This window comes from Fistularia commersonii, chromosome 27 (genome assembly GCF_037954325.1).
Source record: "Fistularia commersonii isolate RoL2024-O1a breed Wild chromosome 27, RoL_Fcom_v1.0, whole genome shotgun sequence".
Classification (NCBI taxonomy): Eukaryota; Metazoa; Chordata; class Actinopteri; order Syngnathiformes; family Fistulariidae; genus Fistularia; species Fistularia commersonii.
Window position 1 is genome coordinate 10,534,355 of NC_141310.1, and position 288,358 is coordinate 10,822,712.

General features: G+C 45.9%; 3 protein-coding genes across 10 annotated transcripts in view; 2 read left to right on the top strand and 1 right to left on the bottom strand.

The window, feature by feature from the left end:
* The first annotated feature begins 26,765 nt into the window (after positions 1 to 26,765).
* On the top strand, positions 26,766 to 195,912 carry celf6 (CUGBP Elav-like family member 6). 7 transcript variants are annotated; one of them, XM_086175007.1, is made up of 13 exons: positions 26,766 to 27,095; positions 38,126 to 38,208; positions 144,675 to 144,723; positions 154,784 to 154,912; positions 161,468 to 161,547; positions 176,279 to 176,452; positions 177,248 to 177,395; positions 178,833 to 178,982; positions 179,468 to 179,530; positions 180,142 to 180,222; positions 183,788 to 183,931; positions 189,289 to 189,438; positions 192,365 to 192,498. In XM_086175007.1, exons 1-12 carry the CDS (start codon positions 26,846 to 26,848, stop codon positions 189,414 to 189,416), a joined length of 1,479 nt encoding a protein of 492 aa, XP_086031133.1. In that variant the 5' UTR covers positions 26,766 to 26,845; the 3' UTR covers positions 189,417 to 189,438; positions 192,365 to 192,498. The 7 variants fall into 7 exon arrangements, with proteins under 7 accessions (XP_086031133.1, XP_086031132.1, XP_086031131.1 ...); XM_086175005.1 differs by lacking the exon at positions 192,365 to 192,498 and adding an exon at positions 194,697 to 195,912 and having other exon boundaries at positions 26,767 to 27,095; XM_086175009.1 differs by lacking the exon at positions 192,365 to 192,498 and adding an exon at positions 194,697 to 195,912 and having other exon boundaries at positions 26,767 to 27,095; positions 180,145 to 180,222.
* Positions 195,913 to 263,694: 67,782 nt separating this feature from the next.
* On the top strand, positions 263,695 to 265,607 carry LOC147218034 (ribonuclease P protein subunit p25-like protein). Its single transcript, XM_086175012.1, has one exon. The coding sequence runs from the start codon at positions 264,373 to 264,375 to the stop codon at positions 265,165 to 265,167; it is 795 nt and encodes a 264-aa protein (XP_086031138.1). The 5' UTR covers positions 263,695 to 264,372; the 3' UTR covers positions 265,168 to 265,607.
* A 9,717-nt stretch (positions 265,608 to 275,324) lies between these two features.
* The window catches only part of slc12a4 (solute carrier family 12 member 4), a 21,806-nt gene continuing 8,772 nt past the window's right edge, over positions 275,325 to 288,358 (bottom strand). The window contains exons 2-23 of one of the 2 annotated variants that reach the window (XM_086174717.1): positions 288,342 to 288,358; positions 287,880 to 288,026; positions 287,509 to 287,563; positions 285,199 to 285,329; positions 284,839 to 285,080; positions 283,833 to 284,047; positions 283,559 to 283,723; positions 283,378 to 283,476; positions 282,881 to 282,938; positions 282,388 to 282,562; positions 282,158 to 282,276; positions 281,956 to 282,054; positions 281,331 to 281,450; positions 281,089 to 281,193; positions 280,776 to 280,944; positions 279,644 to 279,839; positions 279,367 to 279,536; positions 279,109 to 279,240; positions 278,919 to 279,026; positions 278,644 to 278,831; positions 278,426 to 278,559; positions 275,325 to 277,222 (exon numbers count right to left, since the gene is read on the bottom strand). The exon at positions 288,342 to 288,358 is cut by the window's right edge and continues 213 nt beyond it. In XM_086174717.1, the coding sequence (XP_086030843.1) occupies positions 277,131 to 277,222; positions 278,426 to 278,559; positions 278,644 to 278,831; positions 278,919 to 279,026; positions 279,109 to 279,240; positions 279,367 to 279,536; positions 279,644 to 279,839; positions 280,776 to 280,944; positions 281,089 to 281,193; positions 281,331 to 281,450; positions 281,956 to 282,054; positions 282,158 to 282,276; positions 282,388 to 282,562; positions 282,881 to 282,938; positions 283,378 to 283,476; positions 283,559 to 283,723; positions 283,833 to 284,047; positions 284,839 to 285,080; positions 285,199 to 285,329; positions 287,509 to 287,563; positions 287,880 to 288,026; positions 288,342 to 288,358 (2,936 nt within the window). In that variant the 3' untranslated portion in view covers positions 275,325 to 277,130. Of the gene's footprint in view, positions 277,223 to 278,425; positions 278,560 to 278,643; positions 279,027 to 279,108; positions 279,241 to 279,366; positions 279,537 to 279,643; positions 279,840 to 280,775; positions 280,945 to 281,088; positions 281,194 to 281,330; positions 281,451 to 281,955; positions 282,055 to 282,157; positions 282,277 to 282,387; positions 282,563 to 282,880; positions 282,939 to 283,377; positions 283,477 to 283,558; positions 283,724 to 283,832; positions 284,048 to 284,838; positions 285,081 to 285,198; positions 285,330 to 287,508; positions 287,564 to 287,879; positions 288,027 to 288,341 lie in introns of both variants that reach the window. The other variant, XM_086174716.1, reaches the window with a different exon arrangement.

Here is a 288,358-nt window from a genome sequence, read left to right on the forward strand (position 1 = left end):
TTGTCGGCTACGATGCTCAGCTTGGACAAACACTCAGGGAGAATCAGAGAAGTTAGTTAGTCTCTGTCGTTGTCTCAAAAAAGGCAACATTAGATGGACATTGGTTTAATCAAATAGAAAAGGAAGAAAAAAAGTGATAATATGGTATGCTTGCCCCGCGACCCTGAGTGCAGGATAAGCAGTATGAGATGGATGGATGGTATGCTTGGTATGTTATATGTTTTTTTTTTTTGTTTTGCAATCCGGGGGCCATTACTGGTCTTTAGTATTAAAAAAAAAATGTGTACAGCACCTTCTGTCACTCCCACAAAGCGAAACAAAATAATAAATTTGTATTAATATGGATTAATCTGCAGCAACCCTGTTATTAATCTGATGAAAATATTCAAATTTATACGCATACAGCATATATATATATATATATAATATATATATATAGAGAGAGAGAGCGAGAGAGAGAGAGAGAGAGAGAGAGAAACCCAACATATATACACATACACACATATAAATACATATATTTGTAAATATACATATATATATAATTACGTATGTATATGTCCATGTTCATATGTTCTCTGCAGAACAAACACACTCCCGCTGCTGATACTGGCAAAAAAAGTCTATCAATAAAAAATAATCATCAACAATGAGTAATTTGATTTTGAATAATTTGACAACGTATATATATATATAAATATATATACATATTTATATATGTATCATACATTAAATATATTTTTTATATATATGTATATCACATATCATTATATACACATATATACATGTTTATATATATATATATATAGCTATAGATATAGATAGATAGATAGATAGATAGATAGATAGATAGATAGATAGATAGATAGATAGATAGATAGATAGATAGATAGATGGATAGATATGGGTTTCCCATGTATTTTTGGGTCAAATTTGCCCTGCCATCACCAATGCTGGCAAAAGCAAAAAGCCAATTTCACAACGCTTAAATAACGAGAAGTGGAGTGCTGTTAAGCAGTGGGCTTGATGGACGAGTCCAACACACAGCAGGATTTGGTGTGTTAGTCGAATCCCATTTTCATGTACTTTATCTCGAGCCAATCCCGAACCGTCGGTTTTGAAAATGAATCCTGATCAGACCTTCATCACTGCGGTGACACATCTCCCGGAAACTGAACCTAATCATAGAAATCTTCATCATCTTATTTTCTGGATATTTAGTTTGCTTTCTGAAGCCCGCGTACTTGGATCTGCTAGAAGTTAATTCCGACGGACAACTGGGCGAGATGAAAACCACAGCCCGCCTCATCCTTCCGACGGAGATTATACGGCACATGGCGAGTAATTTGAAAAATAAAAAAAATTCTCTTCTGAAAACAGGGTCATTTCCGAGTGAAACAAAGGCGGCTTTGCATCAAAGCACCTGTAATAACGCCAAAAGCTAGCATTGTACCTCAAGCCTGCAATTTAGAATCCCCCAATACCACGGAAATTCGCGGAAATGCGCGGGAAATTCTCATTCCGGCGAACGTATCATTTTTGCATCTGAACAGAGCAGCTGGAGTGGCGGATCATCTTACTGGAGCCGCCTTCGTATACCTGCCAGTGATAGCTTGCAGATCTAATACGTCCATTATTTCCATTACGATGGAGATGGCGAGCGCCGTACGACATTGTGTTTGTCGCTGTGAAGTACAATCCGCGGGAAAAAATCGTCACGGATACGAGGCGCGCTAATGTTTATCTGTAATAGCGTGTGAAATGAAAGGGTCAGAGCCTCCAAAACGTATTTTTTCCTTTTTTTTTTTGTAGATTTTATCAACAGACACAAACAAGAAAATCCCATTCCGATGACGGCGATGCTGAGAAGGTCTCACCACGGTTGGACGTTATCTTGGCAGGACCAAAATAGCTTCCACGCGTTTGCATTTTCGTATCGAAGCGAGAAAAGCCCTGGGCCATTTTCGCCGGTTTTGCCGTCCGAAACGCAGCCAAACATCGCCTGAATTACCAAAATTGACCTGAAAAAACCCCCCTAGAAGAAAAATTGATGATTCCCCTTTTACAAATCTCAACGCAAAAACACCCGTGGGCAACAAAGCTAGAATTAGATTGGTAAATTAGCCGACGACATATAGAGGATCAGATCGAGGAGCACCTTGATTGATCTGGAGACGGAGCGGCGGCGCCGAAGTGTACGGCATAACCGCTGCCTCTTAAAGACCTCATCCCGCGCCCAAGGTAGAGCGGCGGCGCCAAAATGCATGACCTCCCTTGGCGGTGGTAACGACCCCAGTCGCGGGTCACATTCTTTCCACCCCCTCCTGCTCGCGGCACCCATGCATTACTTCCACGCCATTGACCGCGGCTGCTCCGATATCACATCCCACCGCCGGTGATGTAATCGAAATGTGTCTAATATGCTATTAGGGTGTATTATCGGCGTCGTTTGCCCGCGGGGGCCCCCATTTTTTTGTCTGGCAGAGAGAGCGAAAATGATGAGGGGCGTCGTGTGATTTGGAAAATTATCGGAAAGCCTGGTGGAAAAAAAGGAAAAAAAAAAAAGCAAAAAAAAAAGCAGCGGGGCAAAACGGCGAATGTCAGACATACAAATGAGGGGTGTGTAAATTAACGCATACAAAATAATGCCATATATGCGTGGGTTGTGCTTGCTGTGTGTAAACACACACACACACACACACACACACACACACACACACACACACACACACACACACTCACACACAAAATGATGACAGGTATACCCTTGTATCTTATTCCATTACATCACTTAACCCGCAGGGCTTCTGCCTCTTCATGAATAAAACCTATTTTTACCACCTCGCTCCTAATTTATCTCAATGAACAGACTCGTACTAAAGCATCGGGTGGACATCGGTGGTCGGTCCGACCCTGGTCTTCCTCTTTTTTGTCAGATAGGCATTTTATCGAAAAACAAAAGAAGATAAACATCAGGGTGAACAACTATGTCGCTCGAGCAAAGCATACATTCTAATGATGCTCTGTGTGTTAGCATCACACAACAGTTGTGCATATTATTAAAAAAAAAAAAATTAAACGGTGAACTTGGCAAGAGGGGAGGCAAATGAGGTTTTGTCTCGCTGGTGTGATGATTTTCGTGTCGATATCTCCCGCCTTAATGTTGATGACCATATAATGACAGATAATGTCTCTTACTGCGCGCTGAAATAAGCGTTATCGGGTAATTCATACACAGGCCCCTCCCCTCCAACGGGAATTACAAATTGCTCATCTTTTCAACTTTCCAGCAGGAAATTTTACATGCCACCCTCTGTCAGCAACTTACATCCACTTCCGAAATGAATCAAATTGCATTTTTTTTACCATTTTTTTTTTTTTTAGAAAATACCATTTGTATAAATTACACATAGATAATAAATAATAAATAATAAATAATAAATAATAAATAATAAATAATAAATAATAAATAATAAATAATAAATAATAAATAATAAATAATAAAGTGTAATTCCCTTGATTGGACTCATTTTGTGTTTTCATTTTTTGTTACATTAATTGGCCATTGCTTTTCATCCAAATCAACATCAGTTTTCTATTTTTAAAGTTAATAGTAATAACTAGGTTTAATATAATATATTGAAATCCCTATTTTCCCTAATTTTGTGACGCCCTCCAAGTGGCCAGGCACCCCTAGAGGTCAATGCTAACACGGTTGGAAAAAAAAAAAAAAAAAAAAGCAATATTCTCTGTTAAAGTCAAATGTATGCGCACACATGCACGACATACGGCCTGTGTGGCCGGAGCCGTCCTGCCCATCAATCACGTCCAACAACACCCCCATCATTTGTCCCTGTGATATTTGTTTGGTTATTGCCTTGGCTATTATTGCCACCGCGGTTTGATCCATTTCCCTATGGCTCCCCATTTCCGTTGTGAGTCATCAATTAATATGGAGAAATGCAATTATTGCGAGGAGGTGTCAGAACGCCGGCCGCGGAGGCGAGGGATGGATTGCGACGCCGTGTGTTTGAGTTTCTTCTTCATAATTCACTGACCCATCGCCAGGCTCCATCTACCTCCATGCAATCTTTCGGTTGCAAAACAAAACAAAACAAAACAAAACAAAAAAATAAAGGCTCCTTCGGAAGTGTTTTTCGGGCGATAAAAGGAAAGAGACTGTGCTTTCGCGTGAAACGGCTTCCACAGCTATCAACGGCATCCATGGAGGTTTCAAAATAATAGATCTGTTCATTATATGATAGAAAATAAATTTAAAAAAATTAAAAGTGCTGCAGATTGAAATAGTTTCTCCTGACATTAAGATATGTAAAAATAACATTGGGTCAGAAAAGTTGACATTCATAGTTAAGCATGCTGGGATGATCTATATAAAAATATTTTTCCCCGGCACGGTTCTTCTGAAGATATTGGCTTTTGAAAGACAGTATTGGTGTTACGTGTTTTTATTTTTTATCTCCATTTCGATTCTTACTGAGCTAAATGTTTATGTTGGAAAAGTCTGGCATCTTCAACTGCATGCATTCGGGGGAGAAGAATTGACAGTTATGCAAATGAAGTATAATACATTGCCTCGGCTTAATAAACAACAAAATCAAGCACGGTGGGTTCCAAGCCTTCGGTTTCTCCCCCCAAAAATATTGGGAAACAGGTCGAATTCGGGCAAACGATCTAAGAACGTTTAGCGAAACCGCATCATGGGACGCGATGACGTGACGCGAGTCACGTCTCTCCTGCTGGGAAGCATTTTATTTTGTATTTGCCCCGAGGTTGACCCCTCTTACCTCGAATGCCCCGGCCGTGACTCCTCGACGGCTCAGTCTCGGCGTCCCATCCACTGATTCCCTGTCTGACTTCTCCTCTCCCTCCACCCCTCCTCCTGCATCCGTCTCTTTCTTTCTCCCCTCCCCTTGCTTAGCCTTGTCTTCTCCTGTTTCATCTTGCCTTATCCCGCTAATCTCATGTCCTTGCTACCCGTACCTCCTCTACTTGCACACCGCCACGCTCCCCCCCCCCCCTCCCCCCCAGTCCGTCTGTCTCTTCCTCTTTCCCTCCCATCCCTCCATCCCTCCCCGCGTACCCTCCGCTATCGAGGTCAGCCGCGATGCAGCGCCGCGGAGGTCGCCCGTGTTTAATTACATTAATAAAACAGCCTGTGAGGTAGGATGACCTCACCCACCGTCTCCCACGCCCGACCCCTCTCCACCCCGTAACCAACCCCGCCTTCCCTGTTGTTCCTGCATCCCCGCCGCCCACGCCCCACATCCGCCCCACAGGTCCAGTCCAATTGGTACCGGGTTGTATTTCATGGCTGATTTGCAAGGCGTGCGTTTTCCTCCTCCTCCTCCTCCTCCTCCTCCTGCACCACAACCCAATCTCCAGCGATTCCTGACATGCTCACTTCGCTGGAGGTCATGTTAGAGACTTCTCCCTCCCTCCCTGACCTGCGGCAGGTGGAGGACGCAAGAGGAGGGCGAGCGGACGGAAACCCGGGCCCTTTCTCCAAACAGCTGTAATGAGGGGACGTGCCCTTTTGGATAATCTCCTCGGCGGCGTAAACCAAACCTCCGGTCGCTCTCTTCCCGTATTGCTCGCACGTAGCCGTCTTTCGGCCCCGGCGTGGATACATTCGTTCGCTCTCCCGGTTGCGGTTTTGGTCCGCTTAGCATTGGCGGAGGCTCTCCTTGCGTCATAAAGCCGGAATTACATGCGGGCAAAATGCCCCTCAGGCCGGAAGACAACGGTCCCGTGCACATAAATTACGGCGGGAGCAGGATGGCATATGACAAGGAGCGGTAACTTACTATTATTGCCCGCGACCGATGATTACGGTTCCCGCGGCGGCCAACAGGTTGGAGGCATGCAATATGCATGGGGAGATCCGCGCGAATGCAAATCCTCCGGAAAATATGGCCGCGGGGAGCGGGGACCCTGTAGATCACGGATGAATGTCGAGTCGCAGGGTCAGACGGACGACTTCCAGGGAATCGCTACGTCCGACTCAAAAGGGGTTCTTGGGTGATTTCTGTGGCAAGGTGGTTTTCAGCGTCGCACCGTAACTTCTCCTGTACGCGGGTCGGGGGTTCTGAACTCGCTTGAATTGCGAATACGAAAATGCTTTCCCTGCCAAGGTGTTTCAGATTTGTTTCGCATCCCCGCCGCCCTTTATCCGAAGCGCAAATCTCGAAAAAAAATCTTCGCTCGAGCCAATTTCGCCGTCGGTCACCTTCTTGAATCACAATTGTTTATCCCTGCGACTGCGGCTCGACGTCCGTGAGGCGTTAGCCGCCTTCATTAGCCCCACAAACATTGTTTATTATAATTATTTCACATATTGTCTTCTTTGTGTCGCTCTCTTCCCTTTGTGCTACTTCACACTGCACTTCACTGTCAGCTTTGTTATTTGTCTGGAGGGTTTTCATTACATTCCCCAACTAGCAATTAGCGTTCCTCTCCAAAGCGAAGGCAGAGCGGTGCCACTCGATGCCCCATCTCTTTATTGCATGGTTAAGTACCCTTCAGACTCATACGGTTATTAATAACATCGTCGCTAAATCGCACGTGCAAAAAAACCCCAAAACATAGCATCTAACTAGGTTAGAGCGCTGTTTACTTTGAATCAAAACATCGGGGTTAAACAAATCTACCCGTCTCCCCTTTCGCCGTCTCGGCCCTCTCTCGCTCTCCCACTCCCCTCATTTCTCAGTTTGAATGTGGGCACAAAGAGGCAGAGAGAGGAAAGTTAATTAGATAGAAGTACAGGGGGGTGGGCGGCGGCGGCGGCGGCGGCGGCGGCGGCGGCGGCGGAGGTGGATGTGGGGAGGGGGGCACCTGGTAATGGAACGGGGCAGTATGGAAACAGATGGGCCAGAATTTATTAACTTGCAGGAGCGCTCGGAGGAAGCCACCGTGACCAGACATTAGGGCAAGTCGCTGTCTGGGCGAGGTCTAGCAGCAGACTGCTGGATCCAGGTAGAGGCTGTCTAAGGCCCCCCAAAATAGAAAGGACATTTATCTCTGGATTGTTGCAAATGATCCATCAGTGGAGAACAAGGGATGCAATCCAGCTCGCAGCTGACATTTTTTTTTTTTTTTTTATTAACCTAATGCCTCGGCGGTAAATCTAACAGAGAATTTTCTTTTGTAATGAATATACTTCTTAGTGATATATCTATTTTTCAGCATTAGCAGTTGCATTTTTTTTTTTATATTACATCTATTGTATAACTTACAGTTTTGAAAGCTGGTGTAATATGATCCTCTTCTTGGACCTGGCCTTCAGTGTATTTTTTAATTTATTTTTATTTATCGTTGCATTTTCTTTTAATAGGACCCCTGGACTGAACGGTGCCAAAGCCCGACCAAAACCCTGGGAATCATTTTTAGGCCCAGCGTAAACTAAGTGTTTGCTTCCCCCCGGAGGCAAAGTATTTCCCTTAGCCGAGAGGTAATTTAGGCGTTTCCCCCCGCCAGTCCTGGTGTTCCGAACCAAGACTTTTACAATAGCGAGCGCTGTAACACGGATACCACGCCGTTATCACCTCGCCGCATCGCTCGCATAAACCCGATTTGTGCGATTTTGCAGGGGTAGCTAAGTAACACAAAACAAAAAAGCCCCAAAAGCCCCCTTAAAATTTCTGTGTTCAGCAGCCGTGCTAACTTTTGATGAGAACGAAACACAAGAAGTTCTGGTTGTTGTTTGGTCACGGCTGCAGGATGTTAATGGGACGTTGCATAACTGAATCACGTTTTCAGTGCCGGCGACCGCGTTACTACACCCTGCTTCAAATGTAAGAAAAAAAAAAAAAAAAAAAAAAAAGAGAGGAAGAAAGAAAGCGCTATATTGCTCACCTGGATGCCATCCATGGCTTATTTGTCACACAGAATGTCCACTGTAGCCACTTAGCTTGAGCTACGTTCAAAGATAGCGCCCTGTGTTTATTCTCGGGGAGAGAGAGAGAGAGAGAAATTGAGAGAGTGGGAAAGAGAGAGTAAAAAACATGTAATTGAAAGCAGATGGTGTGGCTCCTTTGGACAGATTAGAAAGAATAAAAATAAAATAATAAAATGTGCCACCAATTATACCTTGCAGTCTGTTAGCGGGTCCTTCCAAGACTGTGTGTGTTTGTGTGTGTGTGTGTGTGCGCGCGCATATGTGTGTTTGCGTGTGAGTGTGTGAAACCCTGACAAATGAGTTTTCAGAAAAAAATCAAAACCCTTAACTTCAAATTAAAATCTCTAAATACTACATGAATCGCTGCAAATATGCTAAAGACAAAGTATTGATTATGCTAAAAGATTCCAATATATGGTCATTGATTACATTGATTCATTCATTCTTTAATTTTTAATCTTCTGTTTCAAATTCAAACGTGTACAAGCCACAAATATGTGCACGTGACGGGAATTATGTTTTAATAATTACATTGTCATGGTTGACATCATTATTCATTATAAGCATACCGATGTTTATTTTAAAATTCCACATACCAAAATCTAAACAAGATGACAAACACAAATCAAAGCAAATGGAATAAAAAGCAAAAAGGTTAAAAAGTTGGCCAAAAAATTGAAATGTCAAATGTAGGATGGCAACCAAACATACAAAACATGCCAAAAGTCATATGTGTTGAACACACAATGAATCATCTGAGCCTGTCATGTCTCTGGTGAGTCCACTGACCTGTGACTCAGTGATTCAGTAACATTTCCTGTGGGTCCTCCGTTTCGAGTCAGTGAACCGATACATTCGAATCATCTGATTCAATTGTGTTCCTAGTGAGTCCTTTGAATTGAGTCAGTGAACCGTTTCAACCGAATCATCTGTTTCAACACTGTTTGCGGTGAGTCCGCTGTTTCGAGTCAGTGAACAGGTTCACCCGAATCATTTGATTCAGTAGTGTTCCCAGTGAGTTCGCCGACTTAAGTCAGTGATCCACCTTAACCGAATCATTTGATTGAGTAGTGTTTCCGGTGAGTTCGCTGTCTTTCCTCGTATACTCGTGTACAACAGCCGACCAGAGGGCTCATGGAATCTGGGTTAATGCAGATCTCAAACTCATTATTCATGATTCAGTAGGAAAGTTTGAATCATTAACCCGGCTTGATTCAGTATCCGCCCACCTCTAGATGACATTGTTGCACAACACTGAGGTGTTCCTATGAGAAATGGCGATGCGTTTAATGGCACCTGGACGACCGAGTTTAACTGTTTGTTTTATGAGATAATGATAAGGAGGATTGGTCAAAATACAAAATCCGTCAGAGGTGCGCGCAACCCCTGAGCCTGCGCTGACGATGGGAAACGAATGATGCGGAAACGCTCGCTGCCATGATGACTGCCAGGCTGCAGATGCAAAAAGCTGGCAAAATCTCAGAAAGCGCAACGGCCGCTTCCTCACTTTATGTTCCGAGACCTTAACAAAGGGATGGAATTCACGTGGGAACGGAAAACGGTCGAAGGCGTGACTGAAACCCCTTTCTTGATGCTGATTATATGCAAGTTACCTTGGCAACGTGAAACTTATCGGTTGGTTTCTTGAATGGGGGGGTTGAAGGAGGCTTCAATGCAACAGCACGACCCCCAACCGCCACTGAACAGGAACAGGAAGAACTACTTTATGATGCAACTTCACGCACTTTGATCTAAAAAGACTAGAACTCTGCAAAAAAAAAGAGTTTTGGTGCAGGACTTTGGTGCGACTGTCAGATTGAGCTTCCCGGATTTAATGGTTTCCTTCTCCTCTAATAAATCACAAAAGGAATGAATAATGAATAAATGGAAGTTGATTGAAAAAAAAAAAACAAAAAAAAAAAACAAAACAACCCCCAAAAAAACAATCTGCACAAATATCAAAGGGCTTAATTTGAAGAGAAGAGCGGAAATACAACCGAAATAGACATGTTGGGAATGCTTTTAATTAACCGGAGGTACATTCATAAAAAGAGAAAGAGAGAGAGAGAAAGACAAGAATCGTAACTATCTGAGAGTGACAGCGAGTGATCCAGATTTTCCGCCTAATAAAATTCGTAATCAGAAAATGAGCAGAAAGGGGGACCACAATTGTACTCATAGCTGATTATAAATGGAATAATAGACTTATTTGAAACATTAGTGGCCAATTTCAGCATGCGATAATAATTTTCTTTAAGATGTAGAAATCAAGAGCTGTTTGGTTGATTGTAAGAGAGAAATGGCGGATCGGAAAGCACGAGCCGCCGGGATTTATACGCCGGGATGAGCGGCGGAATTGGTAAAATATCAGGGTTGAAGGTGATGCCTGGCAGGAGAAGCTGATGGGGAACAAAACCGTCATGTAAAGTCACTTTTTGAGTCAAAACAATCCAAATGTTAGCAAGAATTCACCCGAAAGGTTAATATGACACACGTCACCTCGTGTTTAGCAATGACGGACGGAAGGCAAGCGCCGTTACAGGACCGCGCCTCCCGTTCTCGTCTTTGGCTATCAAACAACGTTTGGCACAACACCGTGTCTTGAAGAAATGTTTGCTGAGTCTGGAGTGCTCAAAGGGAACGTCAGCACATTGTAGGAAATGAAAGAGCAGACAAATTGGCAAAGAGAAGTTGTAAGAAAAAGGATCCAGCAGGCAGTGATGTGGATAAAAGAGGATCCTGCATGGTGGCGGCGGTGGGATAATCTTTGCAAAATGAGGCATTTGAATGCATTTTAGGGCAGATGAATAATTCTGAGAAGCAGTGGCATAAAAGGCCAAGGAGAAGTAACACCGAGCAGGAAAAGGTAATTGCAACAGTTCTGTCTTAATTACGGGATACCATCCAACAGGTTTTTTTCTACTGCCAAGGCTTAAAAGTGGATCCTTTCCTTTTGTGCTTGAAAAAAAAAAAAAAACATAGAGGTGAAAGACAGAAAATGATGACACGCAGAGCGGATCGAATTGGAGGAACAGCAAGGAACATTTTTCCATTTTTTTTGGAATCCCTCCACGTTGAATGAAGGATGAGGCGAAGGAACGTGAGTGCCAGCGAAGAGGGAAAGAGGGGGTGAAGAGGATGAGGCTTTTGCTTCATTTATCCATCAGTTTTTGGGTACCTTGACCTGAAAAATGTCACAGAACCCTAAATTAATGCCGATTAATGCACAGAGTTAAATAGGCATACCGACTTGGCCTTCTGGCATTTATTTTTGGGGCAGTTCTCTATGTTTTTGGGGTGAACTTGTGAACATGTAGCCAAAAGTGGCAAACATACCGCAGTACCGCTTGAAGTCATTGGAGGATAGTGTTGCGCGGTATGCTTAAGCGCGACTAGCAAAAGGAGCGCAGAAGAAGAAGAAGACGATACAGAGTTGGTAAAACCTAGGAGAAGAATTCTCCATCCCCATGTATCTTCTGCACCACTCTGTCTCAGAATGTACATCATATCCAGCTCCTCCACCACCGCCATGTTTGTTGTCGTTGGACTTGTAAGGGCACTCACTGCTTTGCCCCTTCGTAGATGTTCGGCTTGAAAGCCATGGGAAATATCTGGGCGATGACGTTTGAAACGAACATACCTGTTCACAAACGTAGCACGAATATGCCCAACACGGCTATTGCGATTTCATGGTCGATTGCAAGCGCAGCGCGGGTCGATCGTGGAGCCCCTGCCTTTCGAAATAAACGATGTCGCACAGGAGAACCGCGCAACATAACAATGAGTGAAACATGAGCCACAGAATACACTACAGTTACAGGTAGTGAGGCTTGACATTAAAAAAATAACTGCTCGCTTATCATCCAGCCCCATTGGAGGGTGTGGCACTTGAATGAAACACAGTGCAGCCAGAGATCTGTATCCGACTACCATTCCACCAAGACTGATGGTCATTTGGGCATCGCTCTGGGGCCGGCTACCAGCAACGACCCCGGACTATGCAACCCTGGGCGATTCCATTCAGTGCAAAACATGATAAGCTAATGCCGCAAAAATCTACAGAATTATATTGTGTCATAGGTGTTCAGTACACTTGGTATTACAAAATGAAATATTTTCAGCCTTTTTTATGATTTTGAAATTATTTGGACTCGGTCTTTGAGAAGCGGTTCGAAAGCCAAGAGAGCGCGATCACCCCTGCCTTGAGGGATCATGGAGGCGGTTTTTACAAACCGGCTACAGTAAGAAGAACACAAAAACTAGGACACGAGGCAGATCCAGAAGATGGGGGGAAGATTCCCAATCCGTGATGGGCAATATGGACAAAAAAAAAAAAAAAAGAAACGGAAGGGAAGGAAGTGGGTGGTAGCGCTTCCTTCAGATTAATGAAGATGAAGAATTGGATACACGATGTGAACCGCTTGAAAGACGGTGCGGAAAATCACGGAGAAGAGACGCGGCGCCGCTTCACTAACGGAAGACCTTCTCGGCTGGCGGGAACGAGACGGCGGCGGCGGGAAACGAATCCAGCCGGGGGAAAATTAGGCAAGTCGACAAGATGCGGAAGGAGGAGGATTTCCAGTTGGAGAAAGAGGACGTGTGAATAGAAAGAGTTGCGGGTACGAAGAGGAGCGCTTTTGATGTAGAAGCGGGAGGAGGTGGCACTGATGAGGGAGGTCTTCCTTGAAGAAGACAGGAATCCAAGGAAGGAAGGAAGAAGGGAACTCGGGGAACATATTGATAAGATACCGCTGAGAACATTGCCATGCATGAGAGGATTTACAAAAAAAAAAAAAATGCAAGCCTTCACCGAAAGAGAGGCCGAGGTGGAAAAAAAAAAAAAAAAAAAAAAGCGGAAGGAGATGACAAAGACGCTCCAACCCCACAGTGGAGATGGAATTCCGGAGAAAGAGGGGAGGCTCGAAGACTTGAGGAGGAAGGTGCCACGGAAGAAGGAAGAGAATGGGATATGAAGAGCAGGACTTTTGAAGTGGGAGGATGACGCCACGAGTTGCGACAGGGAGGTCTTCGACGTAGACCCGGGAAACGATTGCAATATTGATGAAAGCCTGAGGCAGACATCCCGGTGATGAGGGGAGGCTTTCAAGACGGAGATGGAGGACACGGCAAAAGAAAGAGAAGCCTCAAAGAAAGAACAAGGAGGACATTACGAGTCTTCCAACGAGGACAGACGGAGAGCGGAACAGCGCTTTCTCCGAAAGGGAAATGCGAACCGCCGCTTACAGTTATATCATAATACTCAGATGTTGGGCCAATGCATATTCAATTACAATATAAATAATTTACATATATAAATATAACCTATGTCAGGCACATTGAAAAAAAACAATACAGATGACATCAGTACCAAGTTAATAACGTCGTACTTTTTGCAGTACTGTAGAGACTGCCGATGTAACTCTGCATGAACCTAAAAAAGAAATACTTTGCGTTTAAGGTGAACGCAGAGCAGCGAAGGTGAGAAGCGTCCAAAGAGCGTCCCTTAAACACACGTATTTCATTTGTCTAAAGCTGCTAGCTTCACTCAAAATGTCCTCAGTGACAAAACACAGTATGCTACCGAGCTGCTAGCTTGCTAGCGGACAATGGCGTGTCAATGTGAGAGGTTTTATCACACCGCCCACACACACACACACACACACACACATACTGTATGTGTAAGGTTTTCCGAGGCTCGGCGGCAGCAAGCACGAGAACAAGTACGAGTAATTTATTCATTGGGAATGAAAGAAAGGCGGACACGCGACGCTCCCGCTCAGATGCGTTGTTCTGATATTTCCCGTGGAGGAGTGCATGTATTGCTCCCATAGGCTTACCGCGCTAGGGGATCTCCAATGATGCACTTCTCTCATCCTTAACTCTCCTTAAATCCTGTCTGCACTTGCATCCCATCATCAATGCATGGTAGCAACCCCATATCATGTCTTGGACTCTCACAGGATCTACCGCCAGGCGTCGGCTATTGTTATGCCTTTTATTATTGTATCATTTCTGCTATTAGCTTGTAACTGTTAGCGCTACTTGTATTAGACGTGATAGATCGTCTGTTCCCGTCCCACTCAACCCGACCGCTCTCGCTCTGTCTTTCGGCCCAAACCGGTCGAAAATCGTTCTGTTATATATTTTATATAAGATATCGACTTGCCGAAACAAGGGATTTTTGGATGTTTATTTCATTCCGAAGTTGAAAAGAACAATTTGGTTTTATTTCAGGGTATCCATGGTATCTGTCGTCGTCGTCGTCCACCCATCCACCCATGTCGTATCTGAGAATAATTCCTTCATCCGTCTCTTCTGAGCACGCGGCTGCTGAGGAAGGGATAATAACTCTGCACACATGGAAATAGTCCCTATATTATCCGTAACCAAGCAACCGGCCTCAGACAAGAGGTGCCGTTAGCCTGTACGTTAACGGATGTGTCAATATGGACGCGGATTAATTCTTTGACAGCTTGGCGGACGTCGACGGATTTCCATTTAAAAAAAAAAAAAACAAGGATACAAATGAAAAACCCACCCGACGTACGGGGTCGAATTATAAACCGCTTCGTTTCGGGCCCCTGCGATTTTTAGCGGGGGTGGGGAATGTATCATAAAGAGGAAAAAAACTTTTTTTACAGAGTGAAACACCTCGGCGGGTCAGGTATTTTATTATACGCCGTGTCGTTGCAGTTAAACAGTGTTCAGCGTACAACATTGAGTGCTTAGAGACATAAAATACATCCTTTAGGCGGCAAAACAAACACATCCTGTCCTTCCAGCACAATAAACAGCATATTGGATGGAAGCGCGCCGCTGGGAGCGGAACAGTCTTCAGAAATAAGTAGGAAAACAGCAATATGATATTGAGCCCCTGAGGTCCTCAGACTTCTGAAGAAAAAGGTGGGCTTCGATTCTGCCACATCGTAGACGGCGTGTGAATCATATATAGCACACACACACACACACATGCACTCTCGGGACTCTGTCACGACTACACACACACCCTTCTGCGAGCAGTTGAGGAAAGATTCGGCGGGCGAGAAATACGTGACAGTCGGCAGGTGGAAACCATACGTACTTCTTTGCGATGTATTTCTTCGGTATGTAGTTTTTAATGGTAAAACCACTCCGGTGTACATGTACTCATTATAGTCGACTCTTGGTGAAGCTGTGAATGGAACCCTGCAGACGCCCTTTCAAATCACGCCGATGCCGTGCTCCCTCCCTTTCCCCCGCCCCGTCTCTCGCACTGAAATACAACAAAAGAATCCTCCAAAGGTGTTTTTTTTTTTTTTTTTTTTTTTGTATAAGGAGTCGCGGGTAGTTTTGATGTTTTGAGCCAATGCGCTAAAAAAGAAAGCGCTGGCAGAATCAAACAGCTCGCTGCTAAAAGCTAATGAAAAATAGATTTAGCAGGGAGCGCGCCACTTCGTTTGACGGAAGTCGACATGTGCGACGGAAACAGCTTGTGAACTAGTCGTGTGGGTTTTTGCGCCCCTAGTTTGTGAGTCAACGCCGCCGATCCTGCCGGGGCCTCCTCCGAATTAAAAATAGACCATGATGACAGCTTTGCAGCGCCTGTAAAGACGCCTATTAACGCCGCGTTTGTTTCTCAACAGCCTATTCTCTGTAGAAAAATAGAAGATAAAGCCAAGCGTGTGCACATATGTGTGTTATATGGGATGTCATTGGGGCGGGCGGGTAGGCTCCCCTTTTTTTGAAATCATATGGATTTTAATTTTTTTTCTCAGTATTACGGATTATCTTTGAATCCTCGGGGATTCAAAATGGTTTCGTGACATTATGAGGAGGAACATTTTCTGAAAGGTTAAATCAATGACGGCAGAGTTCCTCCTCCAGATTTTATGTTCATGGCGGCAACATATGACAGTTGTCTGATGACACTCTCCATGTAAAACAAGTTTGGACCACACTCTTTAAAATGATTTACAGAAAAAACAAATCCTCCTCCATAAGCAAGCTCTTATGTGATAATTTGCTTTTTTACCAGTGGCGAGACCTGAGAAAAGTTGGCGGCCTTCTGGAGGAGAGATGGGTGAAAGGCTGCTAACACTTGGGGAGATGCCAATCAATAGAAGTCATGAAATCCCAAATTAAATAATTTACGATTTTTTTTTTAACTAAAACGCTGCATATTTTCCCAAAATCAGGGTCAGTTTGGGTCTGATTTAATTCATATGTGGTGCCGGATCACTCAATGTGGATGGCCTTCTGCCTCGACCAGGTTGGGGAAGAAAAAGAGAGAGTGACGGAACTGATATCAGTAGTGCTAACAGTTTCATGCTAATTGCAGAAACGCTACGATAGCTTTAGCACACAGGAAAGATATAACATCGGTGGACATCTGGGAAGATGGCTGCAGTAGATCGAGCCACAACCCCTGCGAAAAGAGACAACCCATGGACTCGGGAGAAGACATGAGGATACTAGCATGCGTTGATGATGGGATATTGATTGGGAGAAGTGCATCATGGGATGTCCCCCTGCAGAGTAAGACAATGGGGGCTAAGCTAACGCTAACTATAGGCTGATTTGAATTGAAATCTTCAGAGGAGCCTCCCGATGAGCCAATCTGTCGATCATACTTTGCTCCTTTTTCCCCCCTTTCTTTTTAAATCGTTCCACGATGGCGACGAGTCGATCTTTCTTTTGTGCTGCGCTAACGGGGGCCACACGTCCAAATCCGCCCCCCTAACCCAGCGCCGCTATTAGAGACTAAGCAAACTGTTGATTTGGAGTTTCCAAGGACACGGCGGCGCCTCTACATTTCTGTCATTTCTAATTTCATACGTAGAAGGAAACATCTGCTCAACGATGCCCCCGCAAATTGAAACGGCTTTTTCGCCGGGATGTTTTTCCCCGCGAGCCGATGACATGGCACTGATGTTATTGTTGGTGATGACGGGCTCAGCAGGGCGTTTCTTTTAAAGGCACTTACGGACCTGACACAAGTGCTTGCTTTTTTTTTTTTTTTTTTTTTTTTGTTCTCCCCAAGCAATTTAAAAAAAAAAGATAAAAAAATAACTGTTATAGCCACCTTAATTACCTGCTATCCCTTAAAGCCGGGGAATTGAATAAATTCCTCCCGATTTTGTTATTTACAATGTCGTATTGCTCGGCATGTTAAAAATGGGCTCGCTTTATGGATAAACAACGTAATTCGGTTGTGCAAAATTGTGGCGTCGCGTCTCAGAGAGTGCGGTTTACGTCTGTAACGGTTGCCTGGCAACATCACATTGTAGGTCTGCAGGGAAGCCACACAGAAATGTTGCAATCCTCCTTTAAATGTGACATACTGCATGCGGGTGATGGCAGCGTGGATTTTTCCAACTTCTTTTGAATCTGATCCCCCCCCCACCTTTTTTTTTCACCTTTTTCTTTTCTTATTTGCAATTCCTCCTCTCGGCGGAAACCCCAAGGGAGGCCTCCAGACTCCAGGCCTGGGGTTCGTCTCCCTGATTTCATCACCCGCCAACCCCATCGCTTCCATCCGCGTCGGGAAAGAGCTTCAGAGCACGGTAGGCGCCGCCTCATTCGCCCCGCGTCACCCTAAACCGATGGCCATGTTTTTTTTGGGAAATTCACGCATCAGCACTTTCCTGACACTTTGCATCCTGGCTCATCGGTCACAATTATTATCTTTACCTTCATCCGGAGACAAAATGGCAGTGGCTCAATGGAGAAGATGTTATATTTTTATTTTTTTATTTTTTATTTTTTGCAAGCGTCCATGGGTTTAAAAAGTCATATGGGCCGCTGTCACAGATACTGTGCTCAAACAGCCGTGGGTACTTTCAAAATCCATATGAAATGAATCCGGCCTGACAGAAAAGTGACATCAGTTTTGGAACAACAGCCTCAGGGAAGGGGACTGGGAGGAGATAGTGTGTGTGCATGTAAAAAAAAAAACACCACACACACACACACACACACACATGCACGTACAAATAAAAACACATTGGTGGAGAAGATGGGGCAGGGGGCTGCTTTTTAGGCTGCGGCAAATTAAACCGGCACAAAAGCAATATCCTCGTTCCGGCGCGCGTTATTGACAAAAAGGAGAACGTGACCACACCGGCGCTCAGCGGACTCCCGGGGCCAAACTTGCTTTCAAATGTGTTTTTCTTTTTTTTTTTCCAGAATAATAGAGCTGTAAACTCCACGTAGCTCATAATGACCTGCTGTCGGGTGCTAATAATAAGTCCGCATTTAGATGGCAACGGATGCAAAGCCAATGTGACTGTACTCAGGGGAGGGCCGCGATTATTTTGGGATTCATTAGCAGCCAGAAGCGGGTGACTCATTGTGGTCTCCCTGACCTCTTATTTTTATTTTTTTTATTTATTTTTTTTTAATTTATTCCCTCCTTTACATCACCAGTCAACGTAAACACACTCATCAAGCGGCGGTGCATTCGCAGATCCACCCTCCCCAAACCTGATACGCCATTTTCCCCCCGAAAAGATACAAACCTGGAAACCCCTCCCGAACTTCCATCTTCACCCTGCAGGAACACTGACGCAAATGAAGTGTCATGAAATTGCGTTCTAAGAGAAAGTGATGGCTGTGAGCGAGAGGTTCTTCGCCCGGCGGCGAGGTTTGGTGGATGCAGTCGGGGAAACGGCGCCCCCTCCTCCCCTCCAGACTGCGGCTGAGGTTTCGAGGGTTACTCCGGTATAACTGTAAACATTTTTAGATTTGCCAAAAAAATAAAATACAGTCATACCTCGCACTGGCTGTGCCGTGAATATCAATAGTTGGTCTCACAAAAGAGGCGGTGAAAAATGTTCACGCGTGACTATGTTCCACCTGCTCGCCGCCGTATATCCGCTTTAATGGGATGGTGAACACACAGCACAAAGGAAGTGCGCACATGACGGCGAGTAATAACGTGACTTATGTCCCGTGTTTTGCTCTTTCAAGGGACTATATTTTTGGCGGCGGCTCCCGGTGACATTCCAACGAGTCACTTTGACAGCGTGAATCATCTTAGTAATAAGAACGAACCCCCGCCTGTAAAGCACGTCGGCGTGGGAGGCCTCTTTGCACATTTATCTGGAAACGATATGATATGTATATCATGATCTCAACTCCGTTTTCGTATCCATACACCTCACACACACACACACACGTTTACAATGCAGGCCGATAAGGAAATGGAATCTTTATTTACATAGAATTTGCTTTCACTCATTCGTTTATTCATTATCTGTACTGCTTGTCTTCTATTTAGGGGTCACAGGGGGCGGATCCTATCCCAGCTATCATTTTGCAAGAGTTGGGGTTCACCATGGACCGGTCCTGGGAAAGAAACTTACAAACATTCTCCCTCTCATTCACATGTCGCATAGCATAGGTGTCAAACTCTGGCCCGCGGGCCAAATTTGGCCCACACTGTAATTATATTTGGCCCGAAAAAGCCATACGAAGTAACCATTAGAGTTGGCCAGCTGGTATAATCTACAGTGCATGTACAGCTAATTCTACATATCCCAGAATTTTCTGCTAGTGTTTTGGCCCGCAAATCACAACAGGACCCATAAACGCCCTCTCCTCTGCTGACACTCGTCATAGCGACCTTATGCTAATACTGGCACCCTGCTACTTAGGCAGAAAACAGGATTTTTCATGTTTGCAATATTAAGTTACATATTGTATAGCATTAAGCTATGTTTGTTCAATTTTTAATTTTTAAGCAAAACTTGTTTGGGTTCATGATTTATCTGGAGTGACATTTTTTTCAATAAATTAATTTTGCCCCACTGTGTATTTGAGATTGACACCCCTGTCGTATAGAAACATATTCACCCTCATTCACAACCATTAACTTAATCATTCTCTTAGGTGTCATATTTTCACATGCAATCATTCACTCATTCATACGCACATCATATAGAAACGTACAACCATTTGTCCCCTTATTCACGTTTCATATATAGAAACAATATTCACTCATTCACAAGTCATAGACATGCACCATATCACTCAATCATTCATTTACACATTCAAGTACAACCATTCATATCCTCATTCGCAAGTCATATTATAGAAAAAAAAATCACACAAGTCATATAACCATCCACTCACTCATTCATGTGTCATAGAGATGCATATATTCACCCTTTTATTCACACATTGTGTACAAATGTAAAACTATTTACCCCCTCATTCAAATGTCATATAGACACAAAAATTCACTTATTCACAAGTTATAGAGGCATTCCAAAATTAACCTTTATTACTTTTTATAAAAACCTATAACCATTCACACCCATTTATTCACATATCATATAGAAATTCACTACCATTCATCCCCTCTTTCCCAGATCATATACAGATATAAAATCTTTCTGTCTGTCATGTAATGAGACAGACAACCATTCATGCTTTCATTCACACGTCTGGGCAATTCACAACGGTTACCTGTAAATGTCTTGAATAATTAGCACAAGATTAATGGCACCAATTTGAAAACTAGCCTCCAAAATACATTTTAAAAAATTGTAATCATTTGGAATTTTGGATTTAAAAAGGTCACTCATTCAAAAACCTTTTGCAAACAATAGAAAATAACCTCAACTCCCTTGCGAGGCGAGGATTTGTCCAGAAAAGAGGTGAGTGATTTGTTCAAAATTAGTGAGTAATTTCCCTGGGAAAATGTCAAAAGGTTGCCAAAAGCTAATTCAGAAAATTGTAAAAAAACCAAAAAAAAAAACAAAAACAATAACAAAACGATTTAATTAGAAATTGAAACACAAAAACGAATAAAATTGACAAAACAATGACTGAAAAATAGTCAGTAAATTACCTGGAAATTAAAGATAAATCATCTGAAATTAGAGAAATTAGAGAATTATTACAAAAAAAGATACTGTAGTTGTATCATGTCTATAAATGTGTACATATATGAAAAGCATGTATGTGAATGCATATATATCTATATCTATATCTATATCTATATATCTCTCTCTCTCTCTATCTCTCTCTCTTCTGCACCAGCAAAGGCACCTGACGACGCGCCCAAAAGGAAGAGGAAGATGTTAACTCTTGCAGAAAAAAATTACACTTCTGAAAATATTGGATGAAGGTAGAAGCTATTTGGCTGTAGGACACCATTACGTAATAAATGAATCTTCGGTTTTCTTTACATAACCTAGGAGGAAAATAACATATTTACTATTAAATAACGTATTGACTATTAAAATTATTATTTTACTGTACATTATTTCTAAAAACTATCCAAGTCATTCATAAGAAAACGTTAGATTTGTATTTTTTTAAAAATGCTTGGGCCTGAAAAAAAGGTTTTGATCTTTTCTATCATTCTACAGTTCAGTATTGTATTTGATAATAATTGTAAAAAAATAGAGCTGACTACTTCGCAGGTTATTTTTAGAACATAACCCCCGCAATAAACGAGGGTTTACTGTATATACAGGACTGTCTCAGAAAATTAGAATATTGTAATAAAGCTCTTTATCTTCTGTAATGCAATTAAAAAAAAACAAAAATTACTTTTTCATGATATTCAAATGTTTTGCGATTGGAATTTTGAGTTTTCTTAAGATATTAGCCATAATCAGCATATAGACAGTATACACACACGTGTGTGTATATATATATATATATATATATATATATATTTACATACACACACACACACACATACACTCACACACATTGACAGTATGTATTCACATGTGTATATATATATTCATATACGTGTGTAAGTATATATGTATACATAAATACATATGTAACCCCAGAGTTTACACCTATTTCACAGAAGCAACCAGGATGAACCTGAATCCTCTTTTCTCTGAAAAGGGAGTGACGGGCAGCAGTGACCATCCGGGCGTTGAAAAAATATGAACAGGAAGAAGAGGAAGAAGAAGAAAAAGAAGAAGTAGAAGAAAGGCGACGTTTTCAGATATGCTTGCATACGCGCCAACAAAAGGGCCGCCAACACACCGGCCTAATTGAAGAGATCGTACCTGCGTTTCCTCCTCCTCCTCCTGCCAAGCGTTTTCAAAGTCTTCACAGCTGCGCCGGGCAAAGCATCCCGCAGAGAAATGACAAAAACATAAAATTAAAATAGAAAAAAAAAAAATCACAAAGCCAATAAGCGTCGCCGATGCTAATTCAGCAGCGTCTTTGTGGGAAAGGGATGGCCCTGATGGAAGTGACAAGGGATCTCCCGTCGGGGACTTTTGGAGATGGTCTACAAAGACACGATTAAATGGAAAAAATGGATAAATATTTACAACAAAGGGAATGTGGTGCAGTGCAGATGTTACTCTTAGATGCTTCCAGAACCGTCGTCCCCAAAGACCAGTCACTCTGACAGACGCGGAGGGGGAGGTAGAGGGAGGAGGACCGGGAAATCAGACGGCGCAACAGCCATCAAAGGCTTCTGTACTACCTAGTGGCCAAAAATGTTCAGTAGGAGCCCGGTGACAAATCCCACTGAGTGACCCCGTTCAAATACACCGCTGCTCCCCTGATAACATGAATGCTAAGTTACTCACCGGAAAAAAAGGCGTTCGAATGTCAAACTCTGTCTGTGTCAGCGGGAAACCTTGAATGTCCCTCATTTCTCTTTTGTTGTCATAAATCAAAGCTTTTTTTGTCATCATTTATATCCGTCACCGGCCCTTTTAAAACATTCGGCTGACGAAATGCAAAGAAAAATAAAAAAAACTGTGACTTACGGTTGATGTTACTCTGCCGGGCCATCGCACCGTCGGCAAAACTCTCAACCCAAAATTGAACTTATGGTGATAAAGGTTTGTTTGACAAGTGGGCATAACAACAACAATAATAATAATATTAATGATAATTTCATAGATTATAATATACCATTATGATAGTCACTGTGTACTTGTTGGGATTATTACACTGCCTATTAGTATGTTATTTCTGACACAGTGATCATATTGTGACTGCAAGTGATTAAATAATAAGAAAATAATACATGGTGTTATTTTATATAACAATAAAATAAAAACAAAACTGCTGCTACTACCTGTAAAATCATAACCATAATCACGATTATATGTATTCATATTATTATCAGTAGTGCTAGCGGTAGCATCATCATCTTCTTTATCATTCATATTACTATTATTATTCTCACTATTTTTATTGATCACAGATCTCTTGTCAGTAACAACGACAGCTGAATCATAGGAGATGCAGGTTTATAGAGATAGATAGATAGATAGATAGATAGATAGATAGATAGATAGATAGATAGATAGATAGATAGATAGATAGATAGATAGATAGATAGATAGATAGATAGATAGATCATGTGAACACCTGCAGTACCTCTCTAGGCCACTAGGGGGCCACTGGCTAAGTATCTGGCACAAGCCCTTGTTCAAGGATACTCGAGCAGGACGGTGTCATTGATCCATCAGGCAGCACGCAGCCCTTATTAGCAACATTCATAATAAACTCGCAACATGCCATCGCTTATTGATATATGATACGATTCATATAAATGTCATCGTATCAAGTATAATTACTCGTATCAGCAGGGGGCGGGCTGCTCTTGTATCGACTTGATATTCCCAGCTGCACTAATTAGACCTTTCGGTGTACAAATCACACTGGAGGAGTAACACCAGTGGTCAGCTTCCACCCTCAGACCCAGAATTAAGAATGGCTTTGTGTGCCAGCGAAAAAAAAAAAAAAGAGAGATCCGGAAATTAGCCCTGGCAGATACTGTAGATGGTGTGTGCTAAATTTGTAGTGCAAACATGTGCCGACAAAACTGTCGCTGCGGCAGTCTATTTCACGCTCCCTGAATGGCAACATTGATTCAGCACCGTGGACAGTGACACGAGGCAGCTCACAGCCCCGAGGTTTGAGCCTCGAATCAACCTGCGGCGTTTCATGCTCCCCCCCCCCCTTTTTTTTTTTCCATCCACCCCTCCGTAACCTCCCCCCCCCCTTCTCATTGTCTCACTCCGGGAGGGAAAAAGAGCAGCGAATCCGCGAAGGGGACCCGACGATACGACGCGGGCTGCTGAGTGCGGCGTTCCCCGCGCGCCGCTATCTTTTTAATTATTCTCCTAAATGTGCTTTTGATCCAAGCACCTGGCGAAGCCTCCATTTCCCATCCGAACGTTTTTTTTTTTTTTTCAAATCGAAGAACAAGGGATCCTTCAGAAAACCCGCGCCGCGAAGCTGATATAAAAGCGCGTGCCGGGATCATAACTCTGAAACAGATCATAGTTGCGATGGGCCGACGCAAACGCAGTTTTGAAAAGAGAGACGGCGTTTTCCCCCTTCCTGCGAACAAACGCTACAACTCCGACCCCACGTTGTTGACCCCCGGAGGTCAAGGTGGACAAATTGCTCATCCTTGTCGTATATTTTTTTCAATCCTGCAGCAAAACCGCTCGTGTTTCTATTACTCCTGTGTGTGAGACTCCATCGCTCGGATGAAGACGTCAAAATCCAAACGGAGGCCGTCCCGAGCCAGAAGGTGTGATATTTGTCCGGTAGCACGAGGAGTCGGGCCAGCGGCTGCGTGTCGGCCCCCGGACTCAGCGGTGCTATTGTTTTCTTGTGGAGTGAATAGCATCCGCCCGAATTCCCAGGTGTGAAATAGACCCCGCCAGTTGGTTAGAATGAAAAAAAAAAAGCAGCAGGACCCCTCCCGGGCTCCCGGGGAACAGGACTGGATATTGCTGCTGCAGAAAAAAACAAACAGAAAAAAAAGAAAAAAAAAAGATTTCTGCAAGGTATCACAACACTAAAGCAGGAACACTGGAAACTAAAGGCCACGTTTTATTTTTTAAATTGAATATATTTTTCTTTAATTTGATGTGTGTATAATATATACCCATATATACACATATAGTGATAATGCACACTCAAACACACAGTGTTTTTATTTCAAGTGTGAATGAAAGTGTGAATGGTTGTATGTTTCTATATGATAGTGAATTAGAGGGTGAATGTCTCTATATGACATGTCAATGAAAGGGTGAGTAGTCGTATGTCTCCGAATGATAGTGAATGAGAGGGTGAATAGTTTTGCATCTTTATATGAAGTGAATGGTCGTATGTCTCCATTTGACATACGATGTGAAATATGTGCAATATGACGGTCAGTGAGAGGCTGAATGGTTGTATAGAGTATCTTTATATGAGTCTGGATGAGAGAGCGAATGGTTATAAGCCTATATAGCAGGGGTGGGAAATTATCTTGGCTGGTGGGTCACTTTTAATTTTATCCGTTGGCCAATTAGGTATTGTGGAAATTGAACAAAATGACATTTTTACATTTTTTTTGGCATTTTCTTTCCACTTTAAAATCATTAATGATCATAATAAATGTACCGACATTATTTGGTATGTAATCATCCATACAAAATGAAACAAAAAGAAAAAAATAAGGAGTTTCTAAATTCAATATTGATTGAAAATATGTATTAAAATATTCAAAGAAAATAGTTTTGCGGGACGGATAGAAAAGGAAAACGGGGCGGATTCAATCTCACATAGGAAATTGCAAAATTATGAATTATAAAAATCTTCATATGTAATGAACTGCTCCTCTAAAAAATACATGATAAATTGATATTAAAAATTACTATTAAAAAATAATTGATGAAATTACACCCTAAAAATATTGTTGAGTTAAAACAGAAAATCTTGTCAAATTTGCCACGAGAATTGATTAGAAAACTGATTGGTCGGATGTATAAGAGGAGGTATAATGTTTACAATGCTAATGGTGGCTATTCTGGTTATTAAATCAATGTCTTTAATTTTGACGTTTTTTTTTTTTTTTTGAGATTGTTTTTGTGTTTTTTCTAAAAATAAAAAAGTAAAGATCGTTTTAACAACGTCACAAGATGTTTTTTTCATCAACAAATCATTTCGTTTTCAAATTTTGAGCAAAAAATACATTGCAAAGTTACTTTTTCAGTGTTTCCTTGGCTGTTTTTTTTTTATTTTTATTTTTTATGAAACTCACTGTATAAAACCCCCAGATGCAGTTGAGAAAAAAACGCATGGGCTGCAATAACACAAAGATGCTATTTCAGGTAAGGGGCCACAAAATGTTGTTCCGAGGGCCGCAATCGGTGACCCCTGCTCCAAATGATGGTGAAGGAGTGGATGTTTTGTTATATGACATAAATGACAGAGTGAAGTGTGAATTATTCCATATGATGGTGAGTGAATGGTTGCATCTCATGACACGCCACCCTCTGCAGGACAAGCGGATGAATGAATGAATTCGAGAAAGCACGGATCCGCGTCAGCCTTTCTCGAAAATGATCATTCTCAGGGGACCGGAAGGCTAACCTTGCAAAGTTTTCACGTGAAAAATGCTTGCAGGAAGGGGGACGGACGGCGGCGGCGCGGGCCCTGGAGCGAGAGCAGCGCGCGAAAACATCCGAAGGAGGCGACACACTCTGCAGCCGCACGACGGCAGCGGCTTCACGTCCCGGGCTTCTCCCTCTCTACACAAATGTTTGCATTCTTACTCCACCCTGTGGGGCCTCTGACAGCCCCGCGCTCCCATTGGCCCGGGACCCACTCATTATGCAAATGAGACAGGAAGGGATGGAGGGAAGGAGGGAGGGGGGGGAAGGGGGCGTGGTTTGCCCCTCCAGGAGACTTTGACGTCATATGGGGGGGGGGTGAAGGGGTATTGTGAAGAAGTAAAAAAAAAAAAAAAAAGGGGGGGAAATAAATAAGGCTGATTTCGAACAAGAGGCGTGAAGTGGGGAGGAAGAGGAGGAGGGAAGGAGGGAGGTGTGGGGGGGAGGAAGAGAAAGAGAGAGAAGAGAGAGAGAGAGAGAGAGAGAGAGAGAGAGAGAGAGAGAGAGAGAGAGAGAGAGAGAGAGAGAGAGAGAGCGCAGCCCACCGGCCCATTGAGGAAAGATGGCTACAGTCAGTGCAAACGGAGTGCAGCAGGAGAATGGATTCAGCACCACGAACAGCGCCGGCAGGATGAACGGGCTTTCCATCGGCCAGAGCACCATTCCAATGAAGGACCACGACGCCATCAAGCTTTTCATCGGGCAGATTCCCAGAAACCTGGAGGAGAAAGACCTCAAGCCCCTCTTTGAGGAATTCGGAAAGATATACGAACTCACTGTACTGAAAGACAGGTTCACGGGGATGCATAAAGGTTAGTAATCCGCTATTCATGCGTTATTACTCTCGGGTACTTTGGAGACGCGTCCGCGGGGGGAAAGTGGAAATTCGGACATGCGTGTGTGTGTGCGTGTGATGGGAATTTGTGTTGGAGTGTAGTAATTCGCAGATGTTTTTTTTTTTTGTGGGGTGTGAGGGGGGGTGGTGGTGGAGTGGGAAGCCTTTACACACACTCTGTGTCGCACGCGCCGATTTATATATAAATATAAATATATGTGTGTGTACACACACACGCACACACACATATACGTGTGTGTATACGTAACACGTGGAAGCGCGGGGACATCGCGTTCAGCCAATCCACGTGAATAAGCTACTACAAAAAAATAATATATATATGTGTGTGTGTGTGTGTGTTAGTGTGAGTGTGTGTATGTGTGTGTGTGTGTGCGAAAACGCCTTTGTGTGTTTACATTGTGGATCATGTGCCGAGCATCCCGTCGGAGGGGGCGGGACAGGGGGGTGGGTTTGTTGTGTGTGTGTGTGTGTGTGTGTGTGTGTGTGTGTGTGTGTGTGTGAGGGGGGGGGGTGCGTTCGATGTTTCCTGCAGCTGCAGAAATTTCTTCTCAACTAAAACACACACACACGGGCGCGCGGAAAGAGCGGGGGGCGTCGGTGAAAAACACCGTTTGCTGCACAATAAACGCTCCGCCCAAAAAAAATAAAAAATATAATAATTTAATAAATGCGTGAAGCGGAAGCGGGAAAAGGCGAGCATTCGAGGAGGGTTTTTTTTCTGATCTTCTCGGTCGTCGTTCGACTCGGGGACAGTTTTTTTTTTTTTTTTTTTTTTTTTGCGTGGCAGCTATGTTTACCCCCCAAACACACACACACACACACACACACACACACACTCCGCGCTCCGTGGGTGGGTTGCAGTCAGGAAGTACAAAAGCAGGATATAATAGTGGGAGGCTTGAGATCCGGAGCGCATCGTCCTCTCCATTGCTCTGCGATCAACCCCCCCCTCACCACACACACACACACACACACACACACACACACACACACACACACCAACCCGGTGATTAGTCACAAATATAATACCGGATCGATCACTTGCAATGATAGTTTAATTAAATCCTGCCCCATTCCGATTGGAAGCTCAGGTAAAAAAAAAAAAGAAAAAAAAAAAAAGGCCATGCAGGGCTTAATTACTTTTCAAAGTATTACCTTAAATTAAAATATAAATGTAATCTAAAACGGTGTTGATTTATTTATTTACTTTTTTCATTCAGTTCAACTAAAATTCATTGTAACAGCAGTTGTGATGAGAGGGTCACTTGTTGTTTACCGGGGAGCTTGGATTTTTGGTTCCCGGAAGGGGAAGAAAAGGGAAGGTGGATGTAAAAGCGGCTGAGCTTTCCGATCGATAAGATCGGGAAAATGTCGTGCGCCCCTCTGTGGTCGAAACCGCCGTCGCCTCGGTCCGTGTGCGCCCCCCCCCCCCCCTCAGGTCGCCTCCTACTTCCTGTTCCTCCAGGCGGCGCTTAACTGAAACCCACCGCTCCCATTTTTTAAATATTTTTCGTCTCTCCTCCGGGATGATCGATGAAAACGACGTTTTCGACGTGGGTGCCGTTTACGCTCGTCCTCGAACGTCCCTGAATGTCAACGCTCCGGAGGATAGGTCGCCCGAGGAAGGATAATCCCCTTCCCGAAGCCGTAGTCGGCGCCCGTTCGGATCATCCTCCACCAAGGCCACGCGGAAACGCGTGTTATGCCCGCGATATTCAAAGTCACTTTGGAAGAAGAAAACGGGTGTACACTTTTAATAAGATTTCACCGATGCATTATATGGATGAATTTTTCTTATTGGCCGGTTTCGGAACCGCGTCCCTGCGGCGTACCTGTGGACCGGAGAGGAAGAGTTAAGGAAATGGGATTAGTGTCGTTAACGAAGCCGAGGCAGGCGAAGTGTGTCGGCGACGGCGCTCAAGGAGAACGCTTTGAAACACTGACCCACCGACTTCTGCTGCCGCCGGCAGAGAGGCTCGGCTCCAGGGAGCGCCGGGAACGTTAGCTTTTTACCCCGGCCGACGGCAAATAGAGTCAGCATGAGGTTGTGATAAAGCTCTCAGATTCATTCATTCATTCATTCATCCAGTCATTCATTCATTCATTCATTCATTCATTCATTCATTCATTCATTCATTCATTCATTCATTCATTCATTCATTCATCCATTCATACTGCTTTTCCCACTGCTGTGATTGGACCACAGTCGGGGGCCACATATAGAAACATCAATTCATTCACTCATTCATTCATTCACTCACATACAACCATTCACTCACTCATTCATAAAGTATATAGACAAAAACAACCTTCGACTCACTCATTCACAATTGGAAAGCAACAACATTCACCCTCTTATTGAAAGGTTACATCAAGACATGCGACCATTCATTCACTCATTCACACCCCATGAGGAGATGTACAATTGTTCATCCTCTCATTTAAAGGATATTGGAAGATATAAGACCATTCACTCACTCATTCACATGTTATATAGAGACATAAAACTAGAGACTTGCAACTCATTCATTCACTGTTCTGCCATAAAAATAAACATAAAACTATTCAGTCACTCATTCACATATCAAATAGAGAGATACAACCGTTCACTCATTCATTCACACTTCATGAGGTGTACGACCATTCAGCCTTTCATTTGGAGGATATCGGACGATGTACAATAATTCACTCATTGATTCACACTTTATAGAGAGACATCAAACTAGAGATATCAACCAGTCTCTCATTCATTCAGACACGATGTAGAGACATACGAAAATTCACTCACTCATTCACAACTCATATTGAGAAATACAACCATTTACTCATTCATTCATTTGTCATATGGAGACATTCAACCATCGATTCACACATTATTTAGAGAAGTAAAACTACCGATGTAAAATCATTAAACCTCACATTAAAAGGTTGTATACAGACAAACAACCATTCACTCACTCATTCATTCACACATAGTAAAGTAGCATACATTAATTCATTAATTCATTCTCTTATACATCATATAGAGACATAAAACCATTCACTCACTCATTCACAGATTGTAGAGACATAAAACTAGAGACATAAAACCACTCATTGATACATTCAGACATGATATAGAGACATACAGCCATTCACTCATTCATTCACATGCCATATGGAGACATACAATTATTCATTCATACATTATATAGACATAAAACTAGAGATGTAAAATCATTTACCCTATAATTTAAAGTTTATACAGGCATTCAAACATTCACTCACTCCTTCATACAGGCATCTTATAGAGACATACAACCATTCACTCATTCATTCACATATCAATTAGAGACGTAAAACCATTCATCCGTCACACAGAAAAGCGCTCTGTCGGAATCCAACCTTCTCTCTTCGCTAACCACTGCGCCACCATCTCTGCCTTCCAAAACAAATTCTTCTGGCTAGATAGTTAGCTTTTAGTTAGTTAGCAGGCTAAGTAACGGTTTAAAATGGGCGACGCGCTAGCATTAGCATGACATGTCACTTGTCGATTTGTAAAGTAAAATCTCGGGCGCCTCAGACAGCTTCGAGCTCGAGAGCTTAACCGTACATCCTAATATCTTATATATTTCCTGAGGTTATACAAATGTAATACCTAGTACTTTCCATCCATTTATCCACATCAAACTTGAATCCAACGGCATTCCTTCTTGACACTTTAACTGTTCCTAGGTTTTGTGAGAGCATCCGGGAACGGATGACTCAAAGACCCCTAAAACATGACGTTCATAAACATTCAACACGGCCGTAAATAAAACCGCCAGCCTGAATCCACCACAGAGTATGATCCGTTTGCAAAAACAAACAAACAAAAAAAGAAAAAAAAAGGGGGACGACATGCTAATGAGCAATTTAGCGCCGCGACCTTTTGACACGCAATTACGGATTGAAAGGCAGATCAAAACATGTCATGGCTGCTGATGGGAACTTTTTTTTTTTTTCACTCTTGCACATTTAGGGACCTCTCTGAATAACCGGGGGATTTATTTTTATATGCCATACACTAAAGTGGGTGGATACAGCTACGGGTGTCTCTTTTATGGGATTATGATACGCGCCTTGCACGGTTGCCTTTATGTCAGGATGTCCTTTTTTTTTTTTTTTTTTTTTTTTTTCTCCACAGAGCAGGATGACTTGACACTATTGGAGGGCACGGCGCTTGTCAGTGCGCGGCGCAGCCAGGTCGCGCTGTTTAACATCCATCACTTTTTTTTTTTTCACCCGAGCACCACATTATCATAATACTTAGTGTCAGCGCCGGCGCGCGTGCATTGTTCAGACACTCTGAATGATAGCGGGGGGCAAATCCTCCGCTTGAGTAGCGTTATTTATCAATCCGTCTCTGATGCTGAGAGGAGGGACTCTTCTCCGCGCCACACAGCCGGGAGGAAGGGATACAAAGAGTTGTTAAATATCCCCATCCATTCCACTTTCATCGGCAGGCCGGCGCAGCGCAAAGAGCCATAAATAGCTCGCCAAATTGACATATTAAAAAAAAAAAAAAAAAAAAAAAAAAAAATCTTCCCAGGCATCAAAATGTCAAAAGTTAAACACACAGCGTGCTAGAGTATAACTGCAAATGATTAATAGATGATTTTTAAATTTTTTTTGAAAAAAAAAAAAAAAACACACGTCGTCACGATTACGAAGGAGTTGTCGGGCAGAGATTGACAGTCAGCGCGAGCTGTGAGTGACAGGTGTAGCTCGAGTCTGCAGATGACCTCTTTGATCACGGGGAGGGCGCCGTGTGTGAGGCAGACAGCTACAGCAAACGCTCTGATCACACACACACACACACACAAACACACACACACACCGATGTAAGTGGATGGAATGACAAAAGGGCTGGGAAGACGCTCCACAGGTAGGGTTATTTTTTGCAGCCTTCATTTGCATCCTTTTTTGCCAGTTTGATGAACGCTCTCGGATCAGACACGGCCGAGGAGACAAAAGGGGGGAGCAAATTGCTCGTGATTCATGAATTCTGTACTAATGAATTGAAATTTTATACAAATTTACGCTGGAGTTCTTTCAATTACACGTTACCTGATGCTTTGGAGAAAAAAAAAAACGCAAACAGAAAGAAAAAACACAATTTACTCTGGATGTTTGGATGCGTGCAATTGTGAGCAAGCGCTAATTTCCATTTTAAAACAAATTGTTTGGAGGCAGGAAAAGTTCTTTAAGTAATTACCCGAAATGCGTCCAGTGCACAGACGTGTTTCCTCCTCTGTCTCTCTGAACCAGCACGGACGGTTTACTTCTCCATTTGCCTTAAAATGTAATTTGTCGAGCGTTTGTCCCCGGCCGAAATGATATTGAAGTACGTCTCCTTTGATTGCCGGCGTATTGTTTTCACCCCACTTAACCTTCCCGTCGCGAGGATCCACAGGCCGTCCCGCCAAAAACCAACCGCCATTTACCCTTCGTTCTGGAGCCGCCATCACAACCTCCTCTTCTCCTGAATTTTAATGATGCAGGAGACTTACATCGGGGACTAGTCAAATATTTTGATTACATTTGAAAGGGTCACCAGGTAGGTCATGCCCCACGGTGGCATGTGTGAGTAAGCAGACGAGTGTGTTTGTGTGTGTGTGTGTGTGTGCTCACGCAAACACAACCGACAACTAGGTTAGGTGCAGCAGGAGAGTATTGTTCTCATATACAGTTGCTGTAAGTAAAGATAATACCAGGGGTGTATTGGAACCAGAGGGAATGCACTGCTTTCTATTCTGAAGTAAATCTGTGTTCTTGACAGAAAATGTCACCTGACATAATGGCAAATACAGATAAAAATATTACCTCCACAACTGAGACGTAACTGAAATCTTGACTATTGTTGTTGCAGCTATTTGATAATAAAAACAATAATAAAAAAATAATAGTAATAATAATAATAATAATGATAATAATGATAATAATAATAATACTAATAATAGTTATTATTATTCCAAAGGTGGATGGGTCAGTAATAATAATAGAAATAATAATAATTATAATAGTAATAATTGTTATTATTATTTTAAGTGTGGGTCAATTAAAATAATAATAATTACAATGATAATAATAACAATAATACTTATAATAATGATAGCAATGATAAAAATAATAAGAATTATATTTTAAGTCATTATATTATTATATATTATAATTATATCATTAATTATTCCTATGTATTGTATATATTATTGATTATATATTATTAATTGTAATAATACTATAATTATGATTATATACATTAATCACTATTTATTTTGTTAAATATAATTATTATTATTATAAGTCTTTATGATAATTAGCATTACTTTTATCACGTTTCTTTTTATTATTATTATTGTTATTGTATCAATTTATATAAATAATATCAATATCAATTGTTATCATGATTATAATTATTTCTATTATTATTAATTGTATAAATTATTCCTATCTTACAATTATATAATTATAATTATTATGTAATAATAATTATAATAACAATAATAAAAGTAATGATAATTATAATAACAATAATAATAATAATTATTATTATTATATAATTTATTTATTAGAATTGAAAAATATATTTTTTTCTGATTACCTCATCTTTGCATTACCTCACTAACCACATTGCTATTATTATTATAATTGTTTCAACCATATTATTATTATTAATATTATTATTATTTTATTATTATAACTTTGTGGCCAAATATCCCAGCTTTCTTCGGTCTTATACATCAAATACCAATTTTATCTTGGTATGATCAAAAATTACATGCAAAAATGCTAATAAAAAATGCAATGAATATCAAATAACACTGACCAATGGGGAAGCACCAATATCCCACAAGACAAAACAGCAGGAACAAATTGACAATGGTGGATGGCATTTCTGGAGGGCCGCATCGCTGAATGTGGGCATAATATTTCACATTTCTTATTCTATCTCGAGCTCCCCCATATTTTCCTGTTAGGAATTCAAGCGCTGTAAATTAGTTTGGCCCCAAATTGAGATGAATCACTATGATTCAAGGAGGGAAATATGATAAACATTGAAGTTTTTTTTTTTTTTGTGAAATGTATGGATTATATATTGCATAAACATTCATGGAAATTTGTAACAAAACTACCAGTTGATACACAGAACTGTTCATGCAGATGGACTGTACCCCTCATAACCCCCTCGAAAGTAAACGCTTTTATAGTTTCATCATCATTCATGAAAGTAACACCACGTTTTTTTTCCCCTTTCCGCCTGATGTTCACACACATTTAGTTATTCAGGTTCCACTGATCCCAAATACCTCAGAGAGATTTTAAAAATGCATAACAAACAAAAGCCAGGGTTTCTCCAGGGCGGGGGGAGAGGGGGGGGGGGGGGGGGGCGTATTTGTCGGTGGCTGTGTGAAGCTGTGTGTGAATGTGACAGCCGGCACGAGTTACCACGGCGATGCAGCTCGGAGGCTTTCGTGAAGCGACCTGATAAGCTGCCTTGCATGCGACAAGACAAATGATTACGATTTACATACACATTATGAGTATTAATAACATGTTTTGAATCACTAGTGTGGGCCATACATATACAGTATATATCTATATATGTATATATATGTGTGTGTGTGTATGTGTTTACATTTATATATGTTTGTGTATATATACACGTATATATGTGTTTATATAGACACATTTATATATAGATAGATATGGATCTATATATAGATATAGATATATATGTATTTTTATGTATATATGTGAATTTTCATATATATGTCTGTATGTAAACACACATATATATGTATATATACACACACACACACACACACACACACACACACACACACACACACACTCACAAATATACATATATATATATATTTATCAAATACAATAGACAATTTCATCATTACCTTTCTAGCTACATTTCAAAGCCTAGATAGATATGGATCTATATATAGATATAGATATATATGTATTTTTATGTATATATGTGAATATGCATATATATGTCTGTATGGAAACACACGTATATATGTCTATACACACACACACACACGCACACACATAGATATATATATATATATCAAATATAATAGACAATTTCATCATCACCTTTCTAGCTACATTTCAACGCTGTTTTGGCCGGCATCTACGCGTCTGTTAAATGAATGCATTACCTGCTACCAGCAATCCCTGCATGAAATGCATTTATTTATGGACGGACCCAAAGTCTACCTGGAGCATCGACTGCGGAGGCAGGTTTTGTTCTCTGATCGCTCACTCATCTCGGCAATTTAGGGTTCATCGTGACTTGGGATTTGGGATTGTCTTGCTATAAAGCAGAAGTGCTAACCACTAGCCCAGGCTAGTTTTGCATGTTTTTTTCCCTTCCGCCTCAACACAAGCAAAGCGCAACAAATGAAGTAAACCAATTTTGAGCCGCTGTCGGCTTTGCGTTTGGCTCAAACATCTATACTGTCTCAGCGAAATCCCACGCATTCCTCTTGGACGGACCAGATTAGAAAACAATGAGATTAAATTTGCAATTAAGCGACATAAAACAAGCAAATCTACCATTACGCATTTTAATGCCACACATTGCTGTCATTGGTCGTAGTCTCAAATTATGACTACATTACAGCGACGGGTGACATTTCTAGTGTGGTGTCGTTGAAAAATGAAGTAAATCTCCTGCGGCGTTAGTCAATTTACACATTTTACATTGACAGCCTCGGCTCACTAACAGCTGGTACATCCCAGTTACCTCCTGACAAAGAAAACGTAGTGTTGTTCTCCCCGCTGTATAACCGGCCTCACCAAACCACAACCCCTTTGGGTTCAAGCGCCAACTGAGTCGTGAATTTTTTCCCCGAAATTCGGGGAAACACGGGACTAGAACTGCCAACCTTCCTGTTGGAGACAAAACGCTCGACCAACAACTGGCTGTCCACAAATAACACTGATATTAACAATTACTACGATCATTACACGGCGCCCCACTCCATCTACAATTACAAAAGAAATTAAAAAGCTTTTTTTTTTTTTTAACCAGTCTTTCTTTTATAGCACAATATCACTCAAGTGACAAGCTTAACAAACTATAAATAAATAGAAAATCTGGAAATAAAATATAATTGGGATAATTGTGAATCAGTGTGAGCCAATTTATTTATTTATTTATCTATTATTTTTTTTAACATAATTACACCGAGTGTTTTTGTATGACTCTTTTGCTATCCCCAAATTTTACCAGGGAAGGGAACTTTTTAAACACAGCTACTAAAAGCATAGAGTAGATGAATGAGTGAAAGATAGAAAAAGTGGCCCACCTTCCCGATAAGGTTCGGCGGGGCCGCGTCCCCGCGGGGGGAGCCTCGTCTCGCGTCCGTCCCCCCTGGTTATAATGTCAAAAAGGATGAGGAGCATTTTCCCCGGGCGCCCAAACTTTTCCGCCTTGCTGCGCGACACGCCGCTCCATCAGTGTCATCCGGGTGATTTTTCCTCCTGAGTAAGTGCCTCGCCGCGGCGCCGGGTGAAGGTTGTGGCGGGAAAAAAAAAAAAAAAAAAGAAAAAGGGGGGAGCTCTCTTGGCCGGCCGCCAGAGCGTTTTGCTCAGTTTCAGAGGTGACGGGTACTATATGCTGCTCGGGGGTGGGGGGTGTTAGAGGGTGTGTGTGCATAAGTGTGTTTCTTTTCTCGTCCCATGGGATTCCTTGGCAGCGATTGTAACATGTAGTAATAGGAAATTATGCCGTACAGAGCAAAACCTCTCCTGAATGGGGTCACCCACTGACAGCCCTGCCAAGTAAGTAACGGTGCAAAGCTACCCCTTTAACTAAACCTGTCGCGTACTTTGTCGTGGGGCCGTTTATTCATCCGTATCTATATTTTCTGGACATTTACGTGCGAATGAACAACTTTTAGAGGGTGCCGTTTCCCTTTAAAAGTTCCCGAGGTGCGATGGAATGCGTCCGAGCAGGCTGGAGTAAAACGTCATTTGGTGTCAGATTATTGGTTGTGGCGACGCCTGAAGGGAACAGCCTGAAGGAGAAGAAGGATGGAGGGATTCTGTTCTTCACCGGTTGCATTTAGAATTGCATTTAGACTCATTTTTACCTTTGATAATCATAAAAATATCAAAACAACCATCAATATTGATGGTTCTGTATCCTTGAAAAGTGCTATATTGTTCAACCGGACTCACTACGGGGCTGAGTCCTGCCCTTCCATTTTGATAGAAAGTTCAAAAATAAATAAATACAAAAATGAATAAATCAAAATAAAATACGGAAAATAAAATAAAGAATTAATAAAATCAATCAATAAATACAACAAATAAATCAAATACAACAAATAAATCAAATACAAAAATAAATAAAACTGCAGTTGATTAAGTGGGTCAAGGGGAGGAAAACGCAAAGAAATACACAGTGTCTTCTTTGTTATGTATGAAAAGAGAGGAAGCACACACACGCACATATACACATACACACACACACACACACACACACACACACACACACACACACCTGCACACACACACTCACAAGTGCCAGATCTGATGAATGATTCGTGGGCGCTAACACGCGTGGAATAAACTATCAGCCTGCAGGTACCGGCGTAGCATCTGCAGGCCGGCCTGCAAGCTGTTTCGACTTTGCTCTCCGATGTAAGTACATCTGCCGCCTCGGCGTGCACGCCTGGGCACGCCCGCGTGTGTTTACGAATTTCCAAAACTTTATAGGTTTTTCCTCTAACTAGAAAATCTGTTTAATCTGCTTTCATTATATTTCAAGACGTCGCGCTCTTAACGCGGACGTTTGTCGGCCGAGCGTCTCCAGACACCTCACGAAGGGGACGGAAAAAAAACTTCAGAAACGGCTCCGGCTATTTTATTACGACCGCTAGTCCTAGATGTACTGGTCTGGGTCCTGTGTAATGGACGTGTCCTGTGTCTCCACTGCAGGATGTGCCTTTCTAACATACTGTGCCAGAGAGTCAGCACTGAAAGCCCAGAGCGCCCTCCATGAACAGAAGACTCTGCCAGGGGTAAGTGTCGCGCCTCCCCTCCTCATTTCCCGCTCCCCCCTTCCCCCCCCCGTTTGGCCAGGGCCCGTACGGCAACCTCCATTACGTGCACGCCGCTCTTGCACAGCGGCGCTGAGGCACGTGGGGGAGTGAACGCGGACATTCAGATGTAGAAACAGATGGAAGGAGTCGCTGTCAGCTCGCCTCTAAGCTACTGTCACACACACACACACACACACACGCGTGGGGAGACATACTAAAAGAGTAAGTGACTGGCCTATCTCACCTTGCGGTGTCTTATTACTCTAATCACCCCGGCGGTGATATTTGATAAGCGCTCCTTCGCAGCAGCTCACGCCGTCCTTCGCCCGTCCTCTCGCAATATGGCCGCCGCAGACGCTAATTGCCTTGAGGAATCCCTCTCTCATTATCACACATAATCAAACAGTAAGTATAAACAATCATTTTTAACCATGTATATCACCATCTGGTGTTTTTGTTTTAATTCTCTGCCGCCCCCCCCCACCCACCCACACACACACACACACACACACACACCCCTCCGCCCGACACACACACACCATCTTCTTTGGCTTTGCCTTTGGCGGGTGGATAACTTTTTCAATTAAAATAATGGCCACTTCAAATGAGTCAGGTAAAAAAAAAAAAAAAAAAAAAAAAAAAAAAAAAGTACACAGTAGCGGATTCTTAAACCTGTCCCAGAGGAGGGGGGGGGGGCTCAATCCGGGGATGAGCTTGTGATGTCGATCTCGGCTTGATGTGTGTGTGTGTGTGTGTGGGTGGGGGGGTGGGGGTTACCGACTGACGCATCGGGGGAATTATCGAGGTGTGATTGAATTACGCCTATGGGTCCTTCAAGAAGGGGAAGCTTCCTCCGATGGCCAGACCCCCTCCAAGGTTGGGGGTTTAATCAGAGCCACAGGATATCCGTCTAAATCTGCGGGGGGGGCGGGAAGAGAAGGCTGCCGGAGGACCGCTTCGGGCAAAGGTGGTCGATGGAATCGGGGTCGGGGCTTCGCGTTCCCCCACCCCATCCCATCCGGGGGTTAATCAGATGTTTGCACTTCATTGCGTATAACAGGTACTTCGCCGAGCGTCTGCCTCATCGGTACACCCGCGGCGAACGATTCCCCGGGAGACCGCCGACCCCCCCGCGCTCATCACCGCCTCCCGCGGCTTCGTAATGAGATGATTGTCGTGATGGTCCTGGCGAGGTGTTCCCGTCTTTATTGCCCTCATGAAGGGACGTTCTTGTTTGTCGCCTATCCAGAAAGAGGTTAATGGCGGCGCTCGGCGGGGTTTGGGTAAACATTTCCCGTGTGCCGCTCGCAGCGAGGGGTCAGTCCTGCAATCTCAAGCTGGGCGCAGCCTGCATCCAGAGAGCTAATAAAGACGTTCTGTCTTTCCAGTGTGTGTGTGTGTGACACAGATGGTGGGGAAGGAAAAAAAGAAAAAAAAAAACAAAGAATTGTAGGCTAGGACAAGCCTCATTGTCACTGTCATGGCCCGGCGTCTAACGCCGCCATCCCAGTTGCATCTCCAACACGACGGGCGTAGAATTGACCCCTCTGGTTGTTCATCCATACGTTTGCTTAGACAAACGCATTTTTACCGTATAAAGTGGCCCCTTAATATCCGTGTCACTCTATATACAGGAATGTCTCCGAAAATTAGAATATTGTGATAAAGCGTCTTTGTGTACCGTGAAAAGCGCTATACAAATCGTATGTATTATTATTATTATTATTATTATTATAAAGTTCTTTATCTTCTGTAATGCAATTGAAAAAACAAAAAAAAATTCTTTTCATGATATTCTAATATTTTGAGGTAGGATTTTTGAGTTTTCTTAAGATGTAAGCCATAATCAGCAATATTACAATAATAAGGCTTGTAATATTTCAGTTGACTTGTAATGAATCCAGAATGTGTGACATTTTTGTTTTTGTAATTGCATTACAGAAGATAAAGAACTTTATCACAATATTCTAATTTTCGGAGACAGTCCTGGATGATTTTTTTTTTTTAGATACTAAGCTTGATTGGAGGATATTTTATCCTTGAAATACGGAAAAAAAATTTCATGCTGTCATATCGGTTGAATTGCTCACTGCTCTCACCTTGCAGAACGCCTCGCAGCTTCCTGCGTCAGAGTAGTTTGTACAGTTTGCACATCTCGTGTCGTGACCTCTTGAGTGGCATCATTTTATATCTTTGTGCTTATTTTGTGTATTTTTTTTTTAACAATCATCATAGGCCCTAAGACAGCAAGTGCTAAGGCAGGTGGTGAATCCAAACAGAAGATGAAATCTAATGGAAAGCACGAAATAATAGCAAAGCACGAACGCGGTGTACGTGTGACGTGTACCGCGCGTGAATATAACTGCGATGCAGCCACGATATGTACCGTTTTGTGAGTTTTGGGGGGGGGGGTGGGAACGAATTAACTTGTTTTCTGTGATTTTAAATGGGGAAAATTAAATTAAGATATGAAAAAAATCTACATACAAATCCATTTCTGAAACTGATTACATTTGTAGCTTTAGGTGCCACTGTATAATATTTAAAATAGAATAATCCTTCAAGGTGTGTGTTACGAACGGTGCAAAATGTGCAATTAACTCCAATGAATATTTCAGTGCATTTATCATTTATGGACGTACGAGATTTTTTTTTTTTTCCCCTATCATCTGTCTTCATCCATTTTTATTCTACTTTGCACACACTTTTGTATTTTTCACATTTTTGTACCTCTAGGCGTGAGTTCCTACAAAATTTCGTTACAGCTGCAATGACAATAAACTCTTGATTCTTGTAATCAAATACCAAGATCGAGCTAAGTTTGCCAGTTTAAACACGGAAACCGAAGCTAACGGAGGGCGCCGGGTGCAGCTGCGTTATCTCTGTTTATCTTCACCGACCAGTTGCATGAAACGGACAATGCAGAGCCTCTTAGCCGCGTGTGGTATTTCTTTTTTAAGAACAGAAAGCAACTCGCCATGGAGAGAGGGCTGATTTGATGTTGTGCAGACGACACATGCAGGAGGTGGAGTAGCAATTCTAAGAAGAGCGTCGCGTCTAAGTCCGGCTTTACACCGGCGAACTCTCGCGCAACTTTTTGTAGGTCAGAGGTGAAACTTCCGTTCGACTTCCATTACATGCAGCGCCGAATGCTCTGCAGACCATTTTAAAGTTCCAGGAAACATCCCAACTTGGGGAAAGTAGTTTAGTGCAACAGCTCATCGAAATTCCCGACAACATGCTGGTTGAATAATTCAAACTGTCACCGTCACTGTGATCGATTTCAACTCACAGCTGATGAAACACTAAAACACATGATTTAGTTTTCTTTGTCTTTTTCCCGTTCGTCCCAACATGTCACATTAGGTCACGTTAATACTTAGCTTGGTTTGATTTACATTAGCTGCAGCTAAAATTAGCTCAACAAATTAGCATTGTATAATTGGTGTATAATTGATCCAAGATAAATAATTTCCAGTGAAAAATATTATAACGACATAGATGGAGTTAAAACAACACCTGCTTATTAAAAATGTATCAGGAAAACAGTACATGAAACATGAAACAAACACACTAAGCGAAAAAGCTAAGCCTGCTAGCCCATGTGGCAAACAAGGCCCTTTACTTGGGAATGTTGAGTGATTCTTTAGATGGATGGATGGATGGATGGATGGATGGAGAGAATCTACTTTGTTGATCCCAAAACTGGGAAATTAAAATTGTATATATTATTACTCAATTGTTTCATGTTATAAACATGCACAGATTAAAATGTGTATTGCCATTAGCGAACTGGCTGTGTGAGATTTCTGCCACATGAATACCATTAGCATTAGCATTAGCATTAGCACAACAATGCACTTTTAATCAAAAAACACCTGAATGAGATTAGAACCATATTAATGTACTGCAACAAATTCAATGATTTTAATCTTGAACAATTTAATGAATGAATGACACCGGCTTAAGGGTGCTGGGGATCGAGAGGTTAGGATCACGTCTGTTTGGCGCCAGATACCAAAGATCGGGATGAAGGAAACCCCGACGGCTGTCAAAATGTTAAGCCCGGTGCATTGTGTCAAAAACACAATGATGTACGAAAATTAATTATCAAAACGTAAACCAACAGACGAAAAAAAAAGGCCCTGACATTCTGACCCGGAATAACCCACGAGGCCTCCCTCTCCGTGTCCCGATGAAGATGCTCCCTGAAACACTAAAACCGGCGTAATGAGCGGGAGCGAATCAAGGAAGATTAAGAGAGGAAACATGATGAATACCTCCAAAATGTTCGGTTGCTAAATTATACACTCCGTCGTGATGGATCCCCTGCGACGAGTCCCCGAAACCGAGCGACGGCGCCCCGCGGACATGATGATGAATGATTGATCGCATGATCGGTGTTTCCCTGAGTACGGGGTGTCGGGTAAACCGTAAAATCGTTAGGCGGAGGCGGATGGCGGCGAAGCCTTCGGACGAAGTGAGCGACGGCGCCTTGCGAGATGCGAGTGTGTAAAAAAAGGATCGGGCTCGGGGGAAAATGTAACGATGAATATTTTACGATCGTTTTAATCTTTTAATCTGACTTTATTAAGCAACGCTGGTGAAGCTCCCGCCGTATCGTTGTCATCTTGAATCCCCTCAATGGAAAAGCACGCAGATTTGCTTTTAATGTGATTTCATCAAAAAAAAAAAAAAAACTTGGCAAATACCTGCTAGCTTGATCCCTTTTTTTTTTCTTTTTTAACTCAATTTTATCAGTGGATCTTTATGGGCCCCGGTCAAGAGTAGCATCCTCTCTCATTATGTACCATCGAGCCACCTAGCATGCCATTGATACCTTCTGCGTATTGCGATCGGCGCCCTCCTCCCCTCGTCCTCCCTGAGCCCCCCGCAGTCCTGGAAGCGGAGATATCTGCTCCGCATCGATGGTGGTAGGGATAATACTGCGACTAATCATAATAACGATAACATAACAATCCGTCCTGGGCGGTGCATTGGTTGATGCTTCGCAGCGAGAAGGTCCCCGGTTGGATCCCGACAGGGGTGCTTTTCCCGCCTCTACGTTGGTTCCCTTCGGCAAAACACATGCGGCGGGGTTCGTTTCTCAGACGAGAATGAGAGGGTGAATGTTTTTATCTCTATAATAATGATAATTTATCCTCTGTTAATCCCTTGTGGGGAAATTCGTTCTCTGAAATGAACCCATCATGAGCAGCAGGCTGCCTTCCAATTCGAGGTTCAGCGTTTTGCTCGACAGCACTTCAACACACTAGGAGGAGCCGGGAATCGAACCAGAATTGTTCGGTTGCCCGAGCTCCCGTGCCGCGCTGCCCATAAAAATTTTACGACGGCTGGTATTCCCACATGGTCTCCCAACCAAGTACCGACCAGGGCCGACCCTGCTTGGCTTCTGATATCCGACAAAATCGGAAATGTTCAGGGCAGTATGACTGTAAACACCATGTATAAATGAAATGGTTAAAGGTTGTATGCCTAGATAATGAATGAATGAATGAAGAATCCATCTTAATGTATACAAAGATAAACCCGGTTAATTCAAAGCCCACCGGTGAAGTATTTTTTTCTGGAACGTCTGCGAGATGGGGCGGCGGGTGAATTACATGCCAGGGAACGGCAGTTCACAGTCTGGGTGCATTATTCATGAAAGCCCCCCCGTTTGTTTGCGGAGTACTTTGGGGCAGGTAGAGCTTTCCAGGTAATTAAATGGAGCTTAGAATCCGTTCCAGCAGAAGCAGGGAGTGTCTTGGATGTGTTTGACAGATATCTCGCCGGCGAGACGCCCCTGCTACACCTCTTCTCCTGAGAACAAACTTTTATCTATTTATCTTTTTTTTTTTTTTTTTTATTTTCCTATTAATGCTAACTTTGACAGATGTGTTTAATCAGATCCAAGCAGCAACAACCGGAGGATTCTATAAGGAACTGTAAAGTATTGGAAATCTAATAGCCAGGCTTGGCCTTCGGTGGATATGATAAAGAACATACATGAAGAATGCAACAGCGTAGGGAATAAACAGGATTAACTATTAATAATGAAGAGTTGGGAAATAACAAGAGACAAATGTTCTCAAGAACAATTTATGCTCAATGTTAAATACGGGTTCTGGTTTTATTGTCTGAACTTGGGTGTGGGCTCTGCAGCGCCCTCTAGTGGACAAACTGCAGAAGTGCTGTGGCGACATAAAGCACGCAAGAGGAGTAGGTGGGTGGTGACGTTTTTTTACGAGCTTTTCCAACCGATGTTCAATGTGAGCGTGAGGGAGCTCTCATTGTTTTTGCATGTGACATATTTTCATTAATTCATTCACCCTCTCACCCATAGAGATGTGCAACATTCACTCTTTCTTTCACATGCCCTTAATAGATGTACAGCTATTCACTCGCTCATTCAGATGTCTTATAGAAATACAACCGTTCAACCTTTTTGTGAGTGAAAGGATGAATGGTTGTATTTCATATCGTCATGTAGAGGCTAATAAACTATTCACTCTCATTCAGATGTCTTATAGAAATACAACCGTTCACCCTTTCATTCACACGTCATACAAAAGCTGATAAACCATTCATTCTCTCATTTAAATTCATAGAAAGACATACTATACAACATTCACCCTTTCATTCGCACATCATATAGATGCTAATAAAACATTCATCCTCTCATTTAAACTCATATCGAGACAAACCATGCAACCATCACTCATTCATTCAGATGTCAGAAAAACAACCGTTCACTCTTTTTGTGAATGAAAGAGTGACTGGTTGTATTTCAAATAGTCATATAGAGGCTAAAAAAACATTAACTCTCATTCAAACTCATATAAAGACGTACTATAGAACAATCACCTTTTCATTCACATGTCATATTGAGGCTGATAAAACACATTTAAACTCATATCCAGATTTACAGACATACAAGTATTCACCCTCTCATTCACACTTCCGTCTTTTTTTTCTCACGGACCATCTCAGCAGGAAGCTGTTACATCGTCCCTTTTTTCTTTTTTTTTTTCTCCCCCAGAATTCACATTAGCCTATTTACAAAACCTTGTACTGCGTGTGCAGAAATTTGAATTGCCACCAGGGAATCCAGCCCCTGTCTGTTGTGGCTGCAGCGAGCTTTGTTTACATTGTTTTGATTAATTGCATGTAAAGAGCATAATGAGCTCTTGATGTCCCGCGCATCCGATCCCACTGCCGGAGCCGGTAATCAGAGCCCCGGCCGTCTTACCCTTGGTAAACTCGCGGCGCCGGCGTGTTCAAGCGCGCATTCAGCACATCCCAGACCGTCGGACAGGTGAGGTCGCACTGGCGAATAAATCCTCCCCAGGACTGCATAAAAATTGCACTTTCCTTTCCACATCAAAACACAACTGTGTGGATTCAGGGAACCGTCTGGGGAATTGGGGCGAAAAACAAGGAAGTGTAAATAACAATTCCGGTTGCGTCGCCCCGAAACGTTATTTACAGCCGCGCCGGGTCGGCCCCCCCGACGAGCCGATACCAGAGGAACGGATCTCTAAATGAATCCCGCTCTAACCTCCCAGGGCCGGCGCCACGATCTCCTCTCGGGCCAATTAGCTCTCGGTGTTTGCGTGTAACAAGCATGCTAATTGGGCGCATGCAAAGCCCAAACCCAATTAAAATTTTCTGGAAAAAAATGTATAAATACACACACATATATATATATAAATATACATACACATATAAATAGCCTCTTTTTGTCTGCCTCACCATCTAACCACTCCTTCCCCTGCATAATCACATCTCTACGGCGACCGTGCTTTCTCTGGGGAATGTTCTAGTTTCTGCGAGGAGATCGCTGAGCGCACCGGTGTCCAAGCGACGGGGGTCGCGCAATGACCCGGCCCCGGTATCGATGGCGGAAAAGTCAATTAGACACAGCGGCGGAAACGAGCAATGGGGAGGTTGGGGGTGCGGGATTCTGAGTTTTTCCCGAAAAGCGTGCTGGAGAATGCATGAAAAATGCAGGGGATCTGCTGTCACGCAGAAATTGGGTCAGGGGGAGATTGTGGGACGGGAGTGTGATGAGTCACTGAGCGGCGCGGCGCCCGGGATGCGGCGCATCCGCGCGTCTTCGAACCCTCATGTGATGCTGAAGATGTTGCAGCCTGTCGCTTTTGTGTCTTTATCCTGAATATCAGGCAGAATTCACACTTTGTGTGAATGGAAGTACGAGAAAAAAACGCAATTTCCGGACTATTACCTGCTACTTTTTTCACATGCTCAAACAGCAATGCGGCTTATTTATGGATTTCTACGGCCTGGCGAGCTTTGTGGAGCCAAAATATTTCGCCTTGTAACATCGGATCAATGAAATTACACAAAGACGCCGCAGACCACATGCGTGTTGGGTGACATTGATGAGCAACAACGACAGAGTGTGTGAAAGAGGAATTCTGAGGCTGTTTAATTCTGACACTGTGAAAGACGACTTTAGTGGTTTTAGTGTGCAGGATAAAGATAAAAACATCGATCACTGACTTTTCTTGGTAGGTGACTGTATTTTTTTTTCAGCTAGACTACAGGCACGGCTGGGATAAAACCATTTACGATATATGTTTAACTAAAAGTAAAAAAAAAAATTCTTTCTGTGTAAATATCTCATGTTACAAATGGACGATTATGGCTTACTGACAAGCGTGCCACATATGTGAACAATTTTGTTTTTTTTCTCAAATAAAGTGGTTCTGCTTATAGTCAGGTTGGCTCGGTAGTCCGAAAATTACGGAAATGTATTAGTACCACTATTTTCCGATGATGAACATTCAGCAATTATGATTATTCATTCATTCATTATAGGTAGTGCTAATCTTAGCCTAGCGCGGCCGTCATTGGGCGAGAGTAGGGGCTCATCCACATGCAAACATTCATCCACTCATTCAAACATCTGGGTCTTAAATAAACTTCCTGCACATTTTTGGACTGCGGGAGAAAAAAACATGAAGAACCTGGACAAAACCCACATTTAAAATTGACCCCATTGACACACACACACACACACACACATGCACACAAACCCATACACAGCATCCTATGCAACAAGTTATAAAGAATATCCAATTAGTAAACAAAGCAGGAAAAAGGGACACGCTAAAACAATCTGTGATTTTACTTCACAATCTGGCTTGCAATATGAAAGAAATGGAGAAATATGTTTATATTTAGTGTGTGTGTGAGTGTGTGTGTGTTTTGCAGCGTCATAGCATCCTATCTGAGGACACACTGAGTCACTCTCCAGCGGATCCGTCTCCTGGACGGTTTAAACGAATCACGGCGAAGGCACAGGGCGTTCACTCCTCTCTTTTTTTAAGAGACGGACGATTTTCTGCCGTCGATCAACCCGTCGGCCGCGCCCGATCCGTCGAACCCCGCCGTCTGAGGGGCTCGGCCTTTATGAAAAACAAAACATAGAAGACGAAGAGGTGAACACGAGACGCGACAGCTCGCTCCTTTTCATCAATTACGTCTGTATCTTTTTCTTTCCGCCGCGAAAAAGGGAATTAAAAAGGACCATTGTTTTTCTCACCCCCCCTCCGTCCCTCACCGGAATGAAAGCATTCACCACGCTGCTGCAGCCATCCTGCCGATTAGGGAAAAACGGAGGAGGGGGGGCGGGCTTGGCATTGTCTTCTATTATGTGGCCGGTGGCCCTGGATATTGGGCAACAAAAAAAAAAAAATTAATTTGGTTCCATCTGATGGGATTTTTCGACCTTGGAGAGCGTTCAGATGTTAATCCTGACGGGCAGGTGGGCGGACGCGCCGCCGTTTCCGGACGCCTGGCTCATTAATTGCGGTCAGAACACCGACACGGACGATTTTTACCCCCCCACCGCCGCCCGGAGGACAACCTTTTGCCGCGTAAGGGGAGGATTGAGCTTGAACGCGCCACGTTACAACCGAACCCGGATTCAAGACCCGCTTCCACCACCTGTCGTCCTGCCAGGGTGGTGGTGGTTAAAAAAAAAAAAAAAAAGACCCGTTTTTCCCCACTTGATCCTGAATTTCAGGGCGACTCCCTTTAACATTGAAAGGGACGCTTTTGTTTTTTTTTTTTTGGGGGGTTTTTTTCTGACTTAACTTTCACAAGTTGCCTTCAGGAAAAGTGTGTGTGCATGTGTCTGTGCGTGCACGGGAGAGGCGGTGGAATCCACAACCACCTGTTTTAATTCATCACGAGTGGGGTTGGAGGGGTTTATTCAACGCTAACAAACCGTACGCATGCAAGAAAGCCAAATTTCGGCAACCAATCAAAACAACTCCGGGGACAAAATGATGGTAAAAAAGGTAAATGGTTCCCACTTGCATGTAAATTATATTTTATAAAAGAAAATAAGATAATTAAAAAAAAAAAAAAGAAAAAAAGCGAAAATAAATAATACAATAAAAAAAAATGTGAAAATTGAAATTAGAAAAATTATTAAAATGTAATAAAATTAAAGTCAAATTATTTAGAAACTTGCACATGCAATGATTAACTGAAATGCATAACTGATTACATACTGCACTTCTACAACGCTTTTAATCACCTTGCAGTTCTAAAGAGCTTTACGCTGGTTTGCATTTCCTCACACACCAAAGTGCTTGCAATTTGGAGCAATTGCGCATTTACTACCTTGCCCAAGAACAGTTCGACACGAAGACACCAGGAGCCGGGGATTGAGCCACTAGAAGTTAGAATGAGATTATCTGTTTTGTTCAAAATGCAACCTGATAAATGCTGCAAACAGAAACTCTTAATCCGTCGCGATGAACCCGAAGCGATCGTTCATGCAAGGGGGTTGGGTTTGTTTCGACGCGCCCCCTTGCCCGTCGACACGTCTGACGGGCGGGGTCTGACTCCCGTCAAGCGTACCCCCGACATTCCCCCCTCCCCACGGCGCTAATTTATCCACTTCTTTAGCAGTAATGAGGCAGAACTAGTAAATGTGGCGACGGCGTTGTTAACATCGCCGCTTCGCTGGGAGAGAGGACAAGGTGGCTGACGAGGGATGGAAATGATGAGGTACGGGCGCCGTCATGGCGGGGAGGCGGGTGGGCGGGGGGGTCGCTGTCTCTTTCCCAAACCAATTTAAATTAAAAAAACAAATATCCTGATCTGGGAGTAAGGATGCTGAGGTTGGCGCTGGAGGAAGGAGAAGGTTAGATCGAGCCTGCTGATTGGCTGTGCCGACCCCCTCCCCTCTTTACTCCATCGTCTGGAACTTTCGCCGCCCGTAGCTAAACTTTCTAATCCACCTGTTGTCCTGGCAACCGCAGAAGATAGTCGTCGACTAATCGCTAAATAACCGGGTGTGTACTTTTCATAGGTCTTATTATCGAGTTTGACAACATTTGCATGCTTGATGTGAATATTCTTATATTTATTTGTTTGTTTTTAAATTAGCACGCTAGCCCTGTTAGCAATGCCACTTCCCACTTCAACGTGACCCGATACTGATTAGTTACTTATTTATTCATTTAATTACAAAAGGTTTTGGGGGAAAAAGGGTAATCATGTCACCACTAGGAAAGGAACAGAAAGGAAATAGGAGTGTTTTTCCTCGTATGAGGCGACAGGTTGAGTGTAGGTTCAACGGTCCGTTGCGGAGGGGAAAGTAAGCCCGCTGATGGGTAATGAATGAATGAATGAATGAATGAATGAATGAATGAATTAATTAATTAATAAATTCAAGATGACCTCATGACGGCGTGCGATTTAGTCACGTGACCCTCGACGATGGCGGTCGGTGTCAAATATCCGAGTGAGCTCGGCTCCGCGGAACCGGCAGTCCGGTCGAAAACTACATTAATCATCATCGGAAGTGAACGAATGAAAAGAAAAGTCGCTCGGACTTTAGTGATCAATTTTTTTGTTTTGCAGCGAAGGGGAAACATGGAAGAGATAAACTGATGAGTCATGGAGGCGGGAGGGTCGGGGGGGGAGAAAAGGTGCATTGTGGCATAATTAACAGCGGCGCATCACCGGGACAAACTCCTCCATCAGCGCATCCAAAGGATTAACCGCCCTGCGCTCCTCTTATCTCCCCCACGTTTAGTTTAAGGAAGAAAATGACCTTGCGCTTGTTTACATGCCGATTACAGACAGGAGGCAGAGGAGGAGGAGGAGGAGGAAGAAGAGGAGGAGAAAGGAGGCAGAGGAGAAAAAGTCAAACACTCGTCAGAGGAGTTTGTTAAGTGGGGTAATTTTGCGGCGGTGCGTTCAAGACAGCCGGACCGCCATTGCGCCGGTCGAAGCGGCGTGGAGACAACCGACAAGCGCCCGGTGCTGCGGCTAACGAACGCCGAGTGGGCCGAGACATAACACTGCACGAGTGTGTGTGTGAAAGTGGAGTGTGAGATATATATATATATATATATATATATATATAAAGTGTGTTTGGTGTGTGGGTGGTTCCATTAGTTAGTCTGCCTGTTTTTATTGCACTGGGAATAACTGTTGTTTCTGGGCTCCTATGAGTCAGGCTATATACTACACTACATTATCTGTGCATGTGTGTGTGCATGCTTGTGTGCATGCTCGTGTGTGTGAGAGTTTGTTTTCCTGTACAAAACAGTTTGAATCCCAGCTGTCTCGGGCAAGGACATCGGTATTTGGCCTTCCTCCGGCGGTTCAGGGCCGGCCTCTCCGCTCTGGGATTAAGCCAGCTAACGTGTGTATTTGATAAATCTGATTTGCGGCGCGTGTAATTTTACCCGCTAAACTGTCATAAACTAACCGTTAAGTCTCTGAAATCGCCGCTGCCGTTAACGTATTAATCTCGGGCCGTGTTTCTCGTAATCCCCCCGCCGCCGGAGTCACCGGGCTAACTCGCAGGCCTTTGTGTCACAAAAACCCCTTTTTTTTGTTGCGACGAGGGAACACGAGCAGGCGATCTCGGGAAATCTGATCCAGTTTGTTAAACACCACGAGGAGAGAGCCCGGCGGCGTTTTAGCGATAATCCATGATAAACAACCACGAGCTATGTGCGCTGAAAGAACAACAGGCCAAGATGGCCGCTGTGGTCGATTGAGCACAATTGATTCAGAACAATAGATAGATGGTGAACATTCATTCCCTCATTCATTCATTCATTCTGCATACCGCTAATCCCAGCTGGGATTGGACGAGAAGCGAATTTTGCCCAATCACAGGGCAGCATAGAGATACATACGATTCACTCATGTCTCTATATGACACGTGATGATAGGGTGAATGATTGGACACATAAATGAATAAGTGAATTGTCATTTGTCCCATATTGCCTATATCCTTTTAGTAACCTCTTCTATTACTATTTATTAATATTGATACATTAATATAATATATTTATTAATATATTATTCTACGAATTTCCCCCATGGGGATCAATAAAGTTTTATCTTATCTTATCTTATCTTATCTTATCTTATCTTATCTTATCTTGTGTGAATGAGAGGGTGAATGGTGTCTTTACCCCGCCTTGTGATTGACAGCCAACTGGTCCAATGACCAGTGAGAGCTGGGATAGCCCCGCCCCTCCCCCCCCGCCGTCACCCAGACTGCAGGATAAGAGGAATAGATAATGAATGAATGAATTTTATGAATGCATGATTTCCTTCTACAAAATACAGGAAGCGTTCGGCGCAGGCAGCCTCGACTTCACCCCTCTGAATAATTGAAGGCGTCTATTCAAATTTCACAGGGAAACGATAAACCAAGTAAAACGTGAACGGCACCCTTTATTACATTTTCTCTTTAAAGACAGACGGACGGACGGACGGACGGACGGACGGAGAGGGGGTTTGAAAAGACGAAAAAAGAAAGGATGGCGAGTCAAAAGGAGAGAAAGGTGAAATGAGGATGTGTGGGTCTGCACTAGTTTCTGTTCACTGCAGGCAGTTGCTGACAGTGAGGTGTCAGAAATAGCGCCGAGGCTAACACCTCACCTTTTGCTTATTAATGCTCCGCTCTCTGAGCCTCACACACACACACACACACACACACACACACACACACACACACTGACAAGCAAAGTAACACACATCAACAAAATTCACATTGCTAAGTCACTTCATGACCGAACTCACTGAGCTCATGCGCGTGCACATACATACACGTGCATGTGTGAGCACACACACACACACACACACACACACACACACACACAAACACACACACACAGAGTACACAGTCAGATCAATACTGCATTAGTGTGGCGGGTTCTCCTCTGAGAGGTTACAGTGATAGGTGAGGGGTGTGGGTTGAAAAAAAAAAAAAAATCTGACTGTACAACTGCTGCACACGCATGTGTGTGTGTGTGTGTGTGCGCGTGTGTGTGTGTGTGTGTGTGTGTGTGTGTGTGTGTGTGTGTTTGTGTGTGTGTGTGTGCGTGTGTGCTTGCATGGGAATGTGACTAATACATAGCTTAAAGACAGCAAAAGTCCTACTTTTTCCCAACACACATATTTGATAAGGAAATGCATTTCTGTGTGTGTGTGTGTGTGTGTGTGCGTGTGTGTGTAGGGACGAGATTGTGTATAATTGCATAATATATACACTTTTTTGCGTGTGTGTGGGTGTGTGTGTGCACAGACAGACCAGAGGGGAATGGAGTCCTTGGGTGTCGACTGAAGCTCCCAGCTTTTTTGCTTCTTTTTCCGTTTTAACCGTATCATTAAAGTGTGCAGAAGGGCGCGGGAGACGGCCCCCTCCACACCTCATAAAGCGCGGGCGCCGTGGCGACCGCCGTGAACGCACTGCTGCATTTACAGCCAGGCCTGACACACTCCTTACACACACTCTCACACGCACACTCGAATACTTTTCACGGTTATCTGTTTATGTGATATTACTCACTCTTCGCTTTCCTACCTCTCTTTGCCACTCCTAAGTATTGACCGCTATTTCAACCCCCCCCCTTTTAGACCCTCCCCTACGTGTTTTTTTCTTTTTTTTGGGTGGGGGGGCTGTCAAATCTCTCCGACGAAGAGTTGGAGCGTAACATTGAAAGGGTATAATCAATGGAAAAGCACCACTTAGGGAGCCCATTTGACGCACGCTGCAGGGCAGAGTTGATTCAAGGGTGTAGATTGAGTCAAGCCTCATTTGGTATCCTCCCCAATTAGTCATCCGAGCTTGTGCCCTCTGCTACGCCCTTTTCCTTGAGAACCGCCGGGCCAGACGTCCTCCACTTTCACGATAAACTATGGATGAGTTCATTTTTCTAACCCTCTCAATCCCTCTGAGTTTTTTTTTTTTCCTGCAGTAAGATAGAGTCGTACCCCCCTCCACCCAAATCCCACTTAAACCTGCATCGGCGGCCGCCCTTAAAACTCCATTATCTGCTATTACTTCGGTGTGAGGGTGTTGTCAGAGCGACCCCTGACCCCTCCGCCCCCTCCCCGCCCGCCCCCCGAAAAACCCCCTGGCATAAAAGCATCTTCACCCCGAAAAAATACAAAAAAATATGTTGTTCTTATCCTCGTGTGATGATTCACGAAGCTAAATACAGAAGTAGTGACTCTATGTAGAACCCCCCTCCCTCCAGTGTGCTGCCCGTGTGTGTGTGTGTGTTTGGGTGTGTGTGTGTGTGTGTATCCTTAAATTTGAGTGGCACACACACACAGATTTATATTGAAGTGGCATCGCCCTGTAGTGGCTGTCACACTTTCAAGTTTGTTACCGTGGTGATGGGGGGGGGGGGGGGGGGGGGGGTACAGCTTCTTTCACATGTTTTAGCCGAGCTGCTAATGTAAACACAGGGACAGCGCTATGTGTGTGGGTTGAAGCACGCCAAATAAAGTCAAATATCAGTTTTCCCTTTATTTGCCTCCCGAAAAATATATTTATTGATATATTATTATATTTATATTGCGTTGTTTTAAAGTTAATTACACTCCTCCTGGCGTGCTCGCCGTCCTTCTCGAGAGCGATACTCTGAATATTCATTTAGAATATAAACAACATCAAAAAAGAGTTTCCCACCCCCACCCCCACTCCTACACACACAAACACACACACACACACACACACACATACACACACACACTCACACTCCTCCCCCAACCGTCCCAAATAATAACACTGAGTGCATTTGCATGCATTAATAAACCGATCGTTATCAGACGTATGGAACCGCCGCCATCCGAACAGTCGGGATTAGACACCATTCATCAGATACCCGCCGCTATCAGGTTCGGATTAATCCGATAAAGCCGCCCAGTGTTCTGGTTATTGAGTGGATCTCACTTCTTATCCCCCCCCCCCCCTCCCCCCGCATGTGTAGATAAATGAATCCCTAGATTTTATATCACGATTTCCAGAAATGGCATTACAAAAGTGCACAAATACACACAAAAGGGGATTAGGATTTTTCACACGGGGTAAATATAGCGTCAATTCGCTTCAATTAGCAATTTGATATTTAATTTGATATCTATATCATCATCTATACCTATATTGTCATTTATACGATGAGGGTGAATGTTTGTATTTCTTTATGGGATGTGTGGATGTGAGGCTGAGTGGTTAGCATGATATGAAAATGAGAGGGTGAATGTGATTGGCTGACAACCGGTTCGGGCAAACATGCTCTCGCCCAATGACGGCCGGGATAAGCCGCGGCCTCGAGCACGACCCACAGTGCAATAAAAACCTTTTGTTCAAGCATGGAGTCTCTAACTGCGGGACAACACAACTAACCAAGAAGGGTTTCACCTGGTTATAACCATTTTCTTTTGTTTTCCTTCAAAAGAAATAAAACGAAGGGGGTTGGAAAGCATAATCCTGCAAAAAGAAAACTAGTGGATGGTTTTGAGCATTGTAAGAGTGACTTCACACATATATAAAAAAGACTTGGAGGTGTGTGTGTGTGTGTGTGTATGACTCATGGATGCTGGCCTGTCAGGCAGGGAAAAAGGTTGGGGGTCGTGGAGCAGACTGGGCTGTAGGTAGCTTGATCTCCTCTGATTGACAGCGATGGCAGATAAGGTGCGAGTGCGAGCGGAGCTGCGGGCGAAGATAAGGGCGGAGATTAGCGCCCCGCCACGTCACACACAACACGCACAACACTCACACGCGCACACACACACACACACACGTAGGGGTGGGCGGGGGTCCGAGTGGAAGAGTCCAACCGAGAGGGGAAGATTGAGATGTTGACGCGGAAAGGTATTGGCTGTAGTGAGTACAATGGGCAACCAAGAGTAAAGACTGAGTTTACGTGTCTGAGTGAAGACCCAGCGTGTGTGTGCATGCACACACACATGCACACACACACACCCTATTGTGCATCAGCCCTATTGTGCATCAGACCGTGTCCTAGGTAGCAAGTGCACACCCTGTTGAGCGGCGGCAGCCAGGCTGGAGGGGAGTGAGGCGGGGGGGTGGCGAGTGGAGGAGTGGGGGCAACTAATCAGCTCATAATCCAAGCAGCTGGCGTTGCCAGGGCAACACGGCTGTACATCCGTGTGTGGCAAACAGACGCGCATTTCCTTACTTTCCCCTCTCTATTATTCTCTCCAGCCGTTTGCCGCTTCCCCCCTTTTTCCCCTCCTCTCCTCCTTGACCCCTTTCCTGTCGTTTCGGATTCTTTGCTCCCTCTTTCATTCGTAATGTCTCTCTTACACCCACACACACACACACACACACACACACGCACACACTTCCTCCTCCTCCCATCGTTCTAATTTCCTACCTTCGGGCTCCACAACCCATCAAATAGCCTCGTACACCCCCGACCCCCTCTTCTAATTTCTCCCCCCTTCCCCGTCCACACACCCCTCCTCACATATGTCAGCCTTCCCTCCAATACTCCCGCAATATTCCCTTTACGTATCCCCCGGTTACGTCCCCCTTGTCTCTTCCCCGTGGAAATATAAACTCCGTCTTCCCCGTCTTTCCACTTTTTAATTTCCTTTCCTCACCCCCTCCTGTGTTGCTCCCCCCTCCTCCCCCGTAAACCCCGTCTTTGTCTTTTTCTCCCCCTCTGGGGGGGCGGAGGGGGTCCAAGGCGCCCCGGTGATGTTGGAGGCCGTGATGATCGCTCTCTCCGGGAGATGATTATGTGGTCAGGGCCCTGCAGCGTCCACCCCTGCCCGCCACCGCTGGGGTTCTGCTCGGCTTCTTTGTGTGTGCATGCATGCGCGTGTGTGTTCTGTGTGTGTGTGTGTGTGTGCATGATGGCACAATATGGATGTAAGATTTAATGAGAGGGTTGCATGTTTGCATGCTCAACTCAGACACTATAATGCATTATTATGCGCTGTAAGAATGTTGAGACATGCTCTAGCTATTGTATTGATTATTCTTTTGTTTTAATGTTTAAATTATTTTAGTTTATGTTTAAACATTTGCAGGCCCGTGACCCCGTGTCCCTGATTTTATTTATTCAAAAATACTGTAAAGCAAATCCAGATTTGTGATTCAGCTGCAAAGCTACATGAAGCTGTTATAGACAGGTACTTATCGTCACTTATAGGTGCTTACAGGTGCTTATAGGTAATTATAGATCGGACGTGACCTATTCTCCTTCCCGTAGGAGGAATATATCACGGAGCTGCCACACGTAGGAAAGTCTTTTTTAACTTAACAAATTAATCCCCACAGCACCTCATTTAACAACAGTAACGTTCATATATGATCACACTTTATTTATAATTTTTATCCAATTACCTCATCTTTGCATGACCTCACTAACCACATTATTATTATCAATTTCCTCATTATTATTATTATCATTATTGCTACCGTATTACTATTAATATATTTATAATTTATATTTTTATGATTATTACTACTGATGTAATGCTTTGATTGTTCTTATTATCCATTCGGGCATTGCATTTTTTTCGTTCCTGCAATGTTTTTGCACCGCTGTTGTTTACGTCCTGTTTGGTGCGCGAGGTGTGCACGTGTCCACACACCTGTCCGATAAAGCCGACACACATGAGCAGTACAATGAGGCGTATAGACACTACAAAAACAAAAAGCACGCTGGACTCGCCCGTCTTTCCCGTCCCTCCGTCTCCTTCCCCTTGACCTCTGTGTCCTGCTCCTCCGGCCTCCTTTTTGGAAAAAGCTCCCCTCCCGCACCCCCTCGTCCCCCTCGCCCTCCCGACAGCAAACACAGATGCCAGGCAGCCTCTGGCATTTTGACTAGCTGCTATGTTATTTATTTATTTTGTCCTTTTTTTTTTTTTTTTTAGCCAGACCCTGCTGTCTGCCAGCTCCGGTGTGAACGCCAGAGAAGCGCGGTATCGCCCGGGTTCCAGCCGGCCGACTCCGGCTCCGTCTCTCTCATTAACCGCCGGAGCGATGGCCTGATTGCACTCATCGTTTTCACCCTGGAGCGCGAGCAGAGGTTGGGCGACGCCTCCTCGCCACAGAGACAATCGATTGCTTTCGCGGGATAGAATGGAGGACGTGAAAGGAGTTTGATAAATGGCGGGCTATTTGGCCCCTAATTGCAAACCTTTAAAAATGTCTCGGTGATGATTTGAGCGAGCTTCGGCCCGAGTTGCCCGGATCAAAGTGAAGAGGGGAAGATTAAAAACGCGCCGGACGGACGCGATTTAACTGCGCGTCTCCGACTCGTGACCCCGCATGCCCGCCCCCCCCCCCCCCCCCCCCCCTCCGATATTCCTCATAAATCAAACTCCCAACAGAAAGCTCTCTTATCGTGAGTTACGCCGGTTCACGTCGCAGTTCATCATCGCCCCTCAACCTCAGCCTCGTCACGGCTCGCTCGCTCGCTCGCTCCGGATAAACACGGACGGACGGCCGTCGGGAGAAAAAACATAGAACTGCGGAAACATAGAACCGCCGGAAAAAGCGCGGTAGCTACAAGCTAACCCGGAATAATCATTGAGATGGGTGACGCAAAGAAAAAGCAAGTGTGTGTTTGCGCAATTGAGATAAATGGGGTTAGTTCAGAGAGAGCCATTAGGACAATGGAGCGGGGTTGGGTGGGGGGCAAGAAGGCAGGGGGGGGCATGGGGTGCTCGTGGGGGGATCGGGGAGCTCGGAGGGCCGGGGGGTCCGACCCGCATCCCCTGAGCCGACTTGGAGGCGAGTGTTTAATCAGCCCCGTGAACCTGTGAGACCGGGGTCACCCCGGCGCACTCATTAGACCTGATGGGAGCGCTGTTCCACGACAGATGAGTGCAATCATTTCTCCCTCCATCCATCTCGCAAAGCACACAGAAACACACACACACACACACACACACACACACACACACACACACACACATACAATACACACCCCCGTCTGCCCCTGAAAACACCTTGTTGTCTTTTCATTCACGCGTACACTTTCGAGGCCGCCGTCGAGTTCGCGCAGTTACGTAGCTGAACGGCGGATGCACAAACACACAGGCGCACACACACACACACACACACACACACACACACATATACATACATACGTGCGCGCTAACATTGTCTGCGCTGCTTTTCAGCTGATACACAGAGCAGCAGGCAGATAAATGGGGGAAAGTTTTTCGGGAAGTTTGCTCGCGATTTAACGAAATATTGTTATAATCGGTGCGGTCTGTCATCTGGAAGTAACAACGGCACTTCCATGATATCCAGGGAAGCTGAGCACGCCGTCGTGCATGCCGTCCGTGCACGCCGTCCGTGCACGCCGTGTCCACTCAGGCTAAGCAGGGGAGATTTATTACCATGCAAATGACAACCCGCGGCACGTGCCCAGGAGTTAATTACACAGCAGCCTATCAGAAGGGGTGATACGACAAAATAGATTTGGCATCGGCAGATTGGGATGGAATGGGTTGTAAGTGAGCGTGTGTGTGTGTGTGTGTGTGTGTGTGTGTGTGTATGTGTGTGTGTGAGGAGGGAGGGGCAAGAAATGTGCTTTAACATCCTTGTAATGGTCAAAAACATTTAGAGTTTATGTGAGCACACATGAACACACACACACACACAAACACAAACACACACACACACACAGAAACCTAGCCTCTTATTGCATCCGATATTACATTGGCTGACAATAGATTATATTGTCTGAGTTTTATTGCCTCTGCGACCAGTTGGAAATATCCAAACTTCTATCACCGAATGTTGGTTATTGAAACTGGCAGAGGGAGAACTGTCAACGTAATGAGACAATATTCACCCCCCCCAAACACACACTAAAACATACACACATACAAACAAGTGGAGGTCGCACACCGCCGCCGCCGCCCCGGAGCAAATAGTTTTTCTTGCGGCAACTGTGTAAAGGGAAAACTTTCTTTCTGCAGAGGAAGTGTGTGTGTGTCGTCTTATGGGAAGAGCAGAGGATGTCCTATAAATCCTGACGGTGACAGCCGCGTAAATATTTATGTTCACAAGCCAGGCTGAGACAAACAGCAGAGGACAATGTGACTAAGGAAGCGGGGGATGCGGGAGCCCACGCCGTCGCCATCGCCGCCGCCGCCGCCGCCGCGCATGCTAACTCCATATTCGTCTCCCTCCGTCGCTCCATTTATCCCGATCACTCCGTTCGCAGACGGCCCATGTATATTCATTAATGACCTCTGCGTGTCTGGTAGGAGTCGTGGGGTTCGCCGGGCGGCCCGTCGCCGTTTCTTCTCCACGAGAGGCTTCTTTTTTATTTTTTTATGTGCTGAAAAATGGAGAGGCGACGGAAGCCGTCTGGAAGGCTTGTTTGCTCTCTTCAAGGCCGGTGACTTGTGTGAAGGGGGGTTGGTGTCGACACGGGAGGGGGCGACGTGAGGAGGAATTCAAGGCGGCAGATACTTCAGGCTGGCAGGTGGGTGGTATTTCCAGGACTTGGGAGAGAGCGAGTGGCAGTTTGTGTCACAGCCGGTTTTCTTCTCCATCTTTCTCACAGAGCGTATTGATTTATCCTTGAGAGGATTTTCTTTATATTTATAGTAACTAGATCAGGTCTGGGCCACTTTTTTTTTTTTTTTTTTTTTTTCCCTTCACCGATCTGGCTCTGGGTTTGTTCCGGCTGTACCTGCTGGTGGCGAGTTGAGGATGATGCACGCAAGCTGCTTTTGCACGTCCGGAACTTTTTCCGGCTCCAAGAACCTTTTTCGGAACTTGGCTCTTTGTATTGTGGCTACATTCGGACATTTCGTAGAACCAATTCAGCTCCTGTTCTGAGGTGAGGTCTTTTGACCCTTCCAAAGGAACTCGTACGGCATAGTTGCCTAGTGATTGGTGGAACTCTTAAGCCACGCCCACTATCGGCTAGTGGACCGTGGCGTGCCATTTTTCAGAACTATTGGGGTCGGCGGTAAGCTGATTTCTTGCGACAAACAGGACAGAGCCAGTTTGAAATGGACCAATGAAGAGGTCCGAGCTCTTCTGGTCTGAGGTTCTCATTGGTTGCGCTGTCAGAATTTTTTGCCGCTCCTAGAACCTTCTCAGGAACTTTCTACATGCATTCAGACAGCGTAGGAACCAGGAAGTAGGATCTCAGTTCTAAGAAGCATTTTAGCTCCTACTCCGAGGCAGTGGCTTTTTAGAGTGCCAAAGGAATTGATGCTCTTGGTGATTGGTGGAACTCTTAAGTCATGCCCATTATCACATACCACTAGTGGACTGTGGGGCGCCATTTTTCAGAACAATAGTGGTAAGTGGTCGGCTGATTTCTGGTGACAAAAAGAACAGAGGAAGTCAGAAATGGAGCAATGAAGAGGTCTTAGCTCTTCTGGCCTGGGGTTTTCAGGGGTTACACTGTAAGAACTTTTTGCAGTTCCTTGAACCTTTTCAGGTACTAAAGTATTAATGTCATGTAGTTGCTTGGTGATTTGTAGAACTCTCAAGACATGCTTATTACCGCTAGTGGACTGTGGGGCGCCATTTTTCAGAACTATTGCTGTCGGTGGTTGGCTGATTTCTAGTAACAAAAAGGACAGAGAAAGTTAGAAATGGAACAATGAAATTCCTTTTCAGGATTTGCGTAGGAACCAGGAAGTGGGATCTCAGTTTTGAGTAGCTTTCTAGCTCCTACTCTGAGGCAGGGCTTTCTCCAGTCCCATAGGAGTTTATGTGAAATAGGTGCTTGGTGATTCATGGGACTTTTAAGCCACAGCCGTTATCAGATACTTTTCGTGGACAGCAGACAGACAAAAAACAACTGATAGTCCATGATTATTATTCTTAAGATATACATTAACCTACCGTGTTCCCTTCTTGCCCGTTGGCAATGCTAGTGGAGGCTAGTTCCTGTAGTTCTTAGGCTACTTGAGGCTACTGAGTTCTTACGCTACTCTCCCTCCCAAAACTCCTTGATCCAAACATCGAAGTTTCATCATCGACTAGACTTAAATCACATTGAGTGTTTTACATAAACCCCGGATACACCTAAGACACAACAAAAAGCAGCTTTTCATTGCATCATTACTCATAGGATTAACATACAATTCAACAGGCGACACACAACAGTCGGAATTAGGACGGCACAAATGCACATTTTTTTGACTACGTATATTTGAGTTTGTATGTTGAAGCTTTTCGAGGCTTCTAAACGTGAACGTGTTTCGTAAACACGGGCGATGCCACGACCAATAAGATGAGGCGAAGCAGAAAAATGAGAATGTTTAACCCCCCCCCCCCTTACATTCAAGAAAACCAACCAACCGGCCAATCGGAGCGATTTTTCTCTCCCCGAAAAGGCCTTAGCCACAGACTAATGTGCTCAATTGTCTGGAAAAGCAAGCGACCACGGAAGGGGGGGGGTCAACAAACGCTCGCCAAAAGACCAATGTTGACCAATGGCTGAGTGTGGGGGGGGGGTTTATGTCATCTGTGTGTACATATCACGCCGCCATTGTGTGACAAAGCGTGAGAATGTGTCGCGCGGAGGTGAGACGGCGGGGCTAACGAGGACGTATGGCCGCTCCGACGTGAAATTTTCCCGCCGTCAATCACCTTCACCTCGCTCCCACGGCAAACAACCCACCGCGTGCCATTACGTCCACCTTTTTTTTTTTTTTTTTTTACGGCGCTCTGCCAGGGCTGACAAATCGAGCCAGCGCGCCCGGAATGGAGAGCGGCGTCTTGGCTCCGGTAATGGAGGTAAAAAAAAAAAAAAAAAAAAAAAACTTTATCAGCCCTCTTGGCAGCCCGGGCCCTATCTGAGCCTCACCTCCGGGTTATTTAGATCCATTTCAGCTTGGACTATCGAAGCGTACAAAAGGTCATATTATCATCTAATTTCCTCCCGCAGCCGATTAATTAGCTGATAGTTTAATTTTCATTTAATAGAGTGGAAATGTATAATGTCGGTAGTTAATGGTTTCGGTCCATATTCTAATAGTAAGTGACACGACAGGCACGGGCTGTCAAAAACAATTCAAGGCGCCGCGTCGGAAAACCCGCTTTGACAATACCGTGCCTTTTTTTTTTACAACTTTATTCAGACGAATCAAGACTCTCAAACGACTCTCGATTCACTGAATCGTTTGAAATGCATCTTTATATATAGTGTAAACAAAGACTAATTTAAACCTCATATAAATAATACAAACCTCTGATTTAAACGTCTGGACAACTTCGGGTCTCCCATGAACTGCATGCTTTTTGGACTGTGGGTTCGCCGATTTACTTTATTTATTTATTACACCCAGTTTATAGATCGATGCGTTCCAGCCATGCTCGAACCGACGTTCGTCCAGGAAGAACGTCGTATTTTCATTCACCCGCCTGTCAAAGGATAAAATTTGCAACCGTGCCTTTTTCCTCAACATGTTAGCGGGATTAGTTATTTCATAAACAAACGAAAGAAGTCGTGATTAAGTAACCGAGTCAAGGTTAGACGGTAGCCGCCGGAATCCCTTCAGGCTCTGCGGCATCAGAGCCTCTCCACGGCGTGTGGAAAGTACAATAATGGCGGTCTCACAGACAAAGAAATATTTGTTTACATGTATTTTAACAGCTGGGACCGCCAGAAAAAAACATGGCAGGGGTGGGCGGGTGAGACGAGGGGGGATTAAATGAAAGTCGACGCTTGTTTATCTGTTTGTTTGTTACAGACGAACATATCGTAAAATTAAATTTCACAGTCTGTGCTCAAAAACCTCGGCTAATCCAAATATTGAGCGAGAAGGGGGGGGGGGGATCCAGGTGCTGTCATCAAAATCGATAAACTGCGAGACAGGCTTTTTTTTTCTTTTTTTTTTTTACATCTGCCACGCCAACTGACCCAACAGGATGGCGGATGGCGTGGATTTGGAAGTTGCAAGTTGGCTTATTTCCCCCCCCCCTCCATCCATCCGTCAGTGCCGACAATAAATAAATTAAAAACAAAAACAAAAAAAAAAAACAATGCAATCCCATTATGAAACAATGATGACAGCTTTGTTTGTTCGGGGCGCTCGGAAATTAGGCCGACGAGACCGAAAGCGACGGCGTCGAGGGGGGAATTACCCCCGCCGGGGTTGTGGGGGATTAGTCGTTCAGGGTTTTTCTTCGGCATCCAGTGATCTTTCGTCCGGCGAACGCGTAATTTAAAGGGAATCGGGCGGAAACTAATGAAGGCTAAACGGCGGGATCGCACAGGATTAATACGGCGCTCATGACGGCCAACGACGCCATCACGAAGCACAGGGGGAGCGGCGGACGCTGCAAAATGCTAAAGCCATTTTACTGCTACATCAGGGTCGGACGGGGATTACGCCGGCTGCGTTCTTTCGTCCTGTCGTGAACCGGCTTGGAGCCACGGCGGCGGCGGCGGCGGTCACTTTTTAGGCGAGATTGCGGAATCTGTGTTTCTCAAGTTCCCGTTCTCTCCTTGCATCGTCCCCCCCCTTTTTTTTTTCTTCTTCAGGACATCTAAATCCACCCTATCTTCTGCACTTTCCTGCCTCCTTATCTCCTCTCCTTCCTCTTCAGGCACCATCTCCTCGCGTTTTTTTTTTTTTTCTTTTCCTCTATCAGGCAAATTTAGATCCATTTCTCTTTGACAGCTTCATTTGAACCCGGCCGGGAAGCGGAAGCCTTGGCTTTTCCCCGGGTCTTTTTCGTCGATGCCGGGTTTGAATCAAACGGTATCAGCGTGCAAGCCAAAACGCCCCAGATGATAATGTAATATTTCTCACACACTTTCGTGCAGACGCATCCCCTGCTTGCACACACACACACACACACACACACACACATACGTGCTGCCTTTCAAGCCCCTAAGCTTCTCGTGCTCCTGATGGGAGACAGTGCCTTGCTGTTGGTGGTGATAAAGCATTTCCAGGCCGTTTTGCACGGGCCCCGACCGCCCGCCCGTGTGTCTTCCCGCTCTACAAACCCCCAGCCCCCCGCCGGTTAAACCTATCGATCCCCGCCGCCGCACAGCGACGCCCGAGACAAAGCCTTTCTCCTCCCCGCTATCTCGCTCTGAGTCAGAGACACACACACACAAAAAAAAGGCGAATTCTCTGCATGTGTCTTCCCCTCCGGTGTGTCAGCGTTGCGGATCCCAATGATTTCCTGTTTTCCTGTCAGTGAGTGTCACACGCAGACGTCAATCCCCCGCCCACCTAGCATTTGCGCTAGTTGACGCTAGGAAAGGAAGGACTGCCCTTAAAGGCTGATTGCAATTAAAAGGCGAGGGAGGAGGGGGTGACGGCGTTAAAACGGCACTTAAGGAGCTGCGAGCTCAGCCGGGCCAGACCCACTTCTGTTAGAGTGGTCGCCGACGACTCCCAATTCTCCCGGCCAATTATCTGAGCACTCATTTGCGCACGGCGGGGCCACTCCCCTCCCTTGACCAATCGCAGGCTGGAGTGCCTGAGGTTAGTCACCGTGGCAAATTAGTCCAATGGCTAGGATCGCAGCCGAAGGCAATCCGGAAACTAATCACGCTGAACTTACCGGGAACTTCTCCCTGACCTGGAACCAGAAATAGACAAGACGGGGATATGATTTTTTACTTCCAGGAAGGAGGAACGAAACTTTTAGAAGATACTTCGGACAATTACCCCACAGGTCTCTGTGGAGACGTCTAGTTTCTGCAAAAACGGGGCAATGCACCGCAGTTCGTTTCAGTGATTCGTCATCTCTACCGCTTATCTTAGGGTTGTCGGAGCCCGTCCGAGCAGTCATTGGGCGGATCCGTTGCCAGACGATCGTAAGGCCACATAAAGAGATACGTCCGCGGAGGTTGTCAGTCACCCGGGTCGCGGTGAATTCTTGTCGAAATCTTCCCGTCTTTCTGCCGATCAGCTCTCCGTTTGCATAACAAGCTAGCGTAACCTAGATGCGCCCAATACCGTGGCAGGTATTGAGAACTGAGAACCTCCGCAGACATGATTTACACTCACTCACTGATGTTTTATTGAGATGTTCAACCATTCACTAATTCGTTCATGTTGTTTAGACATACATCCATTCACTCTTTCCTTCAAACCTCTGTTACAAACATGCAACTATTCGATCTCTCATTCACACATCTGGACGATATAGGGTCTCCAGTGAACCTCCTGTAGTTTTTGGACTGTGGGAGGGACTCGGGAAGAACATGGAATTTGAGACATACCGTAATACTATAAGCCAATACTACTATTTTCACACGCATTGAACACCGCGGCTTAAAAAATGATGCCGATTAATGGATTATTTTCAGCATTTAGCCTCGCCACATCGCACCGATGAAATTACCGTTCAATTCCGACACCGAAGAAGGCGACTTTAACGGTTTTAGTACGCAGGAGGAAGACAAAGATAGCGGTCAGCTGGAGTAAGACTGAGCGGGGATGGAAAATGGATGGATGGACGGATGGATGGACTTTTCCTTGAGATTTATTTTTTATTAATCTTTTTCATCAGCTGCGTTACAGGCACTGTTTGGAAAAAAAGCATTTCCAGTATGTGTTACCGGTATGGATTTAATTAAAAGTTTAAAAAACGTTTCCTCATGTTACAACATGGACACCTGGGGTTTACAGACTAACTGTGGCCTATATATTTATATACACATATATTTATTTAGTGATTTTAAGTCGGTGTGGCTTGCGTTCAGGGGCGCTCAATTGTCCGAAAATTACGGTAAGTGCTAACTGCCGTTTCCATTAGCATACTTTGCATTTTACAATGATGTTGTAAACTTGAGCTTTCTCTTGACCTTTGACCTCCGGGAGTGGTGGAACTGCATCTCCGGAGTTGTGCATAAACAGTACGGTTGGCGAGAGTTAGCGCCGGCGCCGTGGAGACGTGCGTCCGGTGGCGGATTTCCACCGGATCTGTTTAGGCGATCCTCCAAAACATTGAAAATCGCTGATCAACAAAACAAGTTTAAAAAAGTCCTCATTCATAACTACAGGAATCAGCAAATGGCAAAGCTACTGTGTCCGAGTATGACGATAATTACATAACTTTCGGCGCGATATATACCATGCTTGTGCATGTGAAGGGATAACGGTATCTTCCGCTGGTCCATTCGTGTTCCTCGAGAGGCGACGACGCGCCGCTGGAGCACCAACACAAATCCCCCTCATCACCCCGGCGACGGTCCGTCACCGGTGCACAAAGGAGACGAGCAGGGCGGCCTCGGGGAAACCGGAGTCATGAAGTCGGCGGCGCCTTCCGTAATGTAGCGGTGCGGGGGAGCAGCTGTCTAGACCAGCTGACTTTTAGAGGGAGGGGGGGGATTGGAGGGGGTGGAGGCGGGGAAGGGGGGGAGAAAAGTCATTTCAGCCAGAGTGATCTCATTGTTTCAGTTACTAACTAAAGCGCGGGACCATATGGAGAGAGAGTCGGAATGTAAATCGACTGTTAATTGAGAGTTTTACTCTCAGCTGGCGCTTAAAAAAAGCTCTGTTCCCCCGCCCCCCCCTCGTCTCGTTTATATTCTCCCCTCCTATTAATGTGCCGCGACATTAGAGGCTGCAGAGTGTTTAGGTCGGCTAGAATAAACACACCGATGAATAAATAGATAAAACACCCTTGAGCATCTTCGCGGAGATACAGCCGGGGAATTAAAGCACCATCGCTGTTTACATTGTGATCAAATTATATTTGGAAAATCTAGCGGTTAGCTAGATCCCCATTCCGACAGGGGCGGGAGGCGTCTCCGGGTTCTTCTGCAGTCATAGAAACATACAAGAGGTTTATTGGACTCTAAATTGCACAGACGTGTAAATGAGGGAACAGTTGTGTGCCGCTATATGTTGTGTGAATGGTTTGTATTCCTGGATGATGCAAGACGATTTGACTTTGGCCCTGAGTTTAGGATAAGTGGAATAGAGAATGAATTAAACTCCACTAAAAAGTGGAGATATTGTTGCATTACTCACGCGGTCGGTAACGCTGCAAAGTAACCGATTTCACCAGAAAGGTATCTGTCATGTTGAATACTGAACGTTATGTCTGACTGCCCCCGATAAAGCAAAAATAAATATATATATACATCTTAGGCTTCAGATAAGACGCAACAAACAAAGGAAATATTTATACGGATCAACCGAAATTGTAAAGATGATTGACAGGTTTAATATTAACTGAGAAGTGTTGCTCCTCCATTGTCAATCTCCATTATAATGTCAAACACAAACACACACACGCACACACAAACACACACACGCACACACCACATATATGCATTGTTTATATTTGTTTGGCTCTACACCTACTTTAAACTGAATTATTTGGAAAAAAAAAAGTAAGATCCCTCTGCGGATGACTCTTGTTGTCACATTCTTAATATTTTTTCCGTTGCACGGACTCGTGGCGACCGAGAGTAAAGAAAATATATTAAAGAAAAAAAGCAAAACTCGGGGGGCGGGAGAGTCACAGGAGGTCACGAGACACATTTGAAGTTTCAGAAATAGCTTGTTTTTTTTTTTTTTTCCCAGTTGTCAATCATTCGTAGGGCGATGTCAGATATGGTTTTGACAAAGACGAGCGGGCAACTCGGCGCATTTTCATGCCAAAAAAAAAAAAAAAAACCTGGATCGCTGATGAGTTATTTCCACGTTATATGTAGGGCATCCTTGCGACGGGAGGCCTGGAATTAAAACCTCAGCCACCGGCAAAGAGGGTTCTGTGAGCGTCAATAATTGAGGGAATATGTCTGCGAGAGCGCGCCACGCTTTTACATGAGGGCCCAGAAAGTCATTTCATTTTTCTGCCCATTACCCACCCACCCCTTCCTCTCCGTCTTCTTCTTTTTTTTTTTTTTTTTTGGGAATCAAAGCGATGTTGAGCCGGCGCTTTGAGGAAAAAACGGCGGGGCGGTGGAGGGGGGGGGGTACAGAGATGGAGCAGGCACGGCGGCGGTGGCGGCGTTGGCGGCGGTGGCGGCGGCGGCGGCGGCGGGAGGAAACGGATGCTGCGAGAGCAAGGCGAGATGAGTGGGACTGATGTGACGGAGGGAATTACCTGAAAGAAAGACGGGGGAAGAGGAGGGTGGGAGACACTGATGGAAGCCAGTGAGTGTCACCATCAGAAGAAGATGGGGAGAGAGTGATATATGCCTTGTCTGTGTGTGTGTGTGTGTGTGTGTGTGTGAGTGTGTGTGTGGGGGGTCGATGGACCGGAAGGTGAACGGGGTGAGCGGTTGTCAGGGTTTGGCGTCGTCGAGTGAGATCGGGATGCCACAACCGGCCAGTTTGGGGGGGGGGTTGAAATGGGGAAAGGTGAGGGCGAGCTGTCGCCACGGCGATGCCCAGAGATGGAAGTGACAGCGCTCCACCTCTTTGATAACTAACTGGAAAAATCTCTGAGGGAAGGGCAAGGCCGGACTTTCACGTGCACACACACACACACACACACACACACTCCTGGCTCCTGGTTCGAGTTCTCCAAAAAACGTGCAAGAGTTCATTGGAGCCCCTAAAAAAGTAACAGCTGAATGAGAGGGTGAATGTTTTAGGTCTCTAAAGAGATATATATATTTTTTATGTGTCTATATGGTGTGTATAAAGGGGGTGAATGGTTGTAAATATATACATGAATAATTTTAAATAAATGCATATGTTGAATGGATAATTAAATACATAAATAAATCATAAATAGAAAGGAATACATAAAAGTAAATATGCCGGCTGCGCCCTGTTCCCCCACCTACAATTTGGAAGTATAAATATATTGTACAAATTTAGCTCAGAAACTCCCCCAACTGCGCATAAATTGAATTTTTATTATTAGAAAATAAAGGGTTTCCGCTGATTTTTTCTTTTTTTGCTTTTTTAAAGTTGATCTTCAAATATTTTCTCAAATATATGTCTTAGTATCACGCATAAATGGTGGACGGCAGGGACAGGCTTCAGGATAAATCATTTTGAAAATTAATAAATAAATGATCCTGATGGCGATTGATTCAGAATCAGAGAATCCCAATACGTTTTTGATCGCCGACGGGGGAAATTGCTTTTTGTTGAAAGCAGCTCCTGCTCACAGAAAGAAAGTGGAGAAGAATCAAAATAGAACTCTTTATAAAAATAAAGAATAAAATAGCGAATAATATAAATCAAAAAAAAAAAAGAAAAACGGTGGAGATCAAAATAAATAAAAAATATGTTAAAAATACATGTCATGCATATAACTGTGTATTTGCAAGTACATGTATATGAGAACCTGTAGTATTTATGTGTATAATAGGGTTATTGCACAGGAAACGGTCATTGAACAGAGGAAAACGGAATTATTACGCATAAGGAGAATTATTGCACATTATGTAATGTATGAATGAATGGATGAACGGATCAACGAATGAATGGATGGATGATGATAATCGATCAGGACTGGAGCGTTAAAGTCGGTTGTTTGAAAAAGTTGACAGCAGATCGTAGAGGCTGTTTCTCTGCCAGCTGGAACCAGAACTGGGAAGTCCCCTGAAGGGTTTGCACATTCTCATGTAATGCTGTTGAGACACAGCCAGGTGAGAGCGCGTGCATGCACGTGCATACACACACACACACACACACACACACACACACACACACACACACACACACATCTTGCATATTTATGCAGACTCTTTATGCAGACTCATACACAACATAGCAGATGCCAACTTGGCCTTATTTTATAAGTGGACAATCTACATTATATACAGGCATAGATTCACACACACGCACACACACACACACGCGTGCAAACACACACACACACACACACGCACACACATACACACACCCCAGCAACCCACAGCGAATCAGAATTACTTTGGATTAAAACAAGGGGAATTAAAAGCTTTAATATGACATGCTTATTTTCACATTCTGCACATTTTTCCTATTTGATTTCTTTTTTCTCATTTAAAGAAGGGAAGAAATGTGTTTTTGTCAAAAAAAAAAAAAAAAAAAAAAAAAAAAAGGTTTAATTGGGATTGAAGAGCCAATGGGTCGTGAAACACTCTCAAAACATAACCGTACACTTTCATTTCAAATTGGGCAAAAAAATAAATATAAAAAAAAAATTATCCAAACCCACAGTTACAAGGTTATTATCCGCCATCAGCAATAACCCAGTCCTGCTGTACCTGTGGAAACATCAGAGGGGTTTATGGGATCTTTATTCCTGATTGCACCCTTGTGAGCTGACAACGGCATAAATCTCAGCGGTGCTTTAAGCAGCAGCATATGCAGCTATGAAAAGCTCAGGGAGGTTGTTATAGTGAGAAAAGAGAGGGAGAGCGAGCGAGCAAGAGAGAGAGAAGGAAGGAAAAAAAATCTTCCTTCCATCAGTGCGGCCTACATGCTTCTCTGGAGAATCTCCTCCAGCTTCCACGCCGTAGAAAATTTCTAAATGAAATGGCAAAAGCTCGCATCTGATGGTTATGCAATATTCAGGGTGTAGACTATGTGGGTCGCCCGGGTTAATGACGCTTTCCCGAATCGTATAAACAGCTTCGCCGAGGAGCTGAAGACGCTCCCGGATCGCCGTTCCACGTAAATCCATTTGCATCCTGGGAAGCAAACGGCAACATGACATTTGCCGCCGTTAGCAATGACACGATCTTAGCGTTTTTTGCAAAGGTGACGATTTTTTTGTTTTGTTTTTTTGCAAATGGACGAAACCGCCGTGTCCAGAGCCTCTACCTGTGGCTCCGTTCGAATCGGTCCCCGAACTTTCCTCCCGCCCCGGTCTCTTAATAAACATTGAGACCTGACGAGTAAGAAAGTTGTTCTGTTGTGTTTCTGTCACAGCTTCTTTCTCTTTAAAAAAGAAAAAAAAAAAACAGCAAACAGTTCAAAATATAACCCATACATCCATCAATCCCTCTCTACTTAAATAAATTGATTAAAAATGAATATATGCATGAAAAAATGCATGAATGGATATACCTTAAAATAAGTATGAAACAACATGAAAATGTAACAAAAAAAATATATTAATAATATAATATAATGTAATATAATATATTGAATCTGCAGCAGAACAATATTACATATAATAATAATAATAATAATAATAATAATAAATCAACACTACTGGTAATGATAATGATAATTACATAATAATAATAAAAAAACATTCATTAATTCACTTATTTATTCACTCATTCATTCATCATCTACCATTTTAGCCTATTCCAGTAGTCATTGGTTGTTTATTATTATCATATAATATGCAATTAAACGGTGCGAATATGCAAATAAAGGTCTGATATCCATTACAAAGGTGACGGTTTGGCAACGGGGGGATTTAGAATAGACTATAGTTTCTTGGAATCATTAAAAAAAAACAGGTCCCGCTATCAAGGTTGATGCAACCTTAATGGAGATATAAAATATTGATCGCAAGAGGCGGGGGTTATAGATTAATGAATTGATTAATTAATAAGTTAGCATTCTCCCAGCCGTTCCCACTCGGGTGGGGAACGGTCTCACCTCGCAGTGGTGTTTCTTTAACAAGGACTTTTCTGTAATAGACCCTTAATGAGGAGTTAGCCTCCCTGCCTGGCTCAGCATCTGTGCTCAGCCTTGCCGGGTAGATTACGGCGTCCTCCAGCCAAAGTGCCCATCACCGCCGCTCCCTCGCAGCCTGTTACTCCATCCCTAATCCAGCCTGCCGAGACGCTGCACTTTCTCAACTCGCGGCCCATATGCTCGCCAAAAGATCAACTGAGATGGGAGGGTGAGGGAGCACAGCTTGAGCCTGCTGAGTTCTGACTTAGGGTGCAAGCTTTTTTTTTTTTGTTTTTTTTAACCAAAGCGAGCGAGCTCCTCTTCCCATCCCCTCTCCGTGAATCTCTGTCTCACTGTGCGAGCGAAGGAAGGCGGCGGCAGTAAATCAATGCAGCAGATGGAGATGTCATCTCGTATTGTTCTCCTGAGCAAAGTCTAAACTGGACCGGTAAGCCGCCGTCGCTAATAACAGCTCGGCACGCGGCGCCGCGTTACTCCGGGGATATGTAGATTTCTGACATTATGGATCCTACACGCGGGGCGGCCAGACTGCAATATGGGCTTCAGGCAGCCTATTGGGACGCTAAGCTCGCCCGTAACCTGGACCGATCCTATGGAGGGCGACGGGATACATCGGCCCACCAATGAGCGCTAACCTTTGCGAGGCCTCCTGTCTGCTGCGTTGGTGGGAAGGACGCTCCCCGGAGGGAAACGTGCAGAAGGAGAGTGGGATCCCTCCACATAACTGCCCTGGCTGAAGATTTTAAAATATGATGCAAGTCCCAATATTAACACATCACAAGAAACAAAGAGTGAATGAATGAAAAAATACATATATCATAGAAAATAAATCTATACCGAAAACTAAGGATTTACATAAATAAATTGATATAAATGCATATGCTGCATTGATAAATAAATAAACAAAAATAGAAATAGAAATGATTCCATTAAAGTAAATTGATCTATCATCTATATATACATAAATACACTGAAATAAATGCGTTTGCTGCATTGATAAATAAATGAATAAAACATGAAGAAATCATAAACATAAATAGAAATAAAAAAGAATACATGACAGTAAATCTATCTATCTATCTATCTATCTATCTATCTATCTATCTATCTATCTATCTATATGTATATATGTATATATGTATATATACATAAATAAATTGAAATAAATGCATATGTCGAATGGATAAAAAAAATACATGACTAAATCAGAATAGAAATAAATAAATGGAAGTAAATATATATGTATAAATAAATGAAAAAAAAAATCATAGGTTAATGGATAAATAAATACAAAAAATACTCATAAATAAAAATAGAAATAAATACATAATAGTAAATATATAAATTAATAAATAAAAATAAATGCATATGTTGAATGGATCAATAAATGAATGATAGATATAAATTGAAATATTCCAGTAGTTTCCAGAAACCCCCCAACCCTCTGCAACTCTACACAAATTAATTTTTTATTACTAGAAAATATTTGCTTCCCTCCCGCTGATGTTTTTTTTTTTCCACTCTTTTTTAAGTTCCATTAGAGGAAAGTAAACGTTCCGATCCATTGCTTATTTTCGGCTATTTTAATCGATGGTCAATAAACACCGGAGGAAGCACCGGACCTTTTTATTTTTGTTAGTAATTACATTATTATTACTGTGACCGCACTGATATCAAATGGTTTCTCAAACGTTTTCATAAAACAACTTTTAGTCCACCTCCTTTATAGCCCTTTGCTGATTGGCTGCTGCGTTACCTGGCACCGGCGTCCTCGCCTCGCCTCTTTGTTCCCTACCTCCCCCGCTTCCACCCTTTCCTCCCTCCCCGGGCGTTTTTCCCACCGAACTCAAAAAGTTCTTATCTCCACTCATCACGTCGTATTGAGATGAAAAAAAAAAATAAATCTGTCGGACGATGACGGTACGCGTGTGGCGGCTGGATGGGGGCGGGGAAGCTGTGTGAAGGTTTCAAAGATTGAAAGGTCAGAATGGTAAATTGCCTCTCTGTACATGAGTTTCACTCCTCCTTTGACGGTAATGTAAAGGGATTAATCCCTTCCTCCTGCCCTTTGTGCTCACAGAGAGCGAGCGACTGCGTGATACGTGAGAGGATGGTTTTCGGAACATGAACCGCCTCCTCCTCTCTTCTTCAGCGTTCTTTGAAAAAAAAAAAGGAAGCTATGAAGGCTTTTTCAGAAAAAAAGATTTTTCAAATTATTTTAATTTTTTTATGAAAGTATGGGGCTACTTTACGGTGCATTCACTCATTTAGATTTGGAACATTGGATGAATATTATTGTTTGTTTTTTTTAAGCATTTTCTTTAAAAAAAGGTGCATTTGTTCCGATTAATTTCTCCACATACTTGTGGAGGGACTACTTTCCCGCACATTCACCCGCCAGCTAACATCAGCTAAATCCCCCTTGGAAGGAAGGCTTTTAGAAGCTATGAGGGCTTTTTAAAAAAAAAAAATAAATAAAAAGAGTATATTTATGTCATAGATTTTTTTTTTTTTATATTAAAAAAAAGAGTATTTTGATTGTTCGTTTATTTACTATTTATTGCAGATGTTTTTTGTAAACTATGAAAACTTTTTAAGAAAAAAAAAAATATTTATATCGCTGTTAGATTAAAAAAAAAAATAAAAAAAAAAATAATAACATTTTTTTCGTTTAATTTCTCCACATGCTATTTTACCCTCACATTCATCTGCTGGTGAATTAATTTATTTACAATTTACTGAGGATGGTTGGACCCCTCTTTGAAAAGAAGGCCTTTAGAAGCTATGAAGGCTTTAAAAAAAAAAAACAACAAAAAAAACAACAAAAAACTGGAATATTATTGTCATTGTTTGATTTTTTTGTTGAAAGAGTTTAATTTCCACATGCTCACGGAGGGACCACTTTCTTTCACATCCACCCGCCGGTGTAGTTATTTATTTACTATTTATTGGGGACATTTTTTCGGAACATCGGCTGAACTGCCCCCCTTCACAAGCGCTCTTTGAAAAGAAGGCTATTGGAAGCTACGAAGGCTTTTAAAGAAAAAAAAAAAATGGTACATTTATGTCACTGCTTGATTTTTTTTTCTTTTAAAAAGATGTCGAAAAAAAAATGCATTTTTTACATTTCATTCCAGAGGGACTACTTTCCGGCACATTCGCCCGCCGGTGAATTTGTTTATATATTTCCATGCGTTTATTTATCTATATATTTATTCATCTCCCGCTTTCCTCTTCCACTTTTTTCCCCGAGCGGCCGGGACGATATCTGCACTGGGATTCATTTCCACATAATTGAATCGAGACCCTTCCCACTGTGAGGCGGGATTTGGTTAAGCTGAGAGTCCTCTTTGACTGCTGTTACCTCGGTGCAGATTCGGTTACAGCTGTTACCACGGCAGCAGCCTGCCAGGGCCCCGTCTCCGCGGATACCTTCTCTAATTACTGTGTTTATTGGAAATTAAAGATATACCGGCTAATGAAACGCGGCAAACATTACCCGCCGATGCGATGTCATTAATTCCAGCTCCCGTCCCTCATGTGAGGCGGAGGGAGGTGCTAACGTATTAGCATAAATATGATTTTTCTTCTTTTTTTTTTTGTCTGCCGGAAAACACTTGAATAGAGAATAAAATAAGGAAAGGGGGGGCATGTTTGCATATTTTCAAGATGGCGGGTAAATAGTGTGATGATGGTATTTATGATAATCGTTATATATAGCCCATAAACATATGGGACAGCCGTCAGGGGATAAAGGAGTGCCTGCAGGGCCGAGGCATTTTAGCACCACTGGTGCACCATATAGAGGGTAGAGCCCTATATCATGCATGCATCCTCTGCGGAGGAAGAGGCTGAGAGAGTTTACTGTCCATTAGGGTATCTGCATTTATGCATGCAAAATGCTAGAAACTCGTTTTGCATGCTATATGCTAAATTTCCCTTTGCAACGCAAGACCGGAATCGGAGACCGCACACGCCAGAATGGCAGTTTTGCACCTTCCCCCCCATGCCGTGATGCATACGCGTTGGCGGCGGGAGGGATGGGGGGGGGGGGGGGGGGGGCACGCCGGGAGGAAGCGGGCGAGACGAGGCTGATTGCGTATTCTGTTTGTGTGCGAGAACCGCAGGGGAAAGCGTGTGTCGGGTTCGGCGGTGACAGTTCGCTAGTACGGATCGCACATTTGATGTATAAAGAGGGAGAACTCGGAGCGGAAGTACTTTGCAGAGTAGCAGTCGGGTCATTTGAACACGCTAAAAGCAACGCTAACTTTTTCTTTCCCTCTTTAAATCGCGCCGTCTATTTTTCCCGCTCACATGTGGAGCCGAGCGAAATCTCCACGTCCGGGCTCGAACTTTTCCGTCCTCCTCTGCACTCCCCCTCCCGCCGCCGCCGGGCTCAGGTTGCAAATAACCACACAAATCTGAATTATTAATAACATTACTATTATGCCCACGTGTAGCTCCACGCTTATTAGCATCTCTTGATCATTTTTTTTTTCCCCTTATCGATCGGCACGTTGCTGTCCGGGAGCGTGCACAAGCTCATGTTCTGCCAGTGTAAATCCCCGCTAGCAGCGCCGTTGTTGTTAGCCGCTGTCGGACTCAAATGCTCCGATTTGGTTCCACAAACTAGCCATTTTGATGTGCACCTTTAGCGCCACACTCAAAAGCAAATGCGGACAACATGGACGACAAAGTGGATTTTGGATATAAACAAATCAGCTGGGTTGACTTTTTTTTTTTTTTTTTTGGCATTTTTTTCCAGCGAAGAACCCTGCCGTTAGCTAACTCCCAAAAAGGCCCGGAAACCGCTCTGTGACGCAGCAACCTAGAAGAGTCAATTTGCTTCTCCCAGGTCCCGTCCATTTTGTTGCAAGCGACCAGGAGCTGCAATAGTTTTTAAAAATAATGGCATGCAAGAAATATCTGATCATAAGTTCCACCAATGCAATGTTCCCTCTAATTTTTCACATGTCTGTGCCTACAGACAACCTCCCTGAGCAGACTGAGGACCACTGTGAGCAACATTAGATGTGCACGCTGTGGCCAAACACCAGTATCACACCTGGAATCATAGCTTCCATTTAGTCCATATTTTTCCATCAGAAAACTCGCTTACTACTTTAGCTTCGCTGCATGTTATCAGTGCAGACCTTTCTCACTCGAAAAAGAAAAAATGTCACTCGGTTTCACTGCTTGCTTTTGTATTTGCACATACTCCGACAGCCATCCCAACTTAAAAGAACCGCATTTCTTTTTTACTTTGTTTCGGTGGCTGGACGGATCACATTCACTGTCCGCTCATTTGGCCATGATAAGGGGTTAGCATGTTAGCATTAGCGTCTTAACTCACTGTTACTATTGTTTTTTTGCATGTATGGGTAGAGCATGTGTGCAAGTACTGTCAATGCCGTGGATTGGCTGCGTAGCGTGATTGCATCGTATCGTATGATTGGCTGGACACCTGTCACTAACAGAGTTACACAGCAAAATGATACAGAAAAAAATGTTATATATCTAATCATTTGGAGTGCGTTCACTGCGCTGGATAGGTTTTCTTGTGCGCTGAGAGTGTGCGAGCACTGCACAATTGCGCAGTTTAGAGGGAACATTGTCTACAAGAGGACATAAAGTGACTCTGCCTCGGCCTAAGAGCTGGAACTTAGTTCCTACTTCCTGGTTTGGACGCTGTCCGAATACACGTTACGCAGTTCTAGTAGCTGCATAACGTTCCGACATTGCAAAAGCGACGCTAATGCCCCTATGGGGAGGTCTTCTTGATGCATGAGAAAAGAGATGCGAGGGCGGCAGAAGCGAGCTGATGTCCCGCAGGCTCCGAAACTCCTGCGTGAATTGACCGGCGAGCGCCACGGGCGACGCCTCCCGGTGAATTTAGCCGTTTAGCTGCGGTGCAGAGCTTTTGTACGCTTGCACCTCCTCCTCCTGCTCCTCTTCCAGAGACTTTAAAATAAAAGACTCGACCGCGGTAGTTTTTCATTTAGATCCCTGGCGGGTCAGAAGGGGTCGGCGGCCAGGTCGTCCAACCGGGGCTCGCGCTAAAGTTTCTTTCGGCGGCACATTTACACCCACACACACCCCATTTACCCTCCTCCCTTTAGGTGCTTCTAAAAAAAACAAAACAGCTTCTCGGCTAAAAACGCTCTCCGACAAACCCTCTTTTTCAGTTTCTCTTGCCGTGTTTTTTTTTTATTTTTTCAATATTTTGCTACAAACACTCAACGAAGCTAGGAGGTCAGAGGTCTCAAAAGAATCACCCAACCTGCATCTGGGAAATAAAAAAAAAAATCTGTTTGGACGTGGGATTTTTTTTTTTTACATTTAAGGATGTCATAACCCCAGATTCGTCATTTCGATGAATTACGTTTTTTAACTTACATTACCCCGGTGACGACAGAAGTGTCGAGGGAACGTACCCTAAACGTCTAAAACGCTCTCCTGTGAGCAGACTCTCCGGAGTCGGCGAGCTCGCCGGGAGACGTGCGGGCAAACATCCGCTGCCCCTCCTCGTCGCCGCGCCACCTTCGTTTTAAAACTCCCAGTGACGCTCCTCTCCCGTGACTCCGTCTCGCAGGATTTGATGAAACCCCCCGATCCGCCTCGGGGGACGTCTACGTGTTGATGGCTCATTCCGACGGCGAGGGGACGGCAAGACTGTGCGAAGCCGTGGGCGAATTATACATTCGACTCCCCCCCGCGGTCTTTCTTCCATGATTGGCCTTGAGGGACTGCGCCACCCCCCCAACTCCGCCGCCCCGATGCCAGGGCCGTCACGGAGTTCCAGGCTTGTCAGGAGAGCTCCAAAGTGAAATTTTAATTAGCTCCGGTTTTCTCCCCCCCACCACCCCCTGCTGTGTTTTCTTTTTTTTTTTTTTTTTTTACATCTCTATATATTTTTTTTTTTCATTTTACTCCACTCGATTTTAAAAAGCGGCCTCCCCGCGGACGCCGTCATTAAAATTATCAGCGACGTAAAGAAGCCGGGGGGTTTATCACGGCGGCGCCCCGAATCCGAGCTCCTCTCGGGCTCTCTTCTAAACTTCCGGCGGGTCGATAGCGGTGGTGACGACGACGATGACGATGATGATGATAGACAGGCAGCCGCTCTCCACCCCCCCCCCACGCGTCCACTTTAACCTCCCCGGCCCGTCCTCTCGGGTTGCGTCTTGGCAGCGTGACCTATTTTTATCAACACGTCCTCATCCCACCTCCAGGCCAGACCGGGCCGGGCTCCGAGGGACATGGAAGGGATACCTGCTGTTTACCGAGCCCCGGTACCCGCAACGTCTTTAACAGAGGTCACCGCAGCAGGGGGGCGGGGGGTGGGCGGGTTGGGGGACGGCGGAAGGATCCGTATCTCTCTTTCTCTTGATAAACAAACTCCGGGCAAGGACACACACGTCATGATGATGTGTGTCATGAAGTTAAAAACCATGACACGCACAAAGCTACGTTTTACCATCTCAGTTTTTTGAATGAAATCATCATTTTGAACTCTAGCATTTTTGGAAGTAGAACCCCGACCCCAAATTGAGCTGTTTTTATTTTTCCTCGAGTGAATGTTCTTGCAAAGGACACACATTGTAATAAAGTTTTACCATTTTACCGTTTTTATTTATCATTACTCGCAGAACTACGTTTTACTAGTTTTGTTTTAACACACACTGAGGTCTCAATCTCGAACGCTGAGATGAGGTTCTTACATTTTTCCGCAAACAAACGCATGCAAAGGATTCACACATCACACGGAAGTGTGTCATACGGTTTTAAACCATAACATGCGTAAAGCTACGTTTTACCGTCTTAGTTTTTGAATTAAATCATAATTTTGAACTGTGGTTCTTCTTCCAAAAATGCTAAATTGATTTGTTTTTATTTTTCCTTGAGTGAACCCTTGTGCGAAGGACACACACATCTTGAAGAGGGGAGTCACAAAGATTGAAGCACCACACGCAGAACTACATCTTATAATTTTTGTTTATGAACGCTCCCCCAAATTGAGATCATAATCACCAACACAGACATGAGGTTCATTTTCCCAAACTTAAAATTTTTTGCAAACAAACACATGCGCTACGATTCACGCATCACATGGAAGAGTGTCATACAATTAAAAACCATAATACAGGAAATGATATCATACTATTGAATTCTGGGTTGCTCTGCTTCCAAAAATGCTGAATTGAGTTGTTTTTATTTTTCCTTGAGTGAACTCTTGTGCAAAGGAAACACACGCCGTGAAGAAGGGAGTCACACATATTGAGGCGTCACTCGCAGGACTACACTTTCATATTTTAGTTTTTGAACGCACCCCAAATCTGAGATCACAATCTTGAATGCTGAGTTGAGGTTCAACTCCTCAAACTGTTTTTATTTTTGCGAAAAAAAAACACCCAAAAAAACACATGCAAAGCTACGTTTTACCATCTTAGTTTTTGAACACTGAGATGGGGTTCATTTCCCAAACTGTTATTTATTTTTCTGCAAACAAACACACATGCAAGGACTCGTGCATCACAAAGAAATGTCTCACACTCTTTTAAGCATTGCACAAAGGACTGCATTTTACCCTTTTTTTTTTAAATGCATCCCCAAAATCAAATAGTAATACTACTTCTGAAATTTTAAACTTTTTTCATTTTTCCACAAACAAACACACATGCAAGTGTGTCACACAGTAACAAGCATCATTCGCAAACCTTCATCGCACCGTCTAGTTTTTGAACGCAACCCTAAAACCGAGATCAAAATCTGGAACGCCGGGTTTGGGCTACTACCTCCAAATAGTTTTTATTTGTCTGTAAATAAATGCAAACACGGGGACAGAGTGCGTCACACAAAGTACTATATTTTCCTATCTAGGTTTTTGAACGCACCCCCAAAATGAATTGTTTTATTGAACGCCGGCTGGGGTTCTCCTTTTAAACATTTCAAACTGAATTGTTTCTATTTTTTTTCCCCAAAAATAAACATCTTTTGTCACAGTGATGGGATTAAGTAAATCCTCCTCCCAATATATAATAAGCCTGCTTGTTAAAAGGTTAAACACGATTAACCCCAACTTATATTCCCCGTAATTCTTATTAATTGGCGGTGAACCGTCGGGTAACTTTCCTCGCTCGTAGAGAAATTTGCAGGGAGAAAAAGGCGGCGTTCTTTCTCGCCGCACGCCGAGCCGGGGCCCCGGGGTCTGGCGCCTCGGGTCGGAAGGGGGGGGGGGGCGAGGCCGACGCAGGCGGCGGATGTTTGCATAGGCAGACGGATGAGTCTCACTTTGTTAACAATCCCTGGCACCGGCGCCGGCGTCTTTTTCGGTGGGTGATTTTTCAGCCTCCAGGTGTTTACCTGCAGGATACGCCATCCCTCCTGAGAAACGCATCAGTGTCACACGCGCTAGCCGCGGGCAGGCGCATCGCTCAGTGCTGAGTGAGCGAGACGGCGGCGGCGGCGGCGACGGCGGCGGTGGGGGTTGTGTGTCGGGGTGGGGGAGGGTGGCGGCTTTGGGTTCTGGCGGTGGCAAACAAACAAGAGAATCGAGGGCAGCGGGCGCTTTGTGTGCAGCCCTGCCGGAGCTCAGACTCATTAGGTACGAAGCCATCTCGGAGCAGGCATCCGTATCCTGCGAGAGAAGCCCCGCCAGAGAGAGCCATCAGATCTTCTTCGGCGGGGCCCCCTTTGAACACAAACTACCCCGCATCACCCCCCCCACCCCCGTCTAAACACGAGGACGGGATGGAAATTTAATGAGAATCCCGCGCCGCTTAAGGCCCGCCGCAGCTGCCGAGCCCAGAGCGGACAGGGATGTTTTGTTCGCTTATTTTGCCCTCTGCGCGCCGAGCGCCGGGGCTGAAAGTTGCAAATGGAAGGCGGTTCGTACGGGGAGGAGGAGGAGGAGGAGGAGGGGGTTTACAGATGAGTATCTGCTTACATCCCATGAAAGGTCTAAGTGATACAAATGCGTCCCATTCCGGCGATCCATCCGGCCCCGGGTGTCATCGGGAGGGGGTGATTTGTGGGAAAGGTCGTGCCAGAAATGACTTTGGCTCCGTAGGCGACCAACCCGCCCCCCCCCCCCCCCTCCTCACCCCATCTTGTTTATGTATGTTGTGCTTCTGTGCGGCGGCCCGCGGAGCGACGGGTGGCGGGCGTCTGGTGCAGGTGGTGGTGGTGGTGGTGGTGATGGCGGTGATGCCTTTTTTTTTTTTCCTCAGACGATAGGGCTGATATATCATTCGCCAAGGTCGTACTCAATTAGGCTATTTGTTGAGCATAGCTGCATGAGGTTGGTTTAATCAACCGAGGAATGGAGACAACAACGACAAAAGAGGAAATAAATTAGCCGTGGCCGGGCCACACTCTCAGGCACGCAGCGGCATGCTGGAGAAATGCTCCATTTAGCTGGCCATCTCTTTTTTTTTTTTTTTTTTTCTTAACATGCCATCATCACCCACCCACTCACACACACACGCGTGTGAGCGTTTTTTTCTCATTTTAATTTGCGACTCTTCCCCGACGTAGCTCGCCGAACTCATACCAGATGTGCTCGCTTTGAGGGAATAAAGGAAAGAAAGATTGGATTGTAAAAATAGAGGCGCGACAAAAGTAGCCGCCGTCGTCGTCACGGCGACAAACACATTTTGTTTGTCCTGATTGAGCCCGGACCCGGAGGTTGGCCGGAGCACCTGTGTGAGCGGCCCCGGGGCTCGGAGGAGAGCCGTCACATTGCGTTAATAGAGGAGCGATCAACGGCCATCGGGGTTAATGGGCTCTCAGCCAGCCGGTCCCGGCTAATGCGTGATTTGGAGGGTCAGTTAGAGCTCGACGGCAAACACCGGTCACCCCCCCCCCCTCCCCTCCGCCACATGCTGCCGCTGCGACCTTTCACCCCACACACCCCCCGCCGCCACTCGCATAAGTAAATATGGGATCAGGCGGACGAGGGACGGCGAGACGTTCCTCCGAGAGACGGTTTGGAAAAGATTTTCATCTCGCGCCAGCTTTTAAGTCTCAGTGTCGTCTCACACTAAAGTGGATCTTACTTTATGCAAAGATTTTGCACTTTATACCTGATAGTTTACTGCTTAATGAAATTGTGCACTTGGTTAGACACACAAAGGCAAGACAGTGACAAGCTAGCTAAAATACAAGTAAAAAAAAAAAATAATAAATCAATAAACTCTGAAGTGTAAAAGTTTAGAGTAATATATGTAAAAAAAAAATGTATTCTGTTACTATTCATATTGTTAATTTCACGTAGCTGTGGGATCGTGAGAAACATTTTCACGTGGAAAAAAAAAAAAAGACAATAAAGCTGACTTTGACTTTTGACTTAAAACTAGATTATTTCTCCATTCTCCTGTTTTTGTCAGAGCTCATTTACTGTTTGTCCATTCCAACTTCACGATGACGTAACAGAAAGACTTGGGCTGACATGAAACACGTCCGATATCGTCGTAAAGCACCGAAACATCGCGCAGACTGAGCAACGACTGCGCTGAGGCTGTGAGAGTACCGACCCGACTTCCAGTTTTTAGGTCTGGTGAATTGTAAAATTTGAGCGAGGGCGAAGACTGAGCGGTGTGTGTGTGTGTGCGTGTGTGTGTGCCTGTGTGTGTGTGTTGGCCGTCGATGTCGAGTGACGGATTCGATTGCGCGGAGGAAAAGAAGGAGCAACGCATCGATCCTGCTTCTTGTGTTTCCTGGCGCTTACCTGTGCCCCCCCTCCCCCCTCGGGCTCCTCTCTCTCCCACACTCGCTCCTCTGTGAGACCTCTTAAGCTGTGACATTTCCGTTTCCCTGGAGACAGAGCGTGCCAGGCGGTTGCCATAGCAACTCCTTGCTCTTTAACGCCCGCGCGGAATTAGCGTGCGCGCGCACACACACACGCACCCCATACCGAGGATGGGGGGGGGGGGTAAAAGAAGGGTACCGGAGAGAAAGCACACCTGCTGGCTCCCTGCTAATTGGCTATTTCTCTTTTCGGCGCTAACTTTTTTTTTTTTTTTTTTTTTTTTTTTTTTTACCCCCATCCCTAGATTGCCTCGCTTTCTTTACCTCACTTCTGCCCACCCGCCGCCTTCCCCCAGCCTTCTTTCCCCTTTATTGTTCTCCTCCTTTAACTCCATCTTCTCTTTCTACACACACCCGGGCTTCTTCATCTCGCAGAGCTCCGCCGCCACGACTCCTCCGGCCGCCGGCGCCCGACATTTATCTTCATCCCGCTTCCCTCTTTACTTTGTTTTCGAGTCCTCCTCCTCCGTATCGCCATCCTGAAGCGCCGCCGTGCCCGTGACCCCTCGCACCACTTGCCCGCACTTATCACTCCCTTCTTGTCCTTTCCGTCGTCACACCGAACTCTGCTTTTATTTAGATTACAGTATACCCTTGTTTTTCGCGGGGGTTACGTTCCAAAAAGAACCCGTGATAGGCGAAATCCGTGAAGTAGAAACCTTTTTTTTTTTTTTTTTTACAATTATTATACAATTAATGCAGTCATTAATCCACAGAGATAATGCAGACTCCATCCTTACCATGATCTTGTTGCGGACAGTTGCAACCCTTCTTGCATCCTTATTAAAACTTATTGCTGCTGTCGTCTTTATGTTTTTTTCTTCCTTCTTTACGGGACAAACGCAAGATTCATTAATTCCGTAATGCCGACCTACAGCCGCGTAGCTTTTACCTTCCCTTAGCATGTCCAGAAGTTTAACTTTATCTGCGATTGGTAGCATCTTCCGCTGCCTTTTGGGCCCTGCCGCAGGTGATTTTGTCGTCCCAGAGCGTTTCGTCAACATTCAACTTGAAATTGCAAGAGAATTTGCATGTACGTAATATAAATTTGGCAAGCTGTTTAACGTACGTGTACATATTAAACTGCAACGTTATTGATGCACAGGAGAACCGGGGTGACTTTTTAGCCAATCAGAATGCAGAACACAATGCACGATGCTAATCCGTGCAGTAGCGAAACCGTGAAAAGTAAACCGCATTATGGCGAGGGATCACTGTACGCCAAAAAAAAAAAAAAAGGGGTGTTTTTCACCGTCACGCGTGCAAAAAGGAATGGCGGTTTTATATAAGCGATACAATATATATACCGGTGCGATGTACTACTACCCTCTGTGCTCCATGGCACTACTTATGAGTTTATAACTTCCTCTGAAATTTATGTACTTTTATGGACCCACTCTTATTCCCGTGTCGCGGCTGTTTTTTTTTTTTTTTTTTTGTTTAATGCCAGGCTCAAGGTGTTTTCTTTAGCTGTCACGCCGCGGCGAGAAGGGGGGCTGGCTTGTCGAGCCTGTCACCCCCTTCCCCGCCGGCTGGCATTTGAGCGGTATGGAAATGACTTCCGCGTCGGCCGTCCCTTCCCGTTCAATTAAGCCCGCGGACGACGAACCCGACCCACCTTCCCGCCGCCACCCTCCGCGCGCGTCGATAAAGTCGCCGCTATTGGCTCGAGGAGAGGCGCGACGACTCAATCTGTCGGCGCCGCACGACGGACCTTTTTTCGCTCGTGCAAACAGGAGTTGGGCGATTGGGCGGCTGCAGCGGGGAAAGGGGACTCGGGGAGATAAAACAATAACGACGAAAAACCTCAACCAACGCCGCCCCAAAATGTCACAGCGGCTCGGAGGAACTGTGGGTTGTTGGTACCGATAATGATACCCTTTTGGCGGCTGACAAATAGATATAAATGCAAAATGGTCAGAGCGGGGAAAGGGGCGCGAAGGCCCTTTGACCTTTTCCAGACTCCAGCGCCGCGCCGAGTCCACCCGGCCTATTTAGTTTCAGCACATGGAGCCGGCGATTGCGCTATTGATCCATCGACTGGCTCGGCTTCATCTGTCCAAGCGTCCACCTCAGAGCACTTCAATTATCAGAGCCATCACGGCAGCGCCGCGGCGAATGGCAGCTTGTCCAACACTGTAATCTGTCAGGGAATGAGATCCCGACTGCCACGTCACACGCCAGATGCTCCCCTATAAGTCACCTTGATCATTAAGGGCCGTCAAGTGCTGACAGGGTTGCGAGGGAGCGGGGGTGTGTGTGGGGGGGCGGCTAGCTTTAGAGAACACTCCAGCTCAGCACGGGAGATGGCTGTTCGATCCCTGTTTCCAACCGCGACTTTCATGTTCGCTACTGAAATTGCTATTTGCCAATGTCACCGAGAAAGTCATAGGATCTTGGGCAACTATTAACTCCAGACACAGTCTCTCTCTAATCCTAGTTAATGTTCTTAAGCCTCACCCAGACCCACATGTAGCACAACCTGATCATAAAATGCGGTTTTAGCTTGAAAAAGGAAGAAGGGCCTTTTATTTTGTCGCATTTGGCGACATGTAGCACGTCATTACCGAAGTTTGACAACTGCATTTAAGCCGTCATTGGTGAACCATGAACAGTAGGGAGCAGTTTGGGGGGGGGGCGCCGTTTTTGATAAACTAGGAGGAGCTCTTCTGCTAGCTCTGCTTCTCTTTTTTTTGTGTCCCTTATATAAATACATAAAACGATTTGAATTTTATAAACACTGAAAAATTTGGATTAGCGAAGCAATGTGTGATCATGTTCACATGAGACTGACTCAGTCGGCATTTTACTGTTATTTCTAGGAACCGAGTTAGCATCATTAGCCGTTTTGGGTTTTGCCCAGCTTTTATTTGGTTCCAGGAACCAGCCTCCTACAGGGGAAATTTTTAGTTTTCCATTTAGCTCAGGCAGGAAGGGATCGCGGTTGTGACCGGTATGACGTGTCCCTTCAGCCCCCACACATAAATAAAGCTCAAAAGAGGCGGGAATACAACGTGACCAGCACGGTGGGCCGGGTTGCCACAGCGTTTTCATGTTCTGCATGACGGGAATAAAATTACGCGGACTGTGACGGGTCGATGTGAAATGAAAAACCCTGCCGTGAGTTACTCCCCGTGTAGTTTGGGAGCCCTGGAGACCCCCCCTGTGGCGTAGCATGCTCGTCGGTCCATTTCTCGCCAGCGCTTTCCATTTTGTCCTGAGAAAACAGCCGACCAAAGACGACAATAGTTTGTAAAAAATCGGGCTTTACAGGATATATTGGGAATAACTTATGAGTTCCACCAATCTGTTGCTATGGAACCGTAAAGGGACCCTGCCTTGGAGTAGAAGCTAAAACAGTTCTAGGAACTGAGAACCTACTTCCTGGTTCCTATGGCGTCTGAATGCACGGAGAAACGGTACTAATCCCTGGAAAGATTCACAGAGCTGCAAAAAAATCCGACTTTGGCACCGATGCCGCCACGGCGAGGTCTACATCGTGCAGATTTAGAGATGCGAAGCCGCACCGTGATCCGCAGTATCACCCACGTCACATAGTTCCTGTGGCCTTGCCTCGGAGAGGGAACTCAAATGGTTCTAGGAACCGAAGTCCAAGTTCCCGGGTCCGAAAGCCCAGATAATCGGCCTTTTTCCGAAAAGGTTCTAGGAACCGCAAAAAGTTCACAAAAGGGGTGATTGAGAGAAATATGCCCGGAGCTAAGAGGCGGCTCCACTGACTCTCGCTGGAGATCAAGCTGAGGTCCCGGTACTCATTTCTGGGCTTGATTTGAAAAATACAGCTCGATTTGTATCGTTCCTTCTTATCCACGCCGGGTTGTTTGTTCTACAGCTGGTAACTTTTTTTTTTTTCTCGTAATGCAGTCAGTGACCTTTTCTCTCCCCTGACTCGCTTGGACAGGCCTCCCATTTGTGTTCCGGGACCTCCTGATTTACAAAATCAGCAAAAAAAAAAAAAAAAACACAAACCGCCCCCGGTCCAAACTGAGCCAACATCTAATGTAATCTTTTCAAGTGAACGTTCTCTACAAAAGATCACGTCGTTTGTATCCAACGTAATTTTCACCTCTGGTTTATGTCGTGTTTTTTCAGAGTGAATCCAAACTCACTAAATAAGTTCTTGTGCAGACTGGATGTCTCTCAGAGCTTATCAAAAAAGTTTATTGTTCCTCTGATGCAGCTGATCTAAGTAAAGTCTGATCAGTACACTTCCTCAAATACCATATATGGAGTTGTCGAGGTTGATAAGGGCATCGTAGCATAAACAAACGTGTCTCATCCCAGGCTAACACGTCAAAGACACGGTAAGCTAACGCCATTTAGCCGACTTCCGCTCACCGGTGACCCCCAAAAGACACATAGTTGCGCCCGGAGTGGCTTCTCTATGGGTTTCCTGGGTTTCCTCCAGGTTCTCTAATTTCCCCCCACCATCCAAAAACATGCATTGGAGACCCTAAATTTGGAGACATGTGAATGCTTGAATGTCTCACTATGACGTGTGAATGACGAGGTGAACGGTCGTATGTCTCTATATGATGTGAATTGGAGAATTTCTCTATATGTGGCCCCGTGATTGTCCTGCCTCTCGCCCGGTGACGCCCACGACGAGGTGAAGACAAGGCTTTGGTCAAAGATGTGCGCAGGTGACGCGTTCAAAACACAGAAGCGTCTGAAGGTTTGCAACCTCCCTCGGCGAAGACGAGTCAAATCCAGACCGCAGGGGAGGAACCGTCTTTTCTTCCGGACCCTGCTGTCAAACACGTCAGTCCAAGATCTCCCGCAGGCATTGGATTGGATTAAGTGGTGACTGCAAAGGCCGCTGGACGTGACTTGTGTCATTCACCCACCAGAATGCCAGAATGCGCCCGCCCCCCCCCAGCGCACACACACACACACACACACACACACACGTGAAGGGTCCTGTGCAAAAAACATCTTTGCAAATAAACAAGTCGCTATCCACATACAAGTCGCTTTGGCGGATTGTTCCATCCGTCCAGGCCCGATGAATAATGACCGGAATTTTTTTCCTTTTCTTATTTTTCCATTTTTATGAGAGACATCACACGTAAAACTACAAGGACGTTTTTTTTTTTTTTTTTTTTTTAGGTTTGAGGCAGACGGTCTCCCAGTGGCGGGGGGTGGGGGGTGGGAGCAGGATATTGATCTGAGATCCAGTCTGAGCTCGGTGGAACAGCGGGGCCGTACCGCCGCCCACGCCAACGCGCAGCGGCTCTATAAAAAGACCGGATTCCTGGGGACGCCGGGCAGCGCGTGACTAAGAAACAAGCAGGGAGAGAGGAGATTTTGCTAGTGCGTGCGTGTCAGTCGGCATGTACAAAACACATGCATACCTGCCTGTCTTGTATGTGTGTGTTTGCATGTTTGTGTGTGTGTGTGTGTCTAACGATCCCATCACCACCACCCGGAAGACTCTAGCTGACAGGCGGAGGTGTGGTGGGGGTGAGGGAGGGGACGTGACTCAGAGCTGCAAGGGATGGACGGAGCCGAGCTTGAAGCGAGGAGGAGGACGAGAACACGTATTTATTCATTCATTCATTTATTCATTATCTACACCGCCTATCCTGCAGGCAGGGTCACGGTGGGGGGCGGAGCCTATCGCCGCGGTCACATTTTTTATTTTTTTTCTGTACGTTCGCACACACAGAGCATTCAAATATCGTTACTCTAAGAGCAACGGTGCAAAAGTATAAATAAAATGATAAATGATTTGTCACAGAGAAAGACGATGAGTTATGCCGAGGTTATAGTGCAATTTTCTTTTGATTTGTTTTTAAAGTAGCTGAAGTACTAAGGTGCAGTTGCAAGAAAAAGAAAAAAAACACATATAACCATTCACTCACTCATTCACACGTCGCATAGACGCGTATTTACACTTCACTGAACAAAACACAACCGTTCATCACATCATTTGGTGACTGCCAGCCGCTCACTATCTCATTCACACGCTAAAAGACCTCCCGCGTGTCTCTGGACACGGAACCAGGAGGGCCGGGTCGGAAATTCACGCAGAACATGAAGACTCCGCACAGAAATGCCCCCCTGTCGGAATCTAACTGGGGACCTTCTTGTTTTCAGGCAGAAGCGCTAACCGCCACGCCACCCGTCGTGTATTCATTTTGTTGTTATTTTTCTATTTCCCTCCATCTAAGTTAGGACAGATTTCCCTGTGAGGGGACTTCTCTGTAAGTGTTTATCCCACGATTTCCTTTGTCATTATGCTTTAATTTGAATTCCATCAGTCAGTCCTCTAACAGGAAAACGCTGCGTTTTCCCCGAGTGCAACGCTCGCCGAAACTTCGGCCCGTTCGTTCGTTTCATCTACATAATTTCGCTGAGCCGTAATTACCATAACAAAGATTCGCCGTCCTCCTGTGACATCGCCGGGAGAGAGCAAATTCGAACAACGACAGCTCTCAAATAGCATTTAATATAAATTAGAATTGACTGGGATGTTGACGGCTTTATGATACGTGGCAGACAGAGGAGGGGGGAAAAAAAAAACATATTATTTCGGCGCTGTTTCAGCAGCAAAGTGCCTCTTAGACTCATTTTCACCCCGTAATTATAGCGAGCCCCGTCCCCAGTTTGAAGAAAGGAGATGATACTCTGAATTTCACTCTGACTGTAGAAGTGGACCCTGGGCAGATTAGCCTTGCATTCGCAGATGCTAACTTTTAAATAGTTTTCGAAATGTAAACTTTTTGTTGTAGTTGTGTCTGCTTGTTACTTAAGTACATATTTCAGTCTCCGGAGGTACCGTGTCGTGCACGCGATTGCTGCTGGTTCCACTTGTTCAAACATGGCGTCGACATCTTTAGCGGACAGCTCCACACACGTCGCTTAAAGCCCGACGCTCGAATGCATCTGACCACTTACGACCGGTCTCACCTCCACGCTCTGCTGGAAGTCATAAATAAATAAACGGTAGAAGTTAAAAATCGATCCGTTCTCCGAGCTCCGCCGGCAAAGGACACCTTTGCTTTCGGATGATCCCACCATGAAGCTCGACTCTCCTGGACATGTAGCCCCACTCTACCATGATAAGGTGGCGGCTCGAGGTGTTCCCTCTGCAGGGGTCTGCCTTAGGGATAGGGGGAGGAGCTTGGCCATTCAGGTAGAGTACAAATGTTGCTCCTCTGCATCCAGAGGAGTCAGACCAGGTGGCTTGGGTGTCTGGTAAGGAAACCTCCTGGACATCGCTCCGCTGAGGTGTTCCAAGCAGGTTCCACCAGGAGGAGGCCCCGGGGGTAACACCCGCGACATACCGGAGGGAAGTATCCGTCTCCAATTTGACTCTCGGCACTACCCCCTTCCGAGGCAACGTTTTAGCTTAGCATTCTCTCAGGCAGTACGGGAGTATGGTAGGGAACGGTGTGATACTGGTGTCTGTGAGCTGTACCTTAAAGGTCACACTCAAAAACAAGTCACAGTGAAGAAGAGGAAGCAAATACGAACAGCACAGAGAATGAGCTCCTCTGGAACCGAAAAAAGACCATGTCTCCGAGCAGAAGCTAAAAATGTTCCCTTGTTCCGATGCACCAAAAACATGGCTAATTCCTGTATAGTTTCTAGGAACTATAAAAAAGGGAAGTCAGGGGCCCCTCCGCGGTCTCGCTGGGCTTCTCTGCAACCTTAGTGGCAGAAGATGGATGGATGGATTTACAGATGGATGATGATGACTCAGTGTGTTGGTTGACAAGCTTCTAGCATAGCTCTGCGGATCTTCTGACACTTCAGACCCAAAGTATGGCTAATAAACCATTGCATTAAGGAGCTGTTGGGTGTGACAACCAAAGAGATGATTGCTCGGCGCCGCCTGGGTCAAATTCCCGTGATCACCACCAGACAAAACGTAGCTTCAATGGCCGCGTGGTGGAACGATGTGATTTATTATCGCGGTTCACATTAGCATGGACTTGGGTGCAACGCCAAAGTCTTCTTAGCTGCCACGGATGTCCATTTAGTAAATTATGTTCCCATTTAGGGTAAAACGGGCGATAAAGCAGGGTATGCTTTAAGGCGCCCTCATAATTGACGAGTTACTACCGCCGCAGGTTGTCTTTTCTCGGTCAGATCCCGCCGCGCCCCGGCTGTTGTTCCCTGATTGCGGGAATCCGAAATGGTGACGAGTAGAATGCCATGACCTCTCCATTCAAAACTAGCGATAGGAGCTATCTCTACGTGGCCCCGTTGTCGACCCGCGGCTTTACGACAAACAAGCACAGCGCCTATCGTGTTTTGTGCGATAAAAAAAAAAAAAAAAAGTCAATTTTACTCGAGGTGGAAAAACACACAATAAATGCCAAGGAAACAGGAGTGGGGGTGGGGGGGGGGGGGGGGGGGGGGCAAAACCAATGTCAAGAGATCAAGAAATCCCTATAAGTGGCAAAGCCGGAGTGACAAGGCTGAGAGGGGAATTATCAAGATGAGCCTGGCCCTCCTTTGCCCCCGCCGCGCTTAAACAGGCACTTTGCGGGGGGAAAATTGCTCTAAGCCACTGTATTTCCCACCTTATCTCCCACATATCATAAAACTGTCAACATTCAACCCCATTTTCATTTATATTGGATTTTATTTGAGAGCCTGTGAATTTGAATTTGCTCTGGAAGGGTTGAAAGTCTTTGTTATGGGAAATTAATCTCGGTTATATTACACACAGAGGCCACCGCTGGATCTGTAGTTAGCGCCGTTGTTCTCGCACAATTCCCATGTATGCGTGTGTTTGAGCGCGCGTGGACAACTCGGGCCGTCAAGAGGTCAAGGGAAAGCAGCCGTTGGTCCGTAGGGGAATTGACCGTTGTGTTACATGGTCATCTTGGATGAATATATCTTCTAATAGTTTCCGGACTCTGCTCCGTGAGACGGTGGTGAGGTGTGCCGTTGGTGTAACAGAGAAGATCAAGGTGGGGGTGGGACTTCATCGGGGATCAGCTCTGAGCCCCTTCTTGTTTGCAGTGGTGACGGACAGGCTGAAAGATGAGGTTAGACAGGAATCTCCATGGACCGTGATGTTTGCAGATGACATTGTGATCTGTAGTGAGAGCGGGGAACAGGTTGAGGAAAATCTAGAGAGGTGGAGGTATGCACTGGAAAGGAGAGGAATGAAGGCTAGTCACAGAAAGACAGAGTATATGTGTGTGAATTAGAGGGACCGGGGTGGAACGGTGAGGCTACACGGAGTGGAGATCAAGAAGTTGGAAGAATTTCAGGTTGGAATGGGAGGAGAAAAGTGTCAGGGGTAAGATGCGATAGAAGACGATCAGCCAGAATGAAAGCAAAGGAAGGCAAGACGGTGGTGAGACCGGCGATGCTGTTCGGCTCAGAAACAGTTCCAATGATGAAAAGACAGGAAGCAGAGCAAGAGGTCGCAGACGTGAAGATGGTAAGGTTCTCTTTGGGAGTGACCAGGACGGACAGATCAGGAATGAGACCATCAGAGGGACGGCACATGTTAGATGTTTTGGAGAGAAGATGGTTGGGTCACGTACAGAGGAGATATAGTGAATCTATTGGTGGACGGATGCTGGATTTGGAGCTGCCAGGCAGGAGGTCCAGAGGAAGACCAAAGAGAAGGTGTGAGAGAGGAGGGCGCAGAGAATAGGGTCAGATGGAGAGAGTGGATTTGCTGTGGCGACCCCTGAAGGGAAAAGTCAAAAGGAAAGGTAGAAGAGTTACCGGACCTTGTTGCGTTAAGACCCCCCCTGCCCCGATTCTGCCTGTGGCACGTCCGGTTCAGATGTCGCTTATTTATTCGTTTATTATCTGTGTCGCGTCGACGCTTGAGCCTACCCAGGCTGTCATTGGGCGAGAGGCGGGATTTCTTGACCAGTCACAAGGACACATCTACAGACATGCTACCATTCGCTCTTTCGTTCAAATGTCATATAGAGAATGAAACCTGTCACCTTCTCATTCACTTCCTTATTCACGCTTCATATAGCTATACGTCATTGATTCTTTCATTGACATGTTATGTAGAGACAGAGCAGTGATGTGCAGTTAGGGGAGGCAGGAGAGGCTGTGAAAAAAAATGAAATGATTGTATTTATCAATAATTTGCACTATTAATGTATGTATCTACTGTTCAAATACTGAGAAGAGACGCGCACGGAGGCCCCGGACTTTTGAGGCTCAATGTAGATTGCGCAATGACGGCCGATCGCTGGCATGCTCTGCACTAAGATCGTATTGCTGTCTCTCTGGATGGCGATATTACAATATTCAAACACAATGTACAGTGTTATTTTTGTCAACAACTGTATGCGTGTTACCAGTTTCTTGCGCTGAGTGATCATAAAACGGCTGCAAAGAGCCACTAGGTGAGGCACACAGCTCTCCTGCCTCATGGTGGGCGTGACTCACCAGCTCCACGTCACTGACGAGGACACATACAGTCGTTCACTTATTCACCCACACGTCATGTAACGTCACAAAAAAATTACTCACATTCAAACATCATTTAGATTTGGATGGTTTAGACATAAACCATTCACAAAACATATTAAGACATGCTAATATTCAGTTTCTCATTCACATATCTGGATCATTCAGAGTCTCCGATGAACCCCCTGGATTTTTTGGGACTGAGAACCCGAAGGGAACCCACGCAGACGCTGGGAGATACTGTGTTGCGTATTTCAGACTGACTTATTTGTCTACTTATTTATTTAACCAAGTTGCCGTCTTCTCCTGCCTCTCGTGCACGCGCCTCCACCACCACGCCAGCCACCCGAATCGAACGCCGCCGGGGTCTCGTCACCGTGTGTTCCACAACACGGGCCCTTTGACTGCTCCCGGGTGTCAACACCACCCGACTCAATTACTCCACTCGGTAGCACACCGCTAATCCCCCGCCCTGCCCCGCGCTTACCCCGCCGCCGTTATTCCTGTACATCAACAGATTTGCATGTACTTTCACGCCGCTGTTTATTTTTAGAAGCCCACGCCTAATTAGGGGGAGCTGGTGTAGAACACAAGCATAAACGGCAACATTAGCGCTAGCGCTAATGAGAGACAATATTGTGGGCAAAGCTCGGTAATTTCATCCCGTGCTTGATTATTATCCTTTCATTGTTGTCTCAGCGGATGACTGACCCCTCCACCTTTCTCCCTCTCGTACGTTTTCCGGTCCTTCTTGTATTTTTGGACGTCTTTTTTTGGATGAAGTTTGGCGCGAACTTACGAGGCACCGCCGTGTTGCATTGCGCGAACAACCCCCGACGATAAACAACAATAAGGCTACTCGTCCCTCACAAACCCATTTTCCACTTCGCCCATGATGCACCGAATCTCCGTTCTCCCCCAAAAGAAGAAGAATCAAGAGTCATCAGCGCACAGGGTATGTCGGGGATGCTTCATAAACCCTACACTGCTGCGGCGGTGATGATCCCCCTTCCCCGAATCACTGGCCGATTCACGTCGCTCCGATTTTATGTTTTACAATGATAACTGTCATCATTTTTTTTTTTTGGTCGTGGGGTGTCGGTGTCAGGTGGGCTGAGGTGGAATGGAAAGGTGAATTAGCTGTCACGGCGGCGATGCGTTCCACGGACGCCCGGGGATTGGACGCATCGCTACGGGCTGTGAGTCGCGCTTAGCTTGACGCGGGCTTGTTATCTTCCATCACTCCCCTTGTCTCATGCCGCGGTGAGCAGCCAGCTACAAACACATAGCGGTAAACACCCTCCGCCCCGTCCATTAGGATGCAAATACGTGCATCTCTCTTCTGAAAGATTCCTTCCTGCCAGAAAGCGAGCCTCATGGATGTGTATCATCATCATCATCATCATCATCATCATTATCATCATCGCTGAACGATACAGAATCCAAATTTGAATTTGGATACCCCTGTTCTTTCGCTTCTCCTTCCATCCCATCAGGAGAGGATAACAATGACTGGTCAGGATTCGGAGCCAAAACAGTACTTTGGTTTGGGACAGAATCTGAAGTAACATCTTGAGACAAGCAGGATGTTCCGGAGCTTGACATGAGCCACCTTCGTAGTGTAGGAACTTTTTGTAGGTACTAGAACCTTTTCAGGAACGTTTCTTCCTGGACTCGGACAGGATAGGAACCAGGAAGTAGGACCTCAATTCCTGGAACTGGTCATTTTCTGACTACGAGGCAAGGCTTTTTTACAGTTCCATAGGAACCATAGGACATAGGTGCTTGGTGGTTGGTGGAACTCATAAGTCCTTAACCAGACACTTCTTGCCTTGTGCAGTTTTCAGAAACTACTGTTGTTAGCTGTTTTCTTGCGACTTGTACCCAAAGCTACTTGCACATAAGGGAACTTTCTGCAGGTCCTTGAAGCTTTTCAGGAGCTGGTATTTTGGTATATTTCTTTTCTATTTCTTTGTGCACTCGGGAAGGATAAGACCAAGGAGCTGGGACTTCAGGTCCTGGAACCACTTGGCTCCTACTCAGAGGCCAGGTCTTTTTACAGTTCCATCAGAATGGAAATGAGGTGATTGGTTCAACTTATAAGCCCTACACTTTACCAGATACTTTCTGCTAGGTGCAGTTTTCAAAAACTATTGTTTTCTTGCAACTTGCAACCAAAGCTCCTTCTGCATAAAGGAACTTTTTGCAGTTCCCAAAACCTTTTCACCTTTAAGGCTGTTTTTTTTTTTACAATCAAACGGCAGAGGAACCAGGAACTAAGACCACTTTTTACACTTCTGTCACAATTATAATGTATTTGGCGTTTGGTGGAACTCTTAAGCCGAGCACATTTCCAGGTATGTCTTATGGACTGAGGAGCGCTATTTCCAAAAACTTGTTGCCAGCGGTCAGCTGTTTCTTGAGACTTGAGCCAATTTGTGTCAACGGCTATCTTTGCAATTTAGGAACACTTTGCAGTTCCTTGAATCTTTTCAGGAACTTAGATGATTTTTGAACATTAGACAGCATAGGAACAAGGATGTCAAAACGAACATACAGTAGATGCTTGGTGATTGGCCGAACTCATACGCCGCGCTCATTAGCAGAAGCTTCTTGCTGACTGAGGAGCGCCATTTAAAAAAAAACTATCACGGTCATTGGTCAGGTTTTTCGTGCACCAAAATGGACAAGAGATGGACTGACAAAGCTCTCCAAGTTCTTCTGTCTTGCTTCACCACATAGGGGTGTCCAATGCCCGCAGGGGAACATCGACATTTTTGCTAACAGTGGGGTTCTTCACAGCGCAGGGAGAAAATGAAAACACTTCAACCCATCTGATAGTCCACGGTTATTATTCCCACCATGCAGAACACGAATGCCACAGCAGCTTGGCGCCCCATGTTGTCCTTGTCATCTTCCTCTTCTTCACGGTGGCTTGTTTTTGTGTTTGGCGGCCTGATACCTGGAATGCAAAGCTAAAAGGCTCCTCTGGAGGAAGCTAGCTCCTGGCTAGTTCTACCTCGAACTTTTCCCGCTCGACCTCCGTCGGTACCGGACATCATTCCGATCGGTGATCAAGCGAACACGCCGCCGCGTGGAAGCTGTTGCCGTGTCATGCCTTCCCTCCGAGATGCGTCTCTGGTTTTTCCAGGTAGTGCCCGGAAGCGATGGGGCGGAGGAAGAATCTCTAGCGATTCATCTTGCGAGTTTAAAAGAGAACGGTTCGGCGGGGGTTGTCATTGGTTACCTGGTCGGCGGCGACGGAGGGCGGCGGAGCCGGGCGCCGTCACGCCTGTCTCCCCGCCGGCCATCTCGGGGCCGGAGCCCCCTCCGCGCTCCTCTGCCTAATCAGGCTGCTCAGTATGCAGAACAACCTCCCAGACGGCTCCAGCGCTCAGCCCTCAGTCGCTGACCTCCCCTAAAGCTACGGAGCCGAGCCGGGCTGAGCTGTGCCCAGTCAGCCGGTGCCAGATGTCAGATGGGATGGATGGCGGAGATAGTTATGCAGAGGAACACTCGCGGCCCGCACAAGGTAGACTTTTACAGTTTGCCTGCCGGGGAACACATGGAATTATCTGAAAAGCAGTATGGAGGTTTATTTGGGCGGTAAATCAGCCCACATTAAACTTCCCCCGTTTTAATATCACAGGATTGAACCGCTTTAAATATACTCCCCTCATTGGATCCAAGCGCACGTTTCATTCAAATCAACTCGCCGCGAGTTTACGCCGCCGTTTGTTACGATTATTGAACGCTCTCTCGGTTAAATGTATCGCGCCGCGACGGAAAAAAAAAAAAAAGGGGAGCGGACTTTATCCGGCGGAGCTATTAATCGCCAAAGTAGACGGGGAAAGTTCTCAACCGAAAGATAAACCGATGGGCTCCGGGGCCGGGGCGCATTTGTGTGCGGATTAAGAAATCATAATAATCAGAGGCGAGAGAGCGGGAGAAAAAAAAAAAAAAAAACGCAAGGATTTGGCGAATTATAAAATCGCAACGGAAAGTCGAGAAGTAGCGGAGGAAATACGGACAGTTATCTTGTCCGCGGTTAATTGCGGAGGCGTCACTCAACGCGACTTAATCTTTGCGCGTTTGGCTCCGGGGCGATCACGTCGATCTCGGGGTTCTCGATAACAAAATACCTGGACAGTCGTCGTGTTGTTTTTTTAAGCGTTTTCGGAAAACCTCGACCGCACTCGACGAAAAACAAGGTGAATATCAAGAGTGCTTATCGTGCGCAGAAGAGCCGAGGAGTTGGCTGAAAGACACGACGGCTTGAAAAGACGCAAGGGCATAACGGAAACTGATTAAATTCAAGGTTTTCCCAGCTCAGGGGGAGAAGGTCCCTGGTTTGAGTCTGCGTGGGTTTCCTTCTGGTTCTCAAGGTTCCTCCCACAGTCCAAAAAAACATGCTTGAGGCTCCGCGGAAACCCAAGATCGTCCGCAGGGTGAATAATCGAATGTCTCTCCAAAACGTCAACGAGTGAGCGAATTGTACGTTTCTATACGCGTCCCTGTGAGCGAAATGTAGGCTGTGAGATGGAAAATGAGTGAATAAATGACTAAAATGGACTAAAAGCCAGAGCAAACAGGGTAAAAGTCAAATAAAGTGTGTTCCGTCTTAAAGGGACAGTGCGAGTCCTTCTGACGATCGTTTGCCATCAGTGAATTTAATGACGGCCCCGGCGGGCCCGTAAGACGTTAGCCGGCGCGTCGAGTATTCTGCGCTCGTAACGACACCCCGCGCACGTCATTTGCGCTCGTACTGTACGTGCACGGCCCCTCCCATTAACCCCCCCCATCCAGATGAACACCAGGCTGATGAAATCCGAGGCAACACCGATACGCCCACAGTGACGCTCCATGCACCTTCTACGTCTCAGGCAGTTTCACCAGAACCCGCTACCTCCTCTTCCTCCTCCCTCACACACACACACACACTCACACACACCTCATGGTAGAAAAAAAGTACACTCTTCTCCCAGGGAATTCAGAAGTAGAATTCCTTGTCTGCCTCTCAACATGTCACACTTTAAAAGGAGTCTGGTTATTGATCTCGGGGAAGAGAGTCTGTCAGACTTGCCATGCTCGCTCCCCCCCATCACCCGCCCCGCCGCCCCACCCCGAGCCCCCCCGCACCCCCTCGGCTCGGGGCTCAGCCGGAGCCCGGAGAGGATGTTATCCCCCGGGGCTGATTAGAGGCATTTCACTGGGAGACTCCCAGGTCACTCTTTAAGCTCCTTTCCCTTTTTCCTGCAATCCTGTCATGTCAGACACCCAGGGCTCCGGCAGATGACTCCAAAGGAAAATGACATTTTTCTTTTGCCTACTCTTATCTTCCAGGGATGGATGTATAATATATATATATACACACACACACACACACACACACACACACGCATGTATGTATATATATACTGCTCAAAAAAAAAAAAAAGGGAGCACTTAAACAACGCAATGTAACTCCAAGTCAGTCACACTTGTGTGAAATGAAACTGTCCACTTAGGAGGCAACACTCATTCATTTTGACGTGACATCCAGGTTGGATGTGTTTGTAGTGTGTTTTTTCACTTTAATTTGGAGTGTGACTCCAACTCAAGACCTCCACGGGTTCACAAATTTGATTTTCATTGATATTTTTTGTGTGATTTTGCTGTCAGCACATTCAACTATGTAAAGAAGTATTTAATAAGAATATTTCATTCATTCAGATCTGGGATGTGTTATTTTAGTGTTCCCTTTATTTTTTTTTTTAAGCAGTGTATAACAACAATATACATAAATACATACATATATATATATATATATATATAGAGAGAGAGAGAGAGAGAGAGAGAGAGAGAGAGAGAGAGAGAGAGAGAGAGAGTACAGTACTATTATTTATATTTCATATGTATACATATTTATACACACACACACACTATATACACACTAAATATACATATACATATATATACACACACACAGTTTAATGTGTATTTAACACAGGTGTAAGTATGTGTGGGTGTGTGTGTGTGTGGTTGTGTGTGTGTGTGTGTGTGTAGAGAGAAACAGGGCAGCAGGATATTGGCAGCAAATGAAGGAATCAAAAAATTAATTTGTTCTTTGTTACGGTTATTTCTTACACAAAAAAATTGCACATATTTTATTTTTTATCATACAAATGCACTGGAGTTATATTTACATATGTAAATGTATATACAGACATAGATACAAATACACACTTATACACATAAATATAGTCTATTTTTTTTTTTTTAATAAGTACATTTCGATTACAGTTACTTTCATGTGACAAGTGTGAGTGAGTGTGTGTGTGTGTGTGTTTGTGCAGAAATAGGGCAGCAGGATATTGGAAAAAAAAAAGAAAAAAAGAAAAAGTCGATGCCGCAATATCATTTGTTTTTCTTTGATACGTATCCCGATATGGAAGAGATACAGGAAATTTGTACAGACTGGTGTTCACGCGCACGTTATCAAACACAGCTCTCGTGCATCGGTGAAGTTTCTCCGACGCCGGGGAGGGCGAGTCGCTCAAAGTGGACCAGAAGCTGACGGGTGAGATCGCAGATCACCAGATCGCTGCACCCACTCCCACTCCCACTGGGCTCCAACCCATAAACAACCAAAACACAAAGCTAATTTGCTAGCGGGTGGATGCTAAACTCAACAGGATCTGACTTACATCCAAAATCCTTCAAATCAAACTCCAACATGTAACAGCCGCCAGCCTCCTTGTAGATTTGTCATTAAGAATCGTTGCAATAAAGCAAGAAAATAGAATTAGATCGCTTTTCTCGATATGGGATTTGCCTTTGACACGTGTGGAAATATCATCCCGTGTTTTTCTTTTTAATTTTTTTTTTTTTTTACCGCCATCCTGATACCGTTTATAGTTTGACTGCGCAGTAAGTAAAAAAAAAAACAAAATCATCGCGGGAGAGAAAATGAAAGCAGACGCCGTTTCATGTTGTCCCTTTGCTCTTTATTGAAATAGATTACGTTCTTAATAGACTCACCTCGGCACGCTGTGATTAATTGCGATCAACTCTCGGCTTACCTGTTGTGTGTTGCTGCTATTTCAGAGCCGCGCGGGAGAATCGCCCGAAGCGGCTTTTAAATACAGGAAGAAAACGAGGGGGGAGGCCCCGGCTGTTTTTTTTTTTTAATTTTTTTTTTTTTTATAACTAAATAAGGCTGGATTCAGCCTCCATCAGGTGCCCCGAGGTCGCAATCATGCCTTCTGTCTCTCAGCGGGTCAACGCCAGGACGGGGCGTGCACGCCCGCGGGCTCGCCGACCTTTACCTTATCGAGTTAAGTGTGATGAAATCATGGAACAACCTGTACCGCGGTCCGCCATCACCACCCCGGTCTCCATTAGTGACCTCTGGCTGGGACTAAATGTGCACGGTACGTGCATTTGCACGCGGTCAGACCCAGAGAGGCAAGGTTATGCGTAATATGCACGTAGATGCATTAACTGATACAAGCAAGTATTACTCCGCCTTTACCATTGAGTTTTTTTTTTTTTTTTTTTTTTTGTGCGTCCACGTGTGTGTTTATCGCTCACCGAAAAAAAAGAAACACACATGCACACAGTTTCTTTCGCCTTGTCGCGTTTGTCTGTTTCTATCTGCCTCAAAGCTTCCACAGCTCCTCTCCGCTCTAACCCGGGGAGTGATTAAATCAGTGCGCGCCCGTCTGAACGCCAGAGAGATTGGCCTACAAGCTAAAAAAAAAAAATAGAATAAAAAAAAAAACACCGTGTGGTCACCTGAATAGACACATGCTTTTTTTTCTAGGATGTTAAAAATAAAACTAATGAAGAAATTAATACATTAAATTTAAGGTATGGGGCACCCTCTCATTCATTCGTCATATGTCGTTTTTGTAGCAGAAACCAGTTTTATGCATGAAAATGTTTCGGCACATGTAGAGGCAACAGGGGCTTAAATAATAAAAACTTGTGAGTTCACAGTATTTAATCTGAATACAGCGATTACACTTTATATGAGGCAATTACAATATTAAGTGCGGCAGTAAGGCGAAGGCGGAAACAGTCGTTTTTCAAAATAAGATCCAGAAGGTCCAATGAAAAAACTATAATTTGTATCAAGAAAGATTTTCTTTGCAGACCCGTAACTAATGATCTGCGAAGCGGGGGTTGGAGACGACTGATGTAGAGACAAAAAAAAAAAACATTTACTTTTTTATTCACGTAATATGAACAAATTCTCATCCCAATGGGTCAATTGGGACGCGTGATGAACGTAGAATTTACCATTCGCGGCGCAATTGAACCCCTTTCTTGTCATTTTCATGGAACCACAGAGCGACATCACTTTATATATAACCAAACCAATTTAAAAGCAGAACGTGTATTTTCTGCAATTTTGTTTTGTTTTTGTTTGAAAATGATAAATCCTCTGACGCTGTGGAGCAAAATAGATGCTTCTCCAAGGACGTCAAACACAATGGTGAAAATATGTTTTCAATGTGTCACCATGTGACGCAGCCTTGGGAATCAGAACATATAGGTTACGTGGAGACACACAACCATCCATTCACTGATGATTCAAACTGATATTTTAGGGTTTTTTGCATGTTTTTGGACTGTGGGAGGAAGTCTGCAGGAAACCCGTGCACGGGGAGAACATGGAGTCTGCACACGGAAAACCCCACCTGTCAGAATCCAAGCATGGACCCTGTCGCTGACAGGCAACGGCGCTAACCGCTTCCAGCAACACACACTTTTGATAACTTGGCTTGTGTGCGACACAGCATTTCAACTTTCACCGCAGCCTCCCGGCTGAAGTTTCTCAAGAACCTATCGAGTGTGTGTGTGTGTGTGTGTGTGTGTGGTGACTCTTTGCACGCCTGCTCCTCCACGTGACGTTGATCCCGAGCGTATATATTACCGCGTAGGAACGCGTGTAATTGTCTGTTTGAGCGCGCATGTGTGTGTGTGTGTGTGTGTGTGTGTGTGTGTGTGTGGCGAGCCGTCCTTATGATAAGTGACTCCAAGGCTGATTAAAGAACCCCCACCCCACACACACACACATACATCCCATAATGAACACAGGAGATCCATCAGCCGTTGCCTTTGAGGAACGCCGGGCGCTTCAGCAGCTAAAGTGCTTGTGATCTCTCGGATTTCAACCAGCGTTGATTAACTTGGCAGCATATTAAGTAGAAAAGGTATTGAGCCTGCTGGAACGGCCACAGCACACACACACACACACACACACACACACACACACACGCTCATGGAGAGTCTGTCTTGTATTTGCATATCTATGTAAAATTAAAGTGCTTATGTTTGGAGAAAAGTGCAAACATGATTAGGTTTTTTTTTTTTTTTTTTCCTCTCAGGGGCGCAGGTGAGCGGGTCAGAGTATTATCTGGATTAAGCGAGGAGCACCAATTTACATTTCCGCTGATTTTCAGTTGAAAAAAAATGAAAAAAAAAAAAAAAACTTAAATTAAAACAGAAAAAAAAAAAGTTACAAAACTCAATGGTATTCGCTTTTGGTTGGCACCCGAGGCAAACGTCGCCACGATGTGATGAAATCATTTCAAACGCTGACGGAGTCTACCGCTATCTGGATAAACAAAAGGCGGTTTCGGAGATGATATCCTCCGATGACAGATAAATTAGAATTTATTTTTACCCTCCTAATTGCCTCGGGACTCGCCGCCGACACTCATTCCAATTCGAATTCACGCCGACACCCGCGCGCTATGATTACTAATAAAACTGAAAAAAAAAAAAAAAGTTTTTAGATTAGTTGTGAGTCCATCACGGAGCTCGTGCACATCCGAGGGAAAGTTAATGGGGTGGAAACGGCTTAATACAGGGTAATTACACATTTACTCATTAGCGCATGATGAAAATCATCGGAGGAGCCGTGTTGCTCGCTCCCATCCAGGTATGGTGGCGATGTACGGACGGCCAACTTGCATTCACGAGCGGCGTAAGCTAGCGGGCGTCCATTTAGACGTGAACGACAACCGCCGAGATATACGCGATTCGCCCGATAGCGCAGAAGTAGCTGCTTTTGGACGGTAGAGCTTTGAAGGCACAGTTCTGAGAAATGTCCAGCTCCGATTCGGTTCTTGGAACTAGACTCCTTTGTTTTGGATTCTCACAGGCAATATGGGACCACGGTAGGGATCGCTGCTGCGAAGCGTAGCTTTAGTGCCGCACTCAAAAACAACCCTCCGTCAAGAGGAAGGAGACAACGACAACACGGAGGCCACAGCATTCATGTTCTCCACGGAGGGAATAATAGTGGTGGACTATCAGATGGTTTGTAGCTCTTGTATTTTCTCCCTGCGCTGCTTCCTGTGTGAAAAACCCTGCCGTTAGCCGTACATAACCAGGAGGAAATGTTGATGTTTCTCTACGAGCCCTGACGACCTCGGACGTCTTCGTCGCAACATCTGTCGTACGAAAACGGCAAATCGGTGATCGCAGTCATTTTTTAAATATAACCCTCCCCGGTTCTTGCACCTATTAGATGAGATGAGAACAACTTTATTAATCCCGAAGGAAATTGTTGTGCCAGAGTTTCAAGTAAAACCATAACAGTAATAGATAATAGTAGAAAGGAGGAAGAATAAGAAATACAATGAAATATGAAATATGAATTGTCTTAGCTAGTCTTAATTGTCTTAACACTACATTGCATAGATCCAAAAGAGCCCGCTTTGGTATCTGAGCTGAAATGGATCTAGTTCCTTGATCCTTGTTCCTATACTGCCAAAATTCTCCGCCAATCAAAAACCATCTTGTTGAGGACGGTCTTGTCCTCCTCGTCCTCGCAGTCCAAGGCCAGGGTCCGGATCTCCTAGCCGACGGTGGATGAGGCCTATTGTATCAGAGGTTAGTTCGTAATTACGGGGAACGGAGAGAAAAAGAGACTGTGTCGGCGTTTCTTCCGGCAGGACTCCGATTTATTGGTTATAATGAGTCCCTTTTATACAAAGAGAGAACAATACATGAAGAGCACAGAGCTGCACTTACATAAGAGGTGTTACACATAAAGAAAGGATCTATCTTCAAGACTGGTGTAAGAAGGTACCTTCCTTGAAGTCTGTTGCGGGACCTTGGGATAATTTAATGGGAGTGAGAGCATCAATGGGAGTGAGTCTTACAGAAAAGTAGAAAAGTACAGGAATATCTTCAATCAATAGGCTGGTAACAGAAAATTGTCTAACCCATCCTAGTTCCTGAAAAGGTTCTGCAAAATGTTCCCACATTGCAATGATAGCTTTTGGTGCAAGTCTCAAGAAAGAGCTGACCAGTGGGCAACAATAGTTTTGGTAAATGGCGCTCCGCAGTCCACAAGAAGTATCGTAATGGGCTTGGCTTGAGGGTTCCACCAAGCGCCTATGACATTTGAGTTGCTATGGAAGCGTAAGAAGATCCTTCATCGGAGTCGGAGCTGAAACGGTCCTGGTTTTACCGATCTCACATGCCGTGTGAATGTACACAACCGGCCTAGTTCCTGAAAAGGTTCTTGGAACTGCTAACGAAGTAGCTTCGGACACAAGTCGCAAGAAAACATTAGTTTTTGAAAACTGCGCATAGCAGGAAGTATCTGGTAATGGGTGGGCCTTTGAGTTCAACCAATCACCGAGCGCCGACCTCATTTTCGTTCCTATGGAACGGTAAAAAGGTGGTGCTAAATGGTTCCAGGCCCTGGAGTCCTAGTTCCTGGTTCCTATCCAGCCCGAATGCGTGTGGAAATAGCAAAGAAACACATCGAAATAGCAGCTTCTGAAAAGGTTCGAGGACCTGCAAACAGTTCCAGTGATGGGAAAGCTGCTGCTAGCGGTTTGATCTCCTTTATTTCAGCTTCTACAAAAGGGGGCCGGGTAGAACGGATTCCCGGCTTGATGGCCCTCGGACTTCCGGGGGATGTCGAGTTAAAAATGCAGGCAGAACAAATAGGGACTGGGCGTGAAGGTATGAAGGTAAACTTCAATAAGGCAGCGCCGGGACCGGCTCCGCTCTTTTATCATTTATTGGCCGGTGCTTTCAGGGCCTGCTGGGAGTTGTCCCACTTATTCCACCGCACACGTCCCGCCACGTCGGTGAACCCTCCTAATATTGGATAGTCCCCTGCCTCCCCTCGCAGCGCCCGCAGCCCGATCTGGTATCAGGCCAGCGGGAAGATTTGCTTGGGTTTTTTTTTTTTAAATCCCAACTGGTTTTCCCAGAAGGCCTTGCTCTTGCTCTAAACCGGACCCCTGCGGGGAAGGAGGGTTTGGAAGGGTCAGGTTTATAGAGGAAGGTCCTCTTGAAAAAAAAAAAAAAAAAGGTATAAATCAGCTTTTGTGCTCATATTTCATCTCCAAATGCGTTAACCGTAGCAAGTTGACCTATTTTGAAGACGAGTTCTTTGACGAAAACGAAGCATTCAATTATCTCTCAAATGTCTCCAAGTTAATTCCCCCGCCCCATTTTTTTTTGTTTTTTATTTTCTCTGGTCATTCATGGACTGCCGCTTCCCAGCAAGGGCAGGTCATTTGTCCGGCCATGTTTACAACACCAGATGTGCCTTTTGATCGTGTATTTTGTTGTAGGAAAAAAAAAAAAAAGTCTTTTTGGGAGCGGCGAGTGGCATTGAACCGAACCGCCGGCGAAACAGACCTTGAGTCCAAGTGCTTTTTGATCGCTCATTTAGCCGACTGACTCCGTCTGACCATCCAGCGGTCGGAGGACAGATTATCGTCGCGTTATTTTGGCAAAGCCCGAGTCTTTTTCCGCCTCCCGGTCGCAGCCGAGTCCTGCTTTATTGTGCCGAATGCCGGCGAAAGGCTCACTATGGATTAAATCTTAATTAACTTGAATGTCAGGCCGTTTTCCGATAATTTAAAAAAGGCAAGGAAATGTCCGCGCGATCGCGATCGCGAACGCGCGGACATTTCTTTGTGACATTACGTTTCTTCTGCGCTCCCGGGACGTTCTAACGGAGACATCCGACCTTCTCAGCCGGTCGAGGCAGAAGGCCGATCGAGGTTTTCGAAAGCGGGTGTTTCCTCCGCAACTGTCCCCGAGTGCCTCGGAATACGTCACAGGACGACTGGGTCGTGATTCGGCAATGATAATGAAATCGGTTTGCGGGTAAAGGCCTTCCAGGTCACGGGCCTTGTCAACATTTAGAGTCGGGAAACCGCATCCGCGGCCCGCCGCTCTAATCAGCACATTCAGACCTCCGTTCCCCACTCCTTTATCTGGTGCCATATTTTAATAAGGTCAAATTTGCAATAGCGTCAGTCTAATTTGCATACTTCTCAGTCTCTGTGTTTTTCTACCCCTCCCTCGACGGCGCAGCCAGTGCGATAAAAAAAACTTTTCATTCCGGTCGTGTTTTCACTATTTACTAACCAGCTTTCATTCTTAATGACTCCCCAGCCATCAAATGAGATTTTCCATCATTTGTGCCACAACAGTTCACTGCCAGCAATCAGCATTTTTGGCACTCTGTTTTTTATCTTTTTTTTTTTTTTTTTTTTCGCTGTCACATTATCATGGCTGCGAAGTGTTGCCGATCGTCGAATAAAAGGTCGGAGAGAAGCGAGCGGAAGTGCGGGTCTCGGGCGGTTCTCGCTAATGCGGCAAGGGGGCGAGATCGTCGGATCGAACCGATAAAAAAGCGTCCGACGTCGGGTTGTTGACATGGCGACCGGTGCATGAGCAATTTCAGGAAATTTAGAGCCCATTAAGCAAGTTCAAACACGCTTTCATGTTCAGACAATCACACTGTAGATCCTCACATTTAGAGGATTCTGACAGAATCTTTTTTATTCAAATGCGGCGGTGCCTGCTACTCCAAAAAAAAAAAAATATGAATGTAAAATTGTGATATTAGATGCTTTATTATATTAGCTGCAGAAAAGTTCTAAGAACTGAGTTCTAAGAACTTTCCAGATCCAATTTGGTTGAAGGAACTGTCCTCCTCCAGGGCAACTTTTTAGATTTACATTTGCAAAGGCAGTAAAGGAAAACAGCGAGGGCCACTGCGTAGAAGATGAAGATAACGTCGACAACATGGAGGGCGAAGGCGCAACGGCATTCACGTTCTACATGGCGGGAATAATAACAATAGACTATCAAATGGGTTGAAGCGTTTTTATTTTCTCCTTGCATTGCTTTGCCGCATGAAGAACCCTGCTGTTAGCTTAATCCAAACTTATTTTGGTGGAACTGTTGATTCTTTGGCTCTGAGGCCAGAAGAGCTGGAACCTCTTCATTGGTCCGTTTATCGCTGGATGTGTACATTTTTCAAAAATTCCATAAGAAGCTCACAAGAATCGCTTGTGAGTCCCATCACCTTCCTCAGAGTAGGAGATGAAATGGCCCTAGTTCTTGGTTCCCTATGTTGTCCCAAAAAAAAAAAAAACAGCCTAGTTCCTGAAAAAGTTCTTGGAACTGCAAAAAGTTGCACTGTGAAACTAACTTTCGGTGAAAGTCGGAGGAAAGGTGATGACCAAAAGTTGTTGTTTTGAAATTGCACACCGCAAGTTGTATCTGGTAATGGGTGCGGCTTATGAGTTCCACCAATCACAAAGCACCTATGATTTCCTGTGGAACCGTGAAAAAACCCTGCCTCGGAGCAGGAGCTAAAATTGTTTTTAGAGTTAAAGGTCCCCGGTTCAAAAAGTTCCTACACTGCAAAGGGGGCTAAACAGGCAAAAGACAAAATCAACAGGTTCAACACAACAGCTCTGTTTGCTATGCTGACATTTAAAATAATAGATCCCAGAGAGAGCTACAAGTCGCATATGTTTTGACTCATAAGTTTACGCCATTTATACCTGACCTTGACTTGTGTCATTGATTTGCTAAATCTTTGTTTACCCAGAAAAGCAAAATAAAGAGAAGGAGTGGAATTTTAAGCTCTATGGAGGCTGCTTCGGAACAGGTCTGAAAATGATCTGTTTACAAATGTACGTATAGCGTCGACAGTTCAATTTGTTTTCCGCCGCTCAGTATTTCTCGCCATTTATCGTGGACGCCGTGTGGAAGAGCGCCGGCCATCAGTCGTGCCGCCGCCGCCGCCGCGACGGTATCGGCTCGCAAATGGGTCACCTCTGTGACCGAAATGACGAGCGCGATCAAAGGCTGGACGTTTGGCGGGACGGGACGCCTCGGTCGTTGCATCCGGCCGCGGCCGTCGGACCGCGCGACCTTGGCCTCGCATCACGGAGGCTCGCGTCGCAAATTACAGCTAATCGGGACCCAGACAGCGCTCCTCTGGCGGCCCCTTCATCCCTCGTTTCATCTCGGCTTTCTCTCTCGCGGCTTTTCAAAGGAGCCCCCCCCGGCGATGAAGCTGGAAAATACCAATTCATCACAGAGGTGGCGAAGGAAAAAAAAAAAAAAAAAGGTGTCGAGGTAGAAGGCGGTGTGTTATCGCGAACGATCATAAACCCTAAATAATATATAAGAAAACGCAGCTTGGCTCTTCTCGACCACTGTTTCCCCGGCCGGCTGCCCCTTCCCGAGGCCCGAAAGGGGGTGCGGCGCCGGGGCGATCACGCCGCCGTCGCCTCACAGCGACCATCTGCCCCGTGATGGCTGGATCCGCCACAAACATTAACGACAGCGCTTAGCGCTTTTGACAACTCTCACACCGACCGCCTTTATCTCCGCAGCTTTTGTTTCTCTGTCAGTGTGAAATGACATTTGAATTCCAAACGGGGCGTAAACAAGCCGTAATCTGACTACAGAGAATTTTTTTTTTTTTTCCCTGTCCTATATGACAGAGCTTTTCATGTGCTGAGGCTATTCCATCAGCTTCCCATGAAAGCCCCGGCAATTTTTTTTTTTCCCCTCTCTAAGCCCCTCAGCAAGTGATCTGATGGGCCTCCCATTGTAAATGGCAAATGCTCCCCCACCCCCTCACCCTCCCATGTAAAGCCCTCATCGCTTTTATTGAGGATCATTGCACTCGCAGTAACTTTCAGGCAAACATCGGCGGTGCCGCTCAAACGCTGATATTAATTCTGTGGCGACGGGGTGAGGAGGTGAACAGTTATAGCAGTAACCTTCCCTTCCTCACCCCATGTTTTCCTCCATATAGTAAAGAGCGGTAGGATTTTTTTTTTTTTTTTGTATCTATTTTGTTTTTTTTTTTTGGTTGTTTTTTTTTTCCTCGCCGGCGGTCTAGAACGCCTTTGCATCGGAAATGTGCATTAATGCACCGCAAAGGTCAACTCGGCTCATTTGAAAAGCAAAACACCCGGCGAGTTGTAGGTCCGCGGGTCTGCCGGCGCAGAGGAGAGATTTATTGTCTTGCCCCTGCTCGCTCGCGCTGCCACTCCTCGTTACCGACCAACTCTGACCCCCGTCCCTCCGCCGCCGCCAAGACGCTTAATCTCCACGGACAACTTCTGTATGAATACATATTAGTCAACGCGGGTCCTCGGGGGTTGTACCCTGGTATGGGGGTGACGCCACACTCCGCTGCGAGGAGGGTGGAGAGACAGAAGAAACACCTGCTCTGGTCACCAACCAGACGATACTAGACTGTTTTTCCTGCGCGCTCGCGCCGCCGGAGAAGGAGTAGCAACGGAAGGTGGGATGGGGAGCGCGAGGGAGCGAGGGTATGCTTTGCCATATGGCCGTTTCTCTGCTGGGGTCGAGAGCGAATGGCGGGAAATGTCGATTTCGTTTCAGTACTTTCATCTTCTGTTGCTCAGACAAGGCGTTTCCTTTTTTTTTTTTTCTGAAAATTTGATGGCAATTACCGCCCTTGTAGTTTTCCCCGACTTTGTTTTTAGGGGGCCGTCGAACTCAGCCTCCGACTGACCTGACAACATCTGACAATATTTCAATATCTAACAATATGAGATCCTGAGAAGCACTTGCAACAAATTAAACAAATTAGATAACAATTGAATTTTGCTCAATGGGAAAATAACAAGCGGGGAAGACCGCACCTCAGTTATATCGAATCATTAATAACGTTGCCTTTTTCAGCGCGGCCATAAAAAGCAAGTAGAGGTTAGGAACCGGGGAAGGACTTTGTTTTCCGCAATCTCCCCTTCTCCGGCAACACGTTTGGAAGCTGTAATACCGACAGAAACCCCGTCTCTCTATGTAGACAGATTGTGAAGGTCTTAAGGGAGAGGACAAATTTCATGTATCGGTGTACCTGCAGTGATGCAGGATGAGAACGAAGATACAGCTTCCTTTTGTAATTCGACAGCTATTTTACCTTCATTCCACCTGGCGACCAGTGAGGGAACAAATTTAGTGCAATTTAAAACCGGAGGGGTTATTAGCTGACACAGCCGCATCTGCATGAAAACCTGCGATCGGGGTGCCTGAAAAACGGATCGCCGCGGTAACGGGCTCTAGAGTGGACAATGCCACTGCCGCCGTCCTAGTTCCCGTGTAGATGTAACACTTTGAAAATCACCACACGCACCAAGCTTCAGACAACCGCTCAATGCGATTAGGCGGACCATAACAGCAATGGTTGACTCCGGAGTACTGCAAAGGCTCATTGCTCTATTGAACAGGAAGTGTGTATGCATATGCATGTCGGAGTGGACCGCAACAACGATGGCCGACTCCAAAGTACTGCTCATGCTCTTCACACGATTGAACAGCAACTGTGTCTTTCCATGCAAGGATGGGTAAACCACAACAACAATGGCCAACTTAGGACTACCTGTCCTGCCCTGTACCCTCTTGCGAGGGGTTTGGTCTTGGAAGGGTGGGTAGACCACAACAAAAATGGCAGACTCAGAACTACCTCTTTTGCTCATTATTCTGTTTCGAGGGGTGTGGTCTAGGATGGGTGGGTAGAGCGCAACAAAAATGGCGGTCTCCGAACTACTGCTCCTTATGCTATTGAACAGGAAGTGTCTATCCATGCGGGGGATGGTTAGACCACACAACAATAGATGACTAAGGAGTGCTGCTCGTGCTTCTCTTTCTATTGAACAGGAAGTGTCTCCACATGTGCGTGGGTGGGTAGACCGCAAAAGCAATGGCTGACTCAGAGCCCTGGTCTTAGTAACTCATTCAATCAAACTGGAAGTGTCTCTACGTATACGCGAGTGGGTAGACCGCGACAACAATGGCAAGCTCTGGGGTGCAGCTCACGCTAGTCACTCTACTGTATAGGAAGAGTTTCTATGTGTGCCCGGCGGGTCGACCAAAACTACAATAGCCGAATCCGGAGTACAAATCGTGCTTTTCACGATGACTGGAAATGAAATGGAAGGTTGCCGTGTAAACAGGGCGCAAGATCATTTTCAAATGCCCGTGACTGTCCATCGCTTGACAGCCAATCCTTAAATTTAGCAAGGCTTCGAGGGCGTGGTATGGCGCACCATGTGTCTGAAACAACAACATTTTTATTGCTGATTTCAGGAGTTTTGAAGGCATTAAGAAGTTGAATGGTTTGCCACGATGGCAAGAGAAACTTACCTAACCTACTCCTTGCTTAGAGTGTTGGGTGTTTCTTTTTCTGTAATGATATTTGACAGTGTGGGTGATTTCTTTCTATAAGAAAGAAGAAGCTTTAGCAGTACATCAGGGCTCATAGTGTTTACTATTTTGCATTAAAGTCCAGAGTGCTCTGAGTGACACATTTCATCATTTGAATCTACTTTGGAAATGAAAGGAAAAGGTATCTTTCACCCAAAGGCATTGGGCAGAATTCAAGAAAAGGGTTGAAGGGGCAACGAATCTCAACCCCCCAGCTTTATTTGACAGCCGATTGTCTGGCGCTGACATGACGGGGCTGTTAAAGGTCTCATTCTCTGTTTACTTCGCCGGGCAAATTTGCTTCGACAGCACAGCCGCTGATTCCATCGCTTGATGAGGCTCAGGTCTGAATAATTGCCATTCGGTTATCAGATAAGTTGGAACCGTCACCGCGGCCGCAGCAGAGCCACAACAGTTCTGGATCAATTAAATCAGCAATGTTTGCTCTCTTTATCTTCATGTTTTGCTTACCTTGCAAAGCTAGCCGCGGCTCCAACACCCCTGCTACACCCCCAACCCCCAGCAATCTGCTTACATTTGTTGCCTGATGAACCCTTTGTCCCAAACATGTTTATCTGCATGTGGAGTCGACTTAGGGTAACCCTGACCTACAACACTTGGACAAAAAGAGCCGAGAATTGAACCGCCAACTTTCCGATCGGAGGGACGCCCCGATCTCCCGACCGAAACCCTCGATGATTCAGGTTTAGGACCAGAACGCTGTTGATGAAACGTTTCTGAAAGCAGCTTTTCAGTCAATTTGGCGGCCACTCGATCAGAAAACAAGGGAGATTCTGTGTTTGGGGGGTCATAAGACTCTGTTCTTTGGTCTTGGGGGGGTCATTAGTCTTTAGTTCACGCTGGAATAACAAGTGAATCTACATCGGGTTATGTGCAGGTCAGGGATGCGTTCAAGAGTGTTCGAGAAAAATTTACAACCGTAGCTAAAAGCTAACGGTCGTGTAATTGCAGAAAATGGTGATGCAGAGATGTTGAGCATCGTTTCTACAAATTCCAACACAGGCCCTGAAGTGTCCGCGGTCCAATGATATTCAACAAACCTCCATAAAAAGGCTGAATAGAAATAAGAACAAATTAATATTTTTTTTAATCCCTTAATTTAAATATGACTTAAAATCCCATTAACCCGACAGCTACAGAAGCGACTCATTTGCAATTAGAAGGAGACTAATTGATTAATTGATTCATTATAGCGGCGTTTTTATTTTTACTTTTTTTCATATGCTTGAATAATTAAAATACTCGCGTTTAATGCGAACATTAAGGTTGTGTTAAATTACATTTTTTTTTTTTTTTTTTTTTTATAATTTAAATGTTTGCTCCATCTCTTGCTGAGTAGGTGTAATCGTTAGCGTTATGACTCCCCGTTTTTGTTGATTAAAAGTACCGCCTCTGCTCTTTCTGGAGTTTTATGCAGTAGTTGTAACATGTGGTAGCGTATCATCAGGGCATATTGTAAGGTTAAAAGTGAATTGACAAGAAAAGAAAAGAAAAGAAAAGGAGAGAGAGAGAAAGAGATAGAGAGACAATGATGCTGCTCATGCATTGGGATGACCACGCCCACCCAGCAGCCCGGAGTGACGGAAGGATTAAATCTGTTTTATCTCTTCCGTCTTTTTTTTTTTGGGTTACATAGACCACGTCCCCCTTCTCTTTTTCTTTTTCTTCCTTTTTTTTTTCTCCTCTCTTTTCCCTGCTTCACTGAGGCAAAGATCTTAATCGCCCCTGACCGTAATCTACCAGAGTGGAAAGCTTTTCTTCAATAGACAAAAAAAAAAAAAAAAAAAGGAGCTTATAGATGGTGCACCCTGCAAGGGTTATCCTCTGGCAGGCGGGGAAGGATGTGTCGTGTGTGTGTGTGTGTGTGTGTGTGTGTGTGTGTGTGTGCAACAAAGGAAGGAATCTGTCAGAACATCTTACAACTTCTTCTTTTCTCTTTTGTCCGCAAAGTGCCGGGAATATGACAGCGGTGTTAATGAAGCTTTTTCTTTTTTATTTTTTGGGGGGCTTGCGTTGGAGTCTTCCTACTCAGTTCCTTCGCTCGGTTGTGCACACACAAACACACACACACACATACATACACATGCACATCAGGTGGATGAAGAATAGCTGAGGAAGAAGTGTAGAATGACTGGAGGCGGCGTTCACACCGCCGATCGGGGACGGATCCGGACTTCTATCTGCAGCGAAGATTGCATATAAATTCGTCTGTTCATTTTCTATAGCAATTATCCTGCAATAAGATGAAAATAGGGCCGCATACAGAGACAAACTATTCACCTTATCAATCATAAATCATTAAGAGACATCATATCCATATCCATATCCATATCCATATCCATATACATACACATATGCATATACATATACATATCCATATCCATATACATATACATATCCATATACATATACATATACATATACATATACATATACAAAGTCAGCTTTACTGTCAATTTCTCTGCATATACTAGACATACAGATAAATCCAGAAGACGTTTCTCACAATCCTGCGTTGACATGAAATTAACAAAATAATATATGATAACAAAAAATATATATATATGATAAGATATACTTTATTGATGCCCGTAGGGGAAATTCTTTTGTCACAGCAGTGCAGCAATTCTGATATCAATAATATGGGAATAAATAGAAGTAAAAGAGACAATTAAAAGATAGCAAAAGACGTCCACAAATAAATAGACAGTAAATAACGACAGGGATAAGAACAGCAGAATGGAAAAAAAAGAAAAAAAGACAGCAAGGGTGAGAATAGACGACCAAAACGACAACAACAAGGATAAGAACAGAAATACAGTGACAACAACGACGACAAAATAAAGATGGTGTGAGTGGAGTGACACCAAGAAGAATAAAAGAAAAATAAATAATGGAATTAGGACATGACGTGTGGACGAGTGTGGCAGTGAGGTTTTAGAAGCACAGATGCACATCTGGCCGGTCAGAGTTTTGCGCCGTCCAAACCGCAATCTGATGGCCGTGGGCACAAAGGAAGCGTTCAATGATAATACAATGCAAATGAACAGTAAAGCTACATTAAATGGTAAACATTAAATTAAGAGGTATGAAGCATAAAGTGCACGCGGATACAAACTCATATTTGACGGCATTACAGATCAGCAGCAGGGGTTTTAGTTTGCACAGTTTAGCAAAGGTCAGTAAGTAGTACCATCATGTATATGGGGCCATAGCAGCATGATGGTTTTCTCTGTGACAGCGCAAAGAAGTATAGAAATATAGAAATGTCATATAGATGTCCTGTTCATAAAGCCGATCCGAGCGACGCGCCGCCAAAACGCGGCAAAGGAGGGAATTTTTAAAATGACATTTTACCGCTGTTACGGCAGTTCTGAACATTGCCTCTGAATGTAACGTCCAATCTCCGTGGGGAACCGCCCCTTCTGGTTGAATTCGCCCCGAGTTCCCTCATGGACTCTCATGAGAAATCCATTTTTTTTTTTTTTTTTTCAAAGAACAGGCACTTCAATGCATTCGCTTCGGAAATCGTGAGCTTTCAATATTGCGTAACCTGCTCCGGCTCGCACATAGATGCTTTCGTCATATGGGCGTCGGTCAAACAGGCTTCTCTCTTCATATTCCGAAGATATCCGAAGGTTAACTGACAATTCTTCTGTGAATGAATGCTCAATGTTGAGCAATCTTAGATGTACCTTCCTTGTAGCTTATGCAGCTCAAGGGAACATCTTTGCGTTTATCTCGCCACCTATTAGTTACGAGTTGTATGGCTATATAACATTGGTCCCCAAACTTTTTTGTATCAGGGACCAGTTTTCTTCATGAAGTTTGAAGCTGTGCAAGGTACAAATTGATAAACACTCTTGTCAGTTCACAGTATTTAATCTGAATACAACAATAACGCTATATTAGGCAATTACAACATTACCTATTACGACTATTGAGCGAACCTCAATATAAGCCACACCGACTAAAAATCACAAAATAAACATATGTGTACATATATAAGCCGCAGGCGGTCACGTTGTAATGATATTTGCACAGAAAGATGTTTCACAGAAACGTTGTTTTTTTTAACTTTTGATTAAATACACACCGGTTACATCCATAAAAACATACTAGAAATGCATTTTTCCAAACAGTGCCTGTAACACAGCTGATGAAGAAGATTAATAATAAATCATCCATCCATCCATTTTCTACCCCTGCTTTGTCGTACGCCAACTGATCGCTATCTATCTTCGTCTTCCTTCTACACACTTAAACCGTTAAAGTCGTCTTCTTCGGTGTCGGAATTGAACGGGCTCAGAATTTCACGGTAATTTCACTGGTCCGATGCGACGAGGCTAAATGTTTTAGCGGGATGATGCTTATTAGCCCCCCCCAAAAAAATCATTGTTGAAGCCGCAATGTTCAAAGCGTGTGAAAAAAGTCGTGGCTTGGAAAAAGCGAAAAATGATTTGGTACCGTCATTTGGTAAATAGCGACACATTTGAAGCCCTTTATCGTCATTTTTCACCAAACCATGGAGTGTCATCACTTTATATCTAAACCAAAACAAAGTAAAAGCAGAGTGTGTATTTTCCGCATCTTTGTTTTTGAAAATGATAAATCCACTGACTCTGCGGCGGATAATAGATGTCTCTCCAGGTGCGTCGAAAACAATGGCGAAAAAGTGTTTCCGTTTCCATGTAGGTTACGTGGAGACAAACAACCTTTCACTCACTGATAATTCACTCTTTCATTCATACGTCTGGACAATTTTGGGTTCTTTGCATGTTTTTGTCGGGGGGAAGCCTGAAAACCTGAAAACATAGAGACTCCACACAGAAACCACACAGTGGTTTTTCAAGATAAGATCCGAAACGTCCAATGACAAACTATCATTTGTACCAAAAAGATTTTCTTTGCGGTAACAAATGCTCTGCGGACCGAACCAGGGGGTCGGGGACGACTGATGTACAAGACAAGACAAACTGTGACAATACCTTAATTTATAGATTCAACGTGTCACCTCAGTCATGGTTGCAAACATCGTCGCCCCTTCAGATCATCTTGTCAGGAGCCGCCGTTGCAGATCTCATATTTAGACAAACGATAATTTGATCTCTCATTCATATGTCTGGGCGATTTTGGGTCTCCAATGAATGTTTTCGGGTGGTAACCCATCCAGACACCGGGAGAGAACATGGAGACGCCGCACGGAAAGATGGAATTGAACCGGGTACCTTCTTGCTGGAAGGTCGAAGTGCCACCCGCAGTTGTCGCCACGCCGCCGATCTTGAGAATCGACTTGATTAGCCTTCCGAGAGTCCCGGCGCTCGGTTTGACACCGGAGTCGACATGAAAGGGACGCTTCATTTTCCACAGGTGGACGGAGGAGCAAGAGGAGGCAAGCCGGGATGCTGAGACATAAAGCCAGTTTCTAAAACCTGGACCGCTTTCGGACTCACCTCTGCGTTTGCAGTGCGTGTCGGCGGGGTCACATGGTACAGATTATGTATTCCTTTTCTCAGCGAGTCTCCGCCGAAGTCAAACCGCTGTGAAATAAGGACGAGCGTCGAGGCCTCCCGGCAGGAAAGCCGACCGGCGGGGGGACGATTGGGATGCGGGCGACGGAAAACGGAGGCAGAACGGAGACGAGCCGGGGTATTTTTCTGTCGTTTCATTTGTGTTTTCATAGTTTAGCCTGACAGTTTTCATGTAGTTTTCCCTTCAGCTCACGCCTGAATCCCCTTCTCTCCCCCTCCGGTTCGCTAAAACATCCGCCTGACGCTATAATTCACCGAGAGAACAGCAATCACGAAGAAATCATCGTTCAAAGTTTCTTCTTCTGTGGTACTCTGCGTCCTCTCCTCCCTTTCTCTATTATTTCACATTCGACATGCCCTCCCTCGCCTTCTTTTTCACCGTCTTTAACTCCTCTCTTCCTCGCCGTCACCTCATTTTACCCCCGTCGCTTGTAATTTTTTTTTTCCCGACGGGAAAAAGTCCTGGGAGGAACGTGATTTACCAAAATCCGCACGCACATATGTATACATTTTAAAAAAAAATTGCATTATTTCAGCAGGATAAAAAGACTAGCCGTAGTATTTAGGCAGAGGTGTACATAATACGTGACTTTCAGAGGGTGGAGGGGAAAGCGGAACGGGGCGGAGGGGTGGAAATGGGGTGTCTGGAACACGTTGAGGAGAGAATTTGATCCTGAGAGCTTAGTGTAATCCTTATCTCAGTATACATATTGTCTATTTACTGGGGCTCTTCAGTTAGCCCGCATCTCCTGAATGCAAATGTTGACAAAGCAGAGGCGGCTAGTGTGTGTGTGTGTGTGTGTGTGCATCTTCACGACAAATATCACTACCCGATGTGGGATACCGAGATATCCTCACTTGTATCTTCGTCTCAGTGAAATAAATTTGTCCGTCGACTCGATGGCGGTGTGTTGGGAAAAAAAAAAAAAAATGGACGAAGTAAAAAAAAAAAAAAAAAAAAGACAGGCGCCCGTCCTCCGGCGATCCGCCACTCGACGTATTCGGCTCCCATTAACACCGATCTGGATTAATACCTTGAAAAAAAAAAAAAAAAAAGAAATAAGGAAGTCGATTAAGGAAATGAAAATCTATTCTGCCAGAGCTGAAGTCCAATGTGTTCCGGTCTGTTTCACGCGCCGGAGTTTTTTTTTTTTATTTTTTTTTTTCAACCTTAATGGCCGTCCGGTTAGTCGCGGATCACTGAAGCATGCCGGGATACGATGTTTATTTATCCGTCTGCGCTCGCCGTCTCTACGCCGGACATCCTCTCCCCCCCCGCCCCACCGTCCGAAAAAACAGAATAAAGAAAAACGGCATCTGACGAACCGCGGCCCCGGCGTCCGTCGATAGCTCGGGTGAAAACCAACCTCCCCCACGCTCGTGTCCACCGAGGCCTGTATCCTCTCATTGATTTTTGGCCGGGCGTCCGCTCCGCCCCCCCCGGCCACGGTCCAAATGCAATTTAAGTGTTGCGCGGGGACGCGTTTTCTAGCATCGGATCTGACAAGGGGCTGCTCAACAACCCTCGGGCAGTGAAGGAGCTCTGCACGGCGTCAACCAGATGTATTTCCTCTTCCGACACACCTCCTTGTCAAATTAAACGATGGAGACCGGAGGAGTTTTTTTTTTTTTTTTTTTTTTTTTTTTTTTTCCGGGTAGCTTTTCTTTTCGGCGGCAAGTCAGGCCCGTGACAAACACCGCCCCACACACTGGGAGAAAAAAAAAAAAAAAACAAACAATTATTCCTTTTGACGTGGAGTCATCTTTTGCCCCTCTCCTCTCCGGCAGGAAATTAAATTTCAAAAAACGGGGGCCGCGGACGAGGCGGCAAAACAAAAGCTCTTGATGATAAACGGGGGATTTTAATAATGTCAGATGAACTTAATCCTGTCTTGTCGTAGCAGAGGAAAACATGGGGGAATTGGCGATATGCTGCGGCTGCACGGTACCGACTAATAAAAAATAACAACACAGGTTTTGGAGATCAATGTATGTATTGATCTCTACTAGGGATTGAAAAATCACGTCCGATTGGTGAAAAACCGCCGGGCTGATTGCGCGCCTAGCGTGATGAGGAGCGAACGGAAGTCTGTTTACGAGACATTTGCGGTTAAAATCCATCCAGCTGCTAAATATACGAAAGTACCCTTCTGAGGTGCAAAAGAAACGCCCTCGCTAGCTGCCGAAGGGCACTGAAGTAAACACAAGATGGCCGCTGAGGTGGTAAACAATTGTTTACTTTACTTGCTTCGTGTGGCTTGACCTACTTTAAGCATCCACCATTGTTTCTTTTATGAATTTTCAAGCTATCGATGTAGCATGTCAGCTATTAGCTTGTAGCTGTTATCGCTATTGTTATTATTGGCATGAGATCATCTGGCTGACAGCCGTCCGCATTGAGCTGGAATCCGCTCAAAGTTTCAGCCTCGGTAGAAGGGGGTTATTTTCTTGTGTCTTTCACTATCCAAGTACATGTTCATTGGGGAATTTAGGGTTTCTGAAAATAATTGAGAGAGTAAATGGTTGCATGTCTCCTTATGATGTGTGAATGAAGGAGTGAATGATTGAACGTATACCTTCAGCTGGGATACATGCGCGGAAGTGGAATAGAGAATGAATGAATGAATTAACAACTGAACAAATAAACAAACAAACGAAGAAAAGATCAAACGAACGACAGATGAATGAACAAACGAATGAACGAAGCATATGAACGACGGACACAAACAGAAAAACAGACGAATGAACAAACAGCTGAACAAACGATTGGTGAAACATCGATCGAATGAAGATCTAACGAACAAAAAAGGATAAAAGGACAAACAAACAAACGATGAAACGAATGAACAAACAAATGAACGTAGCATGTAAACGCCGACCAAAATAAACAGATAAATGAACGAACAACTGACGGGCCGAACAACCGACCCAACGATTGAACGAACGAACCAACAATCCAAAGAACAGGCGAATGAATGAATGAACGAATAGACCAATGAAATAAACGAATCAAAGAAATGAATGAACGAACGAACAAAGCATATGAGAGTAACGGCCAGCTAGCTCGTCACACATTCCCATGATTGAAAACAATGAAAATACAAGAAGACCCGTCTGACAGACAGAATCAAACTCCCGTTGGACCAGATCAGAACATCTCCAATGTAGTCCCCGCGTCTCCAGTGATGTTTAATGGCGCGTTCCCCGCTGTGTCATCGTCCTCGCACCCCGCCAGCTTTTCCCGGTCACTGACATTAATAAGAAATCGTATTCTCCGCCGACACGAGCCGCTATTAGCATACGCCGCGTGCAGAAAGAACACAAAGCGCGCGGGCGTGTTGCAAGTGACACGTCCTTTGTTAAAGTGTGTAGACAGTCACAAAGGCCGCCACCAGCTTTGCCATCCAAGCCCCTCAGCGGGGAGAATAATTGCCCCGGGAAGCTGATGGACTGTCAGGAGTCACACCAGATTGTTTCCTCTGTCCCCCCCCCCCTCCCCCCGTCACCACCACCACCACCACCACCACCACGCTTCCCTTCCTGCAACCTCCGCACTCCTCGCTCCAGACAGACGCCACGGAAGCACCTCGCGTTCTCAACGCGCGGAAATAAACTGCATATTGCATTCTGTTTCAAGTGTTACAAATCTCCCGCAATAATATAACAAAAGATGTATTATTCATCGCTTCCGCGGCGGCGTGCGGCGGGCGCCATTTGCATACGGCGCATGTGCCGTCTCGGAGACGGCGGCTGATGAGGGAGCGTAACATGTTGTTTCTGGTGTCATCGAAAACTATGAAGGGCGGGGGGGGGGGAGGGGGGGTTAGTTGACTGAAGACCTCGTGCGCTTCATAGCAACCCGAAAGGATGTATTTTTAAAAAAAGGGGTAATATTCGCACACGGAGGTAAATAAGCGTACGTTTTCAATCTGATGCATGATGGGAATCCATCCGCGGGTCCCCGGGCGTGACCGACAAAAGGTTCGGATCCGACGAAAACGGCTTTTCATTCCCTCGCCTAGAAGAGGGGCGGCGCGGCGAGGGTGCAATTGTGGTTGTGGGGAGCAGGAGGAGGAGGGTAAGGGGGTGTCGACTGATTTTTTTTTTTTTTTTCTGCCAACACTCTGCAGAGGGTATAATTGCAGACCTTAAAAACAAAAATGCCCATTCTGCTTTGGCATGTGTGAAAAGCCCGAGGAGGAGGAGGAGGAGGAGGAGTTGCGGGTCACACGGGTACACAAACATGTGGCGCATTTGTGATCGGTGTGTGTGTGTGTGCAAATATCCGTATCGCACGTGCACGGAAAACGCGGGGGGAAAGGGAACATTGTCTCATTCCAAGAAACGCCATCACAAGAGACTATATTAGGAGGGGAGGGCGTAAAAACGCTCCGTTTTTTTTTTTTTTTTTTTTTTTTAGGGAACATATTCTATTTTATGTTGGTTATTTCCAAGTGTTTTTCTATTGGCCCGGGGGCCAATGCGAATGAGTAATAGACAGAGTAATGGCTTCGTCCGCGCCTCGGCTAAATTTGTTTTCCTTTCTCCTGCCTTGCGAATAGGAGGTAAAAAAAAAAAAAAAAATGACAAAAAAAAATGACAAAAAAAAAAATGATAAAGAGCAGCCAGACAATTACTTTGGCATCGGCGTATTCATGAATTTATGTTTACATTATCAAGATGTGCCACCGCCCGCCGTGACAGCGCCGCGCTACTGAAACAAATGGCGTTTACATTTCCGCTGAACGGCAGAATGAAGCCCAACCCGTAGTAATGGGAGGCCCCTGACCCCGGGAGCTTCTGTCAGCCCGTCAGCTAGTGTGGATAGCATCTCGCGGACGCCTCTGCTCAACAAACACTCTGTAGAATCAACACAAAAACAATATTTTTGTTTTTGGATGGACCGCCCCCTCCGCCACCTCCTTCTCCCGCCAGTTTCTCAAGATCGGTTCCTCGGCTCGGGTGGATCCGGAGAGCGTGAGAAGACGAGGGGGGGGGCTGGAGATGCGAGCCGTGCCCGGCTCTACAGAATCACCCAGAGCCAGGCGTCCCCACTCGGCACACGCGGACCCGCAACTGCCAATCAAAGCAGCCTCGGGCGCCGCCACCGCCTCGCGCGCATAAATTAGCATGTATTTGCATAAGAATCCACTCGTTTAGCAGAGCCACTTGGCTCGCACCCCCTCTCCCCAAAAAAAGGCATCCACCCCACTCCCTGCACAGCTTTCTTTCCTCTCCTTATCCTTTTACAAGCGTCAATAAGAACTAGAAAAGAGTATGTTAACCCTTTTCATGCCGAAGCCCTCTTGACACAAATTACACGATTGCGGGCGCCGGGGAAAAACCAAAGTGCGCGAGCGCTGCTTGTTTGCCGCGGGTTTGCAAAAGAAGCAAAATGAGCCGACAAACCGTGCAAAGTACGACGCAAACAAACAAACAGTAAGACATATGCAGTGCAGGAGAGGACATACATAACATAGACTGCGCAAAACAAGGTTTGTTTTTTCTGAAATCCGCCCGGCTGTTTGTTCGCGCAAAGTTCTTCATTTCGAATGAGAGGATGAATGGTTGTATGTATCTATATGATGTAAGACTGTATGTGAATAAAAGGACAGAGATATTTTCGTCGCAATGCTAGTTTTATTTTTCTGAATCCTATCTTGCTGTTAGTTGGTGCAAAGTTCTTGAATTCTCCTTTCATTATTTTTCTACTATCGAAGGGTGTCGGCTTGATCCCCGTCTCCTCCTGTCTGCATCCCCGCCATCGGCGTGTGTGAATGGATGACTGCAATCCAGTTTAACAAGCTTTAAATTAAGCGTTGAAAAATGTATAACGCCCTAAAATAAATTTGTAAAAAAGGAAGATAAAACTAATTTAGAGGATGGGTTTAGAAATGCATTTGATTCATGTGCTTTGGTGAGCTACGATATTTCAACACGCCGGCAAAAGGCTATTTGAATAAAAAAGCGATGCAAAGCAGAGCCACTAAAAAGAAAACCCAGGCAGAATTGTTGATTCTGATGGAATCACCCGGTGATTCAAACTTTCAGTTCAATTCCAATTCAATCGATGCAACGAGGAAGTGAGGCAGCGGGTCGGTGAACGAAGCCCAGGACTTACCTCGGATAACCAATGACTGTGATTTACATAGTAAAACAAAAAAGGGAGGTGTTGGATTTTTCCAAAATATACCTCAAAATAATTGCAGTGTTTGGGCGGACACAGCGTTAGCGCGCACTACCTTCCCGACGAATCTCTGAAGTCCCGAAACGTCGGCGGCCGGTTAGCATTGTTTACCGGCGGGACGGGCGAGACGTTGGGGGGATCGAGAACGACGAACACCTTTCACAGCCGACAGTCAATCAAGATTAGCAAGCGGAGAACAGAGTGCTACCCCTTGCCCCGAGCTCAAGTTTTGGGATGTAGTAATTGGCAGGGATCGTGCCTTCTGAGTCAATTTGAAGCGGCGCGTGTGTCTAACGAAGGTTTCTCTCTCTTTGTTACGCTCTTTCTCACCCGTCCTGCTTATTTTTAGCCTCCTCCTCCTCCAGTAATTTATTGAGAGTGGTCTTTGTTTTTCCATAAAGCCTCCCGTTTTTGTTTTGTTTTTTTTCTGATGAGATACCAGGCGATACCGAAGTCTGGAAGTGCTACGTTCCTTCCAGCGGGAGCTGCTTCTGATCTGACGGTGTTTTTTTGTAGCCTGTAAAGGGCTTTTTCTCTGCATTTTCAAAATGAATGGGTGAATCAACGTCCAAGAGTTCAGTGTGGCGACAGTCAGGAAAACACAAAGATGGATAAAGGTTTTCCCGGCACGACTACATCGTTTTTTTCGGGTCCTTTTCAAAGAATGCAGATTTGTTTTTGGAAGTTTCCTTTCCATTCTGGACCAATGACGGTTCGCTGGCTCATTTACATGTTGGCCGATTGAGGGTCTCCAATGAACCTGCTGCGTGTTTTTGGACTCTTAGAGGAAACCGGTTCGGGAGAACAATAATAATTCTGTGGAGGTTCTCAGTCATCCAGGTGATGGTGAATTCTTGTCGAAATCTTCTTGTCCTGGCAATTGGATTTCTTCACTTGACGTCATTTCACCCCTCATCCGAGATGCTTCTTCGGTTCTAATGACCTATATTATGACCCGTTACACTCGGAAATTCCCTACAGGTCATTGGAGGTGAAGACGCATCTCGGATGAAACATCTGCAAGTGAAGAATTTCAAGTCCAGTTTCCAAGACAAGAAGATTTCGACAAGAGAACAAGGATACTCTCCTAAGTATCGGTCCCCCACCTGTTGGATTCAAACTGGAGACCTCTACTCTGTGAAAAACAAAACAAAACTTACAAAACAAGTTAAACAAACCGTATTTTTCCAACAACAAAAGCTAAGGAGTTCTTGCAAGAAGGGGAAAGTTTCTTGTGTTTTACATAAAAAACAATTTGGACTTCGGTTAATGGTTTAAAATGCACGAGCATCAGAGAAAAGCAGAAGGAAGCGCTAAGGACACGCTAGCACGTTAGCACGTTAGCCCATTAGCTCGAACCTCGCAGGACTTCTCAAAATACAGGATCGTTCAAGTCGGGATCGGAGCGACATCGCTTTCTGTCGAAAAAGAGCATCGGCAAGATGCTCTCACGTACGTCGCGTGCCGAGTGATGTCCTTCGAGGGCTGAGTGGTGGAGGGGAAGCTGTGACAGAGTGTGTTTATTTCCACCACCAGGGCTGTATATGTCTGTGTGTGTGTGTGTGTGTGTGTGTGTGTGTGTGTGTCTGGGGGGGGTTAATTTTAAATCCCAGCAGCGGCTTAAAGCCCCGGGGGGTTGTGAAGTCTCCAAAGGGGGGGTTGCTCTCCCTTCCAACGGTTCCCTGCTGGTCCGGGCAAACAGCTGAGCTCCCTGTCACGTCTCCCAAAGTGTTTCCCTCCATTTCCTTATAATCTTCCGTAAGTCAAACACTCAGGGGGAAGGGGTGCTGGTGGTGGTGAAAAAAAAAAAAAAAGAAAAATACACCCCCCGAGGGGCCGTGGCCGTCCTGTCTCATTGCATTTTCTCAACACCCCTGAAAATACATCGGGGGTGTTAACTTCCCGTCACGTCTTCGCCGACTCCGGCCCGGGAAAAAATGGCGCCGGGACCCCGAGGCGCGCCCTGAGTTGCGGGTGGCTTGTTACCAAGCGAGGGTTAATGTACGCAAACTGCCCCGAAGACCCCCCCCCCTCAAATACCGCCACTTGTTATGAGAGCTAATGATGTCGGCCGAGGGCCCGGCTTGTTGATTAGCCCAAATGGAGGACTAATAGAAGTGCGTGAGTGTAATTAATGACTCAAGGTGGAGTCAAACGGAGACGTGTGTGTATGTGTGTTTGTGGGAATGTGTGTGTGTGGAGTCACAGGTCAGTTCGCTTTTACCTTAAAACACCTGGAAACAGGTGTTACTTGAAATGTTGCTGCATTTCTTAGGGGAAGCCGGAAAGCCGCGCCCGCTGACGTGTTTACAGGCTTATGCGGACGCACCCGTGATTTATGGCGCACGTAAAAGCGCGTGACGACAACAGGCCAGTCGCCGAAGGCGGGGATGGAGGGTGTTGGATGCTTTCTTTGCATATCTGCCGGCCGTAAACTATCACTCAGCCCTCGTCATCCTTAATGGCAGCCCGTTTACACACTCGATCCCCGCAGTAATACCTCCTCTCCAGTAGCTGAACACACACACACACAATGCACCATTCACCTTTGACCCCAACAAGCTGTTTCATGTGTTTCGATGAGTGATGGGACTTTTATAGGTTGCAGATTCATTCATCCGCTCATTCATTCATAGTGTATGTCCTGCACACGGGGTTGACTGGGTGGCGGTAGGCGAGAGCTCAGCCATTGGTCGGCCACAAGTATTCATTCACTCATTCACAGAAATATGTTATCGTTCACTCTCTCATTCCTATATAATATGGAGATTATAATCATTCACACGTCATATAGACGCATTCAACCGGCACGTTCTCTCTCTGCGTCAGACACCGATGCATCAGGCAGACTGTTCTCATCATCACAAGTTTTGTTTTATTAACCGTATTTTCCGCACTATAAGGCGCACCGTATTATAAGGCGCACCTTCAATGAATGGCCTATTTTTATGAATATTTCATATATAAGGCGCACCGCATTATAAGCCACATAGAATAGAAGCTATAGTAGTGGCCGGGGGTGCGTTATGCATCCGCTAAATGGAGCTGCGCTAAAGGAAATGTCAACAAAACAGTCAGATAGGTCAGTCTGTCAAACTTCATTCATAGAATACAAACCAACGTTCTGATAACTCCGTTCACTCCCAAAACAAGTTAGTGCATTCACCGTATGTACCGGTAGCTCATACCGGTATTTGTGCCGCCTTCATTGAAAACAATGTATTTGCAACTCCATTTTTCATAAATGAAAGCACAGAGGACGGTCTCTAAATGCATTGATGTTCATATCGCTAGCAAATGACTGTAGAAACGCTTCTACTTGCTGTTCCCTGTTCTACAACCCACCGTTCGAGTTTGTCCTCCAACTGTAGCACATCTCGCTTGGATCCATCGGAAACTCTGTTTAGTCTTCTTTACTTGGTCATCTTGTCGCTTCCTCCACTTCCGTACCATCGAATCATTAATGTTGAATTCTCTCGCTGCTGTTCTGTTCCCGTGTTCTACTGCGTGACTCTGCATCGTAAGGGTGTCTCTTGAAAGGTGCCGTTTTGGGGTCTTTATACACACACACGTGGTGTGGGACTGGAATTCCTTTACCGTTTTTACCGCTGCTACTTTACCGATGTGCGCTCACACACACACACACACACAACTTGAAACGAAAATGCATGTGCAGTCATATATCCGGGTATTCACCGCGCGCTACTTCTTGTACGGGAGAAAATGGGGTCGGCGGTTGCTCCCCGTAGTTGCGGAGACCTGTTGCGGCTCAATATTGATCCATAAATAAGGCGCACCGGGTTATAAGTCGGTTTTTTGAGAGGATTATAGTGCGGAAAATACGGTAGGTTAAGTTCAGATATGAATTCAGACGTTAATGTAAACGTGACGACAAGGAAGGGGTTTTAACGTCTCGGGGTTTGACTCAGCCGTTCACTTTCATTCCGACATCCGGGCAATTTTCCCGCCTGTTATTGCACTGGAGACGTGGAGAACCCGCAGTGTTACTGGAAGTTGTGAGAAGACGATTCTCCCCCGCACCTTTTTCTCTCTGATTGTTTATTACGTCTTCATAATCCCCTCGTACACATTAGACTGATTAATGAGTTCATCTGTTGCCGTTAAGCCCGTCTCGTCTTCCCCTCTCCTCGGACCGCCGGGTCTTTTTATTCCCCTCCGTGTCCCACTTCTCCCCCCCTTCATGCATCACTCCTACCGAGTGTGTACACAACGTCAGACGCTCGACCCCAAACACACCCGACGACGCGCGGGATGATGTATTTTTCATTTGCAATGCAATATGTTCAGCGCAGGGTCGCCATAGATCACCTGCGCCGTTTTGGGGAGTGGGTCTATTTGATCTTATTTGGCAGATGGATCCAATTGTCCGGGGCCCCGAAGCCGGGGCGGTGACAGAAAGCAATCCGACGGCGGGGGCTCATTGATGATGATGAGTTCTGTTCCACCGCGCCGAGATCCAGTCCAATTTCAAAAAGCAAATTCAGCCATTCATCTTCCAAATAATCGTGGCACTTTATCAATCGCTCCCGGTCTTTTATCTATCTACGTCGATTGATGTGATCATTTTCGCACCTCTGCGCAAAGGTGTCTGTGTGTGTGTGTGTGTGTGTGTGTGTGTGTGTGTGTGAAATGAGCAAACGCGATGACGCTTGGTTTTAAGTTCTTATTTCTCCTTTGCTCCGTTTCTATAAACTATTTTATTGGCTGCGTTTCCCAGCAGCGAATACGAGATCATGGGACTATCAAAAGCAAATTGTTCGAGGAAAGTTAGTTAGTATTTGTTTGGAAAACAGGGCTCCTGTGTGTGTGCGTGTGTGTGTGTGTGTGTGTGTGTGTGTGTGTATAGACCCTCAATTGCCCAGATGTGTGAATGAGCAAGTGAATGGTTGTTTATCTCAAAATGAAGTGTGAATGAATGAGTGAATGCCTCTTTATTTATGAACAAGAAAGTGAATGACTGTATTTCTATAAGATGTATGAATGAATGGCCGAATGTCTCTTTATCATATGAGAATAAGAGGATGAATGTTTCCATATGTTGTGTGAATGAATGAGTGAATATCTTTGCATGACATGTGAATGAGAATAATTGATGTCTCTATATAAAGTGTGAATAAGTGAATTGATATCTATATAGCTTGTGAAAGAGTGAATGGTTGTATGTCTATGAAATTTGAATGAAGGTGTTAAAGGTGTTATGCCACTATGAGTGAATGGTTGTATGTTTCTATATGAGTTGTGATTGAATGAGTGAATCCCTCTGTATTTGTGAATGAGAAAGTGAATGACTGTATATCTATATGAGCGATGAATGAATGAGTGAATGTTTTTATATGGCGTGTGAATGAGTGATTGCTCGTATGCCTTTATATGATGTGAATAATTGTAGGTATATGTATAACATTTGAATGATGTGTTAAAGGTTTTATGCCCAGTATTTGGATGAGAAACTGCATGACTGAACGTGTCTAAGAAGTCTGAATGAATGAATGTCTCTATATGGCATGTGAATGAGTGAATGTTGTCTATCTATATGACATTTAAATGTTAGTGTTAGAGGTTGTACGTCTACGCGACACATAAATAAGTGGGTGAATGGCTGTACGCCTCAATATGTCTTAAACTCAAGGCCCGCGGGCCAAAAGCGGCACGGCACGTCATTTTATGTGGCCCGTGAGAACATCTTAAAACCGTCTGATTGTCTTAAGATAAATAAGTCAAAAGGGTGCATTGAACATAAACTACATTTCCCACAGTTCATGCTGATCATGTTACACGCAAAGTGACAGCATTAGATCGCAGTGTATCCACATCAATGAGATTTTGATAAATACAAATGATCCCTAAAAGATGGAAAATGAAGAAAGAAAGATAGGAATTCATATGTAACATTTTGGATTTGAATGAGTAATGGATTCAGAGTTATATACCACTAAGGCGCGGTACATTTATTTTACATTACATTTATTTACATTTACACTGTTACCGTTACGTGTGGCCCTTTGAGGGCAACCATTACGCTGACGTGGCCCTTCGGTGAAAATGATTTTGACACCCCTGCTCTGAATGATGTGTGAATGTGAGGATGAACGGTTGCGATCGCCGGCCGGTCCAGCGCGAATCCTGGTCTCTTTCCAAACGGCAGCTGGGATCGGCTCTTGCCCTCCCCACCCGGCCCCCCTGACCCTGAGCGCAGGATAAGCAGCAAATGTGTAATGAATAAATGAATGAATGCATCATAATGATAGTAATAAGGCTGCTGTCCGACAGAGAGGTGTTCCTAATATTCTGCCCATCCAAAAACATTAATTACGGTGGTATTATTCCGCATCGGATTTATCGAGGCGTACATAATAAATTGGCAAGTGAGTGTGTGTGTGCGCCCCTGGCTGCTGCCTGTTTATTTTAAGCCCCCCCCCCCCGCATGTGTGTGTGTGTGTGTGTGAGACAGAGAGAGTACGGGTATGAGCTCTGGCTGCTCAGTTGGTACTGCATGTTGTCATTACCCGTTGCAGACTGAGTCCAACTTTGCTCTAACTTTTGCCCTGTGACTTCCTGCCACTGCCTCCTCTCATCAGCACAGTGCTTTGTTTGGATTGGAGCAGAGTCTAGGTCACCAGGTGCATCTATATATATATATATATATATATATATATATATATATTATTTGTGTGTGTGTGTGTGTGTGATCTCCATTGCCTGACAGGTGGCCAGACTGTTGCCATTATGTCTCATTGATCATGGATTATTATTGCAATTATGTTGGAAGCATGGATGCTCCTGGGAAGGCCATCCATATCTTTTTTTGGAATTTTTCTTTTTTTTTTTTTTTTTTTTAATAAATAAAGGAACAATTAAATGATTTTAAATAAATGGAGAGGAGAATAAAATGAAATACGAAAATAATGATAGAAATACTGATGATAATAAGAAAATATTACTACAACAGCTGCTAATAATAAGAATAGTAAGTGTAGTATTTATATGAATAATTATATTAAAAACAACAATAATAATTGTAATTACAACAACAATAATACGACTACTAATAATATCAAAATCAATTAAATAATAACTATAATAAAAACTGAAAAAACAGCTGTAAGGCTACATTGAGTCCTCCTTTTCTTATACATGTATATATATTCTATATTACATACTATTCTTTTTGAAAAATGCAGACCTCGACATTTTGAACGCTTCATCGTCTGCAAACCTTGTGGTCCCGAGCCTTCAGAGCGCCGGGCCGCCTGCGCTCTCCAAGCGTCCTCATATCGGCCCGCTCCGGTTTTTCCGACCGGCGCGTTACGTTTTCACAGGTTCAAACGATCGCCGGCTTTCTTGGGAATCAGCACGGATGCTGTGATCCGTGATCAGACACCTTCGCTTCGTTCTCCACCAGCGGGTTTAATTTTCGTTTTCACGAAGTCCGAACTTTTTGTAGGACCTTTTCAAGCACTGGGCTGTTTCTCCGTGCATTCAGACAGCAGAGGAAGCAGGAATTATCCAGAGGCAGGGACTTTTTCACATTTTCATAAGAACTTACGTGACTTAGTTACCGAATTTTCCGCACAATAAGGGACACCTAAAAGCCTTTAATTTTCTCAAAAACCGACAGTGCGCCTTATAATCCGATGCGCCTTCTATATATGGATCAATATTGGTTAATTATGGCTACCTTAGTCAGGGGGCATCGCCGAAGTAGCAGCGGTAAAAACGTAAAGGCGAATTCCAGTCCGACACAACTTGTGTGTGTATTAAGACCCAAAAATAACACACTTACGACACAGTTCAAACTCAAGGCGATCAGTCATGCAGTAGAACACGGGAATAGAGCAGCAGCGAGAGAATTCAACACTACACCAACGGTACGGAAGTAGAGGAAGTCTTCTTTAGTCTTCTTCACTTGGCGCAGGTCATCTTGTCGCAGGAAGTAGAGGAAGCGACAAGATGACCTGCGCCAAGTAAAGAAGACTAAACAGTTTCCGAGGAAACATAGCGAGATGTGCCACAGTTGTAGGAGAAACTCGAACGGTGGGTTGTTGAACAGAGAGCGGCAAGTTGAAGCGTCTCTATAGTCACAATCCGAATAAAGGCGACAGCGCTAGCTAGAGACATGAACATTAATGCTTTTAGAGGCGGTCCTTCTTGGTGCTTTCGTTTTATGAAACGCTTTGAGCTGTGACAAATGGAGTTGGAAAAACATTGTTTTCGACGAAGGCGGCGCAAATACCGGTATGAGCTACCGGTACGTACGGTACCGTATTGTGAATGCACTAAATTGTTTTGGGAGTTTGACAGACTGACTTATCTGACTGTTGTTGACATTCCCTTTAGCGCAGCTTCATCTAGCGGATGCATAACACAACCCCAGCCACTACAGTAGTTTCTATTCTATGCGCTTAATAATGCGGTGCGCCCTATATATGAAAACAGTTTTAAAACAGGCCATTCATCGAAGGTGCGCCTTATGATCCGATGCGCCTTATAGAGCGGAAAATACGGTACTTTATCAATCTCGCAGCGTGCTAATTATAAAACCCTCGGGGTCCGACCGACCGGCTGTTTTCTTGCAACGAAATGGACAAAAACAACCAGAAACTGGAGGACGGAGACGTCCGAGCTTTCTTTTCCGAGGGCTTTCCACGACTCGTGAAGGAGCGTCCACATTTCCACCAACGCAAGTGCGGCGTTAGCTAACGGTGGTGATTTTCACCCAGCGCAGCAGTGCGGGGAGAGGATAAAGAACACGACCTCCAGCCAAGCAGAGCATGGATGCCATAACATCTTCGCCCTCCGCGTTGTGCGCGTTTTTGTGTTTAAGTCGCACGCTGCCGCGGCGCCCTGCTAACCGCGGAGGAGGCTAGTTCCCGGAACAAAATCAAAATGGACAGATCTCAGAACTGTTCCCTCTGAAAGCAGCTAGCGAACCAGAGGCATGTGGATGATTGTCCTGGATGGGAAAAAGACACAGCTAAATAAGTAGAAGCGTCCCCTCGCCTTAGTCCTCTGACATTTATTCAGGGGCGGCGATGCCGTCTGTGTCTTGGGGTCGTTTGAAACCGCCTGAAAGGACGCTTCCAGTCGGAAATCCAGTAGCTTTTTTTCTTTAAATTTCAAACGACCGACTTCTCCTTTTGCATGCAAAAAGAATCTTCCCGGAGGGTGGAGGGGGAAAAAAACGAGGAATCTTAAGAATCACTCCTTCCCCTCCTTGGCTTATTGTGTATTCAATCTCCTTGTGTTTTTGCAAGCGCGCGTTGTGTTCCATCCATCAACGGGGGCTTGATTTGTTTGCAAACGTATCTCATCCTCACGCAGACGCGCGCACACACACCGCGCGAGACACACCGCCAGATCCATTCACCGGTGAAACAAGACGATAAGTCATATTCGAGTAATTTTTTTTAATGTGACTCCACAGTTTGTCTGGGCCCGATAATGCCCCGCGTTCTGACAGATTCATTATGTTCCCCTCACCTCGGTCCGCTCGCACTAAACAAATCCCTCTCCGGCGGGCACCGGTGTCGCTGTCACCGCCGCTGTCGTCGACTGACGGTGTCGCGGAGTTTAAAGATAGACCTCTCTTTATGCTCTACATGTTTCTTTTCCCCCGCGAGCGGCTACGGCGGCCCCGTCCCTTCGCCCCGGCCTAATAACGACACCGGCTGTGAAAATCACAGTTTTGTTCAGGATAGAAAATTACGATCATTTACTTCTGAATCACGCAATAAGCGGAATACAATTGATAGATTGCTGAGTGATGAGGAATAAGAAAAAAAAAGTGAGCAAATTTAGATTCTCACCCACTCATTCACAGTTTGTATCATACCGTAATTTTCGGACCATAAGCCCGTTACTTTTTTCCACACGTTTTTAACACTGCGGCTTAAACAACAATGCGGCTAATTTATGATTTTTGGGAGGTAAACAAACTTCATGACGTCAAATTTTAGCCTCGACTCATCGGACCAATGAAATTACCGTGAAATTGTGAAGCCGTTTAATTCTGACACTGAAGAAGACGGTTTTCGTGCGCAGGAGGAAGACCAAGATTGCGATCAGCTGGAATAGGACAAAGTGGGGATAGAAAAAGAATGGATGGATGGACTGGTACTGTTTGGAAAAAGAAAAAAAAAAACGGACAAATTTGTGGATGTTACTGGATGTATTTAAATGTAAAATGTAAATAATGTAAATGTAAATAAATGTAAAAAAAAAAGAAAAAAAAAATCGGTGTAAATATCTCATGTTATATAACCTGCGGCTTATATATGTGCACATATATTTATTTTGTTATTTCTAGCTGATATACAGGTGCGCTCAATAGTCAGTGTTGTGATTAATAATAATAAAAATACTTTATCCTTTATTATATGAAGAAGGGCATATATGTTCGGGCCTGGAATGCCGGGAGCCCATATATTATTTTAGTTATTTTTTGCCGGTGCGGCTTATATTCTGGTGCGCTCAATTGTCCGGAAATTATGGTAGATGGAAATACAAGAATTCACTCTTATTTACGCCTTTTGGGCAATTTTAACAAACAATCGACAAAACTGTATGAAAAAATAAAAAACCCTCTGCTGTTACTCTCTCAGTTTGCACCTGCATGCACTTTATACTTCATACCTCCTAGTTTGATATTTACTGCTGACTGTAGCTGTGCACTTTACTGTTAATTTGCATTCAATTATTATTATTATTTTGTTAATTTCATGTCACCGTGCAATTGTGAGAAACGTCTTCTCAATTCCTCTGTATGTCCAGTACACGGGGAGAAATTGACTTGATTTTAATAAACCTCCCAAACAAATTGACAAATCGGGAATTTTCCGTCAGGGTCACAAACCGACGTACAAGAACTACTTTTTTTGTCATTTTTGGACAAACAACGGAGCTCCACATCTACATCAACATCTGATTCTGCATCTAAACCTAACCTACATAAAAGAAGAGTGTGGATTTTCCACATTTTTCTGTTTGAAATGAGAAATCATGTTCCAGTTTAGTTGAAAAACGGGTCCAACGCGCCGGCGTGTGACGCACGCCGGGGACTGCGCGGGTTGGAATCGAACCAGGGACCTTCTCGCTGCGAGGCGGAAGAAAAAATTCACGAATAACTTCATTTGAAGATACTCATCTTGTTGGCGGGACTGAATGACGGCGGTGATTTCAGATTAAAAACTCACGTTTCTTCACACCTCTCAGGAAAATAGGTCAGCAGCAGCAGCAGCAGCAGCCCGGATGAGGCAAAGCAACTCAGAGTTTTGTTCAAATAAGATAAAAAAAACAAAACAGAAACTGTCAAAGTATGATAGTACTACTTAGAGAAGTAGCAGGAGCTGTTCATGCACGCAGCGGGGGGTACAGGGACTGTCTATGCTGTACTTCCTGTACAGCTTTAGGCGGGAAAAAAGCGGAAAAAAAAGAAATAAAAGTTAAATATCTCAATTGACGTAACGTGCCATGTACCCACCGTGTGTGTGTGTGTGTGTGTGTGTGTGTGTGAGATCTACAAAAGTCATCATCTACTACGATTCCCGGCACAACGATTATTACGTCCCCTTCTCTGACATCTTTTCCTGCACAGTTCCTCTTCTTTTTTTTTTTTTTCCATGCACACACACACACACACACACACATACAGACACACACATGTGCACGCACGGCACCGGTGAGGGGTCCCCGCAGCCCGGCAGAAGAAGAGATGGCGAGGAAGAGGGAGCGGAGAGCAACGGTTGCCTCACAAGAGCAGACCTCATAAAACTCCCTGTCACTTTGACTAATTTGTTAGTCTTATCTCACTGTGTCGAACCCCCCCCCCCCCGCTCACACACACACACACACACACACACACACACACCAGCCCTCAGCATCACCACACCCAACGCACTTCCACCCCGGCCGCCCCCTCCCCCCCGCCGCTGTTCTTCTTCCTATCTCACCCGTATCCACGGGACAAAAAAAGAAAAAAAATGGGGCAGTAAATGGAAATATGGAGCGGCGGCCGTTGGTCTTGGCGATCTCCATGGCGATCACAGGGAGGGTGACTGGCTCCATTCCTCCCCCCTTCCCCCCCTCCCGGCCTCCAGAGGAGAAGAAGGCCCCGGCATTTGTGAATCTGCGCCAAAAGCTACATTGTTCGCCCCCCTCTCAGCTATGATTCTTAGATAAATTCAAAAAAAAAAAAAAAAGGAAGGCCACGATCTGAGGGGTAATTACGGGGACAGAGATTACAGAGACGAACCGCAAAACAAGGCCGTCGCTTCTCCCGCGTCGCTCTCGGGGTTTGGACGCGAGGAACATTTTTACCGACCCCCCATCCCGCAAACCTCCTCCCTTTCCCCCTGCACCTTGTCTTCAAAACAGCAGCTAAAAATAGGCCCGCGTTTCACCGCCAGCCAACCTCTAGCTGAGCTGTCAGCACCCCCCCACACCCCCCCACCCGTACCCCTTCCCTCCTCCAGACACTCCGTCGTGTTTTTTTTTTTTTTTTTTTTTTTTTGCAAAAGGAGACAGACAGCGTGTGATCGCTGCGGTTGTAACCCATCTGGAAGCCTCCCGACGCGTTCCAGGCTGCCGTGTATCCGCGCGGCAATTTGAGAGGAAGGGTCACTACCAGTGCATCCCCCCCCTCCAGACACACACACACACACACACACACACACACCAAAATTGAGTGACGGGTCGTGGAAGTAGCAAGTGGCCGTTCGGCCGCAGACAGGTCGGGATCCGTGGGGAGACGAGCGCGTCCTGACAGCGGAGAAGCTCTATATCCAGAAAACAAATTAACTAAATACTAAATATGTGCATCCAACACTGGGTCATATAGACACATGCATTCATTCACTCACTTGCGCACGTTTTTTGGAGATACAAACATTCACTCTCTCATTCATACAAGTGAAAACAAATAACATTCACTCTCACTTCGCATGTCACGGAGGAACGTGTTCCCGATGTGTCAACAGCCTGACGAATGGAGAATTTTCCCCTGAGCGTCACATAGCGTTGCATTGGAATCCATTTTTTGTCATTTTTCAACAAACCCGGTGCATCTGAAATTAAACCTGAGCTAAATAAAAGCGAGCTCTGCATTTTCTGTGTCATCGTGTTCTAAGTGGGAAATTGTCGAAATGCGTCGAAAAATGACGAGAAAGTAGTCCCGACGTGTATTGTGAAGAAATTCAACTATTCGCAAATTTAGACATAAAACCATTCACTCTTTCATCCTCATGTCATATAGATAAACAGAGCCATTCCTTCTTTCATTCAAATGTGAATTAGAGACATGCAAACATTCAAACATCATAAAGAGATGTGCAACCATTCGCTCTTAAACTCTCAAACTAGTATAAACTTATCTAGCCATTTATTCATTCATTCAAATTATTGGGCGAGACGTGAAACATTCATTCATTCACATGTCTTTTGGAGACATAAAACCACTCGTTCTGTCATTCATATCATATGTAGAGACATACATGTCATATAGAGCCATTCACTTTCATTCAAATGTTAATTAGCAACATGCAACCATTCACCCTCTCATTCACACATCATATATAGACATAAAACCGTTCACTCTTTCATACAATCTTTCGCCCTTTTTCAAAGTATTCAACGATTCATCCACTTGTCCAGACATCATACAGATGAATACAGCGATCCCTCGCTATAACACGGTTTACTTTTCACGGTTTCGCTACTTCACGGATTTGCATCGTGCATTCTGATTGGCTAAAAAGTCACTTAATTTTTCAAGTCAGTTAATTTTTTTTTTTAGGGGGGGGGGGCTACGTGGCATATGTAGACATAAAACCATTCACGCTCTCATTCACATGTCTTACAAAAGGTTACAACCATTCACTCATTCATTCATACGTCATATAGAGACATACATCATTCACACTCTCATTTGTGTGCCGTAAAAAATAAAATAAATCAATTTACTCTTTCACTCATGTCATATAGAGAGTTATAACTGTTCACATGTAATATATGGAAATAAAACCATTCACTCTTTCATTCATGTCATATAGAGACACAAAATCATTCACCCTCTCATTCATACATGATATACAGGACTGTTGCAGAAAATTAGAATAGTGTGATAAAGTTCTTTATCTTCTGTCATGCAATAAAAAAACAAAAATTACTTTTTCATGACATTTTAATATTTTGAGATAGCATTTTTGAGTTTTCTTGAGATGTTAGCCATAATCAGCAATATTAAAATAATAAAAGGCTTTCAGTTGATTTGTAATCTATTCAGAATGTCTGACATTTTTGTCTTTGTAATTGCATTACAGGAGATAAAGAACTTTATTACAACATACAAATTTTCTGAGACAGTCCTGTAGAAACATATTCATTCACATGTTATTTGGTGACGTAAAACCATCCATTCATTCGCCATGTATAGAGATTCACTCATTCATTCACATCTTACACAAAGCATTCAACCTCTCATTTGTGTGTCATTTAAAAAAAATAAAACCATTCACCCTCTCATTCATGTCAGATAGAAACGTACGACGGTTCAGTCATTCATTCACACGTCATATAAAGAAATATAGCATTCGCCTTGTTGTTCACGTGCTGTGAAAGCATTCGCTCGTCATATTTTCCGCGTTTAACACTTTTAATGAGCTTAAAAAGCCTCCGAATGGCATCGTCGTCTCGGGTGAGCGACGCTGAGACGTGGGACGGCTCGTGGAGCGAGCGGCGCCCCGACGACTCGAGGAACAACGGCGCGTGATGTGTGATGAAAAACAAAAACGGGAGATTACAGGAGATTAAACAAAATTTGAAAAAATAAAAAATAAAAGAGGGGGCGCGTCGCCGCTGTTTGTTTCGTCTGACAGCGAGAAACGAGCAAACAAGTCCAAACGCCTTCATCTGCACATTCAGGGGACGCCACGACGACCTCCGAGGAGGCTTCGCTTTTTGAAAGCCCCTTTTTTTCTTTTTTTTTGTCTTTTTTTTGCCTGAGTTGTTAAACGTCACCACGGATGAATCAATGAATCCGGGAGTGGATTCACCGGTTTGGGCCGAGGCCCCCGGAGCGCGCCGCTGAGGAGGAAGCGGGAATTATGCAACGCGTTGAGTCATCAAAGTCCTCAATTAAACACGAGGGTAATTTGTTGAAACAATTACTTTACAATTCCCCGCGGGATGTGATGTAACCGGAATTATTAAAAAAAAAAAAAAAAAAGAAGGAATAAATAAATAAAATGAATCTCAGAGTAAGCGTGCGAGGGGTGGAGGGGGGACCGAGCAAAAGCCGGGGAGGTTTTCTTTTTTTGGGTGCAGAATTAAATACGCACACACACACACACACACACACACACACACACACATACATACACACACACATACATACATACATACTTCTCCTTCATCATCATAATGGCATATTTGTATGAGCAGTGACCTGGTGTTAATTATTATCTTTTTAACCACCGCAAGCAAAATAGCCGTTCATTTATTCATTCATTCGCTTAATTTCAATTTATTCCAAATATCTAGAATGAATACACCTATACACATAAATAATTAGGCAGAATTTCTATGTAATGCAGTGATGCAGATTTGTGAATGTCTCCATTTTTCATTCATTCATTCATTAAATAATTTGTCTGTTTGTTTTCATCTGAGGAAATCCTGTCAAGGGAGACATATTTTTGATTTCTGCCTTCAGAACAGGGCTGTGCAGGATAAAATAAAACGAAATAAAATACAATAAGAATGAAAATAAAATAAAATTAATCAATCATTCAAATATATACCTTTGGGCCAGTCTTAAAAATAGATTATTTGTAAAAAATAATTTCATGACTATTTTGCTGGAATAAAATTAAAATAATCAATAATTAGAAAATAAAATAATAATCATAAGAACTAAAGCAGCTGAAAATGGGATGGTTGTTGAAATAACTTAGCTGATGAAAATCAAAAACATGCACTCTCTTTTCTCTTCCTCTTTCGCATTTCTTTTTCTTTCACTCCTATTTAAAACGTCCCTCCTCGGGTTTTTGTAAAATCCCCTGAAAGAACACCTTTGGCCTCCTGAGCCCTGAAGCCAAAAAAAAAAAAAAAAATGACGTAGCCATGTTGTAAATCCCTCCGCCGAAAAAAAAGAGATGGAGAAAAGTAACACCGGTTGCTAGGCAACAACAAAAAAAAAAGTTGATAACCAGTGTAGGAGTCGGTTAAGACAGATTCTCCCAGTCTGTCGGGTCTGGGTTCTTATTATCAAATACGGGCAGATCCTTTTTTATCATATTATAGTTCTACTCTGCGGCTTCAGTCGCTACATTTCCAGAATAGTTCTTTTAAAACCCAGAAGGAGATTTAAGTGGTCACAATTTCACCGCGGCTCCACGGAAACGTTTATTTTTTTTCCTGTTTTTACAGCCGTAAATGGCATCTCTCTCTCTCTCTGCTCACTCTCTGAGCGTGCTCAAAGGCCGGCGCCATGCTTGTTTCTCTTCTCCGCTTTTATTAAACACACACACCGAAGACAGACGATTGCAGGAAAACACACACAGGTGCAAAACTTTACACGCTGCCTTTTTTTTTTTTCTGAATGCAAGCCACGCTGCCCCGACCCTCCGCGTCTAAAGCGGACTTTTATTCATCATGGGAGAATGAAAAATATAGATTTGGCCTCGGAGAGTATGATAAAAAAAAAACAAAAAAAAATTGATGTATAGACGTAAAGGAAATAGAGCATGAAGGAAGGAGGTGTGTGTGTTGGGGGGGTGGAGAGAAGGAAAAAAAAAATGAGTGAAAGACAGAAATGGGATATATGAAGAGGAAGAGAGATGGCGGTGGCGGCGGCGGCAGCGGTGGCCATAGGGTTGCGAGTTCCTGGGCAAAGGCAGCGCGAGACGCCTATTTGTCAGCATTGATCAACCCATTAAGGGGCTTCGGTGGGAAGCATATTGGTTTTTTGGAGGCCAAAGGGGGCAGAGGGAGACAAAGATGAAGCAGGGTGAAGGGGGAGGGAGGGGCGCCGGGCTGCTTTCGGCGCTCGCGGCCCGACGTCTGAGCGATGAAGAGGCCCGCGGTCGTCCTCGCCGAGGTGTCATCGCTCTCCTTTCCGGAGGGGGTGCTAACCTAGCTTTCCGCGGCTATCGCCGATAGACGGAGATGGCGGGGTCGCTGGCGGTGGCGGTCCTGGCCTGAGGTTGTGTGTGAGTATGTGTGTGTGTGTGTGTGTGTGTGTGTGTGTGTGTGTGGGGGGGGTGGGTTGGGTCGCCTCGTCGCCCTGTCTCTGATGAATTCATATAATTAACTCCCGCCTTGATCTGTCGGCTAATCCTGCGCTCAGTAATAAGGGATTAAAATGTCACCTAAGCCACCTGCTGTCATTGAGCCCCGAGACTTTTTGTGCCGCTGTGTGTGTGTGTGTGTGTGTGTGTGAGTATGTGTGTGTGTGTGTGTGGAGGGGTAAAGCAAAGTAAACTCGGAGATATTGCTTGACCGTGTGTCGGGGGCAGACGCTGATTCTGCGTCAGGATGAAGTGGGGTTGGCAGGAGAGCCGAAGCCGGCGCCGCGGAAACCAAAAGTTATTGTCAGTCGAGCAAAAAAAAAAAAAAAAAAAGGGACACGAAAGTGGGACACGCCGGGAAGGTGGGAGTTTTTCTTTTCTTTTCCCCTCCCTTCTCTCACCGTGACCTCCTTGGGCCGAGCGAAGAAAAGAAAAGTAGCAGCGATCGGTTGGCGAGCGGCCCCGCCGACCGGCAGCCGGCTCGCCTCGTCTGCCCGCCGGCCACCTCCACTCAGTTGCCTAGCAACCCCCAAGTGTACTTTTTAGGCTGCCTAATGACTCCCGTCGCTGCGGCGGGGGACGCTAATGAAGCCTCCCGACCGATGGCAGCGTTTAAAAGAACCTTGAAGCTAACCGATCGTCGTACGACGGGGGGGGTCAAAGGGCCCCTGGCTGTCCTTAACCTCAAAATCTGGCCCCGACCCACCTCCCAGAGATGCTCACATTATCCAAAACATTAGCGTGCCGCTTAGAATGCTCCAACTGACCTATTTCAATATATTTATTTACTTATTTTCCCTCCAAGGCGCACCCAGTAACCTCACCAGTCAATATTCACCTAAAAGGCGCACCCTGCATTAGCGGGCTAGCCGTTGCTAGCTGCCACGCTAGCAACTTAGAATCATGTTGTGACAACAATTATGTGCAGCCATGTTGGATATGCATGTTTGTATCCTCATGTATGTATGTGTATGTGTGTGTGTGTGTGTGTGTGTGTGTGTGTGTGTGTGTGTGTGTGTGTGTGTGTGTGTGTGTGTGTTATCCTAGCATCATCCCTCAAGGCTCCATCCCGGTGTCACAGCATATTGCCCATTGCGCATCCCTTCCCGCCCCCAATGGTGTCACCACGATATGCTTGTCCGTACAAGTCCACAGTTGCGCGGGTCTATATTTGGCCGCCGTCCGGGGCCCGTGTCAACCGCTGTCAAGCGCTGTAACTGCCCGCGGGCTGCAGGCGCCCCCCCCCCCCATGTGCCGGTCAGCGCCGATCACATGTTGGACCTGTCCAACACGGCCTAGTTAGATGGGCAGGTCCATTATAGAGAAAAAAATAATAGCAAACAAGACAGCACATGGGAAAAAAAGGCATCATAAGGATGAGCTGCACAAAAAATGGCCCTTGTTCCTATTTATGGCTGCAAAAAATACATTTTGTCTTCATAACCTCTTTCAGTTTCAAGGTTTATGTGATGGAATAATTTTACGGCTGAAATCGGTGGAAAAAATTGATGTTATACAGAGCATTTTTAACCTTTTTAATTGTGTTTGCTTCTTTTGTGTACAGTATATTACCTAAATGTTGTTTCAAAACCGTGCAAAAATGTAAATCAATAAGTCATGTAGTAGAGCAGGCATATAAAAGGAGAATAAAATGCGCAGGTTTAAAAAAGAAAAATGATTGAAGATGTTTGAAATAAAAAAAGAATTCTGAAGAAATTAAAAAAAATAGTTTGTTAAACGAATATTCTATTTGATATCCAATTACTATTAAAAAAACCAACAATAACATGCGTTCCTTTCTTGATAACAAGTGTGCATTTTGTGCGTAAAACATGACCTATTTTTAAAAAAAGGACTACAGGCACAAAAGTTGCAAGCTGCGATAACGTAAACATTTCTCTATTGTGCCGTGTACGAAATGTTCCTGAACTTTGGGCCGTTTGTTTGGTATTTGGCCCTCAAAGTGCCTCTAAGGATGACTCTCAAGGCCCGCTTATAGAATACATTGTTGTTGTGTTTGTTTTCTGAAAAAAAAAGAAAAAAGTGCCGCATTGCTATTTTTTCGTTCCCAGAGTGTAGAGAGAGAGAGAGAGAGAGAGAGAGAGAGAGAGAGCGTCAAAGAACCAGCAGGGCTTTCTTCTTCTTCTCCTTTTTTTTTTTATAATTCACAGCACCCTTAAAAGGTGTTTTCATGTTAGCGTGGCAAAGTTTCTCTTTCCGCCGCGCCGAGAAATTTATCTTCAAAAAGGCTGTTTATTGATTCCCTACCGTTAACCTTTCACGGGTTGTTTCACAGCAACGCCACTCAGCGTTCCTCAATGGTCGGCGGGGCGGGGGGGGGTGGCGGCCGCCGCGTCGGCCGAACACAACCGGCCGGTGAGTTTCTAAAGGCGCGGAGTTGATAAAGGAGGGGGCGGGCGGAGAAAGGGATCGCCGAGGGTCAGGGATGAGCAGGGTGCAGTAACGGGCGAGGGGCGGCCGGAGCCAGAAGCCAGGAAAGGACCCCCCCCCCCCCCCCGTGCTCGCCCTCCCTTCGGAGGAGCTGATGTAATGGCATTAATCTCAAAGTGCCATCTGACACCTCGGTGCAGCGCCGTCATTGAAAAGTGCTAATTCTGCTGAACTGCGCGGGGAATTGAGGCGTCTCCCGGGGCGGCGCCCCGGAGTAATTAAACACGCCCCGGCGCCGCGCACACACTCATCCCCCGCGCCAAGCTAGCCACACGTGTGTTTTAAACTCCAGACGTATCCTAGCAGGCGCTAATTTGGCATTTCCCATCTCTTTCTGTTTCCCTCTCCCTGCAGATGAACCGACCCATCCAGGTGAAGCCAGCAGACAGCGAAGGACGGGGAGGTAATTAACCTTCTCCTGCTCTACATCCTGCATCCTTTTTAATTTTTATATATATATATATATATATATATATATATAGGCATGGAAACTTCAAACTTCTCTGGAGCGGCGCGCTAGCTTTAGTATTCCACTCTCACCTCAAACATGTCTGGCGTTAGCGGAGTCGCCCCCGTAATATAGGTCACTTGCTTCCATTGACTTCCCATCTGTGCCGGCAGAGGGGCGGCGTGAGGTTCGCAGTCGGCGCGAGGGGGTTCGGAGAAAGGAAAGAGGGGGGGGGGGCGTTGAATAAAGGGAGATGAAAATGAAAGAACAGAAGGGGGAGGGTGGAGGAGGCGGGCGGAGGACCCCCCGTGTCTCAATATCAACAGCGTGGCGGGCGAGAATGACAACCGGAATGGGCGGTCGACGGGGGAGGACGGCCAATCCGGGCAAAGCGGGTCAGGCCGAGGGGGGCACCGACGGGGGGAGGCGGATTGCATTTACGAGAAATCTACATCCGGTCTCCTGGAGGTCCGACGATTTAAACGTAATCCGGCCCAGATAGTGTGCAATTCGGGGCTCAACGGGTGAATGACGGCATTAATGCAAACAAGGTCGTCACTCATTCATTCAGTCGCCCCAGCTGTCATTGGGCGAAAGACGAGGCTCACCTGAAACCGAAATATAAGGAGACATTGGGGGGAAACGACGGTGGAAACATGGAGGTGTTTAGTATTATAATATAGAAATGCCAACCACCTTGAACATCCGGGATCACCCGCATATAGCCGTCTTAACCACGCCCCCCTAGCCTTACACTGTTCATTAACAGGTCATGCAGAAGGCATACAAGTATTGATCCTCGTATTCACACCTGGATAATTCAAGGCCTCCAATGAACCTCCTGCATATTTTTGAACTGTGGTAGGAAGCTGGGGAACCCCACACAGACCTGGGGCAAACTTGTACCCCCCCCCCCCCCCCCCTTGGGGATTGAACGGGGACAGGAGGTTCAATTTCGGGCAGAAGCGCCAAGCTAACCGCTCGACCACCTCACGACTCGATATTCCGCTTTTTTTTTTTTTTTCTCTTTTTAAAAAAAAAAAATGCCTACTCACTTGTCCCCCTCGCGGCTCCAGACGGGCCGACATCGTGATTGACCGGATCGTTCTGAAACCCATTTGTGACTAACATCACCGGGGTTAATGCAGATTAAGCGGGTTAAGGATTTACACGGGTTCCTATTGCCTCTAATTGATCCGGTCTGCATCCGCCCCCCCCCCCCCCCCCCCCCCCCTTCCGTCCCCCGCGGACGCGTTTCAGGGCGGTGATTTAGACGAGCCGGGTCAGATCGGACCTGAGACGCGACGCTGATTTATATGGTCAAGTGTGAATAAGATTGGCCGTTTCTATCTCCTCACACACACGCACACACATGGATCTTATTTTGTTCACGCCAGCGCTTTAATTAATGGACATCTAAAAACGGGCAAAGTCTGACCGACAAGGCCTGGGCGAGAGCCAATCGGCATTCTCGCCGAGATAAATTAGATCTCCGGGCTTAAGAGGGGAGGATGGATGGGACCCAATATCAATTACTACCCTTCTTTTTTTCCGGCTGAAAGAGAAGGGAGATGAACCGACAGTGTGAATGAAATACAGAGGGCTCTTAGGCTGGCACGGCCCCCGCTAGCCTGTCAGATGAACTTTGTATATGGGAGGACAGGATAGGACGCAGCGCGGAATGAAATAAGACCCAGCAGACAGGCCCCAACAGAGATATTGAACATTAATGGCGACAGGAAGTCAGCAGACAGGACAGGGAAGTAAACCACAGTCACGGCTGACAATGAAATGAGATTTACTACGAAGCCCTGTGGTTAAAGGAAAATAGACAGCCCGGCAATGGCCGACCGGGGGGTTGGGGAGTTGTTTCATCCCTGGAAGGCTTAAGACCGGGCAGGTATACACCCGTCCCGGCGGGGGCTTCCGGATTGTCAAACCAAAAAGGCCGAACAGGGATTTTTTTTTTTTTTCCCGGCACCACCGGAATGGAGACGCATTTATCACCGCCGAGACATCAGCAATTATCTGTCATGGTGGGTCGGGAGGGGGGGGGGGGGGTGCGATGCGATAGGGTTCTCGATTCCGTGCCGGCGCAGGCATTAGGGCCCATTATTTCATATGGGGTCTCTGGTGGCCGCCGTCTTTTGTGCAGACCGTCGGCCCCCGACACCGCCCCCGCGAGACAGTCGGTCTCGAGGGATACGATGGTGGAAGTTAGGGGGGCCGGTTACGCAGTCTTACCCCCCGGCTGCCATTACAGATCAAAGAGCGGCTTCTCTGGCTGACAATTACCACGACTCGCGTCCGGTTTTATTTCTATCGCGCAATTTTAAATCTCTTGTGGACGAGTTAGCCCCGCCTCTTCCGACACCCCTCGCTTTACGTCGGTGTTTTATAAAACCAAACCACGATTGTCGGGACTCAACCAAGGCATGGGATCTCTTGCTCCATTGATGTTGCAGCAAAGGACGCCTTCGGTACCTCTGCGTGGGATCCGGGGACTCCAAAAGGGACACGAACAAGGAAAAGTGGATTCCCATTACTGTTTCTCCTATGGCCTCTTTGAGAGACGGCCCCATTGGTAGACAGAGGTGCAAGGCCCAAATCACCAAATCAATGCAATGGGCTCACATTTTTTTTCCAACAGCCATGTCTGACGGTCAAGTTTTGTCGTATTTCTTGCTCCATTGACATTGCAGTGAAGGGCGCCTTGGGTAGCTCTGCGTGAGATCCAGGGACTCCAAAAGGGACACAAACAAGGAAAAGTGGACTTTGGTTACTGTTTCTCCTTCGGTTGCGTTGAAAGAAGGCCCCTTTGATAGACAGGGGTGCTCGGCCAAAATCACCAAATCAATGCAATTGGCTCACATTTTTTTCCAACAGTGCTGTTTGAGAGTCAAGTTCTCTTGCTCCATTGATGTTGCAGCAAAAGGCGCCTTCGGTACCTCCGCGTGCGATCCGAGGAATCCAAAAGAGACACGAATGAGGAAAAGTGGACTTCTGTTGCTGTTATACTTTTGGTCTTGCTGGAAAGATGGCCCCAATGATAGAAACGGGGGCAAAGCCCAAATCACAAAATCAATATAATGGCACGTATTTTTTTTTTCCGGCAGCAATGTCTGACAGTCAGCGCGTTCTGTCGGATCTCTTGTTCCATTGGCATTATAGTGACAGGTGCTCTCCGTGCCTCTGCATGAACTCCAGGGAATCCAAAAGAGCCTCGAACAAGGAAAAGCGGACTTCTGTTGCTGTTTGTCCTTTCGGTCTCTCGGAAAAATGTCTCTGTTGATAGAAAGAGGTGCGAGGCCCACGGAGGGATACGAGAATGAGATATCAAAGAACAGAAATGCCAGGATGGGAGAGTTAGCCGAGGACAGTCGGTGGTTCGGCTGCGCCGGCCTCGGACGGTAAATCGCCCCGAAGCTTCCCCTATCCCTATCCCCCCGTCGCCCGGCCCTGGGAATCTTTACTGGCTGACCTTGTCTGGGAAGAAAAGATCGGGAGGAGATTATCTGTGATTGGAGACGGCCGCTATCTAAACACAATCTCGGCGCCGGGTCCCACCTGATGAGAAGAGAGGCGACGAGTCGGTCAGCCACACCCTCCCCCCACCTTCCTATAACTACGATAAGATGTTTTCAACACTCCCGAGACGGACGGCAACCTCAACATCGGCTTATTCCACACAGTCAGCTTTCCGGGGCCTTTTTATCGGTCCTGTTTTCTTTGTTTTCATTGGACGCGCAAACAGCGGCGGGAGCCCCTAAGGGGCCCCGCATGAGCCTTTCTAATAATTCGCATATGCCTTTTGAAGGGGCGCTTTGTGAGTCGGCGGCGTTCGTCCTCTCCGACCCGCTGCTCTGCAGACAGCTGACCCCGGCGGCGCGGCGGGGGGAGATTGACAGCACCTTAAAGACGCCGCGCGCGGCGCACTGTCACGCTCAACCCCGGCAGGTAGGGATAAGTGAAAGCTGCTGGATGGCTGCGGTCCGGACGGCCACGGGGGGGAGGGGGGCCGTCTGGAGGCCCCTCACGCCCACAGGGGAGCGGGCTCCACTTTACATGCAAATGAAGCTGAAAGATCCCTCCGTGCTCCCGGACACAGTCGAGCAAAAACTCGAGAAAAAAAAGCAGAGAGGAACTTCGGCAGAGGACGAGACTTTCCCGTCGCAAGGCGTCGATTCGACTCAACCCGGCAAAAAGGTCCCGAAGCGGTCGATTCCGGCAGGGCGGCCTCGCTGGGTGGAGTTTCCATGTTCTTCCCGTGTCTGCGTGAGGTTCCTGCGGCAGCGCAAAAACATGCAGGAGGGTCATCGGAGAACGGAAAATACCCAGACGCGTAAATTAGCGGGCGAATGGTTGTGCTTTCCTATATGATGTCCCAAAGAGAGGGGGAACAGTTGTTTTTACATCACATGTGAATGTTGGTAGGTCGTGCGTGTCTCGAGATGACATTATATGGTCGGACGTTTGTTTATGTGGCCATGTTATTGATCGGCGACTGGGCCAGGGGGAACCTGGCCTCTTGCTCAATGGCGGCTTGGATAGGCTTTGGTGCAGGAGAAGCGATCGAATCGAAGAATTGGTGAATGATCGTACCACCCCCTATCCGGGTCCTGGGTTCATAAAACGAGATCCTGTGGGAGCAGACCGTCGTCATGGCGACTTGACCTGTAGAATCTGCGGTTCTTTTCATGACCTGAAAAAGTCAAAACCGTGTCTCTCCGTAATACATGGTAATAAAATAGGATAAGATAAACTTTATTGATCCCCATAGGGGAAATTCTTTTATCGCCGCAGTGTAACAGTTACAGCATCATTGAAATGAATATAAATATAAACAGAGAGACGATTAGAAGAAAATTGAGCGCTATAAAAAGCCAGTAAACAAACTGGTTTGGAAAAACATTTAAAAATACGACTACGTAGACGTTTTTTAGTTCGGTTTGGATTGGCGCGGCTATTTGTGGTAACACAACAGCTACGGATGAAGTAGCTTTGTCTACCCGGCTGTGCCAGGCAGTTGTTGACTTCTCTCGATGGCAACACGCGACACAAAACACCCATGGCTTCCCGGCCTCCCGCAGCCGACACACTGCTAAGAAGGCCGAGGGCGCGCTCGGGCGGCGGGGGTCGCTCGACAGAACGGGCCGACTGTCAGACATCGCTGTGGGAAAACAAAAATTGTGAGTCCACTGCATTGATTTGGTGTCTGAGTTACTCTTTTTTTTTTTTACCGCTCAGTCAATTTCCCACTCATTCACACCCTTTCAACGTCAACTTCCTCCTAAACAGGAAGTATAAAAAGTAACCTTTCAAAACACTTTGCTTTATTTGGAAGTTTCTTAGTTTGGTGACAAAGGCAAAAGCAGGAAACTCCTCACCCGTGCTTCTTCCACACAAGTAGCTAGTGGCTAAATGACTAAAACTTCTTATTAACTTTGCGGATTAAAATAAAAATCCAATACTCGGCGCGGTGTCTTTCTCCCCCTCGCTTGAAGTTGATTAGATTTGTCTTGAGTCAGTTGTTTTTCATTAAACCAGATGCTAAATATGAGAAAAAAAACACAGCTGCGGGGAATAGATTGGAATTTGGTTTTCGCTAAAACGGGACGCGACGCGGACAATGGGAAAAGAATTCCAGGCCGATATCGCAGTAGCAGTTTTCTACAATTTTTTACGGACCCGCCCACATGTGTGACCCCGTCTGGCAGACTCTTTTTTTTTTTTTTTTCCTAATGAGCCCATAAGACGCACAACTTCTTTGTTGTGCTGCCTGGGACATTACACTGCGTCTGAAACGCGCCCGGCGGCCTGGCAGACGTCTTTTATCGCCCGATGCAGCTGTCCGCGCTTTTTCTCAACACTTACCGCCACCCAACCCTCCCCGACTATCGCCAGCAGGCAATAAGCGATAGAATCATAAAAAAAAAAAAAGAAAAACAAGAGAAATATTTACCAGGACGCAGGAGCTGGAGAGTTAAGAGAATATCCCCATTATTGGCAAACAAAGGCAGAAAGTTTTTTTTTTTTTTTTTTTTTTTTTCGCCTGCAGAATTAAAAGATGATAATAAAGGGGAAAACCAAAAGATGCAGAAAGAGAGCTATCGAGAGACAAAAAGGGGTTGAAGAGCGGGAAACAGGAAGCTCAATCTATATGCATGCACTGCCGCGTGCAACACAAGGAGCACTTCATTCCGGTGAGAGAAGCATCAATCTTGACAGCATATGGCGCCCGTGCAAAATCCATTAATTTTTAATATACCGGGGGCCGAAATGAAAAGGGTTCTGAGACGAGCCGTTGTCAGATGTCACTAGTATTTTGATAACTTTTTTTTTTTGTTGTTGTTATTTGCATTCATAAAAGGAAAAAAAAAAAAAAAAAAACATCGGCCATCCCCACGTCACCTGAGTTTGGACGCGGGAAGCGATTTTCCGCTCAATTGCTCCCAACCTTCAGACAGGCACAGAGAGACGAAAAAAAAAAAAATCTAAAAGAAGCGGGGATGGATGAATATGAGTGTTCGAGGCCTGATTTAGTCGAGTCAACTGTGATTTTATTCATACGGTGCCAAATCGCAACATGGGTCCGACATGACGCCCTGCGTGTAGAGCAGGTCTGGACCATACTCTTCAAAATGATTGATAAACGCCCACAATTCTCACGTGAAGAAGCACTTGGCGGCGGCGGCGGCGAGGAAAACCTGCCCAGAAATTTTGGACGGATCCAGACTCGATGCAGGCGGCCTTCTGCCTCGACCGGCGGGGGTAGAAAGAGACATTAGCAATAAAGCTAATGTGTTTCTGGATCCGCTAACAAAGCAAGTAGCGTCCCAGGGGTTCGACATCTGTTGCTACGCAGATGACATCCTGTTCTATATCTCCTCCGAATCCAATTCCGCTGCTCCACCTCCCCCTCTGACTACCTCACAGATATCAAATCAAGGCTGTCCTCAAATTTTTCACACTAGACAGCAACAAAAGCGAAGTTCTTGTTGTCATCTGTGGTCCTAACGGTCCCATATTTGTCCCCCAGTCCACGCATCATCAATATACAAGTCCCTCCAGAAACTCCTCTGAAGCATGGAGAAGCTTAAAATAATAATAACAAAAAAAAAAAAAGGCCTAATCTGGATTCCAACCGCTGTAAATCTTTTGGATGTTTGGTCCGGAAATGCGCCCAAAAATAAAATAAATGTATTACTATTGTGAATCCATGGCTCTGGAGGACACAGCGATCTGAAAAAAAAAAAAAAAAAGAAACACACTCACATGCCATTATGTCTAAAAGTGTCGATGACGAGGTTCTCAAATGTTCTCCAGCGATATCCAGCCGGCGCCTCTCAGTGAAAGTTAAGCACAACCGGGTCAAAGAGTCGCCCCGGAGAGTTCTGTCACACTTCCACCCCCCCGGTCGGCTCCGGAGGAAGGTCCCCACCCCTCTTAATGCAAAAACACGACCGCACTTGACTGTACCCAACCCCCTCCCCCCCCAACCTCTTCACTCATAATGGATCGCTCTTCGGATTCATCTCCTCGTGTGGAGGGCGCGTGACAAGATATTTATTCGTATTCATAAAATGGCAATTTAAAGCTCGCGAGTGGCCATAGGAGATGAGTAGGAACTTGCGGAATCCAATAAGAGTCGCTTTGGAGACGGACATGTACGGGTGGGGGGGTAAAGTGGCCTAATTAATAGCAATCCATACTCTGGCCTGGGCACGCAGTGGGCCGACTCGGATGCTCTCAGGTCAGGCAATGAAAAGATAGCGGCCCCAAATTCATTTTCTCGCCGCGGTCCTCTCCCAGAGGAGGGCTCCGGAGTACACTCACACTTCCCTTTAATGCCGTCGCCGGGGCGTAATTTATTTTCGCGTTTGCCAGCACATTTGGAAAGTTCATTACCTCGCTCATGGCTTGTTAATTAGCCTTGTAAAGCCACCGTCAGATGTCCCCGGGCCGGGGGCCGAGATGAGACTTTTGTCCCGATCCCCTCCCCCACCGCCGCCGCCCGTAAAACATCTCTCCGGCTCGTTCAAGGTACAAGCGGCGCGTCGGGATTTGAAGCGCCGCAATCACGACAAAGTCACCGAAACGGGTCTCCGTCCGGGGAAGCTGCTCCGCTATAAGCAATCGTGTCTAGCCCCTGCAGCTAAAGCTAGCTCGCTAGCTAGTTGACGGCTGGAGCGGTCGTCTCTATGGCGATCTTCTCCGGTTCTTTTGTCCCGATCCCCTCCCCCACCGCCGCCGCCCCGTAAAACATCTCTCCGGCTCGTTCAAGGTACAAGCGGCGCGTTTGGTTTTGAAGCGCCGCAATCACGACAAAGTCACCGAAACGGGTCTCCGTCCAGGGAAGCTACTCCGCTATTAGCCATCGTGTCTAGCGGCTGCAGCTTAAGCTAGCTAGCTAGCTAGTTGACGGCTGGAGCGGTCGTCTCCATGGCGATCTTCTCCGGTTCGCAGCGTCCCGCCTTCCACGTGAGCGTCGACGGGGGTGCCGCGGTAAAGAGCACCAGGGTTTCGCTTTGCGTGAAAAATCAAGCTCGGCTATGCTAACCCGACCAGACGTCTTATTGATTATGCCGGTCGTCGTCTCGACTGAGCTTTATGGGACGGGATCATCCGAAATCGCACGCCCCCTCTCTGCAAAAAAAAAAAAAAAAGGGAGCCGCGGTGCTTTTATTTTTAGAACAGCTGCATCTAATGGGGCCTGGCAGGTACAGGAGGCGTCACATCTGTCGAGGCCCAGGTGACGCCCCCACCTTCCGCCACCCACCCCCACTCCTCACCCGCTCCGTACCAGTCAAGTGACTCGCGCTGAAGATCAACAGTGTCATTTCCAATAAACTCCACTTCCTCTTCCTGCCACTTCCCATCAATTCGTGTGGCGGCGGCGGCGGCTTCTTGCTAGTTGCCATTCCATTCCACAACACGGCTGGATGCGGGGGGGGGAGGGGCGCATAATGCAAAAGATGGAACGAAGATGAATGCTCCGTCTCGTTCCGGAGCTCCGGGAAGATTAATTAGAGAGAAATCAGCTTTTTCGACGGATTTCGGTATTAGAGTACCTTCCCATGGCACGCCAGAGTTCCGTGAGCTCGATTGCATCGAGATGTAAATGTACGGCGGCAGAGCAACGGCTTGGAAACTGTAGAATGAAGTGAATCAACTCAGAAAAAATGTGTTTCCGATGGTCTGACAGCCCCCCGACTGCAGCCGGTTAATTCACCCCACTTTTGTCACGTAATAAACTGAAAAAGATTTTAAAATAACGCAAAAAAAGAAAGATAATTAATAAAAAAAAATAAATTAAATTAAATTAAAATGAAAATATAAAAATGAAAATGATTAAAAAATAAAAATTTGAAAAAAGAAGAAATGTAAAAATCATCGTTATGTGATCCGAATATCATGTAAGGCACCAAAAAATAAATGTATATTTATAAATATATGCATTGTGCGCAGAAAGTCATCGCCATTATTATATATCATATACTTATAGTACATTGGTTCAGTACTGAAAATGTGTACAGACCATTTTGGTATTTTATTTGACTCCTACCGGATACAACGATGTTAATCTTCCCGGGTCAATAGCCTGTAACAACTTATAATAACCTGTAAAAATGTATTATAACATGTAATAAGGTGTAATAATACGATTTTTGGTCCCGAATTGACTCCAGACGATCCAACGGCACGTCGACCCGAGTAAAACATCCAAGCTCTCCGCCTGCCTTTGTTTCAAAACCCGGGACGACATCTCCGGTATCAAAGATCTGAGCGGTAAACACGAGCGCGTTTGCGTTCGGGGCGGCGCGGCGCGCAACCTCAAATCAGAGACAATAAAAGCAGCGACGTAAAAAGCTGGCAGGGTGGGGGGGGGGGGGTGGGGGGGAGGGGTTGAGGGCTCATCAGAACGGTGCCATCAGCTGTAGCATTTGTCTGTTGTCTCCTATCCTTCCTCCCACCCTCCCTCCTTCCCTTCCTCCCTCCCCCTCTTCCCATCCAGAAGACAGGAAGCTGTTTGTTGGGATGCTCGGCAAGCAGCAGAGCGAGGACGACGTCCGGCGGCTGTTCGAGACCTTCGGGCAGATCGAGGAGTGCACCGTCCTGCGAGGGCCTGATGGGGCCAGTAAGGGTCAGAGCCCGCACGACTCCCCCCCCCCCCCCCCCCCGACCCCCGACCCCGTCTCATCCGTCCATCCCCTCTATCGGATGCGTCTCCTTTTCGCGACTCCCCTCCCCCCCATACGGCGAACGCCAACCCCCTCGCGCGCCTTCGCTCGCGGTTCTCTCCTACCTCATTGTCACCGCAGCTCCTTCCTCTCACCCCCTTCCCTCGCTTTTTTTTTTTTTTTTCTTTTTCTCACCGCTCGACTTTCATTTTTAGCTCTCCTCGCCCGAGCCTGCAACTCCGACTCCCCGCCCCCACGCGACACGTTATCCAGAAAAAGCGAAAGGGATGTGTTTGTTTCTCGCATTCCTATCACAGGGAGGTGCTACATGCTATGTAGCATCCGTGTTGCTAGTTTAGCCGCTACTCAGCTCTTGCGTTCTCAAATTAAAGGCGGGCTGAGGAATGTGTGATTGCGATAACCCCCGATGATATTGCCTTATCCCCGCGCAAACGGTGATTTATCCTCCTATATGAGGAGTGTGTGTGTGTGTGTGTCGGGCGCCGATATTGCGTGTGCTTTGTGATTAAATCAAAGAGAAAGACCGTCCGTAGCCCGGAACCGCCGGCCTATCTGTGTCTACATCTGTCCCGCTCGCTGTTAATCCCGGGTCTATTGCTTTGTGTCGCCCCGGCGGCTCGCCACCTTTCCTCCCCCCCCGGCTTGTTTCCTCTTCCACCCTCCTCCTCCTCCTCCCTCGCCGGCTTCCCCTCCCGTCCGCCCGGACGCCTCCAGCTGACTGACGGCACATAAAACGAAATAAGGCCGGCGCCGCCGTGTTAGACAGGAGCTAGTTTTCTCTCTCATTCGCACCTCCTCGCCCTCCCGCGCCTCCATCTCGCCGCTCAGATTCCAGAAGTTGGCGGTATTGCTATTTGTCTCCATTATCAGCCGGCTTCGACGCCGCCCACCCCCCTTCCTGGCAGTAGCCACCACCAGACAAAGGTCTACACGTGGAGGTGTTTGGTCCTATCGCACGGCGAGCGGCGGTCCCGCGCAATTATTTCAGGATGTTATGGCAAATTATTTTGCCTGGCGCCTGTCTCGGGATGAGGCTCCTGTAATTTGAACGAGACAGACCTTGAAATTGACGGTGCTATCTGTTCCATGATGGAGGCTTAGCGTCCAACCCCCCCTCCCGCCGCCGCCACCGCCACCACCACCACCACCACCGCCGCCGCCGTCGCCGCCGCTGCTGCTACCACCCCCGTCGATGTAAATTTATGCCACTCGGAGGCTTTTCAGCGCCCCTCTTCACCCGATGAAAAGGCCGAGAAGTTAACATCCATCTCTCTGCGAGCGCCGCTCCTCAAAGTACTTTCCAAAGTGCAACACTTGCTTCCAGAATTGAATGGAACCCCCCCCCTCCCCACGCCCCCACCCTGAATTGTCAGGAATAATAGAGAGATGGCTTTTAGGTCTATAATTAAGTTGTGTTATAAATGTCACCCATCCAGCGGGATGGAATTCATGCATACATATTATTACCCCGGGAATTCAAAAGCCGGTGCAGATCCTCTCGCTTGAAAGCAATACAACCCCCCCCCCCCTTTCTTTTTTTTTCCCTTTTTCACCCAACTCATTCTGAGCCATCAAATTCAAAAACTCAAATGTGCACTATAATTTATGAGACTCTGGCAGTCTCCATCTCTTTTGAGATGTTGCACTCTGTTCCGCCCCCCCACTTCCCACCACCGTCCCCGCCCCCGCCCACCATCAGGAAAAGCTTGGCCGGAACAGAGATTTTTTTTTTTTAGGGGGGCACACACACACACAACCACACACTCGGGGGACATATCATGTCGAGCTGCTTTCGAAAAAGAAAAGTTTGAAAATTTGTCCAGCTCCAATTTGGGTTCCAGGAACAAGCCTCCTTTCAGTGGAACTTTTGAGTTTTGTGGTAAGGGACCCCGATAGGGACTGATGTGATATGCACCTTTGGGGCCAAAAGAAAAAAAACAAACCTTCTGGAATAAGAGGAAGACAAAATGAATAACGTGGGGAGCCAAATGCATTGTGGGGATAATCACCATGGACTGTCAAATGGGTCGCAGTTAGCTAAACCTGCTTTTGGCCAACTCCTCACTTTTTGGGGGATTTTTTTTCCTCCACAAACCCCGGAAACCCCTTTGTGGCATCGCAGGCCAGAAGAGCTCGGACAGCTTTGAGAGTCCACTTTGTTGCAAGGACACAGGCGAATTGGTACCCCGAACATTGCCCCCATCACTAAAATGATGGGGGCGCTATTCAACCTAGATTTTGCACGGCAACTCATTCATTGACAAAACACATTATCTCAACTTGGGCCAAATCCCAACGCCGACACCAGCAGGTGCAACCTACCACATGGAAATCTAGCCCACGGGTACTGTTTGACCCGATGAAGACAGACAGAAAAGCTTTATTTGCCACCAAAGGGCAATTGGGAGGCACATGGGGTAGCAGCATCACGGAATAACTATCTGAGATGAGAGGTAACACATCGTCAGGTGAAGAAATCAAGTCTGGTTGAGATTTAACAATGATTCATTACGACACGGGTGAGTCGACAGTCTCTATAGACGACCCGAACGCGATAGTTTTCAAAAATGGTATCTGGTTATGGGTGTGGCTTTCATGAGTTCCACCAAGCACCTACGAGTTCACGTGGAACTGTAAAAAGACCCTGGTTACCTGTTCTTATGCTGTTCGGATGCACGAAACATACCGTCTAGATCCTTTAAAGATTCAAGGAGCAGCAAAATACTTCCTACAGCACGAAAGGTGCTTTTGACGCAATCTTTATTCCCCCTGTAGTTCTGAGCGTCCGTCTCGGTATCGGACGAAGGACCCGCGCAGGTTAAAAAAACAAGGGAGGGCTCAAGAGAGCAAACTTTTCTCCACCGCAAAGGTTAGATATGTTTGTTCCTACAGGGAACCAGAGTGGCAAACAGCAGCCTGACACATCTCAGTTAGACGAACGGAGACCTTTTCTGGAGTCGGAGTAAAAAGGGGTGCAGGAGGAGACGAGCGACGGAATCAAAGTCGTCCTTGGCCAATCTTTTCACCTCTGAATCCATACGGCACGGAAACCGCTCCGCCTTTGCCGCTCGCTGGATTCCCACACCGGGGTCGGCCTGTTGCTGCGGAGTGGGGTTGGGGATGGGAAAGTGGATTCTGCTTTCTCGATTGCGCGGACGTCCCATGTCCCTCCATCCGGCCGCTTTGATTTTTGTGGGGGGAAATATTCACCTGCATTCCTGGCAACCTCTCCTTGCATGAGAAAATAAATACAATAAAATCCCCGGTTATAGTTCAACGCTTTATTTAAAAAGGGTGGAAGTAACCCGGGGGAGTTCTTCAGAATCCGAGACTCCGGGCGTCAGACGAACCTCTGGGGCAACTTCGGCTCGGTTCCTTGTTGTTGTGAACACAGACGGCGGCCTCCCTTCCAAACACGCCCGCTTTGAAAGCGCCATCATTCAATATCCCATTATTCCCCGCTGCTCCTTCATGACCGATGTCGATATCCAGAGTCCTCGCGCCGCTGCCATTTCTTCCCCGCGACGCTCCAAAGTTGTAACATTGAAGGCCTGTTTGTTTTAGCCAGCGGGGTTCGGGTTGGGGGGCAGGGGGGGGTCTACCGATCCTGTCGCCGGTGTGTCTTGAAAAAATGTTGCGTTCCATTTCTGTCGTCTTTCGCCGAACCGATTCTGATCTTTCAAAAAGTCCCAGATTTTAGCCAAACTCCAGAGGGAACCTCTTAGCTTTGTATCCCCGCAGGCGATAAGGGGCCATGAAAAACAAATCACCACAAAGAAGAAAAAGGAGGAGGAAAAGGTGCCACGGCATTCCTGTTCTGCATGCCAGATTAATAACCACGGAGTGTGAGATGGGTCGAAGTGTTGCGCCGAACCCTGCTTTCATCTAACTGCGTACTTATCTTGGGTAGGATGTTGATGTTCCCCTACAAGCCTCGGAAACCCGTCCGTGGTCTATCAGGACGGCTCGGAGCTCTTCGTTGGTCCATTTCTAATTGGTCCATTTCCGTTTTGTTGTGAGAAAAAAGCTGACCAGTGATTACGATATTTTTTAGAAATAGCCCATCATAGGCTTCAAGAAGTATTTCGTAATGGGTGTGGCTTATGAGTTCTATCAATCACAAAGCACCGATGGAACCGTAAACATGCCCTCCCACAGAGTTACAGCTGAAATGGCTCTTGGAACTGAGTTCTTGGTTCCTGTGCTGTCCGGGGCGCGAAGACCAGACCCGTTCCTTAAAAGGTTGCAGGGAGCTGCAAAAAGTTTCTACAGTGCAAAAGCGGCTACCAATGCTAAATTTCTGATGCTAACATGTCTCAAACGCTTGATTTACTGTTTATTAACGGAAGCTTCTTTGAGCTTGTTGGTGGTCGTGGCCTCCAGGAGCCACTCGGCTCCGTGATGTCCCGCTCTTAGGTAGCTGCCGCGTTAAGTCAGAAGACACTTAATTAACAAAATTACAGCTTAATCCCGCCGCTTTTCATTAACCGAGTGCCGCCGAGGCCTCAGGAGCAGTGAGGCTTCTGCCGAGCTCCTTCTTTAGCACTGGGACAGTAGCCTTTCTGGCTATGGGATGGTAGATTTACCGCCCGACCCATATGGATTTCCTGGAGCGGGTTGGGTTCTCAACATCGAGGCACGTCGGAGAGATTTGTCACGGCAGCCAAAGAGCTTCTGAGTCCCGCCGATTGTCTCCTCCGTGATTGTCTCTGCATAAACGCAGCGGATGGGGGAGGGAGGGGTGGGAGTGCCGACCAATCCCGACACTGAAATCTCTGTCGTCGCCCCGCCGGCGGGGATTTGACAAACAAGGAATGTAATTGCGAAAAACACCGGACCCAAATCTCCCAATGTGGCGAGCACTCAATCTTGATTTTTTTTTTTTTTTCCTTCGCTACTCCTCAGGCGCCGCCGTCCCTCCAAATGAGGACATTTGGTTGAGCTAATTGGAAGGTAAACAGGGAGCCGCTGGAAATGGAGGCTGCCGACGATTCTGGCAAATGCACTTAGGCTAGTTTTGCACGCCGGTGGGTTTGACGTCGAAACCGAAGCCGAGGATGGGATGTCTGTCGGAGGAGGCGGAGATTTCTCCGCTCTTAATTAGTCGGGGAATTTAACTCTTTCAGTGCCAGGGATGGGGTTTCCTGCAGGCCGAGCTCTTCTATGCCGGCTGGCACGTGTTAAAAGATTCATCTAGAAATAGGTCAAACGAACGTCAAGGGTTCAGCCAATTACGAGCAGAGAGACAAGAACGGGACCGTCACAGCTGAGAACCACTGACCCTCGCCGACACCTCAACCCCCACCCTGGTATTCAATCGAAATATATTTCACATGCCTCCGTTGAACCAAATGGAAACGGAAACTTTACGGTTTGATTTTGAATATTGACCGAAATGGACACCACTGCATGTACTAGAACCTTTTTGGGAACGTGTCTCGGTACCTTCTGACAACATGGGAACCATGTAGCTCGTACTCCGCGGCAGGGTCTTTGCTAAGTTTCCAATGGAACTCGTGATGTAGGCGCTTGGTGATTGGTAGAACTCATAAGCTACTTATTACTAGATGCTCCTAGTGGACCACTGTGACCACTTGTCACACTAGTTTTCTTGCGACACAATGGACAGAATTGTGATACACACAGACAGGGAAGTACAAGCTCTTCTGGCTTGCTGTGCTTCAGAGGGGTATCCAGGGCTCATAGAGGAACATCAATATTTTGGCAAAAACAAGTAATGAAGTTTGCTAACGGTGTTTTTTTTTTTTACACGGCCAAGCAGTGCAGTGAGAAAATTAAAAGCAGTCGATGTCCGAGTTGTCTTCCTCCTCGTCTTCCTGGTTTCTTTTTTCGGTATGGTGCTTAAGGCACTCGTCACACAGGCCTGCACGGCTTCCCCTACAACCTGTGAAAATTGAAAACATGGTTCCCCTGGAGGAGGCTAGTTCCTGGAACCAAATTGGACCCGGACAAAACTTTCCCTTCCGAAACTGTCTCTTGTCGTCCACTTGAATCTTTCTGCTCATAATTTGAAACGCTAATGCCTCGAGGCTCTCCCGCCCGCTCCCAGCCAGCTCTCAAAGTTGACCGTTCCGTTCCGAGCGCTAACCGCACACCGACAGATATAAGACGATTCCAACGCCGCCTCTTCTGTCCGAAGTCACTCGCGAGGGGAACCATCCAGCCGGGATAGGCAGGTTACGATGCGCCGCCATCGTCGCTGTAATCTCTTTTACGAGCGGCTGCACACAGATCACGACGTGTAAATATTAAACAGATTAACAACCACAAACAAGTGTGGATGGTGAAAACGCTCCGGAGCGAAGGGGGTGGAATTGGAGCGGACGCCACAATTAGTTGTTTTGCGCGCATTTATTCATGACTATGATAACACGGGAACAATGTACAAAGTAGTGTTTTGTCCCAAATTCAAGGTCGTCTTCCTCATGTTGCACCTCTTCCCTCCTTTTTTTTTTTTTTCTCTCTTTTCTATTCAGGCTGCGCTTTCGTCAAATTCTCCAGCCACGCAGAAGCACAGGCCGCCATCAACAGCTTGCACGGGGGACAGACGATGCCGGTGAGTAACACAATCCCAAACATGTAATTAAAAGGAAAACATGATCTTTTTTTGAAATGTATTCATTTTTTTTTTTTTTTTTTTTTGGTTTAAGGATAACATTGTTTATAAGCAAATGCACCCCTGCAGGGGGTCACAGCACGGTGGTAAGAATATAAATGATTCATCTTTTTATTCAGAATCTGCATTTGTAACTGTTTCGTAAAGGTTTAATCACATAAAAAGATGTTAAAAACAAGGACAGTAATGTCCAGCCATCCTGTGGCGGCCCTGGAGGTCAACGGTCTAAAGGGATTACAGCGCCTTGAGAGTGAATGTTTGCATGTCTCTATATGACCTGTGAATGAAAAAGTAAATATTTATATATCCATATGTGATGAGAAAGTGAATGGTTTAATGTATCCATTTGAAATTTGAATAATTGACTGAATGATTGTATTCCTCTATAATGAGTGTGGGAATGCTCGTATGTCTGCCAATGCCAATGAGAGAGTGAATTGTGGTATGTAGCAATATGAATTGTCAATAAGTGACCGAATGGTTGTGTATCTGTTTATGTTCTGTGTGTGAGAGAGTGAATGCTTATGTATCTCAATATGGGGCTGCGGATTGAGCGGCCACCAGTCAAGGATGAATGAATGAATGAATGAATGAATGAATGAATGTATGAAAAGTATTGAAATCCTGACTGCACAGCCTGGCTAGGTACATCTAACATGACATGACTTAACACAATGTGATACTATATGCAGTATTTAGAGTTTGAATCACCTGTACTAGACACATGTACACAGTGCACTAGCACATATATGCAAAGTGTATAAGCACATGTATGTAAATTGTATGAACACATATACAAAGCGTACTTCTATATGTATATAGTTGTACTACCATACTACTATACTATACTATACTATACTATACTATATGCTCAGTGGCGAAGCATATTGATTCAAAATGTATTAGCGTATTTAAACACAATGTACGAGCACATTTGTATATATATGCAAGTATACTTTGTATACTCGCATATGTACTAGCAACATGTACTAGCACATATATACACTCTATACTAGCACATATATACACACTGTCTTAGTACATAAATACAGAGTTTACTCGTAGTGTACTAGCGCATTTAAACACACTGTACGAGCACATATATACAAAGTATACTAGCATATATATACAAAGTATACTAATACACTTATACAAAGTTTACTTGTACATATAAGCAACATGTATTAGCATATATACACTCTATACTAGCACATATATACAAAGTGAATAGGCACATATATGTTAAATGGATGAACCAATATATAGAAAGTGTACTGGTACATGTATGCACATTGTAGAAACATATATACACAAAGCGTATTAGCACATAAATACAGAGTTTACTCGTACATATATGCAGCATGTACTAGCACATATATACAAAGTGCAGTAATACATATACACAAAGTGCACTAGAACAAATCAACACTGTTTGTTCTACATAGATATCCAGGCATGGGCAGGTTGTCTAAATATTGTCATGGCAGCATCTTAATCTGCACAAACAGTCCAAACCCTCGTATACATTTTTCACCGCGTTATCTATCGCACGCACACACAAAAAAAAAAGAAAGATTCCCCCTCAGTCAGCATTTGCCACCTTCCAGCGTTCCCCGGCCCGCATCCTCTGTATCTCCGTCTTTTCTCCCGATATCCATTTCCTTTCCGAACGATTCAAAGGACCATTCCAGCAGACCGATAGCGTTTCCATTTGCGGCCTTATAAAGATATGATGACTGTGCACCGTGCATGAATCCTCGTACGTGTCCCCGGGAGACACGGCTCCGCGTATTTCAACGTGATGTATACGAGTTGGGGTCGTACAAAGATGGAAATAGTGGCATAAAAAGCGATGCTGGCGCGGCGCATGCATATAATATGTTGATCTTGTATGCATGAGATTTCTTCCCGTTTTCTGGACGTGGCCGAGGCTGCGGGATTGTTCGCGTCACTCATTTGAAATACATATGTAAAAAAAAAAAAAAAAAAAGGCAGTGGGGTAGCTCTATTCCAATTAATAATAACAAAGCTATCTTAGGTTCTGCAACCAAGGTGCCGCACGCTGCTGAGATCGAAGGAGAAGCGGTTCTAAATTAGTTCCGAGTTGGTCGTAAGTCAGTTATTACCAAATGCAAATGAACCAGGAGTTACTCCCGGAATCCCAGCGACGCTCTCTGCTTCGGGTTGTTTCCCACTTGAATCCAATAATACTCAAACGGTTCTTTGATGGAAGGCTCTCCATAAATATATTCATTCATTCACCCATCATCTATACCGCTTATTCAGTAATAAGGGGGAAGAAGAGTGGTTTACCCAGGACAGGGCGCCAGGCAGTCATATAACATATATCGAAACATACATCCAATGAGAGTGCCTTTTGTGGAAAAAAAAAAAAAAAGAGGGACTCACACAACCATTTCCTTTAAAAATGTTTTAAACATATTTGTTAAACATATTCTCATTCACATGTTTTCTCAGGACAGTCACTCATTCATGTCACATACAGACATACAACCATCCATTCTCATATAGACATAAATATTCATTAATTCAAATATTTATTCAAATATTCAGAGATATAAATATTCACTCACTCCTTCACGTCATATACTTGAGAAATAACATTCACCCTCTCATTCACATGTCAAGTCAAGACGTACGATCATTCACTGTCTCATTCACTCACATTGTATGGAGATAATTAAACATTCACTCATTCATCCATGTCATATAGAGACACACAACAATTCACTCCACCAGCCACATTTCTGGTCAATTTCTGATCTCCTGTGAACCTTCACAAAAACCAAAAACATGCACATACGTCGCCCAGTTAGGGATGGGAGCTGGATCAAAAATATGGAGTAAACAAAGGTTTGAAAAAATCCGCACAGCAAGAGGGCTCCAAAAGTGAAGAGAATTTATTTTAGCATGATGTTTCGAGCTACATTCGGCTCTTTCTTTAGATGATTACAAAATATTTTTAACAAGCATGTAATTTTTGCGCCATTTTTAAAGAAAATGGTCATGTGGCTCCCTCTTTTTTCCACAAAAGACACTCTTATTAGATATATATTTTCATTTTAACATTACCTTCAACACGTCAAAAAAAAGGGGCACCTTTTGTAATTAAAAAAAAAAAGGGGCATCACATGATCATTTCCTTTTCCACAATTACATATTTGCTGAACTTATTTGGTAAGCATCTGAAGAGGAGCGGATTGCTGCTCGAAGTTTCATGCTGAAATAAATTCTCTTTACTTTTGGAGCCCTCTCGGTGTGCAGAATTTGTCAAACCTTTATTTACTCCAGTAAATCTTCTCCATGATTTTGGACAGCGGGAGGAAACCATAGAAGCAGGAGGACATCAACGCAATAAAACAACGCGATAAAAAGACGGAGACTCCGAAGCGTAAGGGCCTCCTGTCGGACTCGAACCAGGGACTTTTTTGCTGTGAGGCGGCAGCGCCACCCTGCTGCCTTACATATATTTCTAATCACGATCATGCGCGTTGGTTTTAGCATTCTCATATCCGCGTCGAGTCTGTCCTCGTTCTGGAAATTGAAAGCGCGTTTTCCATCTGGATTTTTCATCGCCGCGGTTACTCCACCAATCGCTTCCACTTATAAACTGTTGGGTTTTTACGCAACTTTGATTACAGCACGAAACTTTGAGACACCAGTGGTACAACACGGGCGGGGGGAGGGGAGGGGGGGCTGGAGAAAATTGGAGAATAAGGCAGTGTAAATGGGGATGGTGTGCAAATGGGCACACCGGACAGGAACGAATCGGAGAGCGGATGAACGCTTGTCTGATTACTGAGGGATACAAATGCTATTTTTCCTTTGCGGGGAGAAATAGTCATTTGTCAGGAGTTAATAGATTCGACAGCTCTTTCTAACCTGCTCCCGGAATTGGAAATTAGTGTGAAATTAGCAGCTTTACATCGGAGGACGGTGTTTTTCCATCAGCGGCGGTGGCCGATTAGCATTCGGAGGGAACCGGCGTTAACTTTGGGAACTTTTTTTCTTTTTTCCAATACAGGCAGTTCAGGTTATTTACGAGGGAGGTGGTAACTCTGACGATGCTCGAGACGGGGGGAGAAATCCATCCTCCCTTGGCGTGACAACCGATCCGAGGGAGGAAAGACATTTGAATAATACGTCACCTTTTTACAGTCACTGGGAAGAAGCGCACGAGGAGGCGGGCGCGGAGCTAATGCGGGACGACAGCGGCTGCATCCACGAGTAGAACCCGAGTCACGAAGGAACGGTCGCCACGGTGACGTCATAAAGAAATTGAATAAGTCACGTCCGATGTGATCGTATCACGACACTTTCTGCTTTCGATCACCCGAGTCGTGCAAACTGCAACAAGACGCACTTTCAAAGATGTAGAATTGCTAAAGAAGTATTTTTTAGGCGTGGCTCTTCTGTTAATAACATAACATTGATGAAATTTGAGTGTTGGACCGGTGGCGCAGAGGCTAAGCTAGTGCTATTCATTCCTCTGCACATCCAGCACTCTGGATACCGTAGCCTACCCTAGTTGTGATCAGAAGCCCAAACATAAAGACGTTCACCCTCTTATTAGCACGTCCGTGCAATTTAAGGCACGTCGTGAAGACCAGCAGAACGTGCAAACTCCAAACACAGTTGTCGAATCAAAACAGTGAGCTTCTTGCTGCGAGGCCAAAGCGCTATCCATGCTAACCAAGCTAGCATTAGTATTTATAGTAGAGAAATTCATGATTGCTAATATGTATGGATCAACAGCTTTACTTTCTGTGGCACCTTGAATGCCACACTATTAAAAAATAAAAAAAAGGGATTATTAACCCAGTTCTCACATCAGTGATGGAGATGGATACTGATGGAGAAACACTCTTAAGGACGGATTAAGAGAGCGATCCATTAAGTGTTTATGAAAAACCCATTAAAGCGGGCCAGAGCGTCCGACATGACACTGACGGCTAAATATCCCGTAAATATGGAGTGGAACACGTAAAGGGGCTTATGATGCGTGTCGCAAAGCTCCTCCAGCAACACGGGAGAAACCATTTGGAAAGGCGGGGGGGGGTAGGGGGGGTCATCACGGCCCAATTTGAAACAGCGAGAGTGGGACCCCCTGGCGGGGAGATGCGCTTCTTTCTTTAAGCTACTGGAAAACACTTATGGAAGGATGTGTTACTGCGGCTGGCGGGAAGGTCAACATTTACAAAATAAAACTCGATCAGTTTAGGACCAACGGTGTTTTTATGTACTTATTTTTCTTCTTCTGTCTGACTGCTTTCTTGTAAACATATTGGTTTTATTGAGCCAAAGTGTTTGGGAACGTGTACACTCCATCAGTGTTCCACTGGCATTCAGCTTTATTTGATCTACCCTTCAGAGTGTGGCCTCTACCTACACGATATTCATTCATTCGTTCATTCATTCATTCATCGTCTGTACCATTTATCTTGGAGTCGGTATCACGGGGAAGTCGACCCTTATACAGGCACATTCGATCATTCACCCTCTCATTTGCATGATATAGAGAGACAAAACCATTCACCCTGTCATTTACAAATCAAAAAGAGATATACAACCGTTCACTCATTCACACACATCAGAGAGACATAAAACTATTCACCTGTCAGACAGAGATATGATAGATATGAAATCATTAATTCTATTAATTCTATTAATTCAGATATTGCATTTACAATTCACTCTCTCATTCCTACATCAAATAGAGACATTAAATCATTCACACGTACATTCACATGTCATATGGAGACACAACCATTCACTGACACACACACATCATTACGTGACTTACGACCATTCATTCATGCACGTACGTCATCAGACATTCAACCATTCACTCATTCACACATGTCTGAGAGAAATAACCATTAACACGTCAAAGAGACATAAAATGTTCACCCCCCTTCACACTTCATATGAGCATTAAATCATTCACCCTCTCATTCGAATGTCATATAGTGACAAAACCACTCACTCATTCATTCATTCATTCATTCATGCATGCATGCATTCATTCATTCATTCATTCATTCATTCACATGTCATCTAATGACATTCAATCATTTACTCACTTATTAACACCTCATAAAACCATTCACTTATTCACACAGGCACCAAAACCATAAAGTGTCTCACTGTCAATGGCTGAAAGTGTGTGTGTTTTTGGTGTGTGTTTTTAGGTGTGTGTGTATGTGTGTGGAATGCTGCACAGCTGGACACAAGCGGGCACACACTCCCTCTGCCAGACACCCGCACCTTCACACACTTCACTGATGTTCGGCAATAAATATTTACGGACGCTTCCTGGCAGCCAGATAGTGTCCATGAAACCAGATGTAATTTTTACACTCCTTTTTTTTTTTTTTTTTGATGCCTCCTCATTTCATTTTGTGCTGCACTGAAGTAGTGAGGGAGGCCAGGAAGTGCTGGAGTTTGTTGAAGTGTGTGTGTGTGTGTGTGTGTGTGTGTGTTCAGCAGAAATGAAACTTGTTTGTGAGTTTAACACCGGCTCTGAGATTTGTCTAGCGGCGGGCCGCGGGCCAGGGAGCGATCCCGCCGCTGAAGCCAATGATGTAATAATTACAGGAAATGCAATAACCGTCAATAACGTAATAATTCTTTGCGTGATAAAAGTCAATAAAGCGATAACGGGCGAATAATTGAATTGCATTTCTCAGCCAATAACGGGAGAGTGTCAAATCGCGGCAGCGATGAGGTGCGTGGGCGGTGGCGCCCGAGGAGTCAGGTGTTCGAGCGGTTATTTTTAAAGACAATAAAATAAAGGCAAAGAATATACAGCATGACATCATAGGTTCGGGTTGTTATAACACTGTAATACTCTAATAACAGCTAATAATGTGATATATCATTAGATTACGCACAACAGCGGCTTATATTTCACTTTGCATTATAATTTACACTTTGATCCATCACGTTCAGGCTGAATATTACATTGTGAGTGGTTGCTTAATTACTATATTATTACCACTCGCAATCAACGTATTCAGAGTCGTAGCGGTCCGGGGCGGCATACGGGGCCCCCGGTAGACCCCCGGTAGACCCCCGGCCCTTCGGCAGCCGTCACACACTTCATTAAAAACCATATCGATATGGCGCGTGATCCGGATCTTTCTCCGTGCACCTGTTATTCTCCTCTCCTGAAATCCAGCTTCCTTCTAGATTAATGGGCAATGTGGCCATTAGCACCCGGCTAAGGATAGGGTACCGCAGGGGGATGCAGCTAATTTGGATAATATCGCCGCCACATGTCGTCAACAACCGGCTAACAGGAGGCGGGATTCGGCGCGTGAGCCGCTCCGCTCGACGCCCGCCGCCAGCTGCGAGATCCGGCTGAACCTTGAACAAAGCGTCGTCTCTCGCCCGTTCGCCGCCTCGCTCTCTCTCTTAATGTTCTCGCCGCGGCATCTGTGTTACCTGGCACGCTCGCTCACGCGTGCGCGTACCGTGAATAACATCTGCGCCGAAATACGCCGCGGCCCCCCCCCCCCCCCCCTAAAATGAAGGGCGCTTAATTACGCTCGAGGGCAGGTCACGCCACCGAAGGGCGTGCGCTGATATATTGGGTCGAAGTTTTAATGGATGCTTATGGCGGATTTTAGGTACCGCCAAAATTAGCTTATGTGGCGGCCGGGTGCGGAGCATCAGGCGGCACAGGTGGCAAAAACTAGCGGAATTGCAGGAGGTGTCATGTTTGGTGTCGCGGCCTGGCTGATGGCCTCAGCCTCCCCCCTGGCCGAGGTCGCCGCCGCCGCCGTAGCAGGCGACTGATGAGCAAAAAGGACTAAAATGGCCATCAAATCCAGACATAACCAGGAAGTCAAGCAACTAGCTTCACATCCGCTATCCCTCTATCCATAAATCTGTTTTAGATCTCCTGCCTGGCAGTTCCAACCTCAACAGATATCTCCAACATCCCTCTTGTGTCCAAACCGTCTTGAAAGTTTTAACTGCCAATCGGTTCCTCAAAAAGTCAAAGTCAACTTTATTGTCAATAGTGCCAAACGTTCACACGTACAGAGAATCTAAATAATGTTACACTAAGGCCCACGGTCATGCTTATTTTTATTTATTTTAGTGATATCATTGCTATTGTCACTTGGTTTATGGTTTTGGTTGTCTTCATTCACCCTTATTGTCTTTTTTTTTCCCATTCTGTTGTCCATTTTTATCCCTGATTTGTTGTTGTTGTTCTCTCTGCTCTCTATTTATGTGCTCTTCTGCTATTTTCTAATTGTATCTCTATTACCATTCACATTTATTAACACAGTAACTGTTACACTGCTGTGACAAAAGAATTTCCCCTATGGTGATCTATAGAGTCTATCTTAAAAGTCAAAAAAAAATTATACATCATTTGTCACAGAGAATAACGATGAGTTATGTGAGGTAAATACCGATTGGTGTAATTTTCTTTTGATTTGTTTTTAAGAATGGCAGAAGTACCAAAATGCAGTTGCAAGAAAAAAAAAAGTGATAACAGTATGGAAGTGCTGTTGCATCAATAGTTTCTTGCAGGTCATCCAGAGACGGGTCGGTAACGGATTCAAAATTAACCTGGACTCGGACGATCTAATTTACAAGTTGGCTGCTGGGTTGTTCGATTATGTTTCCAGTTCATTCCAGTCACATTCTTCATGAACCCGCTTCCACAGAGCCGTCTGCCTGTTAGCTGTAGCATTTTGACCTCCTTAGCACGTTAGCATGTTTATTTTAGTTTTTTTTGTTTTTCCTCTTTTATAATATCACTTCAAATCTCCATGCAGAATAGGCGTAGGGTTTTGTCTTCCTGGAAGATCTTGGTAGACGGATGGCGAAGTTGTTAAATACCAGGCCTTGGAGAATCAAAATCAGAGAAACATATTTGCCCCGAAGGGCAACTGGGAGGCACATGATTAAAATTTTGGAATAAATAAAAAATAAAAAATAAAATAAATTAAAATTAAATGTATGTATTAAATAAATATACATATTGAAAAATAAATTAAATAAATATAAATAAAGGTTAATTTTTTATATCCATAAATATATACATTTTATTTACATGTATTTATTTATTTTTAAATAAATCATTTGTATACACACATGCGCATATATATACAAACAAATAAATTACAGAATTGTACAAATTGCAAGTTGGCATGCTCTGCATTTATATAATAAATATATCACGACAGAAGAAGAGGCAGTCCTGAGAGGAGCCGAATGGATGGAGTGAGAGACGAGGGTCAGACGTAGGAAGGTGATTGGCTGAGAGAGCGGCCCAAAGGAGAGCGAGACTTGACGCTTTGCATGACATCTCGACTTTTTGCGGCCCTCGCAAAATTCCAATACGAGAGATTTTCGCCAGTCAAGTGTGTTGCTCAAGAAATGAGATTAGTTTTTGAACCCGTGGCGAATTCCTTCATCGTGTCTGTCAAAAGTGAGGGCTCCCCGTTGGCCCCCTATCAAATTCTGCAAATTCATTTTCTCCCCAGGTGCGGCGGGCCTCGCCGGCGGAGGTTATTATTCTATTTGTTGCGATTTTTTCCGCCCGCGGCTGCTTTGCATCCGTCGCCCGTCGCCGACAGCCACCTGTCCCCTTCATTACCCGGACACGCGACCGCCTCCCCGCCACCGCCTCCCCCTTTACGCCGCCGCGGATCTGATGTTTTCTGATTAGGCGCCGGGGTCTCGTCGGAGCGCATCTGCTCGATAACACGAAGGCAAATAAAATAAATCCCAAAGCGTCCGGGGGTGGGATTTCAGAAGGGATATTTAAGCCGAGGGAATTAGAAACACCGGGCGTTTTACGTTAGCGGCAGCCTGTGCAGGTGTTATCACCCCGCGGAGCATGCGGTCATGCTTTAGCACCGCCCGGTGACGACCGGAGATCTCCGCCTGTCTCGCCGTCTATGACGCAAAAAGTACAGGCCGCCTCAGGCTTTCTCTCTTGCTCTTGCCCAACATATTCTTCATGAGGCGTTCAATGAATGTAGGAATAAACAGATGCACAAAGCAGAGTATGAACGTATAAACTTCGAATAAAATCTAGGAAGAAGGCGCCGCGGTGGTTACATCCAGAAAGTCCTCGGTTTGATTCCAACCGGAGGACGTTCTGCGTGGGGTCTCCATGTTTTCCGGTTTCCCACAATCGAGAAAACTTGCAGCGGATTCATTAGAGACCCTACATTCCCTAGTGTGACGTTTGAATGAGAGTGAACATTTGGATGTCTCAATATGAGCAGTGAATGAGTGAATGAACGGTTGTATTTCTATATAACTAATAAATGAGTGCACGGTTGTCTATAAATGATGTGGGGATCAAAGGGTAAATGCTTGTGTGTCTTTATGACACTTGAATGAGAGGGTGAATGGTTTAAGTCTTTATTATACATGAATGAGAAAGTGAATATCATCGTGAATGAATAGCTAATGAGCAAAGTTGTTAGTAACATTCAAATGCCTCTATATGAAGAATGAATGAGTGAATGAATGGTTGTATGTCTCAATATGAACGGTAAATGAATGCCTGTATCTCTATATATGACACTTGAATGAGAGGTTGAATCCTTGAATATATACATAAATAGTGAATGAGTAAGGGAATATTTGCATGTCTCTGTATGAGGTTTGAATGAGAGGGTGAACGTTCAAATATATCTCTACGAATAGTGGATGAGTGAATGAATGGTTGTATGTCTATATAACTTATGAATGTGTGAATGGATGTATATCTATATAACTAATGAATTAGTGAATAATGTCTATATAACTAATGAATGTGTGAATGGATGTATATCTATATAACTAATGGATTAGTGAATAATGTCTATATAACTAATGAATGGATGAATGGATGTATGTCTATATAAGTAATGAATGTGTGAATGATATATGTATGTATAACTAATGAATTAGTGAATATTGTATGGCTATATCACTAATGAATGAGTGAAAGGTTGTATGTCTGTATAGATGATGAATGAGTGAATGAATTTATATCTATATAACTAATGAATGAGTGAATTGATGTATGTCTATATCAACGCATGACTGAGATGGTGGATTGTTCCCGTCTTAATATGACGTGTGAATGATAGAGTGAACGTTTGAATGTCCATATGACTGAATGGTTGCATGTCTATATGTTTATGTATATATATAATGAGAGGGTGATTGCAAGGCTACATACGACCCCGTTCAGTTGGCGCCCGGTCTAAGACGAACCCCGTGTTTTGCCCAATCACAGCTGGTATAAGGGTAATAAAGAAATGGATTTCTAAAATTGAGCAGGCAAGACAGAGAGTGAACAAAAAAAATATGTCAGGAGGTGGGAAAAAAAGAGAAATTAAATAATAAAACTTACTTTGTTTCTCAAAATCCTCTCGACAAAAAAAAGCCATTTCCTTTTAATATGTTAATGAATGTTGCCGATCAATTCTGAGGGCTGACGGGAGATCAGGCTCGGGGCTCGGATCAGGGCGGCGCTGGGATTTTCCTCTATTTTTCCCCACAATAAATGCAGGGGCCGGCGTTACGTAAGGTCCGTCGTGATGAGTCAAACCGCAAAGAACGAGAACGAGACCGGCCCCGGAAAAAAAAAACGCGGTCTCTCAGCGGCAATATCACTTAGCTTCTATTTTTTTTTAATATTTCATAGAGCACTTGCAAAAAAAAAAAAAAAGAGGGCACTGTTTTTGTATGAATTACTGGAGTGACAGCGTTGAACAAGAGGCTGTGTTTGTTCAGAGGCCGAACAGACACACACACACACACACACACACACACACACACACACATACACGTACAATGCTTGTTTGTTTTGGTGATTTTGTGTGCAGAGCTTTGCAACCTGCATGAACGCCGAGAGCGACATCCATTCTAAACTCAGATGAAACAAGCATGTGTGTGTGCGTGTGTGTGTGTGTGTGTGTGTGTGTGTGTGTCCCTTATGTCCCCCCGTCCCCTTCACATAATACAGAAATCCAAATCAAAGTGTTGGTTATACCAGCGCTGTCAGGATGAGACATTTTCGCGAAAAGACCAATCCGAGTTGCGATCACGCCGTCCTTTTTCCTCCCTGACATCTTTGCTTTTATGATCACGCTAATCATATCCCGACTCCCCCCTTCCCTCGCCGCTCCGCCCTGCCCCAGCGGCCGGCGGCGTCCTTCTGTCCTGCCGCCGCTCCGTGCTCTTTCCCAGCAACACACTGCTTTTAATTAAATAGGAACCCGGTCTTCTTGACAGCATCAGTCGCTGCTTTCTCTCACACTCCCCGTCCATCTCCCTCTTTGTCACTCACACACACACACACACACACACACACTGCCTCCCCCCTCTCCTCCCCTGCATGTCACATGAGGAACTGACTTCTGGTCTCTGTCTCTCAAACGATTTAATTGGATGCAAACTCAGGAACACGGACATCGATACCGAACTATATCTGCCATAAGGCCGAGCCATTAGTCAATACTTCGCCCTCCACTCGCCAAAGGCTTTTGTCAGACCTAATTACCCGGCGCCGTATGCAGCGGAGCTTCACCGCCAGGGGGGAGGAAGGGGGTAGCGGGACTCCCGCGGGACCCGGCCGGGATCACAGTTCACTGTCGGTGTGTACAGTGGAGTTGGAAAGTTAACCCGGGCAAATATCACTCACTTATTCTTTTTAATTTAACGCCGAAAGCTAAATAGCGAGAGGCGACTTAGCTGGACATGTTAAAGCTCGCGGGTCGAAGCTCCGTTGGCGGCGGGAAGCCGGTACGGCGGAGACGGCGAGCGCCGAGCCCCCCGCCGAAGACGGGACGGCGGTGCATCGACACGGATCGAGTCGACATCCTTTTTATTATGTAGCCAACATTTTGTTAAAGGTCATTTTCCTCTGGGGGGGAAACATGTGCGTCGTATAAAAGCTATGCTAATGCAGCGCCATCCATGCAGTTTTTGGATAGCCTTATCGCCATTCCAGACACGGTTTAATTTTATATCTCTGTCTCTGGATGAATATTAGCTTGAGTTACTCTTGATTTTTCTTTTTTTTTTTTTTTTTTTGATAGAAAATAAACAGTGATATAGCCATAGGTGATGGGGCTGAGTTGTTGGACATTAACAATCTGTAAACCTCAGCTAAAATTGAGATGCTAAATGCAACCATTATGAAATGAATATGCAGGGATTTGAACAGATTTTGGGACAGAAATGGTGAAATCCAGACTTGTTTCACGTTAACTGTTGACGGACAGAAACTTCCCGCCTCCAATTTGGTTCCAGGAATTAGCCTCCCCCCTGGGGAAACTTTTTATTTATTCATTTGCACAGAAAGCACAGGACCACGATGTGACGTGTACCTTAAGTGTCAAAAACAAAACCCCCGCCATGAAGAAGAAGACAACAGCATGGAGAGCAAGGTTGCCACGATGTTCACGTTCTGCATGGCGGGGAATAATAACTGCAAACTATCAGATTTAAGTGCGTTTATTTTCTCCCTGCACTGCTTCCTTCCCCGCCGTTAGCCAACTCGGTACTTTTTGTTAAAATGTCGATGTTACTCTGCCCTGCAAACCCCCCTGTGCCGTAGCAGACCGTACTTCCATTTCTTGTTTGTTACTTCCATTTTACCCCAAGAAAAACATACAGCGCTGACTGTGGTAGTTTTATTTAAAATGTCACACCTACATCGCGATTTTAAAATGGTTCTAGGAACCGAGATCCTAGTTCCTGGTTCCCTCGCTGTCCGAACGCACCAAGAAACGGCCTGATTCCTGAAAAGGTCCTACGAAAAGCAAAAAGTTCCTACATCGAGAAAGGTGGCTAATCTTGACGTGTGACCGTTGAACATGTTGGAAACACCCGTTGTCCTAACCTTATCAAATTGACCTTTCGTTCCCCGAGATATATTTCATAAGGTCATAAGAATGAATGTTAACCCGCAGCTCTCTGGCTCGGAGGGAGGAACGGGTTGGCTAAATGAGACGTACGCACAATCAGAGCCTGGCAACTGTTCAGCGCCGGCCATCGGGCCGACAGCCTGGACGAAAAGCTGGCAGGGCGACAATGGCGTCGCCTCCGTCTTCCAGCATCTCGCAGCTCGCGATGAAGCAACGGAGTCTTCCTCTGAAAACGTGGGGGGGGGGGGGGAGGGAGGAGCGGGTACCGGCTGCTCCGGGCTATTTTCAATCAATCTGGAAGGGAAAAAACAAAGACCGGCCGCCCGGGCTGGGAGGGGACGGCGCGGCGCGGAAGTCAGATCGCGGCCCCCTGAAGTAGCTCTCCGAAATGGATTTCTTTGGGTTGTCAAAAAAAAAAAAAAAAATACCCACTTATTTTATTTAAATGAAAACCTTGGCCGTCAGTCATCTTTCAACGGGAAGGTTCCCGGTTTGATCCGCGGCTCCCCGGGGGGCCACGCGAGGAGTATCCTTGACCGAGAAGCCGAACCCCTCCGCTCCCCACCCCCAACCCCCCCGAGGGGGCTGTCATGCGTTTCAGACCTGCGCGGCAGCCTTCAGCACCGCCGCGCGTGAATTTCAATGACTCCTAAAGCCCGGAGGTGATTGGTCGGTCGATTAGAAATGCTCCGCACGGACCCGGCCGAGTGGCGCCTATCAAGTAACCGCCGGCGTGTCCCTTCCCCCCGCAGGGCGCCTCGTCCAGCCTGGTGGTCAAGTTTGCGGACACGGACAAAGAGAGGACCCTGCGCAGGATGCACCAGATGGCGGGTCAGCTCGGCATCTTCAGTCCTATGACTATCCAGTTTGGGGCCTATGGCGCCTACTCTCATGCTGTAAGTCTCAGCCCGGCGGGGGAGGAGACGGTGAGCTTTAAAAAAAGACCCGAACCACATTGACACTGTTGCGATTTTGAACTCACCCCGCTCTTTTCCCAGCAGGAACCCGAACGGATCCGTCGTCTTCCCGATTGCCGTTCACCTTTAAAGCGCCCTTGTTGAAAATGCGAAATTTTCTCATTATTTATATGCCTTCGGATAACGTGCTTATTGTGTTTTCCGTAAATGCCGTTCCTGTTCACGTTCTTTGCGTCGACAGAAAAATCCATTGCTGCGAAAAGTGCTGCACGCCATGAACAACCCCCCCACCCCACCCCACCCCCTTCATTTTATCTTTTTTCGCTTTCGCCGGTCCGCCCCGCCACCATTTCTTGTTCACACATGAAAGTCACAGCCAGAGTTGGGATTTCTGCTAGATTTTGCACTCGCGCGGTAGCTAACAACAAGCCCCGACAGGTGAGAATCGCCCACTCGCGCTCCGCCGCCGCCACCGCCTCCATCTTTTTTTTTTCCTTTTCTTTCCCTCCCCTGCACGTACCTGGTCCATACAGCCGGCTTAACAAGTGTAATTTATGTCGCGTCGGTGTAATAAAAGCACGAGGGCCAAACAGTGATACGGTAACCGGGAAGCGACGCTGCAGGGCAACAGAGATCTCTGTGTTGGTGAGCGAGGCGCGGGGCCAAGCAAACAGAGATGTGAGAGTAAACATGCGCCGGGTCCTGCGGCTATTTCACCCTCCCTTTTTGCCTTTTCTGTCCCCTCCCTCCATCCGCCCCGCCACCCCGACCGCCTCCTCTCCCCACCGCTCTTTAATCCTACAGCAGATGATGCAACAGCAAGCAGCCCTGATGGCGGCGACACAAGGGTCCTACCTGAACCCCATGGCGGCCATCGCTGCCGCGCAAATGCAGCAAATGGCAGCTTTCAATGTCAACGGCCTGGTGGCGACTCCCATGACACCGTCCTCAGGTACGGCGCCCCCCCCCCCCGGAGAGCCCCGGGGACAGTTCGACCCCCGTAGCCCTCGTTTCAGACACGTATTTTAACACGTACGGGCTAAAAGAAGGCTTCGCCGAATCGAAGGAACACGTTCCCTAACGCTCATCGGCAGCCCCGTTACAGTCCGCCGCCCCCCCCTCCTCCTCTCTCTCTTCTCTCGCTCATTATCTCTCTCGCCGTCAGTCGCTCTCTCTCTCCCTCCGCGTCTCCGTGACAGTGTGTTTTCTGGGAACGGCGCCAATCTGATGACTTTGGATGCAGAGTCCTTGGCTTCTACAATATAAGAGCAAAGATTTGCGCGAGATAATCCCGGACCCCGGCCTGAACTATCTCTCTGGCCCTTGTCATGAGAAGCTTTGACGGCTCGACACTAAGTAGGCAGGCCGCCCGAAGGCGGGGTCATTGCGAATGTATTAAATAAAGTGGCTCGACGCCGTACCTGGCATTTGTAATCCACGAGGCCTACATACACCGGGTAATGCCCATCAAACATAATCCTAGATGACTTAAATGCCCTTCACCTGGATTAGGAAAATAATAAAAATCCATCAGCACAAAAGGGCACTGACAAGGTGACAGACTTAGACTATCGCGGGGGGCGGGGGTTGGTTGGTTGGGCGGTGCAGGCTGGAAAAAGGGAACCAGACCCAAATAAATTATTTTTGCACCGAGTCTATTTTTGCGCCGTTTCAAAAATCGCAGTTCGGCATCGCAAGAGAGTGAGGAATCGGCCAATTTGGCCCAAAATGGGACGAAACATTAGGCACTCTCGGACCTGTTTTAAGAACTGTCCGGCTCCAATCTGGTTTCAGAAACTAGCCTCCTCCTGGGAGGACCTTTTAGCCTTGCATTACGATCGGCAGTAAGGAGGGACGTGCACCTTAAGTGCGACACCCAAAAATAAAAAATCATAGAGGAAGAGGAAGCCAAGTTGCTGCGGCGTGCACGTTCTGCATAGCGGGAATGATAACCATGGACCATCAGGGTTGAAGTGTTTTTATCTTCTCCCCAACATTAGCTAACTGCGTACTTGTTTTGGCCAAAATGCCGTCCGTGACATAGCGGCCCAGAAGAGCTCGGACCTCTTCGTCACTCCGTTTCTCGCTCGTTTTGCCATTTTATCCCGGAAAAATAGCTGACCGTGATAGTTTTTAAAAAAACGGCACCCCGCAAGGAGTATCCTGCAACGGGTGTGTCTTATGACTTCGACCAATCGCCCGCGTCACACTAGTTCTTACGAACCGCAATAAGATCCGGGTTTCTATGCCGTCTCAAAAAAGGTTCAAGGGGGCTTTTCATAATGAATCAATTTTACTGATCACGGCAAATTGTGCACCGGCGACAATACTTCTTTTGTACCTCTCACGTCGCCTCTAGTTCACGAAATCCCTCCGGATCTCTGCGCAGGCACCAGCACACCGCCGGGCATCTCCGCCACAGCCGTGCCCAGCATAGCCACCCCGATCGGGGTCAACGGATTCAGCGCGCTCCCGCCGCAAAGCAACGGGCAGCCCACCTCCGAGCCCATCTACACCAACGGCATTCATCCTTACCCAGGTGAGTACGTCACTTTTTGGGCTTCTTGCGATTAGCAGCTAGCGACGGCTAGCCAAATAAGAACATCGGCTACATAACTCAAGTTCAACACGGCAGATCGGATCGCCACGTACCACCTTCGGGTCCGTCCGAGTCGATCCGACCCGTCTCGGCTTCTCAAAGCCTCCCACGTCTTGATTCCCGAACCCCCCCCCCCCCTAACCGGTATTATGCAAAGACAGCTGCAATTGTAATGAACTACAAAGTGGTTTGTTGGGCGCGTCGTTAATATTTGATGCAAGCATCTGGGTCGAACAGGCCGTTTGGAAGAACTGACAGATATGACAAGCCCGATTCTTCCGCTCGCCGTGTGATCCCCGTCCCTCGGCGGCTCTCTCGACAGATCAGTCAATTCCCGTCTTGGGCTCTCGCCGTCGCCCGCCGTCGTCCCTCGCTCTCTTCGTTTTCCACTTTGTCACCGTTCTTCCGTTCTTGTCTCTCTGCAGCACAGAGTCCAACAGTGACTGACCCTCTCCAGCAGGCTTACGCCGGCGTCCAACACTACGCAGGTGATCCGTCTTTCTCGCATCCTCCGCTCTCTCCCTCTCACTTCCTCCATCTGTTCCTGTCCCTCTCTCTCTCTCTTTCTCTCTGCTCCACTGTTTGTCACATTAGCAGACGCCATGACAGGTAGAGATAGCCGGACGACCGGCTAATTTCCTTCCCCGGATTAGGCTACTTTACATTGGGATTGCAAAAAGGATTTTCAGTTGACTTGATTATACTCCTGCGGGGGGAAAAAAAAAGGGAATAGTAATTCCAAAAGTACACAGAGGGCTGAGGAGCCGTAGACGACACGAGGGATGACATAGCCTTCACGTAACTGTCGCTTTCCTCCTGACATGGGCCCTCATTAATATGGTGTAAGTCTCCCAAGCCGCCGTGTTTTTTTTTTTTTTTGCGCGGCCATCCGTCCGTCCCCCTCCCCGCCACCAGGCTCAGTGCGCATTACTCATTCCACCCATGGAGGAAATGCAGAATGTACAATAGAATCATGATTTTTTTTTTTTTTTTTTTTTGTTGTGTCAAATATGAAAATAGAGACATGGCAGAGAAAAAAAAAAAAAAAAATTCCACTGTGTTTTTTTTTTTTTTTTTTTTTTTTTTCCCTTTGCAACAGCAGCCTACCCCGCCGCCTATGCGCCAATCAGCCAAGCGTTCCCACAGCAACCAACCATCATTCCCCAGCAACAGAGGGAAGGTAAGAGCGAGCGAGGCAAGCGCGCCCACCCAAGATAAAAGGTGATAATTGCCATGTTCCATTCTAATGTAGCCGCGCTGCTTTGAATTAGCGAGGGAAGGGAGGGTTTCGGTTTTTTCGGGCGGGGGGGGGCGGGGGGGCTGGCTGGGGAAAATGTGAGAAAAAAGGCTCCCGATTTAAAGAGAAGGAACATTAGCAGCGAGATGGAAAGTTACTATGTCATTATTCACAAAAAAAAAAAAAAAAAAAAAAAAAAAAATGCACTAATTCAAACTTGCAGCATTGGACTGCTTAATCAGTCCATTACAATGTGTTTAAGTGGTTATAAATATTCATCAGATTAATTAGCTGCATGCATAATCATTTATTACCATTCTTGGAGTGGTGTTCCTTCTCAGGTCCCGGCATCAGATGTAATAAAGCATGGGACACACCGTGATGGCAAATCACTCATTTTGACATCGTTCCTCCGTCTCAATTATTAATTTATACGATTGTACGAGACAGCTCGGAGCGCCGTAAACACTCGGCTCCGGAGCGGCGGGTTTCCGGCGCTGCCCGAAGGCAGAGTTAGCGCATGTTTGCTATCGGCGGCGGCGCGGGTGCATTCTGGGGTCACCGGCCGGAACTCTATGAATAAAGCATGGACACGCGCGCGTACATACGCGTCCGCAGGTGATTCACCTGGAATGCACCGTCTTAGCATTTTAATCGCACAAAGAATTGTAGTACATGAGGCGCGCACACACACACACACACACACACACACACACACAGGCTGTGCTATTCTTGGTTTAGCCAGTAGACTGTCTGAGTTCTGCCCCCCTGCCCCCCACCCTCTGGGTTTTGGCCGTTATCCCAGTCTGTCTCAGTCTGCAGCCCTGCCATTTAACAACGGCCGCCCGGAAACCTGAATTCACAGACGCGGCCTTCGCTTCGAACCTCCCGGCCGGAACGAACGCCGTGTGCCGTGCTAGCGCCCGCGCCACGCCGGCGAAAACTCCGCGAACGTTAACTTAAATCAGCATTTTAGCGCTGAGTGAAAACGGTATTTTTCTTAATGGCTTAATGGAAGCAAGATGGTGCCCTGTTCTTTTTTTTTTTTTTTTTTTTTTTTTGCATGCAAATGCTCTCACTGTTTCGGAAAAGGCAAAAGGAACGGGATCCGATACGTTTTCTGATGCCGTCCCGTTGCAGTGTAACACCAGGAGTTTATGAGGAGGGTTTATGAACAAGCTAACATTCAGGGAAACTCCAGCGCTGAAGTGTTTTGTCACACAAGGGAGTCAAGAGATGCATTTTACACACTGCATTTTAGCGGAGTGTTTCACCCAACCGCCCAAAACGAAGCCCGTCGTCCTCCTAAGGAGAAACAACCTAGCGGCTATCCCTCGCCGAGCAGACACAGACGTCCCTTCCCTTCAAACAAACACATTTTCCAAGCGAGACGGAAGACACCTCGGCAGACGGTGGCGGTGATGATAAAAGAAAACGCTCCGTCAAGCGTGCCGCGCCGAGTGCGCGCGAGCGCGTGTCCTCTATCTCACCGAGGCACGGCGGCGCTGCAGCCAGCCACCGCCACCGCCACCTTATCAGCCTCCCCGCCAGGCCTCGGCCTCGCCTCGTCACGCTGTCGCCCTGAGCGGTGAGACGGGAGAGGGTGCCAGCTCGCAAGGCCGGCTGCTTGCGAGGCCGACGCCTGCTCTTTCGGTCCGGACTGCTTGGCGCGTACAACACATGGCGTGGAGGTGGACGGGTGAGGAGATTTGGGAAAAATCCGTCACGGCCATGGAAGGAGGGACTCGGCTTACATCTTAATGCTACTTTTCTTCCCCTTCCTCCTCAGACTTCCTGTTTTTTAATCGCCGCTTTTGTTTCTCCACCCTCGTCTCATCGGGTATCTTCATCGCTGCGTCAAAGGCGCCTTAGGCTACCGCCAACTCCGGGGTTGTCCGGAGTTAACATGACAACAACCACTCCAGAAAAAAAAAAAAAACGCTGGCGGGGTAATATTTGCAACCCAGAAACAATCGCACAAAACATCTCTCCGGAGGTTCATGGGCCAAAGAAGTCCTGGTTGAACCGGATTCTTTTCTTGAAGACCTTGGTTAGTTTAGGGTATATTCCTACTGGGAATGGGCTGTTCGGTATGTTACCTCAGGTGAGTTTCCAGAAGTCGTACACTGGTCCACCAAACGATACGTCAACCCCGTTCAACCTAGTTTTTGCAACACAACTCAATCACTAACAGCCCCCCCGCCAGCGCTGTCCCCTTCCCCAGAAGCTTGGCAAGAACAGAGATTATTTTGGGGGGGCGCTGGCAGGGGACTCTCATATCACACATCACGTTTAGCTGCTTTCAAAAAGAGTAGTTCTAAGATTTGTCCAGCTCCGATTTGGGTTCCAGGAACCAGCCTCCTGTCGCTGGAACTTTTGAGTTGTGCGGTAAGGGACCGCGGTAGGGCACGTTGTGACTCGCACCTTTAGGGCCACACTCAACAACAAACCTCCTGGAAGAAGAGGAAGAAAACATGGATAACTTGGGGAAGTCGAGTGCATTGTGAGAATAATAACCATGTACTATCAAATGGGTTGGGGTTAGCTAACCCTGAATTGAGCTAACTCCGCGCTTTTTTTGGCCAACATTTTGATGTTCCTCCGCGAGCCCCCTCTGGGATGTATCAGGCCAGAAGAGTTCAGACGTCTTTGAGAGTCCACTTTGCCAAGAGACTTTGTACATTTGTTGCTCCAAACAACGCACCCATCAACAAAATGACGTCATTCGACCTAGATTTTGCCTGGCAACTCACTTATTAACAAATCACGTTATCTCAACCTGGACCAACGCCCCGGCAGGCAGGTGCCAAAAACTCTCCACGGTTTGTTTTTTCAAAGCCTCTCAAATGAGAGGTTGGACATCTTCAAGAGGAAAATATCAAGTCCAGTTGCTACGACAACATTCGACAATGATTAGTCACAGGTAACGTTGGACACGGACTCCAAACCCTCCATTATTCAAAAGTGGACGGATCTTTACGACTTACTTTTACCCTTTCTTTCGTCCTTTGCCGCCGATCTGTTCGGCATCCTTGCACGCCGTTTAAGAGCACAACAGAGGGGGAGGTGGGCAGGGGTGGCACTGAGGCAGACAAAAAAAAAAAAAAAAATCCATCAAGATAAAATGTCATTCGCGATTGATTGTTGTTTTAAATTGTTGTCGTTGAAACGAAAATATTTTAAGGTTATTAGCACGGTTCGCCGGCCGGGTCTGAGAGTGAGCGCGTCACACGATTCTCGCTAGTTTACGACAACATTGCGGGTTTGGACATCAAAATCCGGCGGGAACGGGTTTAGATGAACCGGCGCCGATTCAACGCCACGGGTCTGAATTCCAGAGTGCAGTGTTTACACGGGGTCTCGCCTTCCTCCTCGGTTGTTTTCCTTGCATTATACTGTCATCATTTTATCCACCCTTATCACCCCCTCCCACCCACCCAACCCCCATCTGGGCGTGTTGTGTTTATGCCACATATAACCTCCCTGCTGTTTTCTCACTCATCGCCAGGGCCGGAGGGCTGCAACCTGTTTATTTATCACCTGCCCCAGGAGTTCGGAGACGCCGAGCTCATGCAAATGTTCCTGCCTTTCGGCAACGTCATCTCCGCGAAGGTCTTCGTGGACCGGGCGACCAATCAGAGCAAATGCTTCGGTGAGTTTGGAATTTTCAAGACTCCTTTTTTTCAAAATCTAGGCCCCCCTATTAGCTCCAATTAATGTTTGCTTTCTCTTTTACCCGCGTTGTTTGTGCTAATCAAGACACGATTAACATTTTAAAGGTGGCTTTACGTGCCGCTGAGCAAAGGTGGCGGTGGCGCAGGCGTATCTAAAAACGGTGGAGGGTAATGGAAAGAGGGGCGGGCGGCGCGGGAAGGTGGATGCTCTAATCACCAAAAATCACGACAGGCCGAGAAACGCGGCGGGAATAAATTACCCCGCCGTCGACCCAGACATCTTTTTGCACGCTCGCTGTTTGCCCCCGCGCGCTTATTCACCCGTCCCTCCATCACGCCGTTCCAAATACAATCAGTGCCCGTTCCGAGCGCCCCCACGCCTCTTTACCCAGGAGAAAAGCATTTTCCCGGACACACACACACACACACACACACACTCCAAACCTGGCGGTGTCCCACCATCCCCCCCGCCCCCATCTCTTGCCTCCCACGCCGCCGCAAACCAGTTCATCGGGGTGGAGGCGGCGCAGGTGGAATCCATGAGCTTAAAGAGATAATAATAGACTGGTGTGGGCCCGGCTGTTGATTCGGTCGGACAGCGGCACCCAGGAGACGAACGGGAAGGCGGCGAGGAAGACTCCCGGCGTTGGCTTTCTTTCAGCTCCCGCTCTGCGAGGCCGCTCTCGTCTCTCTCATCTGCCTCTCAATGTCCGTCTCGCGGCGGTATCTCGCTCGCCACGCGCGCGCAAGGGCACCCCCCCCCCCCCCCCACGCCTCCCGCCATCGCTATCTGTCCGTCACCAGGGGGACAAGGACAAAGGACTTCTGACCTCATCAGTCTCGCCGGCTTATTTCCACGGCCGGTAATTAAGATCGCGGTTGAAAACGGTAAATTCAGCGCGCCGCTCGTTCCCGGCTCATTTCTTTTTTAAAAGCGAGAACCCCCCGCCGTCACTCGGGGCTCTTTTGAAAGACATAAACAAAGACAGGCGGACGGCGGCGTACATTAAGAATCTGAAATTAAAAGGGATTTTAAAAGAAATGCCTTCCGGGGGGGGGTACGACATCTGCTCTATAGCTCAGTGGAGGAGGCGACGGACGCCAACGACGCTCGCGCAAAGCGTAGGACCGCATGTGCTGAACATGAATGATGAGAACTGCACCGCTCCCGGTCCAGACCTGCATTCAGGGACACCGGAAAAGTGGACCTTCTAGTCGCTGTGAGAACGTGGACAGGGTTTTTTGCTCTGGTCTTAAATGATCCAAAGAGCCGTGAAGAAAACCCAATGACCGTTCAAGGATTAATAGCGTTTCTGTTTCCTGCTCCCCTGTGCGATGAAGTTCTCACTTTGCATTCCACAAAATGCACAACATGGTGTTAGTAGCATGGGCTGCTTTTGCACCGAAGGAAATTTTTGCAGTTCTTAGGCTGATTTCTTGATGCATTCAGACAGCATGTGAAGTAGGAAATCGGTTGCTGGAACCATTTTAGCTCCTCCTCCGAGGCAGGGTCTTTTTATGGTTCCATAGACGTAGGTGTTTACCCGTTGGGGGCATAACCATCACCGGATTCTTCTCACAGGACACTTTTCATTCAAAAAAACTATCACGGCCGCTGGTTAGCTATTTTCGTGCCACAAAATGGAGAGAAATGAAGCGACAAAGAGGTCTGAGCTCTTCTGGCCTGTAAGCCCACGGGGGGGGGTTGTCACCGAGGATCAACTTTCTGGGCCAAAATAAGTCCGGAGTTAGCTAACGGCGGGGTTCTTCGCACATCGAAGCAGTGCGGGGAGAAGATAAAAACGCTTTCAACCAATCTGATACTCCATGGTTAATGTTCCCGTCATGTGGAACATGAATGTCATCTCAACCTGGCACTCCATGTTGTTTGGGTTTGGTTTTTGAGTACCACTACTGTGGTCCCTTACTGTCTGTGTAAATGCAAAACTAAAAGGTTCCCTTGGAGGAGGCTACTTCCTGGAATCAAATTGGAGCTGGACAGCTCTCAGAGCTTTTCTTTCTGAAAGCAGCTATAGAAGAGACACAAGTCGCTTAGTAAGGACAGAATGCCAAATGAATACATTACAACTCAGGGAAGGGCAGTGAGTGTTGTTGGAAGCAGCGGAAACTTTGCAAATAGTGTGCAAACTGGAAGGTAAGCAGTCGAGCGCAGCCAATCGACGTCCTCCATCTAACCGTCGCTGACCAACTTGATGCCCTCTTTTCCTTCACCATCCATAAATCTTCCCCGAACGCCGCCTGCCTGGCACTTCCAACCTCATCCTCCTTCCACCCAGATCTTCATCTCCGTCTCCCCTCTGTACACGTCTAAACCAATATCTGACAGTCTGACTTTATCTCCGGAACATCTAACCCGTCCTCTCCCTCTGATGTTCTCATTCCTGATCCTCTCCATCCTCCTCACTCCCGCAAAGAACAGCCACATCTTCATCTCCGCTTCCTCCAGACCTCGATCTTTTTCGTCTTCTCCTCGCAGTCCCCCGACACTTTTTCTCCGTCCAAACCTGCTGTTCCAATGCCAACGGTGTCAATAGGTAATACAATATCGTATTCAGCGGTTTATTATTGGTTAACGTGTCACCTGGCACCGACAGGGAATGAGTCACGGCGGCGCCGGGTGAAATATTTCCGCGAAGGACCCCCTTCGCCACTCTGAACTGCATTTTTTTTTGGAGGGGAGGGGGGGTTCGAGAGGAGATAATCAGGCGTCACTCTGCGAGATGGAGTGTTTACAGGGAGGCTGGAAAAATGTGAATGTGATGAAAAGGTCACCAGAGGAGCACTCGGGGCACATTACCCATAAAAGATGTATTTCTGGATGAGGGATTGAAGTATGCTCTCTGGAGAGGCATTGCCGTCGAGGCAGACGGGCGTCTGTTTAGCCAAAAAGCGATTAAATAGAGATGAAAATGTGAGATGATCTCACTTTACAACGAAGTCGCCCGGGTTAAAGCGCCTTAATGTTGTCTGGCGTAGCACACAAATCGACATATTAGCATTCTTCATTATCATTCGGGGTTGGCGCCGCAAAGACGTTAAGAAGCTATACGCTAGGTGTCGGGTTGAACCCGCGACTCGTCGGATACGACGCTCCAAATCCCCGGCGTTTAGTCGCTCAATATTGACTTTTAAAGTGATCAAAGCCCACCTTGTTAAGTGGAATTAGCCGGATTTAGCTCGGAAATGAATTTCAAGAAGATCCCGTGGAAAAAAAAAAAAAAAAAGAGCGACGCGGCTGAGATCGGCAGCCGCTCACCGCTGGTTTGAAAAAAATAAAAATAAAATGGAGAAATTAATTGATTCAAAACATAGACACATAAGAGGGGTCCCGAACAGTACATTGTATTTTAATGCCGCCTTTTATTCAGAATTTCCAACTTTGAGCTCATCTAAATCTGGGTTTTAAATTTACTGCCTTTAAATAAAAGTTGGGCGTGAATTGCCCGAACATTAGAACGGTGAATGGTTGTACGTCTCTATGCAACAAACTCCACGCTTCTCACCCAATGACAGCTGGCAGTTACTCCGATCCTCGTGTGGTATGGAGAATGAATGAAGGAACAAATTTAACAGTTGAAATAAGTAACCTGTATAATTTTAAAAGACAAGGAAAGTTTGGTTGTTTTCAGATGGCGTGTCGTATCCGTGCTTTGCCTTCGCCTCAGTGGTTGCTGGAAAATATCTAATCTGGTATCAACTTTCCGAAAAAGGAAAAAGAAGAAAAATAATAACACAGATTAAAACTGTCAAGTTGTGTGTGAAAACAGCTTATTACAGTTGGGACACTTTCGACTACAACAAGGTTGATGTATATTTTTTTTCAGAAGGAAATAAGTAGCAGTTATGGTGGAGGCGGGGCTGCATCGTGCACCAACAAGCTTTATACAAAACAAACACAGACCTAGGTAGTATAACTCAACATATTGAGCATAGCTAGTATAAATCAACCTAGCAACCAATAGACCGATCCGCCAACTGATCAGTCAATCAATAATACAATCAATGCCTAAAACTACAACCAAGATGGCAGTGCGGCGCCAAATCCATCTGTAATGCAGAGCTGATTTCCAGCGATGTCCAGATGCCTGCCCCTTATCTTACACCCCCACCACCATTTGGTTTGGTCCAACCGTCCATGAGGTTTTTAACCTGCGGCTCGTACCATTGTTTAATTTGGGGGGGGGGGGGGGGGGTACGAAAACATCAGTCTCAGACAGAGCAGAGATGGTTGCAGCTGATTCTAGCTAGTCAGCCTTCCGTTAGCACCACCCAACAAGGTAAACAAATCAACATCTTTCAAAGATAGTAAAGCACGAGCGCTCAATCTCAGGGAAAAAAAAACCACAACCAGAATCGCAGATATCCCACTTTTTCCCCAACCTGTCGTCCTATCACCCCTTTGGCATGTGGATGTAAATGTGATGTATGGAGATTCATTAAATCAACAGAACGTGTGCACGCACGTGTGTGTGTGTGTGTGTGTGTGTTGGGGGGGGGGGATCACTGCCAACTGACAGGCTCTTCCTCGTTCATTTTTTTTTTTTTTTTAAAGGGTTTGTAAAAGCAGTGGCCTTATCTCATCCGTCCTGACAAAAGCCTGCCCTCTTCCCCCCAAATTAAATTGGACCCGTAGCGGTGTGATCAAATCAGCTGGCAGGCGGAAAATTCGGGCCGTCAATCACAGGTGTCTGATAAGAGCCGGCTCGGAGGAGCCCGGCGTGGAAAACCTGCGGGGCTTCGCTGCGCCTCGACACCCGGGTGATAACTCGGAGCGGGGGGCGTGCAGGACGGCGGCGCCCGCCGCTCCGAGTCTCACCGCGACCCCCGTGTCCTTTTGCTTTTTTCTCACACACACACGATTACACATCAACATGTGCATACACCCTCACATTGATGCACCCCTGACACTCAGGTAAGGTTTACACACACACACACACACACACTCCCTTCTAATCTTTCCACACCTTTTTATGTTTTTGCCTTTTTTGTTCCAGGTTTCTAATAGCGGCTTCATCGTTTTATTTATTTTTTTATTTTTTTTTATATCTGCGTTATTAGCCTTTGTGGTACTGTATGTAATCTTCTTTTTTTTTTATTCCAAGATTTTCAATTAATCCGCTGAAAAGAGGAAAACAAAAGCCCATTGTTGTGTCATTGTCGAGAGTTTAAAAGGGGCCTTTTCTCAAACTCCCTTCTTTCATCTTGTCTCTTTTCCCTCCTACCCTCCTGTTCCTCTATCATCTCCTGTCGTTCTCCTCCCTCCCTGCGTTATCCGACCCCCCCCTCCATCCCGTATTCTATCTACCCGTCACAGGCTTTGTGAGTTTCGATAACCCGTCCAGCGCTCAAGCCGCGATCCAGGCCATGAACGGCTTCCAGATAGGCATGAAGAGGCTGAAAGTGCAGCTAAAGCGGCCAAAGGATGCCAACCGACCTTACTGACTCGCCTGCTGTCCAGACCCAGGTAGAGTAAAAAAAAAAAAAAAAAAAAAAAAAAATCATAAATAAATAAATAAATAAAAATCCCGTCAACACCACACAAAGTCACCCCTCAATTTAATGGCTTTGCCGATTTTATTTGCATTTCAAATACCGGCTCTAATCGAACCGGCGAGGAATTAATTGAGAATTGAAAACCAAATATGGCCTCATCCGTTTCGCTCCCATTCATTTCTGACCCCAATTAATAGCTCGCTCTTTATGCGCTTTTTTTCGGGGGCGACGAAACAAAACCGGATCCTTCTCCATTGTTTGGGGCCGGCAGGTTCGGGGCCGCCGACGCTACGGACCGCAAGGACGTCTCCTAGAGGAGCGGGAGGGACGTTATTACACTGTAATTACAATCCCACAGGAGATTAAATTGGTTCGCCGGTGTCGAGGAGCACGCGCGCGCCTCATTGCTATGAGTCGTGGGGCATCTACGCTAACGTGGGAGTCGCGGGAAGCAGATTTGCAAACCCCCGCCGAAATCGGAAGCTAAATGCGCGACGTAAAAAGTTCCAGGAAGTAAACAAGCCGAACAGCGGCCGGACGTAAAAGCACTCATCGAGCGAAAAACAGCTCACACATTCAGAAAGTACAACTCGATTAGCTCAAGTAGGTCCGGCCCCCGGGTACGAGAAAGATAATCAACGCGGCCCGTTCCGAAACCTCGTACGGCGAAAAGGCTCTCGCTCTTAAGTAATAAAAAGCGGTGTGTTTTGTTTAAAAGGAGAACCCGGCCCCTCCATAAAGACTAATTCCACCGTGTCGCGCCTGATTCAAAGAATCATCACCCATCTGTTACAAAGTGCCGCTGTCAAGAGCTAAATAATATAGATGCGCTCTCTCTCTCTCTCTTTCTCTCTCCCTCTTTCCACTCGACGGCCCCGGACAGCTTTTCATTACGGGCGACATAAGCTTGGATTATATTCCTCCATAAATAAGGGCGCGGCGATGCCATTTGTTTGTTTTAGACGTGACTCTTTAAAAGCCGCGAGATGGCATCCGCCGAGAGGTTGGGCGCAATACAGATGATGGATGCCCCCCTCGCCCTCTCCACCCCCGAACACATTTGAATAGCGCCGCGTCCCGCTAACTGGAGAAAGGCTTTCGGCGGGTGGGGGTGGGGGGGTATTTTGATTGAGTGCAAATGGGTTTTTGGACAAATGGAAAATGTCGCCCAACAGCGCCCGATGATTGGACAGTGAAAGAGACGTGACACGGAATGTCTCCAATTACAGACGTACGTTTCCTCACAATAACATTCTGTCACTTTATTAGCAGACGTGTATGTGCGTGTTTGTGTGTGTGTGCGTGTGTGTGTGTGTGTGTGTGTGTGTGTGTGTGTGTGTGTGTGTGTGTGAGCGTGCGCGAGCGTCTCGCCTGTTTGTTTGCACGTTCTCTCTGGTCCGGTCCAAACCGACTTTTTAAATTTTTATTATTATTATTATTGTTATTGTTATCAGTATTATTATTATTATTATTATTATTATGAAAGCCGCTTCTATCATTAAGAAAGGGTTAGACTCCCATGGAAACAAAGACAGTGATAGAAATAGGTAAAAAGCTTTAAACTATTCTCTTCTATCGTCTTTCTTTTTAAATTATTTTTATTTTAATGACAGTAAGTAAAACAGTAAGAGGCTCTGGAGTCACACACTTACATTAGACGTTCAATGATTGTTTACGTTCTATTTACCGAGTTATTTTACATTTATTTTTTATTTTGTTATTATTTTCTTTATTTCATAATTAATTATTAAAAAGCTAAAAGGCTCTGGAGTCACACTCTTATATAATAAGTTCAATTTTTTTTTTCTTCACATTTATTTATTTATTTTTTTTATTTATGCATTTATTTATTTTTAAGTTGTTTTTTTTTATATAAGTTTATATGAAATATGTAAGAGGCTCTGGAGTAATGGACTTACAATGATTTTTTTTTTTTTGTTTTGTAATGTTTTTAATTTATTTATTTGATATATTTTACCATGATTACCATTTTTATTTTTTTTATTTTTATTTTTTCAAAAAGTGAGAAGCTGTGGAGCCACAGACATTGATAAACTTTTTGATTTTTTCTTCCTATATTTATTTTAAATAAATCATAAAGATTTTAAACTTTGATGAGGTCTTGTTTTTGTTTTCCCAAGGAATAAAACGAAAAAAAAAAAATATAAGAAAATAAACTTCTGTAGATAACTTCCAAACGCCCCCCCCCCCCCCCCCCACTCTCCCACCCAATGTAATACTTTCCAATTCCGGTTTGAAGTTGAACAAAAAAATAAAATAAAGTGAAACACGATCAAAAAGCATTGTCTTGGTCTCGGGAGCCTCGCTGCTGCTGAAATTGCGTTCCACGGCTAAAAAAGATAAACTTAATTCAAAAAAATAAAAAAATAAAATAATAAAAAAAAAAAAAACCCAAGCCTTCGCCGTGCAGCCGCCATCCCGCTCGAAAACAACACAATGGAAATCCAATTACCGGGTCCGGGGCCGCTCTCAGAAATATGCATTCTACCTTAAGGGTTATCTGCGGGAACAGAAAAGCATCAATTCAACCTCTTAACCCGCAAACGTCGTCGGGTGAGAATATTTCACCGTGGCAACCAGACGCGAAAAATGTCTTCCCCCTCCTCCCGTGGTGTGTTGATGACTATTTGTTCTGTTATTTCTCTTTTACATGTCCACCCCCCCCCCCCGGTCCAGTGATAATAACCATAATAACCTCGTTCTTGCCGTGGCGGAAGTGCGAAAAGAAAACAAGCAAATTTTGCAAAAAATAAGAAAATAGAATAAAATAAACAAATGTGGAACGGGTGCTTTGAATAACTGACTAAAGGAAAAGAAAATCCCACTCTTTTCTTTCCCTTCTTTTGCCCCAACCTGGCAACCCTGACGCGCCGCAGTCACAGTGCAAGGCAACCTCTCTCTCTCTCTTTCTTTCTTTCTCTCTCTCTTTCTCTTTCTCTTTCTCTTTCTCTCTCTCTCTTTCCGCTATGGCCGCGCCTCCCACACCCGTCACCGCGGGGGCCACGTTTCCCGCCGCCGTAAGTTGAACCCATGGTGTCATTTTCTCCTGGATGACGTCATGTGGTGGGACTGTGACTGCGTTGCATGGCGTGGCGTGGCGTTCATGGACTCTCGTTATATATCCTGCCCTCCCCCCCTTTACATCTATATATATATATATATATTCTGTATTTTGGCAGTGTGTGCAGTGCAGTAACACGATGACTCTCTTGGCTGGTAGCTGTCGTACAGTACATCTTGTAACTGACGTGCTGATTGGTTGGTTGACTATAACTGGGCGTGGCCTCTCTTTTGAACCCTTCGTGCTCTTGTACCGTGTGCCCTTGTGGTGTTTTCCTCTTTCCCGTGGGGTCACATGTGTGTGTAAATACCGCATTTCCCGTTTCACCCCCATCATAATCCCTTTTTTTTTTTTTTTTTTTCCATTACGAGTTTTCTTCGTCTTTTCTTCTTTTTTTTTTCTTCACTCGATAAGCAGCTGCTCCACGCGGCCGATTAAATTGCGGGCAAATGTTGACACTTCGCTTCGTTTCGCCTTGGATTTCGTCCGACTCTTTTGTTTGCCGCCCGCAAACTCGGGGAACGGCTTCTCATTTATTTATTGATGAGGCCGCAAACCAATTACCGAAAAATGACTATCCAAAGTGATGTCCAAAGGGTGAATCCAAAAAAAAAAAAAAAAAAAGCTAATAACTGCGTGATCAGTGATGCTGGTATTGGAGATAATTCTTCGCGAGTGTTTTTTTTTTTTTTACTCCTCCGCAGCATCCCTCTATCCAGGCCGGACCCTCACAGCGTTAGTCGTTTCCATGGAGCTTGTTTTATTCGCGCTCTCGTCGACTATCCACTGACCTCCTCAGGGGCCGAAGAACACTTGTTGGGCGTCCATCGAGTTTCTCGCCTGCCAGGTGTCTTTCACGGAGCCGCCCAGAAAACAATCAAATTTATAAAATCATTATCTAAAACGCTGATCCTGCACTCAGGATAGCAGGGGGAGGAGGGTTGGAGCCAATCTGTGCTCCTATTGGGAGAAAGGAGGAGTTCAGTCTGGACCAATCACAGGGCTTCATATAGGGACGTACAACTATTCACACATCCAATACAGACATATATTCACCGTCTCATACGTACGTCATAGAAAGAAAGAAAAAATAAATAATTTTATTTTAGGTGCTTTATCCCCCAAAAAATAAAATTAAATTAAAAATAAATATTAAATTACTTAATATTTATAAATTCAAAAAAAGACGTACAAATATTCACCCTCGGATGTCATAAAGAGACGGCCATAAATAAAGCAACACTTGCATTTATTAATGAATAAAAAAGGTAGCTAAAAGGTAGAAATTCTTCATTTGAGTTTGAGAGTGAAGTTTTCAGGGAGCTCTGGTAGGTTTATATAAGCGCATATATTTTTATATGGCTTATAAAGCAGATGTATATAGGGGACGGGTAGCGGCTTATTAGATAGCAAACGTCTGTCATCAGAACAGACGGATGTTTCTCTTCTTCACGCCGCCAAAGATGAGGTTTGGTCCTCCTCCTCCTCCTCCCCACATCCAAAAGCAGAAAATCTAGTTCTTCTCACAACCTCATCAGAGGCCTCATCGGCTGGAACGGGAAAAAAGAAATCAGGAAGTCAGCCGCTTTCATGCCTCGCTGTGATTGGCTGAAACATGCCCCGCTGTGATTGGCCGTGACGCCCCCCGACAAACGTATCAGGGATGATGTAAACGGGGGGCCGTTATCTCCCAAATAACGTTTCTCGTCTTCTCCGTCGTTTCGGTCATTTCACTCATTCTCATCCCATTCTTTCTAGCACTTTCTCTCATTCTTGTTTTCTTTTCCAAACTCTCAGCCCTTCTTTTCTCTCCAGGCATTTAAAAAAAAATGTGGATTTGCACCGCAAGATCCGTATGGTTAAAACACAAGATCTGTTTTTTTTTTTTTTTTTTATTGACACACTCCTCTTCCTCTCTTTTTTTTCCACATTTTTTATTCATTTTATTTTCCTTTCCCTGCTCCCCTTCTGTTTCCCATGCTGTTGGTCGTGCCTGTCAGTCTGTGTGATAACCAGGAGCCAGCAACCCTCCAGCATGTCTGCACCGCAGCGTAACTGAATCTACTCTCCTCATTGTACTCTCTCTCTCTCTCTCTATCTTTCTCTCTCTGTTTCTGTCGTTCTCCCTCTCTTTCTCTGTATCGCAGGATGAAGGGCCACAACACCTTATTTCCACAAGTGCAGTAAAAGTACAAAGACTTCTTGCTCTGCTACATATCACGAAGGAAGGGTGGTCCCTTGATCCGGCTGGAAAAAAAACCTGCTGAACGATTGGGTGACTGAGAGAAGGATCCCAGAGTGTTTTTTTTTTTCTTTTTTTTTTTTTTTTTATTCCAAATTTTTTTTATTATTATTTTTTTTTCCTTTTACTTTCGCGACTGCCTCTTTTTTGCCCTGTTTTTTGCTTCGGCGCCTTGCGGAGGGAGATTTTTTGCAGAGAACAACTTTTTTGCTGCTGTTTTTTAGACACGACGGGGTGGGGTGGGGGGGGACACACACAACAAAAGGAAACAAACAAAAAAAAAAACTTTATAGACTCATTATGCTCAAAGCATGCATACTGACACAGGATATAGATTAAACACACGTACACACTGATAAGACAAAACGTTTAGAGGAGCTACACGTAAAAGAAAAAAGAACTTTGTACATGTATAAATAAGTGCAAATGCCAACTTGAGTACTGAAGCAACACACACACACACACACACACACACACACGCACTCAAATACACACACACACTCACACACACACACCAGCCTGCTGCCATTTTGGTTTTCGTGCCTACACAGGTGTTGTGCTCTGTGAAAGGGCAAGCTCTGGATGGAGACTGGGAAAAAAAAAAAAGACGACGATAAAGACGATGAAGAAGAAGAAGTAGTAGTAGAAGAAGAAGAAGAAGAAGAAGAAGAAGAAGAGGAGAATCCAGGATAATTTACATGCATCATTCCTTAGGAAATAGGGACCAAAGGACTAAACGCTTTTTAAAAAGAATATAAATATATAAATATATAAATATATATTTAAAAAAAACAAAAAATCATACCTTGTAGCTGCAAGTATTACAATTTACTCGTAGTAAAAAAAAATTAAATCAATATCCAGTGGCCTACTGTAAGTACGAATACGAGAAAATGGAAATATTGAGAAAAAAAAAGAAAAAAAAAAAAAAGACACGGAATCGTAGCGTAGGGGTCGATCTTTTCCCTCTGGATGCTGATTTAGCGCCAGGTTGTAGAATAGTAAACTAGAGTAGGATTTTAGAAAAAAAAAACAAACAAAAAAATGAAGACGACAAAGAGGAAGTGTAGATTTGCTAACTTTTGCTGTTGTTAAAAATTGAAAAGAACAAAAAAAAATAATACTTGAAGTTGAAATGAAAAAGAAGGGCGTGTCCGACGGGGGAGGAGGGAAAAATTGTTTTGATCCGACGAAGGGTCTCCCACCCCCCCCCAACTCTCACATGGACTTTTAAGAAGGGGGGGTTTGTCCGCTGGATATCTTGCCCCGCGCTCCTCGGCGCCGGCTGACGGATCGGTCCCGGACGGGGAAAAGAACGGCGAGGCCGGAAAAGAATTTACAAAAAGAAAGAAAAGACTGAACTCACTAATGTCTGCGCCGGACAGGGTGCAGACTCCAGGCTCCTCGCTAGCCTTTACGTTTAAGCGACAATCCACTGTAGAGACCAAGCAAAATGGAAGTGGGGTGTTTTTATTTGCCTTTTCTTTGGATTCTTTTCTTTATCCCCCCCCCCCTGTCTTGACATTTTGCAACCCCGAGCCGCAAGTTGAAATTCCCCTTTCACGCACTCAAACAACCCTTGAAACACCCAACAGCTGATCGAGACCGACTGCCTATGAGGAAACGTGTAGTCTGTTGCCGTGACGACGAAAGGGTTTGGAAAACGGCGTCTACATTCGGTCATCCAGTTGGCTCGTGGTCACCCTGACAACCGCTGCAAGAGAGCGTGATGCGTTCGAGGACGGCGGCAAGAGGTCTCGATGGAAAACGCGCAATTGAACCATTCCAAGAGAAATACGATCTGGACTCGGAATTAGAATTGTTAAAAATAACGTATCCTGAAAATCATGGCTTAACACCTCCCGTAGTGAGAATCTACATTAAAAAAATAAAATAAATAATCAATATATATATATATATATATATATATATATAAATACCGTAATTTCCGGACGATAAGCTGCGACTTTTTTCACGTAAACAATGCGGCTAATATATGGACTTTGGTTGGGGGACGCTAACGAACTTCACGCCGCTAAAACGTCACGTCGGACGGATGAAATGACCGGGAAATTCTGAGTCTGTTCAACTCCGACACCGAAGAAGATGACTTTGACGGTTTTAGTGCGTGGGAGAAAGCCCGAGATAGTGATCGGCTAGCCGGTGCGGCTTATATTGAGGTGCGCTCAATAGTCCGGAAATTACCGTATATACATTTAGAAAACTAACATTTATTTTTAATGATTGGCTCACCAAACACACCAAACTCACCAATGTTTGAAACCATTCTCTGCAAAATAATGAATTTTAATTTTTTGAATTCTTATTCTGATTTAATTGAAAATTCTGAATGAACGCTTTAATTATTTTCCTTTTTATCATTTTTTTTTTTAGCCCTGTGGTTTCCCAGTTACAGTTGTGTGATGCTTTTGACACACATACATTTTGCAATATTTGTGAAAAATAACACAATGAAAAGTTCATTTGTCAATATCAACCAAATTGTAACCCGAGATTAAAAAAAAAAAACGAATAAATAGAAGCACAACTGAATAAGAGGATAGGAGGCGAAGCGTTTTCATGGAATGGCTCAATGGCGTGCCGTTGTCGAGGCTCTTCATTTTGTGATTTAGAATTAAAAAATAAATGAACAGTATAGGAAAGTTGGAATGGGAAAAAAATAAAAACGGGCTCACGACTGAGAGAAAAGTTAGGCTGCACCCACAAAAGTCCCTTCCCCTGATGCTAACTGTTATTTAAAGAAGCCCAAGGTCTTGATGGGATTCCAGGGAGACAAGTAAAACCCCCTTAAATCCCCAGGTTCGGGGTTCAGCCTCATCCCAGCGCTTCTTCTCCTCCTGGAACACCTTTTTTTTTTTTTTAACCCGACTAATGCCTGCGCGCACTACCCTTCAATTACCTCCCGCGCCGTATTAGACATGCTATTTCACCTTTCCCTCTAATCACAATGTAATCACCAGCCTTTATACATTAGCGGCAACCAAGTGAAAAATCGCCCGGATAATCACTCGGACTCGAAATGACGGGGGGGATGGTGATGGTGGTGGTGGGGGTTCCCTTCGCGCAGAGGATGACAGAGGGGGGAGATTAGCGAGAATTACGTTGGCGCCTACTCCCTGGCAAGCCTGCAGACTGACGGCTGACCTGGCGTCAATAATAACGCTGCCGTATAGTCACCCGAAGAGGCAGCCTTGTTCCCGCCTCTGTTTCGCTAACTCGGCTCGGCTAGAACCTGTTAGAGGGCAAGGTGGATGTTGCGGTAAAGGTTTTGCAGCCCAGTGTCGCTAATGCTAACTTCACACATCCAGAGGGAGTTGCAGACAGTTTAAAGACTCTTTTGGAAAGAGACCATTTTTGATTACCGTCTTGGACATTGTTTGGACCGGACTACCGCTCCACCAAGCTTGGAAGATCTTCAGATCCCAAGTGATACCCTTCAAGAGTGCAGCATTGAGAAAAATAATCCAAAATAATGCAATAATTCCTCTTTTGGTGGAATTGCAAGAAGTTGCCGTTTTGTCCAGAGACAAAGGCAACTGCGACGCATCGGCATGCGTGATTGATAGGAAGACGGAGTCCCCTCGACTGTCAGCGCAAGCTTTAGAAAATGAGTTCATAAGGGGCTTGCGGGGTTGTCACGGCGATGTCCTCCATCGGGCGCTGAACTACTTCCCAGGGCAAAAGAGCATACATATCACGCACCCTTCAGTCTGGAGCTTAGGATACTCTGCTTTATGATTTGGCCGAGGGGACAATTACAACAACTGCACTCTGATTACTTTCCCCGCTCACGATGAACTGGCGCGCACATAATTAGCCGTGACACGAGCTAGCCGCGATTTATGATCTCGGTTTATTCCCGTGAGTCTCCGACTTAGCGCTAACCCCACAGGGACGTTGTCCAAATGCCAACCTTTTCCCTTAGTCAAACCCCCACGAGTACACCGGGCCTTTAGACCCGCTACCCCCCTGCTAGCAACGAATTTCTACGCTACAACCCCATATCATTAGGACAGAAGTCCGTAAAGGCGAATGTACATCGCACAGCCTCACGAGGCCAGTCCTTCGAGAGAGGTATGCTTACACCGCCAAGCTACGTCTATGATTCTTCCGCCCCCAGGTGCATAACACTCGCCCTAAAATAGCAGCGATTGTCAGGGAAAAGGAAGTGAAATGTAATTGACTGAAAGGGGAGAGATAATTAAAGGAACCTGTTGGACAGGAGGGAAGAAATTAATGCCTCTCGCTTTAACGGCTGCTTTGGGAGGGAGCTTCTTCCGTCATCTGGCGCAGAAAGGGTTTCGTTGTGGAAATGGGATTTCGTGTGGGGGAAAAAAAGAAAAAAAGCAGGCGCGGATGGAAATAGGTGTTCGATGATGGCGATGGTTGATGGGGGGCGTCGATTGGTCAGTTGGGGGGGGGGGGGGGGGGGTGCTGCGTGCTAAAACTGAAACTCCACAAAATCACTCCCAATACTCAGGGCATCAGGCGCTATGATGTCACGATTAGTGGAGAGGTTCAGAGCCTTGCCTTACCCCTGATCCAAAGGGAGTCGCAGCAGGACGACAAATGTGGAGGTCGGCGAGGGCCAGAAGGAGGGTGGGGGACGAAGGGCGAGCCGGCGCGATCTCATCCCGAGCGCCGGAGGAACCGACGGGCCGGCGCACCGCCAACGTCACGCACGGCGGTTATCGAACAATGCGGGGATTACGTCCAGGGCTGATACCAGGAAGGACACTTTTTTTTTTAAATGACTTAGTGTAAATAGCCTATAGAATACTTCAAAAAAAAAAAAAAAAAAAAAAAAAAAAAAAAAGAGAGGTTGTACAGCAGCTTATGTCGAGAAGCCTAACTCTGTGGGACAATGATGTCAATATAAAATGTGTCCGCAGCAGTGCAGGGATCCGGAACAGTCCATCGAAGCCCCCCCCCCCCCCCCACACACACACACACACTTAAAGTCTCAGCCCTGAAACACAATTCCGAGCGTCGGACGGATGGATGGAGCGTTTGGACCCGTCGCCCAGAGACGCGCTAATTGAGATTCGGCGGATCCGACGCGCCGCGATTCGTCGGAAGAAGGGAAAGATCGCCCGCGCTGCGATTGGATCGGTCCATTCGTAAGGGTTCGGGGGGTGGAAGGGGGCTGATGAATCGACGCGACAGCCCCGGCGGAGTTCATCCATCACGTGACCAAAATAGAACAAATCAACCGCCGTTGTACTTTCAGAAGTAACCTTCGGGGTTCAGAACTTCTCAAAGCTGGTTTTACTAAACGGTCGACCCGCGGGGTTCGAGGCTCCATGTACATAAAACCATCTAGGAATCAAAACGCCGCCGCCGACCGCATGTAGCCGGTCAGGCGGAGACCGGTACGTCTAAAGATAGCAATTATTTGAGAGACACCCCACGCCCTCAAAGCAGAACCCCCAGCCACGACTCCGCCACACAGCCGCATCGCTCCTGTACATACAATATAGCTTATTTTTCAATTTCGTTGAACTTTCTTTATAGGACGCGCACACACACACACACACACACACACACAAACACACACACCTACATACACACACACCCACACATCATGTTCAAACATTTAAAATAAAAAAAAAAAGATAATAAAAGTAAAAGAATAACTAATATATTTCAGTCAGACTAAGAGAAGGAAGCTATGAAATAATTTATCGATAAGAAAAAAAAAAAACAGATGACAAAATTATTTTATTTCTTGTATAGTAAAAAAAAAAAAAAAAATCACCGATGTTCAAAAAAATGGGATTTTATACTCATGTTGTTTAAACTGCTGTTTGATTTTTTTTTTTTTTTCACGATTGCTTTGTGATTAATCGGCTGAAGCTGGGATAGACCCATCATCACGAGGTTTATTCGGATTCTCGGCTTTCTTTTTTTTTCTTTTTTTTTTTTAACTGAACGAATAGCCCATGTGTGGAGTCCCGTCCCGTCCCTGCCCCCAAAACCCAGAGGATTAAAAAAAGCACTTCGGGAAAGAAATGCTGATTGACGGTCGTCGGCGGATTCGTAACATGAGTCCGATGCACAACGTGGACGAAAAATATCGCTGTCATCCGTGGCCTCATTTTATTTTAAAAACTCCATGTCTGTCTCTCTCTCTCACACACACACACAAGCACACACACACACACACACACCTTCATTTAAGTGGGTTTTCCTATCTTTGTGGGTGCCGTTGACCTTATAACCGCTAATCCTTATAATATATATGTCATAGCAATCAAAATTCACAAACAAACACCCATTTGGGTCCAAGTTCTTGACCTGCGCTTCGGCAACCGTTGACTAAAATGTTAAATTATTTCTAATATACAAGCTAAATATTATTAAAGCTCAATTCTTCAAAACTCAACCGGCTAGCAAGAAAATCCGGCGTCCATCTTCAACACATTGACCTCGGAAATTGCCGCCGGGCTCACAGCGGACGCCGCCGAGCGTAAACCGAGATCAGCCGGAATGCGACATAAGCCCCTTCCCGAAAACCGAACCGAATCCGTCCACCGCCGGTTTAACCCCGCCAAGCCTCCTGGACATTTTAGCAATCTTATGCCACACAAAAATAGCGCAAAAGAAGGTCAATCCCACACATACTCACACGGGTCATTACTGATCTATGTCCTGTTTCCGTCGCCTCCTCCCTCATTCGTGGCATCTTCTTTCCACATGTTTGCGATGTCGCCGTCGCCGAGGCGATGGATTGCATCGCCACGCTTTGCTCCGGCCGCGTTGACGCAAGGAGGGAATTCTGCCTTAAAAACCCAGCCCGTTCTCTCTGACGGTACTACCTGTGAACAGTTGTCGGTCATGCCATTCCGGTTGGGGGGGGGGGGAGCAAATCACACACACACACACACACATGCGCACATGCATGCACACACACTTTGCCAGAGTCAGCTTTGCCTGAAGCCCATTCTCAAACTTCAAGTCGGACGTGGACGCCAACCTCCATTTCCATTGGTTAGAAGGACCAAAATGTAAACTTAGCTAACCGAGCGTTTTTTTGCTCCAATCGAAACATCCAATCACAGCTTCTTTTTTTTTTTCGCACCACCGATTTTTAATCAGTATTTATTTGTCTTGCCGTTCACGGATCGATACATTCCCAGCTTCACTGTCTATTCACTCCATTTGTCCTCATGTTAAATTAATTTCCACCACCACGGATTTATCCATATTCACAATGAATGGGATTTTATGATTTGATTTGAACAAACAAACCTGAGTTCCTGTTTTTTTTTTGTTTGTTTTTGTTATTTTTTTTATATTTATTTGAAACAGATGTAATTTGAAATTAGCGTTGGCTCGGGTCTGTTCCCCTGATTCGGGGGGCGAATCTCCCATAGTGCTCCTGAACTCTGTAGTTCTCTAGTTAATTATATTCTGCTTAGACTAAAATAAAGCACAGTCCTGTAGAAAAACCGAGCCTGCTTTGTCCGTTTTATCTCTCCACATTGCTTTTGATTAAACTCCCACAGGTTTCTCTCTCTCTCTCTCTCGCTCTCTCTCTCTTCCAGACTCCTCTTGTCACCCGGGTGTGTGAGGGGGAATGCATTTAGGACGTGTCATTGTATTAATTGAGCTAACAGCGCTAACCATATCCGAATACCAAATTAGATGAGATGGTTAGGAGAAAATCGTTTAAAAAGGGCGAATAATGCATAATAAATGGGAGGGAGATTGGAAGAGGGAGGGGAATAAATTGTGAATTGATTAAAGGGAAATGGATATTCAGCTCTCGTCTCGGTGAGGTGTAACAGTGGAAACAAAATCGGGCGCAAGCCGGTGGAACGCAGGGAGGGGACGATCAATCCATCAGAGGCTTTTTTTTTTTTTTTTTTCGCCCCTTCTGGCTGGATTTTATCGGTAAAGGCGACGTTACGGCGAGTCGGTCGGGGTCACGAAGGACCGCAAGGTCAGACTCCCACGTTGAGTCAGGTGTTGCTTCCACGGCGGAGTTGTCTGATAAGACTTTCCATGTAGAGAAGGTACGGGAACCCAACAACTCCCGCCGATGAGGGGACAACGGCGAGGAAGCACCGCCTTTACTGGTGCGGAAAAGACTCGGGCGGCCCTCGGCCTCGATCTACCGGGTCAGAAAGAAGGACGAAGACGGTCGAGAGTCGCCGCCGTCCCCTCGGAAACGACAATTTGTCCTGCGCGGGGCTGGGCCGGTGTAGGACACGCACAATCACGCTGTCCAACCGATCCTTTTATAGATTAACGTGGATCGGCTGTTTCCCGGAGACACAGCTGTCCGTCACAGCGGAAGGAGAACATCGAATCTCCTGCGATAATTGTTCCCAGAATGCCATGTCACGCCCCAGAAAGCACAGATGACCACCGAACCCTCTCCGGACACAAGGCATCGCTCCTTGTTTATGGCTCTCTGCGGTATGCCCCGCGCGACGGGCATCGGCACGGAAACAGATTTACGGCCGCTAACATTCGCGGGTGATAAAACGGCGGGAGGCGGGCCGGTTGTGACTCTAACCCCGGGCTGTTCACATCTTGACTCCGGCGCTCGTCTCTCCGGGGGCCCCTCTCTCATTGTGCGGCAGACAATCCATGATTGCACATGACAAACTGGATTGTTCCTCGAGTGAGTCCTGCTGAATTATTTTGGTCCTTTCGATTGCATCTCCCACCCCCTGAGATTTTCCCTCCGACCGCTGCCTTTGAGCCATAAGCCTCGGCCGCCACCGATGTCGATACTCAATCTGTTCTGTAACCCCTAAAGCTGATGAAATCTGCTAACAGGGGTTTGTTTGTTTGTCTCCAGAAGGGGGGCCACGGGAAGGAAAATGGAACAACAAGACTCTTTTGACACTTCCATTTTTCCCAATGTTTCGGAGTGAGGGATAATAAACAAGTATGGATTGGGTTGAGGGGGGTTGTTAGGTTCTGTTGTCTTTATCCTTGTCTGAGTTGTAAAAGAAGGCGGGTTGTTGTGAACGTGGTTCTTCCCAGATTCCACCCGCGACGCCGACACAACACACGACCATCCCCCTCTTTGTATTGGGTTCAATTCAAACTCATTGTTACGAAGCAAGCGGGCCTCGAGAGGAGCGGTGGCTCGTCGGGGAAAACGAGACGAAAAGGGCGAAGCCAACACTTTCGCACAATCAAGCAGGACGTGCCCGCCCTCTCCCCCCTCCTCGGCCCCAGGGTACACCTAAAAGCAGAAGCAAATTGATTTTCACGGGCTTCGAAAGCCGACCGCGTCCGACAACAGGGAAGTACATCTTCCACTGCGGCGTAAGAACTTGTAGAAAGGGAACGGGTTGGCCGGTCGACACGAAAGTGAAAACCCTTATTTAAAATGGCCTTAAGGGCGTCTCGGGACCGACTCCGGGTCGAGGGCGGGTGGTGAAACTCCAGCCCGGCAGGTTAATATTGCGAATTCACCCGTCGAGCATCAGAGTAAAAGCACAAACATATGAGCCGGGTGGGGTTTTATCCGTAAAACTAATTCGGCAGGCCAATGCATCAACAGGTTATCAATAATGTATCAAAGGGAGAAAACCTCTTTCGTCATGTCCTTGTAATCACTCTGAAGATGACACTAATGCAATTGAGGAAAAAAAAAATACTCTCCAGGCCATTACTTTCATGAGCTTTTGAACCTGCGCCGCGCACCTCATTATACCCAGGAACGGCCTCGTCTGTAGGTAATCGTGAATAATGGCCTTTCAACTTCTTAACTATGTCCTACACAAATATTTACCACATTGACTTATCACTTGTCACTTACCGCGCATTTAGCGTTTGACTTTTATCGTCCATTAATCTATCAATGCATCCATTAGGGACACTCAAGCACTCGGGAGCCTCTGCACACTCCAGCGGGCCTCTTAGCGTGTCCTTTAATGGGGAACAGGTTGCAAACAAGCTACGCATAAGCCCTGCCACTCAGAGGCCCGAGCGCTCTGTCAACACTCTCTTTTAATTTGCATATAAAGTCTTTGTGTTGGTGGATCTCTGTTTTTTTTTTTTTTTTTTTTTTTTTTTTTGTAATTTAATGTTTTTTTTTTATTATTATCATTATTATTTATTTCTTAAGGATTTACAAGGAACCTACAGGTACTTAAAGGGGCGGAAACATTTTTTGATTTTTTTTTTTTTTTTTTTTTTTTTTTTTTTGCATGCAGATTCCGAACTCGCAAAAGATTATAACTAAATGAAAGTGTACGAACGGCGCCGGCGAGCAAGGCGGCAAAATCCCTTTTGATCCTATTATGTATTACAAAAGCTTAATCAATATTTAATCAAGGGGAATACAGCATGCAATGTGTTATGGAGCTCTTTGTTGTCGGAGGTGAGGTTGCCATGGCGACCGGACAGGTGTGGAGCAGCTTAGGCTGCCGCGGTATTGATGGAAATTAAGAAGCATTGATGAGACCTGAAGATGCCTGGGATTGAAAAGGGTGATAACTAAGGGGAGGAGTGCGGCAGGAGGTGGCGGGGAGGGGATTACGGGAGGGCGGGGGAGGGGTCTGGAAGAAAAAAAAAAAAAAAAAGGGAAAAAATTAAATAAAATAATTCAACACACGATTTGACACGTTTGTATCTATCATCGCATTATAAATGCTGCGATTTAACACTGTGTCGGAAAACACGTTTATTTGCCGGGTCTTAAGAATGAAGGGCACCAGGGCCGGAGAAAAGGAGCTACAAAACAAGCGACTCATGCCTGATGGGACGCCGAGACCGCAGGAGGTAAGAACCGGGGCAGACAAAGAAGTGGTTCTATGCTTATATGTAATATTGTGTATAAATATATATAAATATGTATATATACATACATGTATAGTGAAGCATTTACTTTTTGGCCACTTCCCCTTTGCTTGCTGTGGCCCGAATCGCTCCGCATGGCAACCATGCTGAACGCACGTCGGCAACCACCAAACATTTTTACCGTTTTATGTTTTGTCTTCCTCCGATTTAAAGGGAGTCCGTTCCGGCAATCGACTGACTCGGTTTAGCTTAAGTCAAACCCGACTCCCATAACGAAAAATCGCATGAAATAATGTTAGCGAGTGCATGTTTGTGAACCACGACGATCTAGTGCACTTGCAGAAAACATGCACTGCCCCACAAACATACAACACTAACGTCTACAATTTAGATCCAGACTTTTCGCAAATAAACCGAACGCTGAAATTGCGAGCATTGACTTAAATGCCATAATACACACGGGCTGTTTCCCTGGTTCAATTCCAAAAAGGGATGCCTTTTGGTTTGGCGTCTGCACGGGGTTTCCTCAGGGATCTCCGGTTTCCTCCCACCATCCAAAACATGCAGGAGGTTTACTGGATGAAACGGTGAATGGTCGTCTCTATTTGACCTGTAAGTGATGATATAAATAAACCTGTGTGTGTCTGCCTGATGTGAACGGGTGAGTGAACGGTTGCAAATCTCCATATGCGACCCTGTGATGGACCGGCGGTCGGTCCAGGATGAACCCCACCCTTTGCCCAATGACAGCTGTGATTGGCTGCAGCACTGACCACGACCCCGACTGCAGGATAACGGCATTTTAATGAATGAATGAATGAACTGTAGTACAATTCGTATTCTATGACATCAAGCCACTTTAAAGTTTACATGAGATATACTTGACTGATTTACATCAGATTATATATATATACATATACATGTGTGTATATATGTATAGATACACACATGTGTATTTATGCATATATATGTGTGTGTGTGTGTGTGTATATATATAAATATGTACACACATAAACATACTCACACACACATATACACATATATATATATACACACACACACACACACACACATACATATGAATATATATACACGTACACACACGCACACACATATATACATAATATATAATATACATATACTGTATAAACATACGCATGCACATACACACATTCACACACACACACTCATGTATATATATACACATACACACATATATACATATATATTGACATGCATGCACACACCCATACATATATGTAAATATACATTATATATATATATATATGTGTGTGTGTGTGTCTGTGTGTGTATGTGTATAAATATATGCACATATATATTACACATACACACAGTGTGTGTATACATAAATAGTATGTATACTTTATATGAGTATGTCCAGATTTACACTGGACTGATTTACATCAGTGATTATATATATATATATATATATATATACATATATATACTGTATATAAATATGTACGTATACACACTCACACATACATATATATATATACATACAGCATTTGTATATGTAAACAGTGAATATTAGCATAGCCTCTCTCCAAGCTGCCGAGCCGACCCTGCACTCCTACACGTCTCTTTGAGAGACACAGTGGACGCGGACAGGATGTTGACACTTGAAGCAAAAACGTCCTGAACACTGGACACCAACTGAACTCAATACTTCGGCCGTTCGCCGGCACGCTGGAAGCGTCAGGCCGTGCCAAAGGTACGCGCATACGTATCCAATCGGCTCCGCCGCTGCAAAGACAATTTACACCAAAAAAACAGCAGAGTCCTGCAGCAAAGAGGGTAATAACCGCCGGGGTTTATTAAATCTGTCTGTGAGGTGTGACGTTATAATGATCGACTGCAGAGAAATACTTCTCTGAGTACTTTCACGAGATGAGGGGGAAAAAAAAAATGAGAAAAATCTACTTGCTTATTTTAGGTGAGGAGGGGAAGAACTGAAATCAGTTATTTCCACTGATGATTATTGATAATTATAATCCGTCGCGACTATGAGGAGCATCCAAATTATATTGGAAAGTAACAAGGGGTGCACTTTTAGCAAATAGCTGTCTGTGAAAACAAAAAAGGACGACACGGAGACTGAGTCGTCACAGCGTCCGTGTTCAGCATGGTGGGAATAATAACCACAGAGAAGTGTTTTTATTTTTTTGCAGTTAGCTAACTCCGGACATTATTTGTGGAGGAAATATTAATGTTCCGTCCCGGAAACCCCTCTGTGGCGAAGCAGGCCTGAAGAGCTCGCTCCATTTCTCGCCGTTTCGGTAATTTTTTTTTTTTTTTTTTGCACAAAAACAGCTAACCAGCAGCTCCATAGCTTTTAAAAATGGCACCCTGCAAGAAGTTGCAGCGAAGGGGCGAAGCTCAAGAGTTTCACCAACATGGCCTGATTTCTATTAACCCCCCCAAGTGAGTGATGCCATACTATAACCTCAGCGCATCCATCCATACACGCCGCACACAGCCAATCAAATGCGAGCATTTCTCTTCCATTCCGAGGTCATTTTTCTAGATTCCAAAATGATATTTTTCTTGTTTTAGAGCACGTTAAAATAAGCCAACCAAACATTTGAGTCACCGGGTGACGCCGGACGGCGTGCGGATGCTGTCACCACGGCGTTCTGTGCATCGCCTGTTCCCCTTGACTCATGGCGGCGGCGGCGGCGGCGGCGGCGGCGGCAATGGCGGGAGGCCCCGGGCCGCGACCAGTCCCCGCGGAGAGCTGTCTGTCAAACACCTGATTAGCACTTGAAATAATAGGTCATTAAACCCCTCCTAATCAATCAATGAGTCCGATAGAGTAATCAAGGCCGGGATTGAATGAACCCAAAGCGGCGTGGCGCCCGGTGGGAGCGAGGAGCCGTTAATCAGGGGTCGGGGAGAACGTCGCTTTCTTCTCGGGCGGAGCAACAACGCCGTTGGTTAATTCCTTTAAAATCATGCACCCATTGTTGCATGATTGCCCTTGTACGTGCGTGCGTGTGTGTGTGTGTGAGTGTGTGTGTTTTCCTCCCTCCCAGATGTGTCTCGGCTCTCGTCTTGAAAAAAAAAAAAAGGTTAATGACCCCCCTGTCTCTGCGCATCACACCGCCGGGGGGTCGGTTTCATTTAACCTCGCCGCCGCGACACATCATCCATCCTCATAAATCACGCCAAAGTGTCTGTTTGTTTCTAAATTAGCGAACTTAATTAAACTAAAAGTACATTTTTAGCTCTTCATTTGTTTGTTTTGCCGTCGGAAGCGTCGAGACGAGACTCCGTCCGACCCGCGCCCTTCGACATCGCCTCACGACGGACAGACGGACCCCGGGCTCGTATCTCTGTTCCCCTGGTAACCGGCACGAACGATACCGGTGTGGTTCATAAAAAAAGCTTAGCACTGCGGGGAAGTGTGCCTAATTCTTCTCCGAGAGCCTGCTCCCGTAAAGAGACATTGTGGCGAGCCTGCTAATAGAGCTGCGAGGGGCGGGTGGGTGGCGGTGGCGGGGGGCGCGGGGGTGGAAATGATGCAACTCGGAGGCAATGCCTTAATTTGCCCTTGGTTTCGCGCACGCGTCCATGAGCCGCCGCCATGCTCCAAAGCTGATTGGCCCCTTTACCTTTAGACACAGGCCAACCGTTTCGCCCGCGGGGCGTGCAGGCGGCTGGATTTTTACGAGTGGGGGCGGTGGTGGCGTGGGGTGGGGGGGGGCTCGCGTCCGTCGTCCTGCTTTGCCCCCGACTCCCCCCAACACCGCCGCCCCACTCAACCCCCCCCCTCTAGAACCCCCCAAAGTTCACGGTCGGCGGAGGGAGACGTTCGGCTCTTCGCTCCACCGATCCGGGGGAAGCTAGCGGTATCTTAGCAACGTGCGGCGGGCGACGGAGGGGAAATCGGAGAAGCTACTTATTAACCTGTTGCTATGGCTACAGCGATAGACAATAACGGAGGATACTTTAACCCTTCAACGGAGCCGATAGTGAGTGTGTATGTGTGTGTGTGTGGCTTCTCCACACACCAGAATGGAAGCCAAAACCTTCATCATCTCACGCAGGAAGGTAGAAACACGACGCCGCCGCCTCCTCTTTCTCGGTGAGGATGCACGCGTGGAGTCCCGCCGACCCGATCGATGCGATGTACCCACACGTAAGGGTTACAGCTGTTTCCTTGTATTTTTTTTTTTTTTTCTTTCCCTCTCTCACTCTCTCTCATCACCCCGCCTCCAAGCGTGGCCGGCGAGGAACGCGGCGAACGCGCAGGTCGTGGCTTCGGCGTGTGATCTGATTTGAATTCATGTTATTCCAGGAGAAATCAACCCCCCTCCCCGCCCCCGCTGTGGCTGCAATTACGCCCCACACGTCAATTCATCAAGAGATTTGCATGAAGTAATTGTTGGCACAACGTCGACTGATGCATTTTTATTGTGTTTCAATTAGGAATTGAATCCAATTAGGGACGTCGCTACGAATCGACCGACGGGCGGCGGGAACGGGTGGCGGCGGGGGATCTCGAGATGGAGATGAATTGCAAATCGCGAACCGTCGACTCTGAAAGGGCGAGGACCTTCTTGGGGGCGGAGTCAAACATCCGGACATCTTCGGACCCGGGAGCCGTAAATACGACGCTTTGGCGCCGTTTACCTGTTTGTGAGGACGCGCCGGTCGGAGGCCGTCGGATATAAAGCACAAAAACGCAGCTTCTCGGAGTACGGCATCATGTTAATCTCTCCTCTTCCTTGTAGCATCCGCGGCGGCGGCGGCGGTGGCGGCGGCGGCAGCGGCTCACTGGAAGGCCTTGCAGAGGCGTCGGGTCTTTGATAATGTGGCGGCGGCAACGGCGGCGGTAGGAGACGCCGTGTGCACGGACCTACTGCCCCCTAGGGGCCGGAGCGGGGGTGGGCGCGCCGCCTCGGAGCGGCAGATGGCTCTCGCAGCTCCAGAGAGCACTCCCTCTCTCCTCCGCCGCCAAAGCAGCGCTCCTGCAGGTTGCCATCGCCGCCACCTCACCGTGAGGATAAATCTGATGCCATGAAAACGCCTCTTCATGTAGAAAAATTCCCGCCCGAATCCTGAAGAAACCCCCTCGATGACTTGACGTGTTTTTATTGCGAATTACGTTCGTATGTGCCGCCGGGTGACGCTTTTTTTTCTTATATCGGCGCCAAACGTGCAACGTGGTGTGACGTAATGATAACACCGGAAGTAAAGACGCATCTTCAAGTTTCTTGCTCAGCAAGTTCGTTTTTTTTTTTTTTTTTTTTTTTTTAGTTTGTTCCCCTGCTTTTTCTTCAGAAAAGAAAAAAGTCTGCGCACAAAGAGTAGGGGGTTGAAGACATCCACGCCGTCCTTCCTTTGTAATATCTCTTTTTTTTTTTCCCGAGCGGGGAGTTTCAAAGGAGTCAAAAGTGGAGCTACCCATCTACGGCTCTTTTTACTCCGGCCTCTGCACCACACACACACACACACACTCTCTCACACTCACACAGATACCTCAAAACGCGTCAAATGGAGGTGTGCAGATTGGCCACTTATACTGTTACATTATCCTTTTTTGTGTTTTCTCCTCGTCCTCCGCTCTCATTTCCAAGCCCTTTTCTTCGGCGTTGCCTTTGTGCGCCCGTTCCTCGTGCACGCCTCCCCCCCTCCACCCGTCAGGTGTGCGCTTCTATTTCCTGTCCTCATTGTCCCGTGTCTCTTGTCATTCTTTTCACCCCCCCCACCACCACCATCCCCCCCGTCCCCCTCGTTTCTCTGCCATCATCAAGGACCCGGTGGCCTCCTACGTAGCGCCGGCGGAAAGAAGTGTCTGTATCTCGGCAACGCACCTAGCAACTGCTCCCCGTAACTATGGATTATAACCTGTTGCCAAGGGAGACAGAGATGGAGGATTGATTTGTTTGTTTGGCTTTTTTTTTTTTTTTTTTTGTTTTTATTTTAGTTTTTTTTTTTTTTCCTTACGTCAGGGATGGAATTCAAAGTGAATGGACGAATAACACTCGCCGCTCAGATCGATAATTCGCAGTTTTTAATCTTGAGATCTTAATATTTGCGGGGATTAGCGTGCAGATCAGCGCTGCTTTCATGGGCCGCTGAGGAGAAGCTCAAATCATTTTGTTTAATCAAAAAATAAAATGAAATAAAAGGTTTCAAAACCTTTTTTAAAGCAGAAAGAATGCAGTGATTTTAAGATGCGGAAATAAATAAGTAAATATCGGAAATAGCCTTTTTCTTATGATTCAGAATATTAATCTTATTTTTTTTTCTATTTAAATTCCAAGTCTATCAGAGGCGGCAGGTATTTTTTTGATTCGGGTATAATAAAAAAAAAAGATTAAAAAGCAAACGATAGAATGATTTAATTCAGGGATTAGTTTGGATACTCCTCGCCAATTTTCATGTTTTATTTTATTTTTCTTTCTGCAGTGAAATCAACATAAAGCTGTGGAGATAATAGAATAGCATGACTGGAGATCTGTAATCAGGAAACACACGTGTGCGCACACACACACACACACACACACACACACACACACACACACACACCCCTCTCTTTTTTTTGGTGCTCCTCTGCCATTCTCTCCATCGCCCACTCTTTTGATGAGTGCTTTTTACACGGCCACACAAACTTGTCATTAAACTAACCCGCCATTTTCCGTTCAACCTCCGGGCCAAATTACAACACTCTGCCCGGCGTCCTGCGGACCGGCTTGCGGATATGAAAGCCCACAATCCGCCCCTCCCCCCCCGCCGCCCCTCTATCGCATCTCGGGGCTTTTGCGAGCAACGCTAATGATAGCCTGCCACCGGAGAGCCGCTGGAATGGAGCCGTAATGTCCTTGGAAAGTGCAGGCCGGCGAGGACGCTGCGAGAGAGCGACCCGCGCCGCGATGCGCTCGCTCCCATTGGCCCGCATCTTTGGCCTCCGCCATAATGGATGGATTCTGGCTTGAACTCTTGATGGGCGGACGCTTCTGATGGCGAGGCCCGGATCTGACAGGGGTGCTTACCATTAGTGTACTGCAGAGATCTCTCACACACACACACACACACACACACGTGTATAACTTGAACCCCCATATACACTCACAAAAGGTTAAATCCGGTGCAATGCAGGGCTTTCATTGAATGTTGTGCTTTACTTTTGACGTCCAAATAATAGCCTTTAACTTGATCCCGCAGGATAAATCACCTCCCCATCCGAACACATCAAACTTCAATTATAGCACGGCATTAATAAATATCTCATTTAAATATCCGTGCAGTGCAGGGACAGGACTTTATTGGAAATTTCCCGCAGCCGTGAGCGACCCTGTGATTGACAGGTGACCCGGTGCGGGGTCAAATCCCGCCTTTCTCCTGCAGCTGGGCCCCTGTGGCCCACTGGACAGAAAAAAACGGTAAAAGATAATAAATGAATAATTGAAAACATATAAAAAGATATATATATATATATAATTCCTTTTGTCTCCCTGTGATTTATTCGCTATGATATCATGGACATCCAGAGATTGATGCTTTAGCATCTAAATATTAATACGGTCATATTCTTCCTGACTCTGCTGGTCACATGACTACGGCAGCCAATGACAGTCGCGACAGGGTGGCTTTTGTTAATGAAATGATAATTTCCCCAGAAGCCATGCTTTTATGAACGAGTGAAATGAAAACGTCAGCGACGGTCAAACGGGAGACCTTAGACTTAATAAAATTAAAAAAGAAGGGACGGCGAGGGCCGGGGGGGGCGACAAAGTTGTGATGCAGCACATCAGAGTGCACGTTTGATTGGTCCGTGACCGAAATAAGGGCCGAGATCGGTGCTTCACCGCCACCTTGTGGTTAAAGCTGGGCACCGGGTGACATCCTGAAGCAACATGCAAAGTGATGCACTGTGGGATTTCAAAAAAAAAAAAATTAAGAAAACAAAAAAAAAAATTAAATTGATTAAAAAAAAAAAAAAACTTGTGAAGGGGCTGCACAAAAATAACTTATTATTAAAGAAGCTTTCTGTTGGCTTATATTGTGCAGCTATCATGATCATTATAGTTAAAGATCACCCTGCTGTCCAGACTGACGACATCATTCACTGATGAGCCTCTAAAATGGAAATTCACCTGAAACATGTATATATAATATTTATATACTATTGTGCGTATTCACAACTGACAAGCTACGGTGTGTGTGAAGCACAGCGGCATGCAGGGGTGATGCGTTACGCTCTCACACCACATGAGGGTAGTGTGAGTCCGTCGCAGACGTGGAGGACGGCCTCGGAGCTGAAGTCCTTGGAACAAAGGATTAGTTGGTGGTCCATCACGGTCAAAAGACTCTTGAATGTAAATTCGGTAAATCCACTATGGGAGGTGGAGGGGAAGCGGGTTAGCGGTCTAATTCAGTCGACCAGCCGGGCGGGGCCGACTCGGAGCCAGAAGGAGACCGGCGGCTTAAAAGTTACGGTGGGGAGAAGAGGCTTTTGTAAACAACTCACTGGCAAAATTAAAAAAAAAAAAAAAACACAACTGTGTTTTTCTGCAGTCTGAATTAGAGGGGATTTACCCTCCCACCCATCCCCATCCCCGCCTCCGCCTTTGTTTGCATTCCGGTCCGAGAGAACCGCCGTCCACCGGCGCCTTACAGGTAAGTGTCGCGGGCCGCCACCGATGTAAAACCCTGGAGTTATCCCGCCGATTAGCGCCTGTTGGGTGAGAGTTGGAGGCGGGGGAGGGGGGTCCGCTGACTTCTAGAAAAAAAAGAAAGTAATGATCCTGTCGGCGCCGGGCTTGACTGAGCAGGTAAATAATTCGGGAGAGGAGATAGGGGGCGCGTTCAAACTGACGTATGCAAATGTGGGCTGAATCGGCGGAGGTGGCGGGGAAGGGGAGCGGGTTCTCCGGCAGCTAATTGATCAATTAGGTAAACAGAGGCCTCTGTGGCGTGGAGGTGGGGGTGCGATCAGTCAACGCGCTAATGGCTCATCTGAGGGTAAATTGAGTCTGGAGATCCTCCAGAGGGGCCCCGGTTAGCTTCATAGAAGGGGGAACGGTGCCAAAGAGAAAAAAAAAAGAAATCATAGGATTTTGCACATGTCCGTCCGGGAGAGAGGCCGTCGAGGAGATACGTCGCTCCTCGCCGTTCTTCACATCCAGCCCCGATACGGTGCTTCCTCCCGACGCCTCTACGGCTGCCAGAGCGCTCTGTGTTTATGCTAACAAAAGGGGGACGTGTTCGCGGAGATACCGGGTGCTTTAGCCTCTGCAGTGGCTCGCCGGCAGCACCCGGGTGGGGGGGGAGGAAGTTCCTCGCTCGGACACGATTCCCGACGCGTGGACGTCCGTGATTGGTCTGAAATATCACTATTTGCTTCTCCTCCTCTCTCTGTCTCCCTCTCCCCGATGTAGCCTCTGGCATTTCTGTTGCCATGGAGTCTTAAGAAAACCAACAACAATACAGAGCCGCCGTGAGTAAGCACGGGGTGGAGACACAGGAAAAAATAAAGAAGAAGAAATGAAAAAACTCGACCTCAGAATACAGGAATCCAGCAGAACCGCAAAACTACGAATGTCTTTCATACGAGGAAAAATACAAAAGAAATCACACAGGAACTAATGCGATGCCGGAGGCTACTCCGGGATCACCCAATAGGAATCCGGCGTCAACCCATGCCTGTCAAAACGGTTAAAGTGTCATCCATTAAAAAATGCGAGGCCCTCCCTCACCGAGACTACTCGAGTCGGAAAGTACCGCGCAGGTATTTCAGTTCCGATCTGAAGTATCCGGCGCCTCTAACGCGTGGCGATCATATCTGACGGGTGGAGGGTAACGCGCCGCCGACGTCCCGGATGCGGCGAGTAAGTGGTGCTGAACGAGACGGGCTCTGGCGCTGACAACCAGGTGGACGGGTCCCCACCCTCATTCTCTCTGTCTTTCATTTGAATAATGCATGCTAATTACCTACTTGCTGAGAGCAGAACTGTCACCCCGCGGGCCCGGTTAGACATTTCTGTGCACGTGCACGCGTGTGCGCACATATAGGCGGCTGCTCTCACTGCACCGGTTCTTCCCCTCGCCTCGGAAACGGTGGCGTATTTACCGTGGAAAAAAGCCAGTTGATAAAGTTGACTGGATCAAAAGCTACTGTCAAGTGAATAATGACAGAGTGCGGTCGCCATCGTGCACGAAGGGGAGGGCGGGGAGACGAGAGCGCGAGGGGGGGGGAAGTGGAAGTGCGCAGGAATTTGCCGAAAAACGGCGCCGCCCGGAGGGAGTTTGGTGCAAATGTTTACGGCGAATCGGTAGATGATTGGTTCGGATCAAAGAGCTGTTCAGAATGAAGATTCGTTCAGATGGAAGATCTGTTCACCTCCTTGATTCATTCAAATTGAAGAGCCGTTCAGCTCAGAGATTTGTTCAGATCAAAGATTCATTCAGGTCGTTGACCCCTTTAGATGATAGATCTGTTTCGATCGAAGATTCGTTCAGATCAGACACTCTGACACTGAGTGACTGAGTCACATGCTCACCCTGACATTGCCATTAGCTCCCATACAAGAAGACCGTGCAAATGTAATTGAAACTCCTCAGATCAGATTGAAGATTCGTTCAGCTCAAAGATTCATTCAGACCAAAGTTAGGTTCAATGCAAAGATACGTTCAGATCAAAGTTTAATTCAAATCAAAGATCCGGCAAGATCGAAGATTCGTTCAAATCGAAGATTCGTTCAGATCAGGTACTCTAACACTGAGTGGCCGGGTCTCATCCTCACCCTGGCACAGCTCTTGGCATAACCATTATTTCCGCTACAAGCAGACCGTGCAAATGCAAATGGAAGTCCTTGCTGCTGGGGCGGCTCCTCAGAGGTACGATGGGGTGATAAATCACTCTTTTTTTTCCAAATCAATAAACTTTATTGATATTGTGAATAGTCGAAAGCGATGACCTATTCCACGGCTGGTGGTCAACAACGCGGGAAAGTCAAGACATCACATCTAAAAAATGAAAACAAAGAAAATGCACTACTTTTTTCATGACGTCGGCGACCGTGGTGGTGGTGGCGAAGCGGTTGTTGAAGCTTATGGATGGATTATGGAAGATTATGGATTTGACGTGCACTATTTCAGGACAAATCTATACTAACCCCCCCCGGACGGCCCTGATAGCACCTTGCAACTCTGATGCCATTGCTGTGTGAGGGTGTGTGTGTTAGTGTGTGTGTGGGTGAAGGGAGAAAGGCGAGATAAGCAGAGAGAATAACGATACATCGCGAAATATTCCAATATTATACTTATTAGTTTATTTGATGAATATAGTGGATTATTAACTACTAGAGGTTTTCATGTCTCCATTTTTGTCTTAAAAATATAATAGATTATTGCATCTTGGTGGACATATTTGGGAATGTTATGCATTTTGCGCATAAAAATAGCAGTCAACCCCCGCTATTTTGAAGCTTTTTTTGTGCAGTAAATTCCCATTTGGATCATATGATGTTAAATGGCATCCAAAGATAGATTAGACTAGCATGTCTGTTCCCAAAGAAGTAGATGTTCCACAGGGGCCCCGGCAAAGCCAGAGACGGCCCTGGGTAAAGGAACCAAGGATGCGGGTTCTTTCCTGTAATTAAACGTAATCAGGACCGCCGACCATCCAACGGGCTTTCGAAGTCTGACCGGCGACCGCAGGTCCAACGCTCATCGGCGCCACCGAGTCCACCGTTCCCGCCACGCTCCACTCGGTTGTCGTCTTAGAGTGCACGAATATGCGGCGATGGCGAAGCCCTTGGCGTTTACCGTCAAACGGTTATAGTCGACTTCAGCGCGGCGTTACAAGACGACCAGCGCTCTCCTCAACCTCTTCCCCACGTCGTCTCAGCAACGCCTCCGCGTAATAACGACGAGTCCCATCTCACCTTATGAGACACTTTAAACCTTTTACTGAATTCCTCTCAGCACTCTGTGGACATAAAACCAACAGGGCGGCGGAGGAAAACGCCCCGAAGATGGTAATTCGACTTCCTAATGCCCCAATAAATTCCTAAAAAACACTACAAATAGAAAACATCTTTGGTATGCCGAGGAGAGGAACAGCAAAGGCAGGGTTTACTTTGTATTCTTAATATAATTTAATGGGGTTTTTTATTCCCCCAGCCGAGGAGGGTGTTAGCCCGGCTAAGACGGTGATGTTTGTTGCTGTTTGTTTGCATGTGTGTGTGTGTGTGCGCTTGTGTGTGTGTGTGTGCATGCAGTGTTATTGGGCTTAGACCGCTTTCTTTCTTTCTTTTTCTTTGCTATCTCAATACAGGACGCTCTAGCGCTTTCCTCTGCGAGACAATACATTCATTCTCGACCTGCACTACAGATACTTCAAACCAGGGGTTTTCATCAGCATAATGGTTGTCCTCAAAGGGTATAAATGTGACTAAATGTAATGTGAAATAAATGTATTTACTCCTTCATGTTAAATTACTTTGCATTTATGATTCATTCAAATCCAAAATGCGTTCCCATGTTTCTTGAAACAGCCTTCCTTCCGCATCAACTTTTCTCTTCCAGGACATTTAAGGATCATTTGTAGTTCTCAGTTCCACTTGTTGAAAATAGCATCGATGTGGATACACTGCCATACCAGGACGCCTTGGCTTCGCAGGTAATATGATCAGCATCAATTATAGGAAATGTAGTTTATGGTCAATGCACGCGTTTGACTTGTTTATTTTAAGCAAAATCGGACCTGTTAAGATGCTCCCGCGAGCCACATAGAATGACATTACAAGCAGGGCTAACTTTAGCATTACTAAATTGCCGCTCTTACTTGTTTACATGTTCACATTTTGCTTTTGCTCATTTTTTTTTCTCTTCTTTTTATGTTTTTACGGCTTGCATACTGTAAGGTGTGCTAGTATGATAGTCAAAGTTCCTTGAATCCTTGAACAGACAATCATTCATCCTGTCATTCTCATGTCAAACAAACAGCCATTCACATCATATAGAGATATTCAGTCATTAACTGTCCCACTTGCACTCCATGTAGAGATATACAAACATCCCACCTTCTTCAAACATCTTATCCATCATTCACACGTCGACAAGTCATACCATTGTTTACCCTCTCATCCCCACATTTCGACAATCCTATTAACCTTATATATGGAGACGTGCAACCATCCACACGTGATGTCGATGCACACAACCATTCATTTATAGTCATTTATAGGTCATGTAGGCTTACAACCGTTCACCCTTTCATCCAAACGTATCCAAAGAAGCTCCTGCTTTTTTTTTTTTACTAAAATTTTTTGAACTAAACTGTAGACATAAAATCCTCTGCTGCTGCTGCTGCGCCCTCATGCCTTCAAATATGAGTTTTTATCTGTGTGAACTCTCTACTTCATACTTTATAATTGTTTACTGTTGAACAGAACAGTGCACTTTACTGTTAATAAGAATAAAAATAAGAATAAGAATAAGAACCGCTTTATTTATCCCGAAGGAAATTGTTGTGCCAGAGTTTCAAGTAAAACATAACAATAAAAAATACTACTAGGAAGGAGGGAGAATAAGAAATACAAATAAAACTATAAAGTGTCAAAGTCAAGGCTATAAAGTGTTTTAAGGTCTTAAATAGTACGAAGATTTGAATATCCCCATCGGCTGAAGGAATTGCACTCAATTAATATCATTTTGTTAATTTCATGTGAAAGTGAGAAACGTCTTCCACTGTATGTCCAGAACATAAAGAGAAATTGACAAAAAAGCTGACTTTGACATTTTGGACTGTGGGTGGAACCCGAAGAACCTGAAGGAACCCCACTCAGACACGAGGAGAACACGGAGAATCCCCTCAGAAAGGCGTTCTTGTCGGAACCCACCCGGAAACCTTGTCGCTGTGAGGCGGCAGCGCTAACCACTGCGGCGTGCCGCCCCCGAAAATGCAGATTTCCAATCCCTTGAAACACATGACGGATTGTCTCAACGATTCAAATCTGATTGAAAAGAGGCCTCCTTTCCGTGTTCATCCACGCTAACCGGTATGTGTGAGCGTGTGCTCACATAAACCCAACCGTGTTCCGCGATACAAACCCCCGGCACGTGACTGGCGGCGGTGCCGGCGATGAGTCCGACGCCGCTCGTTGCATTTCACTGAAGCCCAGAAGACTTTCATCCCACTCCTTTTTTTTTTTTTTGTTAGGCGGCAAAAACCCTCTGTTGGCTAAACCTGCCGTTCCGCTGATGAGCTTCCTGGCAACGCACCGGCTGCAGAGGTACGTCTGGCAAACCGCATTTCGTGCGGCTGTAAGCGCGGCTATCTGCAAAAATAAATAATCTCAAAAAAAAAAAAAAACAGAAAAAAAAATACTCGCTTCTGTTTCCAACCGCACCCCCACCGCCGGCAGCCATTGATATGCAAGGCATGGCTCGTCCTCGACGATAATCTGAGGATAAAAATCAATGACGCCGACAGCGAACGGCCTGGAGTTTTTACCGGCTCCGTCAGCCGACGCCGCGGCTTTGACGGATCTTCAGCAGCTGCGTTGGTGGAGCGCCATGTGCGAGCGGGGACGCTGACAAGCTCGTCCGTTAAAAAAAAAAAAAAGGCCGGGAAGTGACGCACGAGGATCGGGAAGCGACTCCGTCATTGCAGCTAGCGCGGGACGGCGCGGTCGGCGGCGGTGACGCACTTGACGGATTCCGCTTGATCCCGTCTCTGTTGAATCTCCATTAAGACATCAACGCGGTGGTTAATGTATCCGAGCCCCCGACGCCGCCACCAGCGCCGCTAAACCATTATTTATGACACTTATTAGGAAGCGTAACCCGGCCATCAATTAATGTCCTGCAGGCATGCTAAGCAATTGGGCCCATTGGCGTCCGACCAAATGTACTGGAAAGTCCATTAATACTGAAATCCACACACAGAAGTGCTCACAATTAGAGCGCACACACGTGTGCACATTTCCAATTTCTTTCTACGTGCAATAATAAGAAAAAGAAACAAAGAGGTGGCTTTGGAACCCTGAGTTTTTATTTCCCTGATTGTGCGGCGATCGTACGATTTGTCTTTGTCACGCAGCGGTCGACCGCCAAATCCGTGAAATCGCAGCAGATTGTTTAATCAGACGCAGATTAATAGTTTACACGCGTTTGTTTTTTTTTTTTGTGTGTTGTCGCTACGGCGGCGGACGATCAGCATCGGCTAATCCTGTTCGGTGAGGACGGCCTTCGGCCTCAAAAGAGGGAAAGAGAGCCTTCATGCTAACAATAACATGACTGCAAATGGTCTTCTGCTAATAGCTAACATGATACAATACCAGCTTTTATATTTATAAAAGAATACCAGCTGGCATCTGAAAGGACACACTTTGATAGATCAAGCCACGCCCCACCTCGACGTATTACGTAAATATTTCAGACGGTTTAATTCAATATACTGTAGGTATATGCTTGGATTTTTTCACGAAAGCGCCGCCGCCGCGCCACATCTGTCAACCGCTCCAGGTTATCTGTCTCTCGCGGGAGTCGGAATCAGATCGGCAGAGTTAATCTATTTTAAGGCGTTCGGTTCGGAGACGCCCGACTCCACAGCAGTGAGATAATCTGTTCGGTTTCGGCGTTCAAGTCATCGTGCTTCACTTTGTGTGTTTGTGTGTGTGTGTGTGTGTGTTTGTGTGAAGTTGCTGTCGGAATTAAACTTCCTCTCTCCCGTGAGTTCATTTGAGTTAAACACGCCGAGAGGCCCGAGCCGTTTCCTGGTTACCTGTGTAATGGACAAATACATCCTGAGTGTGTGTGTGTGAGAGATAGAGTGTGTGAGAAAGCAGCGCGCGCACACACACACACACACAAACACACATGGAAACATTAATAGACTGACCTATTTTTCGCATCCACCTGCCGTTGCCTCCCCTGCAGGGGGCGCGCCCGCAGCTCAGGACGGATGGCGGCGCCGGCGCCGAGTCAAACGTCGACATTCTCCTCGCCGGAAAGGAGTCGTTCCGCCCCCCCCTTATTTTATTTTTTTTTGTTTTACATCCCATAATAACTGTTCATCGATCGCATCTACGAGTGTGAAACGCCATGACTGACACGGTTTCACTCGTCGGGCCAGACAGATGAATCACCGAGATGCCGGATAATCAAAATTTGTCAGTTTTAATGATGATAATAATATCAGGATATTTGAGGGGACGAGTGCTTCCGCCTCACAGCAAGGAGGTCTCTGGTTGTGGTGATGTGTGTGTGTGGGTTTCCTCACACGGTCCAAAAAACATGGATACCTTAACTAACCTAGGCATGTGGATGAGAGGGTGAATGGTTGTGTGTCCATATGATGTTTGAATGAGGGAGTGAATGTCTACACACTGCGCGTTCTCACTGCCAAGCCCGCGTCACAAATCGACGCATTGCTCGCTCCGTTCTCATCTTCTTTCGACGGACGTGGAAAAGCGTCCTTTTTTTTCCGCTGCAGAGTCACTGGAGGACTGAGAGTTTTCATTTTGTTGATGTGGAAAATACAAACTGTGCTTTTATTTCGGTTCTTGATGCTGATGTAGATACGGACTCTGCGGTTTGTCGAAAAATGCCGGCATGCTCGGGTGCAGCGGCTTTGGGCTCTTCAGTCTGGTGCTTTTTCCTACTTCTACTTCGGCTCCTTGAATGTTTCTGGAAGTATGTCAGGCTAATTTTAGCTACAACCGCCAGGACCTTATCAACTTTGGCCTGGGATCAGTAATCACCATATCCAGTAAAGCTCACAACACCATGAAGGACACAGCAAAACCACTAAGATCATTGGCCTACCTACCAAGTGACAAAGTGACAAGAAGCAGAAGCGGGGATCTCGCTCACGGCTACAAGCTAGGCTAAGGAAATTTCTTCTCATCATGACCAACGCCAGATCAATCACAAAATGGACAAACTGGAATTACACATCAGGTGGCACGGTGGCACAATGGTTAGCACTTCACCCTCACGGAAAAATTCAGTTCCGACAAGGGGACCTTGCTGTGTGGGGTGTCTGCATGGGTTTCCTCCAGGTTCTCTGGTTTCACCCTGCAGTCCAAAAACATGCAGCAGGTTTATTGGGAAATATTGGGGGACACTATTGTCTCCAAGGAGATGTGTCCGATCCCAGTTCAGCAAGGGAACAGCGATTCACCGGCAAGACAGAAACACAGACCCGGGTCGTATTTGTCGAAGGAACTAACAGTACTCATTGTGATGCCTGTTTACATACCACCCGATGCTAACATTAGCGCTTAGCATCCTGCTTGCGATCGTCAATAAACAAGAACTCCCCCACCCGGGTGCCATCTTTATTATTACCGGTGACTTCAACCAAGCATGTTTTAGGTCTGCACTCCCCCAATTTACCCAATATGTGGAATGTGGAACTACAGGGGACAAAACTCTTGACCTTGTTTATGTTAACGTTAAACATGCCTTCAGAGCAACCTTGTTCCTTACCTGGGACCGGACCATCTCTGCCTGTTCCTGATGCCCGCCTACACCTTCTTCCGGAGAAAATCAATGCCTTGAACAAAGATCCCCAGAATCTCTGGGGTATATTTGACCAGCACAACCTCCAGGAATTCACAGACACCGTGCCGGATTACATAAAAACACAGCAAAAGCACTGTTACTGTAAACCAATAGATCGGGGTCTTCCTGAATCAAAAACTCTGGATGATCAGTGAGGTCCAGGTCTTCCTCAAAAATCTTAACTCCGTTTTCAAACCAGGAAACAGGACTGTACAGCTCGGCCGGGTCGCAACTGAGAAAAGGAATCAAAGATGCCAAACTGGCATACAAAATTTAAAAGAGGACCTCTTCTCAGAGGAGGACCCGAGACAGCTGTGGCAGGGAATTAACCATATCACCAATTAAAGGGCAGAAATAATAATCCTTCGAGGCTCCCAGGCCCGTCACAGAACCAGCATCAAGCATGCAATCCCTCTAAAAAACACACTGCTACTTCAGAAACATGCATTGAGACAGGTACAGAAGATGGTGAAAGCCACTGGCCCTGATGGAGTACCAGGAAGGGGACTCCCAAAATGGTCCGACGAGCTCACCGGTGTCTCCAACAGTCACAAGCCATGCCCAAAGTCTTCCATCCCCTTCCCCAACAAATCCAGCTGTAGTCATTCTTGATGACCACAGACCCATCACACTCACTCCAGGGGTCATGAAGTGCTTTGGGTCTCTCTGCACATCAGGTCCACCAGGCCCACCAGGTCCGTCAGGTCTCTTTGCCCACCACCAGTGAGGTTGCTATCAGCCTCCACATAGCACTCAACCACCCGGGGAACTACATCATCAAGCTGAAGACCACAAAAACATGACAAAATATCCTGGACTTCGGGACAGGGTGCAAAGACGGCACCACTCCACGTAAACAGGGAATGTGTAGAAAGAGTTCACTCTTTCAGTTACCTGGGTCGCAAACCTCCAGGTCTGCCGATAAGACGGTGAAGAAGGTCCAGTAGCGACTCCACTTCCTGAGGGTGCTCAGGAAAAGCAACCTGGACAAGAAGCCGTTGAGCGGTTACCCTAATTTCTGGACTGCAAGGGCCTACTTTTTTCACACGCTTTGAACACTGCGGCTTATACAATGATGTGGCAAATTTATGAATTATTTTAGCTAACAAGCTTCATGCCACCAAAACATTCAGCCTCCTCACATCAGACCAATGAAATTACCGTGAAATTTTGAGGTTGTTCGATTCCGAACAGTTTTAGTGCGCAGGAGGAAGACCAAGATAGCGATCAGCCGGAGTAGCACAAAGCGGGGATCGAAAATGGATGGATGGATGGACTTTTCCTTGTGTCATTTATTATTAATCTTTTTCATCAGCCGGGTTACAGGCACTGTTTGAAAAAAAAACAAAACAAAAAAAAAAAACAGTATGTATTTGTGGATTGTGGATGTTACTGGTATGTATTTAATAAACAGTTTAAAAAAAAAAAAGGTTTAAATATCTGATGTTGCAACGTGGACACCTGTGGTTTATAGACAAGTATGGCCTGTATATGTACACATATAATTATTTAGCAATTTTTAGCCGATGTGGCTCGTACTCAGGTGCGCTCATTAATCCATATATTATGATAACACAGCCTAAAAGGTCTCAGGCCGCTTTCTTCCCAGTCTGGAAGACGATGGCAGCTCTCGCTACCTCAGCAGAGCGACAAACATCCCGCTACCACCTATTCGAGCTGCCACTTTCAGAGACAAACCTCAGAAAACCTCAGCATTTTTTTCCCGAACCCGTCGCCACACTCAACTACCACAAACAAATCCCTGCATAACCGTCCACGCCACACAACTCCAGACTCTTTTTTTTCTCCCGACATCACTCAAGTGTAATAACTCTCAGTGTATTATTTATTGTTTTTATTTATATCTACACGCTTAGTCAAGCATGTTGTCGACAAGTGCAGTTTACCTCATTTCAGCATGTTTACAAGAGCTTCTGTTTGCAAGAGTCTTCCTGACTGCTCCGATTGCACATCTCACCTTATTGTATCGCTTTCTATTCATTATTTATTGTTATATCGTGTCGCATTTTACGTTTTTTTGTTTCCCGCACCATGGAGCAGCGTTGCGATTTCATTGTATTTTTCGAAATGCAATGATAATAAAAGGCTATTCTATTCTTCAATTCGAAGGGAAAATTTTCCGTTCGTCACGCCGTCGACGCATCGGGATGAGAATACGTTCTTCCGCCTGACGTGTGAATGAGAGTGAATGGTCGCGTGTCTTCTCGAGCCGCGAACGAGTGAGCGAATGCTTGTATTTCTCGATATGCGTCCCAGCGATTGCCCGGCGACCAGGGTGAACCCTGGCTCTCGCCCGATGACGGCCGGCAAATGCGTCCCCCGGAGTGCGGAATAAGTGAATAGAGTGAATCAATTCCTGAGCGATTCAGTTTCCCGCCTCCTTTGTGTCGGCCATCATTCTGTATCACGAATTCAAATTAGCCGTCAGCTTAACGTGCGAATGCAAACAATGCTATTTTCCAGTCTGTCGAGCATCTGACTTTTAAAACACAAATAAATGTACAAGTCCAGAAAGGGTACTAATCATTTCAATCACTATACTTCGCTCCAGTCCTCCACAAGTCAACCAAAATAGCAGTTTAAAAGAAAAGACGCCGGTGTGCTGACGAGACCCAAGGACTGCGTGTCAGCAGGGTGCCGGGTGCTTTCATACAAGAGTTGGAAATTATAATCCAAAGTAGGTTTCGCCGGCTCCGACACTTGCAAAAACTGAAAAGCGTCTGAATAAATAGATACAAAAACCAGCTTTGCCGTGCCACCAGAGTCCACCAAATACGTGCCCAGAAGAGAGAAAGAGCAGTAATGTTGTACTTCTGCAGGATGGGAATATACGATAGGAACTTTTTGCGGTTCCTAGAACTTTTTCCAGGAACCAGGTTGGTTCTCCTTGGGTTCTGACAGAACAGGAACCTGGAACTAGAACATCAGATCCTAGAAGCATCTCAGCTCCTACTCTTTTTACATGATGTAGGTGCTTGAAGATTAAGCAGAGACGAAGATGCCCAGTTTCTCTTTGGGAGTGACGAGGATGGACAGGATCAGCGATGAGTCCATCAGGGGGACAGCAGATGTTTCGGGGAGAAGGTCAGAGGAGGCGGACTGAGATGATTCGCTCATGGCCAGAAGAGGGATGTGAAGGTATCGGTCGAAGGACGGAACTATAGGAAGACCAGAGAGAAGATTTACGGATGAAGAGAAAGATGAAAGTTAGTTGCTGTGAGACAAGAGGATACAAAGAATGGCGCTCGAGTGCAACCACCGGAGGGGAGCACCTGAAAAGAAAAGAAGAAGACACCATTTTTAAAAATGATTACCGCCACCGATCGTCTGTTTTCTTGCTACGAAACGGACAGAAACGGACTCCTCGCAGGAACTTGCAGAGGAGCGGCGACGTCTTTGCCAAAATCGGGTCGGAGTTGGCTGACAGCAGGGCGAAGCAGCGAAGGGAGAAGATAAAACTCTCCAATGCATCTGCGCAAAGCTATTAATAGCCTAGCGCCCTACCGCGTCGCCATTTGCCCGCTGACGCCCTGTACAACGGTACAGTGACGTGCCGAAGAAAGCCACGAGGCCTGGTGATGTTCGGATAGCCGTAATAAAATTAGCCCGGTCGCGCAGCCGTTCGATCGCAACCATCGCTCTCCGGCTGTCAGTTCCGGACGATAAACATTTCAGAGCCGAGAAACGGCTCTCCTGCCGCCGACAACGCGGCTTATCACCAGTCACATGCGGTAAATTACAGAATAAATTCCTGGGATTTGGCCCCGTGTTGTATTTTACTTTGCCCCGACGAACGGCAACACAGACACAAACACACCAAGCCGCTTTTCTCTGGCGAACGCACCAGATCCCGGCGGATAAACGCCGAGAACGCGTTCCCTCCTTCACGCCCGTGTTTCTGCCGTCGCCTCTCGCTTTAATACCTCCCCCCCCCCCCCGCCAACTTCCCCGCCGCGTGGTTTTCACGCTCGCTCTCGGGAAATGCTTCGCAGATTTTCAAGGTTATCGATGGTTGTTTTTTAGCCACTTTCACGGAGATTTTTGACGGTCGCTTTTGTTCTCATCTGTTCCTCGTCTTCTCTCTGCCAGTTTTTGTTGTTTTGTAACTTGGAAAAACAATAACAGCTGGTGAATTTGCGGAGGAAAGACAGAATCAGAATTTTCTCCGTTGCGCAGATTAAAATGATATGTACGTTATTAATAATGTCATTACATTACATTAATAGTGTTATTACGTTCTTGTTATTGTATCATCATTTTTATACTATACAACTGACTGACAACCCACACCCGTCACCTGATTTGCACTTTAATTTAATAAAAGGAAAATATTATTCACAATATGATCCTGAAAATTAATGATAATCTCCACCAGGTTGGTTTTGTTTAATAATCTATTGCCTGCGCAGTAATACCGAAGGCTATCGGTGAATCAGCTGCGCCACAAAAGCTTAAATCTATATCCCTCTTTAAATCCTAGATAAGAAATATATTTTCATTTTACTTTTTCTTGCTTTTAATAAACATTCTTATATATTGATGAGTTGCATTTAAGCAGAGACTTTATATATATATATATATATATAAATCAACAGAAAAATAAATCAACAAATAAATAACTATATATATATATATAAATAACTATATATATATATATATATATATAGTTATTTATTTGTTGATTTATTTTTCTCTCTTGAGCCTTGTGAGGTATCTATCTAATTCTCAAAATAAAAGAAAGTCAATCATCTGCACAAATCTTCTTAGCGTTCATTATAATTATGGCTCACACATCCAGTCCCAGTTTGAAATCCTACTTTTAAAAAGCCAAGAAGCTCTTTTTTTTTTTTTTTTTACTGCAAACGCTAGAAATTCTCCTGGTAAGCACCTACACGACAAGAAAAATAAGCGCTTCAACGTCGCGTGTCATTTAAACCAAACACGGCGATGCCAGAGGAGCAGAAAAAAAGTTTGTCAACCAAACGTGAAATAACACGATTTGGAGTTTGTTCTGCAGCCGTTATGTTTTTTTCAATTTTTTTTTTTTTTCAAATATCCATCTCAAACAGGCCGTCGTCGACCGAAGGCACATATATTACGCAGCACGTGCGCGCAGGCTGCTGGCCCGAAGGGGCCGTCTGGTGGCTCGATGGCCCCGCTGACGTCTCTTCATTCACTCGCTCCTCTGGAAAGTGTGTGTGCACACCCGTGTGCGTATGTGTGTGTGTGTGTGTGTGAGATGACGGCCTGTGGGGCAGGGGCTCCTGTCAGGCCCACCAATGAGTGATAAATGCGTGTGCAGTCGGGGGAACTGGTTGCGAAAATGCATCGACTCCTCTCCGCCGCCTTACTCTGAGTGTGCGCGTGACGGAGACACAAAGGTTGTGAACGCCGGCTGTTTACAGTTCCGAGCCGACCCCGACGTGCGCGATTCTTAAATCACCGGCGAGGACGCTTCTGTCTTCCTCAACCCCCCCTTTCCTCTCGGCTCAGCCCCCCCTGCCCTCTCCGTCACACTGCTGCCTCTCATCACAAACCTAATCGTCTCACCCCCTCGGCAAGTACGTGCTGTGCGAATTAAAGCGCCCCTGCCCTCTTTCTCTTCTCCACATTCCCCCCTTTTGTCTCCTCTTTTTTTCCTCCTCCTCCACCACCTCCTCCCTCTGATAATTTTTTGGCTTTTGTGCGGAGCGCGGCGCCCGGATTTAAGTGGCCAGAGCGCCTCAATAATGTGTTTACTTATCTCCATTTAGCTATTGAGCTCCTGACATTTTCAATTTATGTTTACAAATTGCCGACATTAACATGTAAATGCGGCGGGCGCCTCGCGGGGCCCCGCAGCATTCGACGGAGAGGGGTCACGGAATGGGACGGCGCGCCGGTAATGGCGCGGCTTGTTTCGCGTGGCGTGCGTCGGCTGCGGCACGCCATTGTTTAGCATAGCCGCAGCGCTAATGGGTCCAGATATAGCCGCGCTGTAAATTGCACTCTCAGCGAGCGCAGAGGTCTTAGTGCACTCTCCAACTGAGTAATGAGGTGCAGCCAAAGGGGGTTCTCTTTAGCCCCGAAAGCACTGTGGGAACTTTTTTGCAGTACTTTCAGGAACTAGACTGTTTTAGAAGTTGAACAGCAGTTCCTCCAACCGTTTAGCTCCTTCTCCGAGGCTAGGGCTTTTTACGGTTCCGGAGGAACTCGTAAGTGCTCGGTGATTGGAGGAACTTCTAAGCTTAGCAGATACTTCTTGTGGAACACCTTTTTTAAAATTTGCAGTCACTGGTCGGCTGTTTTCCTGCATCGAAGTGGACAGAACCTATGAAAAATGGAGCTTGGAGAAGGTGTGAGATCTTCTGGCCTGCTCAGCCACGGAGGGGTCGCAGAGGAATAGATGCATTTTGGCCAAAATATCTCTGAATTTTTTTTTTTCAGTTATTATTGGTTATTATTCCTGCCATGCAAACGCAGATGCTATGGCAACTTGGCTCTCCATGTCGTCCGTGGTGGTTTGTTCTTGAGTCATAGCGGTCCCTACCATGGTCCCTTGAGCTGTTTGTGGCCAGAACAGCTCAAAGAACTCAGCTCCACCAACTGTCCATCTCGGATTCAGTTCCAGGAACACTTAGTTTTGCATTGGCACAGCCGGTAAGGGACCACGGTAGAGACCGCTGTGTCGTGTCCCTCAAGCGCCACGCTCAAAAATAACCCACTGCGAAGACAAAGACAACAAGGACACACGCGGAGCGAAGCTACGGCAGCATACATGTTCTGCGCCGCGGGGATAATACTCATGGACTATCAGATGGGTTGAAGTGTTTTTATTTTCTCCATGAGCTGCTTCACCGGGCGAAAAACCCCACCTTCTGGCTTGCTACGCTCTTCCGAGGCGTAGTGGGCCTGGAGAGCTTGGACATCTTCTCTGCTCCGTTACTCGCCGGTTCTGACCATTTGCAAAAGCCACTCCACAGTCCTGGTGAAGTATCTGGTGATAAGCGCGGCTTATGAGTTCCACCAATCACAAAGCACCTACCAAAATTTCCGGACTATTGAGCACACCTTGATATAAGCCACACCGGCTAGCCAATCGCTATCTTGGGCTTCCTTCTGCGCACTAAAACTGTCAAAGTCGTCTTCTTCTGTATCGTAGTTGAGCGGACTCAGAATTTCCCGGTCACTTAATCAGTTCGATGTGATAAATGTTTTAGCAGCGTGAATCTCGTTAGCCCCCCCCCCCAAAAAAAAGAATCCATATACCAGCCGCATCATCGCAACTTATCGTCCGGAAATGATGGTAAATCACAAGTGGGCTAAAATAATTCCAGGAACCGCGGTGCTAGTTTTTGGTTCCTCTACTGAACGCATGAAACAACGGTCTAGTTCCTGAAAAGGTTCTTGGAGACGCAAAAAAGTTCCTGCAGTGTGAAAGCGGCTTTCCTGCCCGTGTCCAAAACTAAAAAGGCTCCCCGGCGAAATTGGAGCCGGACAGTTCCTGGAAGGGTTTGGAGAATTCCGCTGTCGAGAGTTCTAGGGATCTCATTTTCGCCGAGAAACAGCCAAACTGCTTAACTCCGCTTCGCTTTGCTTCTTCCGCCAAAGGTGTCACGTTTCGGGGGAGAAAACCGACCCCGAGGCGCGGACGACTTTTCAATCAAGCGAGGAGCGCTAATTCATTTTCCTCTCCGCTGGAAAAAGGGGACTCGCTAACTTCGCTTCCAGGAAAGCAAGAGGGGAGGAGAGGCTACGTGGCGGAGCGGCGTTCGGCTCTGCGGCCGGGGTAGCGGAGAGCGCCCGTGGCTGGGGAGAAGAGAGCGGCGGGAGTAATCTATAACCGAGAGACTGGTAATGAGAAAGATGTGCCAGCCGTCTGCTCGGCGTGATAAGATGAGGGACTTCCCCTCGGGGGCCCCGAGCATCACTGACCCGAGCGGCAGAGACAACAAACGGGTTGCTGCCCAAACCCAACCTATCCTCCCCCTCGCCCTCCACGCCATCTCCATCCATCCTTTGTCTTCCCGCCTCCCTCCTTCTCCTTTGTTTCCCTCTTCTCCCTCATTCCGCCTGAACCCGACTCCGCAGCCCGCCATGTAATCGGTTTCATCAGCGTTTTTTTTTTTTTTTTTTCTTTTTTTTTATTAGCTAAAAGAAGAATACATGGTAATTAAGTGGGGGTGGGATGGAGGTGGGTGGGGGGGGGGCCTTCCGTCGCCCGGCCACTGATGTGGAACGAGGAAGGAGAGAAACGGGCGCGCCAGCGAGCAAGGACGGAGGAAAGAAGATGAGGAAGACAAAAAAAGAAAGAGCAGAGGCAGCAAAGAAAGGGCAGAAAGGAGAAAGGAGAGAGAGAGAGAGATAAGGAGGGATTGAATGGCGACAGGAAATGAAAAGGCGGACGGCGAAGGGCAACAATGGTTTTGTTCCGCGCACGTCGGCGGAATGGAAATGAGACTAATGTCCCGTTAATGTGGTCCGAGAGCGGTGCCGCACGGCGGCGGCGGTCGGGGCCCCCGTCGCCGCCGCCACCGTCTGCCTAATCCCCCCGCGTCCGCTCAAATGGCCCATTCAGGACAAGTGCACCGGGAGGGCGCCGTGCGAATGACCGGCCCCGGCGCCGTTTCACGCTAGGTCGACTTTTATGTCCTTCCAACCGACTCCGTGATACACGTGTTAATGAAGCCGGGCGAGCGATGCTCCTCGCCCGTCGAGCGACTCGATAGGCGGCGGGGGGCGTTGGGGTTTGGCCAAATGGTCGCCGAGGCCTCTTCGCACCCTTGACATCCATTCAAAACGAAAAAAAAACAAAAAAAAACGGAGCGATTCAACACTTTTGCTAGCCGCTAACGTGAAATAACCCCTTCAAAATACATTTAGCGCGTCTGTTAGCATCCACCGAAAGCACAGATATTTACAGTTGTGCTAAATTGTGTGTGTATGCGCATATTGACGCTTCGCGCGCATAGCCGAAACACGCCAATCGTTCCGCTCGCCGAGCTGCACCGACGTTCACTTTTTTTTTTTTTTTTTTTTTCCGCTGAAACAGCCACCGGCCCGCAAGAGCAACTTTGCCCGGCAGCCGAAATATCAATTATACCGTTCTCCCCGGCAGAGCGAGCGGAAAAAAAAAAAAGCTTTAATCTTCACACAGCCAATCAAAAACCTCGTCTGAATCGGCCAGAAAGAGGGGGAATTGTTGGCCACGCTTAAAAAAGAGCAGCGGTTTCAAAGCGTCTGATTTTGACACAAAGCGAGTCTGCTGGCGGTCGGCGTATTACTTCGCCCCCAGGAACGCCACACAGGAAGGAAAAAACTAAAAAAAAAAAATCCCCACGTTCGTATTCGTGCGGGGCGTTTCCCGCCGTGCACCGGGGACGCCAAGAAGCACGACCAAGGAAAAGGTCGCCGCGCTATCGTCGAGTTAACGCCTTCGGACGCCGTTAGCTTTCACACCTACGGCCAAATATGGAGCTTCCATTTCGCCCGAGCGGTGTCTCCGCTGGGGTCTGGACTGTGGGAGGGTGCCAGGGCATAAAATCATTTTATGCAAATGTAAGGATGAAAAAGAAAAAAAAATGCACAGCAGCAGCGGGAACGCTAATGTGCGCGCGCACGCCGGCTGCAGCCGTTTAATATCTTTGTTTGAAGTGTAAGAGCGACTCTGGATTAACTCCTGGCGGAATTTGAAGGCAACAGCTGCGAAATCAAAAGAGGTTATTAGGAATAAAGAGAAATACTTGGGAGAAGAAACGACGCGTTAAGAAAAAAAAAAAAAAAAAAAAAAGATCTCGACAATACTTGGACGGCGTCGAGTGACGCACAAACGATTGTTTAAATCCTTTCGGGGCCTCCAAGTGGCGGCAGATGCAAACTACACCCTTCAAGGTGGGGGTGGAAATGGCAGCACTCTGCAGGAGATCAAGCGTATCGTCTAATCAACTGCCTTGAAAATTCGAAAAAGGTCATTAGCGCTCGTGAGAAGCTGCGACGCAGCTAATTCAAAAGCTGTCCAGTGACGATCATGTGTGTGTGTGTGTGTGTGTGTGTGTTTAAGGACATCTTCAATGGCGCGCATGGTGTTCGTCTGCACTCAAAGGGCCACTTTGCCTGTTAATGGGAAAATATAAAAACGTAGGCCGGTTAGCGCCGCCGCCTCGCAGCAAGAAGGTCCTTTCTTTGTGAAGTCTCCATGTTTTCCTGGTGTCTGCAGGGGTTTCCTCCGGGTTCCTCCCACAGACCAAAAAAACCCCAATTTAGAGATCCTAAATTGTCCAGACGTGTGAGTGATTGTATTCCTCCATTAGCCTGGATGAAAGCAAATTATTGCTAGTTATTGCTAAATTTCTTTTTCTTATAACTTATTCCCGTGTCTTAAATTTCCTGTTGTAATACGCTGGCATGGGATGGATGCTGGATCATAAATATCGACTAAACAAAGGTTTGAAAAAAATCTGCGCGCAAAGAGTGCTTCATAAATAAAGATAGATTATTTCACAGAGAGTAAAGAAATGTATTATCTATGATATTTTCAGTAAAATTCCACTCTTCTTCAGCTGCTTACCAAAATATGTTTAACAAACATATTATTGTGGCGCCTTTTGTTTTTGCGCCTCTATATGTAGAATTTTGTTTTTACTTCAACTTGTTTTGAGAAAAGGCCCAAGAAACAGATGTACAGAGAAGGAACTGAACATTCTTGATCAGAGGATTTAAGCATATAATTCATATGCAGACTACATACAGGGGAGGAACTTGACAAACAGAACAAGACAAGGTCTAATATCAAATCCTCATTTAAACCTTGTGCGGTTAGTGTTCCCAGCATGTATATCCAAAACAGTTCCTGTTTTAAAAGGCTAGAGTTCAGATCCTGCTCTCTGCACTGTCATGCCATGTGAACGTTGCACATTTGGTGAGATTCTAAATATGTGAATGAGTGAGTGAATGGTTTTATGTGTCTATGCAGCATGTGAATGAAAGGGTGAATGCTTGTTTGCGTCTAAGTGTGGCCCCGTGATTGGCTGGCCGGCGGTCCGGGAGTGAAACACTTTCATTTTGAGTGCGACTCCAAATCAAGACTTCCATGGGTTAATATGTTTGATTTCCATTGACAATTTTTGTGTGATTTTGTTGTCAGAATATGTCAAGAACAACGTATTTAGCGAGAATATTTCATTCATTCATATCAAGGATGTGTTATTTTAGTGTTCTCTTTATTTATTTTGAGCAGTGTATATAAATAGGTAGGTAAACAATGTTGCAAAAATTTCAACTAGCAGCAAACAACAGCAATATTATTAGCGGTAGCCACGCAGTAGTGACTCCTATGGTGTCAAACAGTTGTACAGCAGCTGGCAGGAAGGACCGGAGGAATCTCCCAAAATCATCATTTTGATAAAACGCAAAAATCAATTCAACACGGGACGTTTCCTTCCTCTCACCGCGACCACTAAAGATGGCGCCGCCGGAAGGGAAAAGAAAAGGGGACTTCACACGAATCGCCCGGCCGTTGAGCAACGCACGGACGATTGCCGATTCAGTAATAAAGTTGTGATTGTCGCCATGTAAGCCGGTGTTTCGGGGAACGACCCCGCCTATCTGTACACGCAGGACCCTCTGGTTTCCACCCGGGCGTGAAACCCCAAAGAGTCCTGACTCTGCTGTCGTTTTCACAGAGCGCTGGCCTCGACCGGGTAGCGGCGGCAGCAGCAGCAGCGGCAGCGGCGGCAGCCTTCCTGGCTGGCACGTGAGGACTGTAATTTTCCGCCACACTTCCCCTGCTGCTCGCTGGCTCTAGCCTCGGCGCGGTGGCGATAGCGAGCGGCGAGCAAAGCGCGGGCCTCGCCAGCTCTCTTGCCTCCGTGTGATTATTAATGCAGCGGCAGCCTGCGTGGCCACCAGGTTAAGGTGGCAATCAGCACCCTCTAAATAAGATCATTCACACCCTCTTTAAAGATAGACAGATGGAGCAGGGAGGACACACACACACACACACACACATGAAAGAAGGTGAAAATGTGATACTTTGAAAATATGCAAAAGCATGCAGGAAATGCTGCATGAGGGGCAAAAGAGGGGCAGGTTTGCGCCATAAAGTAGATCTTTGCATGAATGAGTGTTCGCCCTTTCCGACTCCTGGGAGCGGCGAAGATGGCGAGTCGTGCCGCCGAGCCTTTGCTGCGGTTCCACTCTGGTAATAACCAGCCGGCGTCCCCTCCCGCTGTTCCTTGTAATTGCATGACAATTTTGGAACCAGGCTTTTTTTTTTTTTTTTTTTTCTACTTTTTTAACCCCCAGACAGTCATTTCTGCAGATGCATTTTTTTTTTTTTCTTTGATCGTTGAATATGTGTGTGTTTGTTTATATTTATGGCTGGGAATTTCATGCATTAATTGATTACTAAAAAAAAAAAAAAAAAACTTGTGAAAGAAAATTTTACTTTAATTTGCACCGCGGAACACATCTCCATGCTCAAGTTTCAGGAGGTTGGATTTCACCGACGCACAGCGAGATTAGCATGACGCTCAGGGCAGATGCTAAGACGCAGGTTTGAGCAACATTTAAATTGAAGAAACTCAAAGTGTAAACTTCTATATGAAACTTTTGCTCTTTGCATTGCCTCCATTAGCGCCTCAACGCTAAACATGTCGGAGCTAGCGACGGTCAGTGATGCTAATTTTGCATCGCTAATTCAAACAAGCAGGGCGTTGTTGGGTCAATGCCTGATCGTATGCCTGGTGATGTGGATTCCCATGGACTAAAAAGGTGGACTGAGATGCTAGGACGCAGGTTCGAGCGACATTTAAATAGAAGAAACTAACATGTAGAAGTGTAAACAAACATTCTGTTCTGTGCATTGCCTCCGTTAGCGCCCCAACGCTAAACATGTCAGAGCTAGCGCCGGTCAGTGATGCTAATTTTGCATCGCTAATTCAAACAAGCAGGGCGTTGTTGGGTCAATGTCGATCGCATGTCGCAGATTCAGGGAAAAAAAAACACGTCTGATAGCTTCTCAAATCCACTGGTGATGTGGATTCCTGTGGACTGAAAACGACTTCCTTCTCCGCGGTAAAATATCAGCTCTTCAGGTTGATTCAGATGATGAGTGTTACAAACAGCCATGCAGAATGACAAGGTCAAAGAAATCAGCTGTTAGCATACAACTGTTAGCACTACTGGTATGATTAGTGAGAGCTCACTTGTGGCTGTGCCTCCCAACCCTCATTCCTGCATTTCATCTCTCTGTTTGTCACCCTTTCTACCAAAATGTAAGTTGACTACATGGACGTTGAGGAATACATCCTCTAGAGAGCAGCGCAGATGATGAGGAGCTAACATATAACAACATATGTTCTGAGAAAGAGGCAAGGCTGCGGACGGCAATTGAATACACCAAAAAAAAAACAATTCCCCTGGTTATACCATTTGAGATGAGATGTACTTTATCGATCCCAGGATCGGGAAATTATTTGAACGGACATGCAAAAACAAAAAATAAAAAATAAAGTGCTGGGGTTGCGCTTGTGCATACAGCGCAACACTGAATGCAGCGCATGAATGCAGAGGACGGACAGAAGGCCACTGCCATATGCAGATATAACGTTGATCGTAAATGAGCCTTTAAAAATCTTCCGTCTCTGACGGGTTTCTTCCCGTCCTTTTATTCGTATTACGGCCGTCGCTTCATCGTTAAAAATCTCACGCCGATGTCCGGCTCTCCTGTGCGTGGGATAAATCACAATGGTTGTTTTCATAGCACTGTGAAAATAAGTCGTCGGCTGCGAATCAGGTTCCACACTGCCTCGCGAGGAGTTTATGTGATCTCCTATCAAACTTAAGGACGTCATATCACTGTCTTACCAAAAGCCATAAACCTGGGAGGGTTGAGGGAGTCGAGCGGGGACGCCATTACTTCAGGATGTCACTTTGCCAAATCATCCTTTAACTCCAGCAGCTGCGGGACAGAAGGATGCTAAACATTTATAGAACCCCGACCCCCAACAAAAAACCCTCTTAACCTGCGGTACAATAACCCCATATGGTTAAAAAAAAAAAAAAAAAGAGAAAGAAAGAAAATCTTATTGCACATCAAGTTTTGTTTTATTATTCCAATGCGAAATAGCTTTGCAGCTTCTGGAGCTGCCCAGGGGCTCGTCTGGTGGGACGTGGCGGCAATGGAAATCGATGGGAGGGGGTTTGATGTGTAAACAGATTATTAACCGTGTGTTCTGAGCCTATTCCGCCGCATTACATACCTCTATGATTCCCAATAGATGGCCCCCCGAGCGCAATGGATTTCCAGGCATACACCCCTGCAGAAATCCATTGGTAATTTCAGCCTGATCAATTATCCACTCGGGCTCATCACATTCTCGCTTTGGTTTGTTTTGATGCGCCGCTACCCGCAACAATGACAAACTAGTTACTGCGGCAAGTGGATTTTTCTTTTTTTGTTGAAATCTTTTTGTCTTGGCAACTGGACTTGAATTTCTTCACTCCAAGACGTTTCGCCCCATCATCCCAGAGGTTTCTGAATATAACTGCCAGGGTTTTGGTCGTGTCTAGGTTGTGCTGGCTTGTTATGTAATTGTAAGAGTTGGTCGGCAGATAGTAGGACTAAGGGGTTTCAATTTCAAGAGATTTATTGTCAGTTTCCAGAAGGCAACAAAATTATGTACGGAGCAACAACACTGTTGTAGTTCACTTCCTGAATTAAAGTGCTATGGTATGATATCACAAAGTGCCACCTGTGCCTTGACCCCCACAATCTCCATAAATTAATAAAGAAGCCCCCACTTCCCATCATTAACCCCAGAAAACCCCCATGAATAACCCCAGCGTGAACATTTAAGCAGTTTTAAGCAGTTTGAGCATTTGTCAGCAGTCCTTATCTTAAGTTTAGCACTCTTACGGCCTAAGGGTACAGGCTGTTGGCTAGTCTTCTTTACGGGCCTGGTCGGAACTGTACCTTCTACCCGAGGGCAGCAAAGTAACATCATGGAGAGCGTTTGTTTCCTTGTTATGCTAATGGAGTGTCGTTCGTCCGGGACAACTGAAGAAGCCTCTCAGATGACGGGTGAAAAGTCGTGAAGAAATTCAAGTCCAGATGCCACAAGATTGACAAGAATTCACCATGACATGTATGACTGAGAACCTCCACATACATTTTTCTTTTTTATGGAAGAAAACTGCATCTTGTGGTTGTCCCCAAAAATAATGTCTGCATTCCAATGCTCCAATGTGCAATTTCGCACAATTCCAATTTATCTCTGGTGAATTTGCAGTTGTCGTTCGAAACATCATCGGTAGGGAGAAAAGTGTCTGCATGTTCGTCCCTGCAACAAGAGCAGCTTTGTAGGATTCGTGGACCGGTTAGAATACATGAAATGCTAGCAGAGGTGATCGCCAGCGGTATGGCTGTAAGTTTCTGGTTATCTTGTGACGGGTAGTCATGTTCCTTATCATCCAGATTTGTTTGCACGTCCAGGCAATCTAACTCCAATTTTCAGTTCCACAAGAAGATAGTCCAACAAGACGCTACACACAATACAGACATACAAAGTGCAATGTAGTGAAGTAATATCTCAAATTTCATTTAGCGAGAAGCAGCAGCAGAAAGTCGGGTATTTTTGTTTAAGTCACCACTTCTGAAATGACCCATTTAACCGCCCTAATTTAATTTATACGGTCTGATTATACTTCGGAACTCTAGCGGAGCTGAACGAATGACTTACTGTATCACCATTGAAGTAGCCCGGAGCCAAACTAAGTGTTGTCTGTTATTTCGAAATATCAACGTGCTCCAGCTAAGCGTTCCGAAAACAATGCGATTAAATACAACCGTTCCAGCATCTTGTGCGTCAGGGAGCAGCTGTTCAGAGAAATACGTTCCCAAAGCTCTAAGTCTTCCAGGTCTTCCGGGTGAATTGTTCGATCTTGTCTCGACAACCGGACCAAAGACGCCTTACCTCTCGTACGAGGGGCATCTTTTGGTCCAAGTTTGGACGGCAATGAGTAAGTTGTTTTGCAGAATCCAGGTTGAACGGGGTTGTTGTGTTGATGCAGTGGCAGTCATGTCGCGCATTGTTTTGGGAATTTTGGGGTACTACTCGCCGACTGCATGGCTGATGTATAGATTAGGCACAATAGAGGCGTCCAAACTTTTTGCAAAGAGGGCCATATTTTGGTGAGGTGTGAGGGCAGCACATTCAGCCCAACATTCTCCATACTATTAATATTAATTGCGGCAGCCCTCGTTGTCAACTTTCCTTTCTTTGATTACAGTCGCCATTTTAGAAATGGGCTGGAAATGATCACACAATGCTATTTAATCAAAATTTCCCGCGGCGCAAGCGTGGCCACAGGTCTACTGCCATCTTCTGGTGAAATAAGAACTAGCTTTTAAGTACAATTTGTTTCATACAGCGGCCGAATGTTATTGATTTTATGACAGAGGCTGCAAGCAGGAGTAAACGTGAGCACGGGCCACATTTGGCCCGCGGGCCGGACTTTGGACGCGACTGGCGTACAATAAAAGAAACCCTTGGTTGGGCTGATGCTCGGGCGGGACTGTCGAGCTCTCCGGATGCTTTGCAGGGTGCAGATCTGGTATTTGTGTGCTGAATGTGGGTGAAAGGTCGCGTCCAAGACGCCCACATTAACACAACAACAGCATTCAAGCTAGTTTCTGCAAAACAACTCACCCGGTAGAATACCGAGCCCCACGCCCAATCCCGACCCCGGCAGCTCCATACCAGACACTCCCAAGGGTTTGCCAGAAGTGAAGAAAAACATCTTCAAAAGAAAAACAAGTCTAGATGCCACCACAAGAATCGACTTGCCCATATAATGTCGCCCAACTGCACGGCTCCACCGGTAAACTCCCGGACATCCCTGGGAGATAATTCAGTGTCTCCATTCCCGAGGGAGTCGGTGACACATCAGGTTCAGCGGGGGGGAGATCTCCGCTTGCTCTCCACGCCGCAGAAGGGAAGAGTAATTATTTGTTGTCCTTGGAGGGCAGAGGAAGGAGGAACCTCTTCATTCTGTATGTGTGACTTGGTCTGTTCACACACACACTTGCGCACACTCTCTCACACACACACACCTGGAGCTTGATCTTGTTTGATGGACCCAGGCATCATATTGACCCGGACAGAACGGCTTTAAGAACTTTATGTTCTCTAAGACACTGAACCTCCCAGTTGCTCCCGATGCTCCTGTTAGCCACCTCGTATGCTAACTCCACCTCCATTGGTGTGTGAATCTGTGTGTGTGTGAATGGGTGAATGCTATCTGGTATAAAGTGCTATATAAGCTGAGATCATTTACCGAATTATTCACTTGGTGAGGTTTTTGGGGGTATCGGTCATTACACGTATCCTAATTTCCATCAGCAGCGAACGATATTCTTTAAAGGTTAAACCTGTAACCTATGTGATGTCGCACACACACTCACACACACACACTCACACACCTTGAAACCATCTCACTGGTAAGAAATTGCTCCTCGCAAATAGTTTTATACGCCTGAGTGGGTTTTTTTTTTTCTTCTTCTTCTTTTCTATTTTCCGAAAGGTTTCGGGGAGTGAGTGACGGCGGCGCAGTGATTAGGGGGCCATTGCGACGAAAATCTTTTGAAACTCAGAGTCGTGATTAAGATGCACTAATGGGGTCTGCGTAGAAAGGCTGCCAGCTAAATACGATCTCCCTCGGCTTCCGACGCGTCTCACTTGGCTAATCGTTTTGCACATAAATGCGTTCCCTCCGCGCCCCCGCACACTTCGGAAAATCGCTGCGGGAAAAAAAAAAAAAAAAAAAAATCACTTAAAATCAGAATAATTTTATTTTGGTCTCGTCATGACCCTGATGTTTGCACGCAGAGGCTGTATTAGATGAAGAACAACCCAATTCTATAGATTTTTTTTTTCTTAAAAAGGAAGAAATAACACTGATACGTGTCCAAATCATATTATTCATTCATTACTTACAACAGCCGCTCGATCGTAGGGTTGCATAAAGACAAACATCCACTCGCTCATTCATTCACACGTCTTATTTTTATTCAAATGTCTTGACAATTTAAGGTCTCTAAGGAACCTCCTGCATGTCTTTGAACGGCGGGAGGAACCAGAAGGAAACACATATAAACACAGGCAGAATATCTGTCCTCTTTGCCGCCATGCTGGCCCCCAAAAACACCAGACTCTGAAAATGCATGGCGCTATTTTACACTTTGCACTGCTATTGTTGCACGGTTACAGTAAAAGCCACCATGCTGCTATTGTATTATCAACTATATACTGACTCCTTCGCACTGAACTGTACTCAAACCTCCTACTCTCTCTAAATAGCACAATACATATATATATTTATATATGTAAATTCAGTATTTTTCTTTCTGCCTTTTAATCCACTTCATTTTTTCACCTGCTCTCATCACGCTGCTACTGTATGTTGTTACTTCCTGACTGTTTTTTGCATTGAACTGTGCAGGATCCTCTGCTGTAACTATATATTCAAATTACATATATTTATATATTACAGGTTTTATGCCGTTATATCTCTGTCATACATTCCCCTCAAGTACAAGCAGATAGTATCTGCGTGCATTTCATACTTTATATTTTAATGTTTATTGTGCACTGTTTTATCTGCACTACAAACACTATTCATTTTTTAATAATGTTCACAGATAACAGTATGTTTATCACTACCGTTATTTATTATCAATACATATCTAAATGCACCGCAGACAGCAAAGGAAGAATTTCATTGCACAGGGAAAGACATTTCTACACTTTACAGATTCATTTTGAATCTTGAATCTATTATTATTTTGTTAATGGCCTGTCACCCTGGGATAAGATAGGCTAAGATAGTACTTTATTGATCCCCATCTCAGAAATTCATTGTTACAGCAGCGCAACAATAACCATATCAGTAATATGAATATGAATATAGTATGAAAAGTGAAAAAACAACAGCGGCAAGAATAAAAAAAAAGATAAAAGAATGAAAAAAAATAAGAAAATAATAAATAAAACAATGACAAGGGCAAAACTGGATAAGCAGGGTGAGAATGGAGTGACAACAAACAAGGAAAAACATTAGATAATGGAATTAGGACATGACGTGTGGTAGATTGATGGTGATAAAATAGCGAGAAACAGCTTCTGGAGATCTCTGTATGTCTAGTGCATGTGGAGATTTTGGAAAAAAAAGCTGACTTTGACCGCGGGGACGCCTCACAGAAAGGCCGCCCCTCCATCGGAATTGAACCGGGGACCTTCTTGCTGTGAGGTAAAATCCATGCAGCCACCTGAGATGTGTCATCAGATTCCTTGGTCGCAACGTCTACTTCCATAAAGTCTAATAATGCAACAATCTGCTCTCCTGGAATACAAAGGGGCATTTTTTTTTTTTTTTAAGGGGGAGAAAAAAGAGGAGGCAGCGAGGGAGACATTTACGTCCAAGATTCATAATAAGCCGCTCCTCACCCCCGTGTCAGGTTTGCAGGCACAGAAAATGTCATTCAAATGACTCCAGGACCTAGAAGGCGTTCTGGGTCCAACATCCTGTCCACTGTCCAGCTTCTTTTTTCCTCCAGCTATTGAAAAAAGCAAAAAAAAAAAAAAAAAAAGCAGAATATAAAACAGAGAAGGGGATTCAAAGGTATGTAATAAATTGGAAGACCAAGGAGGGAGCTGACCCGCGTGTCTACGCGGCTAATACTGACAGATGTGGAAAAGGCCCTGGCGCTGAGGTTATTTCACGGCTGCGGGACCGGCGAGATGGGAGGACAGGTAGCGACGTTCTGCGCCGCGCCTCGCCGCACCGCGCCCGCCGTTTGACAACCCTGCTCAAAGAGTGACAGCGAATCAGGAGTGGACGGGGCTGGGGGGGGGCGCGGGAGGGGACACGCAAAGAAGGATTGTCATGTAATACAAGGCTGCGGCAGAGGTCGCCGCCGATTTGTCGTAGCGTCACGAACGGCGTCCCGGAACCTGGACAGTCAGGAGAACGAGGTATGACTATGAGTTCACGTTCCAGTTGGTTCCTGAAAAGGCGAGAACGGGAACGGACGGCGGCGCCAGCTGGAGGAGCACCGAGAGAGGGATAAAAAAAAAAAAAAAAAGTGGATTTAATAATAATTCAGGGATGACAGGGGGAGCGGAGAGGTCAGGATGTGACCTGGGAGCGACTCGTCACGGCGCTATCTTGGAGGAAAAATAAAAAATAAAAAAATAAATATCACGACAGTGGGCACAGGAGCGGAACAAACAGCCAGCTGCTCTGATTGCAGAGAGAAAGCGCCGTTTTGGTTAGCTTCCACCACCGCCGCACATCGGAGGGGGGCGGTTCGGTGACATATGTTTTCAAGAAAATAACGTTTGTGAGGACAGCTGCGAAATAACCAGATTTTCTTTCGCGATCTTTGGGGAAATAAAAAAATAAGGGTGATTTCATGCGTCAAACGCCGGGAAAGATTTCTGAAAAAAGGAAATAAAAAATTAAATGAAAATAAGAAATAAAAAAAATAGAGGAAATGAAATAAAAAAAGGAAATGTAAAAAATAAAGTCTGTGTGGTTGAAAGGAAGCAAATGTTTGCAGAGTTACACTTTGCATTTTTCAGAAAGGCAATTGGAACTGTGGTGGATGTGGACATGATCATAAACCTGTCATCCCATGATAAATATTCATTTATCCATCCATTTATTATCTTTACAGCTTATCCTGCACTCAGGGTCACAGTCCCAACTGTCATTAGGCAACAGATGGGGTTCATCCTACATAAAAAAATCCATTCACTCATTCATTCACCCGTCATAATACATACAACCACATACCCTCTCACATACATCATTCACACATCATATAGCGACATTCACTCATTCACCCATCATATATAGAGATCCATTCACTCATTCATTCACCTGTCATAACATACATTCATTCATTCACTTGTCATAAAGAGAGATACATCCATGTCATTCACCCCATTTAAATATCATATATATGTATTTATTCATTCACTCATTCATCCACCCGTCATATAGTGACAAATATTAATTAATTCACTGCTTCATTCGCATGCCATATATAGAAACATACCTCAATTCACTCATCATTCACGCTTTTGTTCACACATCATATTCAACAAACATTCATTCTTTCATTTGCTCGTCATACAGAGGCATTCAGTCATTCACTCCTTCACCTCATTCACTCCTTTTACATGTCATATAGAGGCATACATTCATTCAATCACTCATTCATTCACCTGTCAGAGCAACAAACATTCCTTTGTTAATCCATGATATAGCAAAACACATCCATTCATTCTTTCACTCCTTCATTCACACATCATATATAGTCATACGGCCACTCACGCTTATTCACATGTTATATGGAAACATGTTATAAATTCACTCCTTCATTCACACATCATATAGCACATTCATTCGTTAATTCATTCATTCACTCATTTAAATGTCACAAAGAGACATACATTCATTCATTCATTTACTCATCATATAAAGACATACATTCATTCAGTCACTTCACTAATATAAACATATATTTATCCATTCATGTACTCATCATATAAAGTCATATAGCTCATATAGCAAAAAACATTCAGTCATTCACTCCTTTATTACACATCCTATAGAAACATACATTAATTAATTCATTCACTCCTTCATTCAATATCATATAGGGACATGGATTTGTTCATTCACTTCTTCATTTACCCGTCATATAGCAACATGCAGGCATTCACTCCTTCCTTAAAAATGTCATGTGGAGTCATATAATCATTCATTCATTCATTTATTCATCACATAAAGACATGCATCATTCATTCACTCCATTCACCCATCAGATGCCAAAACATTCATTAACTTGCATTCATTCATTCACTCCTTTATCAACACATCATAGACATACATTCATTCATCCATCCAGTCTTGCATTTACTTGTTATTTAGAGACATGCATTCATTTATTTACTCCATGTCATTCACTCTTTCATTTACCCGTCATACAGCAACATATAAGCACTCAGTCCTTCCTTCACACGTGGTACGAAGACACACAGCCACTCAGCTTCCTGCTGGGAGGTTGAGGCGCTAACCACTGCATCGCTGTTCCGCCCCGTGCCCGTCATTTTCAGCTTGTTAACGTCAGGTAGGATATAAATAGATACAGACACATTTTATTTGACTTTGCCAGTTTGTGTGCAAGAGCTAGATGTTGCACATTGTGACTCCTTTGGTGCACGGATGGGACGCCTATAGGGTATCATTTCAGAATAATTTTATTTTGGTCTCGTCATGACCCTGATGTTTGCACGCAGAGGCTGTATTAGATGAAGAACAACCCAATTCTATAGATTTTTTTTTTCTTCAACTTTTTCCCGTCAAACTTTTTTTTTTCCATATTATTCTAGATTTTGCAAAATCTTGCAAAAAAAAAAGTGAATAAAGTCACACGGATGGAAACAGCCATTCATGTAACACGGCGCTGCTCAAGGAAAGGGGGGAAGGGGGGGTCAGAAATAACACGAGCAGTGGAGGTCAAGTATTGTACCTGCATATCTACAAACACGGGCTTTGAGTGTGTGTGTGTTTGTGAGTAGCATTTAGACAAAGAGCAATGTTGAATGAAGAGATAACGCAAGCAGGTGTGTGTGTGTGTGTGTGTGTGTTGTTCACGGTGAGTGTTTTTCCCGCTCTGTTGGGTGCAGGGCTTGGAGTGGTGGTGGTGGTGGGGGGGGGGGGGGTCACTGGACTGATAGATAGGAAGAAAAAGCACTGCTGTGGCACTGATAAAGTGACAGAGGACCACTACCGACACACTTGGACAATTCCAGAGCCAATCTTCTCCCCTCTTTTCTTCTCCTTCACCTCCTCTTTCTGTTGTAAAATCCTGTTCTTGCAGCCATAATAATGGCTGCCTCTGTCCCTTTCACACACAGACACGCAAATATTACACCCCAAAATGTGTGGGAGACACTTTAGGATAGTCGAGTCCTGACAGCCTTTCATTAAACAGGCCAAATTAAAGGGTTTGTAAAAAAAAAAAAAAAAAAACACCCTCTCCTTCCTCAGCCAAATCCGTGGTCGCATCCACTTCCACCTCATCCTTTGTGGCCCCCTTCGCCACGCGGGGCCGCCGCGCTCGACTCTGTCAGACGTTTTTTTTTTTTTTCTCCTAGATCTGAACACCCGTGTTATCACCGGGATGTCGGGGCGTAGGGAAAAAAAAAAAAAAAAAAAATCAAAAAAAAAAAAAAAGCTTTCTGATTGCACACCACGAGCTAAGCTAAAGGGTGGAGAGGGAGAGAGAGAGAAAAAAAAAAAAGACATTAGCACAAAAGGTTCACAGATGACGGCGTTCAGATTTGCTGATGCCTGTAATAAAATAAGGCTATCCGGGTGTGCAGGAGTTGACATTGCATATAGGTGTACAGCCGGGAATCTGCATAAAAAGAGCCTCTGCCTCTGCCAGCAGTCATCACGGCTTTGACAGATTAGAAATTGTGTGCGTGTGTGTGTGTGTGTGTGTGTGTGTGTGTTAGAGCGAGAGAGGAGGAGAGAGAGAGAGAGAGAGAGAGAGAGAGAGCGCGAGCGGGCGAGGATTTTCGACGCAAATAATGAGAAATGAGTTTTAAATTGTGGCTCAGGCGCAGTGGAAAAATGGGCCCTGTCAATATGTGTTGCATGTGATGCAGAGCGAGGTGGAAGGGGAGGCGGTGGAGGATTTAGGGGCGAGGGAGATAGGGAAGACAGAGAGAGAGAACGAGGGATCAGGGGATGACTTTGTTTTGGTTTACTGCTTATTACCATCATAATCCTTTGTCCTGTTTTCCACTCTGCAGTCCGGGCACACCTCTTCGCCGCGCCGCAGCTTTTCGACACTGTGATTGCCTTGTATTTAAGAAGCCTTCTGTGAGCCTCTGTTCCGACAAATGCTTTTCCAATACCAATCACAGCTGAGTGCACCTCATTTGAATCCGTGAAAGAGGCGCGGGAGGGGGGGAGGTTTGATTCCATCAGCAGAAATCTCCTCCATTCAATATTGGTTAACGCGCCGAACCCGTCGGAACATTCTCACCTAGCGCTGGTTAAAAAAGAAAAAGCCCCCCAACCCTCTTCTATAAACCCCGTTCTTCCCCTCTGCGGTATTCGGAAAATGGTAACCGCCCCACGCGCTCCGCCGTAACTTTCTAACCGGAGTTTGGAAAGTGAAGCCTCCCCGACCGACGGCTGCAATAACAGCTAATCTTAATCTACGATCGCCCGTTCGCCGCCCCGTGCGTACATATGTCAATAGATTAGATGTATTCGCCGTTGGGTATCCGCGCCGCGCCAGCTTGTTGACCTTCAAACTTATCGGCGTGTATCTCCTGAGTTTGGATAATGCAACCGAATTAAAAAAAAAAAAAAAAAAGCTTGGTTAAATCCCGTCGCATGATTGCTCGAGAGCCGCTGAGAGTTGTTTGACGTTAATGGTGAAGGACTCCCCGCTCCCCCCCGCAACCCCGAATCCCAAAGTCATTTTCTCTCCATTATCCCGCCGCGTATTAGCACCTCTTGTTTTCCCGCGCGGAGATAACACCCTGCGACTAAACTGCCTCGTACAGCTCATTTGGCTCCACAGACAAACAGGTCACCTCCCTCCACCCACCAACAACAACAACCACCGCAGCCCTGCCCGTCCGCAAACGCCACCCCGGGTTCAGATTTGGGTCGGGGCCCTATCTGCCAGCGGACCGGAATCGACCTAACACCCCTGTCTTATCAAATCACCAAATATTTGGGCTTAAAAAAAAAAAAAAAAAAAAAAAACCTGGATTAGATACGGGTGATGGTCGATATGTCACACCGGGTATTTAAACTAGAGCAGAGCCGTTGTTGCCGCCACCGTTTCCACCCCCTTTTTTCGATAGCGCGCGGCAGCAGCTGCCTGCCATCAGCACATAACCCGGGGGGGGGCAGGGGTGTTAATGCTGAGAGCTGGAAAAAACAATGCAATTTGAGCAATAGTTGATTTACACGTGATGTCAGCGTAGCGGTTGCTTCGGGGGGCGGGGGGGGGGGGGGGGGGGTCAGGGTCGCCGCCCCCCCCACCCCCTCGGTGGCTGACAGAAATGACAGCGAGTGTCGGCAAACATAGCGTGAATATGAATAATTGCCGGGAATTCATTTGTGATAAAGGTTTTAAGCCGATTTCCAGAGGGCGAAATGGAAAGGAATATGGAAAACGGTCTCGGCGGAGTGGCGCGGCGGGGGGGAGTCGGGGGGGAGGGGGGGCAAGCGCTCGTCCTTGGGACCTGGTTCGATTTCCTAGCGCACGTGTCAAACTCAAGGCCCGCGGGCCCAGATGTGGCTCGCCGCTTCATTTTAACAGACCCGTGGGATTTCTAACCCGGTTCCTGTTCAAGCCATAAAAAAAAAAAAAAGATCAATAAAAGAGCTAAGAAAGAAAAACAAGAGCAAAATGTGAGCATGTAAACAAGTAACAGCGGCAATTTAGTAAGGCTAAAGTTGGCACTCAATTTACCTGTGAATCAAGGAGGTAGTTTTTGTATTATTGATGGTGAAATATTGCACTTTAATTGTTGAAAGCAGTGGTCCCCAACCTTTTTACCGCCGCTTGACAATTTCACTGCGGCCTGGTAGGGGGGCGACTCTTCTATCGTAACATTTAAATATCCCTTCAAAATAAGATTCATATATGCCATGAATACATTTATAAAGAAAATGTTATTTTCATGAACATGGAGAATACGGAGTCAATGTCAAGAAACCTTAATAATACATTTGCATTCACAGATGTGGTGGCCCTCAGTTATGTCTTCTGTTCTTCGTGTTCCTTTTATTTTTTCTTTCAAAATACTCCAGGGGCTCGTCTTTTAATCCCGGGTGTTTGGTCTCAAAGTGACGAAGCAGATTTGACGGCTTCATTGCCTCGTTAGAGAGCCGGTTGCCGCATATTATGCAGAGCGGGCTTGGTATGTGGGAATCACCTACCGGGATAAAACCGCATTTCAAGTAGGATTTCTGATATTGTCGGCTAAAAGCTGTCTTTTTCTTGGAAGTAGGCTCTTCTCCTGTCTGTCTCTTCACTGGGTCTTTATCCCGTCGCAAAGAAACCCTCCGGAGACGTCTGTTTCTTACTCATTTTGCGAGATTGCGGGTTCAATTTTGGCGCACAAGTGACCCAGACGTTACCGGGAGAATTATTTTTCAAAATAAAAGATCATCCAGACTCAGATAATACATAAAGCAGAAATAATTCAGTATTTCTGGTTTAAAGCACGTGATGTCACAAAAACATCTTAAAAGGTCTTATCGTCTTAAAATAAGTCAAACGCCTTCATTGAGCGTAAACTACATTTCCCATAATTCATACCGATCAGGTTCCCTGCGAAGAAACATCATCCTGCCATCGGATCGCAGTGTATCCACTGTATCAGTGCCCCATTCAAAAAGCGGAATCGATAAATACAAATGATCCTTAAGTGTCCGGGAAGAGAAATGTTGATGCAGATTTAAGGTTGTTTCAAGAAAGACGGGAATGCATTTGAAACATTTTTGGATTCTGATGAGTTATTTAACACTAGGGAGTGTCAAATTGTTGTTGAGCAAGACGCCGAGCCCCTAACTGCTCATGTTTCATCCACGATGGGTTGAATGCAGAGAAGGAATTTCCCACAAGGGATTAATAAAGTATAACTTAGTTGAACCCGTTAGCAGCAGAGCTAGCCACGCAAAGAGCTAAGCAGACCAATCGGGAGCAACCCGGAGGCTCGGCGTCTCGGCGTCTCGGCCGCAAACAATCGAAGCTCCAACTTTCGAATGGGAAGTTTGCTTCTGCTAACACGGAAACAGGAAACGATTAAAAGAATTGTGATTTAAGTTGTTTTGCGGTAAATAGTTTATCACAAATGAAGAAGCACAGGCGTTTGGGCGGCGAGAGCGAGCTTTGACGACATTAAGGATTTCAATTTCTTCGCTCTCTCCCTCTCTCTTCTCGCTTGAAAGCTAAAACTGTGACTCCAGCTGGTTCGAAAACAAAAAAAGCAACAAAAAACAACTTTTCGCAATTCACCTCTCATGAGATGAATTGGGACAGATCGTACCGAGCGGTAAAGGAAGCAGGGCGGAAAAAATAAATAAAAATCAGGTAATAGTGAATAATGAAAGGATGATGAATCCTCTGTGGGGGGAAGAAAAAAAATCATGGTCCAGCAATTTCTTTCCACTTCCTTGTTTGAAAAAGCAAACAATGATTCATTGAGCGGCTCCATATGTACGCAAGGCTTTTTTGGGTTGAAAACTTATTTCAATATAGAACAGACTGCATTGCTCACACACACACATGCACACACACAGCTGTGGCTCGGTTGATAGCGCACCCGTCCAATCAGAAGGTTGGCGGTCTGATTCCCGACCCCCCCTTCATCTGCACGTCCAAGTGTCCTCGTGCAAGACACTGAACCCCGAGCTGCTCCCGATGGCCTTGTTAGCCTTTGTTAGCCGACAGCGAACGCTATCTAGCCTAAAGCGCTCGGAGACGATTATCCCGACCTCGCCGCGCAGATTAAACTATTAATATCGTCGGGATCCGCCGAGGGGCTCGTCGATGCAAATGGCTTTGTTTAATGCACTCCGAAGACTCAGAAGGTCTTCTGTGCACTCTCTGGATAGCGGTCAGCGCGGGGAGATATGGCGGGGCGGTGATGGATGGGCGAGAATCGTCACCGTCCAGAGGGGAGGAGGAGCTCGGAACTGTAACTTGGGGGCGAGGTCGTGGAGCCGGGTACGTTCAGGGTCGAATCTGGCGTTCACCGATGGACCGACGGAGGCGAAAGCAGAGCAAAGAGGCAATTGTTAGACAATTATCTGTTCCCATCCTATTTTTTGAAGATTTCCCTTTTCCACTTCTCTCTTAGACACACCCCCAACAACGCTCACTTCCATAAAATCATCCCAAGGCCCTGCAATGGACTCGGAGGTACAGCAGGTATCTCCTTGAAGAAAGGTACCGTTGCACATTCCTTTCCCCAAATGAACATGCAGCTGTTTACTTTTCAATGAGTGTATGGTTCACTCTTTGTAGAAAAGGGGTTTTCTATAACCGATAAATCGGAGTCTTGCCGGGTCTGTTTCTCTCCGCTCACCGGATACGAACCTGCCTCTGATACAACAGGTCTCATCAACCATCGGGTAGGCGATCTGGACTCTGGCCTCGGACTGTGAGGACGAGGAGGACCTACGCTGGATCCCGGGGGGTTTGCCACCTCCACCTCGCCTCAAGACCGTCCTCAACAGAAACAGGATGGATCGACATCAAATTGCCGAAAGTCTCCGATCGGATGACACTTTCACACCTCGTGGTTTCAAAGCGCTTTAGGGGCCGGTGACCTCTTTGACCCCTCTGCTGCAGCTCCCTTTTGAACATTATTAACAAGTATTTAATTAAAATCTATTTTATTGTAGTTTTTTTTTTTTATTTGATTAATTTCAATTTGAAGATTATGGCGATCTTGTAACATTTAAATAAAATATTTTGTCACTCTTAATACGCCAGTAAAAGGATGACAGCACACGGAGACAGAATGTTATTTTTGGTTTGCTGCCAGTGGATAATCTAAGTTCTGCTTTTTTGTATTTTATTTTTCATTTTTTATAAATACAAGACAAACTCAAATACACATTCAGTATTTTGCTTAAAAGTACCATAAACTCCAGACTATAGAGCGCACCATTATATAAGCCGCATCCGCTATTTTTTTTTTATCTGTCAGTTGCAGTGTCCCCGTTGAAACATGAGATATTAACACGGCAAGATGTTATAGGAAAAATCATTTTAAAACTTTTAATCCAATAAATGATTTTAACATCTGGGAGTTAATCAAGAGTTATCGTAAATGCGAGTGGGTTCGCCGAAACGCTTTCACTTGTCCACTGTGACGGTGATGGCTGAAAGAAGCGACCGGAATCACCCCATAAAAATCCATAAATTAGCCGCATCGTTGTAAAAGCCGCGGCTCTCAAAGTGTGTGAGAAAAGCAACGGCCTTTACGCCGGAAATTACGGTAATCTTCAACCCAACGTCTGTTTTTTCCAAGTCCAAAATGTTATGTTGCATGCAGAAATATGTCGTTTTGTCTGCAGTTGTTCAGTTAAAAAAAAAAAAAAATGCAATATATTTTGTTTATACAAAGCATAAAGGCAAAATAAATAAATAATAACATTGTATGCCGTGTTTATTCATTTTACATTTCAAAAGGGTTGTGTGGCTCCCGGTGTCTTCTGTACTGAGGGGAAACCGGTCCGAATGGCTCTTTGTCTGGTAAATATTGCCGACCCCTGCATTAGATTGAATTACCCACGGGTGAAAGCAGTTTTAAATTCTCGCCGGTACTATTACCAAAACCTTCATCTCTTTCTCTCACTTCATGCATTTTAAAATTGCAAAGTCAGAACCTAAACAAATAAGAACCATTTTAATATTTTACCAGAGGCTACCTGTAGCCCTACGGAGTAGGCAAGAATTAAACCACTTGACAATTATTTCAATGTTGAATTTTGTTGCTGTCATTTATTATTCGTCCTTTTCAAGCGGCGTTTCTTGACATCTGTGAGCCGGTTATAGAAAACGTCTCAATGCGTTAAATCAAATGCGCCGATCCCCCAACCACTAAGCCAGCAGTCGGGAACTTATGGCTCTTCCGGTGACGATATATGGCTCCAAGACAATTTTGAGTTGGAAAAAAAAAAATATTTGGAACTGATTTTAAAATACTTGTGATATTTCTTTATAATACTGTGTCATTTTAAAGTCAACAGAAATTAGTTTTGAAGATAAACTTCAAGTGTCACCCGTCGGTCGGGTCGGGAAACAATGGCTTCCGAGCCCGTCCGGGTCCTTGTAAAGGTTAAGAAATCAATTTTATCAGATAGCCAAATAGTTTATCCGCTTTAACCCTTGTAACGAAAAAAGATGGCGAAAAGAAACAAAGACGATGCATTCCAGGCTGCGTGGACGGAGGAATTTGCATTTGGATGTGCCGTATAAATAATATGCAATGATAAAATCGATGAAACGGTCGACTGTAATGCGGCACTTCGAACAAATCCATGCGTCACCAGAGGTCGCGTTAAAAGTAAGACATATTTAATTTATCATACGTTAAAAATACTATATGGCTCTCAATGAAATATATTTAGAAATATTTGGCTTTTATGGCTCTCCCAGTCAAAAAAGTGTTTATCGGAAATAGAAACAGACGTTCACTCAAGTACCGCTAAGTGAAATCTTCGGCCGTTAGCTCATGAGCGGTTTCTTTTCCGAGCCGTTTCGAATCGCTAGAACTGAACAAAATGACACAAAACAAAACCGCTTGCTCTCTTACTCATTTAAATTGGGACGTTTTGCAACGACCGATGGGAAGAAGCAGGGCAAGAACCTCGAGGAAGAGAGGGAGATGGCCGGCCGAGATAAGATACTACATTATTGATCCTCACAGGGGGAATTCATTTGTCACAGCAGTGCAACAATAATACTATCAAAAAATATGAATAAAATATAAATCGAAAAGACAATTAAAAGGACAAAGACAATAACGAGGGTAGGAACGGATAACAGAATGACAAAAATAAAACAGGATCGGAATGGAAACAAAGCTCAGACAGCTCAGACACAATTCTGAATAAGTGAAGCCGTGGAAAAGCACACAGCGAGACTTCAGATGAATTATTCGGGTCTTTTATTTCCTGAAATATAAATAAGTAAAAATACTAACAACAATTTACAAGATATGTATAAACTAGAATGTGGAGGCACATGGAAACAATAAACATACGGCGGGACAGTTAGCATATGGACGCTTAGCTTTGGCAGTGTACAGGCTGTCTTTTACTGTCAGCAATCCTATCCAAATTAATCAACAGGAGGTGGCTTTTTACTGTAAATAACGTCACATTTTACCACAAAGTGTTCATATTTATCAGTAAGTCCCCTGAGAAAAGCTTGTCTGAGCTTTCTGACTTTTCATTCTGACCCTGAAATATCGTAACGTAAAAAAATGCAGCGGGCACAACAAACAGGGATCCCAAGACAGTTCAGTGTTGTTTTTTTTTTCTTAATATAATTATTACCATTTACCACATGGTCAGATAAGTTAAAAGGAATTCTTAAACGGACAAAGTCATTTTTTAATACTACATATTGACCCGTGGCATTGGTAAATTCACAGATGAATGGACAATTGTCACAGTTTACATTTATCTTGTTCAAATCACATCGCAATCTAACTTGTAACCAATGGGTGGTGAGATAAACACAACGTAACACTATAACAGCTAGGAGGAAGTTACATCTAGATACATCACTAGTATTCCCTTGTTTATCGTATTGTTACGTTTCAGAACCATAAATGAAAATCCATGAAGTAAGAACCATATTTTTATTTGATTATTTATCTGTCTATCTTTTTACCTATCTATATTATTGATCTATATATCCCGTGCTGCTATAAACACGTCTTATATAAGTCGCGCAAACACAACCCTGCGGAGTAACACTGTGAGCAGCGAACCGATGTGAAATGGACTGAATGATGTCACCGTCGCTGAGCCAATCAGAGCCCAGGATACAGAACACCATGCTCTGCTTGGTCGCCACCGCAGAAAAGGCTAATTTTGCCATAAAAATAATCGAAATAATGAATAGATACTAATACACTTATACCGCATATCCGTGGTGATATCTGCGATATAAAATCACAGCGAAAGGTGAAGCAAGATATGTGGAGGAATGTAAATCAAATGATGCCTTTCCTTGTCCAGAGCAGGTTATGGAATGACGAAGAAACGTGTTTGCAAACCTTTATGGAGCCCACAGGGAACTCACTTAAGTGCTGATTTTTTGAGAAAAAAAAAAAAATGTAAGTCAATGATAGAACTCGGGGCGATTTTAAACTTGACTACCGTATATTTCTGGACCGTAAGCCACAACTTTTCTCACATGCTCTGAACACTGCAGCTTAAACAATGATGGGGTTACTTTATGGATATTTTTTGCGGGGCTAATGAGCTTCATGCCGCCAAAACATTTAGCCTCGTCACATCGGACCAATGAAATTAATGTGAAATTCTGAGGCCGTTCAATTCTGACACCGAAGAAGACGACTATAACGGTTTAACGGTTTAAGTACACAGAATGAAGACGAAGATAGTGATCAGAAAATGGATGGACAGAATTTTCCTTGAGTTATTTATTATTAATCTTTTTGCATCAGCCGTGCTGCAGACGCTGTTTGGAAAAAAAAAAAAATTCCAGCACGTATTTGTGGATGTTACCAGTATGTATTTAATTAAAAGTTGAAAAAAAAGTTTCTGTGTAAATATCTCATGTTACAATATGGACACTTGCAGCTTATAGACAAGCGCGGCCATTATCTGTACACATATATTTATTTAGTTATTTTTAGCCGGCGAAGCTTTTATTCTGGTGCTCTCAATAGTCCGGAAATTACGGTAATTATCGGCCCTTAAAGGGGTGGTTCTCCACAGAGCGGCACTGCATTGGAAATTACATTCAGAGGCAGCTACATGGTCAGAACTGCTGTAACAGGGGGAGAATTTGATTTTTAAAAATCCCCTCATTCTGCACTTTGGGGGTGCGCCGCCCAGTTAGAAGTTTTGGAGAGAAGGTCAGAGAAGCCAGGCTGAGATGGTTGGGTCATCTACAGGGGAGGGATGGTGGATATATCGGTAGACGGAAGCTGGAATTGGAGCTGCCAATCAGGAGGTCTAAAGGAAAACCAAAGAAAAGATTTATGGGCTTAGTGAGAGTTAGTTGGTGTGAGAGAGGAGGATACAGTGATTAGGGTTAAAGGGAGACGGTTGATTCGCTGTAGCGACCCCCTGGAGGGAAAAGCCCAAAGGAAAAGAGGAAGCACATATGAATTTTAAATCATAAAATGAAATACATATTGTTTTGATGATGTAAAAAACGTTCCCCTTCTTACACAAACTCCTTAATGTTCCGTTGTTGGAAAAGAAGTGTTTGTTTTACTGACTTGTTTTGCAAGTCATTTTGTTCCTCACAGAGTGGAGGTCTCCGGTAGATTCCGACAGGGGGGGGACCTTTCTGAGTAGAGTCTCCATGTTCTCCCAAACCGGGTTCTCCGGTTTCCTCCGACAGTCCAAAACAATGCAGCAGGTTAAATGGAAAAAAAAATGGGGAAAAATCACCCCAAATGAGTGAGTGAATGGTTGTTTGCCTGGATATCTCCGGTCTAGGACGCACCCAACCTCTCGCCCAATGACAGCTGGGCTAGGCTCCAGCAGCCCCCCCGACCCTGAGGGCAGGATGAGCGGCAGAAGATGGACGGACGGGTTAGACGGACACGGTTCATTCGCTGTGGCGAACCCGGGAGGGAAAAGCCGGAAGGAAAAGACGAAGACGAGCGCGGCCGTGACTGGTTGTGATTGAAGGATTTATCGCGGGAAGCCGTTCTGCCATCTTCCTGGTGCTACGTGCCGCTGCTGGATCAGTACCGGACTGGACCGGCTTCCATTCAGCCCCTGCGTTCTCCTGTTCATACCCACGGTTCCCGTGCAAGTCACTAATGTGGCCACTTGGGTTTCACCGTTTCACAAAGGGAAATTCAAGACGCGAAAAGGAGGAGCCGGGAATTGAGCCGCCGTCTTTCGGCCGGGGCTTTTCCAGCAGCACTAAAGCACAAAAATCCATTTAATTGATTGACGCCATTCATTCATCCATCGTAGTTGCGGGTTCGTTATTCACCTGCAAAAAGAAAGGAAACCTGACGGCCACGATCGCGCTGTTTATGCGATGGAAGGCGGCGCAGGAAAGCCGCGGGTCGGACCGAGTACTCCGGAGACACGGCAACATTTCCTACTTGTTAATTTGCTGAAGTTAAAGAGCCTTAACGTCAGAAAAACACAGACACCGTTTACGTGCTGAGGCTGGAATTACATTTGAAGGGGAAATATTACGGCGTTATCTCCGGGAGAGTCGACGGCCGTGAGCTTATTCTTTGTACTTTCAGAAGAAAAAAAAAAAGACGGAAAACTGCGACGAGGGCGGGTTTAGGAGTCGCGACACGACGAAAACGCTACTAAAACAAAAGGCAAACGCAGGTGAGCCGCAAACAGACTATCGGGCGGATGCATATTTCCCCCGCCGATAAACTCCATTACATGGTTGACACAGCGCAAAAGGATTAGCGCCCGAGTTATATACCTTTAAAAAGGGAAACACGGGCCGCTAATGCCGTGGCGTCTAATCCTCCCCGACGCTAGCGGGCACGGATGTGCTCAGTCTGCTAGTTTTTTTCAGCTCCGTATGCGCGGGCCGGCCGGCTGATGAGCAGAGTCGCGACGTAGCGGAGGCGGGGGGGTGCAAAAGGCTACGGGGAAATCAAGAGTTGTTGTACCCGGCAGCTGAGAGAGGGGCTTGACAGTGTCAAAGGATTATGTACTGTGGGGCTAACAATACTAATGGCACTTCTTTTGCATCATGATAATTGCCAAGACAAAATTGCCACCTAATTTCTCCGTGTTTCTAATTATTGGGCTCTTCAATGCAAGCAGGCAGCGGAGCAGAGCATTGGCAGGCAATTAAACTCCTGCAATTACGGCTCTATTGTAAAGCGGGGCTTTGCTCGGGATTTGTAGGCCAGAGAGTGATTGCTCTCCGGCACAATTAAATACAGGATAAATCTGGTGCGGAACCTGCGACGTGTTATTTATTTATTTATTTTTTCCCGAAAAAAGTTCACCGCCGTGCTACCTAACGGCGAGGAAGGCTACGGAGGGCGCTAGCTCCGCCCGCGCCGATAAAGCCACGCCCCGCCGAGCCGTAGCGTCGCGTGTGTCGCAGCATCCCAGACAGCATTAGAACGAGAGCTTTCCGGGGGGGGAGGCGTGCCGGGTAGGATTAGCGCTCCGCGTCCTCTAGCGTGTCGGGGCGAGTAGTGACCCGATGCTAAATGCGCGCGCGAGGAGGTTTAAAGCTATGAACTGTGGGAGACACGAGTGCGTGGCCATCTGGAAAGCCAATGACAGGGAGATGTTTATGGGAGGCCGGGGGGAAACAACCAGCCGCAGCCTATTCTCTCTAATGTTGTCGCACAGAAGCTGCTCCGCAGTGCCGTTGCAAAAAGGGTTGCTCGGGGACCCGGATTCCTACCATCTCTAATCTCTGATAGGCGAATAAAACACGGGGACGCAGTTGAACCGAAACCAAAGTACTTTCCGATACACGCGGACTCACTTCGCCGCCTCCGCACTCCATTGTACACAACATGTGCTTGCGGTACGCCCAAGTTCGCCACCTAGCTTGATCTGAACAAGAACAGAAGATACAAAAGCCACTTGGGACTACAGGTCACAGGCAGAAGACGCAAAACACGATCCGGACGAACCTGGTCATCGGGTTCTGGGCCAAACTTCCAGAGCTAGACCATGTTAGCGTTAGCAGGTTTTGCACTGAAAGATCTATAAACTGTCCGGCTGCAGTCGCATTCAGGGAACAACCCTTCATCCTTGAAATTAAACCAGAAGATGACATGGACAACCTAAATGAATAATAATAACGGTATTCAGGTGATTTTATTTCCTCCCTGCACTGCTTTGCAATGTGAGCAACCGCGCCATGAGCTAACTCCGGACTAATTTTGGCCAAAATGTAGATATTCCTCTATGAGCCCTGGAAACACCTCTGTGGTCCATCGAGCCAGAAGAGAGGGCTTCTTCGCCGCTCCAACAGCTGATCGTTGACAACAATTCTTGTTAAAAGTGCCGCCCAGGATTCTGCGAGAGGCATCCGATAATGGAAGTGGCTCATGAGTTCACCAAGCAATTATTTTGGCTGGCAGGCCACTTATTTCATTTTTATGCACGGGACAACTAGGTATCATGTAAATGAAACAAAATGAAAATTGCAATTTAAATATTTACATTTTTTGCCTTTTTTTTTTTTCTACTTCAAAATTATGATGATATAAATGTACCAACATTATTTTATATGTAATCCATCCATATAAAAGTAACCTAAAGAGAAGTTCAGTTGAACAAGTGAGCATGTTGTTGAAGATTCATGACACTTAAGAATTCGTAAACTTAAATTAGTTTGATTTGCGTATCTGTGTGTGTGTGTGTGTGTGTGTGTGTGTATATTTATTTATATAAATGAAAACTTCTTCCAGCTAGATGATAAGGGTTCGCCAAAACAAAAACCTCCCTTGTTCCTGCTCCTTTATCTAAATTATAATCTTAATGACAAAATTTGAGCGCCACGTTGGACACAGCAGAAACGCCGATATTTACGTTTTTTTTAATGATCCCTTTTTCCAATGAGGTCAGCGCTTCTCCGCCTCGCAGGAAGAAGGTCCCTGGTTCAATTCCGACGGATGTTTTTTTTTCTTTTTTTTTCCCCCGGTTTCCCCCCCCGCGGCAGTTCGTAAACATGCAGGAATGGTTTCATGTCTACGAATGGATTATTTTTCCATAATTAGAAGAAAGCGGCGACTCCCAGCTGAGAACGCAAATAAAAATTAAATATATGTGGCGGACAAGGAGGAGCCCAGCAGGCCGCAAGACCCCTTCGTCGCTCCTCTTCTGTCCGTTTTGTCTCATGAAAACAGCTGATCGGGGACAACGATGCTTTTTAAAAACATCTCCAAATTATTTACAGCTCAGCTTTGCTGTGCACGCAGAGCGCCGGAGCAGTGACCCCGTCTCTCGTCCAATCACAGCCGGGATATGCGCCACCTCTCCTGTGACCCTAAGAATGTATGAGTTAATGAATTTTTTTGAATTTTTTAAATAGTAAATGAAGAGGACAGGCTGAGCGACGCCGAGCGCCCCAAAACGTTGGGCGACGCCTCCCAGCTGACGGCGAGAATAAAAAGTATAATAAAGTGCGGTTTATGTGATCGGACTGCAAATGAGAAGCGGTGGAGGACGAGGAGGAGCCGGATGGTGTTGCTTTTTTTTTTTTTTTTTTTTCCTCCCCACCATCCCAAAACACACACACACACACAAACAACTTCATTTCAAGTTCCATCAGCAATTGTCGTTTCAAGTGATGAAACTGGTTTGTTTGGTTATCGCCGGCGGCAGGTCTTTGCGTTTTTTAGACAGAGTTTTATCAGCCTGTGAGCGAGAAAGAGAGAGAAAATAAATAAATAAAATAAAAAAGGCAGGGAACGGTGAACTTCTGAAGACCGAGGGACGTTTTGATGCTGACGTCGACCTCCTCGCCGGCCGGCTTTTCGTCCCTTTTCCCCGATTCCTTCGGCTCCATCTGCAGCCAGGCTAAGAAAATCAACGCTTTTGATCACTCACACACACACACACACACACGTATGTCCATTCAGTTCCAGTGTATTTCAATGTTATAACCTTGTATTAACTTATTTTTGATGACACTTCCAAAGCTTCCAAGGGGTTCTTTGTTTGTTTTCACGCCACTCGGAATTTGCATCACCCTCTTCCGCGGTGCGTCCTGCCTGGACCGCCACAATTCCATCCGTCGCATCTTTTCCACGAGCGTCTTCGGTGAAAGTTCCTCTCCTCCGTGTGTGTGTGTAGCATCTGCATTGCAGTGCACGGGGAGCACGGTTGGGGGGGGAAGCCGGGGGAGACGAGACACGTGGGAATAGTTCGAAAGAGACACCGAAAGAAGAAAGAAAGAAAAAAAAAAAAGGGGGGCAGGGCTAAGAACCCATCATTCGGCCTGTTTGATTTACTTATTTAGCCTTTCATGCTGGAAAAAAATGTCCATTTCAACATCCGAAAATCAAACGCGTGGCCATTTGAAGCTCGGAGTGCTGTCACAGAGGGTCTTCACCCCCTCCCACCTCGTCCCCGTCCGCCCGCCGCCTCCGAGCCTCACTGTTATTACCGGCGTCATCATTTCCCCTTCGCTCCCTCCATTTCCCTTCTGATCGGCGCGGCCTGCTTTCGCCGTGTTCTCGCCGTGTTCCCGTAATTGCTCCGACAGCCTTCCCTTATGCCGAGCGTATACTTTTTTGAGTGTGCGCGCACGTGTACGTGAGTGTGTGTGTGTGTGTGGGGGGCAGAACCTGAGCTGCAAAAAATGACAGCCTCCCGTGGGGCCGCCATTTGTTGACGACCGTAAAAAAAAAACACTCACAGTTTTGAACGCGGAGTGACCGACCGGCTGTCACACACACACACACACACACACACACACACACACACACACACACACACACACACACGCACGCGCGGAGCTCAGCAACAAGACTCAGCAGTGCTAGGACAACTAACAAAAGGGGGCAGCCCGGGCGATTGTACTACAGCGAGTACTTCAGACGTCTGAAGCACAACGGCGCCGAGGAAGAGGAGCGCCGGGACTATTTGTCACAGTTGTCATAGTCTTTGGGAAGGCGGTGGGTGGCGGCGAGCGCCGCACAAAGACCCACGAGGGGGAAAGAAAACGCCTCAGACGGCCCTCCGGATCTGAGCCAAGGTCAGATAAAAGTGAAGAGGAGAGGAGGAGGCTTGAAGGAGTGAGTGACCAAGCGTGATCGGCGGCGAGCCACGCAACGCCAACGCCTCCCGCCGTTAAATGCCGCCACTTAAAGAAGAAAAAGGTCAACACTTCTTCAAAGCTCTCCGGGGAGGTTTACCTTTCAGCAGAGGTGCGATAAACGCTGCAAGTGTGTTTCGGAGGAGGGGGAGGGGGAGGAGGATCCATCGCTCTTCTCCGAAACGGGTCCTGGAGAAGTTCGACCTGGAGAGCCGAGCGCTCAAGTCTTGCGGCGAAGAGCGACGATTATGTGCTCGGATTTGTCATCAATTTCCGCCCGACATGGTTAAATCACACTTATTTTACCCCTCCGCCCTCGTGTGTCGCCCCTGCCTCCTCCCGCTCTCCATCTGAACACACACACACACAGTTTATTATGCGGTAACATTAGCAGATCCCCTTAGGCAGCTGTGCATCTCTGTATGACTGATGAGAGTAATTTCTCCCAAACAACAGAATGATCACTTTGGGGGTGAGTGCAACAGACCCCCTCCTCCCGCCCCCACGCCGTCACCGCCGCCGCCGCCGCCTGTCTCCCCTCCCTTCGTTCATCTGCGGATAGGACAAAAAAAAAAGGGGCAAGAAAAAGAAAAACGTTTGTTTGCTTGTTTGTTTGTTTCTCCCGGAGTGTGTGAAAGAGACGAACGTCTCCTGCCCGATAAATCCGTTAAATCCATCACCCTCGGCGGCCAATCGGAGCGCTCGCGGCCGGCATCAGAAGAGAGGCGATTGGATCGAAATGAATAACAACAATAATGAAATAAATAATAAATAAAACACGTGGTAATAGATACGGCTTGGGGCGGAGCACCCATCCCACACACACCGCCGCCGCCGTGCATCACGTGATGTAGCCGGGACCCCGGTGGGGTTCAGCCTCAGCGGGCTGTCTTTACCCATTCCTGCACCTGTCAGTCATCGGGGAGGGGGTGTCGGGGTTCACCTGTCAGCTTGTCGGAGGTGGAGGATAGGATGGGATGGGATGGGATGGGATGGTGGGGGGCGTCCAGCTGTCTGAGAGCCGCTCACTTTCCGGGGTTGAGGAGCGGGCGAGGACAGCGCCCCCCGCTGGCGACCGAGAACCCATTTACATTTTCATCACCTGCTAACGAACAGCGCCGCCGCCGCTAACATGGCAGCTAACCCCTCCAATCCCTCACCCCCCCCCCCCCCCCCCCCCATTCCCCGTGTCCTTGATCTCCTGGCGACCGGCTCCCCTCGGCGATAAAAACAACCAGAGCGTCGCGGGCGTCGACGGGCCTCCCCCCCCCCCCCCCCCGCCTCACGCCGTCGCCCCCCGACAGCGGCGGCCATTAACAGCGTTATGTAAAAAAATAAAAAGCGGTTCTGAAAATGCTGCTGACTTCCAGCGGCTCCCCCCTGAAGGATGTTTTCAATTACAGCCCGCTAATCTAATTCATTGTTTAGCGGCTGAGAAGCCTTTTTTTTTTTTTTTCCTTCTCCCCCCCCCCCAGCTCCTAAAAGGTTGACTGAGTCTCTATTTCAAAACCCAGGTTTAATCGGTCGCGGCCGGCGAGCTGCCGAACAAACGTCCTCTAAAAAAAAAAAAAAAAAAAAAAAAAAAAAAAAAAGACGGACAAAGTTGCCGGGGATCTGCATTCGAGGTTTTAAAGGGGACACGCCGGCCGCGTCCTTTTTTCCTTTCCCCTCCTCCCTCCGGTCGCGGGAGGGGGAGCCGGTCGGCGGGGGGAAGATGAAAAGACCTGCGCCTTTAAGAGGGCCGTCTCCCCTCTTTCCCCTCAACGCCGACCCCCCCTTCGACCACGCAGACACTCCTCCTGCGAGCGCTCGCGAGGCAGCTCCTGTCCCTTATGTCTGTTTCCCCCCGTCGCATCGCTGGAGACGACGGAGAGCTCTCCGGGGGCGGGGTGGCGGAGGACGCCCTCCGCTTGGGGCGGGGGGTGGGGGGGTCGGCAGGGAGGGGGGGGGGGCGCGCCGATCCTTCGCGCGGCCTCGGACGGAGAGGACGGGAAGAGGAGGAGGAACGCCAGAGAGAGCATCCCGGCGGGAGGTGGGACTTAACCCGCAGGACCAAAGGTCAACGTGGAGCTCGGAGGGCTGCGGCGAAGGAGGGGAAGGCGGCGAAGGCGGCGGCTCGGAGGGACGGGGACCGGATCGCCGTCAGGAAAGGTGGAGTCTCGATTCGAGCTTGTAGTTGGTCTTCGGAAAAAGTTAGGATCCGGGAGAATCCGCCGGGCGAGCGCGCGTAGATGATTTTTAATATTATCTCCAGTCGTCTCCAGAGCCCCGGCAGAGCCGTCGCCGGGCGGTTTGAAAGTGAGACGCTCTTTAAAGAATATCTCCGCCGGTCCCCCGGCGGTCCGCTGCGCTCGCCAGCCAGGCGTTTATCTCCCCCCACCCCCCCACCCCCACCCCTCACCCTCCCACCCGCCCCAACCCACTCCTCCTGTTCTGAGAGGGTGCGTTAAAAGCCTTCATTGATACAGCTCCCGGGGAGCGGATTGGGAGTCTTGGAACTTCGCGGGCGTTTCCGTCGGCGACGGATGTTCGACAGACGGGGAAAGTGAACATCTGGACTTGTTGGGTTGTTTTCTTTTTTTTTTTTTTCTTTTTCGTCCTTTTCTGTTTCTTCACGCGTCGAGGAGCCGAGATGTTCAGAGACGCCGTCCACGGCCCCGTCCCCGCGGAGTACGGGGTGGCCCCGGGGACCTGCCCCGGTTACCGGGGGCAACCGTACGGCAACGCCGCGCCGCCGATCGGAGGGGTCCCCTGCGCGGCCAAGCCGGCGCTGCCCCCGGCCCCGACCCCGACTCCGGCCCCGACTCCGGCCCCTCCGCCGGCGCTCAAACTCGGCCAGGAAGGGTTCAAGAAGGTCTGCCGGACCGAGGAGGACGGCCCGTGCCCCTTCCCCGGACTGGCCTCGGGGGTCCTGGAGATGCGCGTGAAGGAAGGGAGCAAGATTCGCAACTTGATGGGATTTGCCATGGCGAGGGTGCAGGGAGGCGTCAACGAGGGCGGCGTGAGCGGCGGCGGCGGCGGGCTCAGGCAGGTGGTCTTCACCGGCTCGGGCCGCGCCGTCACCAAAACCATCACCTGCGCCGAGATCATGAAGCGCAAAGTGGGCTCGCTGCACCAGCTGACCAAACTGCAGTACAAGGTGGTGAAGGAGGTGTGGGAGAACGGCGAGGGGGGAGCGGCGGCGGAGATGACGGTGCACAGGACCGTGCCCTCCATCAGCATCCTGCTGTCCAAGGACCCGCTGGACCCCCGAGAGCCGGGATACCAGCCCCCGGAGACTCTTGGCGCGCTGTGGGACGAGAGGACGGAAGCGGGCGCCTCGCAGGCTCCCTGCAAGAGATCCCCGGCCCCGCCGCCGTACGCCGGCTTCCCCCGCTGTAAGAGACTGTGCTTGGGGGAGGGGGTGTCCGTCCTGCCCTCGCACTGACCGACCGCTTGAACCGGCGATGGTCGCGGGGCGTCGAATCGGAGGAGGTCGACCGGCGCCCTCCGCTCGAGCACAACGCTGAGACAATCACTCAAGACGGCGCCGCCGAGAAGAACCGTCTCCGGGGCGGGTGGGGGTCGTCTCGTCTACCCCCCCTCCTGCCCGCGCCCTCCCGTGCACACAGCATTTCAGGGGGGACGTGTTAAGGGAACTCTTTAAACCGCAACCCCTGCTCACGTCATCAGAAACTAAGAAATTAAAAAAAAAAAAAAAAAAAGATCTGCGGATGCTTCGGAGGGGATGGTGCCTCCGTCAGCGTCAGATCGGAGGACGTCAACATCTAACGCTTCTAGGATTGTAGCCTTCCAACAACACAAACGACTGATTATTCATTATCCACAAAGATAAATAAACCGGGTCCCTCTTTTTCTTTCTTGCAATGCTAACTTTTCTCTTTGTGTTCTCTTTTTTTTTTTTTTTTTCCTCCCCATATTCCATCCATCCTCGCCTCCCGCGTCACCGGAATACCAGAAGCTCCGGGGGAAAAGAAAATCAGGGTGCGGCGCTGTCGGATAAAAATAAACAGCACAGAGAGAGAGAGAGAGAAAGAGGGACAGAAAAATAGTGTTTAAAAAAAAAAAAAAGCAGATTTAATGACAATGCGGTTGATAAGGCGGCGCTCCTGAAGCGGCGGCCCGGGGCCTGACGGCGGCGCCCGGAGCAGAAATACAGGCGGCGATTATCATTAAGATAACAACATAACATCACACAACACGGCGGAGAGGCGGATTAAAACCGGGCTTGACAGAGATTCACTCTGTACCGTTCCTGCCAACTGTGAAACCCGAGGCGTCGCACTCACACACACACACACACACACACACACACACACACACACACACACACACACACACACACACACACACACACACACACACACACACACACACACACACACACACACACACACCTATTGGCCTACCCTCCCACCATGTTTACCATTTTGTGCAGCCCATCCTCAACCAGCCACTTCTTCCTAGCTGTTTATTTTATTTTGCTTCATTTGGGTTTCAAACCAGCAACCGTTGTGTGTAATGGGCTTCTGCAGGATGTATGTTTTTTTTTATTTTTTTTTTTATAATAAACAGAAAGTGAACCTTGCTGATTCAATGTGCAGGAAAGGGGTGATTTTATCCAATTTTTCGAGATATCCCGCTCCTCCCTACTTCGCCGCCACGCCACTTTCCTCTTCATCAAGCGTTCCTTTTGGGAATAATAACGTAGAGGAGTGGAACCCACGTCTGAAGCCTTTTTAACCGTTGATCTTAATGAAAATCTGCAAACGGGGGACGTCGGCCTCCGAAAGTAAATTAATCAAAGTGACTCCCAGCCGGAGAGATAATTCCAGCCGGCGCGCAGAAAAAGAAGAAAAAAAAAAAAGAAGCGGCGGGTGAGGATGAGGAGGGCGAGCCGGCTCCGATAGAGTGCGCTTTAAGGGTTGTCTTTCAAAGCGTGAAGAAAAAAAATAAAAAAAATAGGCGACGTTTCATATCGTGGTCACTCGAACGCGGCGGCGGCGGCGGACGCGGTGATTAACCTTCCTCTTGATCCCATTAAAAGAACCCGAGCACGGCGGGAGGCGGCCCCAAGGTTGAAGAGGGGAGAGAAAAAAAAAAAAAGAAAGAAAAAAAAAAAAAAAAAAAAAAACGCTGCGGCTGCAAATTCGCCGTGTCGAAAAATAAAGAAAAAAAAAAATGGCGCGTCCTCGAGGCCGCCGGAAGGTTATCGCCGCGGGTCGCCGTTATCACGCCGTTAACAGCTTCCACCCGAGAGCCGGCGGGTCAGAGAGATAATGCAGCTCGAAGTAAATCCCCCCCTCGCCCACCCAATCGACCTGCGTCTCTTATCGTGCATTAGGTATTCGGGGCCAAGTGTGAAATTCAGTGTGTGTGTGTGTCTGTGTGCGTGTGTGTGTGGAGGGGTAATTAAGGGTAACGGCGGCGCGCACCTGAACAGATAAAGGATCCTGACAAAAAGCATTAGCCGCCGCGGCTAACAGCAGGAACAGCGGGGCCTGAGGAGCCGGCGAAAAAAGGGCATTTTAAAAGAAAGGTGGACGAAGTTATTCGCGGCCCCCCACCTTCTCCGCCTCCTCCACCTTCTCCACCTCCTCCACCTCCATATTTGTTTCCAAAAGCTGCAGTGAAGATGGATTGAGGGGCCAAAAGGGCCCGATGAGGCTTCGGGCTTTTCGAATCGCCTGCAACAAAGTTTATGTTCAAGTCTTATTTTCCTCTACCTGGGGAGGGGGGGGGTTATTCATCTTATTTATTCATCTACTTATTTATTTATGCACTGAATGTCTCATTAGCTGTCGAGGCGGGTTTTCCGTTCAATATTGTCATCCAACCGCGTCTTATGTATTCCGCTTTGCCAGATTTAACTCACCAATAAAACGAGATGTGGAGACGAGCCCCTTTGACTCACGTTCCATGAAGTAAAAGCAGGATTTTTTAAAAACAGCGACTGATGATTCTGCGTGATTACTTGCAGCTTGATTACTTACTTCACACACACGCACACACACACACACAGATACATAAGTTTGATGTTTAGGTGTGACATGTTCTGTATATTCTGTATGTAAATGTGGCTGCTGTGTTAGCGTCCAAAATGCTTGCAATTTTCAGATTATGTGAAGACGCTACGATGCTTCGCTAACGAATTTTCTTTAATCCTTGGTATTTACCTTGAGTGGGTCGGATGATTGCATTGGCCGAGATTTGGTGTCTGTGTTTGTGACATCACAACCCCAATACACACACACACACACACACACACACACATATACAGAATGTTGGAACAAGACAGGAAATGACGGATATATTTAGATTTTATGATTCTTCTCACCATCCGTACCTTGAAGGAAGTTCTCAACAACCAGCCCCACGCAACACCCTCTCACCCAAACACTGGGCAGGTAACCCCCGGAAACCCCCGGTAACCCCCGGAAACCCCCCGAAACCCCTGGTAACCCCTTCAAATCAATGTTAGTTGATCCATTGGCACAGATCTGTTAACTTTGACCTGTTTGTTCTAAAATCCAAACCCCCTGTGGACACCTTGAAGAAATTGTGTTTTCGACCACACACACACACACACACACACACACACACACAGGTGCATTGTCTTTTGTTATGCTCACCAGGTCGTTGGAGCTCAGGCTAATGTATAGCTAAGAAATATCGGTCTATCTCGGTTGTTTGCAGGAACCTGACGGTTAGCCGCCGACCCCGACACCGTTGCTATGGAAACGCCGGCCATAGATCGCCATTCGAGTTTCATGTTCCTTAAGAGGGACTGATCGAAACAACTTTAAAATAAAAAAGTCACCCCTCCGGTTCCAGTTATCGAGACGAAGGCGCCGACGGAAACGTCCTCCCTCATTAGATGTGGCGCGCCCGGATGAGTTTGGGGGGGGATTGGAGAGGGGGGGGGGGGGGGCTTTTTCTCCGGCGGCAACCGTTGCTCCCGGTGACCTCCGCGGGACGGATGGCTCGGTTTAGAAGAGGACGGGTCCGGGGATAAAACAAACAAAAAAAAAAAAAAACGTTTTTCCTTCGAGATTAAAAAAAAAAAAAAAAAAAACACGTCAGAAGTGCGCGGCGAATGCGAATGAATTCATTTTGAAGTTAACATAATGAAAGTGTTGGCACTCCACCCTCCCTCCCTCCCAGCTCCCCCTCTGCTGCGGCGGGCAGATGAGAGCCGGGGTCTCCGGGATGGCGTGGGAGTTCGCTATCTCCCAGCCTCCAGATGGCTCCGTCTCCTCTTATCTAGAAGAATGGGCGCCGCCTCCATTTTTCAACTCGCTCTTATCTGGCAATCCTTTAAATTTAATATTTACCGGGGGCCTCTGTTTTGCGGTGGCGCCGATGCCGGGGTCCCTCTGTAGTCAACATCCCTCTCGCTCCGGTTGGAGGAGAGTTTTTTTTTTTTCTTGTTCTTTTTTTTCTGTCGGACGGTTGATTGATTACGCGATTGCGGCGAGAGGACGGAAGGTTAAAGCGGTGTGGGGAGAAGGAGGGGAGGGCGAACTAATTGCGACGGAAGAATCCTCTCGCCAACGGAGGATCGTCCCCCCCCCCCACCACCACCACCAAAATGTCACGTCAGGCGGACCTCCATTTTTATGTCGGCAATAAAACAGATTAAATTAATCACTCTCCGCGTCGGCCATTGTTCCCGGCGTCGCGTACACTGGAGGTTAAGAGAACAACTGGAGCTACCATTGAAATTGTCGGCGAGGGTCTATATGTGTGTGTGGGGGGGAGGAGGGGCGACGACAACGAGCGGCGCCGCGAGTTTGCGTCTGGAAATGTCTCCCACCCCCCCCAAAAAAAAAACACTTTGTGAAATACTCTCCGTGTTGGATTAATCGGCGCAGCTGAGGATGTAATTGCGGCGCCGGAGTCGAAGCTGGAAGAGCAGATAATGAAACAAAAAAAAAAAAAAAAAAAAAAGGAGAAGTTCGGAGACGGGAAACGCTGCCGTCGACGAAAAACATTGGCGGCGGCTTTAAACGAAACGCCACCTTTCCCCGCCCTCCGTATTCACGAATTCCACCTCTCGTGATTCGGTTTGGAGTTTCGGAAAGCGGACACGTGCGTCGGTTCTGTCGTTTTGAGGCGTCGACTCCTCGTGTCGGCCGGGCAGCGGGAGGAAGGCCACCGGACGCTTCTTCTGACGTCTGCTGCCACCTGGTGGAGACGAGCAGCTTGAAAGTAGAGATTTGAGAGCTCCTCCGTTGGAAGAGGATGCATTATTGATGAGGCGTTTATGTGTTTTAAATATTCCACGGGGGGGCCTGGTCTCTAAGGAATGGGGGGTGAAAGGGAGAGGGGGGTCTGTTCACAGGAAAGAACGGCTCACATTAAATATGAATGAATGAATCCCGCTCTAATAGCGTTTTTACAATAATAAATATGATGTTTTCCTGCCAAAAATCTGAGGATTTGTGAGGGAAACGGCACAGTCTCCACGCCATGCCTTCCTGGAGAGAAAAGTACAAACTATAACAGCTGACGGTTCGTGTACGGACAGGGAGAGAACGGGAGAAGTTAATGCTAACGCTACAGAGAGGCATTTCCATGCACGGCGCTGAGGAGGGGAAACGCTAATGCTAAAGCTACGGTGAGGCGTCGATGCACAGCCCTGGGAGAAGGGGGGAAGCTAATGCTAAAGCTACAGGGAGGTGTCTCGATGCATGGCCCTGAGAGAAAGGGAGAAGCTGACACTAAAGCTACAGTGAAGCATCTCCTTGTACAGCCCCAAGAGAGGAGCAAAAGCTAATGCTAAAGCTAAAGTGAGACGTGTCCATGCACGGCCCTGAGAGAAGGTGAGAAGCAAATGCCTAAGCTAAAGTGAGGCATCTCCTTGCACAGCTCTGAGAGAGGAGGAAAAGCTAATGCTAAAGCTAAAGTGAGACGTGTCCATGCACGGCCCTGAGAGAAGGGGAGAAGCTAAAGCAAAGCTGTAGTGTGGTGTCTCAGTGCACAGCCCTGAGAGAAGCTAATGCTAACGCTACAGGGGTGATGTCTCAATGCATGGCCATGAGAAAAACTAATCCTAAAACTATGATGTCTGCATGCATGACACTGAGAGAAGCTAATGCTAAAGCTACAGAGAGGCATGCCCTTGCACAGCCCTAAGAGAAGAGGAAAACCTAATGCTAAACCTAAAGTGAGGCGTTTCCATGCACAGATTTGAGAGAGGGGGAGAAGCTAATGCCTAGGCTAAAGTGAGGCATCTCTTTGTACAGCTCCGAGAGAAGAGGAAAAGCTAAGAGGAGAAGCTAATGCTAACTCTACAGGGGTGATGTCTCAATGCATGGCCATGAGAAAAACTAATCCTAAAACTATGATGTCTGCATGCACGGCACTGAGAGAAGCTAATGCTAAAGCTACAGGGCGATGTCTTAATGCATGCCCCTGTGAGAAAGGGAGAGGCTAATGCTAACGCTACTGAGAGGATCACTGGGGCGGAGGGGGTTATGTTGGATGCATTTTCTTTCAGGCGCCACTTCCATTTCATCTCTTGACGGGTTTTAATTAAAAAGGAATTATCGCCCCGTTCAAATTAAAAATAACCAATTAATTGCTCGTTTTCATTAACTCCGCATTAAATGGGAAAAAAGCGGGATGGCGCAGACGAGCACCGCCTCCGTCCATGCGGCTCTTAAAAATACGTTCAAAAACTTTATCATACTCCTTCAGTGAGTTGGTGTTTCACATCCAACGGTAAACTTAAATCAGAATATAGCGGGGGGGGGGGGGGGGACGTTCCCTCCGACGGGGTCAGGCGGGTGTTACACGTAATGCCGATGCAGTCGACGCAGATTGTCGCTCCGATCGCGAACGAATCACTCCGCTTACCCTCACGATTCACCATCAAGGTTAACATTTCGGTTCAACCCAAACACGCATCTTAGGTTATTGTGTTTGTTTGTTTTTTGTTTTTTTTTAGAAAAGGACAGCTTGTCGAACGGCGCCCTCAATAACTGAAATAAATGCATTTTCCCGCAGGGGGTGGAGGCTGTGGGGGGGGTTCCCCGCTCTTCGCCCGGCCGGAGGAGGCATATCCATCTCGTGTCTGTGTTTTATTACCCAGGGTAAATTGTTCATCTGTTCTTATAAAACATCCCAGAGAGGCCATTTTGATTGCGTTAAGAGGATGATCGGCGCTCATTCAATAAGCACTGGAGGGGCCATTTCGGGGCGGGGAGGAGGGGGGGGGGGTTGGTACCAGGGAAACAAAGCGGGATTTTCCCACACGGGTGAAAAGCGGTCTGTACATTTCAGACATCATGTCCCTGTGAGCAGATACGCTCGCCACCTTTGTACGCCTGTCATCATGTCAGCTATTTGGCTGAGAAATTGCGACCAAAAAAGAGAAAGAAAAATCAATAATATTGTCCTGTTGACAGGCATCGGGCGAGGCTGGAACTGCGGCTGCCATTGAACTCCCCGCGAAGAAGGGTAATTATTATTAATTTGTAGGGTAAATCCCTGGCTTGAAAAGCAGCGGCGTGTCGTTCGAGGTGAACGAACAAAACATCGAGGGATCGAACGTCGCAGCGGGGAAAAACGATTGACCGACCAATCTTATGAAACTGCGATTGATCGATTGATTTGTGTAGACGAACGCACATTGCAAACAAAGCGTTGGATTCAAGGGGCGAGTTGGGGTTCGGCTCCGCCGCCGCTCTGCACACGTCCTCTCCGTGACCTCGAATCACTTGGATACTTTTATTTTTTCCCCGTTAATTAGAATGACTCGTTTGTTTGGCTGCGGGTGGTGCAAACACGCCCCGCAGAGCTTTATGGAAATTATAAAACGAGGGTCGGCTAAGTTTGTTTTTGTTGTCGTTTGTAAAAAGGTTTTTCGGAGCGAGCGCGTTCACACACAATCATTCCCCATAGGCAATTAATAACTCATATTTATAATTTTCGCAATTTAGCTTTTTTGAACGATCTCTTCCTGGAGCGCAGCAGTAGGAGATCCGTCACCTGTGGATTCGCCGGCCTGCTAACACTTTGTGTTTGTTTTTCAGTTTCGGTTGTTAGCAAGGGTAACCGCAAGCAGCCTTCATGAAGCATTTTGAGCCTCCCTGATCCCACCTGAGAAAGGGGTGGTCACCATGGAGGCCCTGCTGCGCATTCATGCCTCAAATGACCCCCGTGACCCCGGCTGATTGTGAACATCAACATTGCTGAACGCACAAAATGCGTACGATGCAGAAAAAGGCAAATCCATAGCGAAAAGCAAACATCAGCAGCACAAGCATGGAAAAGGGGGAAGTGAATGAATGAATGAGTTGCAGAATGAAGGAGTGGAAAAGCAGCGGCGTGGAGAGAGGAGGCACACACACCCTAGGGAAGCTGAGACACACACACACACACACACACACACACACACACACACACACACACACATACACACCCCATAAGTAAAGACTCTTCTCAATGAATCTCTGAATCACAGGAATCAGACAAATCAGTCACAATGCTGTGGACGCCAGGGCACACAAGAAACCCCACACACACACAAACACACACCTCCAGACCCACAGGCCACGGTGGCATCAGACAAGTGTTCAATCCAGAATTTTCCAGCAGCTTTCAAAACCTGAACCATCAAATATCCAGAAAGGGAAGATACGGATCTGCACGCCAGAATGCACAGTTCTGCCCGCAACCAGAGAAAAAGCCAAGCCCAGAATTGAACAAAAAGGTTTTACTCTCCACAAGCACAAGTATCACACACACACACACACACACACACACACACACACACACACACACACACACACAAACTTACATCTTCAGAATGCAACCCTCCTCTCCCACGTGAGAAAGAAAGAACCGAACCAGGAAGCCGAGATGGAGAACTTAAACTGGTGGCCTACCTTTCCAGTCGAGCTGCAGAGTTTCGTGTTCCACATCACCAGCATGTTCAGTTTCGAAGTATTCCGGGTGGCGAAGTGAAGTCCTGCATGTTAACGTGGGAAAAACCAAAGCCAGGTTTGAAAACCGGTCCACACCTGGGTTACAGGTGAGGGTTTGCGTTGAGTCCCATGTCTCCAGGAGGAATGTAATGAACGTGTCTCTTTTTCCACCTCAGCTCCATTCCTGTTGCAGGAGAACATCAACGCTGGAACCGGGATCCTCTGCGGGACGTCAGCTCCGAGACCCTCTCCTTCTTCACACCTGGCTTACCTGCACCAGGAGGAGGCTTGATTGCCTGACTGACAGGCTGCAGCGATGCGTTCAATGACATACTGGAATTTTCTCATCCATCATATTAAGTCCCTTCTCGACCAGGTCGGCCGGACCTCCGCAAAAACCCCGTACTGTACATACACCCTGTATGTGTGTATGTATTCATATATTTTTTAATAGCATTTTGAAAAGTGTAAGAAATAGTAGGTTTAATAATGATAATTATTATTATGATTATAATATATATGTTTTTATATTATCATAATTATAATAGTTAATTATGATTCAATCTTCTGGATTTCATCTGGGAACGGAAATTAAAACATTCATAATAATATGAATAATAAATACATGTTTTTGTTATTTATCAGAGGGATATAAAATAAAAAAATTAAAAAATTATCATAATGATGGCAATAATAATAATAATAATAATAATAATAATAACATGTTTTGTGGATTATCAGAGGAATATGAAATAAAATAAAAAAATCTAGAAAATAATCATAATTATGGCAATAATAATAATAATAATAATAATAATAATAATAATAATAATAATAATAGAGCTTTTTCCATCGATGTATTTTAGAAGTGAAAAGGGCACAAGACGACTTCCTTCTCTCTCAGCAGCTGTGTGTGAAAATTTGAGGGGGTCCACAGGAAGAGCATCATCATAAAGCTGGATTCAACTGGAAAGCTCGGCTGTGCTCGGTACGTGCACAGATACACACACACACACACACACACACACTCACACACACACACACCTGTGGGGTGCAAACAATACGTCTACACACCGAGACAGCACTGCATGGTATTTTTTCTCAGTCCAATGCAGGATTATAATAATTATCATCCCTTTTTATATTGAAATGAGAGCATAAAAAAAACGTGAAAAAGGAAACGGCAGGAAGGATCGAAGTGATTTGAATGAAAGAAGAATAATGATGATCATATAAATTTTCCTGATTTTGTGTGTCTGTGCGCATGTGGTTGTGTGTGTCGGGACCTGTTTGGTTCTCACCTCATCCCTTTTATATCTGCCCTCTCTTTGTCACGTGTTGAGAATCACCGTCCTCCACCGTCTCTGGGTGGATTCAGGACTTCAGCCTGACAGTCTTCCTCCTCCTCCTCCTCCTTCCTCCCGGCTGCGTTTCTTCCCCGCAGAAACAATGGAGGTAAAATATCGCGGTGGACAAAGAAATCCATCGATATTGTGTAACAAACGCGCCGTGACAGCAGAGGCCGGGCTTCTCCCTGCCCAATAAAACTTGCATTATGTTTTAATTGCCCTTTTTTTTTCCCATCAAACCAATCTTTCCTCCCTGTCAGAGCACCTTGGAACACAAGTATGAAAAACAATTACAGAAAATGTACGCTAGATTCCTTTATTGACATCTCCTTGAAACGGCAATCGGCTGTAAAACTCAATTGATTTAGCGACTGATTTATTTCAATAATCCGTCAGTAATCGATACACAGATCGACCGGAAAGACTCGGGGTGAGATTTGAAAAACTGCTCCCATCCCAGGAAAAAAACATTTCGATTTCCAAACTCCACTATTCTTCTATCCTGGCACTAAACACTTTGATAAAATACTTGGAAAGTATTGTGGAAAGAAGTTTTTATTGACTGTCAGTGTGATAATACTGTAAATTATGGACGTTTACAAGACAGGACGTGCATTTCAACGCAAGCTAACTGATTTCCAACAGTTTTGGTAATTCACTTGAAAATAAAAATAAATAAAATAAAAATTGTCTTTACATAGAAACTAGTTTGAAAGCTAGACTTTGTTTTGATTCAGGTATAAAATCTATAAAATATCATGGATGGGAATCTGCTTTAACAAAAGATCTCACTCACATAAACACACACACACACAAACACACACACATACGCATCGCTGAGCCAGAAGCTTTGCACTGTTAATGTGTTTTTCAAGCAGTTTGGGTTCAACATTCAACCAGGCGGGTTTCTGAATGTAGAAATGTGAAAATCAACTTAAGCGCCCGGGGGGATTCTTACGTAGCGTTGTGCGTTTTTCCTGCGTCAGTGTAATCAAATTTCAGATTCTAAGGCTGGAATACACGCAAAACAGAATCTAAGTCTCAGGGCGGATATCGGCACTTTATCTCCTTCGGATGAGATTCTGTCCATCCGTCCATCTGTCCAGCGGTGTCAGCAGAGAGGGATCCCCATCTCATTTGGCTCCTCTGGATTCTGGAGAGGCAGCGGCTCGACTCAAAGCCCGGAAACCCAGCGGAGGTAAAACCCGTTTCGGTGTCGGGACCCCAGGTGACCGCGGGAGCAACTCTAGACTTTCGTTACCACGACGGGCCGATGCAGGGTCTTCCTCGCCGCTGACGCTGCGCCAAACCGCTCCATCCAAGACATCGTGATACTCCAACTCCTCCTCTCAGAGTAGCCGCTCACCCCTCGAACTCCTCCTATTTCAACGGCCTCGGATTTGGACGTGCTCATTTCAAACCGCTCCGATGAGATTTTGCGATTCTGTCTGAAGAACAGAACCGCATCGTCCGCAAACAAACAGAGAGCCGATCCAATGTGGATCCCCTCGATGCGTCGTCCACAAAGGTTGTGAACAGAGTCGGAGGTAAATAGCCGCCCTGGCCGAGTCCAACTCTTACTTGAGACACCAGTCGCGTATCGGAACCGAAAATGGGATCCGGGATGAGATACAGATAAAATTCTATACGTTTAACATTCCTGTCTCTTCGACAATACAAACGTCTCTCCGGAAAGTAAAGGATAATTTAAATAATCGCTTTGTGGATTCCTGACGGCCGCGTAAAACAAGCCGGATCCCACGTTCCGTCTGCACTCGCTCTCGCCTCTGCGGGGGGGGAAGTGTCGAAAAAAAAAAACATAAATAAATAAATAAACTGTGCGCCCGGAATGAACAAAATCCTAACACGACGTGTGCGGCGGTGGAGCTCTGATTGCGAAACGGGGTTGAAGAGGCGTCTATTTGCCAAATGTCTATATTGACGTGTGTGTGTGTGTGTGTGCACTGATCGCTGAACACCCCGCCGCTCTCAACCTGAAGTCCTCCATCTGACCTCGCTCTCTCTCTCTCTCTAACTCGAGCAGCAGGCGCCGCTTCCTGTCCGGGGATGGAATGCCATTCCGTGACTAAGCCCCTCCTTCTGTCCCGTCACGAGTAGATGGTGATGACCTCCCGGCCTCCGCCCCGGACCAGCAGCACTCTCTCCAAGCCCTCCGTCAGCACTTCCAGGAACTCCATATCTGAGGCGGACATTAAAGAAAGGCCACGGGACACAACAGCCTGCCAGCGCATTTTGGGTACCGATCACCGGTCGATTAGTCGAAGCATTGGAGGAAAGGCGATGTGGGAGCTGCGCCTTGTCAAAATGTTTGCGGCTTTTGATTTGAAAAGGTGGAAACAGGAAGTGCTCCGGAGAAACAGTGATTTTAGTGGGGTGATTTAGCGAGGACTTAACACGTTAGCAACGCCAGCTTCAGATAAGCATATTAGCAAGAGGAGATGTATTGTTGGTCTGGGAAAAAAGCGTTTAAGATGCTGAGAGGAGAACTGAGGTGCTGTAAAATGGAGTCTGGAGTGGCAGGGAAGTATGTTAGAGCGGTGCAGGACATGTATGCTCGCGGTGGCACAGTGGGGAGGTGTGAGGTAGGGGTACAAGGTGGAGGTGGGACCCCTTTCTTGTTTGCGGAGGGGATGATGGACAGGCCGACAGATGAGGATAGACACAGTCCATGGACTACGATCTTCGCAGATGACATTGTGATCTGTAGTGAGAGCAGGTGGAGGAAAATCTAGAGAACTAGAGGTATGACCTGGACAGGAGAGGAGTGCAAGAGAGAATTCATGTGTGTGAAGGAGAGGGACCTAAGTGGAATGGTGGGGCCACAGGAACTGGAGACAGAGAAGGTGGAGGATTTGAAGTACATATGGTCGGTACAGGGCAATGGAGGGGGTGGAGAAGAGGTGAAGAAAGGTGTGCCTGCAGGAGTGGGTGGAGTAAGGTGTGACGACAGTGTCAGTCAGAATAAAGGTAAGGATGTGGAAAACAGAAGTGAGACCAGCTATGATGTCTGGTTTAGAGACGCCGGAGAAAAGACAGGAAGCAGCAGAGATGAAGATGTGGAGATCTACTTCGGAGGATGGAGAGGATCAGGAATACGTCAATCAGAGGGGCAGCACGTGTTAGATAACCTGGTGATAAAGTCAGACTGAGATGTTAGAGAGGGATATTAAAGATCTTGGCAGAAGGATGCTGAGGTTGGAACTACCAGGCAGGAGGCCAAGAAGAAGACCAGATTTATGGATGGAGTGAAAGAGGACATGAAGCGAGTTGGTGTGAGGAGGAAGGACGGTTAGCTGGAGGTCTAGTGACAAATCAGCCGAAGGCTTGAACTGGTGACGATAAGGTGAGGAGGAGCTAGCAAACCCCCGGTCGGCAAGGATACAGTTCTCGTCTCCGTCGGTGTTCCTAGGCGGGCCCGGCATGTTGAGTAAAACCAGCCGAGCGTCATGGGACCTGTTGACGATGACCTCATTCAGCTTCACCGCCGTGTGCATCCGCCGCACGTTGGACTGGTCCCTGGTGGGAAGCCGGGGGGAAGGAAAAGTCACAAAGGCGGCCCGTACGTTTGCCGTACCGACCGCGGAATCGAGTCAGACTCACGGTTTGAGGCTCATGAGCTCCCTGAAGTTTTCGGGCGCATTGTTCCTGATCCGTTTCTCCGCCTCGCACCGCTCTTTCGTCCACGTCATTTGAACCTTCGTCGGAGGAGCCTCCACCACCTCCTCCTCCTCGTCCGAGTACAGACTCCCCATCCGCACCAAGGAGTGTCTGTCCTTAACCAACTGGGCCTGCAGGGGCCGGGAGGACGTTGTAAAGCTTGTTATTGTCCTGCGACCAGCAGTAATTTGGACGTCGGCGGCGGGATTTAACGCTACCTCTCGCTGCCTCTCGGCGCTGGAGAGCCTCATTTGCCTCAGCATCTGCGACCTCTGCTCCATCATCAACGTACGCTCGTACGTGTACGCCGAGATGTCGCTGTCGTGCTGGAAAACCGTCAAACAAAGCGTGGAGTTGACACTCTGTTGCTAGCGGTTATCAAAACACGATGAAGGGGAAAAACCTCACCATCTCCACCACCTCCACCTCGGCCTCGATTCTCAGCTGGTACAGAAAGGTAGCCAGGTCCTTTTTCATTTGGATGCTGTTGTCGTCCATCTGGGCCACGGTGAAAATACGCATTCTGCATTTCCTCCAAACCTAAAAATCAAAAAAATACCACAATACCGCCACTCGTATCTGACCGAGCGCTATATTTTAGCAGCTGTCGCTCCAATTTGGTTCCTTCCCCGTGTAGCTAGCTGGACTCTGGGGTCGGACTGTCACCTTGTGCTGTTTGAGCAGGAAAGGCAGCAGCATGAGCATCCCCCCATCGTGGACGATCCACCACACGTCGATGTTGCCGTCCGTGTAGCGCTCGTGGTTGCTCGGGTAGAAGGACACGTTTTTGGGCACCATGAGCGCCAGGTGGCCGGCGGTGGTGCAGCGGACAGTGTCTGAGAAGAGACGGGCGTATGTAAGGCGTTTTCCGATCCGTTGCTATGACGTCAGGAGTGAAATGAAAACTACCGAGACCGGGAGCTTTTAGCATTTATCAACTTACTGATAAAAGTCTTCCAGGCGCGAGGGTCCTCGCTTTGTCTCCAGCCGTAGGGCCAGCCCATCACCACGGTGTTGTGTTTCATTCCTCCAAGACCGCAGGACTGGATCAAATGGACGATGCCCTCCCGCACCTTGGACGCCACCACCACCTGGCAGAAACCTTTGACCCGCTCGATATCCATCATGTTTTTGATGGCCTGTCGGGGACGAGAAGACCCGGGGATATCGATCAACGGGTTTGGAGAATGAGCGATAATTCAAGGATTATGCGGCAAAGTGTTGACGCGCTTTGACTTTTCATCGTAGCGATTTGTTTTACAGACAGGAGCTGCTCGGCTGCTGAAATTGAATTAGCGCGCAGTCATGTTTCCGCCGACTCGCCGGCGAGCGAGGCTCCGATTGTAACTCGTGATACGCAACGCGTGAATATTGGCTTAGCATAAAAGTGTATCCAGGAGTAATTAATTAATCTCTCTGCGGTTATTGTCACGCAAACAAGTGGGGAAACTGCTTGGCTTGTTCGGTTTATTACGAATCACATCACATCCCGAAAGGGAAAAAGAAAAAGAAAAAAAAAAGAAAAAAAGGAAAGAAAAAACATCCTTGCGTCAGTTCCTAATTTTATCTGAAACGGCTCATTGGTACCACACTGCTTTTTCGGTGTTTTTTTTTTTTTTGTTGTTTTTTTTTTTTTGCTTGCTGATAAAACTGACAAAGCTGACAAAATAATAATCATAATTACCGCTGGGAGAATCGGTACGGGTACCTTACATTCACGGGGAAGCTTCCTGAATAACAAACGATTCATCCCACGATACGGTGCCGTTGCTGCGAAGCAATGCACCCACTAGAGGGAAATGCACAGTTCCGTTTCAGACAATAACAAACAGGGCGACGGTGGGGGAGCAGGTACATCCTTAGGCGGTGGTCTAGTGATCATTACGTGCATCACGACATGTAGATGGAGAAGTCTTCTCCCCGGTTATACCGATGCCATGTTGTATTCTAGTTCCATGTTCCTTTAGCTTGAGCATACTGGGCAGCACTTCTGGCAGTACTACCCCGTTTGGCTACGCATCTGCTAGCGCCTCGAAAACAAACTGTCCCCACAAAACCACTTGTATGTCGCTCACCTGTTCGGCCGCCTGCATTTCGCCGTAGCTGTCCAGGAAGTTGCCCTGAATGACGGAGCCCACGATGGTCAGACCCTTCCCCGCCTTCAGTTGGGAGGCAAAGGTCAGCAGACGCGGGTATTTGACGTGGAGGTCTTCGTCCAGCTTCAGGAGCACCAGCAGCTGAGGCCTAAAGCGAGAGGCATGGGGAAGGGATATAGAAATCATTTGGGAATGGATAGATTTTATTGATGGTGCAAAACCACAGGACCATAACGTGAGCGAAGTAAGTCATCCCAAAAGGGTACAATGACACCACGGGGTATTTGCGTACCTCCAGTTCTTGGTGTGCGGGGGTCCGACCTCCAGCCGTAACAAGGCGTAGCGTGCGGCACTGAGCGACAAACCCCTAATGCCGTCTCCCCACTCCTTCTCCGCTCTGTTTTTTTTTTTTTTATTTCATGAAAAAGACAAGATGCAAAGATGAAACGATAAGCGATCATTTAAAAGAGACGTCAAGTGAAAAACAAACCACAATGAAGAAACACAGACGCAATTTACGGACTCCAGACGTACCCCTGGTACTCGATGTACTTGTAGATCATCCCGGCAATACCCATCGCCACGATAGCGTAGTACCAGGAGGAGATGAACATCAGGGCCAGGCACATACTCATGCCGAGGAAAGAGAGGGACCTGCGGGGGGGGGGGACGGTGGCGTTAATGGAACAGCGCTTCAATGTTTTACACCAGTCCTGCCAGCCGCGGTGAATCTAACTTGAAGATAAGATCTTGGCCAGTGAAGGGCCTGCTGGGATGTCAGGGAGGAGTTATTTCTACTACAGCTGAGTACAAGTGGCCCCTGCGGGAGACTCTTGAAACTCAGTGACCTTGTACTAAGACAAGAACATTCATTATCTACACCACTTATCCTGCACTCGGGGTTGCGAAGGGGCGGGAGGGGGTGGAGCCTATCCAAGCGGTCATTGAGCAAGAGGCGGCGTTTACCCTGGACCGGTCGCCAGTCGATGAAAGGGCAACATATAGGAGCATACAACCATTCACGCACTCATTCGCCCATTGTGTAGAGGTTCAGGTCCATGTGGATTTGCACTTTCATGGATTTTGAAGAGTCTCTAAATGTTGGAGTGACATGTAACACACTTGGAATAGCATAAGCTGGAAAAAAACCTGTACTCACCAGTGGTAATATCTGAATCTCGGTCTCCAGTTAGGTGTGCGCAGCAGAGTCTGCACAGCGCAGGCTAAGTTCACAAAAAGATAGCACATCAAGAAGAACCTGTCAAAGGAAGACAAATGAAGAGTTTATCTCAGCACCTTTGGAGTCTTCAACAAGAAGGGTGGATGTGTGTGTGTGTGTGTGTGTGTGTGTGTTAGCGTACATGGAGAGGATGGGCGCCACCATGTCCAGCGAAGCGATAAGGATGCCCAGCTCTGCAATGAGGCCAGTCAGCAGCAGAGCCCATGTGGGTTCCCCGTTTGTCTTCCCGTGTCCAAACACCTGGCGCAAAAAAATTCAGCACTCAGAGCGATTCCAGCGTCCAACTTTACGTCCGAATGTCTGAGGACGATTTATCCGATCTGTGTGATCACAAAAGTCGAGCTGTCTCACTCTCAGGAAAGGAATGATGTTATCCTTGGCGATGGCCTGCAGGAGCCGCGGCGCTCCGGTAAGGGACTGCAGACCCGCCCCGACGGTGGAGAAGAAAGAGCCGATGACGATGACCCACGGCGACGGCCAGGAGAGGGTCCCCACCACCAGGTTGTTCCTCACGGCGTCTCCAAACCTGCGAGTACAAATAGACCGAGGATGGCTTGTAAGCGCGTCACCCGTTCATATGTTCTACGGCTTATCAAGAGGGTCATCAGGCGAGAGGCGGGGTTCACTCCGGATCGATCATGGGGTCACATATAGTCATACACATCTCATTCACACATCTGGGTCTACAGTGGACCTACGGCATGTTTTTGGGCTGTGCGAGGAAACTGGAGAACCTGGAAGAACCCCACGCAGACACGGAGAAGAACATGCATGGACACGGAATCGAACTATGGGCCTCCTCAGACTTATGTCGTGACTCTCAAACAACCCCGGTTGGACTTACTTGTCCCTCAGGACCACTCCTTCGATGCACGACCCAAACAGGACCACAGAGCTTATGTCTTCACAGAAAGAAAAGGTCAGGGACACTAACGTGACATTTGAAAAAAAAATAAACATTTGGCACATTCAAAGTGATATGATGGTGGCTCTTAGTTTATATCGTTGAGTGATGTGTAATAATTCCATTGTCTTCTGTGCAAGGACTGTTTCCTGTGCAATGACCCTGATTTATAGACGTAAATTCTACATGTAATCATGTACATGTACTTGTAAATACAAATGAATATATGTTGCATACATTGTTAAATACCTTTCACTTTATTTTTATCGATTTCTTCTGATCTGTGTCATTTTTTATTTATTATTCACTATTATATTCTTTAGTTTTATCCAGAGTTCTATTTTGATTCTTCTTCCACTTGTACTATGTGAGCAGGGGCTACTTTCAGAATATCAATAAAGGATTCAGATTCTGATATCATTTCGAAATAAGGATACAGACAAGCGATGTGGTGGTGATGGCCAAGATGGTCCCCACGGGTATTGACTTCTGAGCGTCCCGAAGATCGCCCGATCTGTTGGAGCCCGCCATGATGCCTGCGACCACCAGAAGATCGGTTAAAAGAGAGGATCTGAGAGGCACCGAGGGGCGGTTGCGGAGTTTTTCCCCGCGTCTTACCCGTGGCCGAGGGGAAGAAGATGCCCACCAGGAGGGTGAACGACGTGGCGATGTCCGCGGACACGTACATGCCGAAGTTCTCAACGGAACCGTGCGTATCCACCGACGGCAACCCGGACCTCTCCAGGATCTCGCCTTTCTGCAGGTAGCTACCCCACATGTTGTCTATTTAAAAAAAGAAACACACACACACACACACACACACACAAGTTACGACAAAGACGGCGACCCCTCCCGTCCTTGTTTGCTGCTCGTTCTCTCGTCTTAATTTTACCTCGAAAAATCCCGCTCCCCAGCCCGGGGATGCCTTGTATCTCCGTCACGTTATTCTGGATGAAGTACTCATCGCACTGAGCGCCGCTCGTGTTCCCCGGCAGGCAGAACATGTTCCACAGCTGACTGGGCCCGGTGCCGTTGTCCTTCGTCAAGGTCTTGGAACAAACGTCGAAGCGATCTCGGACCAAGGTCCTGTTGCCCAGCATGCAGATCCTACGGTACGGGCGTGGACAATGGGGTCTTTTAATACATATCTATCATTTGTAAAATATGATATATGTATTTTTTAAAGACACAAAAGCTACGTTTTTTTTTTACCATATGATTTTTCTAAATGTTTATATTTATTTTGCTATTAGTACACCAAGGCTGTAGAGTTTAGCCATTTTCTCTGGAAATGAAAGTTCGCTCTGCTGTCATACAAAAAATGCTATATTTCTCATTTTCCCGCCCCTATCCCACAAAAAGAACACAATGCCTGCAGATCCTATGGTAGGTGTGTGGACAACAGGGTCTTTTCATACATATTATCATTTGTAAAATATGATATACTTTTTTTAAAGACACAAAAGCTAAGTTTTTTTTAACCGTAAGATTTTTCTAAATATTTGTATTTATTTTGCTATTAGTACATCAAAGCTGTAGAGTTTGGCCATTTCCTCTGGAAATAAAAGTTCGCATTGCTATCTTACAAAAAAAAGCTATATTTCTCATTTTCCCGCCCCTATCCTGCAAAAAAACACAATGTATGCAGATCCTATGGTAGGTGTGTGGACAACAGGGTCATTTCATACATATTTATCATTTGTAAAATACTATATACTTTTTTGAAACATACAAAACCTGAGGTTTTTTTTTCAACCGTAAGATGTTTCTAAATATTTATATCTATTTTGCTATTAGTACACTAAGGCTGTAGAGTTTGGCCATTTCTTCTGGAAATAAAAGTTCGCACCGCTATCTTACAAAAAAACACTATCTTTCTAATTTACCCGCCCACTTACGGGAACTCCGGCGGATGAGTCATGGATTTGACGGCCCCGGCGTAGATGGAGACGATGGAGATGATAACGCAGGCTAGGAAAAGAGAGGCCAGCTTGTTGACGTATTTGACTCCGACGAAGACCACCACGGCCATCAGGCTCAGGCAGACGGAACCGTAGACCCGCATGTTGTTCAGCATGGCGCTGTCGCTCCCGTGGGGGTCCGTGGCACGAAAAATGGCCGCGGGGGGTACAAGATATTTCTGAAAAAGAAAAAAAAAAAAAAAAAAAAACATATTTCATCGGACAATGCGGGAGACGTCCTGAAGACTTGGAATGCTTTTGGGAACGGGACCGCGAGAATGACATTCTCAAACTGACCAGAAAGATTTCAATGGCCCCCAGAATGTACATGGCGGAGGCGAACGTGGTGCCCAAGTAGAAGCACAGACCCACAGCTCCCCCGAACTCCGGTCCCAGGGAACGTGAGATCATGAAGTAAGCTCCTCCGGCTGAAACAGTGAAACACTGTTAGTTTCCAAATGCAGCGAGGAGAGAGAAAAAGGACTCCTCGACCTCTTTCCCTCCGTGAAGTGAAATTCTACTGCCACCAAGTGGAAGAAGAGGGGACGTCATTTTCTGTCTCGCCTCCTCTGATGACCAGACGACCGCGTTATGATCGTTTTAAGTCGGTTCATTCATCGCCCAAATCGCTTATCGTGCGCTCAGGGTCGCAACAGGTTTCACTCCTTTGACTGGCTTTACCTTTTCGAATTCCAATCTAGGTGATCCCCAAAAGTTACCCCTTTGTCCCCGACGCACGACACCCCATTAGCATCCCTTTCGACTTAGTTTCAGCCGATCGACTGTTCCGTCTCCATCACAAGACATCATATCTTAGAACAGTGTTTCCCAACCACTGTGCCGTGAGAGATCATCAGGTGTTTTGTGGAAAAATACCCACTTTCACCCGATTGGTCCAAAAATGATTAATTCAACACAAATAATGGAAAGATCCTATAACCCTATACAATAACTCACTCAAATCAATTACTGATCTACTTCACATTGCCACTGTAGTTATTATTTATTCCTATATATTGGAAAATATGGAGATTTTTTTGATAAATTATACCTTAAATTTTGATTTATTCTTTTTTTTTACTAGTTTTATTATTATTATTATTATTATCATTAACATCAGTATTGTTATCTTTTTTTTTTTTTTTTTTTTTAAGAAAAAGAATATTCTGAGCCGGATGAAGGTCCGAGTTTGAGTATTAGTTGGAAGAAAGTAAAAAAAGTGAGCTCAAGACAATACAATGAAAGTTATAATGTGTTTCCTCAGTTCCTGCAAGAATATGAGTTTTGTGTTCAACCAAACATGGCCAGTTCTTTCACTTAGTAAGTAAATTGAAACTACAGTTTCATTGTATTGGCTAAAAAAGGTTGGGAAACACTCACCTAGACCCACCCAAAACCTTGGCACGCATTCTGGCCATTCTGGTTTTATCCTTGTTATTGTCTTCATCTCTTCTATTTATATCTAAATTTATATTCTTATTTTTTGATATTGTTATTGTTGCGCTGCTGTGACAAACGAACTTCCCCAATGGGGATAGGTAAAGTATTATTATCTTATCTTATCTTATCTTATCTTATCTTATCTTATCTTATCTTATTTTATCTTATCTTATCTTATCTTATCTTATCTTATATAGAGAGATATAACTGTCCACGCACTAATTCAGATGTGATATAGAAAAAGAAACATTCATTCTCTCATTTAGGCATCATATAGAGACGTACAACCATTAACCCTCTCATTCAAACCAATTGTTGCTCCCAATGCATCAACAGCCTGACAAATGGAGAATTGCACACAAGGATGCATTCGTAACCCCTTTCTCATCATTTTTTGACGAACCCAGAGTGTAAATAAAGAGTTTTTATTTTCACGTCTTTGTGTTCCAAATGAGAAATGGCAATCCTCCGCTGACGCAGCATATGAAAATAGACGCCTCTCTGCATTAGACACCCCTTTCGTGTCATTTTTGGACGAACCTGGTGCGTCACACCCGCATCAACATCTGTATTTATATGTAATCCTAACATGAATGAAAGCAGAGTTTGTATTTTCAAAAGCTTTCTGTTGTAAATGAGAAACAACACCGTACACTGAAAACAGATGCTTCTCCAGGTTGGTCGAAATATTACGAGAAAGGGGCGTCGATAATAATGATAAGTCGGTATCTGACGCAGAATGGGGGTGAGAATGTGTTGCTCATTCATGCGCCATATAGACAAATGACCATTCACTCACTCATTCACGAATCATATGGAGACGCACAATTATTCACCCTCTCTTTTAGACATTTGGGCAATTTGAACATCCTGTATATTTTTGGATTTTCGGAATCCAGCCAGGGACCATTGTGCAGTTCGATGTGCAGTGCATAGCCCAGTTCAATTCATGAAATTGAAAATTAAAATTAAAATTAAAATTAAAATTAAAATTAAAATTAAAATTAAAATTAAAATTAAAATTAAAAAAACTTAGAATTAAAATCATGATTAAAATTAAAATTAACCTTAAAATCAAAATAAAAAAAATAGAAAAATAAAAGATAATAGATAAAAGATAATAGCAGAACATATAAGTAAATGCAGGGCGAGGGTCCTGTATATTACCTGGCACAACACCATTAGTAGCAATGGCACTCATTGATATGGCTGTAAGCATCGTCTGCGAAGAGAGAGATAAAAATAGCAAGTAAATGCTGAACTAAAGTTGACCAAAATGTTGTCGTCACAGCGGTTCAGAAGACAGTAGCATGTTGAGTGTCAAAGTGTTCTCAAGCGTTTGCGTAAGCTTAAAATATAAAAAATCTGCACATATGCAACCATGAGGATTTCACTGACCGTTTGGCGGTAAAACACTGACCCGTGTCCAACATCGGTGATGAAATCAAGCCAACATAATGGCTTTTGTGTGTGCATGCGAAGCAGTCGATGTGTGTGTGTGTGTGTGTGTGTGTGTGTGTGTGTGCGCGTGCACTCACACACGAGCAGCACATGAGGACAATCAGCAGAGACTGCATGATGCCGGCCATCCCGACAATCCACGTCAGCCGGAGAAAAAGGATGACGCCGAAAATGTTCTGCAGACACGGCAAGTAGACGCCCATCAAGGTGCCCATGTTGGGAGACTGATGGCGACAGAGAGAAAGAGCGGGAGGGAGGGAGGGAAGGAAGGGGGAGAGGTGTGTATTGAGCATGACAAATCAGGAAACACAAGTATCGATCATTCATATTGACCGGTGTGCTTTTGAAAGGTCATTCCGTCATGTCGTCAGCTCTCGCGTGTCCAAGTCCGGCGGTCAATCAACACGTTTCAATACAGAAAACTGGGACTTTGGCAAGTTTGGCGTCGGGGTTTGGGGAGGAGGAGGGAGCTGGTTGAAGGATGAGGTCGCGGAGTCTCGGATTAAAAACAAAGAGACGCGTTGTTCCTTCGCTCTGACCTTGAGAGTCTTTCTCC

Bases quoted from the DNA above. Each gene is read 5' to 3' on its own strand.
- celf6 (XM_086175007.1), top strand. From the start codon at position 26,846: ATGGCTACAGTCAGTGCAAACGGAGTGCAGCAGGAGAATGGATTCAGC. The intron at 38,209-144,674 runs GTAAGTGTCGCG...CTCTCCCTGCAG, and splicing joins AACAGAAGACTCTGCCAGGG to ATGAACCGACCCATCCAGGT. The intron at 178,983-179,467 runs GTGAGTACGTCA...GTCTCTCTGCAG, and splicing joins CGGCATTCATCCTTACCCAG to CACAGAGTCCAACAGTGACT.
- LOC147218034 (XM_086175012.1), top strand. From the start codon at position 264,373: ATGTTCAGAGACGCCGTCCACGGCCCCGTCCCCGCGGAGTACGGGGTG.